At 47.6% G+C, this 208,773-nt stretch overlaps 1 protein-coding gene across 1 annotated transcript; it reads left to right on the top strand.

The window, feature by feature from the left end:
- The first annotated feature begins 7,199 nt into the window (after positions 1 to 7,199).
- Positions 7,200 to 169,268, top strand: nin (ninein (GSK3B interacting protein)). The gene is made up of 29 exons (XM_055641229.1): positions 7,200 to 7,320; positions 41,614 to 41,820; positions 63,594 to 63,687; positions 74,849 to 75,003; positions 87,814 to 87,856; positions 88,612 to 88,802; positions 96,970 to 97,110; positions 98,092 to 98,259; positions 99,163 to 99,299; positions 104,479 to 104,619; positions 105,740 to 105,914; positions 107,026 to 107,136; positions 108,245 to 108,334; positions 112,660 to 112,798; positions 117,368 to 117,534; positions 119,396 to 119,979; positions 122,988 to 124,610; positions 128,947 to 129,072; positions 133,111 to 133,180; positions 135,161 to 135,367; positions 138,879 to 138,992; positions 140,434 to 140,547; positions 143,244 to 143,390; positions 147,174 to 147,353; positions 150,404 to 150,544; positions 152,744 to 152,857; positions 157,318 to 157,476; positions 164,216 to 164,329; positions 167,463 to 169,268. The coding sequence occupies exons 2-29, from the start codon at positions 41,638 to 41,640 to the stop codon at positions 167,673 to 167,675; spliced, it is 5,841 nt and encodes a 1,946-aa protein (XP_055497204.1). The 5' UTR covers positions 7,200 to 7,320; positions 41,614 to 41,637; the 3' UTR covers positions 167,676 to 169,268.
- The last annotated feature ends 39,505 nt before the right edge of the window (positions 169,269 to 208,773 follow it).

Raw genomic sequence — 208,773 nt, 5'->3', positions numbered from 1 at the left:
TCTCTGTGAGAAAAAGTGTTTCCTCATCTCCATTCTAAATGGCTTACTCCTTATTCTTAAACTGTGGCCCCTGGTTCTGGACTCCCCCAACATCGGGAACATGTTTCCTGCCTCTAGCGTATCCAAGTCCTTAACAATCTTATATGTTTCAATGAGATGCCCTCTCATCCTTCCAACCTCCAGAGTGTACAAGCCCAGCTGCTCCATTCTCTCAGCATATGACAGTCCCGCCATCCCGGAAATTAACCTTGTATTTAAACACTGTTATAGTACCTGTCTCAATTACTTCCTGTGGCAGCTCGTTCCATAAACCCCCTGCCCTCTGTATGAAAAAGTTGCCCCCCAGGTTCCTAATACATCTTTCTCCTCTCACCTTCAAGAGTTCAAGAGAGTTTATTGTCATGTGTCCCTGATAGGATGATGACATTCTTGCTTTGCTTCAGCACAACAGAATATAGTACCTTAACACCTTAAACCTATGTCCTCTAGTTCTTGATTCACCAACCCTAAGCAAAAGGCAATGCCTGCCCCTCATGATTTTATACACCTCTATAGGATCAATCCTCATCCTCCTGTGCTCCAAGGAATTAAAATCCTAGCAACCAAACCTCTCCCTGTAGCTCAGGCCCTCGAATCTTGGCAACGTCCTCGTAAATAAATCATCTCTGCAACCTGTCCAGCTTCTATAGCAGTGTGACCAAAATTGAACATAAACTCCAAATGTGGCCTCATAGAGGGAGTGCAGAGAAGGTTCACCAGACTGATTCCTGGGATGTCAGGACCGTCTTATGAAGAAAGACTGGATAGACTTGGTTTATACTCTCTAGAATTTAGGAGATTGAGAGGGGATCTTATAGAAACTTACAAAATTCTTAAGGGGTTGGACAGGCTAGATGCAGGAAGATTGCTCCCGATGTTGGCGAAGTCCAGGACAAGGGGTCACAGCTTAAGGATAAGGGGGAAATCCTTTAAAACCGAGATGAGAAGGACTTTTTTCACACAGAGAGTGGTGAATCTCTGGAACTCTCTGCCACAGAGGGTAGTCGAGGCCAGTTCATTGCCTATATTTAAGAGGGAGTTAGATGTGGCCCTTGTGGCTAAGGGGATCAGAGGGTATGGAGAGAAGGCAGGTACGGGATACTGAGTTGGATGATCAGCCATGATCATATTGAATGGCGGTGCAGGCTCGAAGGGCCGAATGGCCTACTCCTGCACCTAATTTCTATGTTTCTATGTTTCATCAGCATCGTGTACATCTGTAACATAATGTCCCAACTTTTCAGGTCATAAGTGATAGAAGCAGAATTAGACCATTTGGCCCATCAAGTCTACTCTGCCATTCAATCATGGCTGATCTATCTCTCCCTTCCCTCAGTTCCCTGACTGATGCGGCCCTGTCCTCCAAAAGCCTTCTTCACCACCCTGTCCATGAGAGCTCTCAGAATAAAACAACTTCCCTAAAACCTTGGGATGCAAGCCATCGGGAACGTGGATCCATTGGAATATGGTTACCTTAGGGTTCCCCTTTCTTAAAAACAAACCAAAATTTATTTTTGTGCCCTCTCTGGAACTTCTACATCCTTCCTGAAATGAGATGCCCACAATTAGTTGCTGTGCTGCAACTATGACCTAGCCAGAAAAAAGACACAAAGTGCTGGAGTAACTCAGCGGGTCAGGCAACATCTCTGGAGAACAGGGTGGCACGGTGGCTCAGCGGTAGAGTTGCTGCCTTGCAGCGCCAGAGCCCTGGACTCAATCCCGACTACGGGTGCTGTCTGTACGGAGTTTGTACGTTCTCCCTGTGACCGTGTGGGTTTTCTCCGAGATCTTCTATGTCCTCGCACACTGCAAAGACGTGCAGGTCAGTAGGTTCATTGGCTTGGTATCAATGTAAATTGCCCCTAGTGTGTGTAGGATATTGTTAATGTATGGTGATCGCTGGTCGGTGTGGACTTGGTGGACCGAGGGGCCTGTTTCATCCTCCACTTCAAGGGCCTGCACTTCATCCTCCAGCACCTAAGCCGCCAGGGGACCTATGCGAGGATTTTGTTTGTTGATTTTAGCTCTGCATTCAACACCATTGTGCCGGACTACACTCCAAACTTTCTGAGTTGACTGTGCCTGAACCTCTCTGTCGGTGGATCACCAGCTTCCTGACAGACAGGAAGCAGCATGTAAGGCTGGGAAAGCTCATCTCGGACCCACAAACCCTCAGCATAGGAGCACCGCAAGGCTGCGTACTCTCTCCTCTCCTCTACTCTCTCCGCACCAACGACTGCACCTCAACCAACTCCTCTGTCAAGCTTCTCAAGTTTGCAGACGACACAACCCTGTTTGGACTGATCAGGATGGGGAGGAATCGACCTACAGACAGGAAGTGTCACAGCTGGCGTCCTGGTGCCATTGCAACAACCTGGAGCTCAATGCTCTTGAGATGGTGGAATTGGTTGTAGACTTTAGGAGAGCTCCTCCTCCCCTCACCCCACTCGCCATCGACAACACCACAGTCATGGGAGCAGAAGTAGGCCATTTGGCCCATCGAGTCTACTCCACCATTCAAACATGGCTGTTCTATCTTTCCCTCTCCACCCCATTCTCCTGCCTTCGGCCCATCACCCTTGACACCCGTACCAATCAAGTCTTTTTCTTGCGTATGGCGTGCACGGCCTAAACTTGTATGCGAACCTCTTCAATTTGATCTTGTTTGTACACGTCAGGTTGATTGCGTTAGCCGAAACTGGGTGGACCACTAAAGGTTGCAATCTCCCGCCCCACCAATCAAGTATTGGTCAATCACCGCCTTAAAAATGCTAAATGACGTGGCCTCCACAGTTCTCTGTGGCAATGAATTCCACAGATTCACCACCCTCTGACTAAAGATATTCCTCCTCCTTTTATTCTGAGGCTATGGCTTCTGGTTCTAGACTCTCACACTAGTGGATACATTCTCCCTTCCTCCACTCTATTCAGGCATTTCGCTATTCAGTACGTTTCAATGAGGTCCCCCCTCAACCTTCCAAGCTGCAGCGAGTGCAGGCCCAATGCCGTCAAACGCTCATCATATGTTAACCCAGTCGTCCCAGGGATAATTCTCAAAAACCTCCCCTGGAACCTCTCCAATGCAATTAATAGAATGCTGTGGTTACTCCCTGGGAAATAGGGGGTAATTCAAAACATTTAAACCATATACAAATGAGGAAGTCACATTGAAACTGTATAACGTAATAATCCATCTGTAACCAGAATACTGTTTGATTTTTGTCCTCCACAGTAGAGGAAGGATGTAAAGGCATTTGAGTCCAAAAGGGTTTGAGAAAGAGGTTATTGAAGTATGCTTCTACAGCTTCAAGGGTAGATGTTTGCAGATATAACAACTTTCTACGGGGAGTCGTATGTAAGATGATGAGGGTGTCTGAACAGAGTGGACAGAGGCAGCTTGTTCCTTGTGGTGGAGGGGTCAGGGACCAGAGGCCGCGGGTATAAAATAAAATGAAAAGAGAATTAAGAATGAGAAGAGCTTTTAAGCAGTGCAGTCAAAAGAGGAATGTGTGGATACGGTTGGGGCAGGTTAAGGGATATGGGGAGAAGGCAGGAACGGGGTACTGATTGGGGATGATCAGCCATGATCACATTGAATGGCGGTGCTGGCTCGAAGGGCCGAATGGCCTCCTCCTACACCTATTGTCTATTGTCTAGTCACATCTGTGGAGTATTATAAATTCCTGGGAACCATCATCTCCAAGGACCTTAAATGGGGAGCCACCGTCGACTTCACAGTCAAAAAGGCCCAACAGACGATGTACTTCCTACGGCAGCTGAGGAAGCACAATCTGCCACAGGCAATGATGGTCCAATACTACATGGCCATCGTAGAGTCTGTGCTCACCTTCCCCATCATGGTCTGGTTTGGCTCAAGCCACCAAGCACGACACCTGGAGGCTGCAGCGAATCGTCCGATCAGCAGAGAAGGTTATTGGCTGCAACCTTCCCTCCATTGACGAACTGTACACTGCAAGGGCCAGGAAGCGAGCGGGCAAGATCATCTCTGACCCCTCTCACCCTGGCCACAAACTCTTTGAATCACTTCCCTCTGGAAGGCGACTCCGGACTGTCAAAGCTGCCACGGCTTTTTTCCACGAATACTAGCTCTAGTCAATAACCAAAATCTGTAGCCTCCTTTTGCTGTGGTATTTTATTTAATTCCCATGTTTAATCGATAATGTTTTATTATTAATGTTAAATTTTTTTATGTGTCATTCTTAATTGTCACTGTATGTCATGTTGTCACTTGCAAGCGGAGCATCAGGGCAAATTCCTTGTATGTGAACATACTCGGCCAATAACCATTCATTATTCATTCATTCATTTGTTTCCGTGCTATATCTCTAAACTATAAACTAAACATGGTGAGGTGACGTTTTGGGTTGGGACCCTTTTTCAGACTTTCAGCTCCATGACCTAGCCAGCATCCCATGCAGTTCAGACTCCTCGCTGCCTGGCTGTTTAATGTTCTATTAATGAGATCTAATCATTCTTTTAAGATTTCTATGCATATGCATCAGGTGTTCTTGTACAGCCATTAAAATGGACATACACAAAAATGCTGGAGAAACTCAGCAGGTGCAGCAGCATCTATGGAGCGAAGGAAATAGGCAACGTTTCTGGCCGAAACCCTTCTTCAGATATTTGGCCTAAATTGTCTTTCCTCAATTGTTCTAACGTGCCAAAAGCTATTGGAACTTGCTGAAGATGTAATGTTCTGCTGCCTACCCTCTTTCCAGTCTTTCCCGCAGTGAAAATTGAGGCCTGATAATTAAACTGTTTTAAGTGTCTTTCTGATCACGTTTGTTTTAAAACACAAATTGGAGGAACAGCACCTCATATTTTGCTTCATCAGTCTGAAGAAGGGTTTCAGCCCGAAAGGTTGCCTATTTCCTTCGCTCCATGGGTGATGCCTCACCCACTGAGTTTCTCCAGCATTTTTGTCTATCTTCATATTTTGCTTGGGCAGTTTAAATTCTTTTTTATTTGGGGATCTGTAGATTCTCATCTTGGTCCTGCGCCTCACAGATAAAACACAAAACGCTGGAGTACCTCAGCGGGACATTTTGTGTCTATCTTTGGTGCATACCAGCATCTGCAGTTCCTTCCTACACATTTGGGCCTGTGCCTCACTTGGCATCCTGAGAAAGGGACCCCCACCCAGTTCTCCAGACCTGCCACACTTTGTCCTGCCCCTCCACTCACCCAGCTTCCTTCCCACCCCTCACCCCCCATCCACAATCAGTCTGTAGAAGGGTCCCAACATGAAACGTTACCTATCCATGTTTTCCAGAGTGGCTGCTGCCTGACCCGCTGAGTTACTCCAGCACTTGGTGTCTTCCCCTAATTCCATGCCTGGTTCCTAATATTATTGATTAATTTACAACACTATTTATTACACATATATATCTGTGTGTTAGCATTGATGGGGCTATAGGGTGATTTCACGAAAGGTCACTGGAGCGTAGATCCGCACCCACGTGACCGAAAATCTCAAGTGGAGGACATGCTAGACATCCGGTACATGTTAGGCATTATTGACTTACTTTTGATGAAATTCAGCGAGCAAACGCGATAATTCCCGATATTTTGGACCTTTAAATCTCCACGGCAAATGTCCGCTGTTCACTTCCGCTGGATTGGCACCTTCAGCTCCCTCTTTAATTTACCTTAGTTTCTATCTTTTTTTTAAAACTGTAAATCTAGGTAGCTGTGCCTCACGGTCACCCCGACTGGCACAGTAAATTGCAGATCAAAACCTGGCCGTTTTCTATGTTTTTAACGGGTGGGAAAGTGCGTGTTTTCCCATCCACTAACATGTACCGGATGTCTAGCATGTCCTCCACTTGAGATTTTCGGTCACGTGGGTGCGGATCTACGCTCCAGTGACCTTTCGTGAAATCACCCTATAATGCTGCAGCAGGTAAACCTGCCACTGTTCCATTGCTAATACAACTGACAATAAAACACTTTTGACCCAGGGAACTAAAATACTCTCCCTACATCCAGATTATTGAGCCCAATGAGCATTTTGTATGTGAGATCTCTTCTAAGCTCCATTATAGGCCAAATTGGCCCATTGCCTGTTATTAGGACAGCCCAGTTAATACCCGTTTTAAACCTAGTTAACACAGGCTAAACCTAGCTAATATATGTTTTGTGCCAAGTCCATCTGTTTAAGCCTAGTTAATATCCATCATGCCTAGTTAATATGTTTAAGAAGGAACTGCAGATGCTGGAAAATCGAAGGTAGACAAAAATGCTGGAGAAACTCAGCGGGTGAGGCAGCATCTATGGAGGGAAGGAAATAGGCAACGTTTCGGATCTGAAGAAGGGTCTCGACCCGAAACGTCGTCTATTTCCTTCACTCCATAGATGCTGCCTCGCCCGCTGAGTTTCTCCAGCATGCCTAGTTAATATCTGTTTTATGATTAGTTGATGTTTTAAGACTAGTTAATGTATGTTTTATGCCTAGTTCATATGCTTTAAGCCTAGTTAATAAGGGTTTGAAGCCTAGTTAATGTCTGTATGAAGCCTAATTAATGTTTTAAGACTAGTTAATGTATGTTTTATGCCTAGTTCATATGTTTTAAGCCTAGTTAATAAGGGGTTGAAGCCTAGTTAATGTCTGTATGAAGCCTAATTAATGTTTTAAGACTAGTTAATGTATGTTTTATGCCTAGTTCATATGTTTTAAGCCTAGTTAATAAGGGGTTGAAGCCTAGTTAATGCCTGTATGAAGCCTAATTAATGTTTTAAGACTAGTTAATGTCTGTTTGAAAGCTCGTTTTAAGATCAGGAATAAAGGAAATCCCGTCCATAACTCAGGATAGCTGATCTATTTGCTGGAGCTTGTGATCGGGATTGTATTTCATATTTTTAGTGGGAAGGGGGGAAGCGGGAGTAAGGACCGACAGTGCAGCGTTGTTGTTGCTACCGCTTTGGTCTTCCCGGCTGCAGAAGGCGCTGAGATAGACGCGGGGAGGAAGTATATTGGGGGCGAGTGTCATATGTTGTTGCTGTCGCCGCCCACTTTCACCGCGGTGCCGGGAGCCGCCTCCTTTCACACGGGCTGAGGAGGGAGAGGCTGCAGAAAGCAAGCCGGGCTGGGGCAGTGTCAGTGGCTGAGAGACCTGTCCCGTCCCGTCCCGTCCCGTCCCGTCCCGTCCCGTCCCACAGCCCAGCCTGTGTGTGAGTGTGAGTGCACCGGGAGCCGATCGCCGCCAATCTTCCCGGCTGCAGCCCTGAGCCCAGCGAGGGGACCGGCGCTGGTTACCGGTGAGTGTGACATAGAGCGCCCGGTGCGAACCGCAGCTTCACCGCTCCAAGCCTGGTGGATGTCTGATACAAACCTGGTGAATGTCTGATACTGATACAAGCCTGGTGAATGTCTGATACAAACCTGGTGAATGTCTGATACAAACCTGGTGAATGCCTGATACAAACCTGGTGAATTTCTGATACAAGCCTGGTGAATGTCTAATTTAAACCCGGTTAATGTCTAATTTAACACTAGTTCATGTCTGATTTAACACCAGTTCATTCCTCATTTAACACTAGTTAATATCCGATTTAAACCTAGTTAATGCATCATTTAACACGAGCTACTGACTAAGTTAATGTGTATGGGTGGTTAGGGTCTGATTTGGAACCTAGTTAATGTCCGATTTTAAACCTAGTCATTGCCTGATTTAACCCTCTAATTACTGCCTGATTTAACCCTAGTTAATGACAAAATGAATGTCTTAGCTAGTGAATGTCCGATTTTTAACCCTAATGTCTAAGGCAAGTTAATGCATGAAGTAAAAGTTAATGTCTAGTTAATCTGTTTTAAGTCTCGTTAATCTGTTTTAAAGGCTAGTTAATCTGTGTGTTAACCCCCAGTTCATATCTGTTTTGAGGCTAGTCAGTGTCTGCTTTAAGCCCCATTTTATTTCCTATGACATGTATGATTTGTATTGTACCGGCTTCATGTTGAGAGACGGCGCGGTGCTGGTTGTGAAGGGCGGGTAGGGCGTTATTGAATCCCTGTCCCTCCAGCTGATGTCTCGCTGTTACTGCGCCGTTTACTGGGCGTTACATGTTTACTGCGGCTGGCGGTTCCCCTGCGTTTGAATGAACAGGGGGATTGAATATATTCGTACTTTTAAAAACATCGCCGCGGATTTAGATTGGAGACGCCAGGAACTGCAGATAACTGGTCAAAGCCAAAACACACAAATGGACACAGGGTGCAGGGAGGGACTGCAGATGCTGAGTTACTCCAGCACAGAAAGCTGGTGTAACTCACTCAGTGGGACACAGGCAGCATCTCTGGAGAGAAGGAATGACACAAAGTGCTGGAGTAACTCAGCAGGCCAGCCAGGCAGCACCTCTGGAGAAGATGGATAGGTCATGTTCTGGGTCTTCTCTGATAGCTGCATTTTGGGAGGGAGCTAGTTCCTTCCTCCATCCGTGTGTTTTGACTGGCCTTGCTTCAGCCACACCCACCCCTGGTGTAGTTCACCATCTCCTTGTCTCTTGGCTCCAGTGCCAGTGTTGACTGGCAGGGTGGACACCAGTAAACCGAAGATCACCCTCCGCGGAGATCCTTCACCTCCACAAGTGACTGCGCTGTTTTTGTTTGTTCCACCTGCCAAGTGATTCGAGCCAGTTTCTAATCTGTAATGGTTGATCTGTTCTTGAATTGATTGAGTGGTTGCACTGTAGACTTTGGCATGTACTAGAATGATGCTTGGATTAGGGGTTAACACCCAGGCTGGATAGATCGTCAGAGTGAGGCCAAACACTAACTGGAGGAACAGCACCTCATATCTCACTTGGTTAGCTGACAACCCAATGGTATGAGTCTTGATTCGCCTAACTTCAAGTAGCCCTTGCATCCCCTCTCTCCGTCCCTCTCCCACCCTAGTTGTTGTACTAGTTTCACTGTTGTCCTGGCGAGTTTCATTGCCTGCAACTCATTTCCACCTAGACCACAGCTAACTATCCTTTCATTCATTTTTCTATATCTCTCGACATCACCGTCTATATCTGTCATTTTCCTTTCCCCGACTATCAGTCTGAAGAAGGGTCTCGACCCGAAACGTCACCCATTCCTTCTCTCAGGTCAAGTCAAGTCAAGTTTATTTGTCACATACACATACGAGATGTGCAGTGAAATGAAAGTGGCAATGCTCGCGGACTTTTGTGCAAAAGACAAACAACAAAACAACCAAACAAATTATAAACACAATCATAACACACATATTCCTTTACATAATAAATAATGGAAGGAAAAACGTTCAGTAGAGTTAGTCCCTGGTGAGATAGGCGTTTACAGTCCGAATTGCCTCTGGGAAGAAACTCCTTCTCAACCTCTCTGTTCTCACCGCATGGCAACGGAGGCGTTTGCCTGACCGTAGCAGCTGGAACAGTCCGTTGCAGGGGTGGAAGGGGTCTCCCAAGATTTTATTTGCTCTGGAGTTGCACCTCCTGTTGTATAGTTCCTGCAGGGGGGCGAGTGAAGTTCCCATAGAGCGTTCGGCCGAGAGATGCTGCCTGACCTGCTGAGTTACCCCAGCACTTTGTGTCTATCTGAGAGGTTGGACAGACTTGGATTGTACTCTCTGGAATGCTGGAGTTGGCTGAGAGACCTGATATAACTATGAGGAAGAGACAGCCCCCCCCCCCCCCCCCCCCCAAATGAAAAACCATCACATACCAGAGGGGAAAGTTTAAAGGAGATGTGCATGACAAGTTTTTTTTACACAGAGATGTGTGGGTGGATGGAACGTGCTGCTGGAGGCAGTGGGGAGACAGATATGATAGTGGCATTTAGTATAGGCATATGGATATGCAAGGAATGGAGGGATATGGACCATATAAGACAGATGAGATCAGTTTAACTTGGCATCATGCTCGGCACAGACACTGTGGGCCGAAGGGCCTGACCTTGTGTTAGTTTTGTTTATTGTCACATGTACTCGGATACAGTGAAAAAGCTTTTTCACTGCCTGTTCCTGTACTGTACTGTTCTATGTAGGAAGAAACTGCAGATGCTGGTTTAAACGGAAGATAGACACAAAAAGCTGGAGTAACTGAGCGGGTCAGGCAGCAAGGAATTTCGTGTCGAGATCCTCCTTCAGACCTCATCTGAAGAAGGGTTTTGACCAAAAATGACACCCATCCCTCCTCTCCACAGATGCCGTCTGACCCACTGAGTTGCTCCAACATTTTGTGTCTATTCTTGACCCGAATTGTCATCATCTCGTTTTCTCCAGAGATGCTGTCTGACCTGCTGACTTACTCCAGCTTTGTGTCTGTACAGTTAGTTCTATGTCTAGTTACCTGGCATCGCCATTGTTAATAAATTGTGTGTTTGATTATTACGCATTTATCCGGGTGTATTCCTGCGTTGACGGGCCTGCTTGCGGCGGCTGATAGGATGCACGGGCGGTGATGCCAGCGCATTGTGCCGCAGAGCTTACTTACACCAGGAACAATGCATGGGACAGCTGAGGCTGGTGAGCAGCCCCCCCCCCCCCCCCCCCCTGCTCAGCTGCCTGTCTATTGTCCCTAGTCCCCGGGGTCGTGACCCGAGAATGACTCCAGCACTCTGGCAAGACTGCTTCCCTGAGCCAGGCTGCTGACTTGTGGACAAATTTACATCTGAATGGGGCATGCGTGAGCCATCAGTGCAGTGGGATGAGTTCATGCCAGCATGTTTCTGAGCAAAACACAAGAGTGCTGGAGGAATCAAAGACCTTATAGCGGAGGCTCTGCTATAAGATCTTTGGGAGGAACTGAGTGTTTTATTGTCACATGTCCCAGATAGACCAATGAAAATGTTACTTGCAGCAGCACAACAGGATATGTAAACACAGTTCACTGTAAACAATGAAATAAACGAGAAAACAAAGTAGTATGTATACCCATACTTACACACTATATATATAATAATAATAATAATAATACATTTTATTTATGGGCGCCTTTCAAGAGTCTCAAGGACACCTTACAAAAATTTAGCAGGTAGAGGAAAAACATGTATGCGGAATGAAATAAATAGTAGAGACATGACTAGTACACAAAGTAAAGACAGAATTCAATACAAAACACAGTATGAGGCAATTAATGCACAGATGAAAAGGGAGGGGGACGTGGGGCTAAGGATAGGCAGAGGTGAAGAGATGGGTGTTGAGGCGGGACTGGAAGATGGTGAGGGACACGGAATTGCGGATCAGTTGGGGGAGGGAGTTCCAGAGCCTGGGAGCTGCCCTGGAGAAGGCTCTGTCCCCAAAACTGCGGAGGTTGGACTTGTGGATGGAGAGGAGACCGGCTGATGTGGATCTGAGGGACCGTGAGGGTTGGTAGGGGGAGAGGAGGTCAGTGAGATATGGGGGGGGGGGGCCAGATGGTGGAGGGCTTTGTAGGTGAGGATCAGGATTTTGTAGGTGATCCGGTGGGAGATGGGAAGCCAGTGAAGTTGTTTGAGGACTGGAGTGATGTGGTGCCAGGATTTGGTGTGGGTAATGAGTCGGGCGGCTGCGTTCTGGACCAATTGGAGTCGGTTGATGTAGGTGGAGCTGATGCCAAGGAGAAGTGAGTTGCAGTAGTCCAGTCGGGAGGAGATGAAGGCATGGATGAGTCTTTCAGCAGCGGGAGGTGTGAGAGAGGGTCAGAGTTTGGCGATGTTGCGGAGATGAAAGAAGGAGGTTTTAATGACATGGCGGATGTGAGGCTCAAGGGAGAGGGTGGAATCAAAGATCACGCCAAGGTTGCGGGCCTGGGGAGATGGGGAGACAGTGGTGCCGTCGATGGTGAGAGTGGGGTTATTGATTTTGCTGAGTGTGGCTTTGGAGCCTATGAGGAGGAATTCTGTTTTATCGCTGTTGAGTTTGAGGAAGTTATGTTGCATCCAGGTTTTTATAGCTGACAAACAGGAGTTGATATGGGGGGGGGGGGGGGGGGGGGGTTGTGGGGGATTTGGTGCTGAGGTAGATATATATGTGTGTATATATATGTGTGTGTATAATAATAATAATAATAATAAATTTGATTTGCGGGCGCCTTTCAAAGTCTCAAGGACACCTTACAGAAATTAACAAGAGTAAAAAAAAACATAGTCAGAGTAAAATAAATAATAAAGACATCACCAATATACAAATTAAAGACAGAATTAGCTCCAAAGACAAAAAATCAAAAACACAATGTGAAGTATATATATATATATATATATATGTGTGTGTGTATATATATGTGTATGTGTGTATATATGTGTGTGTATATATGTATGTGTATATATATATGTGTGTGTGTGTATATATGTATATATATATATATGTGTGTGTATATATATATATATATATGTGTGTGTGTGTGTATATATATATATATATATGTGTGTATGTGTATATGTGTGTGTGTATATATATGTTTGTATATATGTGTGTGTGTGTGTGTATATATATATATATATATGTGTGTGTGTATATATATTACACACACACACACACATATATATGTATAAATATATATACACGTGTGTGTGTGTATATATATACATACATACATATAAAGAACAAACATTAATAGTGCAATAACAGGCTTCCTCTCTTTTGATCTCTCATTTTCACACATTACCCTTCCTTATTTCTGTGTCTCCCTCTCCCCTGACTCTCAGTCTGAAAAGGGTCTCGACCGAAACGTCACCCATTCATTCTTTCCAGAGATGCTGTTTGACCCGCTGAGTTACCCCAGCATCTTGTGTCTGTCTGCAGTTCTTCCCTACACAATAATAATCGATGTAGCTCGGAGCTTATTGGAGGTGGTGGTGTTTAATAGCCTGATGGCTGTAGGGAAGAAGCTGGATGTTAGTTTTCAGGCTCCTGCACCTTCTTCCAGTAATGAGTGTGTGGGTCTCTGATGATGCTGGCTGCCGTCTTGAGGCAGCGACTTGTGTCGACCCCTTCGGGCAGCATCTGGGGAGGGAATGGACAGGCGATGGTTCCATGACGACCCCAGGTTCAACATTTTTGGGGTGTATATTTGATGGGCTTGTGCTCCTGCCTGCCACAAACCTCCCTATGCCACTTCCTGGTCCAGTGAAGGGCGGGGAGATAACAAAGACTAACTACTTCCCCTGTAGTGCCATCTCTGCCCTTTTATATCAATAATAGAATAGACCATGTGAACGCACGCACTGAGCCTTTTGCCCTGTGTGGGGGAATCAAGAACCAGAGGACATGGGTTTAAGGTGAGAGGCAAAAGATTTAATAGGAACCTGAGGGGCAAGATTTTCGCACATAGGTTGGTGTGGGCGTATGGAATGAGCTGCCAGAGGAGGCAGTTGAGGCAGGGACTATCACATTTAAAAATACACTTGGACGAGGTTTAGAGGGTTGTGGGCCAAAGTGAGCAGGGGGGGACTAGTGTAGATGGGGCATCTTGGTCGGCATGGGTGAGTTGGGCCGAAGGGCCTGTTTGTGTGCTGTGACTTTATCGCCATCAAGTGTAGCTCTGGCGCTGGAACAAATGTCATGCAGTTACCTGCGAGAGTTCACCACGAGGTCACCGGTCGATGCTGTTACTGACAGCTTGGCAAATCCCATCAGCCGCATACGTAATTAAAATCCATAGTTCATAGTTTCAATGCAGATTCTAGACTGCAGTGTGGGAAGGAACTGCAGATGCTGGTTTACACCGAAGATAGGTGCAAAATGCTGGAGTAACTCAGCGGGACAGGCAGCGTCTCTGGAGAGAAGGAGCGGGTGACGTTTCGGGTCGAGACCCTTCTTCAGACTGGAACTTCAGCATTGAGACTCCAGAGTTTTTAATAGTAAGATTAAACGAGTACTTACCAGTACGAAGTTTGATCTGTATTTTATGAGGAGTTACGGTGAGGGATTAAGTGAAGACCCCAGCTCCAGTGCGCATGCGGCATACTTCGAAGCAGCGGTGTGAAATCACAGAATAGACACAATATTTGAAGTAAGATAGTAAAGATCACGAGACATCAGTTTACTAGTTCGATCTGTATAATGAGGGTGGGAGCGGCGGGCACTTAATCCCTCACCGTAACTCCTCATAAAATACAGATCAAACTTCGTACTGGTAAGTACTCGTTTAATCTTACTATTTTACTTCGGAGTCACGTGAGTGATTCCGTGAAGACTTCAAAGGTCTGTGATTTCAAACCGTGTAACAGTTTTTATTTCACTCACTGCCGAAGTTTATGAGGGAGGAAGTGTTATCGTAATCAACCAGTGGATCTGCTTTCAAAAGAAACAGAAAGGTATTTGTTAACAATAACAACATAACAGAGCTCCTCTGAGCTTAAATTAATATTGCAGTTTGTAATATTCTCCTGCAATTAAATCAGGTTTATCAACGGTTTATAATAAAAAATGTTCTGAACGCGATTCCCTTGACCATTCTGCTGTATTGAAAATGTGGTCAACCGGGATGTCCATTCGTTCAGCCGCTGATACCAATGCTGTCCTAGTGGAATGGGATTAAAATGTATTATAATCTATTCCGGCAGCTTTCAGTACCTATTTGAGCCACCTTGGAGTGGTTTGGCTCGTACCCCGTTTTGGGTTACTGTGGTTGACCCATAGGCTTTCCTCTCCCTCTAAGATAGTGGGTTGTGTCTATATGTAGTAGTAGATGGGTCACCACACTCAACCTGGACTCTGGTGGGTAGGCCCGGAATCCCACCAGTGAATCGGGCGTTCCTGGTCCATATAGCCATATAATGACTACAGCACGGAAAACACAGGCGATCTCGACCCTGCTAGTTCGTGCCGAATCCATATACCTGCGAGTTAGATTTTACCAGACCTAAATATGAACTTGATGCGTCTGGGGTAATCACCATGTATCCAGTCTAGTTTATGGAGTGACCGGACTCTTTGAGCGTGTACGAGAGCCATAAGCATGAGCCTTTTTTAAAAACATAGATTAAGCAAGCTGAGGGATCTGGCTGGTGCCATTCTCTGAGGTATGTCAATATCACACCAATATCCCATACATGGGTATATACCTGGGTGTTTGGGGCTTATATTATAGTTGCCCTTCATAGGTTTACCTTCAGTGGATGGGATCCCATGCTCTGCTGACATGCGGTTTTAGATAAGCAGATAAGGCGCTCCATGCTGTATTTACGGCACTGTAACTCACCTTTTAGTCATGGTGTAGATGTTCCAGGAACTCCAATACGTCAGTGGTTGAATAGTTCGTTGTACCTGCGTCGTGGCGGTATTTTACCCATGTTAGCTTTTAGTGACTGTTCGCAGGGATGCCGACATGGTGGTAATGGTTCCTTTGGATAATCCCAGTCCCTGGTAAGGTCTATTCAAAACCTGCACCCAGGAGTTTGATGTTTCCCTGGCATGGGTGGCTTATGCCTGATACTGGGTTGAGTCAGCAACCATGGTCCGCTAGGGAAATCCATAGGTGACTCGCCCACCGTGTCGTGATGAACTGGGAACCATGGCTGTAGGCCGGTCGGGCACGTTCAATATCTCGGAGACAGATCCCATCTGTATTGCGAAGTGCCCGACTGATGAGGCAGAAGGGAGGAAGGCAAAGCAGAAATTCCCCCTTCCAGCGTATAGGCATCTATTGCTGCTGCCTCTAATCTGGTTCCTAAGTCACATACATGGGTTACTGGTAATTCCGTCTTGTGCAACCAAATTGATATCTGGCTATCAAACTGCTTAATAAATTTAGCAGATATTTTGGGTTATGACATCTATTCAATGTAATCATAAATTTTACCCCGTGACATGGTGTCCCCCACTGTGTTCTAGCTCCCTAGGACATAGGCAGCTGATAGTTAAAATGTTTTTGACACACCATTGCCAATTTTGTTTGACCAATTTGTTGCACAATAATGATTATTATGCTCCCCATATGGTTGATATAAGCCACCACCATAGTATTATCAATCCGTAACCACATATGTACGTGCTGCATTTGAAATGCATATGCTTTTTAGCCCAATAGGCGATCACCAATCCCAAGAAGTTGATGCCCGGTATGTGTAGTAACGATGTTTGTGACTTGGTCCATCTGTTACCTGTGCTGGATATGGAGTTTAGTTGCTCCCCAGCCTAAAGTACTGGCATTGGTTTTAAAAATAACCAAGTTGGGATTGGTGATGATAATAGGGCTGAAAACTATGCCAAATATATGTCTGCCCACCACCTTAATTGTGATATAGCTTCAGTGGGTACATTCATGATTTGATTATAGTGACCCAAGTATCTTGGCAAAGTAACAGTCATATGGACGGAATTATTATTGAAGCCCAGATAATCCTTGGTAGTAACGCTTCAATTCTGGTTTATCTGGGCGTGGGATGAACCTCAGCTTTAGGGAGCTGTTTCGTAGCTAGAACTGCTCCACAGCTAATTCCTTTGTTTCCCCTAATATGAGGATATCATCCAATATGTGCCATGATTATGCTTGTTTTCTTAATATTTTCATGGCCATTTATAATAGTTTAGGGCTGAGGTTTAGACCATATGAAATGCTATATGCTCCCATGGTTGCCCTAACCGGGATATCCATGATCCAGGTAAATATATTTAGGTATCTATAATGATCCTAGTGTATGGTATAAGATAGTTAGCATCTCCCATATCAATGCTCCCCATAGGTATCCTAGGGAGATCAGATGTCTGGCAGTGACAAAACTCCACCTCCATCTTAAAGTGGATATACTCAACAGATTTATTTAGTGATATTAGATCAATGATGATGCTACATTCATCATCTTTTATAGTTTTGGTGAATATATTCGATACAAATTCCAATCCGTTTAGTAATGTGCCTGTTTAGTTCAGCTTGCCTTCTCACTTCTCTTTTCTTAGAGGGAGAAACAGCCCTTTGGGCGCATTGCTGAACTGGCAGTAAAATGCCCAATTTGAATTCGTTTTTATCCTCTAATGCTGTTGAGTATATTTTGGTTATTTGTGACAGCATCCCATGCTTAGCCCACTCCCCATGCAGTTTAGTAGAACACCCTTGTTTTAGTGTAAACTGGGAGGAACCAGACTACCTACCTCCATGCTTGTTGTTTTTCATGAAGGCGTAGTTTGCTGGTATGCTGGTGCTGTCGGTGGGGCGGCGCATCTTCCCACGGCTCCGCTCTGGGCCCCGTCTAAAAAGAACTATGGGGGATCTGCAGCGGTCACCAGGCTTTCACCAGTCCTTGTTTGATATTGCTGGTGGATGCCGAGGGGTGCTGCCAGCTGGGTGTTGGATGTGATGTCCTGCTCGTACCATAGCCTGCTCCCTCTTCCCCGCAGCAGCGGTTTGCATAGCCCCATATATTCGGGGTTGCGGGCAGGTCTATATGCACCATCGTTCAGTCGAGTATCCCAAATATGGGAACATCTTAGGCGTCAGCACCAAAGGCGAGCAAAGGTGGTAACATCTTGACCTTCCGTAGAATTCGCTGCTTGTCTGTGAGTCTACGAGACCCAGCTGCCTGCGGATTTGCCTCTGGAAAGGCCTGCTCCTGCAGGGCTTTTGTTGGGAAGATGGTCGCGTGGAGGAGCCATGTAGTGGCCCACGACACCCAGTGGCTCTTCCTGATCCTGCTCCCCTGGCATACTGCTGTTCTCGTCCGCCTGCCCAGCGCTTAAGCCAGCCCAGCCCTGGCCTCCTTAGCCCTTAAAAAAGGAGCATAAAGGATGCGCTAAATGGGAGGAGGCAAAGCACTCCACTCCCTGTTGCATCAATCCCTCGACAAGGGAGATGGCTAGTGCAATGGCACTGGGGTAGGAGTCAGCTCCCTTGGCATTCAGCCAGTGCCCCTTTACACCGGCGGCACAGGGAGCGGCTCGGTGTCGAGTGAGCGGGAGCATTGAAATAGCTCCACCGCTACCGGTGGCTGCCTCCCAGATAAGGACCCTCGTGTGGAGTTGGGCAGGCAGTCCTTCTCCTGGAGGTGAACTTCATGACCTCCTTTGGCTTGGGGAGACAGACATACTTATTTTGCCTTCTCCAACCTGTTCCAGCTTGGAGGAAGATGGCTCCTGTAGAACCTGTAAATTGGTAAGATTTCCCCTTACCTGTAAGGAGAGGCTGCCTGCCGTTTTCCAGGCGGCGTTGTGGCGGTTCCCGGGCGGTGATTCTCCTGGTCAGGAGTCTGCAGGGCTGCTGGTCGGGTTTTTTAAAATTTTCCCGCCGGTCCGCGGCTGTACGGAACAGCTGTTCAGCGGACCGGCATTAGCGTAGCTCCTAGCAGCGGTCCGCAGCGTTAGCGGTCCGGGTGGCACCTTGTCCCCGTCACTGTCGGCCCCACGCTGGAGTCGAAACGGGGCCCGCTCACCATGCCTCACTTTGCTCCCCCTGGAGCAAAAATCACAAGGCCCGATTAAGGTAAGTACTTACCTCTCGTCCCTGGATGCGGGAGCTAGCCCGACTCCCGCTGGCCGCCGCGTTCTGCACGCTGTGCGACAAAGCCGCATGCGCACTGGAGCTGGGGTCTTCACGGAATCACTCACGTGACTCCGAAGTAAAATTCATATACTTGTGTTAAAATGGTTAAAGCCTGACACCACTTGTTTCTCGATGTCTTGAGGGGTGGGCCACAGTTCCAGTGAATGGAGGGTCTGTATTTCTAGTCATCCAGGGTACACTAATTGGCAGAACAACAGGAAATAAAATCCCATTCAACCTGATTCCATCTGCTATAAACAAACCTTAGCATATCTCCTAAAACCCTTAAGTTCATAAGTGATAAGGGAATGCAGCGTAGGTTTACAAAGTTAATTCCCGGGATGGCGGGACTGTCATATGCTGAGAGAATGGAGCAGCTGGGCTTGTACACTCTGGAGTTTAGAAGGATGAGAGGGACTCTCATTGAAACATATAAGATTATTAAGGGTTTGGACACGCTAGAGGCAGGAAACATGTTCCCGATGTTGGGGGAGTCCAGAACCAGGAGCCACAGTTTAAGAATAAGGAGTAAGCCAATTAGAACGGAGATGAGAAAACACTTTTTCTCACAGAGAGTTGTGAGTCTGTGGAATTCTCTGCCTCAGAGGGCGGTGGAGGCAGGTTCTCTGGATACGTTCAAGAGAGAGCTAGATAGGGCTCTTAAAGATAGCGGAGTCAGGGGATACGGGGAGAAGGCTGGAGCGGGGTACTGATTGGGGATGATCAACATTGAATGGCGGTGCTGGCTCGAAGTGCCGAATGGCCTACTCCTGCACCTATTGTCTATTGATAGGAGCAGAATTAGGTCGTTCGGCCCATCAAGTCTACGCTGCCATTCAATCATGGCTGATCTATCTCTCCCTCCTAACCCCATTCTCCTGCCTTCTCCCCATAACCCCTGACACCTGTACTAACCAAGAATCTATCTATCGCTGCCTTAAATATACCCACTGACATGGGCTCCACAGCTTACTCTGGCAAAGAATTCCACAGATTCACCTCCCTCTGACTAAAGATATTACTCCCCATCTCCTTCCTTAAAGAATGTCTGTATTTCTGAGGCTGTGGGTGGGTCAACAACCTACGGCCCTGGGGCCAGATCCGGCCCGTAACCCAAAACCATCTGGCCCGCAGGCGGTTTTTTTTTTATTCCGAGAACTTCCATCATCTAGGACTTCCGTCATCTAGTGCATTTCTCAATAATTCACTTGAGCTGCGGCTGGTGTGTCTGTACGTTCTCCTCAGCCACTGGTGCGGATTTGGGTGAGAGTCTAGTGATAGGCATCTACAGTCGGCTCGCAATGTTTCTTGTCTGTGTGTTTGTGTGTGTGTGTGTGTGTGTCTAACACCCCACAGTCCATCAAATACATCAAATATCTGTGACAGACAGTGGCCGCCTTCTTCACCACCACCTCCACGTCCGACCACTGTGAGGCAACACCATTAAATTACTAAAACCTCCTCTTCCTTCCTTCTCCACTGCTTCCTCTTCCAGAGGGAGGGAGGTTCTTATATTTATTTTTAATACTGTTCTTCTGATAAACTGGGTGCAGGAGGAGGCCATTCGGCCCGTCGAGCCAGCACCGCCATTCACGGCGATCTTGGCTGATCGTCTCCAATCAGTAACCCGTGCCTGCCTTCTCCCTTGATTCCACTAGGCCCCTAGAGCTCTATCTAGAAGCCATGTCCCACGGTACGAGTTCATTCCAAGAGTTCTCAGGCGTTTGCCCTGATTCGAACTCGGAGATTTACGGTAACGGCTGCTCGTTGGTACTCGGGGCTCTCGTGGACATTTTTTAACGTGTTGAAAAATCTTCACGAGTCTTCCCGTGCTTACTTGCCGTTAGCGAGTCTTCCCGAGTACCTGCCGTTAGCGTTACGAGCCGCTAATAGACGTCCCCGAGCTCCGACGTACCCGCTACGTTCATTCTCCGTGCTTACCACGAGTTTGATTTTTTTTTAAACTCGGGAGAACTCTTGGAATGAACTCGTACCGTGGGACAGGGCTTTAACTCTCTCTTAAATCCATCCAGTGACTTGGCCTCCACTGCCATCTGTGGCAGGGAATTCCACAAATTCACAACTCTCTGGGTGAAAAAGATTTTTCTCACCTCAGTCTTAAATGTCCTCCCCTTTATTCTAAGACTGTGGACCCTGGTTCTGGACTCGCCCAACATTGGGAACATTTTTCCTGCATCTAGCTTGTCCAGTCCATTTATAATTTTATATGTTTCTATAAGATGCCCCCTCATCCTTCTAAACTCCAGTGAATACAAGCCTAGTCTTTTCAATCTTTCTTCATATGACAGTCCCGCCATCCCAGGGATCAATCTCGTGAACCTACGCTGCACTGCCTCAAGCACAAGGATGTCCTTCCTCAAATTAGGAGACCAAATCCGTACACAATACTCCAGATGTGGTCTCACCAGAGCCCTATACAACTGCAGAAGATTATTATTTCCATTATTTGTAGTAGCAGTAATAGTACCTTCATCATTATTAATTAATTTATTATCAAAGAGGAATATCAAAGATTATTTACCAACAAATGGTGGTAGATGTGGCCCGCCATCCGCTCACAGACATGGACCTGGCCCTTATGCAGAACAAGGTTGTTCACCCCTATCCTAGGCTCTCCCACGAGTGGAAACATCCTCTCCACATCCACTCTATCCAGGCCTTTCACTTTTCTGTACATGGCTTAGTGGCACAGTGGTGAGTGATTGAAGCTGCTGCCTCCCAGCACCGGAGACCCGGGTTCAATCCTGACCTCGGGAGCTGTCAGTGTGGAGTTTGCACGTTCTCCCTGTGACTCTGAGTTTCCTCCGGGTGGTCTGGTTTCCCCCCACATCCCAAAGACGTGCGGGTTTGTAGGTTAATTGGCCTCTGCAAATTGCCCCTAGTGTGTAGGGAGTGGATTAGAACGTGGGATAACACAGAACTAATGTAAACGGGTGATCAATGGTCTGCGCAGACTCGGTGGGCCGAAGGGCCTGGGTCCATGCGTTTATTATATTATCTTCCATTTAATTCAAGCAAAGGTCTTGTTGCATGAATGCACCATTCGCCCATGGCCATTATATCATCTTTGCTCTATGGTTGAAGATGAGAGAGATTACAGATCATGTGATCAGAAGACATAGGAGTAGAGTTAGGCCATTCGGCCCATCGAATCTTACCGAATTACCTACTGAATAGTGAAAGGCCTGGATAGAGTGGATGTGGAGATGATGTTTCCACTAGTGGGAGAGTCTAGGACCAGAGGTCATAGCCTTAGAATTAAAGGACGTTCCTTTAGGAAGGAGATGAGGAGGAATTTCTTTAGTCAGAGGGTGGTGAATCTGTGGAATTCATTGCCACAGTAGGCTGTGGAGGTCAAGTCAATGGATATTTTAAAGGTAGAGATAGATAGATTCTTGTTTAGTACGGGTGTCAAACGTTATGGGGAGAAGGCAGGAGAATGGGGTTTGGAGGGAGAGATAGATCAGCCATGATTGAATGGTGGAGTAGACTTGATGGGCCGAATGGGCTAATTCTACTCCTATCACTTATGACGTTATGAATCTGCTCCGCTGATCTATTTGCCTTCTCCCAACAACATTTAGCGCCCTCACCAATCAAGAATCGATGTAGGAAGGAACTGCAGATGCTGGTTTAAACCGAAGATAGACACAAAAAGCTGAAGTAACTCAGCGGGTCAGGCTGCATCTCTGGAGAAGAAATGGGTGATGTTTAGGGTCGAGACGAGATCCTACCTTCTGTCTCAGGGTCTCAACCCAAAAAGACTGAAGAAGGGTCTCGACCCCCAAACGTCACCCATTCCTTCCATCTCTGGAGAGAAGTAATGGATGCCGTTTCGGGCCGTGACCCTTCTTCAGAATGAGAGTCGGGGGAGAGGGAAACAAGAGATATAGACGGTGATGTAGAGAGATATAGAACAAATGAATGGAAAATATGCAGAGAAGTAACGATGATAAAGGAAACAGCACATCAAGGCCACTGTGTACAGTTTTGGTCTCCTAATCTGAGGAAGGACATCCTTGTGATTGAGGCAGTGCAGCGTTGGTTCACGAGATTGATCCCTGGGATGGCGGGACTGTCATATGAGGAAAGATTGAAAAGATTAGGCTTGTATTCACTGGAGTTTAGAAGGATGAGGGGGAATCTTATAGAAACATATAAAATTATAAAAGGACTGGACAAGCTAGATGCAGGAAAAATGTTCCCAATGTTGGGCGAGTCCAGAACCAGGAGCCACAGTCTTAGAATAAAGGGGAGGCCATTTAAGACTGAGGTGAGAAAAAACGTTATCACCCAGAGAGTTGTGAATTTGTGGAATTCCCTGCCACAGAGGGCAGTGGAGGCCAAGTCACTGGATGGATTTAAGAGAGAGTTAGATATAGCTCTAGGGGCTAGTGGAATCAAGGGATATGGGGAGAAGGCAGGCACGGGTTATTGATTGGGGATGATCAGCCATGATCACAATGAATGGTGGTGCTGGCTCGAAGGACCGAATGGCCTCCTCCTGCACCTATTTTCTATGTTTCTAATGTATCAATCTCTGCTTTAAAAACACCCAGTGGACAATGAATGAAATAATGTTGGTTCTACATAAGGGAGGAGAGCACTGGCCTTCTGAGCACTGGTCCTCTGCTGAGGCGAAAGATGAGACAAAATAAGTGGAGCGTTGGAAGTGAATGGGGAAAGGAGCCACACTCACAGGTCATTGACAAAGAACCGAGGAGGTGTTGGATGGCAGGAGTTAATGATGAGAGAAATCAAAGAGGCAGAGACTATATGTAAAGGAGGCACAGAAACCGTATGCGAGATCGGCTTATCTTGGTGTGTTTGGTTTATTGTCGATATAGGGATACAGTGGAGAGTGTTTGTTTGCTGCGTGCCATCCAGTCAGTGGAAAGACTAGACATTGATTGCACACACGGTGCCTCAGGAAGACCGTCAGCATCCATAAAGACTCCTCACACCCTTGTAACAGACTGTTCGAACTACTTCTCTCCGGCAGATGTTACAAGGCCTTCTACGCCCGAACCTCCAGACTCAGGAACAGCTTCATTCCCAGAGCTATAGCGGCTCTGAACCGGCCCTGCATAATGCCCCCCACCCCCACTGGACTGTCTCCCTCAGATGGTCACGTCGCACAGACATATCTGCACTTTCGGCCCAAAACGTTGCCTATTTCCTTCGCTCCATAGATGCTGCTACTGCACCCGCTGAGTTTCTCCAGCATTTTTGTGTACCTTCGATTTTCCAGCATCTGCAGTTCCTTCTTAAACACATCTGCACTTTAGTCTGTTTGAGATGTTTTATTGTTGTAATGTTCTTTTTACAAACCATGTTCTCGGGGTATCTAAATCTAAATGTTATTAGTTATTTAAGTTATGACATCGGATGGAAGCTGCAAACCAAATCTCGTTGCACTTATGTGCAATGACAATAAAATATATTATTATTATTATTATTAATCAAGTCGCCCACATGTATCACTCAACCACATGTGCCAATGAAGCATTCATTCATTCATTCAAGGTAAAGTCCGATTAAAGATAGTCCGAGGGTCTCCAGTGAGGTAGATGGGAGGTCCGACCTGCTTATGTTTGGCATTTGTGTTCAAGAAGGAACTGCAGATGCTGGAAAATCAAAGGTACAAAATTGCTGGAGAAACTCAGCGGGTGCAGCAGCATCTATGGAGCGAAGGAAATAGGCAACGTTTCGGGCCGAAACCCTTCTTCAGCTTCGGAGGGAGGAGGAGAACTTCTTCAAAGTAGGCATACCTTGAGGAGATATCGCAGTAGAGTAGATAAAATGTTCAAGAAGGAACTGCAGATGCTGGAAAATCGAAGGTACAAAATTGTCCTCCCTCCGAAGCTGAAGAAGGGTTTCGGCCCGAAACATTGCCTATTTCCTTTGTTCCATAGATGCTGCTGCACCCGCTGAGTTTCTCCAGCAATTTTGTACCTTATGTCTGGCGCGGGCCTTGTTAGCTGAAGGGCCTGTTTCCCTTGTGTACAGTTGATTGTGGCGTTTTCCAGTTTGTGGGCAGATAGATCTAAGCTTGGATTAATTTTAGGATCAATTCTGCATGGGAGCAGTTAGCAGTTTGTCTGGCAAAATGAGTTTAGTTTTTTTGTTTAGTTTATTTTTGACTTTTTAGTTCAGACTTTTTTTTAATAGTTTCGAGATGCAGTGCAGAAACAGGCCCTTTGGCCCACCGAGTCCACACAGACCAGCGATCCCCGCACACTAAAGGGCCTGTCGCACTTTTTCCACCTCTGCCGAGTTTGCCCTTGACTCGTACTCGCAGCATGGTCGTCACAAGGTCATAGGAGGTCGTAGCGGGCCGTGATGCTAGTTGTAGGTACTCGTGGCATCAAGTAGGTCGGGCAGTTTTTCTAGCCTGATGATAAATGTCCACGAGTAAAAAAAGGCCATGAGTTGGGTCATGAAACTGGGACAGGCCCTATACACACCAGGGACAATTTTACACTAATACCAAACTAATCAGCCTATACACCTGTACGTCTTTGGAGTGTGGGAGGAAACGCATGTTGGTCTTGGGGAGAACGCGCAAACTCATACAGGCAGCACCTGTAGTCAGGATCGAACCCGGGTCTCTGGCGCTGTAAGGCAGTAGCTCCTACTGTTATGCCACCATGCCTGCATATCCATCTGCCCATCCAAAAGCCCCTTAAACATCTTGAAGATGAAACTGAACTCACTTATGGGAGTTATTCCCAGCGCAGTGTAATGGGGAGGGATTCTACACTGGCACATTTCAATCTTCTTCTTCTCCTTGCGTATGGTGTGCACAGCCTAAAGTTGCGGGACAACTTGTTCTATTTGATTGTGCACGCCAGGTTGATTGCATTCGTGGAAACAGGGCGGGCCACATGAAGGTTGCAATCTCCCCACCCCCACACTTCAATAATGCCAGTGACAAGCAGCTTGGAAATTGTCCCTTCCACTGAATCAAGATAAAAGTGATCCTCCTTTATGTTTTGGACAAAGGCCGCGCGCGGAGTGGTTCTGATGTTGCAGGGAAGCTTGTTGAGAGCAGGGTAACAAATGGCCGCTAATTAATGGTCACCTTTGTGTCGCTGCTGCCTGCTGGCTGGCTGTGGACAACAATAGTGATGCCCATTCTCCCTCTGAAGTCAAAACAATAACGGTCATTGGAAGTTGGAAGCCAGCGGGAGATGTAGATTATTTGTTAAATACAAAGTGTGTGAAGCGTGAGATTGTTCATGACCCGTTTAACTAACTTGGCCGCGGCCCCATGTTTAACCTGCCCGACAGTAAACCTCCATTTATACCTCGAGCTGCCTCGGCAAGGCCAGCAGCATAATCAAGGACGAGTCGCATCCTGGCCACTCCCTCCTCTCCCCTCTCCCGTGGTGTAAATGGTATAGAAGTGCGAAAACGAACATCTCCATATCCAGGGGGCAGTTTCTTCCCGCCTGTTATCGGGTTAACTGAACCATCCCACCGCAACCAGAGAGCAGTCCTGAACGGCTGCACGGTGGCGCAGCGGTAGAGTTGCTGCCTTACAGCGCTTGCAGCGCCGGAGACCAGGGTTCCATCCCGACTACGGGCGCTGTCTGTACGGAGTTTGTACGTTCTCCCCGTGACCTGCGTGGGTTTTCCCCTGAAATCTTCGGTTTCCTCCCACACTACAAAGACGTACAGGTTTGTGGGTTAATTGGCTCGGTGTAAATGTAAATGAATGAATGAATACGCTATTGTACATGTGACAAGTCACGGTGAAATTCTTTACTGGCGTACCCAAGGTATGCAAATAGTCTCCACATAAAGGGCACTGACAAAGTTACGTATTTCCCCCTTCTCCCCCCCCCCACACACCGGGTCCTCCTTTGTTCCTTCCCCCAGCAGCGGCGTCCTCACTTCCATGTGTCCGTTCTCGTCCATCGGTCGGCGCCATCATCGACCGCCACACCGACCTCTCCATTAACGCTGCCTGCATGTCACCGACCCAGGCCCCAGCCACGGGCTCCGCAGACCCTGGGGCCGATGGCCACGGGCTTTGTCAACCCGCGAGGCTCTGGCCCGTGCGGCTGTGTAAACTGTCCCTAGTGTGTGTGGGATAGCATTAATGTGCGGGGATCGCTGGTCAGTGCGGACTCGGTGGGCCGAAGGGCCTGTTTCTGCGCTGTATCTCCAAACTAAACTACTATCTACCTCATTACTGACCCTCGGACTATTCTTGATCGGACATTACTGGCTTTACCTTGCACTAAACGTTATTTCCTTGTCATGTGTCGATACAATGTGAACGGCTCGATTGTAATCATGCATTGTCTTTCCGCTGACTGGTTAGCACGCAACAACAGCTGTACCTCGGTACACGAGGCAATAAACTGACTGGTTAGAGGGGAATTTAATTTACTGGTTGAGCTGCAGGTGAACAAACCACTCTAATAAATTAAAGCTTCACTGTAATGCGCGTCAGGATAATTATGGTTTTTGAAAGCTGTGACTTCCCAAGGATAAAATAGCTTCAAAACAACTCTAATGCCGTTGCTTATGATATAATAGTGACTCCGTCAAAAATGTGGCTTGCTCCAATTGGGCGACTTACATGCAAGTTTCACATTAACCTTGCCAATAAAACCTGTTTATTAGCGGGTTGTAAATATGGAGTTTGGATTGAATTATGCACGTTGACCAAGGAGTGTTAAAGCTATTTTTAACTCCACATCCTGACCTTGTTGTGAATGGTGTTCGGTGCATCTATGTGATGTTGCTGTTTTATTTCAAACATTGGTGTGCAAACGATTATACATTGAGGCATCAATTAAAAGTCAAAGAAACAATTGTATTACAGACAATAGATGAGACAGGCAGTCAGAACCTTTTCCCCAGGATATAAACGTCAAAGACTAGAGGGCATAGCTTTTAGCTGAAAGGGTCAAAGATGAAAGGAGATTTGCGGGGCATGCGTTTTTTTTTTTGCACAGAGAGTGGCGAGTGCCTGGAACGCGCTGCCAGGGGTGGTCGTGGAGGCAGATACGATAGTGGCGTTTATGAGGCCTTTGGACAAGCACATGGATATGTAGGGAGTGATCTGGATCGCATGCAGGTAGAGGAGTTTTGTTTAGATTCAGATTCAGATTCAGATTCAATTTTAATTGTCATTGTCAGTGTACAGTACAGAGACAACGAAATGCATTTAGCATCTCCCTGGAAGAGCGACATAGCAAACGATTTGAATAAATAATAATAAGCGCCTCCCGGATGGTAGGAGGGTGGTGATTGGAGTCCATGGTTGGGGTGAGAGCAGTCCTTGGCGATGCTGAGCGCCCTCCGCAGACAGCGCTTGCTTTGGACAGACTCAATGGAGGGGAGCGAGGAACCGGTGATGCGTTGGGCAATTTTCACCACCCTCTGCAATGCCTTCCGGTCGGAGACAGAGCAGTTGCCATACCATACTGTGATACAGTTGGTAAGGATGCTCTCGATGGTTTAAAGGGCCTGTCCCACTTTCATGACCTAACTCACGACCTTTTTTACTCGTGGACATCTATCATCAAGTTAGAAACAACGCCCCAACCTACTTGATGCCACGAGTACCTACGACTAGCATCACGGCCCGCTATGACCTACCTACCACCTCGTGATTGCGTACAGTTTTGGTCTCCTAATCTGAGGAAAGACATTCTTGCCATAGAGGGAGTACAGAGAACGTTCACCAGACTGATTCCTGGGATGTCAGGACTTTCATATGAAGAAAGACTGGATAGACTTGGCTTGTACTCGCTAGAATTTAGAAGATTGAGGGGGGATCTTATAGGAACTTACAAAATTCTTACGGGGTTGGACAGGCTAGATGCAGGAAGATTGTTCCCGATGTTGGGGAAGTCCAGAACAAGGGGTCACAGTTTAAGGATAAGGGGGAAATCCTTTAGGACTGAGATCAGAAAAACATTTTTTACACAGAGAGTGGTAAATCTCTGGAACTCTCTGCCACAGAAGGTAGTTGAGGCCAGTTCATTGGCTATATTTAAGAGGGAGTTAGATGTGGCCCTTGTGGCTAAAGGGATCAGGGGGTATGGAGAGAAGGCAGGTATGGGATATTGATTTGGATGATGAGCCATGATCATATTATATAACCATATAACAATTACAGTACTGAAACAGGCCATCTCGGCCCTTCTAGTCCGTACGGGATACTGAGTTGGATGATCAGCCATGATAATATTGAATGGCGGTGCAGGCTCGAAGGGCCGAATGGCCTACTCCTGCACCTACTTTCTATGTTTCTATGTGACGACCATGCTGCGAGTATGAGTCAAGGACAAACTCGGCAGAGGCCGTGAATTAGGTCGTGAAAGTGGGACAGGCCCTTTACTTGGTATTATCTGTGCAGACACTAGGCCGAAGGGCCTATTTCTACACTGCACTGTTGTATGTTTTAAAATGCAGTACTTTGGTAAAGGTTCAATTAGAAACGTTTTGTAGCCACGTTCAATGTGCATAATTCAACGTATTTACTATTCCAGTGTTTAATTGTCTTGTGTCGGCAATTAAACCATGAAATTCCTGCTTAACAGGCCCATAAATGCAAAATAACACAGATAACTATTTCATCAATATTACAATGAACTATGAACCCAGAGTGCATCGTTTTTGATGGCTTACCGATTCTTAGAAGCCTTTATTACTGAATAGGCTTAGGGAGAGGCTTTTTTTAATCAAATGGATATTGTGTGACAAAGATTAGCATTAATAAAAGGAAATTTCCAGCGAATACTTTGAGCCTCGGATCATCTTTCCTGGCAAGCGTATTTTGAGCGAGTTAAGACTTTAAGGCAATTCAAACTGTTAAATGGCAATTAAAATATCTGTCTGCAATGCACGGCTGCCAGGGTCTCTGTCATCTGTCAGTGGGTGATGGCATGTGCAGGAAGGAACTGCAGATGCTGGTTTACACCGAGGACAGGCACAAAATGTTGGAGTAACTCAGCGGGACAGGCAGCATCTCTGGAGCGAGGGAATGGGTGACGTTTTGGGTTTGAGACTCTTCTTCAGACCGAGAGTCAGGGGAGAGGGAGACGGAGAAATGGGAGGGCAAGGTGTGAAAATGACACATCAAAAGAGATGAAGTTCAAGGTAAATGTAGACTAGATCCATGTCAGCTGGGGGAAGTTGACAATGAGGCATACAAACATAAAATGTAATCAGGAGGACATGCAGACTGATTGGAGAACTATGATGGGGGGGAGGGATGGAGATCGAGGGAAAGCAAGGGTTACTTGAAGTTAGTGAAGTCAATATTCATACCGAAGGTAAACACAAAAGGCTGGAGTAACTCAGCGGGTCAGGCAGCATCTCTGGAGAGAAGGAATAGGTGATGTTTTGGGTGGAGACCCTTCTTCAGACTGAGAGTCTGGGGACATAACGCTGGGTTGTAAGCAGCCCAAGTGGAGTCTGAGGCGCTGTTCCCATCCCCATCTCTAGACTTCATCACTCCCGGCCCTCTATGTTCATGAAAGTCTAATCATGGATGACATGCTCCATTTCATATTAATCTGAATAACTTGTACATGATAAGGAAGACTTTCAAACTCTTAGCAGGAGGTAGATCAGATGTGTCTGAACTTGTGGCATGGTTCGAAATTAGCATTTTACCCATTCGACCATAACATTCAATTTTGTGTCTTTGCTATTGAACTGACATTCTGCACAGGGACACCTTCCTCTGTGGGTGTCTGTGTGGTAATTATGAGACCTAGGGATTTAAGACGGGAAAATCAGAGGTTACCATTTTGAATATTTTAGAATATAATAGTATCTTTATTTGCCACGCAACCAGGGTTGGTGGGGTTTGGGTTTGGTACATGATGGTACACTGCTTTAGTCACATTAAGGCAAGGCAAGGCAACTTTATTTATATAGCACATTTCATACACGAGGCAGACTCAAAGTGCTTCACATAAAAACATGTCATACAATAAAATGAAATAATAAAATGAAATAAAATAGAACTAAAAGAAAAGAAAAGCAAAATTAAAAATGCATTATAAAAAGTGCAAAAGTTAAAAGTGCAATGTAGTTAAGATTTAGCTGAAAGCTAAAGTAAACATAAAAGTTTTCAGTCTTGTTTTAAAAGTGGTCAAAGTTGGGGCAAGTCTTAAATCTTCAGGAAGTTTATTCCAGCTATTTGTTGCATAGTAACTAAATCCTGCTTTCCCATGTTTTGTATTTACTCTGGGAATCACTAACAGATTGGTCTCAGAAGATCTTAGCGGTCTAGAAGGCTTATATAGTGGAAGCATGTCAGTGATATACTTTGGTCCTAAACCATGTAGTGATTTATAGGTGAGCAGCAGGATTTTAAAATCAATTCTCTGACATACAGGGAGCCAATGTAAGGATTTAAGAATTGGTGTAATGTGTTCAAATTTTTTGGTCTTTGTTAGAACTCTAGCAACAGCGTTCTGAACAAGCTGTAGCTGCCTGACAGTTTTTTTTTTATACAATAACACATATAACAACACAGATCATAGTGATAAAGTACATCCATACCACATCACAAATCACAAATCTCACCAACAGAACATAGTGCAAAAGAACAGACAAAGACCATAGACAAGACACTATATACATCAAGAGTCCTTAGTGTTGTCTGTCATTGGATGGAATTGAGTGTTCTTATTGCTGAGGGGAAGAAGCTGTTTTTAAAACGGGTGGATTTTGTAGCAAGTGACCTGAGGCGCCTCTGAGGGAGAGGCTGGAAAAGGTGGTTTGCTGGATGGGAGGGGTCCGAGATGATCTTTATTGCCCGTTTTGAGGTACGTTGGAGGTAAATGGAACGGATTGAGGGGGGGGGGGGGGGGGGGGGAGTTGATGATCCTGGAGGCCTTGGAGACAATGCGCTGTATTCTATGTAGTGAGTGACTGTCAGTGTTTCCGTACCAGACTGTGAGTGAGGAGGTGATGATGCTTTCGATAACGGACCAGGAGGTGTTTGTGGACTCTGAACTTTTCGAGCTGTCTGAGGAAGTATAGGCGTTGTTGTCCTTTCTTAATGATGTGGTCTGCGTTGATGTGCCATTTTAGATGATTGCAGATATAGGTGCCCAGAAACTTGAATGAGTTCGTGGAGGTTATGGGATGGGAGTTGACATGGACCGGGGGGTTGGGGTTTTGTTTGCGTCTGAAGTCTATGGTGATTTCCAAGGTTTTTGATGTATTAAGCTGGAGGTTTCATCACCACTTTATATATTAATATCCTGCACTGACCCTTTTTTCCATGGGGCGTAGGAGGCTGAGGGGTGACCTTATTGAGGCGCACAAGATCAAGGGGGGCATGGATCAAGTGAACACTCAGTGTTATTCCCAGGGTAGAGGGTTCTAAAACTAGAGGGCACAGGCTTAGGTGAGAGGGGAAAGATTTAAAATGGATGTCCGGGGGACGGGCAACTTTTTCACTCAGAAGATAGTCTGTATCAGGACCAAGCTGCCAGACGAAGCTAGAGAAGCGGATGCAATTACGGACAGACTATGTGGGTAGTTTAAGAAGGACCTGCAGATGCTGGAAAATCGAAGGTAGACAAAAATGCAGCAGCATCTATGGAGCGAAGGAAATGGGCAACGTTTCGGGCCGAGACCCTTCTTCAGACTGATGTGAGCTGAAGAAGGGTCTCGACCCGAAACGTCGCCTATATTCTGAGTTTCTCCAGAATTTTTGTCTACCTACAGACTGGATAGACTTGGTTTATACTCTCTAGAATTTAGGAGATTGAGAGGGGATCTTATAGAAACTTACAAAATTCTTAAGGGGTTGGACAGGCTAGATGCAGGAAGATTGTTCCCGATGTTGGGGAAGTCCAGGACAAGGGGTCACAGCTTAAGGATAAGGGGGAAATCCTTTAAAACCGAGATGAGGAGAACTTTTTTCACACAGAGAGTGGTGAATCTCTGGAACTCTCTGCCACAGAGGGTAGTTGAGGCCAGTTCATTGGCTATATTTAAGAGGGAGTTAGATGTGGCCCTTGTGGCCAAGGGGATCAGAGGGTATGGAGAGAAGGCAGGTACGGAATACTGAGTTGGATGATCAGCCATGATCATATTGAATGGCGGTGCAGGCTCGAAGGGCCGAATGGCCTACTCCTGCACCTAATTTCTATGTTTCTATGTTTACAGTATGGATAGGAAGGGTTTCGACGGATATGGGCCAAATGCAAGCACAGGGTTGCTCTGCAGTAGAGTTGCTGCCTTAGAGTACCAGAGACCCTGATACAATCCTGACTACGGGTGCTGTCTGTACCTAGTTTGTACGTTCTCCCCGTGACCTGCGTGGGCTTTCTCTGGGATCTCCGGTTTCCACCCACACCCCAAAGACGTACAAGTTTGTAGGTCAATTGGCTTGGTATAATTTAAAAAAAGTTCCTTAGATGTGTAGGACAGTGTTAATGTGCAGGGATCGCTGGTCGAAGTGCTTGGTTCCCCGTTGAATCTCTAAACTAAATGAAGGTTAGCTCAGTATGTCAATTTGGTCGGCATGGACAGGTGGAAAACAGAAAAAGCTGGAGTAACTCAGCAGATCAGACGGCAAAGGAGACTGAAGAAGGGTCTCGACCCAAAACGTCACCTCTTCCTTTTGGTTTAGTTTAGAGATACAGGGATACAGCGCGGAAACAGGCCCTTCGACCCACCATGCTGACCAGCGATCCCCGCACATTAGCACTATCATACAGCCACCAAGGACAATTTTTACATTTACCAAACCAATTAACCTACAAACCAGTACGTCTTTGGAGCATGGGAGGAAACCGAAGATCTCGGAGAAAACCCACGCAGGTCACGGGGGGAACTTACAAACTCCGTACAGACAGCTCCTGTAGTCGGGATCGAACCCAGGTCTCCGGCGCTGTGTTCGCTGTAATAGCCCTGTCCCACGGTACGAGTTAATTCCAACAGCTCTCCCGAGTTTAAAAACAAATCAAACTCATGGTTAGCACGGAGAATGAACGTAGTGGGTATGTCGGAGCTCAGGGACGTCTCTCAGCGGCTCGTAACTCTAACGGCAGGTACTCGGGAAGACTCACTAACGGCAGGTAAGCACGGGAAGTCTTGTGAAGGTTTTTCATCATGGTGAAAAATGTCCACGAGAGCCCCGAGTACCGACGAGCGGCCATTACCGTAAATCTCCGAGTTCGAATCAGGGCAAACTCGGGAGAACTCTTGGAATGAACTCGTACAGTGGGACAGGGGTTTTAGGCAGCAACTCTATCGCTGTGACGCTGTGACCTTTTCTCCAGAGATGTTGTCCGCCTAGCGGGGTTACTCCAGCTTATTGTGTCTACCTTCGGTTTAAACCAGCATCTGCAGTTTCTTCCTGCACAGGTGGACCGAAGGGCCTGATTCCAGCATAGCAAAAGGATTTGAGTATAGGAGCAGGGAGGTTCTACTGCAGTTGTACAGGGTCTTGGTGAGACCACACCTGGAGTATTGCGTACAGTTTTGGTCTCCAAATCTGAGGAAGGACATTATTGCCATAGAGGGAGTGCAGAGACGGTTCACCAGACTGATTCCTGGGATGTCAGGACTGTCTTATGAAGAAAGACTGGATAGACTTGGTTTATACTCTCTAGAATTTAGGGGATTGAGAGGGGATCTTATAGAAACTTACAAAATTCTTAAGGGGTTGGACAGGCTAGATGCAGGAAGATTGTTCCCGATGTTGGGGAAGTCCAGGGACAAGGGGTCACAGCTTAAGGATAAGGGGGAAATCCTTTAAAACCGAGATGAGAAGAACTTTTTTCACACAGAGAGTGGTGAATCTCTGGAACTCTCTGCCGCAGAGGGTAGTCGAGGCCAATTCATTGGCTATATTTAAGAGGGAGTTAGATGTGGTCCTTGTGGCTAAGGGGATCAGAGGGTATGGAGAGAAGCAGGTACGGGATACTGAGTTGGATGATCAGCCATGATCATATTGAATGGCGGTGCAGGCTCGAAGGGCCGAATGGCCTACTCCTGCACCTAATTTCTATGTTTCTATGTTTCTATTCCGTGCGGCACATCTCCGTGACGGTAAAAGGTGAAGCGTAGCTGAAGGGGGTTGTTCCCAGGGCGGGAGCTAGCTGTCCCTGGTGGGCAGACTGCCTGCCTGATGATCAACAGTGGGACCCCAGCTGTTCATCGCCCATGTCAATGATGTGGATGACGGCATCAAGCACAATACACTTGGAAATACATTGAACATTTCAAATGAAACAGCAGGTGCTTGAAATCTGAACGAAAGAAAGAAAGCGGGATCAGGTCAGGGTGCGTTCGCGAAGAGACTCATGGGAGAGTCAGGCGTGTTTTATCGTCATCTGTCCCTAACCAGAACAATGGGCACCACAAAAGGGAAACCGAATTAACATTTTGGGCTGCAGAATCGTCATCTGACATCTTGCGGAATTAGTTATAGTGAGACTGCTCCTGGCAGTTCACACTTTACACGACCCCTTGTCTTCCTAAAGGGGCTGTCCCACTGTAGAGTTCTCCCAAGATCTCTCCTGAGTTAAAAAAAATCGTGGTAAGTACCTAGAATGTACGTCGGAGCTCGGGACGTCTCTTAGCGGCTCGTAACGCTAACGGCAGGTAAGCTCGTGAAGATTTTTTCAACATGTTGAAAAATGTCCACGAGAGCCCCGAGTACCTACGAGCGGCCATTACCGTAATTCTCCGAGTTCGAATCGGGGGAAAGTCGGGAGAACTCTGGAATTACCTCGTACAGTGGGACAGCCCCTTAAGAAAGCCTGCAGTGCAAAGAGCATTCACTGGATTGATTCATGTCATCAATTATTTACTTTTCATCCCATGAGAAATTGCATCTTCATAAGTTTCTATGTGATCGGAGTAGAATTAGCCCATTCAGCCCATCTAGTCTACTGAGTTATTCATTCATGGCTGATGTAACACTCCCACTCAGCCCCATCCCCCTGCCTTCTCCCTGTAACCCCTGACACCCGTACTAATCAAGAATCGATTCATCTCTGCCGTAAAAAATATCCATTGACTTTGCCTCCGTGGCCGTCAGCTCCCCGTAATCTTGATCGAACCCGGGTCTCCGGCGCTGTAAGGCAGCAACTCTGCCGCTGCACCAACGTGACGCACACGCAAACATCCCACAGTTTGAATACTGGAGATATCTCACGAAGAAAGACTCAGTGGAACAGGCCTGCGCTCTCGGTTTTGTCATTGTCTTGAGCACCGACACCGAAATTCTTCCCTGCCCTTGGGAGATCGCAAATAGATGCCTAGTTGTTTGTTTTAACTTGCGTGCTGTATGACTCTATCTTGATCTGTTCTGCTGCGTACAAAATGTTGCCAGAGTCCGGTGTCATCTTTGAATTTGTTGATCTGGTGATTCTATTGAAACCCACAAAATTCGTACAGGCTCCCTTTTTCTTGTAAACCAGCATAAATAGACAATAGGTGTAGGAGGAGGCCATTCGGCCCTTCGAGCCTGCACCGCCATTCAATGTGATCATGGCTGATCATCCCCAATCAGTACCCCGTTCCTGCCTTCTCCCCATATCCCCTGACTCCGCTATTTTTAAGAGCCCTATCCAGCTCTCTCTTGAAAGCATCCAGAGAACCTGCCTCCACCGCCCTCTGAGGCAGAGAATTCCACAGACTCGCCACTCTCTGTGAGAAAAAATGTTTCCTCGTCTCCGTTCTAAATGGCCAACCCCTTATTCTTAAACTGTGGCCCCTGGGTCTGGACTCCCCCAACATCGGGAACATGTTTCCTGCCTCTAGCGTGTCCAAACCCGTAACATCTGCAGTTCATTGTTTCCAGAATCTAAACGTAGATTTAGCGGGAGATGCCTTCCCTGGCCCAGTTGTGGTGGTGGTGTTTAGTTTAGAGATACAGTGTGGAAACAGGCCCTTCGGCCCATCGAGTCCGTACCGACCTGCAATCCCCGCACATTAACACTATCCTTCACACGCTAGGGACAATTTTATATTTACACCAAGCCAATTAACCTACAAACCTGCACGTCTTTGCGGTGTGTGAGGAAACCAGAGATCTCGGAGGAAACCCACGCAGGTCGCGGGGAGAACGTGCAAACTCCGTACAGACAGCACCCGTAGTTAAGATCGAACCCGGGTCTCCGGCACTGTAAGGCAGCAATTCTACCACTGCGCCTCTGTGAGGCCCACACAACAAAAGCTTTTCACTGTAAATCACCACACAAAGGTGACAAGAAACTAAAAATTGACTCGACGGAATAAAGTGTTTAAGAACGGACTGCAGATGCTGGAAAAATCGAAAGTAGATGAAAACTGCTGTAGAAACTCAGCGGGTGAGGCAGCATCTATGGAGGAAAGGAGTAGGTGACTGTTCAGGTTGAGACCCTTCAGTCTGAGGAAAGGTATCCACCCGACACGTCGCCTTCTCCTTTTCTCCATAGATGCTGCCTCACCCGCTGAGTTTCTCCAGCATTTTTTGTCTGCTTTGGCCAGAATCAAGGGTCAGCCATTCAGGGATGAGATGAGGGGAAAAGTCTTCACTCCGTGGAGCGAGAGTGTTCGGGATGGCTGCTGTGGAGAGGAGCCGGTTGCCCACCTCTTCGCAGAGTGTGGATTTGCAAAGAGAGTCTGGAGAAGTTAGCAAGGATCCCAGTCACGGTTTATCCCGAAGAGCTCCGTCACAGAGGACTCTCTGATCTACGGACTGTTCCCAGGGACGCATTCAGAGATGGACATCAAGTGCTGCTGGAAGGTCATCAACTCTGTGAAAGATGCTCTTTGGTCGGCCCGAAATGTTGACCTCCCAGCAGAGCGAGTTGTCCGTCGGGGAATGTTGCTGACTAGCCCGCTCCAGACTGCAGGGGTACATGCTGAGGGACGCACTGAAGCTTGGAGCAGCCAATGCCAAGGCTCCGTGGGGGGAGGGCCACAGTTTAGGGTCCTTCCGCTGCTGGACATTAGGGGGCAGGGTGTGGTGGAGACTCCCCTCAAATGAGGGAAGGGAGATCACCCCAAGGGGCTACATGAGTGGCTAGGCTGTCGGGTCAAATATTATAACACTACGATAGGTCGAAAATTTCTTAAACTCAAGGCTGGGGGGGGGGTAAAAATTGACAATGATCTTGCTGTCATTAACATCTTCGACATGGGCGATGAACATTAGACAATAGGTGCAGGAGTAGGCCATTCGGCCCTTCGAGCCAGCACCGCCACTCAATGTGATCATGGCTGATCACATGACTGGATAGACTCGGCTTGTACTCGCTAGAATTTAGAAGATTGAGGGGGGGGATCTTATAGAAACTTACAAAATTGCAGGAAGATTGTTCCCGATGTTGGGGAAGTCCAGAACAAGGGGTCACAGTTTCAGCATAAGGGGGAAGTCTTTTAGGACCGAGATGAGAAAAAAAGAAATTCACACAGAGAGTGGTGAATCTGTGGAATTCTCTGCCACAGAAGGTAGTTGAGGCAGGTTCATTAGCTGGGAGTTAGATGTGGCCCTTGTGGCAAATTATAAACACAATCATAACACACATATTCTTTTACATAAGAGAAGGCAGGTACGGGATTTAAGAGGGAGTTAGATGTGGCCCTTGTGGCTAAAGGGATCGGGGGTATGGAGAGATGGCAGGTACGGGATACTGAGTTGGAAGATCAGCCATGATCATATTTGAATGGCGGTGCAGGCTCGAAGGGCCGAATGGCCTACTCCGCACCTATTTTCTATGTTTCTATCCCCAATCAGTACCCCGTTCCTGCCTTCTCCCCATATCCCCTGACTCCGCTATTTTTAAGAGCCCTATCTGGCTCTCTCTTGAAAGCATCCAGAGAACCGGCCTCCATCGCCCTCTGAGGCAGAGAATTCCACAGCTGGGGTCCCACTGTTGATTGTCAGGCAGGCAGGCAGTCTGCCCACCAGGGACAACAAGCTCCCACCCTGGGAACAACCCCCTTCAGCTACGCTTCACCTTTTACCGTCACGGAGCTGTGTCGCACGGAATCAGGCCCTTCGGCCCACCTGTGCAGATGCTGGTTTAAACCAAAGATAGACACAAAAAGATGCTGGGTTGTGTCATCCCCAGCTCTGCAGTGTGTTGCATCTGCTGCTCGTTCAGGAACCTCGTTGGACTTGGACGGCATTGGTAATTGCAGTCAGGACGATGAACGGCCCTTGTATCATTACACCGAGCTTAGCTCCAGCTGACGTTGTCTCTTTGTGTCACGATGAATGGAATATTTACCTGCAGCTGTGCGTGCTTCATGCAACAGGGACATGTTTCCGTGTGGCTTAACGTGCTGCAGCTACAGACAGTTTACACAAAAGGAAGAAAAAGGAGAACGCTGATGCTATTATTAAGAAAGCTCATCAGCGCCTCTGCTTCCTGAGAAGATTACGGAGAGTCGGATTGTCAAGGAGGACCCTCTCTAACTTCTACAGGTGCACAGTAGAGAGCACGCTGACCGGTTGCATCGTGGCTTGGTTCGGCAACTTGAGCGCCCTGGAGAGGAAAAGACTACAAAAAGTAGTAAACATAGACATAGACATAGAAATTAGGTGCAGGAGTAGGCCATTCGGCCCTTCGAGCCTGCACCCCATTCAATATGATCATGGCTGATCATCCAACTCAGTATCCCGTACCTGCCTTCTCTCCATACCCCCTGATCCCTTTAGCCACAAGGGCCACATCTAACTCCCTCTTAAATATAGCCAATGAACTGGCCTCAACTACCCTCTGTGGCAGAGAGTTCCAGAGATTCACCACTCTCTGTGTGAAAAAACACTGCCCAGTCCATCATCGGCTCTGACCTCCCCACCATCGAGGGGATTTATCGCAGTCGCTGCCTCAAAAAGGCTGGCAGCATCATCAAGGACCCACACCATCCTGGCCACACACTCATCTCCCTGCTACCTTCAGGTAGAAGGTACAGGAGCCTGAAATCTGCAACATCCAGGTTCAGGAATAGCTACTTCCCCACAGCCATCAGGCTATTAAACCTGGCTCGGACAAAACTCTGAACATTATCTTGTTATTTGCACTTTATCAGTTTATTTATTGATGTGTGTGTATATTTATATCATGGTATATGGACACACTGATCTGTTCTGTATTCATGCCTACTATGTTCTGTTGTGCTGAAGCAAAGCAAGAATTTCATTGTCCTATCAGGGACACATGACAATAAACTCACTTGAATATTGAAATGAGTTAGCTACATTCAGGGGAACATGCATTACAGATTTGTAAACTTCCCCATCAGTGTCAGGGATTGGGTTGACATAATCGCAATTGGGGTGGCACGGTGGCGCAGCGGTAGAGTTGCTGCCTCACAGCGCCCGAGACCCAGCTTCCATCCTGACTACGGGCTCCATCCTGTCTGTATGGAGTTTGTACCTTCTCCCCGTGACCCGCGTGGGTTTTCTCTGGGCGTTCTGGTTTCCCCCACACTCCAGGGTTGTAGGTGAATTGGCTATATGTAAAATTATAAATTGTTACTTGTGTGTAGGATAGTGGTAGTGTACGGGGCGATCACTGGTCAGTACGGACTCCGTGGGCCAAAGGGCCTGTTTCCACTCTGTATCGCTAAAGTCTAAAAGTCTGAAGGTGTGTCTCGTCCCGAAACGTCATCTATTCCTTCTCTCCAGAGATGCTGCCTGACCCGCTGAGTTACTCCAGCTTTTTGTGTCTATCTTCAAGTGTAGAAGGGTTCTTGGTCGGCGCGGACTCTGTGGGTCAAAGTGCCTGTTGCCGTGCTATCTCTAAAGTCTAAAGTAAAATCTACAAGTGTAGGTGGGATCTTGGTTGGCATGGACATGTGGGCTGAAGGGCCTGTTTCCATGCTGTATGGCTCTCTAGCTCGGCTCTGCAGGTCATGTGATAGACTTGATGGGCAGAATTGGGCCATTCGGCCCATCAAGTCTACTTCGCCATTCAATCATGGCTGATCTATCTCTCCCTCCTAATCACATTCTCCTGCCTTCGCCCCATAACCCCTGACACCCGTACTAATCGTTTTCTCCGTGACCTGCGTGGGTTTTCTCCGGATGCTTCGGTTTCTTCCCGCACTCCAAAGACATAGAAACGTAGAAACATAGACAATAGGTGCAGGAGTAGGCCATTCGGCCCTTCGAGCCTGCACCGCCATTCAACATGATCATGGCTGATCATCCAACTCGGTATCCCATCCCTGCCTTCTCTCCATACCTCCTGATCCCTTTAGCCACAAGGGCCACATCTAACTCCCTCTTAAATATAGCCAATGAACTGGCCTCAACTACCTTCAGTGACAGAGAATTCCACAGATTCACCACTCTCTGTGTAAAAAAAGATTTTCTCGTCTCGGCTCTAAAAGAGTTCCCTCTTATCCTTAAACTGTGACCCCTAGTTCTGGATTTCCCCAACATCGGGAACAATCTTCTTGCATCTAGCCTGTCCAACCCCTTAAGAATTTTGTACGTTTCTATAAGATCCCCTCTCAATCTTCTAAATTCTAGAGAGTATAAACCAAGTCTATCCAGTCTTTCTTCATAAGACAGTCCTGACATCCCAGGAATCAGTCTGGTGAACCTTCTCTGCACTCCCTCTATGGCAAGAATGTCTTTCCTCAGATTAGGAGACCAAAACTCTACGCAATACTCCAGGTGTGGTCTCACCAAGACCCTGTACAACTGCAGTGGAACCTCCCTGCTCCTATACTCAAATCCTCTTGCAATGAATGCTAACATACCATTGGCTTTCTTCACTGCCTGCTGCAAACTAAGATCCGATCTTCTATTATTATTCGCAGCCACAAGGCTTGCAACAAAGTCTGTGTACTGCTGAAAACATCAAGTGTAGTCTGGAAGTCACGAGTGTGGAAAGGGCTGGTTGCCAGGGGTAGGCCCGAGTGTTCCTGCTCCGCCAGCCAGCCAGCCACCGATTCCCACCGGCAGATGCGAGTACAGAACAAGGTTACAACGTGTGATGGGCCCACTCACACGCTGTGGTTTAACGACATCTTTCTTTCAGCAGGGCACAGGGAGGCAGGGAGGCAGGGCACAGGCAGGCAGGGCACTGGCAGGGAGGGCGGCAGGCAGGCAGGGAGGCAGCGAGGCTTCGCTAACGGTGTTGTCTTGCTTTGTTTCTCGTGCAGGTGTGGCTGGCCGCGTGCTATGGGATGGACGAGGACGAGCAGGATCAGTATGAGGTGCGCCTGAAGGAAGTGTTCGACAGCTTTGACGCCATCGGCTGCGGGTCGCTGGGCCACGAGGAGCTGACTGACCTCTGTCACATGCTACAGCTGCAAGATGCAGCTCCACTGCTGCTGCAGACTCTCCTGCAAGAAGACCTCTCTGGCCGGGTAAGGGCACACTCTGTGCCGGCATCATCCTTGGGGGGGATTCCCACAATGAGTTGGCGTTGAATAGTCTCGCTCTCACACGCACTCGACATCTTTGGTGTAACCCAGTCAGATCGCACCACACACGAGTAGGAAGCAACTGCAGATGCTGGTTTAAACTGAAACATAGAAACATAGAAATTAGGTGCAGGAGTAGGCCATTCAGCCCTTCGAGCCTGCACCGCCATTCAATATGATCATGGCTGATCATCCAACTCAGTATCCCGTACCTGCCTTCTCTCCATACCCTCTGATCCCCTTGGCCACAAGGGCCACATCTAACTCCCTCTTAAATATAGCCAATGAACTGTGGCCTCAACTACCCTCTGTGGCAGAGAGTTCCAGAGATTCACCACTCTCTGTGTGAAAAAAGTTCTTCTCATCTCGGTTTTAAAGGATTTCCCCCTTATCCTTAAGCTATGACCCCTTGTCCTGGACTTCCCCAACATCGGGAACAATCTTCCTGCATCTAGCCTGTCCAACCCCTTAAGAATTTTGTAAGTTTCTATAAGATCCCCTCTCAATCTTCTAAATTCTAGAGAGTATAAACCAAGTCTATCCAGTCTTTCTTCATAAGACAGTCCTGACATCCCAGGAATCAGTCTGGTGAACCTTCTCTGCACTCCCTCTATGGCAATAATGTCCTTCCTCAGATTTGGAGACCAAAACTGCACGCAATACTCCAGGTGTGGTCTCACCAAGACCCTGTACAATTGCAGTAGAACCTCTCTGCTCCTATACTCAAATCCTTTTGCTATGAAAGCCAACATACCATTCGCTTTCTTTACTGCCTGCTGCACCTGCATGCCTACTTTCAATGACTGGTGTACCATGACACCCAGGTCTCGCTGCATCTCCCCCTTTCCCAATCGGCCACTGAAAATAGACACGATAAGCTCAGCGGGACAGGCAGCATCTCTGGAGAAAAGGAATAGGTGACGTTTTGGGTCGAGACCTTTCTTCAAACTGAGAGTCCAGGGGAAAGGGAAACAAGATATATAGACGGTGATGTAGAGAGATATAGAGCAGGAGGAATCACAGAGGGATGGAGTGGAACTCTCGTCGGAGAGAGGAGGAGAACATCTTCAAAGTAGACTTACCTGAGGAGATTTTGCAGTGGGGCAGACAGAATTTGTAGGAAGGAACTGCAGATGCTGGTTTTAATGGAAGACAACCACAAGAAACTGGAGTACGTCAAGGTTTGAAGAAGGGTCCCGACCAGAAAAGTCACCTATTCCCTTTTTGTCCAGAGGCGCTGAGTTACGACAGCAACGTCTTGTGTCTATCTTCACACCACACCTGAGTACAGACGAACCACACACAAGCACAAGCACAACAGGCAGTGCACAGAGAAAAATACCAAGAAGAGGCTACAGCATTGGAGCCAGAGTCAGAGTGAAACAGCGTGGAAACAGGCCCTTCGGCCCATCTTGCCCATACCAGCCAACGTATCCCAGCTACACTCGTCCCACCTGCCCACGTTTGGTCCATCTCCGTCCTATCCATGTGCCTGCCTAACTGTTTCTGAAACAATGGGATAGTCCCAGCCTCAACTACCTCCTCTGGCAGCTTGTTCCATTCACCCACCACCCTTTGTGTGAAAACATTACCCCTTCGATTCCTAGTAATTCTCTCCCCCTTCACCATAAACCCGTGTCCTCTGATCCTTGATTCACCAACTCTGGGCAAGAGACTCTGTGCATCTACCCGATCTATTCCTCTCAAGATTTTATACACCTCTATAGAATCGCCCTTCATCCTCCTGCGCTCCAAGGAGTAGAGACCCGCCCTAGTCAACCTCTACGATAGCTCAGACCCTCTAGTCCTGGCAACATCCTTGTAGATCCCTACCTTGTCCAGCTTGACAACATCTTTCCAATAATATTGTGCCCAGAACTGAACACAATATTCTAAATGCAGCCTCACCATCGTCTTATACAACTGCAACATGACCTCCCAACGTCTATACTCAACACTCTGACTGATGAAGGCCAATGCACCAAAAGCCTTTTTGACCACCTTATCTACCTGCGACTCGACCTTCAAGGAACCATGCACCTGTACTCCTAGATCCCTCTGCTCTACAACACTAACCACAGGCCTACCATTCACTGTGTAGGTCCTGCCCTTGTTCGACGTACCTAAATGCAACACCTCACATTTCTCTGTATTAAATTCCATCAACCATTCCTCCGCCCACCTGGCCAATCGATCCAGATCCTGCTGCAATCTTTCACAACCATCTTCACTATCTGCAAAACCACACACGTTTGTATCATCAGCAAACTTGCTAATCTCACCCTGTGTGTTCTCATCCAAATCGTTGATGTAGATGACAAACAGTAACTACAGCATGGATTTACGAAAGGTCAATCATGTCTGACGAATCTTATAGAATTTTTCGAGGAGGTAACTAGTAGAGTGGATAAGGGAGAACCAGTGGACGTGTTGTATCTGGACTTTCAGAAGGCTTTCGACAAGGTCCCACATAAGAGATTAGTATACAAACTTAAAGCACACGGTATTGGGGGTTCAGTATTGATGTGGATAGAGAACTGGCTGGCAGACAGGAAGCAAAGAGTAGGAGTAAACTGGTCATTTTCAGAATGGCAGGCAGTGACTATTGGGGTACCGCAAGGCTCAGTGCTGGGACCCCAGCTATTTACAATATATTTTAATGATTTGGACGAGGGAATTGAATGCAACATCTCCAAGTTTGCGGATGACACTGAAGCTGGGGGGCAGTGTTAGCTGTGAGGAGGATGCTAGGAGGCTGCAAGATGACTTGGATAGGCTGGGTGAGTGGGCAAATGCATGACAGATGCAGTATAATGTGGTTAAATGTGAGGTTATCCACTTTGGTGGCAAAAACAGGAAAGTAGACTATTACCTGAATGGTGGCCGATTAGGAAAAGGGGAGATGCAACGAGACCTGGGTGTCATGGTACACCAGTCATTGAAAGTAGGCATGCAGGTGCAGCAGGCAGTGAAGAAAGCGAATGGTATGTTAGCATTCATAGCAAAAGGATTTGAGTATTGGAGCAGGGAGGTTCTACTGCAGTTGTACAGGGTCTTGGTGAGACCACACCTGGAGTATTGCATACAGTTTTGGTCTCCAAATCTGAGGAAGGACATTCTTGCCATAGAGGGAGTACAGAGAAGGTTCACCAGACTGATTCCTGGGATGTCAGGACTTTCACATGAAGAAAGACTGGATAGACTCGGCTTGTACTCGCTAGAATTTAGAAGATTGAGGGGGGATCTTATAGAAACTTACAAAATTCTTAAGAGCTTGGACAGGGTGGATGCAGGAAGATTGTTCCCGATGTTGGGGAAGTCCAGAACAACGGGTCACAGTTTAAGGATAAGGGGGAAATCTTTTAGGGCCGAGATGAGGAAAACATTTTTCACACAGAGAGTGGTGAATCTGTGGAATTCTCTGCCACAGAATGTAGTTGAGGCCAGTTCATTGGCTATACTTAAGAGGGAGTTAGATGGATATGGAGAGAAGGCAGGTACAGGATACTGAGTTGGATGGTCAGCCATAATCATATTGAATGGCGGTGCAGGCTCAAAGGGCCGAATGGCTACCTGATGTTAGAAGTGTCATGTATGTGCGTGTGGTCCAGTCAGGAGAAGAAGATCGGTTCACATGGATATAACATGACGCAAGAAGGCACAAAAATCTGGAGTAACTCAGTGGATCAGACAACATCTGTGGAGAATAGGAAAAGGGTCTCAACCCGAAACGTCACCTATTCCTTTTCTCCATAGATGCAGTTTGACCGGCTGAGTTACTCCAGCATTTTTGTGTCTCCCTTGTTCTCTAGGAGTGTTGGACGTTCCCTCATGCTGTGCGGGGAAGCCGGAAAGCGCCCATCATCCTTGCACTTCGTCCCCTTTCATGTCTCTTTTTCACGCCTAAAGGGCCTGTCCCACGAGCATGCGACTGCATGCGGCGAGCGCGACCTAACGTGGTCGCTTGATCCGTACGGCCTCGCGGGGCCGGTCCCACTTCGATCGCCGGAGCCGTATGGAGTTGTGCGGAGCTGGTCCCGAAATCGCGCGGGGTTCCGAAAAACTGACCGTGTTCAAAAATTCCGCGCGGCGACGGCTCAACGCAGTACGCAGCGTCTTGACGGGCGTACGTCATGCGCGAACTGACGTGGCCCTCGCTTCCGGTTTGGTCGCGCTCGTCGCATGCTGGTGGGACCGGCCCTGTACTGGGATAACCCTCCCATGTCTCTCTCTCCCCTGACTCTCAGTCTGAAGAGGGGTCTCGACCCGAAACATCACCCGTTCCTTCTCTCCTGTGTCCCGCTGAGTTACTCCAGCATTTTGTGTCGACGGTTTAAACCAGCACCTGCAGTTGCTTCCTACATATAAAACGACGCATATTGGGGTAAAATTGTTGTTCTGCCCTTATCATAAAACACATGTGAACGTTGACAAAGGAACGATGTCTTCAGTGGGAAGGCTGCTTCTATGTTCCCGGAACCACGGACATTGTACTCTCTACAGATGGCCTTGACCGAGGGTGTATGGATGTGATGATACAAAGATGATTTCAGAAGGGCTGTGCAAGCAAAAGCTTTGTGCGTGAGACCTTGGGGAAATATCTTTATTGCTACAGAGTTTGACATATTGTACAGCCTTTGTGCACAGCCTTTGTACATCATCCCATGCTTGGTACTTGACAGAGAGAAATGCACAGCTTTTGATCTCTGTTAGATAGTCCTGGCTTGAAGGGCCGAATGGCCTACTCCTGCACCTATTGTCTATTATTACTACATAATTCCCGGGATGGCGGGACTGACATATGATTGGGTCGACTGGGCTTGTCCTCACTGGAATTTAGAAGGATGAGAGGGTATCTTATAGAAACATATAACATTCTTAAGGGATTGGACAGGCTAGATGCAGGAAAAATGTTCCCCATGTTGGGGGAAGTCCAGAACCAGGGGGGTCACAGTTTAAGAATAAGGGGTAGGCCAATTAGGACTGAGATGAGGAAACACTTTTTCACCCAGAGAGTTGTGAATCTGTAGAATTCTCTGCCACAGAAGGCAGTGGAGGCTAATTCACTGATGTTTTCAAGAGAGAGTTAGATTTAGCTCTTAGAACTAATGGAATCAAAGGTTATGGGGGGAAAAAAGCAGGAACATGGTACTGATTTTGGATGATCAGCCATGATCATATTTGAATGGCGGTGCTGGCTCGAAGGGCCGAATGGCCTACTCCTGCACCTATTTTCTATGTTTCTATGTATATATAGAGTCATACAGTGTGGAAACAGGCCCTTCAGCCCAACTTGCCAACATGTCCCATCTACGCTAGTCGGCCCATATTCCACCGAGCCTATCTTATCCATGTACCTGTCTAAATGCTTCTTAAACGTTGGGCTAGTCCCTGTCTTAACTACTTCCTCCGTCAGCTCGTTCCATATGCCCACCACCCTTTGTATATAAAAAAAAAAGTAACCCCTCGAGTTCCATTTAAATCTTTGCCCCTTCACCTTAAACCCATGTCCTCTGGTTCTCGATTCCCCTGGTTAGTTTTGTTTAGATATCCAGGCCCTTCAGCTTACCTAGTCCGCTCCGACCAGCGATCCCCGCACACTAACACTATCCTACACACACTAGGGACAATTGTTACATTTACACATTGATTCCAAGCCAACGAACCTACAAACCTGTACGTCTTTGGAGTGTGGGAGGAAACCGAAGATCTCGACGAAAACCGAAGATCTCGGCCGGTCACGGGGAGAACGTGCAAACTCCGTACAGACAGCAACCGTAGTCAGGTTACTCTGGGCAAATGGCAGTGACTCAATACGGGAAAATAATTCCCAAACTTTAGTGGATTTTGTTTTGTTATTGTCACATCTGCTGCCTCATGTAAATCATTTCCTGAAGTGGCTGGTGCTCCAGTTCATCGTAGGTGGACTTCTAAAGATGAAAGTTCCCATGTGCTGCCTCTCTTGTCCTGCCTGTACATCAGAAGGAGCAGATCCAGAGCCAGCAGCATTATGGGGGACCCCTTCCACCCCAGCAACAAACTGTTCCAGCTGCTATGGTCAGGCAAACGCCTCCCCTGTCATGCTGTGAAAACAGAGTGGATGAGACGGAGTTTATTCCCACAGGACTGTAAACTCTTATCTCACCAGGGACTAATTTTTGTGTTGTCTTTTAAATTTTTTAAATATTTTTTTATAACATGTAAATACTGATTCCGTTGTGTTCTGTAGTTTTTGCACAATCCGCAGGCATTGCCACTTCTATTTCACTGCATATCTTGTATGTGTATGTGACAGGTAAACTTGACTTGACTTGACTTGGCATCTAGTGCACAAATGTAAGTTGGTTGTGTGTGAAGTGACTACTGTAGGTGGCTGAGTACCCAGGTGCCATGAACTGCAGTGAGGTGAGCCGGTGACTCTGTGATCTGCTTGGCCCGCTTTGCCAAGCCACTCATCACTATGGAGATGTAACTAGATACCGTAGTCAACAAATAATCCCTGGTTGACTGTGAGTTGAAGGTGCGACTGAGTTTTCAGCATCAGAGGATTCTCCGTGCTGTGCCTCCAGTGTTTGAAGTCTGGCGTTGGTGCTCAAAGACGTGTTGGAACTGGGGCTCTCCCTACACCTGTTGCCGACGATGTACCTGCACACTGCTGCATATTAAAAAAAAATCTAAACTAAATTTAGTCAATCGTTTTCAAAAATAATATTTACAAAGCAAAGCACGGTGGCGCAGCGGTAGAGTTGCTGCCGAGTGGGCCTGTCCCACTTAGGTGACTTTTTAGGCGCCTGCAGGAGACTATGCAATCACCACATGTTCGCGGGTGGTTGCCGGGTTGTACATATACACACACTTAACACAATTTACACAAACATCCATCACAGTGAATCACCACCACCACCTCACTATGATGGACGGCAAAAGTCTTATCTGGTCCCTTTGTTCTTCTCCCACGGTCCAGCAGTCCAACTGCAGCCTCGAGGCGACTGGGGCTCCCGTTGCTAAAGCCCCCGGCGGGCGATGGTAAGTCCCGCGATGTTAGGGCGATGTTAGGCCCCGCTCCGAGTCATTTAAACCCCCGCGATTCCGGCAGGAGAAGTTGCCGTTGTGGGAGCTCCGAAAAGCGGCCTCCCACCAGGGACCTGCGAGCTCCCGATGTTCCTGTCCACCGGGCCTGTGGCCGGAGCCTCCGAAGCTCCGAAGTCGGGTCGCAGCTGCGCGCCACCACAGCTCTATCCGCTCCGAAGTCGGCCAGCTCCGGGATGGCGAGTCCGCAGGCTCCGCAACTGGAGTCCTCAGATTGGTACTGTTTGGAGGCTGCCGCTGGCTCCACGATGTTAGGCCCAACGACACCGGAGACCCGACAGGAAAAAGTAGGCCCCCCCGTCCAGGGAAGAGATTAAACGATTTCCCCCACTCCCACCTCATTGAAATTTGTTTTTTAAAGACAGAAGGACTGCAGTCGCTGATAGCAATTATCTTTTGCACGTTGTTCAGTGTCGAATTCTGTAAATATGTTTGGTGGAATAATGTTCTAGGTTGTGCTGCGTTGGTGCTAAATACAGTCCAGCCAACCTGACATGGAAGACACCGAATGCTGGAGTAACTCAGCGGGACAGGCAGCATCTCTGGAGAGATGGAGGAATGGGCGACGTTTCTGGTCGAGACTCCTCTTCAGACCGATCTGGATTCTCTCCAGCATCCCATTGGGAAAATCAGTGACAGAATATTAGATTCTGCATGTGCACGGAGAAGCCGCAAGGACTCGCAGCGCCAGAGGCCCGGGTGAGATCCTGACTATGGGCGCTGTCTGTACGGAGTTTGTACGCTCTCCCCCGTGACCCGTACGGGTTTTCTCCGAGTGCTCCGGTTTCCCTCCAAAGGCGTGCATGGTTTGTTTTTTTTTTTTTTTTTTAATTTTTTTTTTTAAATTTTATTTTTATTAGAAGTACGGTAAATTACAATCCTACACAACACATATATCTTAATACATTTTTTGTACCGCTTCATTTTTTTTGAGCTTTAAGAAAAAGGTAGAAGTAAGGAAAGTAAAGAAAGTGCAAGAGAGTCGTGCAGTGCAAGAGTGTTGGGAAAAGAAAGCCCCTTAGGAAAGAAGTTAGAGAAGGAAGTAAAGTGAGAAAATAGACCCTAGAAAAGAAAGAGAGAGAAAATAGAAACAATCGCTCTATTATAACATTAAACTCCGCAGAAAGGGGACTACCAACCAAGTCTGTTTTTGTTATTTTACCTCCCGTTACCAGGTCCTGATACCACTTATTTATATATTTGGTTTTTTTTTTTAAATTACTATTGCACCTCATACTTGTAGGGTGCTCCGGTTTCCAAGCACACTCCAAAGGCGTACAGGTTTGTAGGTTAAATGGCCCTAGTAAATTGCCCCGAGTGTGTGGAGAGTGGATGAGGATGTGGGATAATGTAGAACTAGTGTGTGTTAGCTGAGTGGGTGGGTGGAGTGGTGGATCACCTGGCAGACGGCTAGTGCCACTGTATCCAACCCTCCAGCACAGCTGGCTGCTGCACGGCAGAAATGACAAAGAGGCAGGTGGTGGAAGCCACTGCCTTCAAAAGCAGGCTTAGCCTCAGCTTAAAGATGCTCTTTTATTCATGCAGCTTGGATTGTATCCTTGGAGAAAGTGCTGGCAAAGGTCTCCCTCTCTCTCTCCTCTCCCTCCCGCCCTCCCCCCCTCTCCCTCTCTCCCCCGCCCCTCTCCCTCCCCCTCCTCTCTCCCCCCTCCTCTCCCCCCCCTCCTCTCTCTCCCCCTCCTCTCCTCTCTGTCGTCCTCTCTCTACCCGTCTCTCTCCCCCTCTCCCCCTCTCTCACCCCCTTTTGCTCCACAATCTCTCCTCTCTTCCTCTCACCTTCCTCCCCTCGCTCCCCCCTCTCTCTCCCCATCTCTTCCGCTCCCTCTCCCCCCTCTCTCTCCCCCCTCCTCTCCCCCCTCCTCTCTCCCCTCCTCTCTCCCCCCCCCTCCCCCTCCTCCTCTCTCCCCCCCCCCCTCCTCTACTCTCCCTCCCCTCCCTCCCCCGCCCTCCTCTCCTCTCCCCCCCTCCCCTCCTCCCCCCCCTCCTCTAACCACCCCCTCCTCTCTCTCCCCCCCTCTCTCTCTCTCCTCTCTCTCTCCCCCCCCTCCCTCTCTCTCTCCCCCCTCCTCTCTCTTTTTTCCACTCCCTCCACCTCCTCTCTCCTCTCACCCCCTCTCTCTCTCTCTCTCCCCCTCCTCTCTCCCCCCCTCCTCCTCCCCCCCCCCCCTCTCCCCCCCACCCCCTTACACCCCCCCCCCCCCCTCCCCCCCCCCCCCCCCCCCCCCCTCCTCCCCCCCCCCCCTCCTCCCTCCCCCCCCCCTCCTCCCCCCCCCCCTCCCCCCCCCCCCCCCCTCTCTCCCCTCCCCCCCCCCCTCCTCTCCCCCCCCCTCCCTCTCCCTCCCCCCCCCCTCCTCTCCCCCTCCCTCCTCTCCCTCCCTCCCCTCTCCCCCCCTCATCCCGCCCTCCTCCCCTCCCCCCCCTCCCTCCCCCCCTCCTCCCCCCCTCCCTCCCCCCCCCTTCCTCTCCCCCCCCTCCTCTCCCCCCCCCTCTCTCCCCCCCTCCTCTCCCCCCCTCCTCTCCTCCCCCCCCCTCCTCTCCCCCCCTCCTCTCCCCCCCCCTCCTCTCTCCCCCCCTCCTCTCCCCCCCTCTCTCTCCCCCCCCCCCCCTCTCCCCCCCTCCTCTCCCCCCTCCCCTCTCCCCCCCCCTCCTCTCCCTCTCCTCCCCCCCTCCTCTCCCCCCCTCCTCCCCCCTCCTCTCTCCCCCCTCCTCTCTCCCCCCCCTCCTCCTCTCCCCCCTCCTCTCCCCCCCCCCTCCCTCTCCCTCCTCCCCCCCCTCCCCTCCCCTCCCCCCCCTCCTCCTCCCCCCCCTCCTCCCCCCCTCCTCCCCCCCCTCCTCCCCCCCCTCCTCTCCCCCCCCTCCTCTCCCCCCTCCTCTCCCCCCTCCTCTCCCCCCTCCTCCCCCCCCTCCTCTCCCCCCCTCCTCTCCCCCTCCTCTCTCCCCCCCTCTCCCCCCTCCTCTCTCTCCCTCCCCCCCCCCTCTCTCTCTCTCTCCCTCTCCCCCCCCCTCTCGGAGAAAGCCCACACAGGTTTTCCCCCTGCCAAGTATCGCGCACAAACCCCCACACTGCAGCAGAGCCACTGTTGTGCCACTGCCGGTCGGAACACCTGTTGAATGTTTAGTAGAGTGTTAAATTTGTTCATGATACATGTTTTTTTTTTTTTAAATTTCTATTTATTTTTCATGCACACTGAATGGACACTGGTTGAGCAACGTTTTTTTGTTTCCTCTGGGTATGCGAATACTCAGGAAATGACAATAAAGATATACAATACAATACAATACAAGGTCACGGGGAGACTGATTAGTTCGGGTGTCAGAGGTTGTGGGGAAAAGGCAGAAAATGGGGATTAGGAGGGAGAGACGGATCCGCCATTATTGAAGGACGGAGTAGACTTGATGGACCGAATGGCCTCATTCTGATGAGCATAGAAACTGCACAGACCGCCCCCGTGGTCAGGATGGAACTCTGGTCTCTGGTGCTGTGAGGCAGTAACTCTACCAGTGTGAATGAATGTTTGCGTTGAAATGTGGGGAGGTGGTTGCCGGCCAAAGTCCTCGGTGGGGTGTGGCTGGGGACGGTGCTGCCGAGGTTTGCCGCTGGGGCAGAGGAGCAGCTGCCTGTCGGTGAGCAGCTGCCCATCCCAGGCCTGGGCCGGGCCTGGCACTGGCCTGCATCCATCGTGCTGTGAATACACACACTCCGCGCACGGCCCCATTGTGACCAACAATAGGCGCTGCTCCTCAGTGAAACTGCAGCCCTCCGACAATGGGGAGGACACACACACGCACAGAATCTGCTGCCCTGGCTGTAAACGGTGGGATCAGTTGCCCCTACGTCACGGCCCTGGGTCTGATCCCTTGACCTGGCCTGTGATCCGTCACCTGCAGTGAACTGTGTCCACGGATCTGTCGTCCAGCACAAGGAAACGTCACCCAGAGAGCAAGAGAGATGCAGAGTGCTGGAGCAACTCCGCGGGACAGGCGGCAACACTGGCGAGAAGCAATGGGTGACGTTTCGGGAGTCTGAGAGTCAGTCTGAACAAGGGTCCCAACCCGAAATGTCACCTATTCCGTTTCTGTCTCTCAGTCTGAAGAAGGGTCTCGACCCAAAACGTCACCCATTCCTTCTCTCCGGAGATGCTGCCTGTCCCGCTGAGTTACTCCAGCGTTTTTTGTGTCGGTTTAAACCAGCATTTGCAGTTCCTTCCTACACTCTTATAGAACACACTGGAGCTAGAGTTGCAGGGAACACATTTTTTTTTCGTTTGGAGATGCAGTGCAGAAGTTGGCCCTTCGGCCCATCCTGCCCGTACCGACCAACGATCACTGCACATTAACACTCTCCTGCACGCCAGGGACAAATATACCAAGCCGATCAACCTTCAAACCTGTTCGTTTTTGGAGTGGGAGGAAACTGGAGCACCCAGAGAAAACCCACACTAACACGCTGTATAGACAACACTCGATGTCAGGATCGAACCCGGGTCTCGGGTGCAATGTGAGGCAGCAACTCAACCATTGTTCCATCGTCTGTAGCTCTGTCTACAATGAAGTGACCATTGACTCATCTACTCCCACCTTATCGGAAAGGGAACAAATGATATTTCTTTAATATTAAGTTCCTGGAGGCAAATCTCTCCCTGTGGTTACTGGACAGATGTTTGCCAGTGTCACGAACCACACAAGATGGTGCACACATCTGCATTAGTGTGTGTTCTGTACCTTTACACAACTTATGGCTGCTGAAAATGGACAGCTGGTCTACATCGGTGAGACCAAGCGTAGGCTTGGCGATCGTTTCGCCCAACACCTCCGCTCGGTCCGCATTAACCAACCTGACCTCCCTGTGGCTCAGCACTTCAACTCCCCCTCCAATTCCGAATCCGACCTTTCTGTCCTGGGCCTCCTCCATGGCCAGAGTGAGCACCACCGGAAATTGGAGGAGCAGCACCTCATATTCCGCTTGGGCAGTCTGCACCCTAGCGGCATAAACATTGACTTCTCCAATTTCCGGTAGCCCTTGCTGTCTCCTCCCATTCTCAGCTCTCCCTCAGCCCTCTGGCTCCTCCTCTTCCTTTTTCATTTCTTCTCCCCCCCCACCCCACCCTACATCATTCAGATGAAGGGTTTCGGCCCGAAACGTTGCCTATTTCCTTCGCTTCATAGATGCTGCTGAACCAGCTGAGTTTCTCCAGCACTTTTGTCTACCTACAAAATGCTGGAGTAACTCAGCGGGACAGGCAGCATCCCTGGAGAGAAGGAATGGGTGGCGTTTTGGGCCGAGACCCTCCTTCACAATTCTGATTTCTCTCAGTATCCTATTCTTGTTATTTCTTTGCAATTCTGAGCAAACATATTCCTCGCTTTGTCATGTTCCTTGTTATCTCTCTGTTGCCTTTTTAAACACTTAAAATTCCGGTGGATGAGATCAGTTTGTGCCTGCCTCATTAATCAGGGCAGATTATTGCATTCAGTCCTGGCAGCGATATCCACTATCCTTATTCCTATGGTAACTTCAGTCTGCAATTAAAGATCTTTATTAAAAATCTACTGCAGTTAAAATAAATCGAACTGTTTTAAGACATTGAATCCTGGTGCTGTGTGCCAGAACAGTGATAATAATAACAATAATAATAATAATAATAATAATATTTATTTATATAGCTCTTTTAAACAAAATCACTTTGAACCAAAGTGCTTTACAGAGATTGATTAAACTAATTGAATAGATTAAATGTCAATAAATCCATACAAAATAAAAAAGAAAAAGAAAAAAAAGACACAGAACAGTACACTATAGAAATCAACAAGAAACATAGAAACATGTGTGGAATGAGCTTCCAGTGAAGGTGGTGGAGGCAGGTTCGTTTTTATCATTTAAAAATAAATTGGATAGTTATATGGATGGGAAGGGAATGTAGGGTTATGGTCTGAGCGCAGGTGTATGGGACTAGGGGAGATTATGTGTTCGGCACGGACTAGAAGGGTCGAGATGGCCTGTTTCCGTGCTGTAATTGTTATATGTTATATGGTTACATAGAAATTAGGTGCAGGAGTAGGCCATTCGGCCCTTCGAGCCTGCACCGCCATTCAATATGATCATGGCTGATCATCCAACTCAGTATCCCGTACCTGCCTTCTCTCCAAACGTCCCCCCACAGCAGAATTCACTGTGAGGGAAGGCACTAAGAATATCCAGTTCTCCCCCTCATAGTCCACCCGAGGTCGGGGTTTATTTGTGGCCTCCTCAGCCAACACGGTGTTTTCAGGCCCTCTGGATCATCGGCGTCGGGTGAACATTCTTCAGCGGCCTGGACTGAAGCGGCCGTTTCCTCCCCCGAAGACTGCAATGTCCAAAGTTCTCAGGCCGCGCTGGCCGGACCGCTGACTCTGGCGATCTCGGATCCCAGGCCCCGCGGTGTTGTAAATCCAGTGCCGCCCGCCCGCGGCTGGACTCTCTGCAGCCGCAGCTCAACGATGTTGGTGTCCCAGCATTTGCACCGCCGGTGAAGCTGCAGTCCCGGCAGGAAACGCCGCTCCAGCGCTGCTCCAGCTTGATGGTAGGCCGCACAGAGAGGACGAAGATGCGGTTCGGAAGAAAACCGCATCTCCAACCAGGTAGGACTGGGATTAAAACAGTTGCCCCCTTCCCCTCCCCCCCCACCCACCACATAAAAGAAGACCTCCAATAAACATTCTGTATGGACAGGACTAAAAATAAAAAAAATAAAAAAGGGTGAAAGGTGTTACACCTTGGCAAGTGCTACACCTTGGCAGGACAAATCAAAATAGGACGTACATGGTAAATGGTAGGGAATTGAAGAATGCAGTTGAACAGAGGGATCTGGGTATAACCGTGCATAGTTCCTTGAAGGTGGAATCTCATATAGATAGGGTGGTAAAGAAAGCTTGTGGTATGCTAGCCTTTATAAATCAGAGCATTGAGTATAGAAGCTGGGATGTAATGTTAAAATTGTACAAGGCATTGGTGAGACCAAATCTGGAGTATGGTGTACAATTTTGGTCGCCCAATTATAGGAAGGATGTCAACAAAATAGAGAGAGTACAGAGGAGATTTACTAGAATGTTGCCTGGGTTTCAACAACTAAGTTTACAGAGATAGGTTGAATAAGTTAGGTCTTTATTCTCTGGAGCGCAGAAGGTTAAGGGGGGACCTGATAGAGGTCTTTAAAATGATGAGAGGGATAGACAGAGTTGATGTGGACAAGCTTTTCCCTTTGAGAATAGGGAAGATTCAAACAAGAGGACATGACTTCAGAATTAAGGGACAGAAGTTTAGGGGTAATATGAGGGGGAACTTCTTTACGCAGAGAGTGGTAGCGGTGTGGAATGAGCTCCCAGTGGAAGTGGTGGAGGCAGGTTCATTGGTATCATTTAAAAATAAATTGGATAGGCATATGGATGAGAAGGGAATGGAGGGTTATGGTATGAGTGCAGGCAGGTGGGACTAAGGGGAAAAAAAATTGTTCGGCATGGACTTGTAGGGCCGAGATGGCCTGTTTCCGTGCTGTAATTGTTATATGGTTGTTATATGGAAAGGACGGACTGCAGGAGTAGCAGCCATATACAACGGCGCATCACCCCTGCAGTCCGCCATCTTTTGATGGACTTGGATAGAGTGGATGTGGAGAGGATATTTCCACTTGTGCGAGATTCTGGGACTAGAGGGCATAGTCTCAGAATTAAAGGACGTTCCTTTAGGAAAGAGATTTTAGTCAGACGGTGGTGAATCTGTGGAATTCATGTAGGATTGTTCACCTTGATGTGGTGAAGAGATCTAAGAAACTCCAGGAAATAGACACAAGATGCTGGAGTAACTCAGCGGGACGGGCAGCATCTCTGGAGAGAATGAATGGGTGATGTATCGGCTCGAGACCCTTCTTCAGACTGCTTTCTATTTCCTGCGATGGAGACGGTGAGATTAAGAAAGGGGAGGGAGGTGTCGGGGATGGTCCAAGTAAATTTGAGCGCGGGATGGAAATTGGTGGTGAAGTTGGTGAAGTCCATGAGTTCTGCATGGATGCAGGAGGTAGCACCAATGCAGTCATCAATGTAAGGGAGACAGAGTTTGGGGTATACTGGCAACTGGAACATGGCGACACTATACGTGCTGTTCCAGAAGAGGGTCTAAAGTACTCGGTCAGGGTACGTGAATTCAACTTTAAATAACACAGTCTTAGAATAAAGGGGAGGCCATTTAAGACTGAGATGAGAAAAAACTTTTTCACCCAGCGAGTTGTGAATTTGTGGATTTCCCTGCCACAGAGGGCAGTGGAGGCCAAGTCACTGGATGGATTTAAGAGAGAGTTAGATAGAGCTCTAGGGGCTAGTGAAATCGAGGGATATGGGGAGAAGGCAGGCACGGGTTATTGATTGGGGACGATCAGCCATGATCACAATGAATGGCGGTGCTGGCTCGAAGGGCCGAATGGCCTCCTCCTGCCCCTATTTTTTATCTATCTATCTATCTTCTAAAAACCCTGCGGTGGTCTCAATGCTGCAGTTCCAGTCTGAAGAAGAGTCTCGACCTGAAACGTCACCCATTACTGTTCTCCAGAGATGCTGCCTGACCCGCTGAGTTACTCCAGCATTGTGTGTGTCTGGTGTCATTTGACTGGATAGCTTGCGGTACAAGCTTTTCGTTGTGTCTCTATACACATGATGATAATTAACTAACTGATTTAAGATAAACATTGAGCTTCACAGAAATCGTTGCCTTACAGAATATTCATTTGGACTCCGCATTGTGTGTGAATTTGTGGAACGCAATCTCTGGAAGTGAAACTTAGACTCTCAATAAGTTCTCTTTACAATCTGGATTCACTGATTGCTGAATAATCATTTGTTTTATTTTCTTTGAAATTTTCAAAGAAATGTCTTTCATTTCACTTTGCATCAATAGACAATGCAGGAGTAGGCCATTCGGCCCTTCGAGCCAGCACCGCCATTCCATATAACCATATAACCATATAACAATTACAGCACGGAAACAGGCCATCTCGACCCTTCTAGTCCGTGCCGAACACGTATTCTCCCCTAGTCCCATCTACCTGCGCTCAGACCATAACCCTCCATTCCTTTCCCGTCCATATACCTATCCAATTTATTTTTAAATGATAAAAACGAACCTGCCTCCACCACCTTCACTGGAAGCTCATTTCACACAGCCACCACTCTCTGAGTAAAGAAGTTCCCCCTCATGTTACCCCTAAACTTCTGTCCCTTAATTCTCAAGTCATGTCCTCTTGTTTGAATCTTCCCTACTCTCAGTGGGAAAAGCTTATCCACGTCAACTCTGTCTATTTAATGTGATCATGGCTGATCATCCCCAATCAGTACCCCGTTCCTGCCTTCTCCCCATATCTCCTGACTCCGCTATCTTTAAGAGCCCTTTCTTGCTCTCTCTTGAAAGCATCCAGAGAACCTGCCTCCACCGCCGTTTGAGGCAGAGAATTCCACAGACTCACAACTCTCTGTGAGAAAAAGTGTTTCCTCGTCTCTGTTCTAAATGGCTTACCCCTTATTCTTAAACTGTGACCCCTGGAACTGGACTCCCCCAACATCGGGAACATGTTTCCTGCCTCTTGTGTGTCCAAACCCTTAACAATCTTATACGTTTCAACACGAAGCCCTCTCATCCTTCTAAACTCCAGAGTGTACAAGCCCAGCCGCTCCATTCTCTCAGCATATGACAATCTTGCCATCCCGGGAATAAAAGCTGCCCAAGTGAAATATGAGGTGCTGTTCTTCCAATTTGCGCTGGGCCTCTCTCTGACAATGGAAGAGGCCCAGGACAGAAAGGTCAGTGTGGAAATAGGAGGGGGAGTTAAAGTGTCCAGCAACCGGGAGATCGGGTAGGTTCAGGCGGACTGAGCGGAGATGTTCAGCAAAACGATCGCCGAACCTACGCTTGGTCTCGCTGATATACATGAGTCCACGCCTGGAACAAGCGGATACAGTAGATGAGGTTAGAGGAGGTGCATGTGAACCTCTACAAGGGTTTGCTTTTTGCTTCAGCTTCCATCCACAGCCACCTTGTATGTTTATTTAGCTTCCCTGCTCTGTTGGACTGCAGTCTACACTGTGATCCTTTCAGATACAAGGTCTGTGAGCGCTACAAAATATGTCAGCTGTCCAAACAGGTATAATGTCAAACGTAGGCATAACTCTGGGAAGTTCGTTCCTCAAAACCCAGTCTCCATTGTAACGAGAGTGAGTCCACTGACTGTGTTCTTGTGGGTTCATTAGCATGTTGGGGAAACTGCCAGTGAGGCAGTGTTCACATACTATCCGTAAACAGCAAACAAACACACGATAGTTTTACTTTAGAAATGACTTGTCGCCCAGTATTCTGGATTAAGCGACCATTATTAACCTCTCGTCCTTTAACAAATTTCCTCTTCATAAGTTCATGGTCATAAGTTATAGGAGCAGAATTGGACCATTCGGCCCATCAAGGGGCGGCACGGTGGCGCAGCGGTAGAGTTGCTGCCTTACAGTTTTTTTTAGTTAGTCCTGTCTCGTCCATTTGGAGAAATGGACTTTTTAATGTGGGGGGGTAGGGGACAATTTTATTTCTAGGTCCCTACCTGGTCGGTGAGGCAGCTTTTTCTCCGGGCTGCCCGTCGACCCGTCCTCGCGGCCTACCAGCGGGCTTGGAGCGCCGTTTCCTGGCGGCGACCTCGGCCTCGGTGGCGGCACAGCGCTGGAGCGCTATCGTGGAGCGGAGCGGGCGATGCCTTGCCTGGGTCGCCGCGCTGGAGTTCCGGTGAGCTGAGACCGCCGAGAGCAACACCTCCGGGCTGCGGGTCTGTGGAGCGGAGCGGGCGGTGCCGACTCTAACATCGGGAGCTCCAAACCGGCGCGGCCTTGTCGGCTCCGGAAGCCGCGGTCTACAGCTTGGAAGCGGCCGTTCCAGGTGGCCCAGCCGCTGAGAGGACTCTCCCAACGCCAGGGCAACACCACCCGGTGAGAACGGCCAGGAACATCGGGCCTCCGTAGAGGCAGGCCTGACTTTGGGGTGAACTTGGGGTTGGGGACTTGACATTGTGCCTTTCTCCACAGTGGTATCCATTGTGGGGCGATGATTTTCTGTCTCTACGTAATCCTGTTAGTCTTTGTCCAAGATGGCTGCCTTGATGGGAGAGTGGACGTTGGCGCGCTTTAGCTGCCGCTGCTCTCTCTTCACATTGTGTTTTTGATATTCTGTTTTTGGACTGAATTCTGTTTTTAGTTTGTGTCTCTGTGATGTCTTTATTATTTATTTTACTCTGATTATATGTTTATATTTCCTGTTAATCTCTGTAAGGTGTCCTTGAGATGTCTGAAAGGCGCCCAACAAATAAAATTTATTATTATTATTATTATTATTATTATTATTATTATTATTATTACAGCGTAAGAGACCCGGGTTTGATCCTGACAATGGGTGCTGTCTGTACGGAGTTTGTACGTTTTCACCGTGACCTGCGTGGGTTTTCTCCGAGATTTTCGGTTTCCTCCCACATTCCAAAGACGTACAGGGTTTTAGGTTAATTGGCTTTGTATAAATGTAAATTGTCAATAGACAATAGACAATAGGTACAGGAGTAGGCCATTCGACCCTTCGATCGAACACCACCATTCAATGTGATCATGGCTGATCATCCCCAATCAGTACCCCGTTCCTGCCTTCTCCCCATATCCCCTGATTCTGCCGTTGTCCCCAGTGTGTGTAGGGTAGTGTAATGTGCAGCTTCCTGTTTCCGCAATGTATCTCTAAACTAATTGGCCCATCAAGTCTACTCAGCCATTCAATCATGGCTGATCTATCTCTTCCTCCGAACCCCATTCTCCTGCCTTCTCCCCCAAAACCCCTCACACCCGTGGTGATCAAGAATCTATCTCTGCCGTAAAAATATCCATTGACTTGGCCTCCACAGCCTTCTGTGACACCCAACAGAAACGCCATCCACACTTCACGCTGCCTCAAGAAGGCAGCCAACATAAGCTATGACCACTCACACCATTCCCTGTTCTCCCCTCTCCCGCCAGGGCAGAAGGTACAGAAGCTTGAATGCACTCATCACCAGACTCAGAAACAGCTTCTTCCCTGCTGTTATCGGACAAATGAACGGTCCTCCTATAAGCTAGGGTGCAGTCCTGATCTTCCAACCTACCTCATTGTGGGCCTTGCACTTTTTCTCTGTACCTGTAACACTATAACGTTGCGACACTATATTGTGCACGCTGGTACTTTTCTCTGTGCACTATCTATTGTACTTGTGTGTGGCGTGATTGTACTTGTGTATAGTGTGATTTATTCAAGATTCAAGAGAGTTTATTGTCATGTCTCCCTGATAGGACAATGAAATTCTTGCTTTGCTTCAGCACAACAGAATATAGTAGGCATGAATACAGAACAGATCAGTGTGTCCATATACCATTGTATAAATATATACACACATCAATAAATAAAACAGATAAAGTGCAAACAAACAGATAATGGGTTATTAATGTTCAGAGTTTTGTTTCAGTTGAGTTTAATAGCCTGATGGCTGTGGGGAAGTAGCTATTCCTGAATCTGGTTGTTGCAGTCTTCAGGCTCCTGTACCTTCCACCTGAAGGTAGCGGGGAGATGAGTGTGTGGCCAGGATGGTGTGGGTCCTTGATGATGCTGCCAGCCTTTTTGAGGCAGCGACTGCGATAGATCCCCTCGATGGTGGGGAGGTCGTAGCCGATGATGGACTGGGCAGTGTTTACTACTTTTTGTAGTCTCTTCCTGTTCCTGGGAGCTCAAGTTGCCGAACCAAGCCACTTGCATAGCACGCAGGTGTTTACTGGATCTTGATAAACGAGACAACAATGAACTGCTACCAGAGCTTTACTGTGTAATTTTGATAACCATCATAATAACCATAATTATACTTTATTAGCCAAGTATGTTTTGCAACATACGAGGAATTTGATTTGTCATACAGTCATACCAATACAAAGGCAACAGGACACACCAAATACATTTTAACATAAACATCCACCACAGTGACTCCTCCACATTCCTCACTGTGATGGAAGGCAAAAAATAGTTCAATCTCTTCCCTTCTTTGTTCTCCCGCGGTCGGGGGCCTCGAGCCCTCCGTTGACGGGACGATCTTGACTCCTGTAGCCGGCGGTCGTGCCCCCCCGCAGCGGGGAGATCAATGTCTTGAGAACATTTGCAATGTGTTTGTTGTCACGACTATTTACGCCTATTTTAAATGAAGTTTTGGAAGTGGGGCATTTCACTGTGGAGACCTGGACATGTGATCAGGATGCCCACGCATCCTTTCCCATCATTTTGTACCATTTTCATTTTTTTAAATCAAAAATAAGTTTTTAATTAGCATAAAATTGATATTTACAACAGTGATAACACGCCCACCGCCATATTGCTGACTCGCCAAATTGTCCCAATCGTACATTTTTAAATAACGATATCACCATCGACGTTAAGGATGCATTTCCCCCTCCCCCCGTTTGTACATAGCGCAGTATAGCACAGGAACAGGCCCTTCGGCCCACAGTGTCCATGCTGAACATGACGCCAACCATCCCTTATCCACCAACACATAACCCCCTATCTCTCCATTCCCTGCATGTGCCTCTTCAAAACCCTCTTGAATGCTACTAATGCATCTGCCTCCACCAACACCCCTGGCAACCTGTTCCAGGCATCTCCACTGTGGTGTGTGTGTTTGTGCCTCTCTCCCCCCCCTCTCCCCCTCTCTCTCCCCCTCTCTCTGCCCTCTCTCTGCGCTCTCTCTCCCTCTCTCTGCCTCTGTCCCTCTCTATCTCTCCCTCTCTCTCCCCCCCCTCTCTCCCTCTCCCCCCTCCCCCCCTCTCCCCTCCTCCCCCCCTCTCCCCCCCTCCCCCCCCCCTCCCCCCCTCTCCCCTCCCCCTCCCCCCCCTCCCTCCTCCCCTCCCCCCCTCTCTCCCCCCTCTCCCCCTCTCTCCCCCCTCTCTCTCTCTTTCTCTCTCTCTTTCCCCTCCTCTCTCCCTCTCTCTCTCCCCCCTCTCTCCTCTCTCTCCCTCTCTCTCCCCTCTCCCCCCTCTCTCTCCTCTCTCTCCCCTCCCCCTCTCCCCTCCCCCCCTCTCCCCCCCCCCCCCCCCCCCCCTCCCCCCCCCCCCCCTCCCCCCCCCCTCTCTCTCTCCCCCCCTCCCCCTCCCTCCCCCCCTCTCCCCCCCTCTCTCCCCCTCTCTCCCCCCCTCTCTCCCCCCTCTCTCTCTCTCTCCCCCTCTCTACCTCTCTCTCTCTTCCTCTCTCTTCTCTCCCTCGCTCTCTCTGTCTCTCCCTCCCCCCCTCTCTCTCCCTCCCCCCCTTTGCTTTCTGACTTTAAAGCTATGCCCTCTAATATTTACACACAAAAAGCTGCAGTAACTCAGTGGACCAGAGGAATCGGTGGTGTTTCTGGTCGAGACATATTGATATTTCCATCCTGCGGGGAAAAGGTTCTGACTGTCTACCCCGTCTTATGTACATCAGAATTTCATATACATTATGTGCCTGTATATCTGATTGGTTTTTGTAATTGTGTTCAATTTATCTATTTTATTTTCTTCCTGTCTTTCAGGTCCATTTTGAACAGTTTAAAGAGGCACTGATCTTTATCTTGTCAACGACCATCGAAGGGAATTTTTCGGGCGAGGATGGCTACCAAGAGCTAGGTAGGTGGTCACAGAGACGGCTAGAAACGCAACCTGAGTGGGTGCGTCTGCGCTGGGTTCACCGTGCCCCGGGTGAGCCCGCACCTGGAGCACTGACTGAAGGAGTGAATACTCTATCATCGTATCTGACGGGTCGCGGTGATAGTCTGTGTGTCGCGTACGTGAGGTATGCGTAGAGTGGCCACGTAAAGGGCGTCGACATAGTTACAAAGTATTCTGTTACAACACAAAGTATTCCATCCGTGACCCCCTTTTGTTCCCGGCGTTCCCCCTTTGTACATCCTCTCGGAGGCCCGCCTGACCTCTGGCGCCCACTGCCGACACATCCTTGATTGCCGGCTCGCCCCTGGCCTCCGCCGTTGTGAGCAGCCCTGGTGCCCGGCTACAGGAGGGATGTCGGTAAAGTTGGAAAGGGTGCGGACGAGATTCACCAGCCGGTGACCTGGGCTTGCGGCCGTGAGTCAAAGGTTTGTCTTAGGAGGCTGAGGGGTGACGTTATTGAGGTGTACGAGATCATGACAGACATGCTTCCAAGATGGCGCCCAACCTGGGTGACTATTTGCCTGCTAGCCTCAGAAGCTCGATTGTGATCATGTATTGTCTTTCCGCCGACTGGTTAGCACGCAACAACAACTTTTCACTGTACCTCGGTACACGTGACAATAAACTGAACTGGATAAAGTGAATGCTCACTGTCTTTGTCCCAGGGTAGAGGATTCTTAAAGCTAGAGGGCGCAGGCTTGAGGTGAGAGGGGAGAAATTTAAGAAGGACCTCGGGGCCATCTGTTTCACTCAGAGGGTGGTCGGTATCTGGAATTAGCTGTAGAAGCGGGTATAAGAACAGCTTTTACAAATACAACAGATATATGGATGGCAAGGGTCCAGAGTTACAGTGGGGTAAAGGCATCTTTCTCTGCCGTAAAAATTCGGATTAGAAAGGCATCAGGTTGGCATGGGCGAGTTGGGCCGAAGGGCCTGTTTCCGTGCTGTAGTCTGGGTCAATTTAAAGCAGCACATCGCAGCCTATTCTCTCCAGTCTTTCCTCATTGGCCAATCTGCCCAGAACAAGTTTCACTTGGAGAAACTCTAATCTGAATTGCTTCCAAAACAATTAATCAATGTTTCTAAATAAGGACGTTAATAATCTCCGCGATTGTGGACTCACTCGTGCTGTGTATTGGGATGCGTAAACAAATCATTTTTATCTTCAATTCCCTGACAATGAACAATAACATTGGGTTAGCTTTCAGCGTAACTCGCTCTGTATAGAAACAAAATGCTGGAGTAACTCAGCGGGTCAGGCAGCATCTCTGGGGAGAAGGAATGGGTGACGTTTCGGATCGAGACCCTTCTTCAGGCTTCAGAAGGCTACTCAATACCCTTCCCAAGAAAGGCAAATCTTTACTTTCTATCCTCTCACCAAATTTCTTAACACTTGCATTGTTTAGTTTAGAGATACGGCCCTTCGGCCCACCGGGTCCGTACCGACCCGGGTTGGCGGGACTGTCTGAGAGAATGGAGCGGCTGGGCTTGTACACTGGAGTTTAGAAGGATGAGAGGGGATATCTCATTAAAGCATATAAGATTATTAACGGTTTGGACTCGCTAGAGGCAGGAAACATGTTCCCGATGTTGGGGGAGTCCAGAACCAGGGGCCACAGTTTAAGAATAAGGTGTAAGCCATTTACAATGGAGATGAGGAAACACTTTTTCTCACAGAGAGTGGTGAGTCTGTGGAATTCTCTGCCTCGGAGGGCGGTGGAGGCCGGTTCTCTAGATGCTTTCAAGAGAGAGCTAGATAGGGCTCTTAAAGATAGCGGAGTCAGGGGGAGAAGGCAGGAATGGGGTACTGATTGTGGATGATCAGCCATGATCACATTGAATGGAGGTGCTAGCTCAAAGGGTCGAATGGCCTCCTCCTGCACCTATTGTCTATTGACCAGTGATCCCCACACACTAACACTATCCTACACACACTGGGAACAATTTACACATACATCAAAGCCAATTAACCTACAAACCTGCACGTCTTTGGATTGTGGAAGGAAACCAAAGATCTCGGAGAAAACCCACGCAGGTCACGGGGAGAACGTGCAAACTCCTTACAGACAGCTCCCATAGTCTGGATCATCCCTGGGTCTCCGGCGCTCTAAGGCAGAAACTCTACTGCTGTGCCACTGTGACGCCCTTTTTCTATTCCATCTGTTTCCTTAATTGGTTTTTGATGTGGTTTATATGTTTCCCCTTGTCCGTTGATACAGACTAAGTGGGACCCATTGGGTACCGTCCCCTCAACGCGCGGTTGTGGGCGGCTTGTGATGTCACGCACACACACTAAGCCCCCCCCCCCCCCCACACCACACCCCCCCCCCCCACACACCAATCACCCCCCCTTGATATTATATTAATATTATTAATTCGCTCCTTTTACCCCATCCCCCGCCCTATCCACTCACACATAGCCCCCAACTCGCAAACGCGGCTAGTGTTAGAGGGGGAGAGGGAAGGGGGTAGAGAGAGAGGGCAGAGACAGAGAGCGAGAGGGGCAGAGAGGGAGGGGGAGAGAGAGGGGCAGAGAGAGAGAGAGAGAGAGAGAGAGAGAGAGGGAGAGAGAGAGGAGAGAGAGAGAGACAGAGAGAGAGACAGAGAGAGAGGCAGAGAGAGAGACAGAGAGAGAGAGGGACCAAGCTACCCGAGCGCTCGAGTACAGACCCCGACCTGCTCGTTCTTTCTGCGTCTTTTGAATAACGGGGGGGGGGGGGGGGTGACGTGACTCACAGCGCGGAGCAGAGCCATTGTGACGTCATCAGCGAAAGGCAGTCGTTTTTTTAAATTGAAAGTCTTGCCAGATTTTTGAATATTTTCAGTAATAACTTGGGAAATAAATCACAACATTTTCAGATAAGGCGACTTTGGAATCCACGGGGTACAAATGTCAACCGGAATATGTAAAAAATTTACCGTTACCGCATCGTTTTTTCCGAGAAGATGTGATTACACACAAACAAACAAACAAACACGCACGCACACAAATAAATAAATACACATCCAAGATCAGACTTTTAAATATATAGATATGCTCTGATTTCTCAATAAAATTAATTAGTCAAGCAGAGCTTTGACTTTTGCTGCCTGTCCCTCCTCCTCCATGGTTTGTACACTTTAGAAGAGTTGTGAAGAAAATATTATTTGTGAAGAGCATATTATTGGATTGTATTTCCTGCTTCATTCGCTACCCATTTACCATGCATGTAACATTTTCCAGTCTCCAGTATTTCTGAAGTTTATGTTCATAAGTGATAGGGGCAGAATTAGGCCATCTAGTCATAGTCACGTTTTATTCGACACATGCTGATAAAGTGCAGTGAAATGAATTTGGCCCATTAAGTCCACTCTGCCATTCAATCATGGCTGATCTATCTCTCCCTCCTAACCCCATTCTCCTGCCTTCTCCCCATAACCCCAGACACCCATACTAATCAAGAACCTATCTATGTTTAAGAAGGAACTGCAGATGCTGGAAAATCGAAGGTAGACAAAAATGCTGGAGAAACTCAGCGGGTGCAGCAGCATCTATGGAGCGAAGGAAATAGGCAACGTTTCGGGCCTATTTCCTTCGCTCCATAGATGCTGCTGCACCGCTGAGTTTCTCCAGCATTTTTGTCTACCAAGAATCTATCTATCTCTGCCTTAAAAATATCCACTGACTTGGCCGAGGTAGACCACCTTGTGAGGACTTAAACTGAGCCAACGTGACCATTGGCCAAGGAGGATAAAAGGGAGTAGTACATGTGGGAAGGGGATGCTGTTCCTGATAACTGAAACTGTTATACAAGTGAAGATTCGGAGTCATTTCTATAATCGAGGCGAGTTAGAGTTCAGAGTAATGTTGCAGCAACTGCTTTGTTTAGTTTAGTTCAGTTTAGTTTATTGTCACGTGTACCGAGGTACAGTGTTTTGTTGCATGCTAACTAGTCAACAGAAAGACAATGCATGATTACAATCGAGCCATTCACAGTGATACACAATAAGAGAATATCGTTTAGTGCAACATAAAGCCAGTGAATTCCGATCAAAAATAGTCCGAGGGACTCCAATGAGGTGGATAGTAGTTCAGTGCTGCTCTCTGGTTGTGGTAGGATGATTCAGTTGCCTGATAACAGCTGGGAAGAAACTGTCCCCAAATCTGGAGGTGGACACAAATTCTGGAGTTCAAGAGGGAACTGCAGATGCTGGAAAATCGAAGGAACCTTTTGTCTACCTTCGATTTCCCAGGATCTGCAGTTCCCTCTTGAACAACTGAATCTGGAGCTGTGCGTTTTCACACTTCTATACCTATTGCCCGATGGGAGAGGGGAGAAGAGGGAGTGGCCAGGGTGCGACTGGTCCTTGATGATGCTGCTGGCCTTGCCGAGGCAGCGTGAGGTATAGATGGAGTCAATGGAAGGGTGGTTGGTTTGTGCGATGGTCTGGGCTGCGTCCACAATTTGCTGCAATTTCCGGGCTGTGAATTTACAGGCTGGGTTGCAGTGAACCTGCCGCAGTTAACAGTAGCAGCAGGGGATTTGATCGGTGTGTAATCCGACTAAAAATACCTTTATTGACATCAGGCCGCACCTTTTCTCAGTGGCTAGGGAACCCAGAGACTTTTCAAACCCAACCTTGCCTGAATCTTTTAATTAAGAGGAAATAAAGACGTGTTCTGGAGAAGCATGTGTATGGGCCCAAATTAGACAAACATGGTGTTTGTCTTTCAAAAAATAAAACTGGGAAGGCAGCTCAACCGTGGCTAACGAGGGAAATTATGCATCGTGTTAAATCCAAGGAAGAGGCATATAAATTGGCCAGAGGAAGCAACCAACCGGAGGACTGGGAGAAATTTAGAACTCAACAGAGAAGCACAAAGGGGTTAATTAAGAGGGGATATAGGGAATAGAGGGAAGAGGGAAGGGATATAGGGAAGAGGGAATAGAGCATGAAAAAAAGCCTGCGGGGAATATAGAAACTGACTGTAAAAGCTTCTTTAGATATGTGAAGAGAAAAGGATTAGTGAAGACAAATGTAGATACCTTACAGTCAGAGACGGGTGACTTTATAACGGGAAACGAGGAAATGGCAGAACAGTTAAACAAGTACTTTGGTTCTGTCTTCACTAATAAGACACAAACAATCTCCCTGAAATACCAGGGGACTGAGGATCTAGTGGGAGGGAGGAACTGAAGGGAATCCACATTAGTCAGGAAATTGTGTTAGGTTAACTGTTGGGACTGAAGGCAGATAAATCCCCAGGGCCTGATGGTCTGCATCCCAGATACTCAAGGAGGTGGCCCTAGAAATCGTGAATGCATTGGTGATCATTTTCCAAGGTTCCATAGACGCTGGATCAGTTCCTGTGGACAATGTAACCCCACGTTTTCAGAAAGGAGGGAGAGACAAAACTGAATTATAGACCAGTTAGCCTTACATCAGTAACGGGGAAGATGCTGGAGATGATTTTTAAAGATGTTATAGCAGCGCATTTGGAAAGCAGTGACAGGATCGGTCAAAGTCAGCATGGATTTATCAGGGGAAATCATGCCTGACTAATCTTCTGGAATTTTTTGACGATGTAACAAGTAAAATGGTTAAGGAAGAGCCAGTGGATGTGGTGTATCTGGACTTTCAAAAAGCCTTTGACAAGGTCCCACACAAGAGATTAGTGGGCAAAATTAGAGCACATGGTATTGGGGGTAGGGTATTGACATGGATAGAGAACTGGTTGGCAGACAGGAAGCAAAGAGTGGGAATTAATGGGTCCTTTTCAGAATGGCTGGCAGTGACTAGTGGGGTACCGCAAGGCTTGGTGCTGGGACCCCAGTTATTTACAATATATATTAACAATTTAGACAAGGGAATTAAATGTAACATCTCCAAGTTTGCAGATGACATAAAGCTGGGTGGCAGTGTGAGCTGCGAGGAGGATGGTATGAGGCTGCAGGGTGACTTTGATAGGTTGGGTGAGTGGGCAGATGCATGGCAGATGCTGTATAATGTGGAGAAATGTGAGGTTATCCACTTTGGTGGCAAGAACAGGAAGGCAGATTACTATCTAAATAGTGTCAGATTAGGAAAAGGGGAGGTACAACGAGACCTGGGTGTGCTTGTACATCAGTCACTGAAAGTAAGCATGCAGGTACAGCAGGCAGTGAAGAAAGCTAATGGCATGTTGGCCTTCATTGTGAGAGGATTTGAGTTTAGGAGCAAGGAGGTCCTACTGCAGTTGTACAGGGCCCTGGTGAGTCCGCACCTGGAGTATTGTGTGCAGTTTTGGTCTCCTAATATGCGGAAGGACATTCTTGCTATTGAGGGCGTGCAGCGTAGGTTCACCAGGTTAAATCCTGGGATGGCGGGACTGACATATAATGGAAACGTGTTCCCCATGTTGGGGGAATCGAGAATCAGGGGTCACTGTTTAAGAATAAGGGGAAGCCATTTAGGACTGAGATGAGGAAAAACTTTTTCACCCAGAGTTGTGAATCTGTGGAATTCCCTGCCACAGAAGACAGTGGAGGCAATTCACTGGATGTTTTCAAAGAGTTAGTTCTGGCGCTTAGGGCTAATGAGATGAAGCAGGAACGGAGTACTGATTTTGGATGTTCAGCCATGATCATATTGAATGGCGGTACTGGCTCGAAGGGCTGAATGGCCCTCTCCTGCACCTATTTTCTATGTTTCTAATTCATGTTAAATAGTTCATAAGATCAGTTTAGTTTATTATCACGTGTACCGAGGTACAGTGAAAAGCTTTAGTTGCGTGCTAACCAGTCAGTGGAAAGACAATATATGATTACAATCGAGCCATTTACAGATACATGATAAGTGAATAACGTTTAGTGCAAGGTAAAGCCAGCAAAGTCCGATCCAAGATAGTCTGAGGGTCACCAATGAGGTAGATAGTAGTTCAGCATTGCTCTCTGGTTGTGGTGGGATGGTTGAGTTACCTGATAACAGCTGGGAAGAAACTGTCCCTGAATCTGGAGGTGTGCGTTTTCACACTTCTGTATATTTCGCCTGATGGGAGAGGGGAGAAGAGGCGAGTGGCCAGGGTGCGACGGGGCCTTGATTATGCTGCTGGCCTTGCCGAGGCAGCGCAAGGTATAAATGGAGTCAATGGAAGTGAGGTTGGTTTGTGTGATGGTCTGGGCTGCGATTTGACCACAAGGGATAGCAGCAGAATGAGGCCATTCGACCCACTGAGTCCACTCCGCCATTCAATCATGGCTGATCTACCTCTCCATCCCAACCCCATTCTCCTGCCTTCTCCCCATAACCCCTGACACCCGTACTAATCAAAAATCTACCAGGCTCCACCTTAAACATACCCAATGTCTTGGCCTCCACAGCCGTCTGTGGCAAAGAATTCTACAGAATAGAGAATTATCATAGTGGTGATGTTTTCTGAAATCTGTTTTAAAATAAATTGTAACGTTTAATGAAGATGTTTTAAGGACGGGTGTAAATGAATAATCAGTGCGGGGAAATGTGTGTCTAACTTGTGATCTGAGCTGAGAAATACACTGACGATGCTAATGTTGTGAAACTAACGTGAGACTTAATTACCATTAAAATAGATGACATTTCAGCCATATTGTCCTTTCATCCTTAGACTAACGCCTTGTTTGTCTAATTTGGAACCACCTCGGACTCCGTAGGATGGTCTCAACCCGAAAAATCGTCTGTCCGATTCCCTCCACAGATTTTTTTTGAGTTAAGGTTGGAATCGGACCAGCGGTTATGAAAGAGCAGATTCAAGGGGCTGGTTAGCCTGCAACATTCCACTGTCCCTCGGTACATAGGAGCATAGAAATTAGGAGCAGAATGAGGCCATTCGGCCCCTTCGAGCCTGCACCGCCATTCAATATGATCATGGCAGATCATCCTCTCCTCAGTACCCCATTACCTGCCTTCTCTCCATACCCCCTGACACCGTACTAGCCACAAATCTACCACATCTCCTCCCTCTTAAATATACCCAATGAACTGGCCTCAACTACCCTCTGTGGCAGAGAGAATTCCAGAGATTCAGAATTCTCATGTGGTGAAAAAAGTTTTTCTGAAATCTGTTTTAAAGGAAATTCCCCCGTATCCTTAAGATGTGACCCCTTGTCCTGGACTTCCCCAACATCGGGAACAATCTTCCTGCATCTAGCCTGTCCAACCCCTCAAGAATTTTGTAAGTTTCTATAAGATCCCCTCTGAATCTTCTAAAGAGAGTAAAAACACTGACTATGCTAATGTTGTGAAACATAAGACAGTCCTTAACATCCCATTAATCAGTAGGTGACATTTCAGCCATCCTATGGCAATCCTTCCTCTTCCTTGGAGACTAACGCCTGTACGCAATACTCTAATTTGGAACCACCAAGACCCTGTACAACTGCGTAGAACCTCTCTGCTCCTATACTCAAATCCTTTTGCAATGAAAACTAACCTACCATTCGCTTTCTTTACTGCCTGCTGCACCTGCATGCCTACCTTCAATGACTGGTGCACCATGAGGGGCTGGTCTCGCTGCCTCCCAACTTTCCACTGCCACCTCGGTACATGTGAAGATAAGTGATAGGGCCAGATAAGTGACCAGACTGATTCCTGGGATGGCAGGACTTTCATATGAAGAAAGACTGGATAGACTCGGCTTGTACTCGCTAGAATTTAGGAGATTGAGGGGGGATCTTATAGAAACTTACAAAATTCTTAAGGGGTTGGACAGGCTAGATGCAGGAAGATTGTTCCCGATGTTGGGGAAGTCCAGAACAAGGGGTCACAGTTTAAGGATAAGGGGGAAATCTTTCAGGGCCGAGATGAGAAAATCATTTTTCACACAGAGAGTGGTGAATCTGTGGAATTCGCTGCCACAGAAAGTAGTTGAGGCCAGTTCATTGGCTGGATTTAAGAGGGAGTTAGATGTGGCCCTTGTGGCTAAAGGGATCAGGGGGTACGGAGAGAAGGCAGGTATGGGATATTGATTTGGATGATCAGCCATGATCATATTATATAACCATATAACAATTACAGCACGGAAACAGGCCATCTCGGCCCTTCTAGTCCGTGCCGAACACTTACTCTCCCCCAGTCCCATCTACCTGCGCTCAGACCATAACCCTCCATTCCCTTCCCATCCATATAACTATCCAATTTATTTTTAAATGATGTAAAATCGAACCTGCCTCCACCAGTGGGGACTGGAAGCTCATGTCACACACGCTACCACTCTAAAGAGTAAAGTCCCCCCCCCCCCCCCCTCCAGGACATACTTGTCAACCTACTTGTAACTTTTGGAAACCCACGCTCTGTAAATTTTGTACTCTCTTATTTTGCACATCCTTCCGATAATTAGGCGACCAAAATTGTTCCTTTCTCGTGAGGAAGCTGCATTTTTGCAATATAACATTACATCCCAACTTCTATACTCATTAACATTACATCCCAACTTCTATACTCATATTGAATGAGTGCTGCTTGAATGGGCGCGGCGATTAAAGATGTAATAGACTAAGTTTTCTATGTTTCTATTGGGTAAACTGAACAATAAACACAGGAGGCTTGGTTCTCCAACTATTGGGATGGGAGTTGGTTTGGGGGGGGGGAGGTGGATGCGGGGTGATGGGGAGAACACACAGCTGGGTGATTCAGGAGGCCAGGCAGCATCTCGGAGAACGTAGAAAGATGACGTTTCGGGCCGGGGACCCTTCTTTGGATTGATAAACTGATCCCAATCTGAAACGGCACCTACCCATGTTCCCCAGAGATGCTGCCTGACTCGCTGACTCACTCCAGGACATGGTAACTTGGTTTTGGCACGCTCTGTTTTTGCAAATTTATTTGCACCTCGGGGCTGTTTTCACGAGTTCCTTTCTCGTGAGGAAGCTGCATTTTTGCAATATATTAGATCATATCATCTTCCTTCCTTCCTCTGTAGTCGTGCTGTTTGAATGGGCGCGGCGATTAAAGATGTACTAGACTAAGTGGGTCCCTTTGGGTCCCAGGTGGAAGGAGAGCTTGGTTCCCCAACGCAGGGGGGGGGGGGGGGGGGGGGGTCACGGGGGGCAGGGGTGGGTGAGGGCAGACCAGAGGGGAAGGGCCGAGCGATGGGGACTCACAGCGGGCGCTGGGCGTTCTCCCTCACCGGGATCAGATTCTCCGCTTTCTATTTGGCAATATTTCCCGCGCTGGGCCGCGCCGCTTCCGGTCCCTCCGAAAATTGTGTCCGGTTGGAGACCTCCGCCGGTCTCCCTCAGCTCCAGTACAGACACGATGGCACAGGAAGGGGCGGACTGTCCCGGGGAGTGACAGGAGAAGAGACCAATCCGCGCGGCGCTGACTGGCAGGAGAGAAGATCGATCTGCTCACGCGTGGTTTTTAAGATTTTTAAACCTTGCTAGCTTTTACAATATAGCACCGATCGGAACGAAACTTGGTGCACGCGCAGCACAGGAGAACGGCGAGTGAGCTGGTGAAAAGTCGTAGCGCTATCTCGTACTGTTTTTGCGGTAAAAGAAATAATGCACAAATCGAAAGAGCACAAGATCAGAGCTTTAGTTATGTACTAGACCAAGGGGGACCCGTTGGGTCCCGTCCCCCAACTCGCAGTTGCGGGGGGGAGGGGCCTGCGGCATCACACATACACTAACCACCCTCCAAACACACGGGGGGGGGGGGGGGGGGGGGGGGGGGTGAGGGTGGGAGACGGCAGAGTTTTAGTTATGTACTAGACCAAGTGCAGACCCGTTGGGTCTGCTCCCCCAATGGTGTGATCCCCCAACTCAATATTCCACCATGCACCCGTCTCCTCCAACGGAACTGAACCCGTTCCCAAATGTAAGATTCCAGCACTCCCCTGCCTCCCTCAGCAGTGGATTAAAAAAAAAATCCCAATTTCACCTCCCCTGCCTGCTGCAGCAGTCCCAATTGCAATACCAATTGGCCCTCCCCCTCCTGTTGAAGCACTTGCTGTGATATCCCATTGAGGTGAAAAGTTCAGAGTGTTCCTGTCTTGCAACTTTGTTTTGAAATGTGTTAGAAGCTGATAGGAAGGCAAGATATCCCTCTGTGTGTGTGTGTGTGAGAGTGTTCCTTGGGTGTGGGATGTTACGGCCGTTCACAGTGTGCACTGTACTTGCAGACTCCACCGAGGTGCAGCCCAAATACGTCAAGGATGGGAAGCGTTACGGACGGAGGACAGTGCCGGAGTTCCAGGGTTCGCTGGAGGAGGTCACGGACACGGTGACCTCTGATGGGAGGCAGCCCGAGCAACCTCCGCCTGGCGATGGCATTGAGGTGGGATTCTTTCACTTCCCTTTCCCTTTTGTGGCACAACCACATTTTCAGTCTTATATTTATTAATTTAGTTTGGTTTAGTGATACAGAGCGGATCCGGCCCTTGAGCCTACCGGGTCTGCACCGACCAGCGACCCCCACACGTCAACACTATCCTACACACACTAGGGACAATTTTACATTTTACAATTATCCCAAGCCAATTAACCTGCAAACCTGTACGTCTTTGGAGTGTGGGAGGAAACCGGAGCACCCGGAGAAAACCCACGCAGTCACGGGGAGAACGTACAAACTCCGTACAGACAGCACTCGTTGTCAGGATTGGACAAACTCTGAACTATAACAGCCTCTTGCACATTATCTGTTTATTTATGTGTATATATGTATTGTGTATATATGTGTATATTGAGTATATATGTGTATATATGTATTGTATGTGTATTTATGCTATATAGACACACTGAACTGTTCTGTAGATATTTATGCTTACTATATTCTGTGATACTGCAGCAAGCAAGAATTTCATTGTCCTATCTGGGACAATAAATGCTCTTGACTTGACTTGAACCTGGGTCTCTGGAGCTGTGAGCCAACATATCTACAGTTGCATCACTGTGCTGATCCAATACTAAATATCTCTTCGACGTACATCTAAATATGCGGAGAATATTGCTTTTCTGGTTTCTAAAGTATTTGCCAGCGAAGTTTGATAACTTGTGAACTTGTGAATGGTTTGCAACTGAAGAGAATTTGCAGAATTGTGGTTTTGGGCGGGAGATGAGTTTCATGGAATGACAGTACTGTTTCCACACAGACACTTCACATCCATCTAACTCCTTTCATAGAATGATGCAGCGTGGAAACAGGCCCTTCAGCCCAACTTGCCCACGCCGCCGAACAATGTCCCCAGCTACACTAGTCCCACCTGCCTGCGCTTGGTCCATATCCCTCCAAACCTGTCCTATCCATGTACCTGTTTCTTAAATGTTGGGATAGTCCCAGCCTCAACTACCTCCTCTGGCACTTTCTCCATACTCCCACCACCCTATGTGTGAAAAGGTTCCTAATACATCTTTTCCCCTTCATCTTAAACCTTTGTCCTCAGGTCCTCGATTCCCCGACTCTGGGTAAGAGACTCTGTGCATCTACCTGATCTTTTTGAATCGTGATTTTATACATCTCTATAAGATCACCCCGCATCCTCCTGTGCTCCAAGGAATAAAGTCCTAGCCTGCCCAATGTCTCCATCAAACTCAGACCCTCTAGTCCTTGTAAATCTTCTCTGCACTCTTTCCAGATTAACAGCACACCTCCTGTAGTAAGTTGACCAAAACTGAACACAAAACCTGAGTGTGGCCTGTAAAATTGTAACATAACATCCCAACTCAGTGCCCTGACTGATAAAGGCCAATATACTGAAATTCTTCATGACCACCCTATCTACTGTATCTGTGATGCCACCTTCATGGAACTATGTACCTGCACTCCTAGATCCCTCTGTTCTACAACACTCCCCAGAGCTCTGCTAGTCACAGTGAAGGTCCTGCCTTGGTTTGACCTCCCAAAATGCAACACCCCGCACTGATCTGCATTAAACTCCATCTGCCATTCCTCAGCCCACTTGCCCAACTGATCAAGAATCTGTTGTAATTTTTGATGACCATCTTCAAGTGCAGGAGGAACTGCAGATGCTGGTTTAAATGGAAGATAGACACAAAAAGCTGGAATAACTCAGTGGGCCAGACAGCATCTCTGGAGAGAAGGAATAGTCTGAAGAAGGGACACGATCCAAAACGTCACCTATTCCTTTTCTCCAGAGATATTGTCTGACCCGCTGAGTTACTCCGGCATTCAATAGTCAATAGTCAATTTAATTGTCATTTGGACCCCTTGAGGTCCAAACGAAATGCCGTTTCTGCAGCCATACATTACAAACAAATAGACCCCAGACACAACATAATTTACATTTTACATAAACATCCATCACATTGCTGTGATGGAAGGCCAAAAAAACTTATCTCTCCACTGCACTCTCCCCCCCCCCCCGATGTCAGAGTCAAAGTCAAAGCCCCCGGCTGGCGATGGCGATTGTCCCACGGCCATTAAAGCCACGCCGGGTGGTGCGAGGTCGCACACCGGGTCTTGGTGTAAGAGCCCCCGGCGTGCGCTCGCAGAGTCCCGCGGACATTCCAAGCCGCGCGGGGCAGTGATGTTAGGCCCCGCTCCAGGAGCTCTTCGACCCCCGCAACTCGGGCGGGAGAAGTCGCCGTTGCAGGAGCCCTGAAAAGCGGTCTCCCTCCAGGGACCCGCGGGCTCCCGGTGCCGCCGTCCGCAGACCCGCAGTAGCAGCCTCCTAATCTCCGGAGGTCGGGCCGCAGCAGCAGCAGCAGCAGCAGCGCTCCACCACAATCTATAATACCACCTACTTTAGTGTCATCTGCAAACTTACTAATCATGTTTTGTAAGTTATTATCGTATTGCTACATTCCTAAAGGGCTAGTCCCACTTTCCCGAGCTATTCATGAATTTCCCCGAGTTATTCATGAATTTTCCCCAGCTTTCCCCTTGATTCAAACTCACTGAATGTTTGTAACGGGTCCGTGGATATATCGTTATGCCAGCCGTAGGCATTCGGGACATCCTCCCGACTATTTTCTTTACTCGTGGACATTTTCTATCGGGCTGGGAAAAACGTCCCGACTTACCTGATGCCCCGAGTAGCTACGGCTGGTATAGCGAGCCGCTACGATATATCTATGGACTCCTACGGACCCATTACGAACATTCTGCAAGTTTGGATCAAGGGGAGAACTCGGGAGAATTTGTGAATAACTCTGGAAAGTGGGACAGCCCCTTAAGTTCATCTCTGATTCAAGAAATGTAGATCTGCAGTAACCAATATTTGCAACAATCAAAAATTAAAGGTTTCAAGTGCGTAAGTAAGTTTATTGGCCAAGTATTCACATACAAGAAATTTGCCTTGGTGCTCCGCCCACAAGTAACAACATGACTAACAGTGACAGTTACGAATGACTCCGAAAACACTAAATATCAAGTCTCTATAGTTTCTTTCCACATCTCCAGACATGGAAGAGTTTAGTTCAGTTTCAGTTTAGTCTATTGTCATGTGTACCGAGATACAGTGAAAAGCTTTTGTTGCGTGCTAACCAGTCAGCGGAAAGACAACACATGATTACACTCGAGCCATTCACAGTGTACAGATACAGGATAAGGGAATAACGTTTAGTGCAAGGTAAATCCCGATGAAAGATAGTCCGAGGGTCATCAATGAGGTAGATAGTAGTTCAGCACTGCTCTCTGGTTGTGGTAGGATTTGATGCATGCACGGCCCTTTGTTAGTGCAGTGTGATGTTAATGAGCTGCTGACAAAAGCTAGCCTTTAGTAACAATTATTTGCTATCCCTGACTTGTGAATGAAGGCCTGCTTCTATGAAACAGATGGTGAAGCTAGGGCAGCGGTATGAATATTGATTTCTCTAACCAAGTAACCCTTGCATCCCCTCTCTCTCCATCCCTCCCCCACCCAAGTCGAACCAGCTTCAGTCGTCTTGTTGTCTGTAATTCGCTTTAAACTAGCTCTGGCTAACAATGGCCTATTTCCTTCATCATCGTAACATTTTTGCATCTTTCATTCATTTGTTCTATATCTCTCGACATCTCTCGTTTCCCTTTCAAGATTCAAAATTCAAGAGTTCATTGTCATGTGTCCCAGATAGGACAATGAAATTCTTGCTTTGCTTCAGCACAACAGAATATAGTAGGCATAAATAAATACAGTGTGTCCATATACCATTGAATAAATATATATATACACATAAATAATCTGATAAGGTGCAATGGGCTATTAAAGTTCAGAGTTTTGTTTGAGTTGAGTTTAATAGCCTGATGGCTGTGGGGAAGCAGCTATTCCTGATCTGGATGTTGCAGATTTCAGGCTCCTGTACCTTCTACCTGAAGGCAGCGTAGAGATGAGTGTGTGGCCAGGATGGTGCGGGTCCTTGATGATGCTGCCAGCCTTTTTGAGGCAGCGACTGCGGTAGATCACCTCGATGGTGGGGAGGTCAGAGCCGATGAGGGACTGGGCAGTGGTCACAACTTTTTGCAGTCTTTTCCGCTCCTGGGCGCTCAAGTTGCCGAACCAAGCCACGATGCAACCGGTCAGCATGCTCTCTACTGTGCACCTGTAGACGTTCGAGATAGTCCTCCTTGACAAACCGACTCTCCCCCGACTCTCAGTCTGAAGAAGGGTCTCGACCCGAAACGTCACCCATTCCTTCTCTCCAGAGATGCTGCCTGTCCTGCTGAGTTACTCCAGCTTTTTGTGTGTGTCTCTGTACGTGCGTTTGTTTTGGTGCTGGGGACATGGTGCGGAATACTAAAGTGGGCCATCTGTACTCCCTGTGTCAGCTGTGTGTATGTGTATGTGTGTGTGCGTCTGGATCATGTGGATGGCAGTGATGATGACTATCACACACCATGCACTGAATCCTTCATCCTCTTGTGAAAGAAAGAACAGCAGATGCTGGTTTAAATCAAAGGTAGACACAAAATGCTGGAGAAACTCAGCGGGTGACTCTGCATCTCTGGAGAGAAGGAATAGGAAATGTCTCAATAGACAATAGGTGCAGGAGTAGGCCATTCGGCCCTTCGAGCCAGCACCGCCATTCAATATGATCATGGCTGATCATCCCCAATCAGTACCCCGCTCCTGCCTTCTCCCCATATCCCCTGACTCCGCTATTCTTAAGAGCCCTATCTAGCTCTCTCTTGAAAGCATCCAGAGAACCGGCCTCCAGAGAATTCCACAGACTCACCACTCTCTGTGAGAAAAAGTGTTTCCTCATCTCCATTCGAAATGGCTTACTCCTTATTCTTAAACTGTGTGGCCCCTGGTTCTGGACTCCCCCAACATCGGGAACATGTTTCCTGCCTCTAGTGCGTCTAAGCCCTCGACCCGAAACGTCGCCTATTCCTTCTCTCCTTCATCCTCTTCCCTATGCCAGCCCCGCACACTGTCAGCATTCAAACGCCAATTTGTTCTTGCACTGTGTATTTTAGAAATATAGACATAGAAACATAGAAATTAGGTGCAGGAGTAGGCCATTCGGCCCTTCGAGCCTGCACCGCCATTCAATATGATCATGGCTGATCATCCAACTCAGTATCCCGTACCTGCCTTCTCTCCATACCCCCTGATCCCCTTAGCCACAAGGGCCACATCTAACTCCCTCTTAAATATAGCCAATGAACTGGCCTCAACTACCCTCTGTGGCAGAGAGTTCCAGAGATTCACCACTCTCTGTGTGAAAAAAAGTTCTTCTCATCTCGGTTTTAAAGGATTTCCCCTTTATCCTTAAGCTGTGACCCCTTGTCCTGGACTTCCCTAACATCGGGAACAATCTTCCTGCATCTAGCCTGTCCAACCCCTTAAGAATTTTGTAAGTTTCTATAAGATCCCCTCTCAATCTTCTAAATTCTAGAGAGTATAAACCAAGTCTATCCAGTCTTTTTTTATAAGAAAGTCCTGACATCCCAGGGATCAGTCTGGTGAACCATCTCTGCACTCCCTGAATTTTCCATAGAACACAAAGTGCTGGAGTGACTAAGGGCGTCTCAGGCAGCATCTCTGGAGAACTTGTGCAGGAAGGAACTGCAAATGCCAGTTTACACTGAAGCTAGGTACAAAATGCTGCAGCCTCAGCGAGGCAGGCAGCAATGTGAACGTGACACTTTTTGGGGTCTGAAGAAGATCTCCGCAGAGAGAGAGAGACACAAAATTGCTGGAGTGACTCAGCGGGGGTAGGCCACATCTCTGGAGAGAAGGCTGCGTGTCCTCTGTCAGTGTGTGTGTGTGTGTTGTTCTCGATTCCAGCATCTGCAGTTCCACGTGCCTCCGCTTCTAAATGGCACACCGTTGCACTGCGGTTGAAAAGGCAACGCTAGGTTTTATTTGTGTAGCCTCACCCCACAAAAACATGATGCAGATGTTAAACCCGAAGGCCAGGAAGTGTGAGCAGGTGGGAGATCTTTGTCGGAGGGACAGAGAGGGGGCGATGTCTGCGGAGGGAATTCCAGAGATGGGGCGAGAAGTTGTTAACGGCAAAGATCACAGAGCGGGTTCTAACGTTAACCAATTTAGATTAAAAACAAAAGGCATGTTATTAGAAAGCACGAAAAGAAGTGTAATTGGGTTATGGCCACTAGGGGGCGCCGCATGATGGCAGCCTCTGCCTACAGTCTGTCTGTTTTTTCATCTTTTTTTAATTTTTAGTCTGTTTAAAAAGTACGTTGTGGCGGTTTCTATGTGGGGGAGGGGGGTAGGGTAAGGGGGAAACCGTTTCCCAGTTATTTCATGGCAAGGATGCGACTATTCTCCGAGTCGCGTCCTCGCCCCCCCCTCCCTCGCGGCCTACCAACTGGATTGGCGAGTCCTTTCCTGCCGGGGCGGCGCAGCGCGGCGCAGCGCAGCGCTGGATTCACCATGGAGCAGGCGATGCCTTACCTGGGAAGCTCCGGGGTGTTGGGCCTGCCGCTTCAACATCGGGGAGCTGTGGTTTGCGGAACTCAGCCGCGGGCTCCAGAAGGAAGTGGCCGATTCGGAAATCCAAGCCACTGAGGTTGACCTCCCGTTCCGACTTCGGAGTTCCATCATCCCGGCGAGAGGGCCTGAACATCGGGCCGCCCGTGGCAGCGACTGCGGGAGGCTTCGGGAGGCCCCGACCACGGGCAAACATCATAAAGAACATCAAAGAGGAGGATGACTGAACATTGGGGCCTTCCCTCACAGTAGGAAACTTTAATTCCACTCTGTGGGGATGTTTATGTTAAAGACTATCGTGTTCTGTGCTCTTTTTATTCGTATGGCTGTATGGTGACCACAAATGTCACTGTACCATGTGACAATAAATGTCTCTTGTCTAAAATCTTGCCTCAAAATGTCATGCTCCAATCTCACACAGCATGGTAAATTGATGGATTGAGTTCAGTGAATCTAATAATTTGTAAACAGTCTCACAACTGTTTCTTCGTGTGAGAGTTACCGTATTGTCCTTAAATTGCAGCGGGCTTTTGCCTGGTAAAGGAATTTAATTGGGAGATGCAGTGTGGAAACAGGGCCTTCGGCCTACCTCGTCCATGCCGCCCAACAACCACGCGTACACTAGCACTTGCCCACACATTCAGGACAATTTACAGAAGGCAATTAACTTGCAAACCCACATGTCTTTGGAGTGTGGGAGGAAACCGGAGCACCCGGAGAAAACCCAAGTGGGATTTAGATGAGAAAATCCATGTTTAGTTTCGGGATACAGAGCGTAAACAGGCCCTTCTGCCCACTGAGTTTGCACCCTGGCCCGTGATCCCCGCACATTAATGCTATCCTACACACAGTCGGGACAATTTACACGTATACCAAGCAAACTAAGCTACAAAGTGTACGTCTTTGAAGTGTGGGAGGAAACCGAAGATCTCGGAGAAAACCCTCGCAGGTCACGGGGAGAACGTACAAACTCCGTACAGACAGCGCCCGTAGTTGGGATCGAACTCTGGGTCTCTGGTGCTGTAAGGCAGCGTGCCACTCTATGGACCATCCACCTACCTGTCCTGGCCGTGGATGGAGTCTGTCGCCTTTAGTTTGGTGCTTTGTTGCCTCCTGGGGATTAAAACTCGGTTGTAAGAATAGTCACTGCTTCTTGGAGAGATGAAACGTGAATGCAATCCAACCGGTAACCCAATGAACCATTCTACATTTCCTTGACCATTGTCTGCTTTGATCTGTCCTTTTCACACCTTACACTTCCATATCTCTAGTGTCCCCTTCCCCTAGCCCTTACTCAGAAGAAGGGTCTCGACCCGCAACATCACCCATTCCTTCTCTCCAGAGATGCTGCCGGTCCCCCTGATGTCCCAGCATTGTGTCTTGTCTTTGGCAGAACCAAGCTCTTGATTCATGACTAGTATGGCCCATAGATAGATTGATTGAAAGATAGAGCATGAATACAGGCCCTTCGGCCCACCGAGTCCACGCCAGCCTTCGGTCACCCATTCTCACTAGTTTTATGTTAACCCACTTTCCCACCAGCTCCATACACAAAAGGGCAGTTTTCATTCATTCCATTCCAAGTAATCCGTTTTAGTGTTCTCCCTACGACAGCGTGGGTTTGCTCCGAGATTTTCTGTTTCCTCCCACTCTCCAAAGACGTACAGGTTTGTAGATGAATTGACTTGGTATAAATGTAAAAAATTGTCCATAGTGTGACTGCATAGCGTAGTGTGTTGCTGCGGGCCGAAGGGCCAGTTTCCACGCCGTATCTCCAAACTAAACTAAACGTACAACCCCGTGGACAGACCCAAAATGCTGGATCAACTCAGCGGGACAGGCAGCATCTCTGGAAAGAAGGAATGGGTGACGTTTCGGGTCGAGGCCCTTCTTCAGGCTGAATTCACAGGAAAGGGAAGCGGGAGAAATGCCTTTGGGATGCGGGAGGAAACCGGAGCACAGGGAGAACGTGCAAACTCTACACAGGCAGCAGCGGAGGTCAGGATCGAAGCATGCATGGTCTCTGGCGCCGTGAGGCGGCGGTTCTACCCGCTGTACCACCGTGCCGCACTTGCATGTCTCCTATTGGCAGGCTGGACCGGGTGGTGCTGGTTCGAAGGGCCAAATGGCCTACTCCTGCACCTATTGTCTATTGAGAATAGGCAAATGAGAAATGCCCCAAGTTCTATCATTCCAACGATAACGGCACCTTTCCTGTACACGGGACGAGTTCCAGATTCCACCGTATCCTTTACGAGAGTCTCATCCTCAACATGAAGCAAAACTGGAGATTTTCCCTTATTCTGCTCACCCAAATCAGTCCTGCATTGTAAGTGTTTCACGGCTTGAGGTTGCGGAATAGAAGTGAAGTGGAGGTGGGCCACAAAGTGGTGTTGAAGTACTGCTTAATGTTATCATTCCAGAAACAATCTTTCTTTGCCTCGCTTGCAAACTAGAGAGACAGGAGACATTTGTATCTCATATGAGGAAGGACATTCTTGCTATTGAGGGAGTGCAGCGTAGGTTAACAAGGTTTATTCCCGGGATGGCGGGACTGTCATATGCTGAGAGAATGGAGCGTCTGGGCTTGTACACTCTGGAGTTTAGAAGGATGAGAGGAGATCTCGTTGATACATATAGGTTGTTAAAGGCTTGGACACGCTAGAGGCAGGAAACATGTTCCCAATGTTGGGGGAGTCCAGAACCAGGGGCCACAGTGTACGAATAAGGAGGAAGCCATTTAGAAGGGAGATGAGGAAACACTTTTTCTCACAGAGAGTGGTGAGTCTGTGGAATTCTCTGCTTCAGAGGGCGGTGGAGGCAGGTTCTCTAGATGCTTTCAAGAGAGAGCTAGATAGGGCTCTTATAAATAGCGGAGTCAGGGGATATGGGGAGAAGGCAGGAACGGGGTACTGATTGGGGATGATCAGCCATGATCACATTGAATGGCGGTGCTGGCTCGATGGGCCAAATGGCCTACTCCTGCCTATTGTCTACTGTCTATGCACCAATTGGTACAGTGAACTGTGTGGTCACCATACAGCCATACGAATAAAAAGAGCACAGAACACGATAGTCTCTAACATAGACATCCCCACACGGCAGAATCAAAGTTTCCCCACTGTGAGGGAAGGCACCAAAGTTCAGGCATCCTCCTCTGTTCTCCTCTGTTGCTCACCCGTGGTCGGGAGGGGGGGGGGGGGGGGGGCTCCCGAACCCCTCGCTGTCGCCGCTACGGGCGGCCCGATGTCCAGGCCCGCTCGCCGGGATGATGGAACTCCGACGTCGGTACGGGAGAACATTCTCAGCGGCTCTCCCCCACCAAAGCTGTTTGCTGCACTCTATTTCTTTTGCCGACCTCCACATCTTCCTTGCACTTTGATCTGTCCTTTTCACACCTTGCCCTTCCATATCTCTCTGTCTCCCTCTCCCCTGACTCTCAGTCTGAAGAAGGGTCTCGACCTCGAAACTCGTCACCCGTTCCTTCTCTCCAGAGATGCTGAGTTACTCTGAGGCGCATTCTGTGTCTTATCTTCAGTCGAAACCAGCATCTGCAGCTCCTTCCTGCACATGAGGCTCTCTATCCACTCTCTGCATAAAAGAGATAAACATTGCTCGCAAATAGAAGTTCCTCGTTGTGTTAGGAAGCAGAGCTAATTTCTTTTCCTAAAGGAAATTAATAAGGCTTGATCGTGTGACCATGAAACACTGTGTAGATTAGTACAGAGAGGTACCAAGGACTCCAATTATATGGCTTTCAAATTGCTTTCTCGGTTAGAGCTCAGTCAGAGAGTAATTGAAATACTCCACCAGCTGCTGTCAGCTTTAAACCACTGTGTTTAATCTTGTAGCTATGGAAACCCCCTCCCCTTCCATTTTCATTTAGATTAGTACCCCCATCCATTGACACATTACGGCTATAATTCCACGGGCCAGGGAATTATTATATACGCCGCTGTCAAGGATGCAAGTTACTTAAAGTAAATTCACCGTCACCTACAGTGTGGCACGGTGGCGCAGCGGTAGAGTTGCTGCCTCACAGAGACCCGGGTTCGATCCCGACTACGGGCGCTGTCGTACATTCTCCCCGTGACCTGCATGGGTTTTACATACAAACAAAGAAAATAGCTGCAGGAGGAGGCCATTCGGCCCTTCGCGTCAGCACCGCCATTCATTGTGATCGTCCCCAATCAATAACTCGTGCCTGCCTTCTCCCCCCCATATCCCTTGATTCCACTAGCCCCTAGAGCTCTATCTAACTCTCTCTTAAATCCATCCGGCGACTTGGCCTCCACTGCCCTCTGTGGCAGGGAATTCCACAAATCCACAACTCTCTGGGTGAAAAAGTTTTTTTTCACCTCAGTCTTAAATGGCCCCTTTATTCTAAGACTGTGGTTCTGGACTCGCCCAACCTTTTCTCTGAGATGTTCAGTTTCCTCTCACACTCCAAAAGACGTACAGGTTTGTAGGTTAATCGGCCTGGTAAATGTAAAAATTGTCCCCAGTGTGTGTAGGATGGTGTGAATGTGCGGGGATCGCTGGTTTGGAGCGGACTCGGTGGGCCCAAGGGCCTGTTTCCACCCTGTATCTCTAAGCTAAACTGCAGCGATATCGTTTTGTCAAAGCAGCACTATCACCAGCATAATAACATGAGGAATGTGTAGGAAGGAACTGCAGATGCTGGTTTACACTGAAGATAGACACAAAATGCTGGATTAACTCAGCAGGACAGGCAGCATCTCTGGAGAGAAGGGATGGGTGACGTTACAGGTTGAGACTCAATCAAAACGAGGTGTTCTGCTCAGAAACGGCATCACTCTCAACATCGGATGGATGCCTCGATTTGTCACAGGAACTCGGAGGTCAGGAAGCGAGGAGGTCAGTAGAACGGAGACGAGGAAACACTTTATCTCACAGAGAGTGGTGAGTCTGTGGAATTCTCTGCCTCAGAGGGCGGTGGAGGCAGGTTCTCTGGATGCTTTCAAGAGAGAGCTAGATAGGGCTCTTAAAAATAGCAGAGTCAGGGGATACGGGGAGAAGGCAGGGATTTAGATGTGGCCCTTGTGGCTAAAGGGATCAGGGAGTATGGAGAGAAGGCAGGGATGGGATACTGAGTTGATGATCATATCGAATGGCGGTGCAGGCTCGAAGGGTCGAATGGCCTACTCCTGCACCTATTTTCTATGTTTCTATGTCTATGTCTAAGGCAGGAACGGGGTACTGATTGGAGATGATCAGCCATGATCACATTGAATGGCGGTGCTGGCTCGAAGAGCCAAATGGCCTACTCCTGCACCTATTGTCTAATGTCTATTGTCTATTGACATGGGATTAAGGTGAGGGGCAACATTTTCACACAGAGGGTGTATGGAACGAGCTGCCAGAGGAGCTGGTTGAGGCAGGGACTATAACAACATTTAAAAGACATTTGGACAGGGACATGGATGGGACAGGTTTCGAGGGATGTGGGCCAAACGTGGGCAGGTGGGACTAGTGTAGATGAGCCGGCATGGAGGAGCTGGGCTGAAGGGCCTGTTTCAGTGTTGTGTGAGTCTGAATACTTAACGGTTCATCGGTGATCAACATCACAGGTTATTAATGTCGGGCTTCTGAACCCATGATGTGAGCAGTTGGACTATTTTATTCCGATCTGGGATTATATTTAGAAATGTTCTTCAATGTCTAAAGTACACTAACAATGTGTCAAAGGTGCTATACTTCAGACGTGTGAGAGACGTGTTTGTGTTGGCGTGCCGTGTAAGTGTGGCACGGTAGCGCAGCGGTAGAGTTGCTGCCTCCCAGCGCCAGAGACCCAGGTTCGATCCTGACTACGGGCGCTGTCTGTACGGAGTTTGTACGTTCTCCCCGTGACCTGCATGGGTTTTACATACAAATAAAGAAAATAGCTGCAGGAGGAGGCCATTCGGCCCTTCGAGTCAGCACCGCCATTCACTGTGATCATGGCTGATCGTCCCCAATCAATAACTCGTGGGTTTTCTCCGAGATCTTCGGTTTCCTCCCGCACTCCAAAGACGTACAGGTTTGTAGGTTAATTGGCTTGGTGTAAATGTAAAAATTGTCCCTAGTGTGTGTAGGGTAGTGTTAATGTGCGGGGATCGCTGGTCGGCACGGACTCGGTGGGCCGAAGGGTCTATTTTCGCGCTGTATCTCTAAACTAAAAAACGAAGAAAAACGAAGCAAGTGTATTGCAAGGTTGGATTGCTTGACTCACGTTTGGTTTCTCTATTTAGGACTGGAAGACCTCGACTGACGGGGATGAGTACGAGGCTGAAGGTAAGAGGCAGCTTCATCTGTTGTTCTGCAGACACTGACTCCACCAACACACACATCTCCCACAAGCAGGTTCGTCAGGGTGAAGTCAGGCAGAATAACCCCAACACTATCAGGCTTCTGAGCGCCCCTTCCATCAGCTAGTGTACCGTACGATTCACCTCTACCCCATTGCGGACATTGCACGTTGTCTGTGGAGCTGATGCACTACAACGCTGAGAATTATATCCCCTCAAACTATCCTAGATCGGATTTTACCTTGCACTAAACGTTATTCCCTTATCCTGTACCTATACGCTGGCTTTACCTTGCACTAACATAGAAATATAGAAACATAGAAAACAGTTGCAGGAGTAGGCCATTCGGCCCTTCGAGCCAGCACCGCCATTCAATGTGATCATGGCTGATCATCCCCAATCAGTACCCCGTTCCTGCCTTCTCCCCATATCCCCTGACTCCGCTATCTTTAAGAGCCTTATCTAGCTCTCTCTTGAAAGTGTCCAGAGAACCGGCCTCCATCGCCCTCTGAGGCAGAGAATTCCACAGACTCACCACTGTCTGTGAGAAAACGTGTTTCCTCGTCTCCGTTCTAAATGGCTTACTCCTTATTCTTAACCTGTGTGGCCCCTGGTTCTGGACTCCCCCAACATCGGGAACATGTTTCCTGCCTCTAGCCTGTCCAAACCCTTAATAATCTTATATGTTTCAATGAGATCCCCTCTCATCCCACGTGTTAAGGTTGTCTATCTGTATTCCAGGTCAGCTGGGACTCTGGAACCCCGACGAGCTGACGACCCCCCAGACTGTGTGTGGTGCTGACCCCCAGTGCATGGAGGAGAGGCTGCGGGCGGTGTCTCAGGAGCTGGGAGTCACCAAGGACAGCTTCCTGAGCAGCAACGAACTGATCTCCATCTGCGACCAGTGTGGCCTTCAGAACGTCGATGCACAGGTGACCATCTCTGCCCTTGCACTTATTTACAGTCTTTAGCCCCTGTCCCACTTACGTGTCCTTGGCACGCTAATTACGTGACCTCGTGGTCGCGCTGAGGCACGACGATCCCGCGCGACTTCATGTGCCCGCACAGCCGTCTGGAGCGCGTGACGTCATTTGTAGATGGACACAAAATGCCGGAGTAACTCAGCAGGACCGGCAGCATCTCTGAAGAGAAGCAATGGGTGATGTTTTGTGTTGAGACTCTTCTTCAGTCTTGACCCAAAACGACCCAAAAGGGTCTTGACCCAAAACGTCATCCATTGCTTCTCTCCAGAGATGCTGCCGGTCCCGCTGAGTTACTCCGGCATTTTGTGTCCATCTTCAATTTTCTTGGCCCCGCTCTGGGAGTAGAAGTGGGGGCGGATCCGGACCGCAACGGCCGTGAGCCCCAGGCCGAGTTCAGCGATCGTTTGCCTGCTTCTGCTGCTGTTGAAGGTGAGACGTTGCGTTGCACATCGCACCAGGTTCTTGGGCCGGTCCCACTTTGACCGTCAGTTCCACGACAGGCCGTTGGCACGCGAAGATTTCATTCGTTACAAAAATTTCGGAGCCCCGCGCGATGTCGCGCACAACTACATACCCCTCCGCACTTCACAGTGGGACCGGCCCCGCGCGGCCATACGATGCCGCGTAATTTGAGGTTGTGTAATTTGCGTGCCAAGTGGGACAGGTCCTTAACTTTACATCAGTCTGAAGAAGGGTCTCGACCCAAAACGTCACCCGTTCCTTCGCTCCAGAGACGCTGCATATCCCACTGAGTTACTCCAGCATTTTTGTGTCTATCTTTGGTTTAAACCAGCATCTGCAGTTCCTTCATACAATCTTACTTTAGTTTAGTTTAGAGATACAGCGCGGAAACAGGCCATTCGGCCCACCGAGTCTGCACCGAGCAACGATCCCTGCACACCAACATTGTCCTAAACACACTAGGGACAATTTTTACATTTCACCAAGCCAATTAAGCTACAAACCTGTACGTCTTTGGAGCATGGGAGGAAACTGAAGATCTCGGAGAAAACCCACGCAGGTCACGGGGAGAACGTGCAAACTCCGTACAGACAGCGTGGGCTCGAACCCGGGTCTCCGGCGCTGTAAGGCAGCAACTCTACCGCTGCCCCACTGTGCCGCCCTGATCAGAGCCATACAATACGGAAACAGGCCCTTCGGCCCAACTTGCCCATGCCGACCAGCACACCCCATCTACACTAGTCCCACCTGCCTGCCTTTGGTCCATATCCCTCGAAACCTTTCCAATCCATGTACCTGTCCCAGCACAGACAGGGCGATCGTTTTGCTGAACATCTCCGCCTGAACCTACCTGATCTCCCGGTTGCTGGACACTTTAACTCCCCCTCCTATTTCCACACTGACCTTTCTGTCCTGGGCCTCCTCCATTGTCAGAGAGAGGCCCAGCGCAAATTGGAAGAACAGCACCTCATATTTTGCTTGGGCAGCTTACACCCCAGCGGTATGAACATGGACTTCTCTAACTTCAAGTAACCCTTGCTTTCCCTCTCTCTCCATCCCTCCCCCTTCCCAGTTCTCCGACTAGTTTCACTGCCCTCCTGATTGTGTGCCTCGTTGTCACCTTCCCCTCAGCCAACAATGAAGCATCTACATTTCCTTGATCATCGTCCCCTTTGATCGGTTCTTTTCACACCTTACCCTTCCTTATCTCTAGTTTCCCTCTCTCCTGACTCTCAGACTGAAGAAGGGTCACAATAGGCAATAGAGACGCAGGAGTAGGCTATTCGGCCCATCGAGCCTGAAGGAATGGGGTCATTCATTGTGATCATGGCTGCTCATCCACATTCCTTCTCTCCAGAGATGCTGCTTGTCCCGCTGAGTTACTCCAGCTTTTTGAGTCTATCTTCGGTGTAAACCAGCATCTGCAGTTCCTTCCTACACATTTCAAATTGACTTGCCTATCCAAGTGGATACAATTGCAGACAGAGTGCATGGAGATTTAACGAGGATGTCGAGGGCCTGGCAACAGGGAGAAGTTGGGCAGGCTAGGACTTCACCCCTTGGAGAGCTTGAGGCTGAGGGGTGATCTTGTAGAGATGTCTAGAATCATGAATGGAATAGATTGGAACAGATGCACAGAGCCTTTTACCCAGAGTAGGGGAATCCAGAACCAGAGGGTGTATGTTTAAGGTGAGAGGGGAAAGATTTAATAGGAACCTGAGGGACTACTTTTTCACACAGAGGGTGGCGGGTGTATGGAACGAGCTGCTGGAAGAGGTAATTGAGGCTGGGACTATAAAAACATTTTAAAAAACGTGTGGACAGGTAGATAGACACAAAATGCTGGAGTAATTCAGCGGGACAGGCAGCATCTCTGGAGAGAAGGAATGGGTGACACAAGATGTGGAAGGGGGAGAATTCGAGGGATATGGGCCAAATGCAGGCAGGTGGGGCTAGTGTCGATCAAAGATCTTATAGCGGAGCAAGATAGGCTACTCCTGCTAAATGCAATGGGCTGACGTGTAGTACGCTATGGAGGGGATCCTGGGCATTTTTCCCCGCCCATTTTAGTAACCTGAGCCTACCTGACCCGACCCGACTCGCACTGTAATCAATGTTGCGGGGCAACAGTTTGTGTGGGTTAGATTCATAAATCTGTCAGTTCAAACTTCTTGTCAAGAATAAAATTTGACTCTGGTAATTGTCTTTTTTTAATGTTTTTTAAAATAATTTAATTTTAAATGGCTCACAAACAGTGTTTGAGTTGATTTTGTAGTAACCGGAACCGACCCGACTCGCAGGGTGATTGACATTGCGGAAGTTTGTGTGTGATATAGGGTTAGATTCATAATTCTGTTAATTCTTGTTAAAGAATAAAATGTTTATAAACACACATACATGAAAATTATATAAATGTATATAATCATATAACACACACAATTATATTTCTTCTGATCCAATAATGAACTTTATTTCAGACTAGACAAGGGACATTAAATAAGAAACATTGTAAACCTCCCCGCAACTTCACACACACTAGGCCTTATCCCCCCCCCCCCCCGGCACTCCCTCGCCTGCCCCCTCACTACAATGTCTCCCCCCCCTCCTATGCCCCTCTCCCCGCTGCCCCGGGCCGTGCACTCCCTCTCCCGCTGCCCCGGGCCCCACATTCCCTCTCCCCGCTGCCCCTGGCCCCACACTCCCTCTCCCCACTGCCCCGGGCCCCACACTCCCTCTCCCCGCTCTGCTCCGGACCCCACACTCCCTCTCCCCGCTGCCCCGGACCCCACACTCCCTCTCCCCACTGCGGATCCAATCTTTGGCCGGAAGCAAGATGGCTGAGCAAGATGGCGGAACAAGATGGCGGGGGCTGGTTGCTAAAATGGGTCATATAATCACCCATGAATCTGCCCATGAGCGTACTACACGTTTGCGTGAGAGTAACCCATCTTGCTTCGCTATAAGATCTTTGGTGAGAATGACGTTGTGATGTTGTTGTTGTGTTGTGTTGTGTTGGCTCCCCCCAGTGGTGGTGGCAGCTCTGTGCGGACAGATGACGTGGACAATTGCCGATCCACCCGTACATCAGGGAGAGATCACCGCACTGTTACTCTGGGACATGCACATTCACCAACGACACAAAGATATTCCCTCTCTGCGCAAACAAAGCCGTCAATCCTGGATGAGTGCAGAGAATGTTAACAAGCATGGTGCCGGGACATACACATGATTTGAGAATATTCACTATTTGAGACTGGTGCAGCATGGAAACGGGCCCTTCAGCCTGAAGGGTCAGAAAAGGGTCTCGACCCGAAACGTCACCCATTCCTTCTCTCCAGAGATGCTGCAGGTCCTGCTGAGTTACTCCAGCATGTCTTGTGTTTTTTCAGTGTAAACCAACACCTGCAGTTCCTTCCTACATTCTTTGTGAATGTTGACCAAGATGCCCATCCACCAGTCCCATCTGCCCGTGTTTGGCCCATATCTTTCCAAACCGTTCCAATCCATGTACCGGTCCAAATGCCTTTTAAATGTAACTAGACCAAGTGCAGACCCGTTGGGTCTGCTCCCCCAATGGTGTGATCCCCCAACCCAATATTCCACCATGCACCCGTCTCCTCCAACGGAACTGAACCCGTTCCCAAATGTAAGATTCCAGCACTCCCCTGCCTCCCTCAGCAGTGGATTGAAAAAAAATTGCAATTGCACCTTCCCTGCCTGCTGCAGCAGTTCCAATTACAATACCAATTGGCCCTCCCCCTCCTGTTGAAGCACTTGCTGTGATATCCCATTGAGGTGAAAAGTTCAGAGTGTTCCTGTCTTGCAACTTTGTTTTGAAGTGTGTTGGAAGCTGATAGGAAGGAGCAGCGAATCAAAAGGCGGAAAGGCAGCCGGACGCCAGGCGGCAGGCGGCAGCCACACAGTTTTAATATATAATAGATAGATAGATAGATAGATAGATAGATAGATAGATAATAGGGTCAAGGTTTCAAGGTCAGTTTATTGCTACATGTACCAGTTAAGGTACAGTGAAATTTGAGTCACCGTACAGCCATACAAAGCAACAAGACACACAACCACATAAAAGTTAACATAAACATCCACCACAGTGGATTCCGCATTACTCACTATAATGGAAGGCAATAAAGTTCAATCTTCTGGTTAGACCACACCTGGAGTATTGTGTACAGTTTTGGATTGGATTGGATTCAATTTATTGTCATTATCTCATAAGAGGCAACAAAATGGATTTTCCTTACAATCAAGTAACATAAAATAAATAATAAATAAATAAAACATTTTTTTTTAAAGCACAAACACAGCAGTCCATGACACAACATAACCCCACAGTGGCACCAAAGTTGAGGAAGGCCCCACAGTCCAGCCAGCCTCCCCGCCGATCTTCCCAGATGTTCACCCGTGGTCGGGGCCTCCCGAGCACCCGCAGTCCCCGCTACGGGCGGCCCGATGCTCAGGCCCTCTCATTGGGCTGATGGAACGCCGACGCCGAACCCCGATGGAGAACATCCTCAGCGGCCCGGACCTCCAGATCAGCCGCCTCCCACTGGAGTCCGCGGCTCCCGAATCCGCAGGTCGCAGGACTCCGCGTTGTTGATCAGCGCCACCTGCGTTGGAAGCTCCGCGAACCTCAGCTCCGCGAATTCAGTGCAGCAGGCCCAGCACTCCGGGGCTCGATACAGTGATCCCCGGTAAGGCATCGCCAGCCCCGCGATGTATCCAACGCTGAGCCGCTGCTACTGCTGCTGGAGCTCTGGTCGGTCCCGGCAGGAAAGGCCGCGCCAATCCAGTAGGTAGGCCGCTGGGGGGGGGGGCGAGGACAAGGACGCGACTCGAATAATAGTCGCATCCTCTCCAGGAAGCGACTGAAGGACGGTATCCCCCTTAACGTACCCTCTTCCCCCACAAAAGACAAAAAAAACCCCACAAAAAACACACTTCAAACATAACATAAAAAAAAAAAAAAAAAAAAAATACCGGACTGAAGGCGGAGGCATCTAGCACCAGCGCCACCGGATTTTGGCCTCCGAATTTGAGGAAGGACATCCTTGTGAGTGAGGCAGTGCAGCGTAGGTTCACGAGATTGATCCCTGGGATGGCGGGACTGTCATATGAGGAAAGATTGAAAAGACTAGGCTTGTATTCATTGGAGTTTAGAAGGATGAGGGGCATCTTATAGAAACATATAAAATTATAAAAGGACTGGACAAGCTAGATGCAGGAAAAATGTTCCCAATGTTGGGCGAGTCCAGAACCAGGGGCCACAGTCTTAGAATAAAGGGGAGGTCATTTAAGACTAAGGTGAGAGAAAACGTTTTTTCACCCAGAGAGTTGTGAATTTGTGGAATTCCCTGCCACAGAGGGCAGTGGAGGCCAGGGCAGTGGAGGCCAAGTCACTGGATGGATTTAAGAGAGTTAGATGGAGCTCTAGGGGCTAGTGGAGTCAAGGGATATGGGGGGGAGAAGGCAGGCACGGGTTATTGATTGGGGACGATCAGCCATGATCACAATGAATGGTAGTGCTGGCTCGAAGGGCCGAATGGCCTCCCCCTGCACCTATTGCCTATGTTTCTTCCTCTCGGTCGGGGCAGTCAAACCATCCGCAGTCGGAGCGATCAAAGCCCCCATCGGGGTGATCGAAACTCCCACATCGGGGCAGTTGAAACTCTCTCCTGGAGCTCCCGAGTCGGCCTCTTCTTACCAGAGACCGCGGTCTTCACGATGTTAAAGTCCACAGGCCCCGCGGTTTGAACTTCGATCCCCGGCAAAAGGATCGCAAGCTCCGCGATGTTAAAGTCCCGCAGACTCCCACGGCTTGGAGCGCCGGGACGGTCTACAGGAAATGCCGCCAACTCCACAATGTTAGGCCGCAGTGGGGACGGAGATACGACTCAGGAAAAAATTGCATCTCCGTCAAGGTAAGAGACTGAAAAAAAGTTTCCCCCAACTCCACCCCCACATAAAACAAACCAAGGAAAACTAAAACATACTTTTTAACACATACTAAACATAATAAAAATAACAAAAAGAAGAAAGGACAGACAGACTGTTGGCAAGGCAGCCACTGATGGTGGCGCCACCTGGTGTTTTATAGACAATAGGAGCAGGAGGAGGCCATTCAGCCCTTCGAGCCAGCACCACCATTCACTGTGATCATGACTGATCATCCACAATCAGTACCCCGTTCCTGCCTTCTCCCCAAATCCCCTGACTCCGCTACCTCCTCTAGCAGCTCGTTCCATGGACCCACCTCTGTGTGGAAAAGTGTCCCTTGTTTATCAGGGTAAAATCTAATTCGCACTCATTTCATATCTGAGCACTTGGAACTTGTGATTTTAAGAGAATGAAAGAGATGGAAACAGGAAGCAAAGAGTAGGAGTAAACGGGTCCTTTTCACAATGGCAGGCAGTGACTAGTGGTGTACCGCAAGGCTCAGTGCTGGGACCCCAGCTATTTACAATATATATTAATGATCTGGATGAGGGAATTGAAGGCAATATCTCCAAGTTTGCGGATGACACTAAGCTGGGGGCAGTGTTAGCTGTGAGGAGGATGCTAGGAGACTGCAAGGTGACTTGGATAGGCTGGGTGAGTGGGCAAATGTTTGGCAGATGCAGTATAATGTGGATAAATGTGAGGTTATCCATTTTGGTGGCAAAAACATGGAAAGCAGACTATTATCTGAGTGGTGGCTGACTAGGAAAAGGGGAGATGCAGCGAGACCTAGGTGTCATGGTACACCAGTCATTGAAAGTAGGCATGCAGGTGCAGCAGGCAGTGAAGAAAGCGAATGGTATGTTAGCTTTCATAGCAAAAGGATTTGAGTATAGGAGCAGGGAGGTTCTACTGCAGTTGTACAGGGTCTTGGTGAGACCACACCTGGAGTATTGCGTACAGTTTTGGTCTCCAAATCTGAGGAAGGACATTATTGCCATAGAGGGAGTGCAGAGAAGGTTCACCAGACTGATTCCTGGGATGTCAGGACTGTCTTATGAAGAAAGACTGGATAGACTTGGTTTATACTCTCTAGAATTTAGGAGATTGAGAGGGGATCTTATAGAAAATTACAAAATTCTTAAGGGGTTGGACAGGCTAGATGCAGGAAGATTGCTCCCGATGTTAGGGAAGTCCAGGACAAGGGGTCACAGCTTAAGGATAAGGGGGAAATCCTTTAAAACCGAGATGAGAAGAACTTTTTTCACACAGAGAGTGGTGAATCTCTGGAACTCTCTGCCACAGAGGGTAGTCGAGGCCAGTTCATTGGCTATATTTAAGAGGGAGTTAGATGTGGCCCTTGTGGCTAAGGGGATCAGAGGGCATGGAGAGAAGGCAGGTACGGGATACTGAGTTGGACGATCACATTGAATGGCGGTGCAGGCTCGAAGGGCCGAATGGCCTACTCCTGCACCTAATTTCTATGTTTCTATGTTTCTATTAGCTAGTTGACACTAAATGATGGAGTAACTCAGCGGGTGAGGCAGCATCTCTGGAGAAAAGGAATGGGTGACGTTTTGGGCCGAGACCCTTCTTCAGACTGAACTTTAGAGATGAGCTGGGTGCTGTATGCTGGAAGCGGCTGTTCTCGCCTGTCCGCAGGTACCACAGTGCTAACGTTCCTTCTTGTTTCTCCATGCAGCTTCTCGATGACATATTTCAGAAACTGGACCAGGATGGGCTAATGCGACTCGACGACTTCCTTCATGGCATCTTTAAGAGATCAGCACCTTCCTCGGCGTCCACTCCCTACCGGCAGCTGAAGAGGCACCATTCCTTGCAGGTACTTGTTCTCACATTGTCACCATCTCATCTCCAACACGCTGCTCCTGTCTCATTTTAGGCCCCAAAGCTTCTTTAAGCTTTATTTAAAAATTGATCGCAATGGCACAGCGGTAGAGTTGCTGCCTCACAGCGCCAGCGGCCCGGGTTCGGTCCTGACCACGGATGCGGTCTGTACGGAGTTTGTACGTTCCCCCCGTGACCTGTGGGGATGATCAGCCATGATCACATTGAATGGCGGTGCTGGCTCGAAGGGCCGAATGGCCTACTCCTGCACCTGTTGTCTGTTGTCTATTGTCTCTGGGATCTCCAGTTTCCTCCCACACTCCAAAGGCGCTCAGGTTTGTAGGCTAATTGGCTTGGTAAGATTGTAAATTGACCTCCGACCAGTCTGATGTCTCCGGCTACATTTTATCTCTGTTTGCTTCGTTGTCGCCTCCTCCCAGCTAACAACGATCCAGTCGACATTTCCCTTGATCTCCATTCCCTTTGCCCTGTTTTCACACCTTACACTTCCTTATCTGTACACTTCCTTATCTTTGTGCCACCCACTCCCCTGACATCGGTCTGAGGAAGGGTCTCGACCATTCCTTCTCTCCGGAGATGCTGCCGGTCCCGCTGAATTACTCCGGCATTTTGTGCCAAGCTTTGTCAAAGGCAGTCACAAAAAGCTGGAGTAACTCAGCGGGACAGGGAGCGTCTCTGGAGAGAAGGAATGGGTGATGTTTCGTGTCGAGACCCTTCTTCAGGCTGAGAGTCAGGGGAAAGGGAAACGAGAGATATAGACGGTGATATGGAGAGATATAGAACAATTGAATGAAAGATCTGCAAAAAAGTAATGGAAACAGGCCATTGATAGCTGTGGGCCAAGTGAGAACGAGTTACAGACAATGGGACACAACCCTTCCGCAGACTGCTGGGGATGTGAGAGTTGGGAGCAGCACACGTCACGTTGTGTTTTCTCCCTGCGTTCCCGTGGCAGCCCTTTGACGAGAGTGGACGCCGCACGGCCTGCCCATCCACCTTGACCAGCACCATCGGCCTGCGCCTCCTCTCCTGGCTGGACGACGGCTCGGGACACGCCTCGGCCGAGATGATCCTCGACGCCTGGCAGAGTGAAGGCATCGACAACGGCCTGGAGATCCTGAAGGTACCGCCTTGACGGAGCTGAACGTCTGTTTGTGTCTGAGACACGCACGGCTGTGTGGCACATGGGTGTGTGTGTGTGTGTGTGTGTGGGGCACATGGGTGTGTGTGTGTGTGTGTGTGTGTGTGTGTGTGTGTGTGTGTGTGTGTGTGTGTGTGGGGCGGTGTGTGTGTGTGTGTGTGTGTGTGTTTGTGTGTGTGTGTGGGTGGGTGTGTGTGTGTGTGTGTGTGTGTATATATATGTGTGTGTGTGTGTGTGCGTATATGTGTGTGCGTGCGTGTGTGTGTATGTATATATGTGTGTGTGCATGTGTGTGCGTGTGTGTGTGGGGGGGGTGTGTGTGTGTGTGTGTGTGTGTGTGTGTGTGTGTGTTGTGTGTGTGCATGCGTGTGCGTGTGTGAGGGGGTGGGGGTGTGTGTGGGGTGTGTGCGTGAGTGTGTGTGTGTGTGGGGGTGTGTGTGTGTGTGTGTGTGTGTGTGTGTGTGTGTGTGTGTGTGTGTGTGTGTGTGTGTGTGTGTGTGTGTGTGTGTGTGTGGGGGGGGGGGGTGTGTGTGTGCGTGTGTCTGTGTGTGTGGGTGTGTGTGTGTGTGTGTGGTGTGTGTGGTGTGTGTGTGTGTGTGTGTGTGTGTGTGTGTGTGTGTGTGTGTGTGTGTGTGTGTGTGTCTCTGTGTGTGTGTGTGTGTGTGTGTGTGTGTGTGTGTGTGTGTGTGTGTGTGTGTGTGTGTGTGTGTGTGTGTGTGTGTGTGTGTGTGTGTGTGTGGGTGTGTGAGTGTGTGTGTGTGTGTGTCGTGAGTGTGTGTGCATGCGCGTGCGTGTGTGGGGGGGGTGGGGGTGTGTGTGCGTGTGTGTGCGTGCGTGTGAGGTCTAGCAGTCCCTGTACAATGACGGTTCTGACACTGTTTACAGACTCTGGAGTTTGCCGTCTATGGGAAGGTGAACCTGTCAGAGTTAACCCTGGCTCTGGAGAATGAGCTCCTCGTATCAAAGAACGGCATCCACCACGCAGGCCTGGCCACCTTCAAAAATGAGATTAGACACTTGATGTAAGTTGATTGGTTCCTCTTCAGTTACACAGTCACAGCTGTACTGCAATGAAACTGGCCCTTCAGCCCAAATGATCTATGCTAACAAAGTTGCCAATACTGGGATCCATAATGTTTGGGACAAAGACCCATCATTTATGTATTTGCCTCTGTACTCCACAATTTGAGATTTGTAATAGAAAAAAAATCACATGTGGTTAAAGGGCACATTGTCAGATTTTAATAAAGGCCATTTACATACATTTTGGTTTAACCATGTAGAAATTACAGCAGTGTTTATACATAGTCTCCCCATTTCAGGGCACCATAATGTTTGGGACACAGCAATGTCATGTAAATGAAAGTAGTCATGTTTAGTATTTTGTTGCATATCCTTTGCATGCAATGACTGCTTGAAGTCTGCGATTCATGGACATCACCAGTTGCTGGGTGTCTACTATGGTGATGCTCTGCCAGGCCTGTATTGCAGCCATCTTTAGCTTATGCTTGTTTTGGGGGCTAGTCCCCTTCAGTTTTCTCTTCAGCATATAATAGACATGCACAGTTGGGTTCAGATCCGGTGATTGACTTGGCCACTCAAGAACTGACCATTTTTTAGCTTTGAAAAACTCCTTTGCTGCTTTAGCAGTATGTTTGGGATCATTGTCTTGCTGTAGAATGAACCACCGGCCAATGAGTTTTGAGGCATTTGTTTGAACTTGAGCAGATAGGATGTGTCTATACACTTCAGAATTCATTATGCTACTACCATCAGCAGTTGTATCATCAATGAAGATAGGTGAGCCAGTACCTTCAGCAGCCATACATGCCCAGGCCATAACACCCCCACCACCATGTTTCACAGATGAGGTGGTATGCTTTGGATCTTGGGCAGTTCCTTCTCTCCTTCATACTTTGCTCTTGCCATCATTCTGATATAAGTTAATCTTCGTCTCATCTGTCCACAAGATCATTTTCCAGAACTGTTGTTGCTCTTTTAAGTACTTCTTGGTAAACTGTAACCTGGCCATCTATTTTTGCGGCTAACCAGTGGTTTGCATCTTGCAGTGTAGCCTCTGTATTTCTGTTCGTGAAGTCTTCTGCGGACAGTGGTCATTGACAAATCCACACCTGACTCCTGAAGAGTGTTTCTGATCTGTCGGACATGTGTTTGGGGATTTTTCTTTATTATAGAGAGAATTCTTCTGTCATCAGCTGTGGAGGTCTTCCTTGGCCTGCCAGTCCCTTTGTAATTAGTAAGCTCACCAGTGCTCTCTTTCTTCTTAATAATGTTCCAAACAGTTGATTTTGGTAAGCCTAAGGTTTGGCTGATGTCTCTAACAGTTTTATTCTTGTTTCTCAGTCTCATAATGGCTTCTTTGACTTTCATTGGCACAACTTTGGTCCTCATGTTGATAAACTGCAATAAAAGTCTCCAAAGGTGATGGAAAGACTAGGTGCTGAGAGCTCTGGGTGTCATGGTACACCAGTCATTAAAAGTAGGCATGCAGGTCCAGCAGGCAGTGAAGAAGGCGGATGGTATGTTAGCATTCATAGCAAAAGGATTTGAGTATAGGAGCAGGGAGGTTCTACTGCAGTTGTACATGGTCTTGGTGAGACCACACCTGGAGTATTGCGCACAGTTTTGGTCTCCTAATCTGAGGAAAGACATTCTTGCCATAGAGGGAGTACAGAGAAGGTTCACCAGACTGATTCTTGGGATGTCAGGACTTTCATATGCAGAAAGACTGGATAGACTCGGTTTGTACTCGCTAGAATATAGAAGATTGAGAGGGGATCTTATAGAAACGTACAAAATTCTTAAGGGGGTGGACAGGCTAGATGCAGGAAGATTGTTCCCGATGTTGGGGAAGTCCAGAACAAGGGGTCACAGTTTAAGGATAAGGGGAAAGTCTTTTATAACCGAGATGAGGAAAACATTTTTCACACAGAGAGTGGTGAATCTCCGGAATTCTCTGCCGCAGAAGGTAGTTGAGGACAATTCATTGGCTATATTTAGGAGGGAGTTAGATATGGCCCTTGTGGCTAAAGGGATCAGAGGGTATGGAGAGAAGGCAGGAACAGGATACTGAGTTGGATGATCAGCCATGATCATATTGAATGGTGGTGCAGATTCGAAGGGCCGAATGGCCTACTCCTGCACCTATTTTCTATGTTTCTATGTTAAGGAGGCAATTAAACACACTTGAGCAATTACAAACACCTGTGAAGCCCTGCGTCCCAAACATTATGGTGCCCTAAAATGGGGGGGGGGGGGCTATGTATAAACACAGCTGTAATTTCCACATGGTGAAACCAAAATGTATAAAAATGGCCTTTAATACAATCTGACAATTTGCACTTTGACCGCATGTGATTTTTTAAAATTACAAATCTCAAATTGTGGAGTGTAGAGGCAAATAAATAAATGATGGGTCTTTGTCCCAAACATTATGGAGGGCACTGTATATCTGTCCACATGTCTTTAAAATGTTTCCCACCTCTATAGCTTCCTCCAGCATCTTGTTCCAGATACCGACCACCCTCTGAGTGAAAAAAAATCCCCAAAGTCCCTCTTAAATCTTTCTTCTTTCATCGTAAACCTCTGATCCTCGATTCCCCTACTCTGGGATTAAAGACTGTGCATCGACCCGATCTATTCCCCTCACGATGTTATTATGCACCTCTATAAGATCACCTCTCATCCTCCTGCGCTCCATGGAACAGAGACCCAGCCTACTCAACCTCTCCCTATAGCTCACACCCTCTAGTCCTGGCAACATCCTCGTAAATCTTCTCTGTACCATTTCAAGTTTGACAACATCTTTCCTATAACATGGTGCCCAGAACTGTACACAATATTCTAAATGTAGCCCCACCAACGTCTTATACAACTGCAACATGACCTCCCAACGTCTATGCACAATACCAGGGGTCTCCAAACTATGGCCCGCGGGCCACATCCGGCCCACCTTTAGATTTTATTCGGCCCACAGCAAGCTCAGGGCTCCCCCGGGTCCTAATGCCCGGCGACTCAGATCATTTGTAGCATGTTTGCAGCATTTGCTCTCCACACAACAGATTCGTTTTCTTCGGATCAGATCTTTGGAAGAATGGGTTCAAACCCATTCTTCCCGGTTCTAGATGGGAGCCTGTTGTGTTCAGGCTCTGTCTCTCTCCCTGTAGAATACTTAGATCATTCCTTGTTTCAGTCACCGCCAGACCTTTGGCTCACCTCTCTCTCTCAGGTGCATCGTGTCTGTATCGGTGCTGCTTCCTGCTCTCGTTCACCGCCTTAACGCTTCAACCCCCTCGCTGCCAGCTTCCAACCAGTTCCCACTTTCCTCTGCTCGAGCCTCGACTCTTCCCCTTGCTTTCTCGACGTCTCAATCTCCGATTCAGAGAAAACGCGAGTGACCTAAGTCCATCCCAAGCCTGCGGGCGCTATCGGCTGCCTTGTCTATCCACTATCCCTGTTTGCGCATCGGAACGAGAATATTCCCTCCAAGATCGAGCCCGTACAGCAAAACTGACATTTCTTTCCATCTGCAGTTGTACAGAGCCCTAGTGAGACCACACCTGGAGTATTGTGTACAGTTTTGGTCCCCTAATTTGAGGAAGGACATTCTTGCTATTGAGGGAGTGCAGCGTAGGTTTACAAGGTTAATTCCCGGGATGGCGGGACTGTCATATGCTGAGAGAATGGAGCAGCTGGGCTTGTACACTCTGGCGTTTAGAAGGATGAGAGGAGATCTTATTGAAACATATAAGATTATTAAGGGTTTAAGAAGGAACTGCAGATGCTGGAGAATCGAAGGTACATAAAAAAGCTGGAGAAACTCAGCGGGTGCAGCAGCATATGGAGTCTGAAGAAGGGTTTCGGCCCGAAACGTTGCCTATTTCCTTCGCTCCATAGATGCTGCTGCACCCGCTGAGTTTCTCCAGCTTTTTTGTGTACCTAAGATTATTAAGGGTTTGGACATGCTAGAGGCAGGAAACATGTTCCCGATGTTGGGGGAGTCCAGAACCAGGGGGCCACAGTTTAAGAATAAGGAGTAAGCCATTTAGAACGGAGACGAGGAAAAACTGTTTCACACAGAGAGTTGTGAGTCTGTGGAATTCTCTGCCTCAGAGGGCGGTGGAGGCTAATTCTCTGGATGCTTTCAAGAGAGAGTTGGATAGGGCTCTTAAAGATAGCGGAGTCGGGGGATATGGGGAGAAGGCATGAACGGGGTACTGATTGTGGATGATCAGCCATAATCACATTGAATGGCGGTGCTGGCTCGAAGGGCTGAATGGCCTACTCCTGCATCTATTTTCTATTGTCTTTTTTTTCCTACTGCCCACAAAAATGTGCCAAATATATAATGTCGCCCTCATGTTGAAAGGTTTGGAGGCTCCTGTTCAATACTCTGACTGATGAAGGCCAATGTGCCAAATGTCTATAAAACCACCTCATCTACCTGCGACTCGACCTTCAGGGAACGATGTACCTGAGACTCTGTGCCTTCGTCCCTCCTATTCCCCTCATGATGTTATAATACACCTCTATAAGATCATCCCTCATCCTCCTGCGCTCCATGGAATAGAGACCCAGCCTGCCCAACCGCTCCCTACAGCTCAGACCCTCTGTTGAGATTAAAATCATGATTCTCTTTCTGTAAAATGCTTCTTGTGTCAAAATTCAGTGGGTCAAAGCGTGCTTTAGTGAACGGATGTCAATTATAACCATATAAACCATATAACAATTACAGCACGGAAACAGGCCATCTCGGCCCTACAAGTCCGTGCCGAACAAATTTTTTTCCCCTTAGTCCCACCTGCCTGCACTCGTACCATAACCCTCCATTCCCTTCTCATCCATATGCCTATCCAATTTATTTTTAAATGATACCAATGAACCTGCCTCCACCACTTCCACTGGAAGCTCATTCCACACCGCCACCACTCTCTGCGTAAAGAAGTTCCCCCTCATATTACCCCTAAACTTCTGTCCCTTAATTCTGAAGTCATGTCCTCTTGTTTGAATCTTCCCTATTCTCAAAGGGAAAAGCTTGTCCACATCAACTCTGTCTATCCCTCTCATCATTTTAAAGACCTCTATCAGGTCCCCCCTTAACCTTCTGCGCTCCAGAGAATAAAGACCTAACTTATTCAACCTATCTCTGTAACTCTGTAATTCTGTTTTGTTTTTCTCCAGGGAATGTGTTGATCAGGTTTTAAGGGAAAAAGAGAAGCTTCGAAGTGATTTGGAGAAGGCGGAGAAACTGAAACATCTGATGGCCTCCGAGGTGGATGACCGACACGCTACGATAGAACACCTCAACGAATGCAACCTCCGGTACCACTCCACACCTCCCCGGCAACCACATGCCCGCCATAAATCACCCACACCAACATACCTGCATCGCCACAGAGTCACACAGCACGGAAACAGGCCACTCGGCCCAACCTCCCCACATCCACCAACATTCCCATCTACACTCAAGATAGACACAAGTACTCAGCGGGACCGGCAGCATCTCTGGAGAGAAGGAATGGGAATGAGACCCTTCTTCAGACAGCCACTCCCTCATCTTTACTACTGCCTGTGTCTAAGACACCTCACCCCCCTTTGTCTCTTCAATGACTTCTGTTCCCCAGGCCCCCACTCCCTCATCTTTACTACCTTCAGCGTTGCCATCTACACTAGTCCCACCGGCCCATGTTTGGCCATAAAACCCCCCCCCCCCCCCCCCCAAAAAGGGACGAATGGACTCCTCCTGCACCTAATTTCTATGTTTCTATAGGAAAAATGTTCCCCGTGTTGGGCGAGTCCACCCTCTCAGAATAAAGGGGAGGCCGTTTAAGACTGAGGCGACGAAAAACTTTTTCACCCAGAGATTTGTGAATTTGTGGAATTCCCTGCCACAGAGGGCAGTGGAGGCCAAGTCACTGGATGGATTTACGAGAGAGTTAGATAGAGCTCTAGGGGTTGGTGGAATCAAGGGATATGGGGGGAAGGCAGGCATGGGTTATTGATTGGGGACGATCAGCCATGATCACAATGAATGGCGGTGCTGGCTCGAAGGACCGAATGGCCTCCTCCTGCAGCTATTTTCTATGTTTTCCACCTGTCCTGTCCTTGTACCTGTCCAACATTCTAACCAAATATATCTTGCACCCTTTCATTTATGGCCATTTTAGTTATTTTTTTAATTCACATTAAAAATGTTTCCTGGTTATGTTGGTCTATGAAACCTGGAGCCCTTGACTCTGCTATCTTTAAGAGCTCTGTCTAGCTCTCTCTTGAAAGCATCTGGAGAATCGGCCTCTGGCAGAGAATTCCACCGATTCACAACTCTCTGGGTGTAAAAGTTTTTTCCTCATCTCAGTTCTAATTGGCCTGCCCCTTCATTCTTATTTGTGTATTTGTGAAATGTGTCGGAGAGCCTTTATCTGTGTCCTTGTTGTTTGTTCAGTAAGGTGGAGCAGGAGCACCAGAAGCGGCTGTGTGCCCTGAAGACGGACGTGGCGAGGGAGAGTGAGCAGCTCCTGCAGCGGACCAGCCTGCAGAGGCTGCAGCTCGAGAAGGAGATGGAGAAAGTGAAGGCAGACGAAGGGTTCCTCCGCGACCGGCTGGCACTGGCCGTGAAGGTGACAAAATATCCACCAAATGCGTACCTTGCAAACGCACCCGCGTCTGTCCCATTCAGACACAACCTGTTGGCAGTAACTCCACGGGACAGGCAGCAGCATCTCTGGAGAGAAGGAATGGGTGACGTTTCGGATCCAGTCCCTTCTTCAGGATCTTCCACCTTCAGGGTCCGAAGAAGGGTCTCGTTACCCGAAACGTTGCCTATTTCCTTCGCTCCATAGATGCTGCTGCACCCGCTGAGTTTCTCCAGCACTTTTGTCTATCTTTCACCTTCAGGTTTTGAAGAAGGGTCTCGATCCGAAACGTCACCCATTCCCTCTCTCCAGAGATGCTGCCTGTCCCGCTGAGTTACTCCAGCTTTTTATGTCTATCTTCGGTGTAAACCAGCATCTGCAGTTGCTTCCTACACAAGACTGTCTCACTTTTCCTTGTAGCGTATCCCCTCCAATCCAGGCAGCATGCCGTATCTGCAGACGTTAGAGATTTGGAGATACAGCGTGGAATCAGGCCAACCAGCGATCACTGCCTCAGAGGGCGGTGGAGGCCAATTCTCTGGATGCTTTCAAGAGAGAGTTAGATGGAACTCTTAAAGATAGCGGAGTCAAGGGATATGGGGAGAAGGCAGGAACTGGGTACTGATCGTGGATGATCAGCCATTATCACAATGAATGGCAGTACTGGTTTAAAGGGCCGAATGGCCTCCTCCTGTACCTATTGTCTATTGTTTACTGTCACACTCGGGGCAATTTACAATTTTCAACAAAGCCAGTTAACCTACAAACCTGCACGTCTTTGGAGCGTGAGAGGAAACACATGAGGTCGATCACAGGGAGAGCGCGCACATTCTTATCTTTCAATCAATCCCATTCAATCAATAAAGTTCCTGAATCAATAAATCCCCGACCACCTAAATCAGGGGTTACCGTAGTAATCCCTCAACTCCCTGCTTTTCTCAATGATCAAGTATTGAATGTACATACGCAATATCTCAAGCCAATGTCGTGTCCTGCAGCGTTCACCCTTGCGTTCAAGTCTTCTTTGCGGGAAGTGTGTGTTTGGACATCGCTAAAAAAACTCGGAGTTGTTCACCCGGCTCTTCTTGTCTCCAAGGAAAACTGTCGGCTGGAGAAGGAGCTTCTGGAAAACTCCGAGAGGTTGTTTGACTCCGAGAGACTCGCAAAGAAGCTGCAGAGCAACCTGGAGGCCGTCTTAAAAGAGAAGGTAGTCGGCCGCTGAGATTTGCCCGAACCCGCCCCCCTCCACCCCCCCCACTCCCACCCCCCCACTCCACCCCCCCACTCCACCCCCACCCACACCCCCCCCCCCCCCCCACTCCCCCCCCCCCCACTCCCCCCCTCCTCCTTTGCGACGCCTCCCCCCCAGTCCCTTAATATGCGTTTGCAGAAGTTTAATAGAACAGTAGAGCACAGGAACAGCCCACAATGTATGGGGGGGGGGGGAGGGAGGAGGCGGTGGCGGGGGAGGGAGGGTGGTGGGGGGAAGGGAGGGGTGGTGGGGGGGGGGGAGGGGTAGGTTGATAGGGGGAAGGGAGGGGTGGGTTGGCAGGGGGGGAAGGGAGGGTGGCGGGGGGGGGGGAGGGGTGGTGGTGGGGGAGGGGTGGAAGGGGAGAGGGGGAGGTGGCGGGGGAAGGGAGGGGTGGTGGTGGTGGGGGGGAGGGATGGGGGGGGGGAGGGGTGGGGGGAGGGAGGGAGGTGGTGGTGGTGGGGGGGGGGGAGAGGTGGGGGAGGGGTGGGGGAGGGGGGGAGGGGGGGGAGAGGGGCAAGGAGGAGGGGGGTGGGAGAGGGATGAATGGCAGTCAAATGACAGAGCCCTTTATCCTCTTGGTTTCTCCCCTCAGTTCGTACTACATTCGACTTTATTCATCCTGACACTTGGGCAGGTACATGGACATAAGAATGGGGTTTAGAGCAGGGGTTCCCAACCTATTCCGTCCCGTTTACCCCTGGCAACTTTAATAGCCACATAACAATGTTACTTCAGTTATTTATGATCAACTAATGATGAACAGATACCAGAACCAAACACAGTCACAGTCAATGAAAAAAAATATGTACAAATCCACAATCAGCAAATGTACCCTCTGGGGGTAAATTGACCCCAGGTTGGGAATTCTTGGTTTAGAGGGATCTGGGCCAAACGCGGGACTAGTGTAGTTGCTGCATGTTGGGCGGCATGGACGTTGGGCCTAAGGGCCTGTTTCTGTGCTCTGTAGTCCTCTATGACTCGGTGAAAGTTGTGCGCATGGACAAATAGGTTTCTATTTAATGTTGTGATATTAAGGTAAGGTGTTGCCTTTGTCGTCCCACAGTTTGGCGACATGGACCCAACGGGAGGCCAGTTCTTCCTGCAGGAGGAGAGGTTGTCACGGCTGCGAGAGGTCTATGAACAGCAGCTCAGGGTCAGTAATGTGGGGATTGTACTGGCTGGGAAACAGTGGGCTGCAAACTGTGCCCAAACACACCTGGGAAAGATAGTGTGGGAAGGAACTGCAGATGCTCCTTTACACCGAAGATAGACACAAAATGCTGGAGTAACTCAGCGGAGAAGGCAGCATAGAAACATCGAAAATAAGTGCAGGAGGAGGCCATTCGGCCCTTCGAGCCTGTACTACCATTCATGGCTGATCGTCCCCAATCAATAACCCGTGCCTGCCTTCTTCCCAAATGCATTTCGTTGTCTCTGTACTGTACACTGACAATGACAATTAAAATTGAATCTGAATCTGAATCTGAATCTGAATCTGAATCTGAATCCCTTGACTCCACTAGCCCCTAGAGCTCTATCTAACTCTCTCTTAAATCCATCCAGTGACTTGGCCTCCACTGCCCTCTGTGGCAGGGAAAAGCATCTCTGGAGAGAAGGAATGGGTGACGTTGTGGGTCGAGACCCTTCTTCAGACTGAGAGTCAGGGGGAAAGGGAAACGAGAGATATAGACGGTGATGTAGAGAGATATAGAACAAATGAATTAAAGATATGCAAAGAAGGAACGATGATAACGGAAACAGGCCATTATTAGCTGCAGGCTAGGTGAAAATGGGTTACAAACAATGAGACTGAACAAGACAACGTTGGAGCTAGGGTAATAGGACTCAACAATGGCCCCGTTTCAACAAATGCAAAATGAAAAGCATTTCCTATTTTGCTTGGGCAGCTTACTGCCAAGTGGTATAATGTTGATTTCTCTAACTTCAAATAACCCCTGCATTCCCTCGCACTCCATTGGCCCCCCACCCAAGTTGCACCAGCTTCTCGTTCTCACCTAGCAAACAGTTAACATAGAAACATTAAAAAAAAAGGTGCAGGGGTAGGCCATTCGGCCCTTCGAGCCAGCACCGCCATTCAATATGATCATGGCTGATCATCCAAAATCGGTACCCCGTTCCTGCTTTTTCCCATATCACTCGATTCCTTTAGCTCTAAGAGCTAAGTCTAACTCTCTCTTGAAAACATCCAGTGAATTGGCCTCCACTGCCTTCTGTGGCAGAGAATTCTACAGATTTTCAACTCTGGGTAAAAAGTTTTTCCCTTCTCATTTCTAAATGGTATAACCCCTTATTCTTAAACTGACCCTTGGTTCTGGACTCCCCCAACATCGGGAACATTTTTCCTGCATCTAACCTGTCCAATCCTTTAAGAATTTTATATGTTTCTATAAGATTATAACAATGGCCCGTTTCCTTTATCATCGTTACTTTTTTGCATATCTTTCATTCATTTGTTCTATATCTCTCAACATCCCTGCTTCTCTCTCAACATCCCTATTTTCTATGTTTCTATTAGTGGAATCAAGGGATATGGGGAGAAGGCAGGCACGGGTTATTGATAGGGGACGATCAGCCATGATCACAATGAATGGCGGTGCTGACTCGAAGGGCCGAATGGCCTCCTCCTGCACCTATTGTCTATGTTTCTAGATATCTCTTTTCCCCTGACTTTCACTTTGAAGAAAGGTCTCGACACGAAACATCAGCCGTTCCTTCCCTCCAGAGATGCTGCCTGTCCCGCTGAGTTACTCCGGCATTTTGTCGAGGGGACTGTCGGGTTGGAGCGCCGCATCTGGCCCCGCCTCACCCGTCCCGATGTCGTGCAGCCCGTGGAGTGCAGCAGCAGCGCCTCGCCCGTGGCTCCATCAGTCGGCAGCCCGGCCAGCTGTCCGACCTTCGGACTTTCGCTTACCGCCGACACCACCACCCCTCCTTCTCACGGCCGATCATCGGTTCATGAGTTGGACGGGGCGCCGGACTTTGCGCACGATGTCGCGCGGCCCGGGGGGGGGGTGGGGGCAAACGGGCGCTTTAGGAATGCAGCCATGCCTTGGATGCAATCCCTGGGATGGGATCATAGACCAGGGTCTGATCTGTTAGCCTGCATCTTAGCCTGCCCGTGAGGACACTGCTGGAGGAACTCAGCGGGTCAGGCAGCATCCGTGGAGGGAATGGACTGACGATGTTTCAGGACGCGACCCTTCCCCCTCCCATTCCCACACTAACCTTCCTCTCCTGGGCCTCCTCCATTGCCAGAGTGAAGGCACACACAAACTGGGGGAAGCATCACCTCCTATTCTTCTTGGGCAGCTGACAGCCCAGCGGAATGTACACTGAATTCTCAGATTTCAAGCCTTCCTCCCCCACTGCCCTCAATCCCAGTGCGTTCCCAATTCTCCCACCATCTGACTCTCCTCAGTCACTCTGCTCCTTCCCCCTCTGCTGTACGCTCACCACCCATCCCGAGTCTCCCCAATTTCCCTTTAAACTGTCCTGCAAACGGCTGGATTGTAATCACGTATTGTCTTTCCGCTGGCTGGTTAGCAGGCAACAAAAAGCTTTTTGTATTGTATTGTATTCAAATTTATCGTCATTGTCTCAATTAGAGACAACAAAATGAATTTCCCTTTACAGTAAAGTATCACAAAAATAAAAAAATAATAAATAATAAAACATATTAAAAATAAAATAGAATTTAAAAAAAAAGCACAGACACAGAAAGTCCACGACACAACATAACACAGTGGCACCAAGGTGAGGAAGGCACCATAGTCCAGCCAGCCTCCCCTCCGATCTTCCCAGATGTTCACCCGTGGTCGGGGCCTTCCGAGCACCCGCAGTCGCCACCCCGGGCGGCCCGATGCTCAGGCCCTCACGCCGGGCTGGTGGAACGCCGACGCCGAACCCCGACGGTGAACATCCTCCTCCTCAGCGGCCTGGACCTCCCGATCAGCCGCCTCCCACTCGGTACATGTGATAATAAACTACACTGAAACTGAACCTCCTAAGGGCCTGTCCCACTCGGGCGTCATTTGCGCGTCACGGAGATGGCGCGCGAAGATTTTGTACATCCCAAAATCCTGGGGCACCGCGCACGACCGCGCGTGACTGCCTACGCCACCATGCACCTTAATACGCACCATTCGCACATCACGTAAATGATGTTGCGTAAATTACACGCAAATGACACGCAAGTGGGACAGGCCCTTTCTCCTCCCCTCTGACCCCCTCCACCCATCTCCCTCCCCCAGCTTTGTACTTCACACCCCCCCCTCTCCCCTTCTGTCACCTCTTTCCCCCCTGGCCCCTGCCACTGTCCCCGCCCATCTGACGATCACCCCCCCCCCTCACCTGTATCCACCTATCACTTCCCGGGGATGGACACAAAACGCTGGAGTAACTCAGCGGGGCAGGCGGCATCTCTGGAGAGAAGGGAATGGGTGACGTTTCGGGTCGAGACACTTCTTCAGATGTGACCCGAAACGTCAACTTGGCCTTCTCTCCAGAGATGCTGCCTGACCTGCTGAGTGACTCCAGATTTTTGTGTCTGTCTTCAGCGTAAACCAGCGTCTGCAGTTCCTTCCTCCACGTATCACTTGCTGGTCATTGTTCCCCTTCAACTCTCAATCCCAGCTTCCTCCCACAAGACTGAAGGAGAGTCTCGACCTGGAAGGCCGTCTGAGCGTTTCCTCCACAGCCGCTGCCTGTCCCGTCGAGCTCCCTCCAGCGCTGTGCGTTTTGCGTCAGTCCGTCCACGAGCGGCGGGTCTCAGTCTGTACCATCATCTCCAAGGACCTTAAGTGGGGGGCTACCATCGACTCCACAGTCAAAAAGGCACAACAGAGGATGTACTTTCTACGGCAGCTGAGGAAGCACAATCTGTCACAGGCAATGATGGTCCAATTCTGCACGGCCATCGTAGAGTCTGTCCTCACCTTCTCCATCATGGTCTGGTTTGGCTCGGCCACCAAGCACGACACCTGGGGGCTGCAGCGAATTGTCTGATCAGCAGAGAAGGTTATTGGCTGCAACCTTCCCTCCATTGATGAACTGTACACTACAAGGGCCAGGAAGCGAGCGGGCAAGATCATCTCTGACCCCTCTCACCCTGGCCACAAACTCTTTGAATCACTTCCCTCTGGAAGGCGACTCCGGACAGTCAAAGCTGCCACAGCCGGACATAAAAACAGTTTTTATCCACGAGTAGTTGCTCTACTCAACAGCCAAAAATCTGTAGCCACCCTTTGATCTGGTATTTTGTTGGTTCACATGCTTGATCAATGGTGTTTTATCATTAATGTTTTATTATTATTAATCTTTAGTGTTTTCTGAGTCATTCGTAACTGTCACTGTACGCCTTGTTGTTATTTATGGGCGGAGCACCAAGGCAAATTCCTTGTATGTGAATACTAGGCCAATAAACTTACTTACTTACTTTACATTGTGTGCTCAATGCAGGAGCTCCAGGACCGGGTGGACGAGCTGCAGTCACAATTACAGGCGGATCAGGCACCGGGGAAACGCCTGCAGCAGTTGATACAACCTTCTTTGTCGGAGGAACTGGAGTGCAAGAGCGATGTGGAAGACGGTGATGAAGGTAACGAGCCTTCATGCTGGGGCAAGAGATCCAGCGTTTGTTGGAGTTCCCCCATTTTGTTGCTCGTAGCTACGCATTACAGGATATTACATTAAAAGGCAGCTTCTTCCCAGTTGTTATCAGGCGACTGCACCATCCTATCACCAACGCGAGAATGGTACAGTTGAACAGAGGGATCTGGGAATAACCGTGCATAGTTCCTGAAGGTGGAATCTCATATAGATAGGGTGGTAAAGAAAGCTTTTGGTATGCTAGCCTTTATAAATCAGAGCATTGAGTATAGAAGCTGGGATGTAATGTTAAAATTGTACAAGGCATTGGTGAGACCAAATCTGGAGTATGGTGTACAATTTTGGTCGCCCAATTATAGGAAGGATGTCAACAAAATAGAGAGAGTACGGAGGAGATTTACTAGAATGTTGCCTGGGTTTCAACAACTAAGTTACAGAGATAGGGTGAATAAGTTAGGTCTTTATTCTCTGGAGCGCAGAAGGTTAAGGGGGGACCTGATAGAGGTCTTTAAAATGATGAGAGGGATAGACAGAGTTGATGTGGACAAGCTTTTCCCTTTGAGAATAGGGAAGATTCAAACAAGAGGACATGACTTCGGAATTAAGGGACAGAAGTTTAGGGGTAATATGAGGGGGAACTTCTTTACGCAGAGAGTGGTAGCGGTGTGGAATGAGCTCCCAGTGGAGGCAGGTTCATTGGTATCATTTAAAAATAAATTGGATAGGCATATGGATGAGAAGGGAATGGAGGGTTATGGTATGAGTGCAGGCAGGTGGGACTAAGGGGAAAAAAATTTGTTCGGCATGGACTTGTAGGGCCGAGATGGCCTGTTTCCGTGCTGTAATTGTTATATGGTTATATGGTTGTTATATGGTTATAATGGTACTGACCACCCATCTACCTCATTGGAGACCCTCAGATTATCTTTAATCACTAATGGCCCTGTCCCACTGTACGAGTTCATTCCAAGAGCTCTCCCGAGTTTAAAAAAAAAATCAAACTCGTGGTAAGCACGGAGAATGAACGTAGCGGGTACGTCGAAGCTCGGGGACGTCTCTTAGCGGCTTGTAACGCTAACGGCAGGTACTCGGGAAGACTCGCTAACGGCAGGTAAACACGGGAAGACTCGTGATGAAAAATGTCCACGAGAGCCCCGAGTACCGACGAGCGGCCGTCACCGTAAATCTCCGAGTTCGAATCAGGGCAAACTCGGGAGAGCTCTTGGAATGAACTCGTACCGTGGGACATGGCTATTACTTACTTACTTACTGCCTATTATGTCACCTGGCATGTAGGGCAGCCACAAAGGTCCTCCGCCCAGTAGCGTCGACTCCTTCAGTTGCTGTTTCCGTAACATATGTGTTCTACGAGACAGGGTTGCGAGCCCTGTGCTCAAACTCCAACCTGGAGGACCAGTGGATCGCTCCTAGTCTCGCCTCTACCCTTCGACCCGTCCAGCACGGGGGACCCTAACAGGAGACGAATCTCAATCTGGCATAGCTCTAGGGGTCACTGAGACACCCTTCGAGCCAGCACCGCCATTCACTGTGATCATGGCTGATCATCCCCAATCAGTGCCCCATTCCTGCCTTCTCCCCATATCCCCTGACTCCACTGTCTTTTAAGAGCCCTATCTAGCTCACTCTTGATAGCCTCCACCACCCTCTGAGGCAGAGAATTCCACAGACTCGCCACTCTCTGTGAGAAAAAGTTTTTCCTCGTCTCCGTTCTAAATGGCTTACCCCTTATTCTTAAACTGTGTGGCCCCTGGTTCTGGACTCCCCCAACATCGGGAACATGTTTCCTGCCTCTAGCGTTTCCAAGCCCTTAACAATCTTAAGCCCGCACCGACCAGCGATCCCCGCACATTAACACTATCCTACACCCACTAGGGACAATTTACATTAATACCAAGCTAATTTACCTACAAACCTGTAATGTCTTTGGACTGTGGGAGGAGACCGAAGATCTTGGAGAAAACCCTCGGGGAGAACGTACAAACTCCGTACAGACAGCACCTGTAGTCAGGATCGAACCCGGGTCTCTGGTGCTGTAAGGCAGGAGCTCTACCGCTGCGCCACCTTTAATTAAATTTTTAGTTATTTATTAAATCGAAAGTTGATTGGTTATAAAATCAAAGCAAAGAGATGTTGGAATATTAATATTGTTGAGAACAATTGTCGATAAATGTGGATACAAAATGCTGGAGTAACTCAGCGGGATAGCGGAATGATGTTGATGTTTCGGGTCGAGACCCTTCTTCAGACACGTATAATTTGTAGATCCTCGGACTATCTTTAATCGGACTTTACCGGACTTTATCTTGCACTAAACGTGATTCTCTTTATCTTGTATCTATACAGGTACTGTGGACCGTGGTCTATAAACGTAGCCTCATTTTAACTTGATCTAGTACAGGACATGCATAAAGAGAACGCGCATAGTCCTTTTCTCAGGGTAGAGGATTCTAAAACTAGAGGGCACAGACTTCAGTTAAGAGGGGAGAGATTTAAAAGGCAACCTCTTCACTGAGAGGGTAGTTTAAAAAAAAATCTGGATCGAGCTGCCAGAGGAAGTTGTAGAAGAAGATACAATTGTGACTTTTAAAGGACACTAGACCAAGTGCAGACCCGTTGGGTCTGCTCCCCCAATGGTGTGATTCCCCCAACCCAATATTCCACCATGCACCCGTCTCCTCCAATGGAACTGAAGCCGTTGCCAAATGTAAGTTTCCAGCACTCCCCTGCCTCCCTCAATTGCACCTCCCCTGCCTGCTGCAGCAGTGAAAAGTTCAGTGTTCCTGTCTTGCAATTTTGTTTCGAAGTGTGTTGGAAGCTGATAGGAAGGAGCAGCCGTCAACAAATCAAAAGGCAGGAAGGGATCCGTACTGCAGGCGGACGGTTGGATTTGAGTTTTATATATTAATAGAAATAGATAGATAGATAGATAGATAGATAGATAGATAGATAGATAGATAGATAGATAGATAGATTTGGACCAATATTTGGATAGAAAATGCACACTTCTAGATTCAAAGACAGTTTCTTCCCAGCTGTTATCAGGCAACGGAATCATCCTACCACAACCAGAGAGCAGCGCTGAACTACTATCTACCTGATTGGTGGCTCTCAGTCTTGATCGGATTTTGCTGGCTTTACCTTGCACTAAACGTTATTCCCTTATACATTGTGAATGGCTCGATTGTAATCATGTGTCGTCTTTCCGCTGACTGGTTAGCACGCAACAAAATCTTTTCACCGTGGCTCGGTACACGTGACAATAAACTAAACTGAACCGAATGGTTTAAGGGATATGGGTCAAATGCAGGAAAATTATACCAGCCCAGTATGCCTCACCTTTCACCCTGCCAGCCGTCACATACAACAAGTAATCCTCCGTCAATTTCGCCACCTCTAACGTGACCCCACCACTCGCCACATCTTCCCATCTCCCCCCATATCTGCCTTCCGCAAAGACCGCTCCCTCCGCAACTCCCTTGTCAAGTCTTCCCTACCCTCCCTACCACCCCCTCCCCGGGCACTTTCCGTTGCAACCGCAAGAGATGCAACACTTGTCCCTTCACCTCCCCCCTCGACTCCATTCAAGGACCCAAGCAGTCGTTCCAGGTGCGACAGAGGTTCACCTGTATCTCCTCCAACCTCATCTATTGCATCCGCTGCTCTAGATGTCAGCTGATCTATATCGGTGAGACCAAGCGGAGGTTGGGCGATCCGCAATAACCAACCTGACCTCCCGGTGGCTCAACACTTCAACTCCCCCTCCCATTCCCCGTCCGACCTCTCTGTCCTGGGTCTCCTCCATGGCCAGAGCGAGCAACACTGGAAATTGGAGGAACAGCACCTCATATTCCGCTTGGGGAGTCTGCATCCTGCGGGCATGAACATTGAATTCTCCCAATTTTGTTAGCCCTTGCTGTCTCCTCCCCCTTCCTCAGCCCTCAGGCTCCTCCTCCTCCTTTTTCCTTTCTTCTCCCCGCCACCCCCCATCAGTCCGAAGAAGGGTTTTGGCCCGAAACGTTGCCTATTTCCTTTGCTCCATAGATGCTGCTGCACCCGCTGAGTTTCTCCAGCTTTTTTGTGTACCTTCGATTTTCCAGCATCTGCAGTTCCTTCTTGAACACTATGCCAACTTGTTCGGCATGAACACGGTGAGCTGATGGTGTGTGTAGGAAGGAACCACAGATGCTAGTTGGCACCGAAGATAGACACAAAATGCTGGAGTAACTCAGCGGGACAGGCAGCAACCCTGGAGAGAAGGAATTCAGATTCAGATTCAGATTCAGATTCAATTTTAATTGTCATTGTCAGTGTACAGTACAGAGACAACGAAATGCATTTAGCATCTCCCTTGAAGAGCGACATAGCAAACGATTTGAATAAAAAATAAATAATAAGTGTCCGGGGGGGGGGGGGGGGGAGATGAGTACAAGACTGCTCCGAGTGAGCAGTCTTCTTGTCATGAATGGCTCCATGACAAGAAACAAACAGCAACACGAAATCATTCTCGGGTGTCTGATTCTGTGTCCTTGTGTTCCAGCGTTGGGTCTGGAGGAATGCAACCAACTAAACCTGAGTCTGGAAACAGAAATGGCCATCGAACAGCTGAAGGAACAGCATCATCAGGCAGTCCTAACTCTGAGAGCCGACATTGCAGAAAAGGCAAGTGAACTGGAAACTGAATCGCTGGTCATTGTGACCAATAGACCATAGGTGCAGGAGGAGGCCATTCGGCCCTTCGAGCCAGCACCATCATTCAATGTGATCATCATCCCCAATCAGTACCCCGTTCCTGCCTTCTCCCCATATTCCCTGACTCCGCTATTTTTTAAGAGCCCTATCTAGCTCTCTCTTGAAAGCATCCAGAGAACCGGCCTCCACAGAGGCAGAGAATTCCCACACTCACCACTCTCTGTGAGAAAAAGTGTTTCCTGATCTCCATTCTAAATGTTCCGCTTACTCCTTATTCTTGAACTGTGGCCCCTGGTTCTGGACTCCCCCAACATCGGGAACATGTTTCCTGCCTCTAGCGTGTCCAAGCCCTTAACAATCTTATATGGTTCAATGAGATTCCCTCTCATCCTTCTAAACTCCAGAGTGTACAAACCCAGCTGCTCCATTCTCCCAGCATAAGATAGTCCCGCCATCCCCGGAATTAACCTTGTAAACCTACGCTGCAAGAATGTCCTTCCTCAAATTATGGGACCAAAACTGCACACAATACTCCAGGTGTGGTCTCACTGGTGCTGTGTACAACTGCAGAAGGACCTCTTTGCTCCTATACTCGACTCCTCTTGTTATAAAGGTCAACAATCCAGAATCAGATTGGCACAATAACAAATGTCAGCAAAATTATACATCTCATCGGGTCAGATTCCTTCCTCCTTTGATATCTAGCGGTTTGGCAGGTCGATGTTAGTTTACTTAGTAACGGTTAAGATCAGTTGGTGAGGCCGCACATGGAGTATTGTGTTCAGTTTTGGTCACCCTGCTACAGTAGGATGCTTTTATGCTGGAAAGTCTGCAGAGAAGATTTCCAGTGCTATTGCCAGGTCTTGAGGACCTGTGCTATAGGGAGAGGTTGGGCAGAATAGGACTCGGAGCGCAGGAGGCTGCCGGCCGATCCTCCAGAGGTGTATAAAAATCATGAGGGGAATAGATCGGGTGGATGCACAGTGTCTTTTACCCAGAATAGGGGAATCCAGAACCAGAGGACACAGGTTTGAGATGGGAAAGATTTAATTGGCACTTGAGGGACAACTTTTTCACACAGAGGGTGATGGGTGTATGGAACGAGCTGTCAGAGGAGGTAGTTGAGGCTGGCATTATAACAATATTTTAAAATAATTTGGATGTGGATAGGAACGGTTTAGAGGGAAATGGGCGAAGTGCAGGGAGGTGGAGCTAGCTTGGTTAGCATGGATGCTTTGGGCTGAAAATGCCTGTTTCCGCGCTAGTGACTCCATTTAAGAGTTTTTCCGCAGTGCAACACATTGATGAGAATACCATCTGTTTCATTTCTGGTTCATTATTGTGCGATATTCTTCGACCCGATCTTTCTGACTCGTGCATCAGGCAGAGGTTGGGGACCTGGAGTTGGGATGGATAGGGAAGAGCTGGAAATGTGGGCGTGCGGGTGTGTGCTCTAGTGTGCGTGTGCATGCTTGTGTGTGTACGTGTTTGCGTGTGCACGTGAGTGTGTGTGCACGTGTGCATGCCTGTGTGTGTGCGTGCGTGTGTATATGCGTGCGTTTGTGCGCGTGTGTGTTCATGCGTGCGTGTGTATGTGCGCGCGTTTGTGCACGTACATGTATGTACGTGTGCATGCGTGTGCGTGCATATATGTGAGCGTGTGCGTGTGCATGCGTCCAAGTGCGCGTGTGTGTGCATGTGTGTGTGTGTGTGTGAGTGCGTGTGTGTGTTCATGCGTGTGTGTGCATGATTTTGTGTGTGCGCGTGTTAGTGCGTGTGTGCTCATGCATGTGTGATCATGTGTGTGTGCATGTATGTGCGCGCGTGTGTGTGTGTGTGCGCGTGTGTGTGCATGCATGTGCCTGTGTGTGTGTAGCGAGCATGTACCTGTTCCTGGGTCGGAATGTACAGTGTGCCAAATGTCTCTGATATTTCTCCTCTGCAGGTAAATGATCACAAGGAACAACTGAATGAGGTGAGGGTCAAATATGAAACGGAGAGAGAGGGTTCCAACCAGATGCACCAGAAGGAGATCATAGTGATGCACCAAGAGGTCACGCAACTCAAAAGCCACATCTCAGACCTTCAAGGAGAAATTGAGATCATTAAAACGTTGCAACAGTCGGCAGAACGTAAACACAGCGAGGAGCAGAAGGCGTTGCAGGACAGGTTTCACGCAGACAGAGCACAACTGGAGCAGAGGTGGAAGCAGGAGGTTGAGGAAGCTAGCCGGTCTCAGAGCACACAGAGGGAGGAGCTCCTGCAGAGGCTCAACGCCACCGAGACGCAGCTACACGTCCAAAGGAAGGAGCTGGCGGCAGGACTGGCGAAGGAGAAGGTGGAGCTGGAAGAGGCTCACTCCAGGCAGCTTGCTGACGTCACGGAGCGCTTGCAGCAAGAGAGGGATGAGCTGCAACGGGACCTCGTTCATCAGAGGCAGCTCGAGCTGCAGCAGGGCAGGTGGGAGACTGATGGTGATGGTGGTACTTTATTGCCACTTGTACCTAGCCAAGTGCAGTGAAATGATTTGTTCTTGCGTGCAGAGTACACAAAAGAGTCGCCACAAAGGCGCGGACAATGTTACTAAAAATAATCCATCCGTTCTTCACCCCACCTGTCCCGGCCCATTGGTCACCTTTAAAAAAAATAATTAACAAACAGCTTTTACTCAAAGAAACACAAATACAGAGCAGTAACAAAAATCGAGACTGCCATTTTTTTTTTCTTTTCTGGAAAGGTTTTTTTAATTAGATTTTTAAACAAATGTACAATTTACAAGGGAAGGTAGAAAGCTCGAACAATTTAGAAAACACTTAAACAAAATCATCAAATTAAAATATTACCGTTTTTATCTATAGGGTGATTTCACCAAATGTCAAATGAGCGTAGATCCCCCCTCACGTGACCAAAACTTTTAACTGGAGGACATATGTCACTTCGGTACATGTTAGTGAATGGGGAAACACGCACTTTCCCACCCGTTAAAAACATGGAAAACGGCCGATTTTGGAGCTGAAATTTTCTGTGCTAGTCGGGGTGACCGTGAAGCACAGCGACCTAAATTTTCAGGCAAAAAAAAGATAGAAAGTAAGGTAATTACAAGAGGGAACTGAAGGTAGAAAAACGGCGGAAGTGAACAGCCGACATTTGCCGTGGTGATTTACAGGTCCAAAATATCGGGAATTATCGCGTTTGCTCGCCGAATTTCATCAAAAGTAAGTTAATAATTCCTTACTTTTGATGAAATTCAGCGAGCAAATGCGATAATTCCCGATATTTTGGATCTGTAAATATCCACGGCAAATGTTTGCTGTTCACTTCGGCTGTTCACTTCCGCTGTTTTTCCACCTTCAGTTCCCTCTTGTAATTACCTTACTTTCTATCTTTTTTTTTGCCTGAAAATTTAGGTCGCTGTGCTTCACGGTCACCCCGACTAGCACAGAAAATTTCAGCTCCAATATCGTCCGTTTTCGATGTTTTTAACGGGTGGGAAAGTGCGTGTTTTCCCCATACCGAAGTGAGATATGTCCTCCAGTTAAAATTTTCGGTCACGTGAGGGGGGATCTACGCTCATTTGACCTTTGGTGAAATCACCCTATAATATATTCAACCCCCGCGGTGACCAGCGTTGACGGAAGGCCTCCACAGTCCCCGTGGACACCGCGTGTGTGTTCCCTCTCCAGGGACACGCGAGCACGGACGTAGGCCCGGAAAAGGGGCAGGCAGCCGACTCTGGCGTGACCAACGACCGCCCGCTGCCTGGACCCGCGAACGGCCATCTTGGCCAGGCCCAGGAGCAAACCGACAGGGAGATCCCACCCCACCCCCGTTCCCTCCCGACCCGCCCCACTCCCTACCAGGTGACCAAAGATCAGGAGCGGAATGTTCCTGCTCACCGGAAGTGTCCCGGCCCGCTGTAAGGTGAAAGGGCCAACATTTAAAGGAGGTGTGCGGGGATGTTTTTATTTCTACAGGGGATGATGAGTGACTGAAGCTGGAGTAACTCAGCGGGAGGGGCAGCATCTCTGGAGAGAAGGAATGGGTGACGTGTCAGGTCCGAACTCAAAAAGAGTCTGAAGAAGGGTCTCGACCCGAAACGTCACCCATTCCTTTTCTCCAGAGATGCTGCCTGACCCGCTGAGTTACTCCAGATTTTTGTGTCTCTCGGGTGAATCTGTGGATGTAGGTTGGCCTGGAGGATAGTTCTGGAGTTTTGTAGCACGGGAATCATAGAAACATACACAATAGGTGTAGGAGTAGGCCATTCGGCCCTTCCAGCCAGCACCGCCATTCAATGTGATCATGGCTGATCGTCCAAAATCAGTGCCCCGTTCCTTCTTTCTCTCCATATCCCTTGATTCAGTTAGCTCTAAGAGCTAAATCTAGCTGTCCCTTGAAAACATCCAGTGTTGAAATCCAGTGTTGAAAGCACCACTGCCCTCTGTGACAGAGAATTCCACAGATTCACAACTCTCCGGGTGAAAACGTTTTTCCGCATCTCTGTAATAAATGGCCTCCCCCTTATTCTTAAACTGTGGCCCTGGTTCTGGACTCCCCCAACATCGGGAACATTTCACCTGCCTCTAGCCTGTCCAATCCAGTAAGAATTTTATATGTTTCTATAAGAATCCCTCTCATCCTAAATTCCAGGGAATACAAGCCCAGTTGAATCCATTCTCTCAGCATATGACAGTCCCGCCATCCCGGGAATTAATCTGGTGAACCTACGCTGCACTCCCTCAATAGCAAGAATGTCCTTCCTCAGATTAGGAGACCTAGAATCAGTTCCAATGCATTAGAAACATAGAAACATAGACAATAGGTGCAGTAGGAGGCCATTCGACCTTTCGAGCCAGCACCGCCATTCATTATGACCATGGCTGATCGTCCCCTATCAATAACCCATGCCTGCCTTCTCCACATATCCCTCGATTCCACCAGCCCCTAGAACTCTATCTAACTCTCTCTTAAATCCATCCAGTGACTTGGCCTCCACTGCCCTCTGTGGCAGGGAATTCCACAAATTCACAACTCTCTGGGTGAAAAAGTTTTTCTCACCTCAGTCTTAAATGGCCTCCCCTTTATTCTAAGACTGTGGCCCCTGGTTCTGGACGCCCAACATTGGGAACATTTTTCCTGCATCTAGCTTGTCCAGTCCTTTTATAATTTTATATGTTTCTATAAGATATCCCCTCATCCTTCTAAACTCCAGTGAATACAAGCCTAGTCTTTTCAATCTTTCCTCATATGACAGTCCCGCCATCCCAGGGATCAATCTCATGAACCTACGCTGCACTGCCTCAATCACAAGGATGTCCTTCCTCAAATTAGGAGACAAACGTACCATTCCAACTGGACCATGCTGGGAAATCTGACTTTGTAGAGACAGTGAATCAAACAGTGACACTCTTTGCTTGTCCTCCTGAGGCTGATATTTTTTTTAACACTTGTCATTATTTATGGTGTAGGAAACGTGTGGAGGATGAATTCAACCGGAAGATCGCTGAGATGGAAGCCCAGTTTGCGAAGGAGCGGCAGTCGTTCCTCGTTAGGCTCGCCGCGCAAACGGGCGAAGTGGAAGAGAGACTCCAGCAGGCGGTGGCGGGCCTGGAGAGGCAGGTGCGTGAGGAGAAAGGCCAGTGGGAGTTTGAGAAGGAGGAGCTGCTGCAGGAACACGAGGAGGAAATGGAGGAGCTTCGAGCGACGCTGGCGCGGGAGAAGGCCGCGTTGGCTCAGACGCTGGCCGCGGAGCGGGAGAGGCTGGAGACGACGTGCAAAGACCAGTTCGATCAATTGGCCGTGAAACACCAGCAGCTGCAGAAGGAGACGGAGGAATTGAAAGCGGCGATGGCCGCCTCCGCTGGAAAGGAGAGTATTTTGGCAAATGAAGCCATCGCCTTGAGGGAGGAATCGCAGCCACTGGAGCGGTTAGTTGAGCCGGCGGGGGAGGAAGATCGGACCCCGGCGTGGCCCGGCGGAGCAGCGTCCGAGGGGGGAGAGACCGCGCGGAAATCGCAGGACGTCCGATTGGCGGAGAAACTTGGGGTGGCTTGTCATCGGCCGGAGATTTCACAGGAAGGATCTGGAATTACAAGGAAGGGACGTGGTTCTGAACGCTGTGGTGATGTGGATGCTGGGACGGGCAACTTGGATGAGGAGCTCCCTGATGAATCTGAGATAAACAGCAGCGGGGAGATGCCTCAGGTGGAGGGAGAACCAGTGCCTCAGACACCGATGGTGCACGGGGAAAGCGGAAAGGGAAGTACAGAGGTAAGGAGCGAGCATTTTGAGCCAGGGGTACCAACAGAGGAATTGGGGAACGAGTTGCCCGACTGCACGAGTCTACTGCAAGCGGAGGAGATGTTTGAGAGAGAGAAGGCCGAAATAACGAGGGCGAGGCTTGAACTTGAACAGAGGGTTGAGTTACTGCAGGGCAAGGTCTCCGCGCACACGGACGCAGAGGCGGAGTGGAAGCGCCACGAGGAGGATCTCCGATCGGAAAAAGCCGGGCTGAGAGAGAAGATCGAGGAACTGGAAGATAGAGTGGTGGATGCCTCCCATTTGCAGAGCACAATCGAACTGTTAAACAGTGAAAAGGTTGGCGCCTCAAGGAGGCAGCTGGAACTCCAAGAAGAGGTTGAGGAGCAGCGGGTGCGAATGGACCTCCTCACAAAGGAGAGTGAAGAGCGTCAGAAAGAGTTGGCAGAGGCGCGGTTGCGAAATGCGTGCTTGCAAGAGGATAAAGCGGCCTTGGAAGAAAAAACTCTGGCGCTCCCAACCCTTGAGATGTTCAAAAACCAGAGGGTGGAGCTGGAGAGGAGGTGCGAAGAACTTGAAGAGAAGCTGGGGGGCAAATCAAAGGCTCTCACAGATCTGGAAAGGGGGAAGGAGGAGTGCGAGAGGGAAGTGGCGAGACTGAAGGCCGTGACCGCAACTCTGGAGGGCAGGGCCCAGCGCCTGGAAGAGGAGGTAGCCTCCACTTCAGACGTCCACAAGCAAAGTTCTCAATTGCAAAGGGAGAATGCTGAATTGAGAGCCTCCGTGGCTGCACTGCAAGAGCAACTCGCTCTCCTGCCCGCTCAGACCAACAGGTAACGGCGGCTGCAGTTTTGTGTCGTTTTCTTTCAGTGAATTCTCAGTCCTTGTGATGAGCGCCTCTCGATTAAATTGCAAAATTAAACATTTCCAATGCTTTCTCCTCCCCACCATGCACGGACACAGCTGACGTCTGTGAGATGTGGTAAGCTGCACACAATAATGCCTTAAGATGCGGCGGTTTTTGTAGCTAAAATTACATTGAAATGCATTTTTGTTTCTCATAGTTTTGCCTGGGCCTCCGGGGTTTTGCATCCGTTGAATGAGCGGGGGGGGGGTGTGACTCACTTGGGCGACCTAACCCGCGAGTTCTGGCGAGTTTGCCCTCGACTCGTACTCGCAACATGGTCGACACGAGGTCGTGGGAGATCTTCGTAACTCTCCTTCATGCTCGAGAGTGGTCTCCGCGTACTCGAGGCCTCGCGGCGGTTTATCCGATATGTTGGGGAAGTCCAGAACAAGGGGTCACAGTTTAAGAATGAGGGGGAAATCTTTTAGGACCGAGATGAGAAAAACATTTTTCACACAGAGAGTGGTGAATCTGTGGAATTCTCTGCCACAGAAGGTAGTTGAGGCCAGTTCATTGGCTATATTTAAGAGGGAGTTAGATGTGGCCCTTGTGGCTAAAAGGATCATTTACATTTACAACATTTTACTAGAATGTTGCCTGGGTTTCAGCAACTAAGTTACAGAGAAAGTTTGAACAAGTTAGTGCTTTATTCGTTGGAGCGCAGAAGGTTAAGGGGGGACTTGGTAGAGATTTTTAAAATCATGAGAAGGATAGACAGAGTTGACGTGAAAAGCTTTTCCCACTGAGAGTAGGGAAGATTCAAACAAGGGGACATGACTTGAGAATTAAGGGACTGAAGTTTAGGGGTAACATGAGGGGGAACTTCTTTACTCAGAGAGTGGTGGCTGTGTGGAATGAGCTTCCAGTGAAGGTGGTGGAGGCAGGTTCGTTTTTATCATTTAAAAATAAATTGGATAGTTATATGGACGGTAAGGGAATGGAAGGTTATGGTCTGAGCGCAGGTATATGGGACTAGGGGAGAATATGTGTTCGGCACGGACTAGAAGGGTCGAGATGGCCTGTTTCCGTGCTGTAAATTGTTATATGGTTATATGGTGTTATATGGTTATAGGTACGGGATACTGAGTTGGATGATCAGCCATGATCATATTGAATGGCGGTGCAGGCTCGAAGGGCTGAATGGCCTACTCCTGCACCTATTTTCTATGTTTCTACGTTACTAAATGCCCGCGAGTAAAAAAATGGTCGCCATGGAAAAAATCGATACTTTTTTTACTCGTAGGTTTAGCCATAGCAGGTCGGCTTGTTAGTTGTAGGTAGTCGAAGGTAGTCGTAGATAGTCTTCATCATAGTCGAAGGGAGGTCGAAGGAGGTCGTCTTCACTCTCCACTATTCGGTGTCCAATTTTCCCGAAGTTAGTCGTAGCTAGTCGAAGCTGGTCTTCAACATGTCATTTTTTCAAACTCTTCTAAACTTGCCAATTAGGTCGCCCAAATGGGACAGCCCGTTCAGTTAGAGGCATGTTGTGTTGTGTTGGTAGTGATGTGCAAACCATGGCAATGCTAACGCTGCTTTAAGGTGCTTCCGTTTGCAACAGATGTAACCCTATCATTTCCAACCTGTGGTTGCCTTAAGTGAAATATTTTCGTGTAGGTAGTACCCCCATCTAGATATCAAATCATTTCATTTTGTGCCATATTATTTTTTATTTTGTTTTACACTTTTACTGATAGGACTCCCATTTTGAAATTAAAAGGCCCCTTTCAGATCTTCCAAACTTACTTGAGCACTATCTTCACAATTATTTTCCTGTAACTTTGTTCAATATTTCAAGTATGTTTGCAACGTTGGCACAAGGCATTATATTAATAATTGTTCAAACATTATGGTTAGAAAGAAACAGTTCCATGAAAATTTGAATTGGAAATTAATATGACTTTTGCAAACTGTTTGAAAAGTTGTACGCTATTGCAAAAGTTTTTTGTTTTCAATCGTAGAGTCATAGAGTGATACAGTGTGGAACTTGCCCACACCGGCCACAATGTCCCAGCTACACTAGTCCATCTGCCTGCGTTTGGCCCATATCCCTAGAAAACCTGTCCTATCCATGTACCTGTCTAACTGTTTCTTAAATGTTGGAATAGTCCCTGCCTCAACTACCTCCTCTTGTTCCATGCACCCATCACCCTTTGTGTGAAAAGGTTACCCCTCTGATTCCTATTCAATATTTTCCCCTTCACCTTAAACCTCTGGTCCTCGATTCCCCTACTCTGGACAAGAGACTCTGTGCATCTACCCGATCTCTCATGATTTTGTACATCTCTCTAAGATCATCCCTCATCTTCCTGCGCTCCAAGGAATAGAGTCCCAGCGTACTCAACCTCTCCCTATAGCTCAGACCCTCTAGCCATTCGGCCCATCAAGTCTACTCCACCATTCAACCATGGCTGATATATCTCACCATCCTAACTACGTTCTTTTGCCTTCTCCTCCAAAATATTCCAAATGGAATTTAAACTGGAGGTGGCGGAGGGTGGACTTAAGCAAAAAAGGATTCTTGGAGATTCTTGCCTTCTACCCATAACCACCGACACCCGTACTAATCAAGAATCTATCTATCTCTGCCTTAAAAATATCCATTGACTTGGCCTCCACAGCCTTCTGTGGCAATGAATTCCACAGATTCATCACCCTCTAACTAAAGAAATTCCTCCTTATCTCCTTCCTAAAGGAACGTCCTTTCATTCTGAGGCTGCGACCTCTGCTCCTAGAAACATCCTCTCCACATCCACTCTGTCCAGGCCAGCACATCAGCCAGTACATAATCCACATCCATTCATTCCCTCTATATCCATCCACTCCCTGCACTTGCAGCAGCCCATCTAAACCTCCCTTCAACATCACTATCATATCTGTCTCACCTCCACCCCCAGCAGCGCATTCCAGGCACCCACCACCCTCTGTGTGTAAAAAAATAACTGCCCCGCACATCTCCGTTAAACATTGCCCCTCTCTCCTTAAAGCTGTGCCCTCCAATATTGGATGTTTCCATCCTGGAGAAAAGGTTCTGACTGTCTATCGTATCTACGCCTCTCGTAATTTAATATTTTTGTATCAGCTCTCCCGCACAATCTGCAGTGTTCCAGTGAAAACAAACCAAGTCTGAATTTGCTTTAGTTTGAGTAACGCTTGGTGGTGCACTGTGCTATATAAAATGCAGCATCTTGTCGGGCTGGTGAATGCTGATGTCTTCTTGCACGGTTGGTGAAATGCAACATCGCATGCCTGATCCCCCTGCACACTCCTCATCACCCATTGCATGTTCTCACCCTGTCGCAAAATGAATCGGCGGAGTTGCTGCCTTACAGTGCCAGAGACCCGGGTTCGATCCTGACTACGGGTGCTGTCTGCGCAGAGTTTGCACGTTCTCCCCGTGAATGCATGGGTTTTTCTCCGAGATCTTTGTTTTCCTCCCACACTCCAAAGCCGTACAGGTTTGTAGGTGAATTGGCTTGGTATAAATGTAAATTGTCCCCAATGTGTGTAGGGCAGTGTTAGTGTGCGGGGATCGCTGGTCGGTGCGGACTCAGTGGGCCCAAGGGCTGTTTCCGTGCCGTATCTCTAAACTATGAAATCTTCTTCTTCTTGCGTGTGGCGTGCACAGCCTAAAGTTGTTGGACAACTTGTTCTATTTGATCTTCCGTTTGTGCACGTCGAGTTGATTGCATTAGTCGAAACAGGGCGGACCACGTGAAGGTTGCAATCTTCCATCCCAACTATGAAATGATAAAGTGTATTAATCTTACCTTTTCCATTTTCCCCTGAGTCTGCGTTGCCATTTACCAGTGTGTTCAACCTCTCCCTATAGCTCCGACCCTCTAGTCCTGGCAACATCCTCGTAAATCTTCTCAGTACCCTTTCCAGCTTGACAACATCTTTTCTATAACACGGTGCCCCGAACTGAACACAATCCTCTAAATGCGGCCTCACCAACGTCTTATACAACTGCAACATGACCTCCCAACTTCTATGCTCGACACCTCCCAAGTTCAATACTCAGACTAGCCTCCCATAAGAAACCTAGTTCAAGGCCTTGTGCCATTTCCCAGGACCGTGGCAGCCTTCTGGGAATATACGATTAAAATTGGATTATTGTAATATCATTTAATTTAAACCGGCAAGTTACAGAAGTTTACTTTTCTAGATATTTGACTTCCTCGCCCTTCTTTTTGCCCGCTTGTCCACTCCACACAACCGCACTGGCCGAGTAACTGCAGCCTCTCTTGTTTGACCCCTCGCAGTGAATCTGAAGCACTCGCCGATGAAAGAGACGCGCCGGAAACCCAAACGACCACACAAATGCGGGAGGAGGAAGGAGCATATCGTTCACAGATCCTAGCAATGAATGAAGCACAGCAGGAGTTAATGTAAGCTGCAGCAGAGGTTTCAGTATTGTGTTCATTATGTATCAGCATCTGTACATAGACCCGTGTGTCCATGTACCCGGGAACCTCGGTACATGTCAGACCTCTGTACATAGACCCGTGTGTCCATGTACACGGATACCTCAGTACATGTCAGACCTCTGTACATAGACCCGTGTGTCCATGTACACGGGTACCTCAGTACGTACCAGACCTCTGTACATAGACCCGTGTGTCCATGTACCCGAGTACCTCGGTACATGCCAGATCTCTGTACACAGACCCATCTGACCATGCACCCGGGAACCTCAGGATCTCACTGCCCAATTTTGGATGATGTTTTCACCTCATAGAGTAATACAGCATGGAAACAGGCCAACTTTCCCACACAGGCCAGCATGTCCCATTTACACCAGTCCCACCTGCCCGCATTTGGCCCATATCCCTAGAAAACCTGTCCTCTCCATGTACCTGCCCAAATGTTTCTTAAACGTTGGGATAGTCCCAGCCTCAACTACATCCTCCGGCAGCTTGTTCCATACACCCACCACCCTTTGTGTGTAAAAGTTACCCCTCAGATTCCTATAAAATCTTTTCCCCTTCACCTTAAACCCATGTCCTCTGGTCCTTGATTCCCCTACTCTGGGCAAGAGACCCTGTGCATCGACCCAATCTATTCCTCTCATGATGTTATACGCCTCTATAAGATCACCCCTCATCCTCCTGCGCTCCATGGAATAGAGTCCCAGCCTACTCAACCTCTCCCTATAGCTCACACCCTCTAGTCCTGGCAACATCCTCGTAAATCTTCTCTGTAGCGTTTCCAGCTTGACAACATCTTTCCTATAACACAGTTTTCTTTCCTGCAACGTGGTCCATGGACATTCACGGACTGTGTTTACTCCGGTTTAATTACATTATTACAACATATATTTCTATTTTAACCTACAGTGAATGATGTCAAATATTTTATGAATTTTATTTAACTATGATAGGAGCAGGCTGTATTTTAAGAGTGGATCTCATAGTCAAGTCAAGTCAAGTCAAGTCAAGTTTATTTGTCACATACACATACGAGATGTGCAGTGAAATGAAAGTGGCAATGCTCGCGGACTTTTGTGCAAAAAGACAAACAACAAAACAACCAAACAAACTATAAACACAATCACAACACACATATTCTTTTACATAATAAATAATGGAAGGAAAAACGTTCAGTAGAGTTAGTCCCTGGTGAGATAGGCGTTTACAGTCCGAATTGCCTCTGGGAAGAAACTCCTTCTCAACCTCTCCGTTCTCACCGCATGGCAACGGAGGCATTTGCCTGACCGTAGCAGCTGGAACAGTCCGTTGCAGGGGTGGAAGGGGTCTCCCATGATTTTATTTGCTCTGGAGTTGCACCTCCTGTTGTATAGTTCCTGCAGGGGGGTGAGTGAAGTTCCCATAGTGCGTTCGGCCGAACGCACTACTCTCTGCAGAGCCTTCTTGTCCTTGCCAGAGCAATTCCCAAACCAGATGGTAATGTTCCCGGACAAGATGCTTTCCACCGCCGCTGCGTAGAAGCACTGGAGGATCCTCGGATTTGGATTCATCCTCATAGTGGATGAATCCAAATTGATCAGTGGTATCCAAGATGAGCAACCAGAACTGATACAATGCACTGAAATCGTCTTATACGACAGCAATGTGTGTAGGAAGGAACTGCAGATGCTGGTTTAAATCGAAATGCTGGAGTAACTCAGCGGGAGAGGCCAGCATCTCTGGAGAGAAGGAATGGGTGACATTTCGGGGGAAGAAGCATCTCGACCTGAAGACTGAATATTTTTAAGGCAGATTTTTGATTAGTACGTGCGTCAGGGGTTATGGGGGGGAAGGCGGGACAAGGGGGTTAGGAGGGAGAGATAGATCAGCCATGATCTCCCTTCCCACCTTCACAGTCTGAAGAAGGGTCTCGACCTGAAACGTCACCCATCCCTTCTCTCCAGAGATGCTGCCTGTCCCGCTGAGTTACTGCAACATTTTGCTGCATCTATCTTTATCCAATGGCAACATCCTCTCGAACTCTTCCCTTGAGCACAAAACTCCCCTGAATGTGGTCGACAGCACAAGGTTGCCCCGTCCGTGGTGAGATTTCGCCCTCCGTGGCCTGGGACATGGGACATCTCTTGCAACCGGGTTGACTGTGACCAATTCCCCATCAATATGCTAGCATGCCCCGGACAGGGCAAGTCAAACTACAGTGTTACACTGTCTCAACTAACTCATTAGAGCATTAGGGGCAGCACAGTGGCGCAGCGGTAGAGCTACTGCCTCACAGCGCCAGAGACCCCGGTTCGATCCTGACTACGGGTGCTGTCTGCACGGAGTTTGTACGTTCTCCCCATGACCTGCGTGAGTTCTCCTCTCCCCAAGATCTTTGGTTTCCTCCCACGCTCCAAAGATGTACAGACGTAATTAGCTTGGTATAAGTGTAAATTGTCCCTAGTGTGTGTAGGGTAGTGTTAATGTGCGGGGGATCGCAGGCCAGTGCAGACCCTGTGGGCCGAAGGGCCTGTTTACGCGCTGTATCTCTAAACTAAACATAGAACAGTACAGCACAGGAACAGGCCCTTCGATCCACAATGACTGTGCCGAACATGATGCCGAGACCTTCTCATATGTCTGTGTAAATGATCCACCTCCCTCCAATCCCTACACATCCATTTGCCTCTCCAAAAGCCTCTTAGTATTATATCTGCCTCCACCATCGGTCTTGGCCCACACATCTCCTGTAGACCTTGCCCCTCTCATGCTACAGTTGCGCCCTCTAGTGGTGGACATTTCCACCGTGGGGTGAGAGGTCCCCCATTATTGATCAGCTAACATCACAAAGCCGCCCCCAGCTGGTGATTAGTTTTACTTTCTGCTGAACACGAAGCGTTGCCCCATGTAAATGCCCATGTGTCCGGCCTGCTCCACTCTTGAAGATGCTGGTTTAAATCGAAGGTAGACACAGAGTGCTGGAGTAACTCAGCGGGTCAGGCAGCATCTCTGGAGAACAGAGATCGTTAGTGTTTCAGCTCGGGACCCTGCTTCAGACTCAAGAAAGGTCCCAGCCCAAAACGTCGCCTATCCAAGTTCTCCAGAGATGCTTCCATCAGTCTGAAGAAGGGTTTCGGCCCGAAACGTTGCCTATTTCCTTCGCTCCTAGATGCTGCTGCACCCGCAGAATTTCACCAGCATTGTGTACCTCCAGAGATGCTACTGAGTTACTCCAGCACTTTGTGGCTTTTTCTGCAGTTTCTTCTGTTTGTTTTTGAGGCTACTGTAGCTCTTCGCCTGAGAGTGCCCCCCCTGCTGACTGTTCATTGGGGAGACGTTGACAACATTCTGGCCTCTGATCATACATTAAATACTGGAATAACTCCAGGATTACGAGGATGTTGCCAGGACTAGAGGGTGTGAGCTCTAGGGAGATGTTGAGTAGGCTGGGACTCTATTCCTTGGAGCGCTGGAGGATGAGGGGTGATCGTTATAGAGGTGTTTAAATCATGAGGGGAATAGATCGGGTTGATGCACAGAATCTCTTGCCCAGAGTAGGTGAATCGAGGACCAGAGGACATAGGTTTCAGGTGAAAAGGGAAAAGATTTAATAGGTATCTGAGGGGTAACTTTTTCACACAAAGGGTGGTGGGTACATGGATCAAGCTGCCGGTGGAGGGAGTTGAAGCAGGGACTATCCCAACCTTTAAGAAACAGTTAGACATGGACATGGCTAGGACAGGTTTGGAGGGATATGGACCAAACGCAGGCAGGTGGGACTAGTTGGGACATGATGGCCAGTGTGGGCAAGTTGGGCTGAAGGGCCTATTTCCACACTGTATAACTCAGTGGGACAGGCAGCACCTTTGGAGAGAAGGAATGGGTGACGTTTCGGGTCGAGACCCTGGGCAAAACCAGACTGGTCATACTGCAGGTGCTTTGGTGATATTGGTGATGAAATGTGGGCACGTTTTCCGATTTAAGATGGAACGTGCAGCTAATGTGTTTTTTCTTTGACAGGAAACAATTGGAGATCTTGAAGGGAGACAAAATGAGTGCTCAGAAAATGATAGAAGCTCTGAACAAACAGGTAGCTTCTCCTTCCTTCCCACAGTCCAATTGTTCTCATTCAATTGTTTTGTAAATCTGGTTAATAGGTTGGTTGTGGATGCAGCACGGAAACAGGCCCCTCAGCTCAACGTATCCATGACAACCAAGATGCCCCATGTATGCTAGTCCCACCTGCCTGTGCTTGGCCCATATCTCTCGAAACCTTTCCCATCCATGTACCTGTCCAAGTGTCTTTTAAATGTTGTTGGCCTGGCAGCTCGTTCCACGCACCCCCCTTTGTGTATAGTTCTTTTGGGGACACACACACGGGTTCTCCCTCATGAGAATCTAGAAACATAGACAATAGGTGCAGGAGGAGGCCATTCGGCCCTTCGAGCCAGCATCGCCATTCATAGTGATCATGGTTGATCGTCCCCAATCAATAACCTGCGCCTGCCTTCGGTCCCGTATTAGCCGGGACATCCCGTATATTGGGCTACATTGGTTTGTCCCGTACGGGTGCAGAGACCCTGGGCCTCCTCCACTGTCAGAGTGAAGCCCAGTACAAATTGGAGGAACAACACCTCATATTTTGCCTGGGTAGTTTACACCCCAGCGGTATGAACATTGACTTCTCTAACTTCAGATAGCCCTTGCTTTCCCTCCCTCTCCATCCCCTGCCCAGTCCTCCCACTAGTCTCACTGTCTCCGCCCACATTCTATCTTTGTCCCACCCCCTCCCCTGATCAGTCTGAAGAAGGGTCTCGACTCGAAACGTCACCCATTCCTTCTCTCCAAAGATGCTGCCTCACCCGGGCCAACTCATCATTCACCCAGCCACGGCCGAGTCGGTCAACGAATTGCCATCGGGAATTTGTCCCGTATTTTGATTTTTTCTGTCCCTTATTTGGGAGTGAGAACTTTGTCAGCCCCACTTAGGACCCACAGGGTAAGATGTCTCTACCAGGATACTTCCTAGTTTCTCATGAACTCTCTGCTGCTCTTGTGCTGACAATGTTGTAAAACAGGCACCACATCATGCATATATTTCCTTTCCCTTTCTACTAACTAAAGCAGATTTGTCTCTTTCTCGTTCTAATCCCGAACATTTTACAAAGGCACTATGGACACGACCAACGTAATTCCCAAAGTCCTCGCCTTGACTCTGAACAATATGATAAATCTGTCCCCAGTCTATTACACCTGGATAATATTCACAGAACGCAGTTCAAAAGAGTCCAAAAATCTGCAATATCTTCCCAATTAAATTTAGTGTGAATAATTTTCCATTTAGTTGAATCAAGCATCGCATCGAGGGCCACATCAACACCACCTCTAGTTGGTTATAAAAATTGTCCAATATATCTAATTGATTAATTAAATCTTCAATATCATCAATATCAAAACCCCTCCCATTCCCACACTGGCCTTTCTGTCCTGGGCCTCCTCCATTGTCAGAGTGAGGCCCAGCGCAAATTGAAGGAACAGCACCTCATATTTCACTTGGGTAGTCTACACCCAGTGGTATGAACATTGACTTCTCTACCTTCAGATAACCCTAGCTTTCCCTCTCCATTCCCTCCCCCTTCCCAGTTCTCCCACTAGTCTCACTGGCTCCGACTACATTCTATCCTTGTCCTGTCCCCTGAATCTGGAGGTGTGCGTTTTCACACACTGAGGGGAGAAGAGGGAGTGGCCTGGGTGCGACTGGTCCTTGATTATGCTGCTGGCCTTGCCGAGGCAGCGTGAGGTGTAGATGGAGTCAATGGAAGGGAGGTTGGTTTGTGCGATGGTCTGGGCTGCGTCCACAATTCTCTGCAGATTTCTTGCAGTCCTGGATGGAGCCGTTCCCAAACCAAGCCGTGATGCATCCCTGCCTGTCGGGGAGTAATTTGTAACCGGGATCGCCCCTGAGTCTGGAGCAGGGTCTCGACTCGTAACGTTACCCATTCCTTCTCTCCAGAGATGCTGCCGGTCCCCGCTGAGTTACTCCATAATTGAGTGTCTCTGTTCTCATCAGGTGTCGGGGCTGGCTTTGCGGAGCGAGCAGCTGGATGCTGAAAACGAGGAGCTGTGCTGCAAGAACTCCAAGCACCAGGCGGAGGTGCTGCAGCTCCAGCAGGGTCTGGCCCAGCTCACCCGGCTGAAGGAGAGAACGGCAGGGGGGCGGTGGCAGAGGTGGGAGGAAGAGAAGAACCATTTCGTGCACGGGATTGAAGGCAGCCAAGTAAGGGCCGACCAAACCTCTGGCAGTGAATATAATTGGATTGAAAACAAGACACAAAGTGCTGGAGTATCTCAGCGTTCGGGTTGCCAACTGTCCCTGTATTAGCCGGGACATCCCATATATTGGGCTACATTGGTTTGTCCCATACGGGACCGCCCTTGTCCCGTATTTGACCGCTGCTACTCGGGTCGAGGGGACTGTCGTGTCGGAACGCCGCGTCCAGCCCCGCCTCACCCGTCCCGACGTAGTAGTGCAGCCCATGGAGTGCAGCAGCAGCGCCTCGCCCGTGGCCCCGCCAGTCGGCAGCCCCGCCTGCTGTCCGACCTTCGGACCTTCGCTTACCTCCGACACCACCTCCTTCTCATGGCTGATCACCGATGGGGCGCCGGACTTTGCACGCGATGTCGCGTGGCCCGGGCCAAAACTCCTCAGCTGGCCCCGCCGGCTGGACTTTGTGTGCAGTCCAGCACCCGGGACAACTCATCATTCACCCAGCCACGGCCCAGTCGGTCAACAAATTGCCGTCTGGAATTTGTCCCCTATTTTCACCTTTTGCCCGTTATTTGGGAGTGTGAAAGTTGGCAACCCTACTCAGCGTGTCAGGCAGCAACTCTGGGGAACATGGATAGGCGACGTTTCATGTTGAGACCCTTCCGTCTGATTGTGGTGGGGGTGTCAGGGTGAAACTGGAAGAGAGAAGGGGATAGGACAAAGCCTGGCATGTGATGGGTGGATACAATTGAGGGAAAGCATCATCTTTCTTGCTGTAATTACACCTGAAGAATCGTCCCGTTCCGAAACATCGTCACCTACCCAGATTCTCTGTAGGTGCTGCCTGACCCACTGAGTTACCCCAGCACTCTGTGTCTGTTTTTGTCAACCAGCATCTGCAGTTCCATGTTCCTCATAATCTTGGTATTGACTCTAGTTTTCAGGACCATGTAGAGACTGCACCAGAAAACAGACTGATTCGATGTGAATGACTATTAGATGTGGTACTTACGTAATCATAAAACCAAGAGAGACACAAAATGCTGGAGTAACTCAGCGGGGCAGGCAGCATCTCTGGAGAGAAGGAATGGGTGACATTTTGGGTCGAGACTCTTCTTCGGACAAGTCAGGGGAAGGAGAAACAAGAGATATGGATGGTGATGTGGTGTGGGGCCAACTCGGAGGCAAGAGAGCTACCAGCAATAAACTACACTGAACCATACTTCGACGGGGATGCGATTTTATTCCGTATCGTATCTCCGTCCGCACTGCGGCCGAACATCGAGGTGTTGGCGGCCTTTGCTGGAGACCGGCTTCGGGAGCTCCATCGCGGGTGCCTGCGGACTTACCATCACGGAGCTCGCAGTCTCTGGTTAAACTCGGGAACTCCAAGCCACAGGAGCTTCGACCGCCCTGACACGGGAACTTCGACCGCCCCGACTGTGGATGGTTCAACCGCCCCAACCACGGGAGAATAAATGTGGAAGGAGATTGGACTTTGTTGCCTTCCATCACAGTGAGGAACGTGGGGAATCCACTGTGGTGGATGTTTATGGTGGACTTTTATGTAGTTGTGTGTCTTGTTGCTTTTTTGTTTCGTATGGCTGTATGATAATTCGAATTTCACTTGGTACACGTGACAATAAAGTGACCTTGAAACCTTTTTGAAGTTAGGGTCATACCACTGGGTTGTAAACTGCCCAAGAGAAATGTGAGGTGTTGTTCCTCCAATTTGCAATTGGCCTCACCCATCCCACCCAAGTTGTACTAGCATCAAAGTCATCTTGTTGAGTCTCATTGTCTGTAACTCATTTTCACCTAGCACACAGCTAACAATGGCCTGTTTCCTTTATCATCGTTAATTTTTTGCATATCTTTCATTCATTTGTTCTCTCTCTCTCTCTTGATATCTCTCGTTTCCCTTTCCCCCGACTCTCAGTCTGAAGAATGGTCCCGACCTGAAACGTCACCTATTCCTTTTCTCCACGGATGCTGCCTGACCCGCTGAGTTACTCCAACTTTTTGTGTCTATCCGGTTAAAACCAGCATCTGCAGTTCCTTCCCACACATTTTTTCTGGATTACTTGTCGTTTGTTTGCAATGTCGACGTATGTATTTTACTGACACAAAGAGTGTGCGGGCAGCCGCTGGGAAAGTAAAGTGCTTTAGACAAGGTCACCGTCAACATCGCAAAAATCCAAGATGGCGGCCATCAGGTGGCGCCATCGAGTGTGGCAGCCTCGCCAGGAGCTGTCCGTCCTTTCACCCTTTTTGTTATTTTTAGTGTCTAAAATTATGTTGTAATGGTTTCTCAGTCTTTTTTATGTGGGGGGGGGGGGGGGGGGAATAGGGGGAAACCGTTTCCCAGTCACTTACTTGGACGGAGATGCGTCTTTTCTCCGAGTTGCATCTTTGCCCCCCCCCTCGCGGCCTACCAACTGGATTGGCGCGGCCTTTCCTGCCGGAGATCGGCCAGAGCTTCAGCAGCGGGCGCAGCGCTGAATTACCATCGCGGACCTTGCCGGGGATCGCCAGTGTTGGAGCTCTGGAGTGTTGGGCCTGCTGATTAACACCGTGGAGCTGTGGTTTGTGGAGCTTCCAGCCGCGGGCGCGGCGCTGACTATAACATCGCGGAGGCCTGGGACCCATTGCCGGGGGTCGCCAGTGTTGGATCTCCGTCCAGCTCGGCCTGTGGACTCCGAAATCCATGGTCTCCGGTAGGAAGCGGCCGATTCGGAAATTCCCAAGCTGCAAGCTCCAATCCATTCTGACGTCAGAGTTCTGATCATCCCGGCGAGAGGGCCTGAACATTTGGCTTCCGTAGTGGCGACTGCGGAGGGCTCAAAGGCCCCAACCACGGGTGAACAAAGGGGAAGATGACTGAACTTGGGTACCTTCCCTCACAGTGGCAAACGTTGACTCCGCTGTGTGGGGATGTTCGTGTTAAACTCTATCGTGCATTGTGTTCTTTTTATTTGTGTGGCTGTACGGCAACTCAAATCTCACTCTACCAATTGGTTCACGTGGCAATAAATGTGATGTTTGGTGGACTGTGTGGGGTGGGAGGACCTGTTGCTCCTCCCGTGCAGCAGGTGGCGCTGCACAGGACAAAGGGAGATGTTTTGTATATAGTTTATCATGTCAGTGAGTGTGTGCAGTCAGATTCTGTGTGTGCAGTCATGTTAGAGTTGTCTTGCTGCAAGCATTGATTAATGTAATAAAGACTATTGTTGTACCTTGAAGACTATCAAGTGCTTGTGCAGACCTAGAAGACGGACACGAACCCAGGCGACTATTTGCGTGCAGATCTACACTCACATATTACAATCGCTCCACACTCTTAAATCTCTACTCCTACAGCAGCGACATTTATTCCCTGATTATGTATCTATACTCTGTAAATGGCTCGATTGTAATCAGGTATTGTCTTTCCGCTGGCTGGTTAGCACGCAACGAAAGCTTTTCACTGTACCTCGGTACACTCAGTGACAATAAACTAAACTGAACTGATTCCTTGCAGTTGTCCAGGTGTAACGAGCTGGGGGAAGAGGTTGCTGCTCTGATGCACGTCAATGAGGAGTTGGTGAGAGAGAGGGAGTCGCTGAGTGATGAGGTGAACCGATGCGTAAACAAGGTGGGATATGTTTAGTGTTGGGTGCCTTTGGCAGTGTTGGAGTTGTGGACAGAGAGGTGCGGGAACACAGGTCATACCTCGCTCATCATCGTCCCACCAGCTCCTTAAGGGCCTTACCGCCTTATTTGTTCAGGCGATTGCTTATGCCCCTGTCCCACTTAGGAAACTAGGAACTTTGCGCTCCACCCAAGGTTTCCGTGCGGTTCCCGGAGGTTTTTGTCAGTCTCCTTACCTGCTTCCACTACCTGCAACCACCTGCAACCTCCGGGAACCGCTGGGTGTTGCGCAAAGTCTCCAGACGTTTCCGTTCAGGTTTCCCAAGTGGGACAGGGGCATTAGAGGCACAGGATGCAAACAGGCCCATTCAGTCCGCCGAGTCCACGCCGACCAGCGATCACCCGTTCACACACTAGTTCTACGCCATCCCGCTTTCTCATCCACTCCCGACACACTAGGGGTCAATTTGCAGAGGGCCAGTTTGGTCTACAAGCCCGCACGCCTTTGGGATGTGGGAGGAAACCGGAGCACCCGGAGCAAACCCATGTGATCACAGTGCAAACTCCACACAGACAGCGCCCGAGGTTAGGATCAAACCCGGTCTCTGCTGCTCGTGAGGCACCAGCTTTGCACCACTGTGTGCCGCCTGAGTAATACATTTTATTTTTTAAACCTTAAGCAATTTTTTTGTAATATTAAAAATTCTTATTAAATTTGCAAATCTATTTTTTTTAACGTTTCAGAGGTGTCAGTCACGTGTCATGGCACAACACTGCCACTGAGGAGCTATTTCTAGTCATACAGCATGGAACAGACTCATCAACCCAACTTGCCCACACCAACCAACATGCCCCATCTACACATTGTCCCACCTGCCTGCATATGAGTTGGCCCATATCCCTCTAAACCTATCCTGCCCATGTACCTGTCCAAATGTCTCTGTAATGATATGTTCCTGCCTCAACTACCTCCTCCGGCAGCTCGTTCCATGCACGCACCACCCTTTGTGTGGTGAATTAGGGTGGTGCAGCGGTAGAGTTGCTGCCTTACAGCGTCCAGGACCCGGGTTCATTCCTGACTGTACGGAGTTTGTACCTACTCCCCGTGGCCTGAGTGGGTTTTCTCCGAGATCTCCTGTTTCTTCCCACACTCCAAAGACGTGCAGGTTTGTAGGTTAATTGACTTGGTATAAATGTAAAATTGTCCCTACTGTGTGTAGGATAGTGTTAATGTGCGGGGATCGCTGGTCGGTGTGGACTCGGTGGGCCGAAGGGCCTGTTGCCGCGCTGTATCTCCAAACTAAACTAACTTTAAACCCTCACCTTAAACCGATGACCTCTGGTTCTCGATTCCGCTACTCTGGGTATAACATTTAAATGTACTTTTTTGACCAGACGAGTTGGAAATACGTCGGTAACGTTACCTCTGTAACTCTTGCACGCAGATTGCAAAAATGAACATGGTGGAGATGCAGGCAGAACATCTGAGAGAGGATTTGCAGGCTTCACTCCAGGAAGTTCACAGGCTGACTGCCCAGCAGAGCACATGGCAAGAACAGGTACAGCAGTTGGATGGGGAGGGGAGGGGAGGGGCCCGGATACTGTCATTTATACATGTAAGAAGGAACTGCAGATGCCCCAAGCATAGACACAAACTGATGGAGTAACTCAACGGGCCAGGCAGCATCTCTGGAGAAAAGGAAGGGGTGACATAGAAACATAGAAAATAGGTGCAGGAGGAGGCCATTCGGCCCTTCGAGCGAGCACCGCCATTCATTGTGATCGTCCCCAATCAATAACCCTTCTCCCCATATCCCTTGATTCCACTAGACCCTAGAGCTCTATCTAACTCTCTCTTAAATCCATCCAGTGACTTGGCCTCCACTGCCCTCTGTGGCAGGGAATTCCACAAATTCACAACTCTCTGGGTGAAGAAGAAGTTTTTTTCTCACCTCAGTCTTAAATGGCCTCCCCTTTATTCTAAGACTGTGGCCCCTGGTTCTGGACTCGCCCAACATTGGGAACATTTTTCCTGCATCTAGCTTGTCCAGTCCTTTTATAATTTGATATGTTTGTATAAGATCCCCCTCATCCTTCTAAACTCCAGTGAATACAAGCCTAGCCTTTTCAATCTTTCCTCATATGACAGTTCCGGGTCGAGACCCTTCTTCAGAGCGAGAATCAAGGGAGATGGAGATTAGAGATATGTGGAAGGGTAAGGTGTGAAAACGACAGATCAAAGCAGACGATGATCAAGGAAATGTAGAAGGGTTCATTGTTGGCTGAGGGGAAGGTGACAACGAGGCACACAATCAGTAAAATGAATCAGGAGGACAGTGAAACTAGTCGGAGAACTAGAAGGGGGAGGGATGGGGAGGGAAAGCAAGGGTTAGAGAATCAGTTAGAGAAGTCAATGTTCATACCGCTGGGGTGTAAGCTGCCCAAGCGAAATATGAGGTGCTGTCCCTCCAATTTGTGCTGGGCCTCACCCTGACAATGGAGGAGGCCCAGGACAGAAAGGTCAGTGTGGGAATGGGAGGGGGAGTTAAAGTGTTGAGCAACCGGGAGATGATGTAGACGTTCAGCGAAACGATTGAAATGTATAAGGCCGCTGCGTGTCTGCAGTTATAACAGGCAGGTGCAAGTCCTCATGGACCCGGACTTGGGGTTGCTTTGGAGAAACTTGGGACTCGTTATTTCTCTCCTCTGTGGCATTGGGTGAATGCCAATCTTTCCCCTCTCACCTTAAACCCCTGCTCGCTGCCCATCGCACCTTGTCTGACGAAGGACCCCGACCCGAAAGGCTGGTTGTCTGTTCCCTCCACAGGTGCTGTCAAACCCGCTGAGTTCCTCCAGCACTACTCCAGATTCCAGCTTGCTGGGCAGTATTGTGCTTGCTACCAGATCGTCCACTCGTACAGAAACCGTACAGCGCAATGAGCTTTGGCAGAGTCACTCAGCACAGAATCAGGCCCTTCGGCCCATCCAAGGTGCCCTATCCACACTCGTCCCATTTGCCCACAATTGGCCCATATCCCTTTAAACCGTTCCTATCCATGCACGTTCCTCCTTCAGCAGTTCATTCCATACTCCCACCACCCTCTGTGTGAAAATGTTGCCCCTCAGGTCCCTATTAAATCTTTCCCCTCTCACCTTAAACCCATGCCCTCTGGATTCCCCATTCCTGGTTGTAAAAGACTGTACATTCACCCCGTCTATTCCCCTAATGATCTTGTACACCTCGACAAGATCACCCCTCAGCCTCCTGTGCTCCAAGGAATAAACTCCTAGTCCGTAAGATGAAAGCTTAAGAACAGGAGGCATCGTTGTGCCTTTCAAATGCCATCACCACAGCCAGCTATGATCAATTTTCACAGCAGATCATTTCCATTGATAAATCTGACAGAATAAATGTTGTTACACTGGAGGCAGACACAAAATGCTGGAGTCACTCAGCGGGACAGGCAGCATCTCTGGTGAGATGGAATGGTTCACGTCTCGGGTCGAGACCCTTCTTCAGACTGAGAGTCAGGGGTGAGGGAGACACAGAGATATAGACACACACACACACACACACACACACACACACACACACACACACACACACACACACACACACACACACACACACACACACACACACACACACACACACACACACACACACACACACACACACACACACCACACACACACACACACACACACACACACGGATAGAAATTTATTTATCCCAGGAGGGAACTTGATCTGCCAACAGATCTATAACAACACAAAATACATGTAATATGAAATTTAAGTGGTAAGGATTGGGGATGTGCAATGATTTGGGGGGGGGGAGATGGGGTTTGGGGGGGGGGGGGGGGGTTGGGGGGGGGGGGGGGGGGGGGGGGATGGGGTTTGGGGGGGGGGGGGTCAGTCAGTCTACCCCATGACAGAAAGGGGGGTGTTGTCCAGAAAGATCTCCTGTGGCGTTCTGTGCTGCATTCTTTGCTGAAGGTGCTCCTCAGGTTGACCAGTGTGTCATGGAGGGGGTGAGCTGTATTGTCCAGGATGCTCCACAGTTTTGAGGAGCATCCTCCCATGAATCCAATGATGGAGCCAGCCTTCCTGATGAGTTTGTTGATCCTGTTGGCGTCTGCAGCCTTTGTGTGTGTAGTTGACAAACACTTTTCATGCCGCTGGGGTGTAAGCTGCCCAAGCGAAGTACGAGGTGCTGGTCCTCCAATTTGCAGCGGCTGCTTTATCTGTGCAGGTGCAGAGACTGGAGGAAAGTTTACAAAGTTTCAACCTCCAGACGGCAAAGTTGAGATCGGACTTGCGCTTCGCTGAGCAGGAGAAGGAGGCGCTGAGAAAGGAGGTGATACTGTTGCACAAACAGCTCCAGACCAGCAAGGACAAGGTGCGACTCCACCCAGAGCACAGAACCGTACAGCACAGGGACAGGCCCTTCGGCCCACAATGTCCCTGCCAAACACATCCTCTCTGTCTGCATGCGACCCATGTCCCTGCATTGCCCTGCACTACAACACTGGGAACTACAGTCTACACTCTATATCTGACCCTTTGCCCTGATGTGACTGGGTAGCACACAACACAAAGCTCTACCTGAGTGAAAACCCTGCCCTAGTTGTCCCTCTTACATCTCTCCTCTCACACCTTTAACCCGTGCCCTCTCGTTTTGGATAAACTAGCCTGGATAAAAGGCAGTGAGGTGTTCAGCGTGTCCTGATCCTGTACACCTCCCATCACTGTGTCCACACACACTGAGCCCACTGTCTTTGCTCATGTTGCTGTTCACGGTGTCCATACGCACTGATGGCCACTCTCTTCGTTGATGTTGGTGTTGATGTTGCTGTTGATGTTGGTGTTGATGTTGATGTTGGTTTTCATGTTCATGTTGGTGTTGGTGTTGATGTTGGTGTTGATGTTGGTGTTGATGTTGGTGTTCATGTTGATGTTGATGTTCATGTTGATGTTCATGTTGGTGTTGATGTTGGTGTTAATGTTGATGTTCATGTTGGTGTTGATGTTCATGTTGATGTTGATGTTGATGTTGGTGTTAATGTTGATGTTCATGTTGATGTTGATGTTCATGTTGGTGTTGATGTTCATGTTGGTGTTGATGTTGATGTTCATGTTGGTGTTGATGTTCATGTTGGTGTTGATGTTGATGTTGATGTTGGTGTTGATGTTGGTGTTGATGTTGATGTTGATGTTGATGTTGATGTTGATGTTGGTGTTGATGTTGGTGTTGGTGTTGATGTTGGTGTTGATGTTGATGTTGATGTTGGTGTTGATGTTGATGTTGGTGTTGATGTTGATGTTGATGTTGATGTTGATGTTGATGTTGATGTTGATGTTGGTGTTGATGTTGGTGTTCATGTTGATGTTGATGTTGATGTTGGTGTTCATGTTGATGTTGATGTTGATGTTGATGTTGGTGTTGGTGTTTGATGTTGATGTTGGTGTTGATGTTGGTGTTGATGTTGATGTTGATGTTGGTGTTGATGTTGATGTTGATGTTGATGTTGATGTTGATGTTGATGTTGATGTTGATGTTGATGTTTGTTGATGTTGATGTTTGTTCATGTTGGTGTTGATGTTGATGTTGGTGTTGATGTTGATGTTCATGTTGGTGTTGATGTTGGTGTTGGTGTTGGTGTTGGTGTTGATGTTGATGTTGATGTTGATGTTGATGTTGATGTTGTTGGTGTTGTTGATGTTGATGTTGGTGTTGGTGTTGATGTTGATGTTGATGTTGATGTTGATGTTGATGTTGATGTTGGTGTTGATGTTGATGTTGATGTTGGTGTTGATGTTGTGTTGGTGTTGATGATGTTGGTGTTGATGTTGTTGATGTTGATGTTCATGTTGGTGTTGATGTTGATGTTGGTGTTGATGTTGATGTTGATGTTGGTGTTGATGTTGATGTTGATGTTGATGTTGATGTTGATGTTGATGTTGATGTTGATGTTGGTGTTGATGTTGATGTTGATGTTGGATGTTGATGTTGATGTTGATGTTGGTGTTCATGTTGGTGTTGATGTTGATGTTTTGTTGGTGTTGATGTTGGTGTTGATGTTGATGTTGATGTTGATGTTGGTGTTGATGTTGATGTTGGTGTTGGTGTTGATGTTGGTGTTGATGTTGATGTTGATGTTGGTGTTGATGTTGGTGTTCATGTTGATGTTGGTGTTGATGTTGATGTTGATGTTGATGTTGATGTTGATGTTGATGTTGATGTTGATGTTGGTGTTGATGTTGATGTTGATGTTGATGTTGGTGTTGATGTTGATGTTGATGTTGATGTTCATGATGTTGATGTTGGTGTTGATGTTGATGTTGATGTTGATGTTGATGTTGATGTTGGTGTTGATGTTGATGTTGGATGTTGATGTTGATGTTGGTGTTGGTGTTGATGTTGATGTTGGTGTTGATGTTGATGTTGATGTTGATGTTGATGTTCATGTTAATGTTGATGTTCATGTTGGTGTTGATGTTGATGTTGATGTTGATGTTCATGTTGGTGTTTGTTGATGTTGATGTTGATGTTGGTGTTTGTTAATGTTGATGTTGATGTTGTGTTGATGTTGTTGTGTTGATGTTGATGTTGATGTTGGTGTTCATGTTAATGTTGATGTTCATGTTGGTGTTGATGTTGATGTTGATGTTGATGTTCATGTTCATGTTGATGTTCATGTTGATGTTGATGTTGGTGTTGATGTTGATGTTGGTGTTGATGTTGGTGTTGGTGTTGATGTTGATGTTGATGTTGGTGTTGATGTTGATGTTGGTGTTGGTGTTGATGTTGATGTTGGTGTTGGTGTTGGTGTTGATGTTGGTGTTGTTTTGGTGTTGATTTTGATGTTGGTGTTGATGTTGATGTTGTTGTTGGTGTTGTTGTTGTTTGTTGTTGTTGTTGTTGTGTTGATGTTGATGTTGGTGTTGATGTTGATGTTGGTGTTGATGTTGATGTTGATGTTGATGTTGATGTTGATGTTGGTGTTGATGTTGATGTTGGTGTTGATGTTGGTGTTGATGTTGATGTTGATGTTGATGTTGATGTTCATGTTGTGTGTTGATGTTGATGTGTTGGTGTTGTGTGTGGTGGTGTTGTTGTGTTGGTGTTGATGTTGATGTTTGGTGTAATGTTGATGTTGATGTTTGGTGTTGTTGTGTTTGTGTTGGTGTTGATGTTGTTGTTTGTTGTGTTGATGTTGGTGTTGATGTTGATGTTGGTGTTGGTGTTGATGTTGATGTTTGTTGATGTTGGTGTTGATGTTTGTTGTTGTGTTGATGTTGATGTTGATGTTGATGTTGATGTTGATGTTGGTGTTGATGTTGATGTTGGTGTTGGTGTGGTGTTGATGTTGGTGTTGATGTTGGTGTTGATGTTGATGTTCATGTTGGTGTTTGGTGTTGGTGTTGATGTTGGTGTTGGTGTTGATGTTGATGTTGGTGTTGGTGTTGATGTTGATGGTGATGTTGGGGTTGGTGTTGGTGTTGGTGTTGATGTTGATGTTGGTGTTGATGTTGGTGTTGATGTTGATGTTCATGTTGGTGTTGATGTTGATGTTGGTGTTGATGTTGATGTTCATGTTGGTGTTGATGTTGATGTTGATGTTGATGTTCATGTTGGTGTTGATGTTGATGTTCATGTTGGTGTTGATGTTGATGTTCGTGTTGGTGTTGGTGTTGATGTTGGTGTTGGTGTTGATGTTGATGTTGATGTTAATGTTAATGTTAATGTTGATGTTGGTGTTGATGTTGGTGTTGATGTTGATGTTGATGTTGATGTTCGTGTTGGTGTTGGTGTTGATGTTGGTGTTGATGTTGATGTTGATGTTAATGTTGATGTTGGTGTTGATGTTGGTGTTGATGTTGATGTTGATGTTGGTGTTGATGTTGGTGTTGATGTTGGTTTTCAAGTCAAGTCAAGTCAAGTTTATTTGTCACATACACATACGAGATGTGCAGTGAAATGAAAGTGGCAATGCTCGCGGACTTTTGTGCAAAAGACAAACAACAAAACAACCAAACAAATTATAAACACAATCATAACACACATACTCTTTTACATAATGTGTAAAATGTTGGTGTTGGTGTTGGTGTTCACATTGGCGTTGGTCTTCACTGTGTCCGCGCTCACTGACGGCCGCTCTCTGTGCTCGGGGATTTGCAGACTCAGACGCTGGAGGACAGCCTACATTGTGCCGATCTCCGGCAGCGGCAGAAGATGTCCTACGGCCACGACCTGGCTCAGCTGGTGGAGCAGGAGCAGAGATTACTGCGGGAGGAAAATGAGAGGTTGCATCAAGAGGGGAGGCACACGAGAGGGGAGCTGCACCTTGCCAGGGAGAAGGTAACTGAGAGAAGAAGCGTGCTCCCGATGCGTCCCACCCAATGTTTTGAGAGGTGGAGGACAAACCCCCCATGTTTTGTAATCCGGATTTTGAAATTTGGTGGAAAAAAATCTATGAAAATCTCCGCTTTCCGCGAGACAGTGGGGGTGTCACTGTTAAGCGCTTGTTAAATGTCTCTGTTAACATCATATTAACACGATGTGTTACCAATTGTGTTTTGACCTTCAAGTATTACTGAAGGTATTCACGCAGAATTTGTTAAAGCTGTCTGATGCGGGTACAATTACCATTTGAACTAATTGGATGTATTGGTGGATGGGAAAGATTTAAACGAGTATCGGATTTAAACAGGTCAGGTCATTAAGGGCTTCGGTCGAACGGGTTTCCTGGCTGGCTTACAGGTAAGTCCTTCATTCACAGTCACTCGTCATTTAGCTTTTTTTTTTTCTCCCTCTCCCTCTTTTATTTGTTTAAGGGTTCCCTTTCTCCCTCTCTCTCGCTTTTGAAAGATTCAATCGGGTATCAGACGCTTTCTAAGGGCTGAATCGGCCCGTTTGCGGGGCCTTTCATCACCTGGCGCAGCTTAAAATCAAACTGCTGCGTCAAGGTGATCGAGGCTCCCGACGTTGAAGCCCCCGCCGGCCGATTTTAAGCCGCGCCGGGCGATGAAAGGACCAGCGAACGGGCCAATTCAAGCCCCACGATTGCAAGTATGTTGGACACCGCTCATCTTGAGGAAATGCGATTCCTCCTAATGGATAAATCAGACCAATTCATAACGAGTTGGTCTCCATTCGTCGTTTTTTTGGAATCATATGGTGCAACACGATTGTAAAAAATAACTGTTTCAGGACTGGACGAGGGTTGGTCAAGATTATAAATAATGATCTCCTTTTCTTTTCACTATTTTCTCTCTCAACTTTCTTCATTTACTCGTTTTCTTTCTTCACACACTATATATTTCACATCTTTCTATCCTTTACTATCTAACTTCTTTTTCTTATTCTCATCTTTTTTCAATGTAACAAAAAAAAAAAAAAGAAGTTGTACATAAAATGTATTATGAAAATATATATTAGGCACTTTGGTGCCATATGACTGTGCTTACTTCTAATAAAATAAAATATTAAAAAAAAAAAAAGCCCCACGATTCGGGGCAGACGAAGCTGCTGTTGCTGGAGTTCGGAGTCGGTCGCCAACCTGGTCAGCTCCCAATGTTACCGTCCACAGGGCCCACGGCCGAAGCCTCCAAAGCCTCTCGTGCGTGTGTATGCGCATGCATGCGCGTGCGTGTGTCTGCGCATGCGAGCGTGTGCGAGTGCGGGCATGCGCACCTACCAAGAAATTATGTCCCCCCCATGTTTTGATAGCGATTTCCACCTCTGTCATTGTCTCTACCACCCTTTGTGTAAAAACATTTATCCCTCAGATTCCTATTAATCTTTCCCCCCTCGGATGAAACCTATGACCTCTGCTTCTTCATTTCCCAACTCTGAGCAGAAGTCTGTGCAAAAGTTGCGATAGGTTGCTGGTAAGAAGCTGTCCCTGAACTTGGAGGTCACAGTTTAAGTTCTTGTGCCACCTTCTGGATGGCAGCAGTGAGATGAGAGCGCGGCCAGGGTGATACGGGTCTCTGATGATGCCGGCTGCCTTTCAGGGACAGCACCTCCTGTAGATCCCTTCGATGGCGGGGAGGTCAGCAACCGTGATGGACCAGGCAGTGTCCACCACTCTATGTAGATCGCCTCGATAGTGGGAAGCGGGAGCAGAGCAGTTTGCTGCTGTGGGCAGACTCCACACCACTGATTTATTTTCCAGGCACTTTGATAAGTTCCTGCTCAAGGTCACGTCCCCCAGTTGCTGATTATAGTCGAGCACAAGAAGAAGGATCGACACAAAATGCTGGAGTAACAGCGAGACAGGCAACATCTCTGGAGAGAAGGAATGGGTGACGTTTCGGGTTGTAACTGAAGTCTGAAACATAGAAACATCGACAATAGGTGCAGGAGTAGGCCATTTGGCTTTGCAAGCCAGCACCATCATTCAATATGATCGTGGCTGATCATCCACAATCAGTACCCCGTTCCTGCCTTCTCCCCATATCCCTTCTTTCCTTTAGTCCTCAAAACTAAATTAACTCTCTCTTGAATACATCCAGTGAATTGGCTTCCACTGCCTTCAGTGGCAGAGATTTCCACAGATTCACAACTCTCTGGGTGAAAAGGTTTTTCCTCGTCTCAGTCCTAAATGGCCTCCCCCTTATTCTCAAACTGTGACCCCTGGTTCTGGACTCCCCCAACATCGGGAATATTTTTTCTGCATCTAGCCTGTCCAATTCTTTAAGAATTTTACGTGTTTCTATAAGATCCTCTCTCATCCTTCTAAATTCCAGTGAATACTAGCCCAGTCGACCCATTCTTTCATCATATGTCGGTCCCGCCATCCTGGGAATTAACCTGGTGAACCTACGCTGCACTCCCTCAATAGCAAGAATGTCCTTCCTCAAATTAGGAGACCAAAACTGCACACAATACTCCAGGTGTGGTCTCACCAGGGCCCTGTACAACTGCAGTAGGACCTCCTTGCTCCTAAACTCAAATCCTCTCGCAATGAAGGCCAACATGCCATTAGCTTTCTTCACTGCCTGCTGTACCTGCATTCTTAATTTCAGTGATGTACAAGCACACCCAGGTCTCGTTGTACCTCCCCTTTTCCTAATCTGCCACCACTCAGATAATAATCTACCTTCCTGTTCTTGCCATCAAAGTGGATAGCCTTGGTTTCGACCTGAAACTCCATCCACTCCTTCTGTCCAGCGATGCTGTCTGTCCTGCTGAGTTACCCCAACAATTTGTGTCTTATCTTCGGTTGAAACCAGCATCTTCACGACACACAAGAGGAAAGTCCGTGTAAGAATCAGTTTGTTTCAGAGTAAACTGGATTTTACACGATAACATGATTTTACATGGTTTTGTAATATGATGAATTTACACAAATTTACAAAAAATGTCAATCCAGAAAGCTGAGTTCATGTGTTCTCTTCCCACAGATGAAACAACTGGAGTCTGCAATGTTAACTCTCAAACACCAGAAACACTACTCCAAGTCCACGGTGCTTAAAGCAGCTGAGCAGGAGAGACTCTGCATGAAGAGAGAGTACGATCAGGTCCAGAAGGATCTCGCCACGAAGGTTGGTGTGTTGGCAATGAAACCAGCAAAGTCATTCCTGCAGAATATTAACAAGATGAGGTGGGGCTAGTGTTCCTAAGCTTGCAAGTTCACAGGGACCCGGGTTCGATCCTGACCTCGGGTGCTGTCGGCGTGGAGTTTGCATGTTCTCCCTGTGACCGCATGGCGGGTTTGTATGTTCACACGTTCTAAGAGCAGAATTAGGCCATCGAGTCTTCTCCCCCAATTCAATCATGGCTGATCTATTTCTCCCTCCTAACCCCATTCTCCTGCCTTCTCCCCATAACCCCTGACACCCTGAATGGGGCCTTCCCTCACAGTGGGAATTCGATCCCGCTGTGTGGCGATGTCTGTGTTAAAAAAATACTATTGTGTCCTATGCTCTTTATTATTTATTTGTATGGCTGTATGGCGACCACACATTTCACTGTACCAACATGTGACAAATAAATGTATCTTGTACCTTGTATCACCCGTACTAATCAAGAATCTGTCAAATTTGTCAACAAAATAGAGAGAGTACAGAGGGAGATTTACTAGAATGTTGCCTGGGTTTCAGCAACTAAGTTACAGAGAAAGGTTGAACAAGTTAGGGCTTTATTCTTTGGAGCGCAGAAGGTTAAGGGGGGACTTGATAGAGGTTTTTAAAATGATGAGAGGGATAGACAGAGTTGACGTGGAAAAGCTTTTCCCACTGAGAGTAGGGAAGATTCAAACAAGAGGACATGACATGAGAATTAAGGGACTGAAGGTTAGGGGTAACATGAGGGGGAACTTCTTTACTCAGAGAGTGGTGGCTGTGTGGAATGAGCTTCCAGTGAAGGTGGTGGAGGCAGGTTCGTTTTTATCATTTGAAAATAAATTGGATAGTTATATGGATGGGAAGGGAATGGAGGGTTATGGTCTGAGCGCAGGTAGATGGGACTAGGAGAGATTACGTGTTCGGCACGGACTAGAAGGGTCGAGATGGCCTGTTTCCGTGCTGTAATTGTTATATGGTTAAATCTCCGCCCTAATATCTCCACTGACTTGGCCTGATCATCCACAATCAGTACCCCGTTCCTGCCTTCTCCCCATATTCTCCCCTTCTCCCCACTTGGCCTCCACAGCCTTCTGTGGCAATGACTTCCACAGATTCACCACCCCCCCGACTAAATAAAATGTTGATAATTCCTTATTCCAATAAAGAAAATACTTCTGGATCTGAACTCCGAACATTCATAATAAGATCCTGACACAACGAACAATAAACAGCCATTTTAACTCCCCTCCCAATTCCCACACTGACCTCTCTGTCCTGGGCCGCCTCCATTGCTGGAGTGAGGCCACACACAGACAGGAGAAACTTGCAACCCAATGCTACGAACATTAACGTCCTCCATTTCAAATAATACCCCTCTTCCCACCCCCCACTGGGTCTAAAAATATTGGTTGCCAGGAGACAAAGGAGGCCCACTTCATCAGGGGCCCACTTGCCATCGGGCAAGCTGATACCCTGGCCATTCCGCCACTGCCTGTATCCACCTGTCACTTGTCAGTGGAGACCCAAGGAATTGTGCGGTCACGGTGGCGCAGCGGTAGAGTTGCTGCCTCACAGCAAATGCAGCGCCGGAGACCCGGGTTCGATCCCGACTACGGGTGCTGCCTGTACCGAGTTTGTACGTTCTCCCCGTGACCCACGCGGGTTTTCTCCGAGATCTTCGGTTTCCTCCCACACTCCCACACAAAGAGATACAGGTTTGTAGGTTAATTGGCTCGGTAAATGTAACGATTGTCCCTAGTGCGGGGATCACTGGTCGGCGCGGACCCGGTGGGCTGAAGGGCCCGTTTTCACGCTGTATCTCTAAACTAAACTGCAGATGTTGGTTTTCGATGAAAGACACAAAGTGCTGGAGTCGGACAGTATCTCTGGAGAAGGTGGAGAGGCGAATGTTTCTGATCGGGACCCTTCTGATAGTGTGTGGGGGGAGGGGGGTGAAACTCTGCCCCTCCCCCACCTCTCGTACAGCTTTCTCCCCACGATCCCAGGAGGGTCTTGACCCGAAACGTCGTCTGTCCATTCCCTCCACAGATGCAGCCTGAGCCCGCTGAGTCCCTCCAGCACTCTGTGCCTTGGCGGGAGGTGGATTGCAATGATTTTGTGTTGAGCTTCATGCAGAGTGATGGCAGTGACCCAGAGAGCTAACTGTGTTCCCCGCAGATGAGCCTCTTGTCCTCGCTTGAACATGAGCTGCAAGTGGAGTGTGCGGAGAAGGAGAGTCTACGGGCGAAGGTGATCCAGTTGGAGAGCCAGCTGCTGGGGACCAGCGAGCAGGTGAGGCCCAGAGAGATCGACCACCCCCTGCACCGGATTCCAAGATGGCGCCCAACCCAGGCGACCATTCCCAAGATGGCGCCCAACCCAGGCGACCATTCCCAAGATGGCACCCAACCCAGGCGACTATTCCCAAGATGGCGCCCAACCCAGGCGACCATTCCCAAGATGGCGCCCAACCCGGGGCGACAATTCCCAAGATGGCGCCCAACCCAGGCGACAATTCCCAAGATGGCGCCCAACCCAGGCGACTATTCCCAAGATGGCGCCCAACCTGGGCGACCATTCCCAAGATGGCGCCCAACCTGGGCGACCATTCCCAAGATGGCGCCCAACCCAGGCGACTATTCCCAAGATGGCGCCCAACCCGGGGCGACTATTCCCAAGGTGGCGCCCAACCTGGGCGACAATTCCCAAGGTGGCGCCGAATCCAGGCGACAATTCCCAAGATGGTGCCCAACCCAGGTGACAATTCCCAAGATGGCGCCCAACCCAGGTGACAATTCCCAAGATGGCGCCCAACCTGGGCGACATTTCCCAAGATGGTGCCCAACCCAAGCGACACTTTGCCTGCCAGCCGCAGATCTACAATCACATATTACAGTCACTCTTAAATCTCTACTCCTACAGCAACATCTCTTACTTCAACTATGATCCCTTATCATGTATCTATTCACTGTAAATGGATCGATTGTCTTTCCGCTGACTGGTTAGCACGCAACAAAAGCTTTTCACTGTACCTCGGTACACGTGGCAATAAACTAAACTGAAATTGAACAGAAACTGAACCACTGTGGACAATGCCGCCCTTGCTTGCTGAAGCTTTACAGACCTGTAAGCACACTAACAACCAGTGAAATGATCAGTCATTATGATTCTGTATTGACCTGTGGGGTGGCATGGTGGCGCAGCGGTAGAGTTGCTGCCTTACAGCGCCAGAGACCCAGGTTCAATCCTAATTACAGAGTTTGTACGTTCCCTCTGTGACCGTGTCGAATGCTCCGGTTTCCTCCCACACTCCAAAGACGTGCAGACTTGTAGGTTAATTGGCTTCAGTAAAAACAAAATTGTAAATTGTGTATAGGATAGTGCAAGTGTACGGGGTGATCGCTGGTCGGCGCGGACTCGGTGGGCCAAAGGGTCTGTTTCCGCGCTGAATCTCCAAACCAAACTACAGGTGCACAACCTTTTATCCGGTGTTCCGGAAACCGAAAACCTCCGAAAACCGGCCATTTTTTCCAGGATGTCATCGGCACACCAAAGCTCGCGTTTGGCGCCAAACTTGACCCGAAACGACCCACGGTCAACTCAGGTCTGTACTACTGTAGCGGCTGCCTCCTCCCCGGAGACCGGGGAGACACTTAAACATCTGTAAATCATTGCTTAAATGTTAGTCAGTTAGTTTGGAGGGCTTTTATGTGAAGGGGGGGTTGAAGGGGTAAACTTTAATTCTTAGTCCCCTACCTGGTCGGAGAGACGGGGAGCGGTCAATGCCTTACCGGGTCGCCGTGCAGTAAGCTCCGCAGCGCTGTGGCCGCTCAACTCCCAGCTGGGGCTGCGGGTGGTGCCTGTTGTAGCTCCGACCCCGGCAACTCTATCCCTGGCTGCGAGGCGCTCCAAATCCACCGCCGCCGCGGCCGGACGCCCCCCACCCGAGCTCCGCAAATATTGGGAGTCAGCGGCGTCGCAGCGCTGGGATACCAGCGGGGAGCGGGCAATGCCTTACCGGGTCGCTGTGCGGTAAGCTCCAGGGCGCGGAGGCCGCCTTCTCCCAACATTCGCGGAGTTGCGGACGCGGGCGGCGCTGGATTTGGAGCGCCTCGCAGCCAGGGGTAGTTGCCGGGGTCGGAGCTACAACCGGCGCCACCCGCGGCCGGACGGAGCCCCCAGCTCCGCGATGTTGGGAGTCGCCGACCAGGTAGGGGACTAAGAATTAAAGTTTCCCCCTTCACCCCACCACCACCACCACCACCACCACATAAAATCCCTCCAAACTAACTGACTAACATTTATGCAATGATTTACAATGATTCCCCAGTCTCCGGGGAGGAGGCAGCTGCTCCAGACTTTTCAAGCCGCCCGCGCTACCTACCTAATCTACGCTAAAAATCTTCCATTCGGAAATCCGAAAATGTCCGAAATCCGACAAGTGTCTGGTCCCAAGGCTTTCGGATAAAAGGTTGTGCACCTGTAGTTCAAATTAGTTGATTGATTGAAAAGATACAGCATGAAAACAGGCCCTTCAGCCCACCGCGTCCACGCCGACCATCGATCACCCGTCCACACTAGTTCCATGTTCTGCCACTGTTGCATCCACTCCCTGCACACTCGGGGCAATTTACAGAGGGACAATTAACCTACACGCCCGGACGTCCTTGGGATGTGGGAGGAAACCGGAGCACCCGGAGGAAACCCACGTGGTCACAGGGAGAACGTGCAAACACCACGCAGACAGCACAGGTTGAAATTTGTGCAATAATAATAATAATAAATTTTATTTATGGGCGCCTTTCAAGAGTCTCAAGGACACCTTACAAAAATTTAGCAGGTAGAGGAAAAACATGTAAGGGGAATTAAATAAATAGTAGAGACATGACTAGCACACAAAGTAAAGACAGAATTCAATACAAAACACAGTATGAGGCAATTAATGCACAGATGAAAAGGGACGGCACGTGGGGCTAAGGATAGGCAGAGGTGAAGAGATGGGTCTTGAGGTGGGACTGGAAGATGGTGAGGGACACGGAATTGCGGATCAGTTGGGGGAGGGAGTTCCAGAGCCTGGGAGCTGCCCTGGAGAAGGCTCTGTCCCCAAAACTGCGGAGGTTGGACTTGTGGATGGAGAGGAGACCGGCTGATGTGGATCTGAGGGACCGTGAGGGTTGGTAGGGGGAGAGGAGGTCAGTGAGATATGGGGGGGGCCACATGGTGGAGGGCTTTGTAGGTGAGGACCAGGATTTTGTAGGTGATCCGGTGGGAGATGGGAAGCCAGTGAAGTTGTTTGAGGACTGGAGTGATGTGATGCCTGGATTTGGTGTGGGTGATGAGTCGGGCGGCTGCGTTCTGGACCAGTTGGAGTCGGTTGAAGTAGGTGGAGCTGATGCAAAGGAGAAGTGAGTTGCAATAGTCCAGTCGGGAGGAGATGAAGGCATGGATGAGACTTTCAGCAGCGGGATGTGTGAGAGAGGGTCTGAGTTTGGCGATGTTGCGGAGATGAAAGAAGGAGGTTTTAATGACATGGCGGATGTGAGGCTCAAGGGAGAGGGTGGAATCAAAGATCACGCCAAGGTTGCGGGCCTGGGGAGATGGGGAGACAGTGGTGCCGTCGATGGTGAGAGTGGGGTTATTGATTTTGCTGAGTGTGGATTTGGAGCCTATGAGGAGGAATTCTGTTTTATTGCTGTTGAGTTTGAGGAAATTATGTTGCATCCAGGATTTTACAGCTGACAAACAGGAGTTGATATGGGGGAGGGGGGGGGGCTGTTTGGGGATTTGGTGCCGAGGTAGATCTGGGTGTCATCGGCGTAACAGTGGAAGTCCAGGTTGAAGTGGCGGAGTATCTGACCAAGGGGGAGGATGTAGATGATGAAGAGGAGGGGGCCGAGTACGGAGCCTTGGGGAATGCCTTGAGTGACTGTAGCAGAGGTGTGGTTATGGCGAGAGATGAAGTGGGATCTGTTGGAAAGGTAGGAACAGAGCCAGCTGTGTGCAGAGCCTTCAATGCCGAGGTCATTGAGTCTGGTGAGCAGGATGTTATGGTTCACTGTATCGAAGGCTGCAGATGAGATGGGAGTGATGCTTGCAGCCAAGTGCTCTGGTGAGATTAAAAGCCATGTTACAGTAACTCCCCTTCCCCCATCCCACACTGACCTCTCTGTCCTGGGCCTCTGCCATTGAGGCCACACACACACACACAGAAGGAAGAGCACCCTGTATTCTGCTTGGGTAGCTTATGCTAGGAACATTGAAGTCCCCAATCTCAAATAAACCCCAATACACCCCCTCTCCCCTCCTCTAAGTGTGTACACATTATATGCACCCGGCCACTCCCTCTTCTCCCCTCTCCCATCAGGCATAAAGTACAGAAGTGTGAAAACTCACACCTCCAGATTCAGGGACTGTTTCTTCCCAGCTGTTATCAGGCAACTGAATCATCCTACCACAACCAGAGAGCAGCGCTGAACTACTGTCTACCTTTTTGATGACCCTCGGACTATCCTTGATCAGACTTTGCTGGTTTTACTTTCCACTAAATATTATTCCCTTATCGTGTATCTATACACTGTAAATGGCTCGTTTTTAATCATGCATTGTCTTTCTGCTGACTGGTTAGCACGCAACAACAGCTTTTCACTGTACCTCGGTACACGTGACAATCAACTAAACCGTACACCCCCCCCCGCCTTGTAAGCTCATCTCCCGGTCTCCACGCATGTGACTGGTTGCATTTCTCTCTGCAGCTGCTGCAATCAAAGTCCAGCCTGTCGTGCAGCCAGACGCACGCAGCCGGGGAGCTGCAGCAGATGCGGGAACAGATGTTGTCCATGGTGCCCAAGGAACAGCTGGCGCAGCTGCAGGAGCAGCTGCATGTGAGCGCCGCGGAGAGCAGCACGCAGCAGGTGAAGTTGGAGAGAGAGAGAGAGAGACAGAGAGAGAGAGTGTTTGTTGCATCCACCACTGCATGTCCACTCTCACCGATGGCTAACACAGCGAAGATGGACACAAAGAGCTGGAATGACTCAGCGGGTCAGGCAGCATCTGTCATGTGATTACACAAAAAAGCTGGAGAAACTCAGCGGGTGCAGCAGCATCTATGGAGCGAAGGAAATAGGCAACGTTTCGGCCCGAAACGTTGCCTATTTCCTTCGCTCCATAGATGCCGCTGCACCCGCTGAGTTTCTCCAGCTTTTTTGTGTAACCTTCGATTCTCCAGCATCTGCAGTTCCTTCTTAAGCATCTGTCATGTGTTCGCCATCCCCCTCCAACCTCCCCCTTTCTGATACAGAATGGTCTGTCCTCAGCAGAGGCCTCACCTTTGTTCCCCTCCGACCCCACCTCAACGAGTCCCGGGTCCGCACATTGTAGAGGTCTTCTTCCGTCACCTCTGCCTCCGGGCCTTTTTCCATGGGAAGGAGGCCTCACCACCCAGTGATCACCCATCTCCCATCTCCAACGGATCCCATCCTCTTGGACTCCCCCGGATGTTCTTCTATCCTCTTTAGATCTTTTTATTACTAACTGCTGGCGTGACACTTGGTTTGCATCTGTGTCATCTTGAAGGAGCCCAGGGCAGGGGCGTGAGGAGCCTGTGGCAGAGTTGGGATAAACCAGGAAGCATGCGCGTTTACCTCTCCCCCAGGAACAATCACATGGGGGAAATTGGTTCCTTCCACCAAGAGCCAGCCGCACTATGAATGTTGGCCACAAAGACTATGCTGATTGATACATATAACCATATAACAATTACAGCACGGAAACAAGCCATCTCGACCCTTCTAGTCCGTGCCGAACACATAATCGCCCCTAGTCCCATATACCTGCGCTCAGACCATAACCCTCCATTCCCTTCCCATCCATATAACTATCCAATTTATTTTTAAATGATAAAAACGAACCTGCCTCCACCACCTTCACTGGAAGCTCATTCCACACAGCCACCACTCTCTGAGTAAAGAAGTTCCCCCTCATGTTACCCCTAAACTTCAGTCCCTTAATTCTCATGTCATGCCCCCTTGTTTGAATCTTCCCTACTCTCAGTGGGAAAAGCCCCTAGCTAACAATGATCTGTTCGACATTGTCAATCAATATCAATCAATATTTATTACATGTCATTTGAACCTCAGTGAGGCTCAAACGAAACTCCGTTTCCACAGCCATACAAAGACATGCATGTGACTACAATTATAACTAGGAACAACTTGCGTGACTGGGTAGATGCACACCGTGAATAGTTGGCTGAGACTGACACACAGAAAGGTTTATATTCGTATGCCTCGTTGACACCTTCCCCTAGCTAGAGGGGATGTCCCACTTTCAAGAGTTTAAAAAAAAAATCAAACTCGTGGTAAGTATGTAGCGGGTACGTCGGAGCTCGGGGGCGTCTCTTAGCGGCTCGTAACGCTAACGGCAGGTACTCGGGAAACGCGGTAAGCTCGTGAATATTTTTTCAACGTGTTGAAAAATGTCCACGAGAGCCCCGAGTACCTACGAGCGGCCATTACCGTAATTCTCCGAGTTCAAATCAGGGCAAACTCGGGAGAACTCTTGCGTTAGCTCGTACAGTGGGACGGGCCCTTAACAATGATCTTTAGTTTAGTTTGGGGATACCGCCCGGAAACAGGCCCTTCGGCCCACCGGGTCCGCCCCGACCCGCGATCCCCGCACATTAACACCACCCTACACACACTAGGGACAATTTGACACATACACCAAGCCAATTAACCTACAATCCTGTAGGCCCTTGGAGTGTGGGAGGAAATCGAAGATCTCGGAGAAAACCCGTGCAGGTCACGGGGAGAACGTATAAACTCCGTACAGCCAGCAGTTAGTCAGATCAAACCCGGGACTCCGACGCTGTAAGGCAGTAGCTCTATCGCTGCGCCACCGTGCCCCCCTATTCTGCAGTTATTTCTACATTTTCCTTGATCTGCATCATCTTTGATGTCTCGCTTCACACCTTGTCCTTCCACGTCTCTGTGTCTCCGTCTTCCCTGACTCTCAGTCTGAAGAAGGGTCTCAACATGAAACGTCCAGGTTGAAACAACCTGAAAATTCCTTCTCTCCAGAGATGCTGCCTGGCCCGCTGAGTTACTCCAGCACTTCCTTCCTACACTCTAGGTTTAGAGGGACGTGGGCCAAGTGCAGGCAGGTGGGACTAGTGTAGATGGAGCATGTGGGCCGGGGTGGGCAAGTTGGGCCGAAGGGCCTGTTTCCGTGCTGCGTGACTCTCTGACTCTATCCAAGTGGCCTCACACATTCAGTCCCCAGAGTGAATATCGTGGGTGAAGAACAAGTTTTCACCATCGTACAACAATATGGCTGTCAATTATCGTGTTCCTTTAGTCCTTTTTCCTTTTCAAGGAAAGTATTTTTAATTTGCCTGGCCTCCAGTAGTATTTGTAGTGTCTGTGTGGCATTGTGAGAGATGTGTGAAGTTGAGTCCATTCCTAAGAGCAAACCATGCCCTTGCACCTCCTCCAACCTCATCTACTGTATCCGCTTGTTCCAGGCGTGGACTCGTGTATATCAGCGAGACCAAGCGTAGGCTCGGCGATCGTTTCACTGAACATCTCCGCTCAGTCCGCCTGAACCTACCCGATCTCCCGGTTGCTGGACACTTTAACTCCCCCTCCTATTTCCACACTGACCTTTCTGTCCTGGACCTCCTCCATTGTCAGAGTGAGGCCCAGCGCAAATTGGTGGAACAGCACCTCATATTTCACTTGGCCAGCTTACACCCCAGCGGTAAGAACATTGACATCTCTAACTACAAGCAACCCCTTGCTCTCCCTCCCTCTCCATCCCTCCCCATTCCCAGTTCTCCAACCAGTCTGACTTTCTTCCTGATTAAATTTTATCTCTGTATGCTTCGTTGTCAGCTTCCCCGAGCTAACAATGATCTGTTCGACATTGTCAATCAATATCAATCAATATTTATTACATGTCATTTGAACCTCATTGAGGCTCAAACGAAACTGCGTTTCCACAGCCATATAAACAAAGACAATATCCTACAGACATACACACAATTCAATTTACAAAAACATCCATCACAGTGAACCCACTGTGATGGAAGGCAAAGTCTTTTCTCTCCCCTGTTCTCCATTTCTCTCCCGATGTCGAAGCCACAGGCGGGCGATGATAAGTCCCACGGCCATTTTAGGCCGCGCGGGGCAATGTACGGCCTCGCTCCCGGTCTAAATGTCACAAAGTTGGAGCCCCCGGCGGGCGCTGGAATGTCCCACGGCCATGAAGCCGCGCCGGGCGATGAACGGCCCCGCTCCGGGTCGTTCCAAACCCGCGACACGGGCTGGAGAAGTCGCGTTGCGGGAGCTCCGGAAAGCGGTCTCTCCCCCCGGACCTGCGAGCTCCCGATGTCCCGACAGTCCACCGGACCTGCGGCTGCAGCTGGAGCCTCCGAGCTACGTGGTCGGGCCGCAGCAGCGAGTCACCACCGCTCCCCACGCTCCGATGCCGACCAGCCTCACGATGGTAAATCCGCAGCTCCGCAGGCTCCGTGACTGGAGCCTCCAGGCCGTTCCAGTTGGAGGCCGCTCCACGGTGCTAGGCCCCAACGACAACGGAGACCCGACAGGAAAAAGGTCGGGTCTCACGTACAGGGAAGAGATTTTAAAAAGTTTTCCCCTTCCCCCCCGCCCCCCACATATACACAGTTAAAAACACTATTAAAAAACACAAACAACTACATTTAACTAGACAAAAAATAAAATAAAGACAGACAGGCTGTAGGGGCCGCTGCAACAATGAGTCACGCCGCCTCTCACATGGTGTCCTTGATCACCATCCCCTTTGATGTCGTTTTCATACCTTGCCCTTCCTTATCTCTGTGTCTCCCTCTCCCCTGACTCTCAGTCTGAGGAACGACCTCGACCCAAAACGTCACCCATCCCTTCCCTCCAGAGATGCTGCCTGTCCCGCTGAGTTACTCCAGCATTTTGTATCTATCTTCGGTGTAAGTACAGAGTTTGTACGTTCTCCCCGTGACCTGCGTGGGTTTTCTCCGAGATCTTCGGTTTCCTCCTACACTCCAAAGACGTACAGGTTTGTAGGTTAAAGTAAAAATAAATGTTCCTAGTGGGTGTAGGATAATGTTAATGTGTGGGGATCGCTGGTCGGCGCAGGCCGAAGGGCCTGTTTACGCATTGTATCTCTAAACCAAACTAAACTTACAGGAACATGGGCACTTAATCTGTTAAAACTGTTTATCAAAGGGAGAAAATGCTCTCAGCTTTGACATTATAGTCACATTTTCTGCAGAAAAATTATGTGTTATTAATTATTTAATGTAAAAATAGAAATCAGATCAGCGGGTGGAAAAACCATTAAGTGTGACCTATGTAAAATTTGATGTAACATTGAATTTTTCTTAGAATCCTCTACTCTGGGGAAAAAAGACTGAGTGTTCACTTTATCCAACACACTTGTCAAATATGTAGCTGAAGTTCCAAAATAAGATAGTTGTACTTTGTGCTTTGGGAACAAATGGTTCCTGTTGTTAGTTGTGCCCTGTTTCATGTCTGAGTATCACTCCCGGCTCCCAGCCATGTGAACGGTAGAAATATCCAGTGTTTGGATTGTTAGCTGAGTGAGAGAGAGATGGTCCTAATGTCCAGGTTTAGGGAGCACTTCCATGAATGGCACACATTTTTAGTCTCTTGATTTTAGTTTGGTTCAGAGATACATCGCGGAAACAACGGGTCCACACAAACCAGCGATCCCCGCGCACTAACACTATCCTACCCACTAGGGACAATTTACAATTTTAAGAACCTGTCCCACTGTACGAGGTAATTCACGTGTTCTCCCGAGTTTTCCCCTGATTCGAACTCGGAGAATGTCCGTAGGAGTTCGTGGATGTCCCGTAGCGGCTCGTACGAGTAACGGTAGGTACTCGGGAAATCCGGTAAACTCGTGACGATTTTTCAACACTGTGAAAAATGTCCACGAGTAAAAAAATACACGCGATGAAAAAAATTGTTACTTTTTACCCGTACGAGCCGCTACGAGACATCCACGAACTCCTACGGACCCACTACGGACATTCTCCGAGTTCGATTCAAGGGAAAACTCGGGAGAACTCTTGAATTACCTCGTACAGTGGGATAGGGGTTTTATCAAGCGAATTAACTTACGTCTTTGGAGTGTGGGAGGAAACAGGAACTCCCGGTTTCAGGGCGGCACGGTGGCGCAGCGGTAGTGTTGCTACCTTACAGCGCCAGAGACCCAGGTTCGATCCTGATTAAAAGTGCTTGTCTGTACGGAGTTTGTACATTCTTCCTGTGACCGCATGGGTTTTCTCCGAGATCTTCGGTTCCCCCCCACACTCCAAAGGTGTACGAGTTTGTAGGTTAATAATTGGCTTGGTGTAAATGTAAATTGTCCCAAGTGTGTGTGGGATAGTGTGAATGTGCGGGGATCACTGGTTGGTGCGGACTCGGTGGGCCGAAGGGTCTGTTTCTGCACCGTATTTCTCAATTAAACTAAACACCCGGAGAAAACCCTAGCAGGTCACAAGGAGAATGTAACAACTCCGTACAGACAGCACCCGTAGCAAGGATCGAACCCAGGTCTCTGGCGCTGTAAGGCAGCAACTCTACTGCTGCGCCACCGTGCTACCCTTAAATGTTCCTTTCATATATTTACTTAGAATTTTTTTTAATAATATATATTTGTTGGAATAATTTAGTTATTTTATATATGTTTTGCACACCCACCCTAAATGAAAGAAAGATTTCTAATGAAGATTTTACCGTTTTCTAAGTGAAATGTTTGTTATCAGATGCTGGTTCTCGTTTCCATGCCAACCAAGATGACCTATTGGGCTAGTCCCATGTACCTGCATTTGGCCCATAGCCCTCTGAATCTTTCTTATGTCCAAATGTCTTTTAAACAGAGTAATTGTATTTGCTTTGATAGCTCCCTCTGGCAGCTCGTTCCAGATATGGTCTAACCCTCTGAGTGAAAAAGTTGCCCCTGAGGTCCCTCTTAAATCTCTCCCCTCTCATCTTAAGTGTTTGCCCTCTAGTTTTAGAATCTTCTACCCTGGCATAAAGACTGTGAGCATTCACTTTATCCATGCCCCTCACGATCTTGCACACCTCATTAAGGTCATGCCGATGTTCTTAATCATTTGTGGACTAAAATGGCTTAACTAATACATAGAATTTTGTCATTTAAGAAACATTCCTGGATTAAATTTAGTTTAGTTTAGAGATACAGCGCAGAAACAGGCCCTTCGGCCCACCGGGTCCGCGCCAACCAGCGATCCCCGCACATTAACACTATCCTACACCCACTAGGGACAATTTTTACATTTACCAAGCCAATTAACCTACAAGTCTGTACGTCTTTGGAGTGTGGGAGGAAACCGAAGATCTCGGGGAAAACCCACGCAGGTCACGGGGAGAACGTACAAACGCCGTACAGACAGCACCCGCAGTCGGGATCGAACCCGGGTCTCCGGCGCTGCATTCGCTGTAAGGCAGCAACTCTACCGTTGCGCCACCGTGACCGATGTTATAACTTGTATCAATGCTCTATAACTCAGTCAAAAACAAATGAATCTGCAGTGTTTTTGAACTGTAAACACCCAATTACAATGAATTCCTCTTCTTCCAGGAGGCGTATGAGCAGCTGCTGAAAAAGATGGAGGAAAGAATGCATGATGTTGAAAATAAGTTAAGAAATATAAAGTTACTACTCCAGGACAAAGTTATTCAACTCAAGGAACAGGTATGCTGCACTGTGTGTGTGTGTGTGTGGTCTATTGATTTTTAAAAAAATTATCTCAAAATAGACTTTATGCAAAAAATACATACAAAACAGAAACTGGGCAAAAAACACTTTGTACATTCTTGGTGTCAATAGTGTCATACTCACTAGTTTTTGTACCTGTCCTTAAACTATCCATGTTCTCCAGAGATGCTGCCTGACCCGCTGAGTTACTCCAGCACTTTGTACCTGTCCACATTCTCCACAGAGATGCTGCCTGACATGCTGAGTTACTCCAGCACTCTGTGTCTTTTTTTTTAAACAAAACACCCTTGCCACTCACGTGGACCCTGGGCCAGTGTCCAAAATATGGATTGCCTCACTAATTTGTGTGTCATTTATTGTGGTTACTTTGCTCTTTGCTCCAGTTACATTGAAAGCAGGAGACAATTTGGACCGGTCCAGCATGGAAACACCTTAACACTAAGCCCTCTAGGTTTGAAACCGTCGGCCCTCTAATTGTGGTATCCTCTGCCCTCTAGTTTCAGAAGCCTCGGGCCTCTAGTTTCAGAAGCCTCTGGCCTCTAGTTTCAGAAGCCTCGGGCCTCTAGTTTCAGAAGCCTCGGGCCTCTAGTTTTAAAAGCCTCAGCCCTCTAGTTTCAGAAGCCTCTGGCCTCTAGTTTCAGAAGCCTCGGGCCTCTAGTTTTAAAAGCCTCAGCCCTCTAGTTTTAGATGCCTCGGCCCTCTTGTTTCAGAAGCCTCGGCCCTCTACTTTCAGAAGTGTCGGCCCTCTAGTTTTAGAAGCCTCTGGCCTCTAGTTTTGGAAGCCTCTGCCCTCTAGTTTTGGAAGCCTCTGCCCTCTAGTTTTGGAAGCCTCTGCCCTCTAGTTTTAGAAGCCTCTGCCCTCTAGTTTTGGAAGCCTCTGGCCTCTAGTTTTGGAAGCCTCGGCCCTCTACCCTCGAGGTTCCTGTTTTGTAAACACTAAATACATTCTTCCTTAACTAGATTTTTTAAAGTAAAAATTGACATATTTTTAATTGAAAATAAATATACAGAGAGGGATAACAATCAAATTGATCTAAATTATACAAATAATGATTGTAATGAAACAGAAGTTTATGTATGAAAGAAGAGGTGTATGTCTGTGATCTCACACTTGTTTCAAAGCAGCAATGAGTGGATTGTCTCATGTGTAACTGTAACTCCTGTAATGCTGAGGCTCTATAAGGCGCTGGTCAGGCCGCATTTGGAATATTGCGAGCAATGTTGCGTGCCATATCAGAGGAAGGATGTGCCGGCTCTGGAGAGGGTCCAGAGGAGGTTTACAAGAATGATCCCAGGAATTAGTAGGTTAACCTATGATGAGCGTTTGTCGGCACTGGGCCCGTACTCGCTGGAGTTTAGAAGAATGAGGGGGGACCTCATTGAAACATAGAAAACAGTGAAAGGCATAGATAGAGTGGATGTGGAGAGGATGTTTCCACCAGTTGGAGAGCCTAGGACTAGAGGTAATAGGCTCTGAATTAAAGGATGTTCCTTAGGAAGATGAGGAGGAATTTCTTTAGTCAAAGGGTGGTGAATCTGTGGAAATATTTGCCACAGAAGGCTGTGGAGGCCAGGTCAATGGATATTTTAAAGGCAGAGATAGATAGATTCTTGATTAGTACAGGTGTCAGGGGTTATTGGGAGAAGGCAGGAGAATGGGGTTAGGAGGGAGAGATAGATCAGCCAGTGTTGAATGGTGGAGTAGACTTGATGGGCCTAATTCTGCTCCTATCACTTATGACCTCATGACCTGTTGATTCCCTTTGATAAGGTGCCACTCGTTAGGCTGCTAATGAAGCTGAGAGTCCACGGTATCAAACAGCAGATATTTTTTGCATATCTTTCATTCATTGTTCTTTATTTCTCCACATCACCGTCTATATCTCTCGTTTCCCTTATCCCTAACCGGTCTGTAGAAGGGTCTCGACCCGAAACGTCACCCATTCCTTCTCTCCAGTGATGCTGCCTGTCCTGCTGAGTTACTGCAGCATTTTGTGTCTATCTTCGGTTCAAACCAGCATCTGCAGTTCCTTCTTACACACTTGAAATAGATAGCAGGTTGGCTGGATGGCAGGAGTGTGGCAATAAAGGGGGCTTTTTCTGGTTGGCTGCCATTGTCTAGCAGAGTTCCGCAGGGCTCGGTGCTGGGGCCGTTACTCTTCACGTTGTATAATAATGATTTGGACGAGGGGATTGCAGGCTTTATGTGGCCAAGTTTGTGAATGATATGAAAATAGGTGGAGGGGGAGGTAGTGTAGAGAAAGCAGGCACTCTGCAGAAGGAGTTGGACAGATTGGGAGAGTGGGCAGATGGAATATAGTGCAGCAAAGTGTGGAGATGCATTTTGGTAGTAGGAATAAAGACAGACTAGGGCTGAGAATCCAGAAATCAGAGGTGCAAAGGGAGTGCTGGTGCACGATTCACGAAAGGTTAATCTGCAAGTCGAATCGGTAGTAAAGAAAGCAAACGCAATGCTAGTATTTATTTAAAGAGGGCTTGTATACATAAACAGGGATGTCATGTTGAGGCTCTATAAGGCACTGGTCAGGCTGCATTTGGAATATTGTGAGCAATTTTGGGCACCATATCTGAGGAAGGATATACTGGCTCTGGAGAGGAGGAGGTTTACAAGAATGATCCCAGGAATGAGTAGGTTAACCTATGATGAGCATTTGCCGGCACTGGGCCTGTACTCGCTGGAGTTTAGAAGAATGAGGGGGAACCTCATTGAAATGTACAGAATAGTGAAAGGCTTGGATAGAGTGGATGTGGAGAGGATGTTTCCACTAGTGGGAGAGTCTAGGACAAGATGTCATAGCCTCAGAATTAAAGGACGTTCCTTTAGGAAAGAGATGAGGAGGAATTTCTTTAGTCAGAGGGTGGTGAATCTGTGGAATTCTGTGGAGGCCAAGTCAGTGAATATATTTAAGGCAGAGATAGATAGATTCTTGATCAGCACAAGTGTCATAGGTTATGGGGAGAAGGCAGGGGAATGGGGTTAGGAGGGAGAGATAGATCAGCCATGGTTGAATGGCGGAGTAGACTTGATGGGCCGAATGGCCTAATTCTGCTCCTATCACTTATGACATTATGACGTGTTGATTCGCAGCTGTCGAAGAACATAAAGACAGATGAAATGGTGAAGGACTTGTACGTTGAAAATGCTCAGCTCTTCAAGGCCCTCGAAATGTCAGAGCAAAGACAGCAGACGACGGAGAAGAAGAACTACCTGCTGGAGGAGAACATCGCGGGCCTAAACAAACTGCTGAAAGACCTGACCGCCCCCTCGCTGTCTGCAACTTCCACCTGTTACTCGTCGTAACGCAGCCGCTAACTGAAGCCGTGCGCAGCAGGACAAAGCTTGAAACACTACCGCACTTTATCAATCCAATATTTAGCCCAGTGTGTGCCTGCGTTTCCCACAACGCCAGCATCTTGGCACTGGGCACTTGCAGATATTCCGTCCCCAAGGCTGCGCTTCGAAAGGCTGGGAATCCTTCAATCCCTCAAAACGCAGGAGCAACTCAGTGGGTCTGGCAGCATCTCTGGAAGGGAGGAAGAGGTGGGGGAGGGGCGGAGAGAGGGGATGGATGAGTTGGAGGAGGCCCAGGACAGAAAGGTCAGGATGGGTGTGGGAAGGGGAGTTAAAGTGTGTGGCACCCGGGAGATCGTGTAGGCCTAGGCAGGCCTCAGTCCTGGGCCTCCTCCATTGTCAGAGTGAGGCCCAGCGCAAATTGGAGGAGCAGCACCTCATATTTAGCTTGGGGAGCTTACACCCCAGCGGTATGAACATTGACTTCTCTAACTTCAAGTAACCCTTCCTCTCCGTCCCTCCCCCACCCTAGTCTCGTACTAGTTTTACTGTTGCTCTGTGGAGTTCCGATGTCACCTATCCCACAGCCAACAATGGACCATTGTGGGCTCCGCATTTCCTTGATTATCAGTGCTTTTGGCATATCTTCCATTCATTTCTCCTAAGCACTGCCCCTATCTCTAGTCTCCCTCTCCCCTGACTCTCAGTCTGAAGAAGGGTCTCGACCCGAAACGCCACCCATTCCTTCTCTCCAGAAATGCTGCCTGTCCCGCTGAGTAATAGCCCTGTCCCACGGTACGAGTTCATTCCAAGAGTTCTCCCGAGTTTGCCCTGATTCGAACTCGGAGATTTACGGTAATGGCCGCTCGTCGGTACTCGGGGCTCTCGTGGACATTTTTCAACGTGTTCTCGTGCTTACCTGCCGTTAGCGAGTCTTCCCGAGTACCTGCCGTTAGTGCTACGAGCCGCTAAGAGACGCCCCCGAGCTCCGACGTACCCGCTACGTCCATTCTCCGTGCTTACCACGAGTTTGATTTGTTTTTAAACTCGGGGGAGCTCTTGGAATGAACTCGTACAGTGGGACAGGGCTTTTACTCCTGCTTTTTGTACCTGTGGTTTCAACCGGCATCTGCAGTTCCTCCCTGCACACATGTAAACAACTGACTGGTGGTGGGATTTCTGCTCAACGATTCCTCGAACATTGTAGGCCAAAGACTAAATGCTGTAACCGAGCGCAGATGAGCCAACCCAAAGCTGTATGCAAGGAGATAAGCCAAACAGAGCCAGCAGCGTTCCACCATTGTGTACATATTGACATCTAGCTTATTTTTTAACCAAAGTATTAACTGTGATAATTTAACTGTAAGATATGCATTATTTTTAACTTATGAAACTTGCAAGCAAGAATATAAAGTGGTACAATGAAGAAGTTTGGGGGGGGGGGGGAAATATGTGTTTATATTTATGATTCTCCTGCGATGAAACATGTCACAGTATTAGTGTTTCAAACTTCCGGAAACCCCATTAACCTGCAAAAGTACCCGGAGTATCATATTATCTAATATTTAATTTTGTACAAAATAAACATTGTCGTGTACAGAAGCCAATCTTCTTTCTTATAGAAACGTGTAAAATTATAAAAGGACTGGACAAGCTAGATGTAGGAAAAATGTTCCCAATGTTGGGAGGGTCCAGAACCAGGGGCCACATTCTAAGAATAAAGGGGAGGCCATTTTACCTACAAAATTCTTAAGGGGTTGGACAGGCTAGATGCAGGAAGATTATTCCCGATGTTGGGGAAGTCCAGAACAAGGGGTCACAGTTTAAGGATATGGGGGAAATCTTTTAGGACCGAGATGAGAAAAAACATTTTTCATACAGAGAGTGGTGAATCTGTGGAATTCTCTGCCACAGAAGGTAGTTGAGGCCAGTTCATTGGCTATATTTAGGAGGGAGTTAGATGTGGCCCTTGTGGCTAAAGGGATCGGGGGGTATGGAGAGAAGGCAGGTACAGGATACTGAGTTGGATGATCAGCCATGATCACATTGAATGGCAGTGCAGGCTCAAAGGGCTGAATGGCCTACTCCTGCACCTATTTTCTATGTTAAAAATGTGATGAGAAAAACATTTTTCACCCAGAGAGTTGTGAATTTTTGGAATTCAATATGGAATGTAGAGGCCAATTCACTGGATGAATTGAAAAGAGAGGTTGATAGAGCTCTAGGGGCTAGCGGAATCAAGGGATATGGGGAGAAGGCAGGCACGGGTTACTGATTGTGGATGATCAGCCATGATCACAATGAATGGCGGTGCAGGCTCGAAGGGCCAAATGGCCTCCCCCTGCACCTATTTTCTATGTTTCTCTCACACTGACTGGAACAATGCACAGATAATTTATGGATTATATTTGCATATGGAGTGATCCATTTGGGTCTTGCTAAACTCTTGTGTGTAGGGAGTGGATGCGGAAATAGGATGATGGTGATCTAGGGTGCTCGATGAAGCTGCCTGTCCCACTGAGTTACACCCGCACTTTGTGTCTATCTTCAGAATAAAGCAGCATCCTATCTACACAAAATATGGGACAGGCAGCATCTTAGGATAGAAGGATTGGGTGATGTTTGGGGTCGAGACCCTTCTTCAGTCTGAAACCTCGCCCATTCCTTTTATCCTGAGATGCTGCCTGTCCCGCTGAGTTTCTCCAGCATTTTGTGTCTAATTTCGTTGTAAACCAGCATCTGCAGCTCCCACCTACACTGTCCTTTCTACCCATGTACCTGTCTCCATGCTGTATCAGTATCAGTATATCTTTATTGTCATTTCCTGAGTACTCACATACCCAGAGGAAACAAAAAAACGTTGCTCAGCCAGTGTCCGTTCAGTGTGCAGTACAAATAACAACAAATAAATAGAAATAAAAATACATATATCATGAACAAATTAAATTAAACACTCTACTCTCTACTGAACATCAACAGGCGTTCCGATCGACAGCTGCTGCAGTGTGTCCAGGTTGATTGTTGGTGCGCGATACTTTGGCAGGGGGCTAAGTCCGTTTATCAGTCTTATAGCCTGCAGGAAGAAGCTGAGGAGCATCCTGCTGGTTTTGCAGCTAATGCTCCTGTACCTCTTCCCAGATGGCAGGATGGAGAATAGGTGATGCGATGGGTGGTAGGGGTCTTTGATGATGGAGATGGCTCTGTTGATACATCTCTTCCTGTATATGTCCAGCAGGAAGGGGAGTGGAGCACCAATAATCCTGCTGGCGGTCTTCACAATCCTGTCAAGTTGGTGCCGTTCGTACGCCTTGCAGCTCCCGAACCAGGAAGTGATGCCGTAGGTTAATGTGCTCTCGATTGTCCCCCTATAAAAAATTCGTAGATGTTAAAGTCAACCAAACTAGTAAGTTCTGTTTGTTATTGTCACGTGTTTCGAGGTGGAGTGAGAAGCTTTTTTGTTGCGTGCCATCCAGTCAGTGGAAAGACTAGACATGATTACAATCCACAGTGTACAGATAAAGGATAAAGGGAATAACATTTAGTGCAAGATAAAGTCTACAGGACATGATGAGACAAAAGGAGATACAATGAAAGAGTATCGGAAACTAAAAGGGTAACATATGTGGAGGTGGAGGCGTTCCAAGGATATGGGGGAAAGTTTTTAAGGTATATTTAGTGGCTGCCCTCCCTAAAATGAGGGCGAATACCAACATTGGAAATCTGTGGAAAAGTCAGATGATGAACACAGCACAAGAGTAAGCGTTGAGTGGTTTGACGTGTGTGAAGTGGATGAACTGCCATGCTGGCATTAAATGTCGCGGCAACTCGAACGCTCAGGAACGAAGGAAAACACGGAGGGTGGTGTACACTGCCCGGCCCTTCATCGTTACTGACCTCCCCATCACAGATGGGATCTACAAGAGCTGCTGCCTCAGAAAGGCAGCCGGCATCGTCAGAGACCCACACCACCCTGGCCACCCTCTCATCTCGCCGATACCATCGGGGAGAAGTTACAGGAGCCTGAAAACCGTGACCTCCAGGTTTAAGAGCAGCTTCTTCCTAGCAACCATCGGGCGCTTAAAGCACATTACAACACTAACTTCGACAAACTGTCTTTGGTTGCACTACTGACTTTGGTTTTGCACGATTATATTTACCTTGTATTATTGTTAGTCTTCCCGAGCTTACCTGCCATTAGCGAGTCTTCCCGAGTACCTGCCGTTAGCGTTAGGAGCCGCTAAGAGACGTCCCCGAGCTCACTTGCTGACCCACTTGGAAAGCGGGAATCCTGCCTTATTGGCATACGACAATAAAAGATGGCGGACTGCGGGGGTGATGCGCCATTGTGTATGGCTGCTCCTCCTGCAGTCCGTCCTTTCTCTCTTTTTTATTTTTATTTTTAGTCCTGTCCGTGAAAATTGTTCATTGGAGGTCTTTTTTTATGTGGTGGGTGGGGGTGGGGGGGGGGGGGGGGGGGGGCAATGGGGGATGAATATTGTACCATTGGTCATGAGGAATAACGTGAGTAAAACTGTTTTAATCCCAGTCCTACCTGGTCGGAGATGCGGTTTTCTTCCGAACCGCATCTTCGTTCCCTCTGTGCGGCCTACCATCGAGCTGGAGCAGCGCTGGAGCAGCGTTTCCTGCCGGGACTGCAGCTTCGCCGGCGGTGCAGATGCTGGGAAACCAACACCAACACGGAGCGGGCGATGCCTTACCGGATCGCCTTCGGATAAGCTCCGGGGCACTGTGAACGCCGACTTCAACATCGCTGAGCTGCGGCTGCAGAGCGTCCAGCCGCGGGCGGGCGGCACTGGATTTCAACACCGCGGGGCCTGGTGTCCCAGTTCGCCAGTGTCAGAGGTCCGGCCAGCGCGGCCTGAGAACTTTGGACATTGCAGTCTTCAGGGAGGAAGCGGCCGCTTCAGTCCAGGCCGCTGAAGAATGTTCACCCGACGCCGATGATCCAGCTTCGTGGCAGAGGGCCTGAGAACATCGAGTTGGCTGAGGAGGCCACATATAGACCCCGACCTCGGGTGGACTATGAGGGGGAGAACTGGATATTTTTAGTGCCTTCCCTCACAGTGAATTCTGCTGTGGGGGGACGTTTCATGTTGATTTCTATAGTGTACTGTTCTGTGTCTTTTTTTCTTTTTCTCTTTTTTGTTTTGTATGGATATATTGACATTTGATCTGTTCAATTAATTTAATCAATCTCTGTAAAGCACTTTGGTTCAAATACTGGTTTTGTTGAAAAGTGCTATATAAATAAACATTATTATTATTATTGCAGAGGGAAGTCAGGTGTTTTACCATTTGAATTGTTTCCTGCTCCGTAGACATGGATTTTAAGCAATCATCCACATCGAAATTATTCTTCACAGAGGTTATCACTTGTTCTGGAAAGTGAGCTTTATTGTCCACTGCGTTCTTCTTTAATGCACAAAGTTCGCACAACTTGGTGATGACACTGCTCCAAAGAGATGTACTTTCATCCGGTATTCAACAAGATCACCATCAGGCCACCATAGCAATCGCAAGTAGTCATAATGTGTTTTTCTAATACTTTAACTTGATGAAACATCGCTCTGATATCAGCCCTCAAAGCAATCGGTTCTTTGTCTGAATTTAATGAGGACTCCTATGAGTGAGTTGGTAAGGTCTGGACCTTGCAGTAGTTGACAGTTAAGTGATGTTGCTTTGAAGACTGCAGCACAGTCAAAGACCACCCTCAAGGTCCCTTTCTTAGAAGGATACATCCCATGGTGCGGAATGTACCAAAGCTCTCCGTCACACTTCGATTCAGTTGGTACCATTTCGGCATAATCATTGTCAATCATATCCTTTAGGAAAGACGTATACTCCTCAAGAAATGTTGTATTCTTGCCAAACTTGCGTTTCAGATTCTGGGTGCGTTGTTCTGCCATACGACAATTATTCGGCAGACTAACACTTCTTGTTTGAAAGGTAAGTCCAGACAATAGTGTCCGTCTATCATCTTTACTGAGTAGTTCATAATATCCAATAACTTTACCTCTTCCCTGGCCATTTCTTCTGATTCCTTACTGGTACTTTTCATTGAAGTCATGATTGCATTGCTTGATCAATAACTTTTCTAATTTACCAGTAGATATTTGATTAACAGCAGCGGCATGGTAGTTCTTCTGGTTCCTGCTCTCGTTGTTCCTGCTCAAGGAGCCATAGATAACCCATCCTAGTAGGGTTTTCACAGCAAACCATAGCTCCTCACAATCTGTATAGGTTCCAGTGCCTTCAAAGCATAAGTAGGTTGATGCCAGAATTTATTTTAGGTATCTTGACATCCTTCAAGTAAGGCCATTGTTTCAAGTCCTCATGTCTGGGTATATTTTGAAGACCAACAGGCATGGTCTCATGTGTAAACACCTCAGATATTGGTATAACATTGGCTTCATCCAGACTAGATATTTCCATACTTGTAATGCAATGACTATTGCGTAATGTATTGCGTACCATCAATGAGGATTTCAGCTCATTCATGTTACGCAATAGAATCTTAACCTCTTCTCCTGTGGTGGCCGACTAGGAAAAGGGGAGATGCAGCGAGACCTGGGTGTCATGGTACACCAGTCATTGAAAGTAGGCATGCAGGTGCAGCAGGCAGCGAAGAAAGCGAATGGTATGTTAGCTTTCATAGCAAAAGGATTTGAGTATAGGAGCAGGGAGTTTCTACTGCAGTTGTACAGGGTCTTGATGAGACCACACCTGGAGTATTGCGTACAGTTTTGGTCTCCAAATCTGAGGAAGGACTTTATTACCATAGAGGGAGTGCAGAGAAGGTTCGCCAGACTGATTCCTGGGATGTCAGGACTGTCTTATGAAGAAAGACTGGATAGACTTGGTTTATACTCTCTAGAATTTAGGAGATTGAGAGGGGATCTTATGGAAACTTACAAAATTCTTAAGGGGTTGGACAGGCTAGATGTAGGAAGATTGCTCCCGATGTTGGGGAAGTCCAGGACAAGGGGTCACAGCTTAAGGATAAGGGGGAAATCCTTTAAAACCGAGATGAGAAGAACTTTTTTCACACAGAGAGTGGTGAATCTCTGGAACTCTCTGCCGCAGAGGGTAGTTGAGGCCAGTTCATTGGCTATATTTAAGAGGGAGTTAGATGTGGCCCTCTTGGCTAAGGGGATCAGAGGGTATGGAGAGAGGGCAGGTACGGGATACTGAGTTGGATGATCAGCCATGATCATATTGAATGGCGGTGCAGGCTCGAAGGGCCGAATGGCCTACTCCTGCACCTAATTTCTATGTTTCTATGTCCAGCCTTCTCATCAAGCTTTCTGTACAAACGGTAGCCAAACTTCCATGATCCAAAAAAGCATATGTTTGCAACACTGTATTCCCCTTGCTATTCCTTACCTGCACTTGTAAGGTAGAGAAGATGCAGGTTTCTACCACAGCCCCAATATGGGCAGTTATCTGAGGTGAGGTGACAGCATCACTAGTAGTATCACTGTTCTATTTGCCCCGGCCTTTTCTGCTCAGTGTGAAGTGCTTCAAGATGATCTTGCTTGCACTTATCACCAGTTATAGGACCCTTACAGTCTTTAACCATGTGTCCTTTTTTTCAAACAACCAAAACATAGAAACATAGAAATTAGGTGCAGGAGTAGGCCATTCGGCCCTTCGAGACTGCACCACCATTCAATATGATCATGGCTGATCATCCAACTCAGTATCCCGTACCTGCCTTCTCTCCATACCCCCTGATCCCTTTAGCCACAAGGGCCACATCTAACTCCCTCTTAAATATAGCCAATGAACTGGCTTCGACTACCCTCTGTGGCAGAGAGTTCCAGAGATTCACCACTCTCTGTGTGAAAAAGGTTCTTCTCATCTCGGTTTTAAAGGATTTCCCCCTTATCCTTAAGCTGTGACCCCTTGTCCTGGACTTCTCAACATCGGGAGCAAAACAGGTCCCCTTCTCCTTTAAGAAATCCATCTTTTTTTAATATTCCTTCTTCTTGAATCTTCGACACCACCTTATGGTGTGACCAACCTCATCACATGACAAACAAAATCCTTTTTGCTTGATAGTAGGTACATCTCATTTCATTCCTCCTGCCATTTCCACAGGTATTACAGCAGTATTATACTTCCTCCCTTAGGTCCTAATCTTTCTTTTGTTTTAGTAAAGGTAGAACCTTCAACAGTTGCAATTGGTTTAGGATCTTGAATACTCCCATGGCGTGGATCTAACGTGAATCGTACTTAGAAACATAGAAAATAGGTGCAGGAGGAGGCCATTCGGCTCTTCGAGCCAGCACCACCATTCATTGTGATCATGGCTGATCATCCCCAATCAATAACCCGTGCCTGCCTTCTCCCCATATCCCTTGACTCCACTAGCCCCTAGAGCTCTATCTCTCTCTCTTAAATCCATCCAGTGACTTGGCCTCCACTGCCCTCTGTGGCAGGGAATTCCACAAATTCACAACTCTCTGGGTGAAAAGGTTTTTTCTCACCTCAGTCTTAAATGACCTCCCCTTTATTCTAAGACTGTGGCCCCCTGGTTCTGGACTCGCCCAACATTGGGAACATTTTTCCTGCATCGAGCTTGTCCAGTTCTTTTATAATTTTATATGTTTCTATAAGATCCCCCTCATCCTTCTAAACTCCAGTGAATACAAGCCTAGTCTTTTCAATCTTTCCTCGTACGACAGTCCCGCCATCCCAGGGATCAATCTCGTGACCCAACGCTGCACTGCCTCATTCACAAGGATGTCCTTCCTCAAATTAGGAGACCAAAACTGTACACAATACTCCAGATGTGGTCTCAACCTGAGCCCTATACAACTGCAGAAGAATTCAGACAGTTCCTTTTGATTTAGATCTGATCTACTGGAAACAATTTGTCCATAAATTATTTGAAAATGATTAATTCCAAACATTTCTCACCAAATCACCTACTGCGAGTTCTAATGTGTGATTAAGACAGTGCCAAATTATCACATCAGGGTAATAATGTTCCTTGAGAAATGTAGCAACAGCAGATTTGACACCAAGCATTACACTCGTCCCATCACGAGCAAATGCTACAAGGTTCTGTTTCAAGTAAGAGTCAGCAAACCCATTGCTACTGAGACAGTTCAATGGATGCTTAGCAATAGTTGCAGCTTTCTGACCAGGCAGTTCAATTAGACCACAAACATAAATTGGGATCACCTTCACAATTCATTTAAACTATTGGGGCGGTCTTGTTGCTCAGCCTTGTTGTTTCATCAATGACAACAGAAAGTTTGCCATTTAACCGCTTGATATGCTGGCAAATTTTATTTTTCATATTAATGGCTAATGTTAATGATCTCTGAGCGGGAATGCAGTCCAGTGTTAATACCATTTTTGTTTTGAAGTTCCAGGAAGCCAAAGAGATCAGAGTATGGTCTGTCATTTCTGAGGTAAATAATATGCGGAATGTAAAAGCTTTCTTTTTCTTCCCCATTTCTGCAGTCCAAACACCTGAACAGAGATCCAAGCCTGCAATGACTTCGAAACATCATTACTTTCAGAACCACATTAAACCCGGTTGGAAAATTTGAACCAGAAGCAGGCGAAACACAGCATTTGTCACTTTTACTATTATCGGTCTCTTGTACTTTATTCTTGTCACACTCCTCAGCTTGTTTACGGAAGAAGGAAGTTAACGTTGTTTGCATAGACGCCAAAGGGATTTAGTGAGAAAAATTAACTTTAGTATTAGAGAGTAATCTACAGAGTGGCATGGACTACCACAGATGTAGCCTTACTAATGCGACTGAGTCAGAGCAGACAGCAGGGCCCGCAATGCTCAGCGGTGGTGCAAAGCTGCAGTTATAAAAGTAACAGAATTTACCGAAATAAAGCAAATACTTTTTTTGCATTTTAGCCACCCAAATTGTAACCGACGCGACCAAGTAATCATGTATGAAAAAAGAACGTCTAATTAACTATTGCTAATGCCATGAATATCATAGAATGTTAGTATCAAAAGCGGCAGGTTGGTAACTCTGCCTCGTTCCGTTTCCCTCACAGAAATGTTTGGGCAGGAAGTGTATGTGTCGATACTCACAATAAGAGAGTTCGGAATTCCGAAAAACGCAAGGTCAAACCCTGTAAATACAAATCAAACAAACGCTGTAGATACAGTGGGTATAGTTTAGGCTGATTTTATGTCTTTTTTCAAGTTTCAACGTTCAAAGTTCAAAGTAAACTTGCGTTTCCCCATACTCCAAATGTGCAAATAATATTTATAACACAGACAGACAATATACCAATAAGATAGACAGTATACATTATTTAAAATATTCAGTGTGCCAGACTGTAGTAAAATTTTGAGGTATGTTATTAAAGTGCAATAATAAAGGTGCAATATAGAAAAGTGCAAATAGCATACTGCAGACAAAGTTTGTATTTGTCAGGGGGCAGATAGAGGACAGACGTGAGCGGGAGACCGGCGGCGGGGGGGGGGGAGACTGGACTGGCGGAGACATTCTCAGCAGCTGCACATACACAGACCCGCGTCTCATCTGTAGCCAGGATCGAACCCGGGTCCTCGGCGCCGCAAGCGCTGCAGAACTGCCACTGGACCGTCCCCGTCCCCACACTCGGGCGTCCCTTCCCCGCCCAGGGGGCGGCCGGAGACATCCGGACCGACGGGACACCGGCTTCCAGGCCCACAGCCAGCACGGAGAAGCGCCAACTACAGCCCAACCCCCATCCAACTCTAGAGGAACCCGCTGCCCGATGGGCCGCTACGGCGACAAGTGCCAGTTCGCCCATGGCCTGGCCGAGCTGCCCTTCCTCAGCCGCCACCCCAAGTACAAGACGGAGTCGTGCCGCACCTTCCACACCACCGGCTTCTGCCCCTACGGTGCCCGCTGCCACCTCATACACAACCCCGAGAAGGAACGGGAGCCCCGACCTCGCCTGTGCCAGTGCGCCAGCTGGGGATCGGCCTCCTCCGGCCCGGCGCTCGACTGTGCTGCACAACGGGTGACCTTCAGCCCCGACCTGGAGTTGGAGCTGGCCCGGACTCTCTGGCCCGGCTTGGGGCTGGGCATGGGAGGGGGAGGAGGTTGCTGCTGTCGCCAGCACCACCACGCCAACAGCACCCACAGCTCCAGTGGGCGCCCAACCTGCCCATGGCCGGCAGGTGCCTGTACGCAGACTCTCTCTCCAACCGGGACGACTCCAGCAACATCCGCTCCGAGTCGCCTGTCCAAGCAGGGCCGGCGGCTGCCCATCTCAAGTTCAAGTTCAAGTGAATTTATTGTCATGTGTCCCTGTATAGGACAATGAAATTCTTGCTTTGCTTCAGCACACAGGACATAGTAGGTATTTACTACAAAACAGATAAGTGTGTCCATATCTATATTACTGAACCTCTGATCTTGACCGCTTTTGGCCCATTGTGCTGCGATTTCCGACAGAACGCCGCCACCTAAAGCCATCATTTTTGGCCACCTCGCTCAGAGCCCCCCTCCACCTTACAGGTGCGGAGGATTTTTCCCATTGATGAAAAAATCAGAGAGATATTAATGTTTTTTTTTTAATTCACCATTCTCTCTGCTGCCCCTGCTGGAGGGAGGGGGAGGGACTATAAAACCAGGAAGTGGTGTGCCTCACTCACTCTCTGCAAGATGGATGAAGCCAAGGGTCACGTCTCTCTGAACTCTGAATAACACTGAACAAATGTCCACACAACTGTGAGTACCCTTAATGTGGTTTGAAAATGAAAATATGGTTTGTTTGATGTAAAAAGGCACCGCCTGCAAATGGTTGTTTGGATGCTTTGGCTTGAAGTTGAAAGGCACTACTTACTGCAAATGGTGGCATGAAGTTGAAAGGCACTACTTACTGCAAATGGTGGCTTGGGTGCTTTGGCTTGAAGTTAAAAGGCACTACTGCAAAGGCACTTCCTGTTTGCACTGTATATTGATTTTAGATAAAACGCTACACTTACGGCTGTGATTTTTGGGCATCTTACTCAGTCCCCCCTCCGCTGAGCAGGTGCAGAGAATTCTTCCCATCAATGAAAAATAAAAGTGTTATTAGTGTTTTAAAAATGTGTAGAGAATCTCTCCTGTCAATCACGCCCTGAAAACCACACCTTTTCCGGTGGGAGGGGGAGGGGGAGGGGGTTATAAAACCCGGAAGTGTGGGTGTTGCTCAGTCTGTGCATGATGGGGGAGGGAGAGGTCATGACTCTGTCTGAGCTGTGAATCAACTGAACACACTGAATGTCTACTGAACTGTGTGTTTGGTGTTTTGTGTGGTTTTATGGTGGTTTCACCCTGCATGAAATGGTATGAAGCTGCATTTGAATTTGGTGGCCTTGGATCCAGCTTGAAGTGGTATGAAACTGCACTTGAATTCGGTGGCCTTGTACCCTGCTCATAGTGGTAAGAAACTGCACTTGCATTTGGTGGCCTTGAACCCTGCTTGAAATGGTAAGAACATGAATTTGAATTTGGTGGCCTTGAACCCTGCTTGAAATGGTAAGAACATGAATTTGAATTTGGTGGACTTGCACCCTGCTTGAAATGGAATTTCAAGGAATAGTCATGAGTCAACTGCCAGCCCACCATCTGTGAGTGAGCTTCCAGCAGATCAGGCTTGAGGGACTGAATTGCCACCCCAAGAACCCATACCAGCACTCCAGAAAGCCCCCCCACTGGCCACCAATATTAGAAGAATTTGTGGAGAGGTGGAATATTGCGTCGGGGGACCAGCCCTCCCGTGTGAACATGGGACCCAACGGGTCCCAATTAGTCTAGTACCATAATATAAATATATACACACATGAATAAATAAACTGATAAAGTGCAAATAACAGAAAAAGGGTTATTAATATATAAATCAGAGTTTTGTCCGATCCAGGTTTAATAGCCTGACGGCTGTGGGGAAGTAGCTATTCCTGAACCCGGTTGTTGCAGTCTTCAGGCTCCTGTACCTTCTACCTGAAGGTAGCAGGGAGATGAGTGTGTGGCCAGGATGGTGTGGGTCTTTGATGATACTGCCAGCCTTTTTGAGGCAGCGACTGTGATACATCCCCTTGATGGAAGGAAGGTCAGAGCCGATGATGGACTGGGCAGTGTTTACTACTTTTTGTAGTCTTTTCCTCTCCAGGGCGCTCAAATTGCCGAACCAAGCCATGATGCAACCGGTCAGCATGCTCTCTACTGTGCACCTGTAGAAGTTAGAGAGAGTCTTCCTTGACATAGGATTGTACAAACTGGCAGGCACCGAGTGATTGCACTCACCAAATCCACACTCCATCTCAAGTTTGCATAATTATCAAAAATGTCAAGAAATGGTAGGTATACATACAAAGGCTGCCCACCAATGACTTTCTGTGGTGGCAGCTTTGCCCCCAACACTACAACTTTATGGCAGCATCAGTGGAGAGACTTGCTTTGTATAATAATACTCTGAAAGATGAAATTCCTTGGGGCAATGTTTGGCTGTTAAACCATCTGGGACTCATGTGATTGAATGGGGAGCTGGGGCCACCCAGAAATGAGTATGGGGAGGGAGGGAGGGAAGTAAAATAATATTGGGGGAACAAAAACTGTGTTCACGACTGATACAAAATGCTGGAGTAACTGAGCGGGTCAGGCAACATCTCTGGAGAAAAGGAATAGGTGACGTTTCTGGTCGAGATCCACCATCAGACTGAGTCAGGGAGGGTAAAACTAAGGTGCAGAGCAAAGCGACTGAGAGAGGGGGGGGGGACTGAGAGTCAGGGATGAGGATGAAGTGTGCCTTGATGAAAGGTCTCGACCCAAAACGCCACCTATTCCTTTTCTCCAGAGATGCCGCCTGACCTGCCGAGTTACTCCAGAGGATGAAGTGTGTCTTGATGAGACAACGAAATGTCCCTTCGACCCGTTAAAAAACGTCACCTATTCCTATTTCTGAAATTGATGCACGCCTGACCTGCCGAGTTACAGCCAGCCTTTTTATATCTATCACTTTTTCATTTGTAGATTTTATGTCTATCGTACTGCAGTTGCTTCCTTCCTCCACTGTACTCACGATCTGTTTCTCTCTGATTGCGTTCAGCTTGGGGCTGCCATTCCTCAAAGTGCATTCTGCAGAATACTGAGAGACAACTCTGTGCTGCATCACCTGGTTGTGCACAGCTGCTCCGACTGGCTAACGAACCCCGAGCTCCTGCCGGTGATCGGCCAGAACCACCACGTGGAGAAGGTTGACGTGACGGGATGCCGTGGGGGCCTTGTCCCTGAGTTGCCCCAACCTGCAGCAGCTCTCCCTCAGGCAGTGCGACTGGGTGGACTCCCACTCCCTACGCAGCCTGGCTGATCGCTGCAGCCGCCTCGTGTCCAATGACCTCACCGCCTGCAAGCAGCTGAACGACGAGGCTGTCTGCTACCTGGTGCGTAAATGTCCAAAGATCCGCTCGCTGTCTCTGGCCGTCAATGCAAACATCAGCGATGGATCGGTGCAGGAAGTGGCAAAACTGTGCACTGAGCTCGAACACCTGGACTTGACCGGCTGCCTGCGCCTCAGGAACGAATCTATAAGGTAAAGGCCAAAGATTGATGTTCTCAAATATTTCTAAGGTTTATTATGTCCATCTCAACCTGTTGAGGGTCTGTAATATGCTTTGTATAGGGTGATTTCACCAAAGGTCAAATGAGCGTAGATCCCCCCTCACGTGACCGAAAATTTTAACTGGAGGACATCTCTCAGTTTGGTACATGTAAGTGAATGGGGAAACACGCACTTTCCCACCCGTTAAAAACATGGAAAACGGCCGATTTCTGAGCTGAAATTTTCTGTGCTAGTCGGGGTGACCGTGAAGCACAGCGACCTAAATTTTCAGGCAAAAAAAAAGATAGAAAGTAAGGTAATTACAAGAGGGAACTGAAGGTAGAAAAACGGGAATTATCGCGTTTGCTCGCTGAATTTCATCAAAAGTAAGGCGTTATTAACTTACTTTTGATGAAATTCAGCGAGTAAACGCGATAATTCCCGATATTTTGGATCTTAAAATCACCACGGCAATTGTCAGCTGTTCACTTCCGCTGCTTTCTACCTTCAGTTCCCTCTTGTAATTACCTCACTTTCTATCTTTTGTTTTGCCTGAAAATTTAGGTCGCTGTGCTTCACGGTCACCCCGACTAGCACAGAAAATTTCAGCTCAAAAATCGGCCGTTTTCCATGTTTTTAACGGGTGGGAAAGTGCGTGTTTCCCCATTCACTTACATGTACCAAACTGAGAGATGTCCTCCAGTTAAAATTTTCGGTCACGTGAGGGGGGATCTACGCTCATTTGACCTTTGGTGAAATCACCCTATAGTCGTCAGAGTACAGAGCTGGAAATTTGAAAATTGGATCAATTTAAATTTATGTTAAATTGGAATCAAATAATAAATATCAAGAGCGTGAAATCCCAAATCCAACCACGGCAATTTCTTTCTTTAGTTCAGTTTAGAGATACAGCGTGGAAACAGGAAATTCAGTCCTCCGAATACTCACCGAACAATGACCCCTGTGCACTAGCAATATCTTACGCGCAATCCTACGCATTAGGGGCACATTTATACAGTAGATAACGCTCTCGTAAAGATAGCGGAGTCAGGGGATATGGGGAGAAGGCAGGAACGGGGTACTGATTGTGGATGATCAGCCATGATTATATTGAATGGTGGTGCTAGCTCTAAAGGCCGAATGGCCTCCTCCTGCACCTATTGTCTGTTGTCAAATATTTATTTCTCTTTTTATGTCTATCTCAAACCATTGAGGGTCTGTAACATATCTAGTCGTCAGAGTACTGAGCAGGAATTTTTTTTTAATTGGATTTGTGATTAATGATTTACAGGTAAAAGTCACAGAATGGATCCCAAATCCCACCATGGCAAATTCTGATCAGTTGAAATAATGTGTAAATGGTGCCCATACAAAGTGGCCATGAAACTGCCGTCAAATTATCCACAAAAACTGAACTGATTTACTAATGTCCCTCAGGGAAGGAGACCTGTTGTTCAGAAGATAGAGACAAAAAGCTGGGAGTAACTCAGCGGGGCAGGCAGCATCTCTGGAGATAAGGAATGGGTGATGTTCCATTCCTTCTCTCCAGAGATGCTGCCTGTCCCGCTGAGTCACTCCAACTTTTTGTGTCTATCTTCGATTTAGAAACATAGAAACATAGAAATTAGGTGCAGGAGTAGGCCATTCGGCCCTTCGAGCCTGCACCGCCATTTAATATGATCATGGCTGATCATCCAACTCAGTATCCCGTACCTGCCTTCTCTCCATACCCTCTGATCCCCTTGGCCACAAGGGCCACATCTAACTCCCTCTTAAATATAGCCAATGAACTGGCCTCAACTACCCTCTGTGGCAGAGAGTTCCAGAGATTCACCACTCTCTGTGTGAAAACAGTTCTCCTCATCTCGGTTTTAAAGGATTTCCCCCTTATCCTTAAGCTGTGACCCTTGTCCTGGACTTCCCCAACATCGGGAACAATCTTCCTGCATCTAGCCTGTCCAACCCCTTAAGAATTTTGTAAGTTTCTATAAGGTCCCCTCTCAATCTCCTAAATTCTAGAGAGTATAAACCAAGTCTATCCAGTCTTTCTTCATAAGACAGTCCTGATCCCAGGAATCAGTCTGGTGAACCGTCTCTGCACTCCCTCTATGGCAATAATGTCCTTCCTCAGATTTGGAGACCAAAACTGCACGCAATACTCCAGGTGTGGTCTCACCAAGACCCTAGACCCAAGAATTTAAACCAGCACCTGCAGTTTCTTCCCACACGACCTGGACACATTTATCTGTTTTGTAGTAAATGCCTACTATTTTTTTCTGTGTGCTTAAGCAAAGCAAGAATTTAATTGTCCTATACAGGGACACATGACAATAAACTCACTTGAACTTGAACTTGGTGTTCATACTGGACTGGCTTCTCATCAACACTGCCAAGATTAATTCAGGTGCCCAAGACACACTGTCGTACTGTAACACTTCTAAGTTAATCAAGAAGGTTTAAAATAGGCATTATTTACTTGAATTAAAAATTGAAATTAAAACCTGAATTTATTTTAGAAATTGCAACTTGTAGGCTGTGGGCCGAGCATCAAAAATGTGTCTAGAAATAGGATTTTGTGACCCAAGTCACCAAACTACATGAAATTTTCATATATTGTGTAAAAATATTTATATAAATCACCCCTGAAACTCGATATGAAGAAGACTTGCACATTTTTATTAAATTAGAGAGAAAAATGTCGGGAATTTTTTAGTCCAATCAAAGCACGTTTAACATTGAGTTGTCTGCCAGTTGGCCAATCACGCGCTTTGTTTCAGGCTAGCACACAAAATGGCTGAGGGGGCTTCACAGATGCCTGTTTTACTGGAGAAATAATTTTTTTTTAAATTGTTTGTAGTGTAACCTTTTCACACCAAGGGAGGTGGGTGTATAGAACTAGTTGCCGGAAGAGGTAGTTGTCACTGCTATCACAACATTGAAGAAACATTTAGACAGGTTCATGGATAGGACAAATTTAGAGGGATATGGGCAAAATGCAGGCAGGTGGGACCAGTGCAGATGCGGCATGTTGGCCGGTGTGAGCAGGTTGGACCGAAGAGGCCATTTCTCCGCTAGAAGACTCGATGACTCTAGTTATAAAGCATTTCCCTTTCACAGAAATAGTTACAGCTAATGAAATACTTCTGAAATTTTAACTTTTTGTGTAGTAATGTTCAAAAATGGCAATGAGAGAAAAAACAGGTAATGTCTCCCAGAATTAGGCAGGACATCAGGGAGAATGTCCCCAATCATACTCGTTTTTAAATTCCTACAAAAATCCTACAAAAAGTAGACCTCATTAGCTATTGAAAGCTGAACCTTCTCACAAAATGTAACGGGTTTACAGCCAGCATCTCTGCTGATAGCTGCAAATGAAACTAATTAACCATTGATTAAACCCTTGAAACCTGATTCCAATTAAACAATTATTCAAAATTTCCAATAAAAGTTAAAATGGCCACACCCATCAGATGATGCAACATTTTTCTTTAATCGTGAAGCTTTTATTTCGTAATCCAAAAAATCTTGCCATTTTTAAGTATTACCTCGTTCTTTCAATGGTCCAGGCGAACCTTTCTGTGTTTTCAGTACAAACATACTGAAAGACAAGTGACAAGTGTCCACTCGATTCAATTGTATTCTTGCCTTTGATTAGGAAGGGTTGGTTGATGCTCCCAGTATTGTCATGCAGTACTGAGAGTGCTGCATTATGGTGATCAGAATGATATCCCGATTGCCTGTTCCGGGAGATGTGAAAGATTTTGTTTTGCCCCCTTATCAAACAAAGCAGTAATTCTACTCAGTAATTAGGGTAATAGTCACTGAATCAATCACTGAAGCAGTTTAGCTGCCCAATAGTCTTCTATGTTCAGAGGGTGATGGGTTCATGGAATGAGCTGTCAGAGGAGGTATTTGAGGCAAGTACAATAACAACATTTAAAAGGCACTTGGACAGGTACATGGATATGAAAGGTTTGGAGGGCTATGGACTAAATAGGACAAGTTTAGATGGGAATCTTGGTCAGAGTTGGGCCAAGGAGCATGTTCATTGATAACTAATCTTCACAGTTAGACCTTGGAAAATGTTGATCACTTCTTGTAACTCAGGAGCGATCTCGCAGAAAATCAGACATCTCTGATGAAATTTACCATCGTGTTCAATGTACTAGCACAGCCTTTGGTCAATTGTGAAGGTTCTTTGTGAACTTAGACCTGGAAAAAGCTACCACACTGCAGTGATCCCTTGAATATTTTTCAAACTGGGATATAGATCATCAGATGTTTAAGATGTATCAGGTTTCAGACTCATTAACCAATACAATACCTTTTATTATTATCCTCATATACCTTTTATACTTCCTCATTTTCACTGGCCTCTTGGTTCTTCAGCATGCCAAATATTTTGGAGCCTTCTGTGACTATAGCTTGCTACACAAGCAGGATACATTCACTAGGATTGGTACACCAATAATGGGATTCCAAACTGAAACCTCACCTGTGCATGTTCTACGATGATGCTGCCTGACCTGCTGAGTTACTCCAGCACGTTGTCCTTTTGTGTATTAACCAGCAGCTGCAGTTCTTTGTTTCTACAATCAATGGCATGACTGCCTTAACAGCATTGATGTACAGAGGGATTTTGTGGTCCAAGTCTATAACTTGCAAGTGGCATTACAATGGGTCAGTGTAGTAAATGAAGGCATATGGTATGCTTGTTTTCATAGGTCAGGGCATTGAGTATCTTCTTCGTTCGTATGGTGTGCACAGCCCAAAGTTGTTAGACAACTTGTTATGTTTGATCTTATGTTTGTGCACGCCAGGTGCATTGCATTCGTCGAAACAGGGTGGACCTCATGAAGTTTGCAATCTCCTACCCCCCAGGCAGTGGGAATATGAGTCCGGAAGTCATGATGCAGCTTTATAGGACTTTGGTTTTGCTGCATTTGGAGTCAAACTCAAAAAGCTGGAGTAACTCAGCAGGTTAGGCAGCTTCTCTGGGGAAAAGCAATACACAACATTTTGGATCGAGACCATTCTTCAGACTCATTTCCCATTTACAGTGTTGCCTGCAGTTCTGGTTGTCCCAATATAAGAAGGATTTGGAGGCTTTGGGAAGGGTGCAGAGGCGGTTTACCAGAATAATGCCTGGATTAGAGTGTATTAGGTACAGGGAATGGTTGGACAGACTTAGATTGTTTTCTCTGGAAAGTCAGAGGATGCGGGGTGACTGGTTAGAAGTAAATAAAATTATGTGAGGTACATAGATGAGGTAGACAGTCCGAACCTACTTCCCAGGGTGAAAATATTAAATGAGAATGATTAACTTTAAGGTCATAAGTGATAGGAGTAGAATTAGGCCATTCAGCACATCAAGTCTACTCTGCCATTCAATCATGGCTGATCTATCTCTCCCATCTTTAAGATGATAGGGATAAAGTTTAAAGGGGATTTGTGGAAGCACCTGGAGCTTGCTGGGGGTGCAGGCCGGTACAATTGTGCAAGTAAGAGACTTGTGGATGAGCATTTGGTTATACAGTGATTGGAGGGATATGAATTATGTGCAGGTAGATAAGGATATGTCTTGGCATCATGTTCGGCACAGACGGTGGGCTGAAGAGCCAGGTCCTGTGCTGTAGTGTTCTTTGTTCTATGTAATAAATGCCTTGCCAGCAAAACCATATATTTAATAACTCAGCGGGACAATAATTAAAAGACTGAAATAAAGTGCAACGCCCACAACTTGCTTGAAACTTATCTGTACCAAGATTACATCCATTGTGGAGAGTCAAGTTCCAACAGAATAGCAGTTAGTTAGTTTAGTTTATTGTCATGTGTAAATCTTGTGTTGCGTGCAAACTCATCAGTGGAAAGACAATACATGATTACAATCGAGCCATCCACAGTGTACAGATGTTAAAGGGAATAATTTGAATAATCTTTAGTGCAAGATGAAGTCCGATTAAAGATAGTCTGAGAGTCTCCAATGAGGTAGATAGTATCTCAGGACTGCTCTCTAATTGTTGGTGGGATGGTTCAGTTGCCTGATAACAGCTGGAAAGAAACTGTCTCTCAATCTGGAGGTGTGTGTTTACAAACTTCAATACCTCGTGCCTGATGGGAGAGGGGCGGAGTGGCGGGGGTGTGACATCCTTAATGCTGGTGGCCAGCATACTTGTGCTACCATAGAAGTGCAGTGGGTCAAGGTGCAGCTAAATACCCCTGGTAGCCACTATGGTAGAGACATTATGGCAGTAAACAAGTAACACAATTTAAGGACATCTTTTGGTCGCGATTTTCACTCAAATATAAATACAGGTGATAAAACAGTCAAAGTGAATTGTAACTTTTAATAAAAACTTTGTCAAACAAAATAATTAACAAAAGTGCATTTCTAAATTGTACCCTAATGGCAACATAACAAACATGCGAGTAATATATTATATTCGAAAGGAACTCAGTGCTTTCCTCAAATCTGCAGCACCACTTTAAATGTACAGACGCATTTCCAAGTAGAAATATAATCTCTCAATATAATCTCTCTCTGATATCCTAACTCCACAGGAACAGTTAAATAACCTTCCTTAACACTTCAAAAATATACATCATTTTGCATTTAGAGCTTTTATATAACTGTTTTATATAACACATAGGAATCATGTTGTCGACCTCCCTGTGGTGAACACTGTCAACTGAGCTCAGTCGCCGCAGCTTAGCGCCAACCAGCAGCGTGCGCCCTTTTTAGGGCGAGCATCTACAGGTGTCGAACCGGATGGCATCACCCTGCTGCAGCTGAATGCGGAAGACCTCACCAAAGCCAAGGCCACCATCAAGCAGCCAACACCAAGAGCGACACCCACGGGATTGCCACTTTTGTAAGGAACACAGCAACATGGAAAGCGATTGCAGTTTCCCCTCCGACGTGGAATGGGCAACAACGTAAGTCGAAGGTGTCACGGTCATCAATGTTCACAAGCCACCTTCTACCAAGCTCCACAAAGACTCCATCCCCACCTTTGGTTCGCCCTGCGTCTTCACTGGAGACTTTAACTGCCACAGCACCACCTGGGGCTACCGTTCAACTAACTCAGATGCCGCTGCAATAGAAGACTGGGCCTCAGCTACTGCCGTTCAACTCCTGTACGACCCAAAACAACCGGACAGCTTCCACTCTGGCAGGTGGAACACCACTACCAACCCCGACTTGGCTTTTGCAAACCTGAATGGACCATCGTCATACCGTATCATCCTGGATCACTTCCCGAAATCACAACATCGCCCATCTCTGATTATCCCGGACAACCTCATTGAGCCGGTCTCAGCCAAACCTGCGAAGAGGTGGAATTTCCGCAAGGCCAGGTGGGACCAGTTCACACGTCTGGTAGACTTCTGGATCGACAGCCTCCCCACCCCCTTCTCCACCAATCTGGACAAATCCTACTGAGTCTTCTGCAAATTCCTCATCAGGGCAGCGAAGAGTTCCATTCCTCGCGGCTATCGTTGCCGGTACATCCCCACATGGGACGAAGAGTGTGATGCATGCTACGACGCATTCCTGGACGCTGAACGTGGTGAAGAGGCTGCCTCCAAGGCTACGGAACTGGCAACGGCCAATTCAAAGAGACAGACAAGAATCAAACTCGTTCTGTCAAAAGAAAACCACTAATCTTTGGAAAACTCCAGGTGCTGATGGGCTCCTGTCAGCAGCATTTTCCTCTGCAGAATTCTCTCCTGTCATCACTCAATTGAAATGCGGAAAAGCCCAGGGTCCTGATAACATCCCCCCAGAATTCCTGAAACACTGCCAGGGAAGGCTCCGTGAGTTCTACTCCTCTTCCCTCATTGGTCAGTCCATTGCGAAGATCTGGCGGAAAGCCACCGTCATTGCTCTACCAAAACCAAACAAGCGTGTGTACGACCCAAGGAACCATCGACGCATCTCACTCCTCTGTGTCCCGTACAAGCTTCTCGAACGGCTTCTCCTGGCCCGGCTCGATCCAATCGTCGACCCCCAACTACCCGCTGAACAAGCCGGATTTTGTCCTGTATAAAGGAATATAACCGTTTTGTATGACACATAGGGCTCATGTTGTCGACCTTCCTGTGGCGAGCCCTGTCAACCGACCTCAGTCAGGCAAATGGCAACAAACAGAGACAGCAGCAGAAATAACAATGAACAACAACAGCTTGCAGCCCTAATGCAACCTCAGTCGCCGCAGCTCGGCACCAACCAGGAGCGTGCGCCCTTTTTAGGGCGGGCATCTACAGATGTCAAACCGGATGGCATCACCCTGCTGCAGCTGAATGCGGAAGACCTCACCAACGCCAAGACCACCATCATTGAATTGTTCAAGAGGGAACTGCAGATGCTGGAAGATCGAAGGTACACAAAATTGCTGGAGAAACTCAGCGGGTGCAGCAGCATCTATGGAGCGAAGGAAATAGGCGACGTTTCGGGCCGAAACCCTTCTTCGCCTGCCTTTTTGTCGGGTACGTTGAACAATCCTTGTTCAATACGTACCAGGGCCCCATCCCCGACCTCTATCTCCGTTACATTGACGACTGCTTTGGGGCCACCTCCTGCACCTACACACAACTGACTGACTTCATCCACTTCACCACCAACTTCCACCCGGCACTCCAATACACCTGGACCATTTCCGACACTTCCCTACCATTCCTTGACCTCACCATCTCCATCGCAGGGGACAGACTCCTGACCGACATACATTACAAACCTACTGACTCACATGGCTATCTGGACTACATGTCTTCCCACCCTGCCCCCTGTAAAGACTCCATCCCCTACTCCCAATTCCTCCGCCTACGCCACATCTGTTCCCTGGATGAGACATTCCATACCAGGGCATCAGAAATGTCCTCGTTCTTCAGGAAACGGGGATTCCCCTCCGCCACCATAGATGAAGCTCACAACAGGGTCTCATCCATACCCCGTAACACTGCTCTCTCTCCCCATCCCCGCACTCGCAACAAGGGCAGAGTCCCTCTGGTCCTCACCTTTCACCCCACCAGCCGGCAAATACAACACATAATCCTCCGCCATTTCCGCCACCTCCAACGTGACCCCACCACTCGGCACATCTTCCCATCTCCCCCCATGTCTGCCTTCCGCAAAGACCGCTCCCTCCGCAACTCCCTTGTCAATTCTTCCCTTCCCTCCCGCACCACCCCCTCCCCGGGTACTTTCCGTTGCAACCGCAAGAAATGCAACACCTGTCCCTTCACTTCCCCCCTCGACTCCATTCAAGGACCCAAGCAATCGTTCCAGGTGTGACAAAGGTTCACCTGTATCTCCTCCAACCTCATCTACTGCATCCGCTGCTTTAGGTGTCAGCCGATTTACATCGGGGCGACCAAGCGCAGGTTGGGCGATCGTTTCGCCGAACACCTCCGCTCAGTCCGCAATAACCAACCTGACCTCCCGGTGGCTCAGCACTTCAACTCTCCCTCCCATTCCCAATCTGATCTCTCTGTCCTGGGTCTCCTCCATTGCCAGAGTGAGCAACAGCGGAAATTGGAGGAACAGCACCTCATATTCCACCTGGGGACCTTGCGTCCGGATGGCATTAACATTGACTTCTCCCAATTTTGCTAGCCCTTGCTGTCTCCTCCCCTTCCTTAACCCTCTAGCTGTCTCCTCCCACCCTCGCCCACGGGCTCCTCCTCCTCCCCTTTTCCTTCCTTCTCCCCCCTCCACCCCCTCATCAGTCTGAAGAAGGGTTTCGGCCCGAAACGTCGCCTATTTCCTTCGCTCCATAGATGCTGCTGCACCCGCTGAGTTTCTCCAGCAATTTTGTGTACCCACCATCATTGAACATCTGCTACAGACCCGCAAAGTCATTGCAATCCTGCTCCAAGAGACTCACAAAAGTGATAGCTACCATCTGAAGATCCCTGACCAAATAGTCAAACTGACCATTGACATTGAAGGCAGTTTGGAAAAGGCTTGCAAGGCGAGCGGCACACCGGTGGACCTCACTGCTGCCTACGATACAGTGTAGCACCAGGGCCTGATCTTGAAGCTCCTCCACACCATTACTGACCGCCATTTATTGCGGTCCCTTGCTAACATCCCGACCAACTGCAGTTTTGTACTCAAGACCAGCGACGGAAAATCTAGCCGACCGCAACGGCTAAGAAACGGAGTCCCCCAAGGCTCGGTACTGGCTCCCATGCTCTTTAATCTCTTCATCAGCGATATGCCACGCACGAACTAGCACCAGTATGTATACAGCGATGACCTGGCCCGACTGCATTCGGACAGGAGTTGGTCAAACATCAGGGATGTGCTTTCAGTGGATACAGTACTTTTCGCATGCTGCCTTAAGACCTGGAGACTAAAACTGTGTGGCAAAAACCACCACAACGGCCTTTCACCTGAACAAGAAAGCTCAACGCCAGCTAACCGTCACCCTCAATGTGTCACCCCTACCCTATAACCCATTTCCTACATACCTTGGGTTGAAACTAGATCGGCAGCTGACCTACAAGCAACTTCTTGAAGCTCTCCGTGCTAAAGTCTCGGTGCGGAACAACCTCCTGCATTGCTTGGCTGGATCGTCATGGGGCGCCAGGACATCTACTCTCTGAACCAGCCTCTTGCACTCGTGTACAGCGCCGCTGAATACACCGCCCCAGCATGATGCCGCAGCGCTCATACAAGCAAGCTAGACGCCATCCTCAACGACACCATGCGGATCATCACCGGCTGCCTACGTCCTACTCCGGATCTTCTGCCAGTGCTCGCAGGTATCACACCCGCCAAGCTTCACAGAGAGTACTTCACCCACAGGCTGGTGTGCAAGGCCCCATCGGACACCAAACATCCTTTGCACCACCTCGCCCAGGACTCACAGCAACTGGGACCTCAACGCCTGTCATCTCGTCGCCACTTCTCCCGTCACGCAGCCACCCTCTGTGGCTCCGGTTTCAACACACTAGGAGCTTGGAGAACCAGCTGGGAACAGACTTCCCGACCTCTTCAATTCACTGTTGCACCGAACACCACAGCCCCACCTGGCTCGGACATGCCCTGCAAAGAGTGGGTCGCTCTGAATCAGCTCCGTACAGGGGTCGGCCGGTTCAACACCAACATGCATCGCTGGGAGCTGTGTTCATACTTTTCATACATTAACAATTCAGTATTCATTTATACACCCAAGGTCAGTGTTCAACACATTAACAACTTTCATAAATACATTGGTGTCATTCCCATCTGTAGTGCATCTATAAACGTCTCGCCAGGCACACGTAAACAAGCAAACGTGGTGTTGCAAAGTAGCGTGACCTGGTCCGTGAAGTCTTTATTTTCTAGCAGTAAAGAGGCGCCTGAAGAAATTCACTCGCCTCTTCGCCTGCAAAACAGAAACAGATGTCAATAGCTAACTAACATCAGCCTAATACAGGTGTCAGAGTTTATAGGGAGAAGGTAGGAGAATGGGGTTACAAAGGAGAGATAGATCAGCCATGATTCAATCAAGGAGTTGACTTGATGGGCCAAACGACCTAATTCTTATCCTATCACTTATGAACCTCAACTAATCAGTTCTTTCAGAATTAAACTAGTAAAATACCAAGGTACAGATGTGAAGATTTTATTTAATAATCATGTTATAAAGATCTGTATTATAATGTATTGAAGCCGCTGCCACCCATTCGTACTATGGTCCAAATGAATGCTCTATTCTATGAGCAAACAAGCAATGTGGATTCCTTGGTGAACTATTGGACAGGAGGTCTAGATTCTAAACAATCCTCTGTCGCAGTCAATCAGAAAATGACAGTGCTTCCATGGTTAGTCTTGGATTCCTTGGTGATGGGTGATGTATCCATTCTTACACTATACAGCAAGCTGAAGGTGGGGAAAGATGAACCTTCATCAGCTGTTTTTTCCTGCTCTCTGTATTCCTAGAAAGGTATCTACATTTAAGAATTTCTTTTGGTTAAGATGAGATAACCAAATTTATTGCATTCATTTGGAGATTTGGCTTACGCCTTGGCTTGTATTCAATGCGCTCTTTCATACTGAAACAGAGAGATTGGAGATATGCATTTGAAAACCGATTCGCGTGAGTACGACATGAGAGTAACTCAAACACCTCATGTCTCGCAGGAGAGGAGGAGTTGCTGGGTGAGGGGAGGGGCACCACGTGCAGACATCGAGGCTGGACAAAGAAACCAGGCCAGGTTTTCTGTGTTGATGCCTGAATCACCCACTCCAAACCGATGTACTATGTATCCTATTTATTAGTTAGTAAGTACATAGAAGCAGGTTTTCCAGAGTTGCCCAGTTCACTGGGGTGTGGGTGGGGTTGGGTGCAAGATAGAGTGTAAAATGTCAGGAAATTAGATTACAACTAGAAAAGGAAGAATTGATGGGCAATACACACCTTCCGTGTCACCACCACCTCTTCACTGGGGTCGATCTCCAAAGCCGCCTCACATTCCTCGATTGAATCTAAACTGGTGGTATACTTCCTGCGCGCTGGTCTGATAGGAAGAGGTCGATGTTTGGAAAGAAAACAGCAGTATAAATAAACAGTAACCCCACCTTCTCAATGAAATGTTATAGATACCGAGGGCTGATAACACACGGCTTTCAAGGAATTTTCTCCAAGGACTTTGAAGCAGCTGCTTTCTGCAGTCAGTGGATTCCTCTACAAGTGGTTTAATGGAGCAGTACATGAAAGACCATTTCTTGAATTGGAGGAAGCAAGGGTATAGAAACTAGCAAAAATGCCAGGGGAAGAGGAGGAGAAATTATTTTTCACTCTGCAAATTATGACCTAGGTTATATTCCCTGAAAAAGGTGGTAAAAATGACAATGATAATATATATATTTTTAAACAATTCAAAGGCGCATGTCAGAGGAAAGGGGGGTGCATTAAGTGGATAAATCGTTCAGTGCTAGTACAAGCAGAATTCTGTAATTCCACATGGTTCGTCAGATTCTATCAAGTAGCAGTGGGGGCAGAATTGCTGCCTTACAGCGCCAGAGACCCAGGTTCAATCCTGACTGTAGGTGCTGTTTGTGTGGAGTTTGCAACTTCTCCCTGTTACTGCGTAGGTTTCCTCCGGGTATTCTGGTTTCCTCCCACATCCCAAAGACGTAAGGGTTTGTAGGCTATTTGGATTGGTTAAAATTGTAATTTGTCCCTCGTGTGTAGGATTGCGCTAGTGTACGGGATGATTGCTGGTCGGCGCAGACTCAGTAGGACGAAGGGCCTGTTTTCACGCTGTATCGCTAAAGTCTAAAGTAACTAACGTGTTTCTTTTAACAACCTTGGAAGAATAAGATGTCATTAGTGCGTCCAAAGACTAATGACATCTTATTTTTTCAAGGTTGCTAAAAGTGATGGGCGAAATGGATGTGCCATTTTATTACCATGTTAGCAAACAAGCACCTACATTCAACTCAGTGACTCAATTCAACTACAAGCAATGCTTCCTTCTGCAGAACCTCTCCTTAGTTCATCATCTCAAGTTAGCCAGTCTGTGAAACAGAGACAACTGTCTTTTCTTTGGACTTGGATCCAGCAGTTGTTTGACTAATGTACACTTCAAAATTTGCACTGTGCGTTCTGCTGCTCCATTTGAAGCGGAATGGTATGGAGCGACTCTAGTGTGTTTTACACCATTCCCTTTCATGAATTGTGCAAACTCTTGTGAACAGAATTGAGGTCCGTTATCAGACACAATTTCCTCTGGAAATCCATAGGACGCAAACAGTCCTCGCAAAATGTCTATTGTTTTGCTGGATGTCGTTTTGTTCATTGGAAACATCTCAACCCACTTGGAGTGACTATCAATCACAATGAACAATTGTTGTCCATCTAACTCTGCACCAGGCCACCATAGATAGCTTCTAGCTAGACTCTTTGTTAGACACATTCCCAAATGCTGATCAGGAGGATCTCCGAGCAATTTCACTCCGTATCTTTCAGGGATTACAACTCTCGCTTCCCACATGACACACCCTTTGTCTACTGAGAGTTCATTCCTACGTACAAAAAAATGGTTTCAGTTCTGCCTCTGAATCCGGCAATTTGTTTGGCCATCCATTTGTAACATACTCCTGCACTCTTGACAAAAGTCTGTCAGTGCGAGTAGCCTTCCGCATGTCCCCTGAAGTGATAGGTAACTCATCTACATGAGAGAAATAAAACACGTTCTCTCTGTTTGGGGTAACCTCCGATTCCAAAGATATGGCGTCAGCATTGCTGATACTGGTGTGCAGTCAATATCAATGCCCATCTTTGCATTCTGTCTGCTGCCAGAGTTGGTATGTGTGCTTTTGGATTTAGGATCACTGTCAACGGCTGGTGATCTGTCTCGATTACAAACCTTCTACCATACAAGTATTTGTGAAACATTCCTAACGGCAAAAATTAAATGCAAGATCCTCTCGTTCTATTTGTAACTGAGTGTACTAGACGCAAAGGCTATAGGCCTCTCCTCTCCATTTACTAGCACATGAGAGACAGCAGCAACACCGTATGGTGAAGCATCACATGCTAATTTCATTGGATTATTGACATCGTAATGAACAAGTATTGTACTCTCTACCAACTGAGCTTTACATGATTTGAAAGCTAGGTCACATTCACGTGTCCACTTCCATGGTACATCTTTTCTCAAGAGCTCGTTCAAGGGATGTAAACAGGTGACAGGCATGGCACGAACTTCCCACAATAATGCACTTATCCTAAAAAGGATCGTATCTCAGATATGTTTCTGGGAGTGGGCGCGTTCTGGATTGCATCAACTTGTACACTGTGTGTCTCAAGGCATGTGAGTACCACTTCCAACCTTTCATCATGTGCCTGCCTGCCAGGGGCTGAGATGAGGATGTCATCTAAGTAACACACCACACCTTCAATTCCGTCTAGAATTTGTGTCATAAACCCTTGAAAAATCCCAGGGGCTGATGATATGCCAAATGGGAGCCTATTGAACTGAAACAATCCCAAATGCGTGTTGATAGTCAGCTTGGATTTAGATTCTCTCTAAACTAAACTAATCTAAAACAAAGCAAATGAAAGCCGTTCAGCCATTCGCAACAGAATGTCCTCCTTTAACCAAACGGATTCTCCTTCGTCAAGGAGTTGAATAATTTGTGGCTCTACGACACCACCCTACGAAAATTGACTGCCGTGTTTGCTACCATCATCGACACTTCAAACGTTGTTTGCTGGCCAAAGCATCAAAGGATAATCCCATTTGATCGTATGGCACAATAGAAATGCAACTGATATCCCAGTCCAAGTAGAACCAAACCTTAGCTCAGCCAATTCATTCTTGCAGGATGGATCTTGCTCTCTGCGCTCCTGCTGTGTTGATTGTTGAAGGGTTTCCAGTTCTTCCTTTTCCTGCAAAATGAAAATAGTGCTCAATCTTTATACACACATGAATGCAAAACAAGATTACAACATATCTTTGCTGTGTCCAACTTGGAATCTTTTAAATTAAAAAATAAATAAATACACAAATATTTAGTCATCATATGCATCCTGAGGAACAAGTCTCACCAATGAGCAATGTCATGGCTTCATCTTTAGTACCTTGAGATTTAGTATCCTGCTCAATTTATTAATTGATGCAAGGGCTTGTTTCCGTGCATGTCATTAGTAAATGAAAGTGCTCTTTTAAAAAGTCCCTTCTAAGATTTGTGCTTAAAAAACTTTAATTTCTTTGAGATCATGTTTCCCTTACTTGAAGTTTCCCAATATCCTCCAGACATCTGTCTCTGTCCGTCTGTACTGCCAGCAACGTTTTCTCAAAAGATTCTGCCCGAGAAGCAACTTCCTTGTTCTCGTTTATAACATCCAAAAGTCTTTGCTTCATCACTGACAATCCCACCAACTATTCTTCAGGTTTCTCCTGCGCTATTCCATCAGCACTTTCAGACATTTTCACTCCCGCCTTTACTTGAGCCAGATTTTCAAATTCAGTTTCTTCAAGGGCTTTCGGCCTTCATTACTTTGTTTTAGATTAGTTTGTTTAAGGGATCTTTAAGGGACTTTGTTTAAGCGGTCCTTGTGCAACTATCCATTGCTCTTTGAAGATGGATTTCTCGTTCTCAAGATGCTTAATTTGCTGTTGTTGCTTTTGCAACAACTCCTTCAACTGATTATCCTTCAAAGGCAGGATGTGGTTTAGCTCCTCCCTGTACTGAACCAATTGTGCTTTTAGCAACGCGTTGTCAGAATTAAGGTCATCCATCTGAAGCTGTTGGGAGATATGTTGCCAATGTGATCATCGGTGCACTGGCGGCAGGTCAACCATCAACAGAGTAGTTGTTGACATCGGAAGCATTGGAGAAGTCAAACAGCTCAACTATTGCTCAGTTTACATCTTCACTTGCGATGCTTTGGCCAGAAGGTATAAAACACGAGAATGTTCTTCTGTTTGTGACTTAAAAGTTTTATTCCCTCATAAATAATAGTATCCTAAATATTAATAGAAATGTTTACTTCCTTGCACATGAATTCACAATACATTTGTACCACGGAACAACAAAGTTGCTGTATTAACAACCCTTTAAATTTCCCAAATGTAGTTACTTGGTATCAAGCTAAAATGAATTCACCAACGCTCTACTCATTTGCTTTGATGTATTTTAAATACTTCCCTTGAAAAATACAGATCCGTAAATGATCGGTAGTAACAGAGACGGAGATACTGTGCACACTGGATGGAACCCAATGACTATTAACACCAAACATAAAAATTGGGAGTTAAAATTGATCAGGTTGTCACAACCCCAGAAGCCGTCCTTTTGCCCATTATGTCCAAAACTGATATTTATGTTGAACTATTCCAAATGTTTATATATAAAGGGGTAAATTCGGTAAAATGACAAATATTGTTGTACTTTCCAGATTTGTCAGTGATTTCCCAAAGTATACTTCTGTCTCTATTGTTTGTCATTTTACTTTTAATATTAGAAATTGAACATGTGCTTGATATAATGCTTTCTCATTGTATGAGGCCAGCCATCTCAGTCTAACTTATAATGGCACTGAAAATTGAGTTGAAGGCTTTTTCAGTTTAGCAAATCTCAGTATATATTTACCTTCTCAAAACTAATGAAGGCTTTGGACTTTCAAGATGCAGCAGGGAAACAGGCCCTTCGGCCCAATGAGTACAGGCCAACCAGCGATCACCCCCGGACACTATCCTGCACACTAGGGACAATTTACAAGTTTTACCCAAGCCAATTAACCTGCAAACCTGTACGCCTTTGGAGTGTTGAAGGAATCAGTAGCACCCGGAGAAAACCCACGTGGTCACGGGGAGAACGTACAAACTCGGTACCGACAGCACCAGTGGTCAGGATCGAACCCGGGTGTCTGGTGTTGTAAGGCAGCAACTCTACCACTGTGCCACTGTGCTGCTCCCCACCCCACTCCAAACAGAAAAATATTTTATTCAACCTTGGCAAAGCTTAAAATTAATAACAGCGTAAAATGTCGAGTGAACTCAAGCATTAAATTTCCACAGATATTTAAAATCAAAGTTTAAACTGAAAGTGTCAGACCGAGCACATACCATAAGCTTTTGGCCAGCTGTGGTCTGCTTTGTCCATCCTTGATCCTGTCCTCGTCTCTGAAGTTTCCCTAGTTCCTCCTCCAGCTCCTGCAGTTCTGAGATCAAATCTGGATCAGAGCAAGAAAGCAGGAAGGAACCAGTTATCCTCAATCAGTTTTGTGCCACAGGAAGACACGTCATTCAGAAAGACAGCATGAACACAGACACAATATGGACTGATTGGACCCTGGTGACCATCGCTACCTTGTGGCTTCCCCAAGTTAAGGTGTTAGTTTCTGACTGGGCTAAAACACCTTGCAGCTGGCTGGCTGGCTTTAAATTTTAAAAGCTTGCAGTAACAAAGCTACATTTACATCACTGGTATTCCAGAGACACCTAATACCAATACTGATTTATGTATTGATATTATTTCAGTTTTTTATCAGGAGAGGCAGATTTGTCATTTAACCTGCAAATCCATTAATAAACTGAGTGACGCCTGTGTCGTGGCCATTTGGACAAAATTACCAATGGGGGAAAAAAATAAATCCTTTCGCATTGAAAAGTTATAAGGAAGTTTGGATCATTTTACTTACATCAGGTAATGGATGGAATAAACTATGGGTTAAAACAGTGTTCCCTTTCATTACTAAATAGTCCAAAGAGTTGTACAGCACAGAAACATGCCCTTTTCCATCCAATGTGTCTGTGCCGACTATCATGCCATCTATATTAACCCCACTTGCCTGTGTTAAATAAACCTCCTAGTCTTTCAGTGAAACTTGCGTATTCATCAAAACTCACTCTAAAGTATGTAATTGGAAATTTAGCTGCATGTTTAAGACCCGGAGCGCGGTCTTACATCACCCAGCGCGGCTTTAATGGCCGCGGGACACTTACCATCGCCCGCCGGGGGCTTTGACTCTGATATCGGGAGGAGAACGAGGAGTGCAGGGGAGAGATAAGACTTTGCCTTCCATCACAGTGAGGAGGAGATTCACTGTGATGGATGTTTGTGTAAATTGTGTTGTGTCTTGGTTCTTTTTTTCTTGTGTGTAAACTGCAGAAAACCAAAATTTCGTTTGAACCTCAGAGGTTCAAATGATAACAAATAAATTGTATTGTATTGTATTGTAAGTTTAATGCAGAGCTAAATGTTATAAAATGATTAGATTACTGAATTAACTAAAGAATTCAATGATAGTATATTTTAGTTGGGGTTTATAACAATTTTGGAAAATGAGCAGTAGCTTTAACTGGAATCTACTAATCATTTTAGTACATTACTCGGGCATTCATTTCATCAAGGTTGGCGAGTGCAGATGATTTGGGCACATGCAATGCAAGGTGGGCTAGCCAATTGGATCTAAATAGGAGGCAGTGATGGAAGGATGTTTATCTGATGGGAAATATGTGATTATTGTGGTATCACAGGGATCACAGCTGAGATTTCTGTTGTTTAGTGATAACAGCTTGGATCACAATGTAGGATATAAGCTTGCAGATGACATGAAAATTGGTGGTTTATGGAGAGCGAGGAGATTTGTCCAAGGTTACGGCAGGATATAGATGAGATGGAAAGTTGGCCGGAGCACAGGCAGATAGAATTTGGGAAGTAAAAATGGTTGTAGGACTTAGGTCAGGACACTGATGAATGTTGATGAATAGAGACTTAGATGTCCAAGTACAAAGTTCTCAAAATTTAGCAGGGCAATGGACTGGTGACAAAAGCATATGGCATGTTTGCCGTCATAGGTGTGGGTATAGAATATAATAGTTGGGATGTTTTATTGCAACTTTACAAAACACGAGTTAGGCCACACTTCTACAGTCTGATCAGCGATAGATTTGGAGAAAATGGATTTGGAGAAAATTCACAAGGATGTTGCCTGGATTGGAGAATTTTAGTTATGGGGAGAAACTGGATGGATGGGGCTCTTTTTCCCTGGAGTGAGAAAGTTAAGGAGTGACTGATGGAAGTATGTAAGATTATGTGAGGCAGGGTAGATAGCCAAAATCTTTTTTCCATGGTGGTGTTACAAAACAAGAGAACATAAGTTTAAGGTAAGAAGACGGAGTTGTAAAGGCGATCTGAGGGAAAGTTTATTTCTCTCCCCCGAGAGGTCTTTGTATCTGGAACTAGCTGCCAGAGGAGGCAGAATCAAATGCAATTACAACATTTTTAAAGTAATTTTAGACAAACATGTAATAGGCAAAGCATAGAAGGAGACATATATAATGCAGGCAAATGAGATAAGTGTAGATGGGAAACAAAAATCAGCATGGACGTGGTGAGATGAAAGGCCCATTCCTGTGCTGCACAACTCAGATTCTAATTACATCATCATACTAGGCAAAATATTTTGAACCATCTGTTATCATCATAAACTAATTACGGAAACAATTCAGCATTGCTGTCAGTAAATATAAGAGCCATGAGAGGCTTAAGGGTGTAAAAGAACCAAGGACTAAAGCGACTCACAAATAAAAGAAAGCTTGTCGCAGCTAACAAGCAACATTTGTTCTGAACAAATGGATGGAACAAGGGGAGAAAATTCAGCCCAAACAAATTTTCAGGGTACAGAATTCCAGAGATTCGCCACCCTTCGCAATGGGAAATTGGTACATATTTCAGTGTCTCTTTTATCTTGTATCTAGGGTCCCAACCCAAAACATCCCCTATTCCTTTTTTCTCCAGAGATGCTGAGAGACTGACCCGCTGAGTTACTCCAGTATTTTGTGTCTATCCACATGTTCAAGACTCAGGCACAAATGGGAACATGTCAACATCTTCACAGTCAGGCTCCATTGAGATGTTTAGCATTTTGAATAATATCACCCCTAATTCCTCCAAACACCAAAGAACACATTCAACTCCCTTGCTGCTTACGATCGGACAACACTCTCGTTGGTCGAATTTGCCTCGCATTGTGCGATATGTTTAATCAGCATTTACATATTTTAATTAGAACTAAATAAGTATCAGATCAAAATTAAGATGTCCAATGAAATACAGAAATATTTTAATTAAAATTATTTTAAAGTGGATTGTATTATGAAATATTTATGCAAGAAATCATCCAAATCTTTAATTTAGGGGCCATCAGATTATGGATAGCAGATGTAACCAGTTTGCAAATCCAGGAAATTTCATCCATTCAAGTAGATTTCTCTGGATTGTTATGGACAAGGCTGCAAAGCACCATAGTTTGTATCAGTATTCAAAACCATGGGACAACTTCATGATTTCCAAAGTCAAGTCCAAAGTTCCCACGTTCATAATATAATAACTAAAAACATTTAAACATTACAACAACCTCAAAATCTGAGGTATTCATATCAGCACAACTATCTTCATAAATATTCTGTCTCTACAATACCTTGGGGAAACCACTCAGAAGAAATGTCATTGGCTTATAGACACAAACAGGCAAGACACACAGCAATCATTAGCTTGTCAATGGCAAGATAATTTTTTACTTCAACGAGGGACAGGAATACTTGGGCGTAAAAATAAACCAAATATCAATTCTGGGGAGGGTGGGATGTAAACTATATGCTAATGCATTTGCCAACTAACACATTAGCAAATATTAAAAGTGAAATGATTATGGCAAAAATAATTTTCCCGTCTGTTTTGTGATTTGGAGTTTTGTGATTTGCAAAGGATGTTATATTCAAATGAAATTTGACTTGACATACAAAACACCAAAGAACGTTTCAAGAGTAATTTATGGCCTCATGCAAAGTAGGCCAAACATTCACTATTGTGCAATGGTAAAGGTTGCATAGGAAGGTGGGAATGATCGATGGCAAATCATATTCCACAGAAATTGCGCATCGACACTTTTGAGCAGGGTATGTTCTGTGAATAACAATTCAGTCACAGCACAATTTAGCTAGTGAAGTGCCTTTGTCTCGACTGAAATATTGACAACAAACAGATCCCTAAATAGAGGTGCACTCGACTTTCAAGTCATCAAGATCAAATCAAGTCATTCACTTCTTAAATATTTTAAATTAAAACAAAGTAAACTGTATGATTCGTTCCAAGTGAGAATCAGAGAGTACCACAATTTACCTTCCTTTTTTTCCTCAACATGCTTCATCCTTAATTCCACCACAGTCCTCTCATCGTTGTCATGGCTCGGTGTTGGCTGATAAATCGTTTCTCGCCAATTCATCAGTTCCTCTGCAGATTCAGATTCACCTATCTACAGACACATTACACACAAAGCAACATCATCCACTCATCTAATTGGCCAATTAGATGCTTGATGCCATAAGAAACAGAAACGCTTTGGCGTGATACAAGAGTAATGATTCTATGTTTGCCTCCCGGACATATTTGATTAACAAAATAGCAAGCTGATTTGAAGTTCAGAGGTATTCAGCAAGACGACCAGAGGTGGGATAAGCATTAAAAACGGAACTTCATGGTGAAAAATATAGTTTTTAAAAGTTTACCATTTTTTATTCTCTGCGGGAAATGATTTGATGATTTCAGTGATTTTCAGATATAAGTAAAATTATTTTAATTGTCTTTAAGATAAATGGACCTATGGGCAATGTAGCACTGACTTGTTCCTTTTAATGAACACTTTCAAGACATATTGTTACATGTCATTAGAATTGCAAGTTGTAGAATTGGAAACTTTTATTACGTTAAAAAATCAGCCCTTGAGCCTTATTCATTCTATCACATGATCATGGCTGATTTGATCTGTGATCTAAACATTTACCTAATCCCCATAACCCTCAACTTCCCGCAGTGTAAAATTCTAGCTGGCTAACCCTTGAATATACTGAATGGTTCTCCACCCACAGCTCCGGAGGGTAAAGAACTCAAAAGATTCTCACCCCTCAGAGGAGAAATGTCAAGTACTTTGGATCCATCTTCACTGAGGAGGATACAAACAATCTTCCTGATGTACTAGTGGCCAGAGGATCTGTGGTGACGGAGGAACTGAAGGAAATCCACATTAGGCAGGAAATGGAGTTGGGTAGATCCCCAGGGCCTGATGGTCTGCATCCCAGGATACTTAAGAAAGTGGCTCTAGAAATCAGGACACTTTGGGGTTAATTTTCCAATGTTTTATAGATTCAGGATCAGTTCCCGTGGATTGGAGGGTAGCTAATGTTATCCCACTTTTTGAGAAAGGCGGGAGAGACAAAACAGGGAATTATAGACCAGTTAGACAATTAGGGCACATGGTATTAGGGCTAGAGTACTGACATGGATAGAAAATTGGTTGGCAGACAGGTAACAAAGAGTAGGGATTACCGAATGGCCCACTCCTGCACCTATTGCCTATTGTCTATTACAGCTTTGAAGACAATCCTTATCCTGAGGCTCTGCCCTTTAGGTCTAGACTAAAGGACGTTATTTTTGGAAGGAGATGAGGGAAAATTTCTTTACCCAGAGGGTGGTGAATCTGTGGAATTATTTGCCACAGATGACAGTAGAGGCCAAGTCAGTGGATATTTTTAAGGCATAGATAGATTCTTGATTAATACAGGCGTCTGAGATTATGAGGGGAAGGTAGGAGAATGGGGTTAGGAGGGAGTAATTGATCAGCCATGATTGAATGGTGGGGTAGACTTGATGGGCCGAATGACCTAATTCTACTATTCCTTATGTATAATATTAATGCATAAAATTCCCCAACCATATTAAAAAGTCTGGAAATACTCTGTTGGGTCCCCAACCAAACTAGCTAATTCAGTAGACTTTCTCCTTGTCCAAGGCGTGTGGTAATACATACAGAAACCATCTGGTGTGGAAGCAAATAGCACCCCTCAGATGCAAGCATCAAGCCAAAAAGTAAGGATGGTGATAGAAAAGAGCAAAATAAAAATTTACTTAAATGACCCATTTAAAAAAATAAATCTGAATAAGCAACATAAAATACAATGTAATATAAATTAGCAGGATACTTGAGACTCTTGAATCGGTGCAGAATGCGCACACTTGGAATTAAGATTACTGTACGTGGGGGAATTAAATGCATCATTTTTGGTTGCTCCCTTGGTAACTTGTTCTAAACCTACTTGCATGAACTGGTATTGATCTTCATATTCTTCTAATATTGTTTGAGGCTTCTCTGTAAGAAAACACGTATCACCATTTAAATAAAGAGAACGAGGAAGGGTCCCTGACCTGAAACATCACCCATTCTTTCTCTACACAGATGCTGCCTGTCCCGCTGACTTATTCCAGGTTTATGTGTCTATATTCGGTTTAAACCAACAACTGCAGTTCCTTCTTACACAAGAGAATGAAGGATCTCTAACCAAATAACCCTTCCATTCTCTCTCTCCCTGTCTCTGCCCCACCCTAGTCCTCTTGCCAATTTCACCATTTATATTCCTTCATTTTCACCTCATCCCCAGCCAACAATGGACCATTGTCAACTCCAACCTACCTGAGTCATCGATGCAGGCTCTGCTTTATTCTGTACCTCCTCATACCTCTAATTTCTCCCTCCCTGACTCTCAGTCTGATGAAGGGTATTGATCCAAAACATCACCTATTTTTTTTCTTCAAAGATGCTGCCTGACCTGCTGACTCGAGCATTTTGTGTCTACCTTCGGTGTAAACCAGCATCCCCAGTTCCTTCTTACCCAATTAAAGTTATACTATACACACACCATTTTGTGCCTCGACGTATTGTGGCCAGTTCACTTTTAGGTGTAACTGGTCGTCCTCCTCTTCATAGTCAATCTCTACATCTTTGTGCTTCAGCAGCAGCTTCTGAGCAGAAACAAGCTGGGTAGAAATAAGTTTAGTGTCAATTAAAGCCAAGGGATTTCTAGTGGTCTGTTAAATAGCCACCATTCAAATTCTAGATTAAATATTTTGTTTTATGACTCTACAGGCAGGTAAGACTAGTGTAGATGGGGCATGTTGGGCAGTGTGGGCAACTTGGGCCGAAGGGCCTGTTTCTGAGCAGTATGATTCTCTAATTAATTTTAACATGCATTATACTTTTAATGTGCCACTGCCGACAGCTCCATTCTACCTCAACTATTTTATGATCTAATTTTCCTGCAGGCTCACATCTGTCCCATGTCACTTACTCTTCAGAAAGGGGTTCTACACGGAATGCAGTGAGCAGTGAAATGTAGGGAAGCATTCCTTCATACAGTTGAGCCCAGATTAAAAATATACAATGTACATAATTAACTGTGTAAAAAATAAAATGGTTCCTGTCATGCTTCAACAACTCACGGTATATCATACCATCATTTAACCATATAACAATTACAGCATGGAAACAGGCCATCTCGGCCCTACAGGTCCGTGCCGAACAACTTTTTTTCCCTTAGTCCCACCTGCCTGCACTCATACCATAACCCTCCAAATCAATTTTCCTTTTTTGAAAAGATGAAGTCATTTCATTCCAGGCCAATGGCAAACAGATCAATATTCAGTTAATCGTCACCAGGTGCAAGGGACTTATATTTGGGGTACCTGTACATTGTCCAGCTCCTCTTGGATCTGCTCGATTTTAGACAGGAACGAAGCTTCAATTGACAAGGACCTGTCCCCCGATCTTTCCGCCTCTTGGTTCAGAAGCCTCACTTGTTCTTTAAGAAAGAGAAAGGAAAAAATACCCATAATGATCTGATATTTGTTGCAAAAAAAGCAATACCTCCACAGTTTGCAATTTTTTCCACTCCAGTTAATGGCAATCAGTGAAAATCATATGTTCTACTAATTACAAGCATTTGAAATCACAAAATATCCTTGAAATGCTACAACTCATTAAGCTTGAAAATTGCTCAGGCAAAATGGTAATTCCATTTACATATTTATCCAATGATAAATTCCTTCACTATCACTAGTGAGAAAAGATTAGAAGCTTGAATAAAGCTCCACAGAAAATGTGTCTCCTCATCATGTTGGAATCTTTGTGAAGTTGTAAACAGCACTGATCTTTCTGTGATGTTTCTTGTGCATGTTTCTCCCTGATTTTACGGAGCTGAGTGCTGCGTTTACCTTTGAGATTTGTTAAATCTGCCAGGTGACATTCTTTCAAATCCCGGACCTTGGTGTGGGCTGGCGTAGTTTTCAGCCAGAAAGCTTCTTGTTTAGATTTTCATTCAGGTCCTCCAGCTTCCTCAAATCTTCAACCATCTCCTAAAAAAATTAAAAAGTAGCCAAATTACACTAAAAAGATTTTCGGGAGCCTGTTCCACTTAGGCGATTTGTCAGGCGTATGTCAAGTTGCCGGCAGTCATCTGAAAAACCGGCAACTGGAACGGCGACTGTCAGAGTGGAACACACACACACACACACATCGCTTCCTTCACCAGCCCATTATGCAGGCGTGAGACAGGGCAAGCAGGGGAGGAACTGTCTGAGTGAAATTCACATGATGCAAAGCCAAGGTGATAGACTGCGATGAACAGGAAGGTTGGCGCTGTAATTAAGAAGGCTAAAGCACAGATTCACCATCCTCTGACTAAAGAATCTCCCCCTCATCTTCTTCCCAAAGGAACATCCTTTAATTCTGAGGCTATGACCTCTAGTCCTAGACTCTCCCACTAGTGGATGGGAAAATGAAGAACGATATAGTCAATAGTGACACTGTTGCATTATAATCAAGAGTTCATGTGTTGTTGGCATCTTAAATATCCGATCTCTTCTGATCTTGGTCACGGCTGAAAAAAATTGGTGGCACAGATCAGCAATGCCAACAACCTGTCATAACCAGAATGACAATGCTGCAAGGCTCCACATAAACTGTAATTCTGCAATATAACAGACCACAAAAGGGTTGATGGGCTGATTTAGAAAAAAGAATGGAGATTCATATTCAAAAGAAAATCTTCTAATTTTTTCATATTTGCAGATATATTTCCAAGAGGCTCCCTGCTATTTTTATTTCACTGCCAGTTACAACAGAATCCCTTAGCTGGTTGCAGAGATCTTTCCCTGTAATAGAGATTCACACAGCAGCAAACAATGATTTCC

This window comes from Leucoraja erinacea, chromosome 9, assembly GCF_028641065.1.
Source record: "Leucoraja erinacea ecotype New England chromosome 9, Leri_hhj_1, whole genome shotgun sequence".
NCBI lineage: Eukaryota > Metazoa > Chordata > Chondrichthyes > Rajiformes > Rajidae > Leucoraja > Leucoraja erinaceus.
The sequence above is the reverse complement of the archived record's forward strand: the minus strand, read 5'-3'. Positions and strand labels throughout refer to the sequence as shown.

Excerpts from the sequence above, each read along its gene's own strand:
- nin (XM_055641229.1), top strand. The coding sequence starts at position 41,638 with ATGGACGAGGACGAGCAGGATCAGTATGAGGTGCGCCTGAAGGAAGTG. Across the intron at positions 117,535-119,395 it reads TGGTCATTGTGACCAATAGA|CGAGCATGTACCTGTTCCTG; the intron begins CCATAGGTGCAG and ends GTGTGTGTGTAG. Across the intron at positions 147,354-150,403 it reads TGCACCTTGCCAGGGAGAAG|ATGAAACAACTGGAGTCTGC; the intron begins GTAACTGAGAGA and ends CTCTTCCCACAG.